This window comes from Cotesia glomerata, linkage group LG2 (assembly GCF_020080835.1).
Source record: "Cotesia glomerata isolate CgM1 linkage group LG2, MPM_Cglom_v2.3, whole genome shotgun sequence".
NCBI classification, from domain to species: domain Eukaryota; kingdom Metazoa; phylum Arthropoda; class Insecta; order Hymenoptera; family Braconidae; genus Cotesia; species Cotesia glomerata.
The window spans coordinates 28,970,954-29,190,139 of record NC_058159.1 but is presented as its reverse complement, the minus strand read 5'-3'; the positions used below and the strand labels follow the sequence as shown (position 1 = coordinate 29,190,139).

The following is a 219,186-nucleotide window of genomic DNA, read 5'->3' as shown; positions in this document are numbered from 1 at the left end:
TTATAAATAATACTTTATTATTAATTATAAATAAAAATAAGTGCTATTAACTATCTAGCTCAATATTTATCTGTACAAATTTTAATTGTAAAAAATGACAAATTGAGTGTAATTGAAATATACGCTCGTGTAATATTATATTATATTTAATTTATATTTATATATTCATATATTGTGTATTATTTAAGTATTTATATTGTTAATGAGATGAAACAAGCGGGTTTGGATTTAAAAACCGTTGTTTTTATTTTTTTTTTAATTATTAAACTGTTATTGTTTCTTGTTTACTCTGTTATCGTTCACTCAAATTGATCTACACTCATACAAACTAATTATGTTTTTATTTGATTTAAATTAATGAGGGCTCTCATTTAATTATTTATTTATTTAGTGATTGTTAATTGTTAATAGAAATTATTGAGCATACATGTCGTACACAATGGATTCATGAGTTAGTCATTTTATTTTTTTTAAGATTTATAGATTTATAGCAAGACAACGGAATTCGTCGAGATTAGAAGCGTCAGTATAGTCGAGGCGTGAAATATTATTGAGCCTCCAAGAACAATTTTTATTTTTATTTAACATTATTAATGTCAATCGCGACATTTTATTTACAAATTTTTACTTTATTTATAACTTTTTATCGATCATAAATTACTAAATTATTAAATTACTAAATTTATAGTTTATTTCTTGCCTCCAATTTAGTGAGCAAGTGATAGTATTTCATCAGCTTGCGTCAGTATGATTGTTTTTAGTACATTTATTGTTGTTTGCAAGTATAATTGGTCTCAAGTCTTTTAAATATTCAACACCATTTTTTTTTTAATGACATTTATTAACTGCGATAAAAATTCAATGTTTTTAATTTTGGTAATTATTTACAAGTGGGGTAACCACATTTTTAGCCATATCTAGGTGAAAAATTAAAATTTTTTAATTCCTTTTTATTCTGATTGTTTTTACAGCGCATTTATGATAAAAAATGTCGTAAAAAAAAATAAAGATTTCAATAGCTTTTTTGCCTTCAAAAGTTGGAAAAAATTTTGGCTCTCATGTTTTTAGATCAAATTTCTATTTCATCTTTTTTTTGATGTTTTTGATATATTTATTTTTGAAAAGAACATAAAAAACGAAAAATTAAAAAAATAAAGTTAAATATCACAATTTTCTAAAAGATTTAGAAATTTTTTTGAAAATTTTTTAAAATTGTGATAATCAACTTTTTTTTTTTTTTAATTATTTATTTTTTTATGCATTTTTCAAAAAGAAATATATCAATAAAATCAAATAGAAATTTCGTTATAAAATAAAAATTGAAATGGTTGACCCTACTTTTAAATATTTACCAAAAAAGTAATTATTTACAAGTGAGGTCAACCACATTTTTGACTATATCTAGGTGAAAAATTAACATTTTTTAATTTTTTTTTAATCTGGTTATTTTTACGGCGCATTTATGATAAAAAATGTCGTGAAAGAAAAAAATAAAGATTTCGATAGCTTTTTTGCCTTTAAAATTTGGAAAAAATTTTGGCTCTCATGTTTTTGGATAAAATTTCTATTTTATCTTTTTTTGATGTTTTCGATATATTTTTTTTGAAAAGTACATAAAAAAACGAACAATTAAAAAAAAAAATTAAACATTACAATTTTCTAAAAAATTTATAAATTTTTTAGAAAATTGTGATAATCAGCTTTTTTTTCAAATTGATCATTTTTTTATGTATTTTTCAAAAAAAATAAATCAATAAACTCCATTTGTAAATAATTACCTTAATTTTTAAAACAAAACTATAAAGAAATCCATTTCAGACATTAATTCATTATTTTATAACATCAAATAAAATTTTTACCTTCAAAAAAATAAATCATAACTCTTAACCCAAATTTCATCACAGGTGTACCAACAATTTATTATCAATCATAAAAATTTATCCATTTAAACTCTCACTAAAAATAAAAATACTAAAATAAAAAAATTGTAAATTAATTACTTTAAATTCTTATAATTTTTTTCTTTAAAAAAATTAATTTTAAGAAAAAAAATTAATTAAAAAAAAAAATAAAAAAGTTGGTAGCCTTTTTATACAAGAAAAGACTTGATACCAGTACACTAATTTACAAATATACCTTGTAATAAATAAATAACAGTCTGATAAATTTATTTATAATAATAATTCACTACTTTCGACTTGATTTAATAATTATTTTTATAAATGTAAAATTGCACTGCACATAATTCGGAATAAATTTAAATACGTATATTTGGTTCGTATAAAATATTACTTTTAATTACATACAATATAAATAATCAATTATTATTACTTAATAAATATAAAGTAACTAAACAATAAATAAAATAATTACCTAGCAAACTGGAAATATCAATCACCGACTCAAAAAAGAAATAATAATAATAAAACTCGTCCCAAATAAAACGAAACGAAAATAAAATTTGGGAGAGTGCCTAACTAATTATCTAGCTCTTAAATATTTTATTTCTTCCGCGTATTTCTTCTAACCTTTTTTTTTTATTTTATATTTTTTTAATAATTCGATTAACATCAACAACGTTTTTATTTTTTTATTACTTTATATTAATAACGTCAATATCAATATCTTATTTAAGATGTGATTGGTTGTCGCGTCAGTAGCCAAATTTTTATAATTAAATATATTAATATATTCTTCAATTAATTTTTTAACAAAATTTTTTAGTGAGCCTTTATCTACGCAATCCTCAAACAATATTATAAAGCCTCTTTATTATAATTTTTAATTATAAACATCGATAAAAAATTATTCTAACTCAATTTAAATTTAAAAAAAAAATTTTAAATATTTTAATAAATAAATATTTAATAATTGACGATTTACTGTCGAAAAAATAATCAATTTATGTTAATATACTTACATATTTATTTATTTATTTTATTTACTTTTCGTTAAAGGGTAAAGTGTAATTTTAAAGATACCTAAAAGTGTTGAGAAACTTTGAAATGTTCAACTGGTACCCATTAAAATCTCGCCACCTAAAAAGTTTACAGAACTTTTAGTCATTCAATTGTTTCGTATCTTTTGTTCTTTATTCATTCTCATATTTTTTACTTATTATTTTTTAAAATAACAATAATAATAACGACTGTTAGTTTTTCATTGTTATCATTACTATTATTATTTTCTTTTCTTCATTTAATTATTTTAAGTACCACCCACCAGTAGAGAAATTTTAATGCGTACGACGACGAAACAATTGATTTTGGAAGACGTGGAGATGCAATAGAATACATCAATAGCAATGTAGTTATTTTATTTATTGTTTTTTATTTTGAGAGGGTCTTTCGCGCAAGTGTATACTCAAATGTCTGCGTGTACGTTAATTTCATATTAAGTAAGTTATATTAAGTTAAATCCGCTTCGATGCAATTTTAATATTTTATCATTTTTTTCTTTTATTTAATTTTGTTGTTATATGGACAAAGTATTGACGGATAAACCGATTTTGGGCATTTTCAAAAGCAAATGCCTTTTTAATCGGCCTTTTAATGTGTGGCGTGCGGCCGAAAATATATCACGTTACAGATGCTATGAGGGCGTAATAATAAAAATTGTATTTTTTTTTGTCCAAAAAAATTTTTAGTATAGAGAAAAATTTTTTTTTGCATTTCTCCACGTTTCATGAAAAACTACGTCGGTTCTAAAAAAAAAATTTTTTTTCTAAGTCCAAAAAAATTTTTAGTATAGCCAAAATTTTTTTTTTGCATTTCTGTACGTTTCATTCAAAAATAAGTTGATTACTAAAAAAAAATTTTTTTGGGAACTGACGTAGTCTTTAATGAAACGTACAGAAATGCAAAAAAAAATTTTTTTCCAAACTAAAAATTTTTTTGAACAGAAAAAAAAATAGAATTTTTATTATACGCTTTCATGGCTTGAAACCCATAAGGGCGTATAAAAAAAATTTTTTTTTGGGGACCAGCTTATTTTTTAATGAAATGTGCAGAAATGCAAAAAAAATTTTTTTTTCCAAACTAAACATTTTTTTGGACTTAGAAAAAAAAATTATAATTTTTTTTTTACGCCCTTATGGCTTTTCACCGGGACCTTTTGCCGGTATACGCCCTTATGGCATCTGGAACGCGATATTACATTAATACACCAGATATCAGACAAGATGATGGCAATAGAATTGAAAAAAGATTCAATAGACTAGATTTAATATCTGAAGATTATTGGATATTATATGTATAGAGAGCGATTACAGTTATAATTATGTACTTATACACATATATACATACATACATATGTATACGTATATATATTATAAAAAAAGACCTTTTTACATGCTTTTGTATTTTGTAATTAATTATTTAATTTTTTTTTTATTGGATTTATGATTTATTTAAACAAATTTGATGACGCTTAAAATTAACAGGCTAATCCTACGTAAATCGTTTGTTTCATTTCATTTTTCGTCTATATATTCAGATCACGTCTATTTTATTTGTTTTATTCTTTAAAAAATGTGTGCTATTTATATCGCACGCCACTTAATCTCGTAGTATAAATTTTAATATTTTTTTATCATAGTCGTTATTACGTACTACTGATACGGATAGTAAAATTCACTGGCATTTGAATTACCTTGGCAGTTCATTGTGTTGAGAGTATAATATGTGCGCATTGGCATTTCTTGCACAAATATTTTTTTACGATGTGCCGGTTTCAATTTTTTTTTTTTTTTTTTATTTATTATATATATTATTATTTATTTTATCAAACGTCATTTTTATCCGTAATGGCACACTTTTTATTAAATTAATAATCTGACAAAATAATTTATTAAATATATTTTTGATGATTAATAGCGACAATAATAAAACGTGCCGTAAGTGGGATGTTTAATTTTTTTATCAATATTATTATTATTATTGAGATTTAATATTAATTATTATTTATAATTATAAAAAATAATTTTTAATTATAATTAGATAATAATTATAATTATAATTATTATAAAATAATTATAATTATAATTATTAATTTAATATTAATAATTTAATATTATTATTATTATTATTTTTAAATGAGTAAAAATAAATTAAAAAAAAAAAATTGCGTAGGTTTTACTTAATAATTTTTGGATATTAAATTTCACTTGATTGCGTGGGACGGCACTAATTATTATTGTCGGTATTGAAAGAATATGACGTGTACAATTTTTTTTTTTTATTTTTTTTAAATTTTTTTAAAAGACTACGTATGGAGCTGAAAAGTGTGCCGATCGGATGTATGACTCATGTAGTTATTAGTTATTATTTATTATGTAATATAAAATTTTTGACCCTTTTATTATGTCGGGAAAAAAAGTTATATCGTTATAATATAAGTATTATTGAGTTTCAATTTTACAAGCATTAAATATGATAGTGCGATTGTAGCACAAGTGCGACAACAACAACCACCCGTAACAACCAATAGTCGTATCATAATAAATGCGGTGATGGTAGTAATGACGATGATTATTATAAAGATTATGAGGATGATTATGATAAGCGATTATTGCGATGCTCAGCGTCTCCACGTTGTGGCGAGCTTGCTTTTTCCTAAATCACGTGACGATAATGTGAGGCGCCGAGAATAGGACGGTGATTGTGGCAATTATGGTGAACAGTGTAAAAATGATTAGGCACATCCTGTCAATCACCATCGCTGCAAACTTCCAGTCGTTTGTTATTTTTGTTTGCTCGTCGTTATCTTTTAATTGATCGGTTATAATCTGTAACAGAAAATTTTATCAATTATTATATTGACAATAAATATTTATCAATTGTGTAAATTTTTTTTTTAATTCATGTGTTTTATTAATCCATATTATTAAGAGGATAAGCAAAATTTTGTGGCCAGTGTATTTTGTGAATTATTGACATTTTTAAAGATATAAGCTCATCCCGATGTTATACTTATCAAGAGCTTTCATTTGATTACCCACATCAATTTTTCATATATTTTATATATTTATATATTTCACAAATACCATACATATAATAGTACATTACACCCCTAGGGAAGTAAAGTAAGAAATGTCTCAGATCACATGTTTGTTGACCTCGGCTTCGCCTCGGCCAACAATTACATGTGATCTGAGGCTTTCTTATTTACTTCCCGAGGAGTGTATACTATTTTTGTCCTCGACGGAGGCGTAAAGCTGCAACTTCGTTTAGCGCAGCGGGGCTAAAGTTGACGCTTTACGCCCGGAGGGGAAAAAAATATAAATAAAATGCCATGTGGGTACTCAAACGAAAGTTCTCGATGAGTGTAACATCAGGATGAGTTTATATCTTTAAAAACGTCAATTATTAAGACATGGCATTGTATCTTGTCAACTAATGGGATTTTTAAAGATCTAAGCTCACCCCGACATTACCTTCATCGATACCTTTCATTTGAGTACCCACATCAATTTTTCATATATTTTATATATTTATATATTTCACAAATACCATATATATGAAATATATAAAAAATGCCATGTGGGTACTCAAATGAAAGGTCTTGATGAGTGTAGCATCGAGATGAGTTTATATCTTTAAAAACGTTAATAATTAAGAAATGACATTGTATCTGGTCAATTAATGATATTTTTAAAGATATAAGCTCATCCTGATGTTACACTTATCGAGACCTTTCATTTGAGTACCCACATCAATTTTTCATATATTTATAAATATTATATATATGTATATATATGAAAAATATATCAAAATACATGTGGGTACTCAAATGAAAGCTCTTGATGAGTGTAACATCGGGATGAGTTTATATCTTTAAAAACGTCAATGTTTAAGAAAGTACAGTGCAATTCAACAAAAGTCATTATTTAAGCAAAATTTTATTTATTGTGATTGCAAGGTTGTTAAAATTAAATTTGTAAATTCAATGAAACTGTCTGGTATTATTTTTAAGATTTATATTTTTATGAAAAAAATAATTGATTAGATTAAATTAATTTTTAATTTCTATTAATTAACATAATCAATTTGTCGATTGAATATGTATTATAAATAAAAATAAATTAATAAGGTTAAAATATTTTAATTAACATCTTAAAAAGCTAAAGGGATTCCGGTGGAGCAATTAAATCATTGTCAGAGTCAGCAATTAGAAATAGAGAGTCAAAGTGATTATAAACCATGCAGTAACTTTAAATTATTTTAAGCACAATAAGTACGCTGCAGTTTATTAAATGTGTTTTTTTATTATTTTCTTCAACAAGATAAAATCAGTGACCTAAAAAGTTATTACAAAACATTATCAAAATAATATAAACGGAAAAAAGTAAAGGGCCAGCGGGAAAACTGCCAAGAGTTGTTAAAATATTGTCAAATTATTTTTTTTACTCAAAAGCTTTACTTCTGTATATATTATTCTGTTCGATATATCGACCTTTGCTTTTATACTTGTCTAATATATACATATATTAAGCTACCTCAACTCTGTCGAGGGTTTAATTATGTCGAGATTAAAAACCTAATAATCTTAGTCAAATATTAATATATAGTACTCTTATATACGCGTGGTATAACATAACGAGAACTAGACGATAAAAAAAAGAGAATTCAATTCGCGCCAACTCAGCAAGCTTGAATTATCCCTTAGGTTTATACGTATGCATTTCTCCTCACATGATCACATCGATCGTGCTCGCCGACTGCGCAGATTGACAAGAAAAAATATATAATAAAAATAAACCCGCTAACCACATAATGCACATTGGTTTTTTTAAAATATCAATTAAAAAATAATTAACTTTTTTTTTACAAAATTCCTCTTAGATAATTAAATTGTAATTTCAATGGTACAGATAATTATAATTTGCCTTTATTCTAGTAGATTTTCTCGACAGTTTTTTAGTTAGTTTAATTTTTGACGCGCCAGATAATTTCAAACGAAAGAAGAAATGTCTTTTTTTTTTAATAAAATTAAATTAAAATAATATTTTTTATTTTTTTTACTTGTATTCTGATACCAGAAGTTTATTTTTAGGTAGCTGCACAATTTCAAACACACAGTAACTGACAATTTTATGATTTTTTTAATTTTTCTTATTCAAGAAAAATTTGCGCGCCAAATTGATAAAAAATTTGATTTATAAATAGAAAATAGTTAAATATAAATATTTTTAAGAAAAAATACTTGAAATTAAGGTCTAAAAGATAAGAAATGCAGCAATACTAAAAAAAAATCAGATATAAAAATTTCGTCGTTACTGTGTTTTAAAATTGGGCAGCCATCTATCTATTGCATTGGTCCTTGTGTTGGAATTCACACGGAATTTTGTCATTTTATCTCTTATGTAGTCGAGTAAGCCTCAAAATTAGTATTGGTTCAAAAGTTTATAAATTTATGTACTTATATATAATATATATGTAATATAACGCGGCTTGTGGACACGATAACGTCTACAATTATCAACGGATTAAGATTAAACTTGGTACACATATTTTTTGGGTAATTACCTTGAACGAGTTTGAAGACAAGCAAAATCGATCAATTAGTTTAGAAATGGCGGACATTTAAAATTTTCAAAATAGTGAAAATCACGTTTTCGATCAGTTAAATTGATGTATAACTTTTAATTGAAAAGAGATAATTAATTTTTTAAAAATTCATGTGATAGCTCATGAAATTACTTTTAATTTGACGGATATAACATTGACATTTTGACCATTTTTAGTTATTTTATTAAAATTAAGAGTGCAATTGAAGAATTTTCAGGCAATGTGTAGTACAACCGACTTATCAATGTTATTCTATGGAAAATTCTTAACAATTCCTAATGAAATTTAGTATTTAGATTCCTTGAACAATTAGCTTGTATGAACCTTAAAATGAGCGAAATTTGTCAGTAAGTTTAGAAATGGTAGCTCTTTAAAATGATCAAAATAGTGAAAATCACGTTTTTGGTCACTTTATTTATATATTACTTTTGGTTGAAAAGAGATAATTAATTTTTGAAAAATCCATGTGATAGCTCATGAAATTACTTTTAATTTTACGTTTACAACATTGACTTTTCGACCATTTTTAGTTAATTTATCAAAGTTAAGAGTGCAATTGAACCACTTTCAGGCAATGTGTAGTACAACCGACTTATATACATAAAAAAAATGTTTTTGAACCAAGTATTTAATTTTGAAGAACTTAATCTTCTTAATTTGAGTAGAAAAATTATTGAACTAATAAATTTTACTTGATTTAAGAAAATTTTACTTGATTCTTGAGTGGTTGAGTGAATTAATAAATTAATCAATTTTTACCGGTATTCCTTCTTTTATTTATACTGTTGCTATTATTTTATGTATTATGTTATACTGTATATATATATATATATTTTCTCTGTATCTTGGATGACCGCAAGGAGCTTTGACTCAATGGCCAAGAAACAATAAAATAATAATAATAATAATAATTCTTGAATTTTTCGTTTTGATTCAAAATTACTTTCTTAGTTCAAGAATTTTTCTCTTGAATCAAATTAATTTTTTTTTTTTTTTCAGTGTATGTTATTTTATCAAGAATTTAATTCTGTAAAATCTACCTTCCATTTCGGGTGTGGCCAAGTGGCGTTTTTTATTTCCTAGCATCCTCAAAAAAAAAAAAAAAATAAAAAACAAACCTTAAAATTAGTAAAAACTTTAACGCAAACAAATTTTTTGTTAAACTTCGGTTTTTAGTTCCGCAAAAAAGTAAAAAGCATGTTACTTATCGGGATTCTGGTTCATCAGACGATGAAGTAATGTTTGCTGAATATACAAGCTAAATTTTCAGGCAATCGGTTCACTGGTTAGAGAAATATCGTATAGATCGACCGCAAAAGCTGTTTAGATAATTTCTGAAAAGAGCTTCCGAGTTTAGTTTTATAAAACTTTTTTTTTCTTAAAAAGTTTTAAAAAGCAGTCCGCGGAAGTGAATAATTAGCGTGTTAATGAGTAGTAAAATAACGTTGAACTAAACCATCCTAGCTAATTGATATATCTTAAAGCTAGTAATTAAAATTAATAATTAATAGGAATAACGTACCTTAATTTCCTTTAAAATGAGAACGAGCTCGTAGCGCGAGCATAAACAAGTGTTTTGTAATATCGTTTCAACCTGCGGTGGTCCGCCGTCTTGGGGATGCTGATGGTGGTGCGGTGTGTGACTTATTTGATGGGAGTACGAAGAGTGTGGAAGCGGCGTCGAGTGCTGATGATGAGGCGTCGGCGCCGGTGTGTGACTGTGATGGTGATGGGGTGTTTGAGACGCTGCTGTGTGCATATGGCTGTGACTGTGACTTATGTGGTGATGAGGACCCGGTGTGCTGTACACGTTGTTTAACATGTTATTGTGAGTCGCCAAGGCATTGTCGTCGAGGTCCAACACGTTTGCAAGTAACGATTTGCTGCTCTTCTGCGGAAGCTCCAGGTCGCCGTATCCTTTTGTTGGACCTGCAATACATTTTATTATTAGTTAATATTTCATACTTTCGCTGCACTAAAAATTAACTTCAAAGTCGATAAAACGTTTAAAATAAATCTAATGTAAATTTTAAATAATTTTTCCCTAAATCTTAATAATTAGTTAGACAATTTTACAATATTTTGTAAATATGTATAAGTGGGGTATTTTCAAAAAAATTTATAAAATTGTGATATTTAACTTTTTTTTTTTTTTAATTTTTCTTTTTTTATGTAAGGTAAAAGCCCCAATATATGATCATGTACCAGTATATGATCATATATTGGGGCTTTTATCTTACTTCAAAAAATAATATATCAAAAACATAAAAAAAAAATAAAGTAGAAATTTTATCCAAAAACATGAGAGCCAAAATTTTTTCCAACTTTTGAACGTAAAAAAGCTATCGAAATCTTTATTTTTTTCTTTCACGACATTTTTTATCATAAATGTACCGTAAAAACAAGCAGAATCAAAAATTTGAAAATGTTAATTTTTCACCTAGTTATGGCTCAAAATACCCCACTTATTTGTCGAAGAAGCAGATGTAAGACGCTCGGATAGGTTAGCAGCGAAGAAACACACTTCTTTTGAATTACCACGCTTTACGACGACTTATTTGGAACACTCGTTTTGGTGACTGTGATAAGAGTATGGCAAGAATTACCTAGTGATATTGTTAACTCAAATAGTCTTGAAGTATTTAAAAACAAAGTTTTTGATTATTTTTTAGAGTTAGACTTTTAAATTGATTATTATTATTAATTGATAAATCGTTTTAGTGAAGTTGAGCAAATTGTTAAATCGAAAACCATAAATTAAAAATTATGATCACTATGTATTTTGTATTATTATGTAATAATGAAAAGTTGCCATCTGGCCTGTGCCTTGGCATTAATAAACTTAAATCTTAAATCTTAAATCTTATAAATAATTACAAAACATAGAAAATAAAAATTTTTTGAGGTACGCCTTTTGGGCATTAATACCGCGAAATAGTAAAAACTAATAGTATTAACTCTCTAGACAGAAATAATAAAACAAAATTTTTCATATTCGTGTGACTATAATATTTACAAATGCACTTAACATTTTCTCTTCGTGTCTCCGAGTTTTTTCAATAAAAAAACTACTTAATATAATCAACCCGCAAGTATATGACTTACACGGTCTTCACACCGGATCTTACATCTTTTATTCAATAAAAATAAATTTTCCAGCTCCATTAGTATTTTTACTCAGAAAACTGTAAAATACTCGAGCACTAAAATAAAACCGATCACAGTGACCATAAAAAATATGTGGAAATAAATTTATAGTAACTTCCCGAAGATCTAAAATGAAAAACTATTTCAATAACACGCGGTTTTATTGGCTAGAATTCTAGCTCCAAACTAGGATACAGAAATTAACCTTATTTTCTCTCTATTTTGCATGTATAAAATATTAAATATAAAGTTTTCTAGCAGTTGATTTCCTTTTGCTAAATTTAAGTTTAAATTTTTTGATATTTATTAATTTTATCAGGATTGAAAAAAAATTAATTTAGTCCAAAACATTTTTCTTTTAAAATTTTTTTCTGAGTCAAGAAAATTTACTCTGTATTCAATAATTTTTTTTTTCTGTGCATAAATAGATAATTATAGTACACACACAGAAAAAAAAATTTACTTGAATCAAGTGAATAATTTTGAAGAATTTCATCTTCTTGATTTGAGTAGAAAAATTCTTAAACTAAGAAATTTTGGTAACTCGCGAAAATTGGAAAAAATGTTGGCTCTTATGCTTTTGGATAAAATTTCTATTTTATTTTTTTTTAAAGTACATAAAAAAACAAACAATTAAAAAAAAAAAATAATTGAATATCACAATTTTCTAAAAAATTCATAAATTTTTTTTTTAAATTGTTCATTTTTTTAATGCAGGTTTCAATAAAAGATATATCAATAAAATCAAATAGAAATTTCGTTCAAAAAAATAAAAATTGAAATGGTTGACCTCACTTGTAAATATTTACCATATTTTCATATCCTCTTTTGGTATTAGTAACGCGATTTATCAAATTGAAAAAAATACTGCAGAATAAATAATAGGATTGAGATTAGCAATTACAATTGATGTTTAACAAGAACTCAAGGCAGATAATTTTGAAATGCATAAGTTGAATAATGCAAAAAATCAGAATCGACCGGGTTAAATAATAACAGGATATTAATAGATGAGAAGAGATTGTTATAGCAGAGAGCAAATTTGAGCTTAGCAAATGAGTTGAAACTTCTCTTGGCTGGCAATTAAAGTAAAACTATTTGCATTAAACTTACTTTAATTCAATGGTATAGAGTACTTGCAAAGTGTCTTAAACTTTAAAACATGCACCAATAATTTTGCATTACATCTTTTTATGTTTGTCTTTGCGTGTTGCTAATTCAAATATTTGTAGCATTGAGGTAAACACTAATTTATTCAGTTCCCTATTATATTATATTACCAGTCACTGGAGATGGTTTCTGCGATTTCTGGCCGTCTTTGTCTTCTTTGTCTGCGGGCCTCGACATTCGGAGGAAGCAAGGCAGCCATTTTAAGAACAGAATCCGCACCTGTAAAACAGTTTTTTTTTTTTTTTTAGTTAATATTAACTCTGCACCGCAGTTGATTACTGATGTATAGTTATGGATATGGAGCTTCCAGTTAGTTATTAACTGGCAAACTATATCAGTAGCAGTATATTGTTATTTATACCCATTCAGACATTTCGTGAGTGTCAGAATTACGGTGGTGATAATTCAATATGAGAATAGTGCTGACCACACTGCTGGCAACCATAAACATGATACAATTGAAGTATGTTCCTGCAAATAAATCGAGCATTAAGTATTGAGTGTCTGAGCTATTTCGGTTATTATCGGTAAATTATGGGTTATTTATTGTAGGAAAACTCGAGGTGATATGAAACATTAATTTCAATAAATTTTTAAGGAAATCAGAGACAAATTTTTTTATTTAAAATTTTGAACAAAACTAAATTTATTGTATCAAAAACAAATATTTTTTAAGTTAATTGTTTATCAGTGTGATCAAGTGAGATACACTAGCAATGTTGCAGTCACTATGTAAACTTGTGAACTATAAAAAAATTAAAATTTTTATTTATTTAATTAATTATGTAATTATTTATTTAATGAATTAATTAATTATTAAATAATATTATTAATTATTAAATAATTAATTAAGTAATTATGTAATTATTTATTTAAATAATTAAGTAATTATTTATTTAAATAATTAAATAAAGACTTTAATTATTTAATTAAATAAAGACGGTCATTAAATAAAGACTTTTGTTAAATTGTACTGTACTTTCTTAAAAATTGACGTTTTTAAAGATATAAGCTCATCCCGATGTTACACTTATCAAGAGCTTTCATTTGAGTACCCATATGTATTTTGATATATTTTTCATATATTCATATATATAAATATATGAAAAATTGATGTGGGTACTCAAATGAAAGGTTTCGATGAGTGTATTATCGGGATGAGTTTATTTCTTTAAAAATGTCAATATTTCACAAGATACAAGGTCGTTTCTTAATTATGTTAAATTGCACTGTACTTTTTTAACTATTGACGTTTTTAAAGATATAAGCTCATCCCGATGTTACACTCATCAAGAGCTTTCATTTGAGTACCCACATGTATTTTGATATATTTTTCATATATACATATATATAATATATATAAATATATGAAAAATTGATGTGAGTACTCAAATGATAGGTCTCGATGAGTGTATCGTAAAAATGAGCTTATATCTTTAAAAATGTCAATAATTCAGAAATTATATTGTATTTTATCAATTTATGATATTTTTTAAAATATAAGCTCATCCCGACGTCACACTCATTAAGAGCTTTCATTTGAGTACCCACATGCATTTTGATATATTTTTCATATATACATATATGTAATATATATAAATATATGAAAAATTGATGTGGGTACTCAAATGAAAGGTCTCGATGAGTGTAACATCAGGATGAGCTTATTTCTTTAAAAATGTTAATATTTCACAAGATACAAGGTCATTTATGAATTATGTATCTAGAGATAGAGCATTTTCGAATGCAGTCTAGATACTTATCATCATAAATTGACTATCGGTGAGACTGATATGAAACCTTAAAAAGGTACAAATTCAAATCAAGACCTTTGCAATGACACTAAATTTCACTAAAAAAACCGATTTTATCATATGACTATCCTGGAAACAAAATTTTTCTTATTCTCTTAATAATATAGATTCAATTGTAAAAATATTTAATAACTATAAATAAATATTTTTTGTTTGTAAATAAATTTAATTTTCTTCTCAAAAAATATTTGTTAAAAATTTTTAAAAAAGCTTATACTTGATAAATTTTTCCAAGTAAATAAATTTAATAACAATTAATAAATTTTTTTATCAATATAGAACTTATGAAAAATTATAAAGACACAATTTTCAGAAAATATATATTATTTTTTAAATAAAATCAAAAAATGGTCAATCTGTTGATTAATTTTAATGAAAAAAAAATTTTCTAGTCTCATTTCACCTCGGGTTTTACTACAATTGTCAACAATTATCAAACTAAATTGTTGAAACGCTATAAGAATTAAATAGACGTAGAATTGGATTCTGTAATAGTGTAGTAACTCACCTAATAACGGTACAGCATCGGACGTTGCTGGCATTGTCTCGGCAACCATGTTTAAGAACACAGTAAGAGACAGGAGAATAGTCACCCCTGAAAAGTTTATTATCATTATTATGATTATAAAAGTAAATAATTAAAGTAACATATATATGTATATAAAGAAAAAGGAATCAGTTAATTAAAATGAAAATGATTAGGTTATCATTGAGACGACAAAGTTTTGAACTGGCTTGCTTTTGCTGGGGTAAAAGTTAAAGAAGGGTGAAGCGAGAAAGAAAATGCGAAGCAGACAGAGAAATCCCTTAACTCGCTTATACCAGACTAATCTCCGCTTGGTAACTGGTACTGAAATAACGACCGGATTACCACGATTTGATGATGAAGGCTATTTTAACCGGTAATTGCTAAATCGTTTTATATATTTATCTTTTTATTTTCATTATAACCCGGGGTTTCGTTTTATTTCACCTCCTGGAACACATTTGTCTGAGGTTTATCGACTGGATCGGGACGTCATCAGTCAGCAGCATTGCTAGTCTGGTCAATTCAGTTTGTAAGTTATACGTCGCTCAAGTAAAAAGAACAAGGAAGCAATAAGAACAAGAACAAAGTAGAGTAAAAAGTTTGGTAAATTCAAATTTCTACGACTTTTCCACTCATTTTGTTTTACAGTTCAAATATTCCGCTGAGAGAATAAAAATTTACTGTTCCTTAAATTTTATCTTGTTTTCAATTCCAATGATTTTTTATTTAAATTTCTTCGCTCGATATTCAAGTAAATTCTTGGTATGAATATTAAAAAATTCAATATTTAATACACTCCAAGTTTTTCAAGACTAATTTTTAAAAAACCCGTTCTTTTTTATTTCTATTTTTTTGGATCAAAAAGTTGACAAAAAATAGATGAAATTCCTGCTTTTTTCTTCCGAAGTCTGTCAAAAATCCAATTTCAAAAATTTTTTTTTGATCCTAGTCCACTCGGTGTATTTAAGTATACAAATTAAAATCCCGCCGGATTTTTTTTGTTTCAAAAAAGCTAATGTTAAAAACATTCAGTAGAATTAAAATTATAATGGTCTGAAGAGACCATTATAACTTTAATTTTACTGAATATTTTCAGCTAAAAAATTAACTGTATACTCTTGAAATATGTATAAATAAATGGTAAAAAATTTAAAGTTTTATCTCTTCATTGGTCTTAACAAAAAAAAAATTCTAAAAAATGCTCAAAAATCAGGGCGTCAAACTACACTGAAAAAAATATTAACTTGATTCGAGAAAAAAGTTCTTGAACCTAAGAAAATAATTTTGAAGAGAATAATTGTCTTGAATCAAGAAAAATTTGTGTATCAAGTAAAATTTATTAGTTCAAGAATTTTTCTACTTAAATCAAGAAAATTAAGTTCTTCAAAATTACATACTTGATTCAAGGACATTTTTTTTTTCTGTGCAAAAGACTCTTAACTCAAGAAACGCCATTTTCAAGTACAGTTACTATTTGTATCTTTTACCGACGCCATTTTTTGGAAATTTAAATAAAAATTGTCGATAGAAAATTTAAAGATGTTTGAGCGTTACAAAAATCGCCAATTTAGGGCCTAAAAATTTTTTTGCAAGTAAATTTTTACTTAAAAAAATTCAGGTTAAGTAATTGTTCATATTTTGTATAAAAAAAATTTTGAAACTCGATGTAAAATCCATTGCTCTTAAAAAAAAATTAGTGTGGCCATAAATCAACAAATAAAAATGTGTTAATATGATTTTTACTATAAAAAAATTTTATACTTTCACACACGGAAAAAAGAAAACTCGAAAAATTAAAGTATATAATGCAACGTAGCGCTTCGTGATGAAAACTGGAAAAATTACAGTTTCAGATTGTAATTATTACAGATTCTATAAGAATTACATTGTAGAATGTAATATTTACATCAAAAGCTCTGAAAATTAAAGTCAAAAATTGAATTTAGAAAAATATTATTTCAAACTGTAATTTTTCTAGTTTTGATTACGACGGGACCGATTTTACATCTTATACTGTAATTATTCGTGTTTTTTTTTTTTTTTTTTCCGTGTAAATCTGTTAACATCCTTTATTAAAAAGTTGATGTGACGTTTTCATTGTTGCCGCTTTTCGTTGCTATGGTTATCACCTTAGCAACGGTATTATGGCAACGGTTACCATAGCAACGGTCACCATAGCAACGATTAAATATTAATGAGTAAAATTTGCAAAAATATTGATTAATTAAATTGTCGATAATAAACATTTTGACTAGAAGCGCGCAAAGCGCGTTCAATTTTCTACTATATTAAAAAATACAATTTATTCGTTTATCCTAAAGAAAAAAAATTGAAATGAATCTGAAATTATTTTCGTCACACCTCCCCGCAGCTATACAAGGCTATCCTTTCATCAAAATTCACTTTATACTTCTTCAAAGAAGAAATCTAGCAATTTAGGTGTTAATAAATAAAAAAAAAGCCTTTAAATATTAAAATTACTAAATCAGTGTTGAATCGCCTGAAAATACCATAAATAATGCAATAAAAAAGATTCAACTTACCGAGAGATAACTTTTCACCGGAGTCAGGTGGTAAAGTAAATCCTAATACAGCCATGCTGGCAATAAGAACGCACGGTACAATCAGATTGAAGAAGTAATAAAGTGTTCGTCTCCTTATGATAACCACAAATGTTATATCTATGTAGGGCTCTGGGCAGCAGTTGTAGTAGATGACATTCCTCTTGCCAGGCACGCCTGAAATGATAGCATTCGGGTTAGGTTGCGAATTATTGAGATGATACGGAAAGGGAGTAAAAAATAAAAAATAAAAAAAAATGTCTATAGGTATATCACCTCACACGGTATTATATTATATAATATAATATAAAATGGATGGAGGGAAGCTTGTACAGTTTTTTTTATATTTATGTGTGTACATAAATGTATAGGAGAATATGTGGTGTGTAGCCGTAGAAAAAATGATTTCAACGTCGGGAATACGTGCCTGACATTAAATAAAAGTATATATTATATATTATATCTTACGTTATGTTAGTGTTAGTGTTAGTTCTGGAGAAGTTAAATAAAGAAAGAATATTATCGTTTGTCAGCTAGCGACTACGAGGTAGTTTCCGTTTTTCCTTTTACAAACTGAACCACGTTTCCGAGTTCACGTACGTTAGATTATCGGATTTGACGGCGATGGGAGGGTCACTGCGGACTAACGATACTGAGGAGTGCTGTTAAAGAAATGGTGATGCTGCACTGGAGACTGAAGTAAAAAACCGTCAACTCGTGCTTCTTTCGAGGTTAGATTTTTCGGTTCTCGGTTCTGAAAGCTCCGGGATTTATAGATGTTGAAAGATTGGAATTTTTAGGAGACCCGGCTGATGAATGCTAATTTTTTTTCGGATCTTTTAGTTCAGGTCAATCTTTTATACGTAAGAGTGCTTTAATATGAAGGATGATGCGATATTTTTTACTTATAATAGACTCTGTTTGGTCAAATAAAATTTACTACATAGAAAAAAATTAAATTTAATCAAGAGAAAAATTCTTGAACCAAGAAAATAATTTTGAAAAGTTTAATTGTCTTAAATCAAGCCGAAAAAATTTTGAATGAAGTTAAATTCTCTTGAATAAAGAACAATTTCTTAGTTTCATAGTTTTTCTATTCAAATTAAGAAGATGAACACGGAAAAAAAAAATTAGACAAACGGTTGATCCTGAAGGCCATCCCTGCAACTTCCCGCCACTTACATACCTAGGCGCTTAAAATTGCACTAATAATTGCTCTTCGAGCTCAAAAAAACAACTTATGTCTTATTTTGAGCTCTCCAAGCTCAAAGAGATAGTCTTTCTATACTTTTGACATAGAATTTAATTTCACATAACTTCACACTAATAGATTTGTTTATAGTTAAAAAGATTTGTTAATATTTAACAAATCATTTATTAGAAGCCATTTGTTAGGCCTTAACAAATATTTCTTAGTATTTAAAAAGATTTATTAATACTTAATAAATGAATATCAGATTTATTGAATACAAACAAATCATTTTGAATACTAAGAAATATTTATTTAACATTAAAAAATGGTCTCTAATAAATGATTTGTTAGCTATTAACAAATATTATTTAATACAAATAAATCCTTCTATCAGTGCAGTCAATTCGTTCAAGAGATATCATGAACGAAAGAAAACCGAAAAGTGTTTTCTGCACATAACTTCACATAATTTCACATAATTTCACATAATTTCAGTCGATTTGTTCAAGAGATATCATGAACGAAAGAAAACCGAAAAGTGTTTTCTGCACATAACTTCACATAATTTCACATAATTTCACATAATTTCAGTCGATTTGTTCAAGAGATATCATGAACGAAAGAAAACCGAAAAGTGTTTCCTGCACATAACTTCACATAATTTCACATAATTTCACATAATTTCAGTCGATTCGTTCAAGAGATATCATGAACGAAAGAAAACCGAAAAGTGTTTTCTGCACATAACTTCATATAATTTCACATAATTTCAGCCAGTTTTTTCAAGTTCTTCGAGCTCAAAAGTCTGATAGAGATTTGATAAGACACTATTTTTTGAATTTTTAAACCGCAATAACTTTTGAATGAATAAACCGATTTTCACGCGGTTGGCAACATTCGACGCAGTTTTTCAAGCCTCACAAAGAATCTCAAATTTTGAATTGATCGCGCTAGGAATTTCGGAGTTATTCCGAAAAAACACTTTTTTCGGTTTTCTATCGTTCACGATATCTCTCGAACGAATCAACCGATTTTGACCGGACTGGTGGCGATCAACGTGGTTTTTGAGGTTAAGAGCTGATTAGTTTTTGGAATTGAACCATCAAGCCGTTTAAAAGTTATTCCAAAAAAACCAAATTTGAAAAAATTTTTTTTTTCAGTTTTTTGAAGATTTCTCAAAATCTATTGATCTGAATCGGTCCAAATTGTTTTCAAAATCTAAGTTTGGTCAAGCCCTTTCGAATGGCACCAACCACGATGAAATCGGTCAAGCCGTTCAAAAGTTATAAGCGGTTCAAATACTTTCACACACACACACACACACACATACAGACACCGTGACAACCTCACGGGGATAGTCAGGGAAGCTTCCTGTGACCTTCAAACGTCGAGATCTGATGAAAACTCGATTTTTGCAAAACGGGGTGAAAACAATAACTTCCCGATTTTTGAAAATCTTCGATTTTCTTAGCGGGAAGTTAATAAATAGTAAATGCAACATGATGCAGTCTTGGTAAATGAACATGATGAAATCATGTTGCAGCCACATGATTTTCATGTTTCGGCTACATGATAATCATGTTGCAGTAGCATGATAAAAATCATGTGGCAGCAACATGATTTTCATGTAGCCTTAATAGCACAAAATTAAGCTGCAATAACTAAATATTTATGCTTCAGAAACATTATTAATTATAAAGTAACTAAGTTTTTTAGGATTTATAATATTGCAGATGAAAATAAGAGTAAATTATGGAATTATATAATTTGTGAACGATATCTTTGTTTATTCAATTTATATACAATTTTTATTGCCAATAGCTTTGGTTTGTGATAAAAGTAATTAAATTATTATTAACTGTTTTTATTTTCAAATTAAGTGTTTTGTTGCAACATAATTCCAGCCTTTTTTTTATCGATAGACAAGGTACAATTGGAGGTAAAAGATTAAAGTTCCTTACACAATTAGCGTGACTATTTATTTTTATATTCCACGCATGATAATGACGATCAAATGCTATCGGTGTTATATTATACATGACAAGAAAAACATCATTCGCTATTGCATAAATTTTGTAAATTTTTCCAAACTGCTATTAAGGCTACATGAAAATCATGTTGCTGCCACATGATTTTTCTCATGCTACCGCAACATGATTGTCATATAGCCGAAGCATGACAAATCATGTAGCTGCAACATGATTTCATCATGTTTATTTACCAACACTGCAACTTGTTGCATTTACTATCTATTTTTTTCCGTGAAGTTCTTCAAAACTATTTATTTGAATCAAGTAAATTTTTTTTTCTGAAGTTTTCATTGAAATTCGAATTTATTCGCAATCTGAAATTTACAGCTTTAATAGCTGTTAAGTCAATCGAAACAAGTCAATTTGAAAGCGATCCCAATTAACGCTCGAAATTGATCAGCTTCTTCCCAAGGGTCGAAATTGCTTTGTCTAAGTCGACAGTCGAATTTGCTGGATTCATTATACAGTAGAACCTCAATTAGCTGAAGTTCAAGGGAAATGTTAAAAAATTTTGGATATTAATGGTTTCATTTAATGCGGGTTGAAGTTAGAGCGGTTTTAAAAGTTCAAATTTTTAATTAATGAAGTTGATTTATTTAAAAGAAACTTTGAATAATTTTTCTCTATTTTTTTTAACTACAATCAAAAACAAGAATGTTGCAGAAAAAAAACTTTTTGAATATCAATTTTTGAAAAAGTTACAGCTTTTTGGTCGGGTGAAAATATTTAAAAAGTTTTTAATGGGACAGAAAAAAAAGAACAATATTTCAACCAAATCGAAGAGATTAAAGCACTTAAAAAAATTCTTAATCATTTATCGATAATTAATTAGAATAAAATAAATACCGGTATTTACTAAATCGTCTGGCAATAAAAAGGAATAACTATAAATAAATTCCGAGCTTTTTTTATTTATCGAATAAATTTTTAATTAAATATTTAATATATTTCGCGAGAAATAAACGTTCATTATGGATTAAAGAAAAAATATGGAATGCATTACCGATAAAAGAATATTAATTAATGGATTCTTTAGCAGGATTTAGAAAAAGCCGCAAGTATTCGATAAATGTGGGAGTAAAGAGCAAAGAGTAAAGAGTTGAGGTTATTTTTCACAGCGCATCCGAGATATTCGGGTTTTAAAATCTAATAAAGCAAAAGTTAAATAAAAGTTAGCTGATGATTATGATAAAGATGAATAAGTGACTGTGTAGAAGTTTTGATAGGAATAAATGTGAACTCACCCAACAAATCCCACTCGCCGTTGGTAATGAAACTGCTTATATCCCCGCCAGACTCGTCCTGCAGCTGAAGATCCAACTGAAGAAGATGGAAACATTCAATTAATGTCAACCGAGTAACTCCTGTCCCGACTGGAATTCTCTCTAGTGAATAAATGAGAATAATAATGCTCTGTGTTTAACGTTTTGCTTGACAAAACACACCTACACCTACACCTTCACCGGTTACATCTCTCCAGCGATACACAATGCTCCAAATACATATCATATAATATATCACTGTTGTAGTATAAGTGTAGTTCTCTATTTGGCATGGCTGTTATGTGGCCACACTCAAACTTACAACACTTACTCTTCTACTATATTACATTATATTAGATTTTATTATATTATATTATATATATATAATAGGCTAGCCGAGGAATATTTTCAATGAACCACTGTATCATCTCAGGAGAATCAAATTGGTGAGAAAATTCAATTTCTCTTGGTGAAAGCTTTTCAAAGGACAACTCGCTTCTATAAATAAAACTTTTCTTCAGGAGTCCAGATCTTTCACTGGAAAATCACCATTGCTTTCCTATCTGAGTGTTTGCCATGATATTACCAAATTGTCAATGATACATTGATAAAAAAAAACTTTTATTCAATAGAAACAATTTTGAACTTAAGGACGTTCCGTAAAAAAACCGTTTTCTTAAAATTTTTTGAAATTTTGAGTACTTATACTCATAAATATTCTCTATACGCAGGAATTTTTTAAATAGTCCTTGCAGCACTAAATTTTAAAATATTAGCATTTAAAATTTATATATTTCACATAAAAACTCTGTGCTGACCGACTTTCAAGCGAACGTTTTATTAAATATTAAACGTACTTTTCTTAGGATTATTTTAAAAATCTGAGAATCATTAATTGAAGATATAACAAGTAGGGTAGAAGTACCGTTTCTGACCACTGTATCGTTTATGGCCATTTATTGTTCAAATAAACGATAGAAATGAATTTATATTAATAAACCATTACAAACTCAATTTATTTTAATATAAATTTTTTAAAATTCAACAAAAATATGATTATAGTATTATAATTTTTTATAAATTAATTCAAATGTTAACTGGCCAAAAACGGTGCTAAGGTGGCCAAAAACGATACTTCTACCCTATTTTTTATCAAAAATAACATAAACGAGTGGTATTTATTTTTTTTATAAAAAATTTTTAAGTTAATGACTTTTGATATTTTACTTGAGTGGAAGTAAGTGAGCGATAGTCTGTAAAGAGAGGCAGCACTAGTGCGTGAGAAAGAAACCAATACCCATAACCTATTGGTATCTTTTTCTTGCCAATGAATTTTCTTAAGGAGTTAAAAATTATATTATTTTGAATTTTAACATAATTTTGTTTGAACTTTGAAGAGTATAAAAACATTTTTTTTTTTTACAAAATTGCGGCTCAGTGAAATTTTTATTTAACTTTAGCGAAAGGTCTAAAGTGCTGCATTTTTCACTATTTTTCTATTAAATTAAAACAAGACAAAATTACTTTAAATTTCTGACATATGCACAAAAAAGATGAACCTTAAAAATTATAAAAATGTATTTAAATTAAAAACAAAGTAAGCTCATTGAAAAAAAAGAACAAATTTTGTACTATTTTTGTTAATTGGTTCATTCTAAAAAATTAATTATTCACAGGAAATCTTTAAAACTTCAGGTACATCCTTTTTAATAATGATAACTCTAATATTTTGATTTTTTATATTTTTATAAAGAGATTTTTCTTTTTCAAAAATAATTTTCCAAGTTCAAAGCAATTCTCTCAAATCAAAAGTTTTTTTTCAGTCATTATACGATTTATTTTTACTAAAATAGACTAGAGACTAGAAACTAGTTTTAATTAAAGCATTGATGTCCTTTTCAACAGTCATTTGTTGATTGGGCTTCACTTTGACCTGCTTTTTAATATTTTTTATAAATATCTTGGCTTTTTTAACTGCGCTGCTCGGCGGGTAATATTTAATCAACAGTCTAGACGTCATGTCGTTTTTAAATAATCAGTTGTGGACTCTATGAATTTTTAAGTGAGAGATATGATGTTTCGTTTGATTGATTGATTTATCCCGACTTTTTAATTTCGAATGCAAACTTCGGACCTGAATCTAAACGAGTATTGCAAGAAAAAGGGCTCTCGATTTTCATTATTCAATGCTTTGATTGATTAAAGTATTAGAATAGAGTCAAACCTTTTTTTGAAATAAAAAATAAAAAATATAAAACAAAGTACGGAATTTTGCAATTTTTTTACGGTTAAATAGTTTGTAATAAGTTCGAAGCTTTGCAATTAAGTTGAAGAATTTAAAAGTTAAAAACTTGTGAGTTATAACTTATTTATTAAACGGGAATTTTTTTTTTTTCAGTAAAATACTTGATTTAAAGCTTAAAAAAACAGACGGAAAATGATTAAAAAGAAAATACATTGAGAGCGTTAAAAGGTCGAGTAGTTTTTTTGTAATTATCTGCTTGTTGGTGTTGACTTATGAAAAAAAAAAGAGTTTTATTGAAGATAAAACCAGTCAATTAAAAGAATTGTCTGTCGATTGGGTTCTAGAAGAGAAATGGTAGAAAAATAGAATTAAGTTAAGTATTTACTGATGTTAAATAATATAATATAAGCAAATTTTCCTGTCTTGAAAAGTACAAAGGAATTGAAGGAGAAAAATAAGATAAAATGACTATAAATTTTTCAGTATTTACAATTCTGTTCTAGTTATGTACTCAAGTTATATATTTAACAGTTTTAAAGCAATCAACTCGGTTATTTTATAAGAATTTTTATTCTCTATTGAAAAAAAAGGTAAATAAATAAAATAGACATGGTAAAGTTTGCAATTTCCTCATCATCCTGGTTTATAGAGAATCAATTGAGAGGGCAATAATAGCCTCAGGCTCTGAATACAAACACGAGTACTTTCTTCGTTTTTAGAATCTTAAGTGAAGGTTCAATCGCATCAGCAAAATCGTTTCTTTATCATCAGGAGAAAAGAAATTTCATTTGTTTTGTGCACTCACTTGATGACACACATCAAGTTCATCCCGAGTTGACTGAGTCTCATTACATTGTTTCCGTTAAAAAGTTAATGGATATATAGTCAAACCCGATTTTAATATCTGCGATTTTGGATAGATAGATCCGATCCGGAACGTCGAACTCATCTATTAAATTTTTATGCTCGGATTACTCCAATAAATCCTGATTGTTTTTTTTTTTTAATATAATAGCGGAGAAAGAAGCTTTTGTAATATTAATAATGATAAAATTTTACCTGAAACCCGTCGTAAGTCCATGAGCCAAATTTCATCTCGCAACGCTGGTCGTCGAATGGGAACCAGGTGATGTCTATTTTGCACGTACTCTTGAATATACCCGGCGGGACGTAGAGGCAAGTTCCGTTGTCTTTCACAACAACGTTTGTTGGATATGTACCGTCGAATCCTTCGTCAGCACTGGAACATTAAGTTCAAAAAATTTTAATAAATTAAATTTATTAATTTTCCAGCTCTGCTAAATTTTTAAACTTTAAAGTTACTTTTTGTGCAAAAGAAGTAAATTTCGTGAAATTGACCAATTATTTAATAGAAAGTCGAAAAAAAATTTTTTGTGTTTGTTTAATGTAATTTTTAAAACAATATTAACCAATCTGATGTCTTAGATGACCAAAATTTTGACTTGTTGTTAAAATTTACTAGCAACTTTGCAGTCACTATGTGACTGCCGTGACTTGTGAACTATAAATTAATAAAAATTTGCTTTACTAAATAATGTCTTTTGTTAAATTGCACTGTACTTTCTTAACTATTGACGTTTCTAAAGATATAAGCTCATCTCGATGTTGTACTCATCAAGAGCTTTCATTTGAGTACCCACATCAATTTTTCATATATTTATATATATTACATATATGTATATATGAAAAATATATGAAAAATTAATGTGGGTACTCAAATGAAAGGTCTCGATGAGTGTAATGTCCGAGTGAGCTTATATCTTTAACAATGTCAATAGTTCACAAGATACAAGGTCATTTCTTAATTATTGATATTTTTAAAGATGTAAACTCATCCCGATGTTATTCTCATCAAGAGCTTTCATTTGAGTACCCACATGCATTTTGATATATTTTTCATATATACATATATCTAATATATAAAATATATGAAAAATTGATGTGGGTACTCAAATGAAAAGTCTCGATGAGTGTAACATCGGGATGAGTTTATATCTTTAAAAATGTCAATAGTTCCCAAGTTACAAGGTGATTTCTTAATTATGTATCTAGAGATAGAGCATTTTCGAATGCAGCCTAAATACTTATCATCATAAATTGACTATTAGTGAGAGTGAAATAAAACCTTGAAAAGGCACAAATTCAAGTCAAGACCTTTGCGATACTAAATTTTACGAAGAAAACCGATTTTATCATATGACTATCCTAGACACAAAATTTTCCTTATTCAAATAATAATATAGATCAAAAGTTAAATGTTTTTTTCCTACTCTCTAAATATGAACCAGTGAAAATCACTGGAAAATTAGTAGTATATTCACTATTTCACAGTTATAAATATACCACTTGGTATACTTATAGCTGTGAAACAGTGAAATTCTACTGATTCATTTTAAGAGAGTTTAAATTTAGTGAAACTGATTAAATTTAGTCATTATTTTTATAGAAATTCCAAAAAAATTTTTTTTTTTAAGATTTTGTAGCGACTTGGACATTTTGTGACACCTAAAAGTTCTAAAATTATTTTTTCCTTTAAAAAAGTGGAACGGAATAAATTTAGACATTAATTTGTTAGAAATTTCAAAAATTTATTTTCTGGGAGATTTCGGTCAAACCAAGAGCTCCTGACGACTTGGACGCTTGAAACTTTAACTTTTTCAGAAATGTACAAGACAGTAAAAGTAGGTAATAAATAGCCACGGATCCTGGAAATGTGGTTGTAATCAGCCGGAAAGATGAATAATAAATAAATGACGTGAGTGACGTTGATATGGTGGTGGTCGAAAACTGAGGGTTGTTTTTAAATTCATATGATTAAATAATTAACATGAACATAAACCCTGGTAGTGTGCGTACAGATGTGCAGTGTAACTGTATTTATCAAGTTGGTACGCAGTAATGTATTTTCCGTGTTCTCTCTGTCGAGTAGAGAGCAGAGACTAGACCTGTACATATAATAGTATACTGGATAAATGGAACTCGGTACTCATAAGCGACAACGCAACCGGCAACCTTTGTACACTTTATGTGCGGGGCTGTGTGTGTTAACGCGACTAACACAACGCCCGCTGATTTTCCGGTAAACTTTGATGAATGAAACGGGGGATTTAATACTTTACTTGCAATAGTTACCAACCTACTAATTCTTCTATTAAACTTTAGATCTGCTAGTGAAAAGGAGGATAAATGAGAGAACTTATTGAGCGTACGGTACATCTGTGAATAATAATACTCCAGAAATTAATCTTTAAATTCAGTTATCAAAATTCAAAGGTCAATTTGTAAGATACTTGATGTTTTTATGATAGTTATTGTTCTTATAATTTTTTGTCGAAATAATTCAATCTTAATCTGAATTAATGTTAAAACTATAGAATTTTTTATTTTTCCAAAAATCTCAAAAAAAAAGATGAAGGTAATTTTGAAAAATAAAAATTTTGTAAAAATAAATTTTTTATAAAATTATAGCTTTTTGATAAAAAGTAATTCTTCAAATGAATAAAAAAATTTTAGCGTTCAAAAAAAAGGTAAATGTTTACATATAGGGTCAACCATTTTAATTTTAATTTTTTTTAAACGAAATTTTTAGTTGATTTTATTGATATATTTTTTTTTTTTGAAAAATATATAAAAAAATGAACAATTAAGAAAAAAAAGTTGATTATAGTAATTTTAACAAATTTTAAAAATTTTCAAAAAAGCTTATAAATTTTTTAGAAAATTGTGATATTCAATTTTTTTTTAAATTGTTCGTTTTTTTTTATGTACTTTTCAAAAAAAAAAAATATATCAAAAACATCAGAAAAAGATAAAATAGAAATTTTATCCAAAAACATGAGCCAAAATTTTTTCCGACTTTTGAAGGAAAAAAAGCTATCAAAATCTTTATTTTTTTTACGACATTTTTTTATCATAAATGCGCCGTAAAAACAAGCAGAATAAAAAAAAATTTTGAAAATGTTAATATTTATCTAGATATGGCCAAAAATAGGGTAGACCCCACTTGTAAATAATTACCAAGAAAAATTTAAAAATCAAGTAAAATTTCAATTAAAAAATTTTGTAATTAATGTAAAACTTAAAAAATAATCTTAATTTGAAAAAAAAGATCGTAATGATTTTAAAAATTATTTATAGTAGCTAAGCAAGGAGGGCTTGAACCCCCTATAAAGTAGATTTCTGCAGTACCGACATTTGGGTTTCTGCCTTATCGACAGGTGTTGTTGGTGTTTCTGCGATATCGAAGATCGTTTTTTTATGTTCTTTTTTACCGGCTGTTGGGGATTATCATCGATTTGTTGATCGATTTTTACCTTTTGGGGATTATCATCGATTTTTATCGACTGTTGAGGATTATCATCGATGTGGTGATCGATTTTTACCGGCTGTTGGGGATTATCATCGATTTGTTGATCGATTGTTTGAGGTCAAAATGCTACCACCCAACAGCAGAGCTGATACCTTTGCCGTGTATCAGCTTTGGTGTTGATGTTGATATTGATGTTGATGTGATATGCGAGAAAGTTCGATACTTACGCCGCTCTGGTGGGATGAAATGGAGGTGTAGGTATTAAAGTTTATTTATCGATTTGAGGTAAGTTTTTGTCGATAGTTTGGTGTCAACTGGTGATCTATGTTATCGACTGCAGGATATTGTTAACAGTCGGTTTGATACCGAATGATGTTCTGTTTTTATCGATGTGGGGTAAGAGTTTTTTGAATTTTAACGTTTTTTAGCCACTCCTCTCTCGATTACATCATGTTTTTACGTCATCCGACAAGTTTGAACTTGTTTTTTAGCGTCGTCATCGTGAATTTTAACGTTTTTTAACCCCTCCTCTTTCGATTACATCATATTTTTACGTTATCCGACAAGTTAAAACCTGTTTTTGGCATCGTCGTTGGGAGGGGATCTTTGGTAGGGGAGTTATACTTACTTGCCTCCAAATTTCAGTCCTCTGCTTGCAATCATTTGAATCAGTTGTATAATCCATGGATAAATTGACTGATATCGAACGCGCCTTTCTTAGAAGTCAGCAACCTTACTGGGACGATTTTGATGATTTAATAGAAAGTTATTTTGGTGACATTCCACCTGAGGATATCGGGATATTTGTTGGAAAAATTATTAATTTGCATAAAAATTTAGAGGTGATTAAAGCTGCTCGCGAAAAAGTGAACTGTTCGAATTGTGCTGAAAGACTTGAAATAACCAAGAAACTAATAGAAATAACTGGCAACTTACGTAAAACTGCGTATACAAAAGTATCTTGTTCACATTGTGCGGATAAACTAAATCTAATTGACGACTTACTTAAAACTGCGTATACAAAAGTATCTTGTTTAAACTGTGTGGATAAACTTAATTTAAACCAAAAACTGTTAGAAATTACACAGAAGTTCCAAAAACTTGAATTACGTATCGTTCAAAAGTAACTCTACAATGAATCGTAAACGATTGAGGTAATTTTTTAAATTATTAATTATACTTAAAATTTACGTATTTTTGTTCCTAAGAAGACTGAAATTATGTGAAATTATGTGAAATTATATGAAGTTATCTTTTGAACGAATCGACTGAAATTATGTGAAATTATGTGAAATTACATGAAGTTATGTGAAGTTATCTCTTGAACGATTCGACTGAAATTATGTGAAGTTATTAAATCTCAGTCGAATCGTTCAAGAGGTCTTCTTAGGAACAAAAATACGTAAATTTTAAGTATAATTAATGATTTAAAAAATTACCTCAATCGTTTACGATTCATTGTAGAGTTACTGTTGAACGATACGTAATTCAAGTTTTTGGAACTTCTGTGTATTTTCTAACAGTTTTTGGTTTAAATTAAGTTTATCCACACAGTTTAATCAAGATACTTTTGTATACGCAGTTTTAAGTAAGTCGTCAATTAGATTTAGTCTATCCGCACAATGTGAACAAGATACTTTTGTGTACGCAGTTTTACGTAAGTTGCCAGTTATTTCTTTTAGTTTCTTGGTTATTTCAAGTCTTTCAGCACAATTCGAACAGTTCACTTTTTCGCGAGCAGCTTTAATCACCTCTAAATTTTTATGCAAATCAATAATTTTTCCAACAAATATCCCGATATCCTCAGGTGGAATGTCACCAAAATAACTTTCTATTAAATCATCAAAATCGTCGCAGTAAGGTGGCTGACTTCTGAGCAATCAGTCAATTTATCCATGGATTATACAACTGATTCAAAAAATAATCCCCCAACAGTCGGTAAAAATCGATGATAATCCCCAACGGTAAAAATTGATCAACAAATCGATGCCAATCCCCAACAGTAAAAAAGAACACAAAAACACTACCTTCGATATCGCAGAAACACCAACAACAACCGTCGATAAGACAGAAACCCAAATCCCAAATCCAAGTCGATACTGCAGAGATCTACTTTATCGGGGGCCAAACCCTCCTTGCTTAGCTACTATTTATAAACATAAAAAAATCTGATTAATTTACTCAGAGTGTATGCGAACACTAATAACTAAAATAAACAGCGTTAATATTTAGATAGGAGTCCTTCCATCAAGATTTCACCCGCTCATTGTCAGTATAAACATGCTTGGTGTGATACTGCGTCCCCAATAGACAATGGAATCCCACCGGCGCATATCCTTGATCCTTGATTTAAATTACTCAGCTGCAGCGAATCGCCTGCCAGGGAAGGATACACGGGTGCATCATTGATAAGCCATGAGCCATGATTCTCAATGGAAAGCAGTCCAGGCAGACTGAGGCTGAGGCTAATGCTGAAGATGAGGATGAGGCCGAGACGCTCTTTGAGTTGAGAGCTAAGCTAAGTTATGCCGTCGAGTTGAATGGTTATACATAGCATCAGAAACAGCACTACCCTTTACTTATACTGTACTTGGACTACTTATACTTATACTTATACTTATACTCATACTCATACTCGTGGTATGGTGGTAGGACCAGAACTAGGAGTAGGACTAAAGCAACCTAGAACCTAGAACCGGCAGTAGCAGTTCTACTCCTTCATCCCGTCGACTGAGGATTGGTTGGAATCCGGCCAGTTGGCCACAACCCAATCCGCTATTGCATTCTTTTTGAAAGCACCACACTTCCTTCACCCTTCCCAGCTTCCATCATCCCTCGTTCCTTCTACTTCTATTTCTATTTCTATTTCTACATACTTTTTCTCAGTCAATGTATCTATGGATATATTTTGTTGGTCTTTACAGCTCCACCTACTTTTTCAGTTTCTTTTAGCACAAGGAAATGCAGAATGGGATAAGTTTTCACGGATTTTCGTGGCATTCCGGTGGATATACTTGAAGAGGATCTAACGATCGAAAATCAAATTTTCAAATCGTTGGAAATCCTTTCAGGCACTTTATTTTTTTTTATTTAGCACTTTGTTCGATGCAGTTATTTGCTACCAGACAATACAAAAATTTTATAGTTGTATTTTTTATATGCAAAAAAATTTCATTCAATATTGTAATTTATCACAATAGTATATTATTTGATAACAAAGAAACAAGTATGATAACATTAGTATCAAGTTTATATGTGATTAAAATTTTTTTTGTTTATTTAAAATTTACTAGCAACTATAAATAAATAAATTTTGCTTCATTAAATAATGATTTTTGTTAAATTGCACTGTGCTTTTTTAACTATTGACATTTTCAAAGATATAAGCTTATCCTGATGTTACACTTATCAAGAGCTTTCATTTGAGTACCCACATGTATTTTGATATATTTTTCATATATACATATATATAATATATATAAATATATGAAAAATTGATGTGGGTACTCAAATGAAAGGTCTTAATAAATGTAATGTCGGGATGAGCTTATATCTTTAAAAATGTCAATAGTTCACGAGATACAAGGTCGTTTCTCAATTACGTTGAATTGCACTGTACTTTATTAATTATTGATATTTTTAAAGATATAAGCTCATCCCGATGTTACACTTATCAAGAGCTTTCATTTGAGTACCCACATGTATTTTTGATATATTTTTCATATATACATATATATAATATATATAAATATATGAAAAATTGATGTGGGTACTCAAATGAAAGGTCTCGATAAGTGTAACATCGGAATGAGCTTATATCTTAAAAAATATCAATAGTTCACAAGATACAAGGTCATTTCTTAATTATGTATCTAGAGATAGAGCATTTTCGAATGCAGCTTAAATACTTATTATCATAAATTGACTATTGGTGAGAATGATATGAAACCATAAAAAGGCACAATTCCAGGTAAAGACCTAATGATACCAAATTTAACCATAAAAACCCATTTTATCGTATAAATACACTGGCCACAAAATTTTTCTTATTCTCTTAATAATATAGATTAGATACTCAAAAATGATATATTTTAATTAATTTATATTTTAAAATAAGCTAATGTTATTATTGTCCGTTTTAGTAACGCTAAAAAATATTTATTTTTTTTTATAAAGTTGGATTCAACTTGAATTAAAAAAAAAATTCCGATGTCATTGAAAAAGAATTCTAAAATTTTTAAACCTTTTCAATTGTACCGAACTACCAAATGCGTATTTGTAGCAGAAAATATATATAGAGCTTGTGGATCGTGGATAGATATATGTTGGTGTACCGTGGGTTGTAGTGTGTAACCCGCAATGCAGAATTGTCACATACGTCAATAAAGGGCGAGTAGAAGCTCAGTAAAAAATTCCGGCATTTATATTTTAATAGTTATTTTTTGGGCATTCGGGGTTCATTGTTAACGTCGGGTGTGTGGGTGTATGGTTTTTGCGTGTTGTGTAGTGATCGTTGTACGTGGATATTTTACTAGAATTGTTTTCACAGACTTGGAATGAGCTGGTGCTAGTGCCCAGTAAGAAGAGAGCTAATAGTTGCCGGAGTAGTTCCAGTATCCCTTAGATTTTTTATTTAAACTCCCGAGTACTGCTCAATAGTACAGTACAACAACGGTAACTCTCGTTAAAACGAGTGACGGTGTTATTAAAGTTAATTATCTCACTCACGTCTTCCCATTCTGCTATCTACTCGCGCTCTATTGTGCTGATGTTCAGTCCGAAACGAACCTGTCATCAAGTTATAGTTTGGAGTAAAAAATATTAAAAATGGATTTTTTAACTTCACGGGTTCAGAAGAAATAAAGTTTTATTAATAGAAATATAACTTGAGGAAAATATTTTCTTTTACTAACTCATTAATGTTTTACTTTCAGTAATTACTTTTAGACGGTAAAGCAATTATTTATGATTGAGTTTTTTTCATTAAAAATAGTCAATAAGTTTTGATCCAATCAACACATTCCACTTTGATAGAGAGTTTATTAATAATTTTTAACAGATTTATTTATTTAGATACAATTTAAAAATTTGTGAATTTACTAGCAACCTTGCAGTCACTATGTGACTTGTGAACTATAAATAAATAAAATTTTGCTTTATTAAATAACGACATGTTAAATTGCACTGTAGTTTCTTAAATATTGGCGTTTTTAAAGATATAAGCTCATCCCGATGATATACTCATCAAGAGCTTTCATTTGAGTGCCCACATGCATTTTCATATATATATATATATATATACGTATATAAAATATATGAAAAATTGATGTGGGTACTCAAATGAAAGGTTTTGATGACTGTAACATCGAGATGAGCTTATATTTTAAAAAATTTCAATAGTTTACAAGATACAAGATCGTTTCTTAATTATGTTAAATTACACTGTACTTTCTTAACTATTGACATTTTTAAAGATACAAGTTCATCCCAATGTTACACTCATCAAGAGCTTTCATTTGAGTACCCACATGCATTTTGATATATTTTATATATTTCACAAATATCAGAAATATCATATATATACAAATATATGAAAAAATTGATGTGGGTACTTAAATGAAACGTCTTGATGAGTGTATCATCAGAATGTGCTTATATCTTTAATAATGTCAATAGGTCACGAGATACAAGGTCATTTGTTAATTATGTATATAGAGATAAAGCATTTTCGAATGCAGCCTAAATACTTATCATCATAAATTGACTATTGATGAGAATAATATGAAACCTTGAAAAGGTACAAGACTTTTCCAACGATACCAAATTTTACCATAAAAGCCCATTTTATCATATAAATACACTGGCCACAAAATTTTGTTTATTCTTTTAATAATATAGATTAAGTACACAAAAAACATATTTTTTATTTTAATTTTAGTTCGTAAAAAAATTTATATTCTTAATCCAAGAACATTTGTCTTAAGTATCTACTTCTTGAGTTGAGAGAATAATTTCTTAAATTAAGACGTCCTGTACTTATAAATAAAAATGTTCAACAGTTTAATTTAAGGTTAAATCATTTTCTAATGAAAGTTATTTCCTTAAGTCGTGTGTAATTAATTTTAATGAATAAAAAAAAAATTTTGAAGACTAAAAAAATGTTTTTGTTATTTTCGCAAGTAGAAAAGTCAAGTTTAAGTCAGACGACAAAAAAAATTAATGAATCAAAGATTTTCAAAGAGTAAATATTGGAATAAAAATTTTGAAATAAATTGTAGAAAAAAAGTACACATGTGAATGTCTGCTTAGCAAATAAACAATCTAGGATTTTTATATTAAATGTAGACAGCAGAAGTCTAAACTCTAAAATAAATTCACATCTCAGCACATCTTTCAACTTAGACCAAAGTGATACATTAAAGTACATTTTAGATCTAAAGTAAGTTTAAAATTTTTTTTATCATTTTTTTCGACTCCTTTTACTCAGTTTTTACGATTCAACCATTTTATATTAAAGTGACTTTCAAACGTAAAGTATATAATGTTTGTGAGCCGGCTGGTAATATATCTAATGCGGTTTCTGACATTTATAAGTGAAAAATTCACAAGTATACAGACGTATAAACTCCTCGGTTTATCCATTAAATAATCTCCCGGCATCCAATTACTATCCGCGCTGATAAAATAAACGCCCCCGTACTTAACCTATCCAGTTTTTTGTTTTCCGAAGCCATTTAAATTATAATTTCATAAAATAATATTAAACAATAAATATACAGTGTAGAATATATAATAATAATATTATTATATATAATAAATTAATAGGCAGCGAGATAAATAGCTTATCCAAAACACAGCAACCCCCCAAACTAAACAATCTGTTGTTTCTCATCCGGTGCTAATTACTAGGAAGTCAAGCGCCAATGGCATCCAGTATCCAGGATAGAGCACACTGCCCCACTAGAGCAAGAGACCCCTAACTGATAAATGTTCCAATAAACTCCAATGGGGGAAACGGCCTCCAGGCAATTCAACGTGTTGTCGATGAAAGAGAAAGAGAGAACGGCCCATATGTCTATATTTATATATTTATATGCATAAGTTTAGAGTGCAGTAAAATAAATCGTAAAAGCTCAAATATGAAACATATAAACATGCATTCATAGAGATTCAGGGATAAACACGTGGGTTATTTGAAAATTTTTTGTTTATTTTGGCGAAATGTAATTTTTGGAAGAGTTAAAGTAGACAAGATATATTTTGAGGAACTAAAAAAATTTTTTTAATGAATTTTTTGTTAGGATTAGCTTGTTTAAATCTTCTATAATTGATAATTGAAGGTTATCATTTCATAAATAGATTAAGAAATTAATCTATATTATTAAGAGAATAAGAAAAATTTTGTGTCCAGGATAGTCATATGATAAAATTGGTTTTTTTGGAGAAATTTGGTGTTATGACAAAGATCTTGACTTGAATTTGTGTCTTTTCAAGGTTTCATTTCTCTCTCACCGATAGTCAATTTATTATGATAAGTATTTAAGCTGCATTCGAAAATGATCTATCTCTAGATACATAATTAAGAAATGACCTTGTATCTTGTGAACTATTGACATTTTTAAAGATATAAGCTCATCCCGACATTACACTCATCGAGACCTTTCATTTGAGTACCCACATCAATTTTTCATAGATTTCTATATACTATATATATGTATATGGGTGATTCTCTGTAAGGACATTCTAAATCTGTACAAAATTGTCCGACCAAATTATTTTTGATTTTATTAGAAAAAAAATTAACAAGGGCTACAAAACTATCAGCTTAATTATAATAAATAAACCGCCGAATTAATTTTTGCTTTTTCGATATTTGTGTATCTTTTGCCATATAACATGACAGGGGACTGATTGCCAGGGGACTGATTTTTTTTATCAAATTGAGAAAAATCAAGCAAACTATTTCAATGCATTCAACTTTTTAAGTTCTCAATGAATGTTTACATTAATTAGAATAATATTAAGACTTATGGATCCAATTTTATAAATAAATTATAAATAAAAATAGCTGCCGGGGGACTGAGTTTTGAAGTGGCCCAGACACATATTTCCAGCACAAACGGTGCTTTGAGACTAAATAAAATGGCGATAAAGCGCTAACAGCCCTATGGTTATTAACTCAAGGCTAGTTAGATCCTTATAAACCTTACAAAAGGTAAAATAACACGCTGGATTTTTTTTTTTGGCTTTGAACTTCTGGCAGGGGACTGATCTTAAAATGCCAGGGACAAACTATGGTTTAATGAATTTAATGAAACAAATTAACTTTCGGTACTTTTTATTGAAGAAGATTGTTAGTTAACTAATTAAGTTTATAAACATTATGGACCAAATTATATATTATTGACGAATAACTTAAAATTTAATCTTAAAGTTTTAATTTTGGGAATGGGACAGCCCAGGGAACTGACATTTCGGTGGTTTACGAATTTATAGCAAACAAAACCAAAATTTATTCCATTATAGTTATCAATGCTCCAAATAGAATAGTATATTACACACCTAGGGAAGTAAAGTAAGAAATGTCTCAGATCACATGTAATTGTTGGCCGAGGCGAAGCCGAGGTCAACAACAAACATGTGATCTGAGGCTTTCTTATTTACTTCCCGAGGAGTGTATACTATTTTTTTGTCCGACGAAGGCGGAAAGCGGCAACTTAGTTTAGCGCAGCGGGACGAAAGTTGCCACTTTCCGCCCGGAGGGCAAAATGTTTTTTTACTTTCGTAATAAATTTTTTTTAGTAACAAAATAACAATTTTTCTAATAAAAAAATGCCTGGGACAGCAAAAAACATCCTTACAGAGAATCACCCATGCATGAAAAATATATCAAAATGCATGTGGGTACTCAAATGAAAGCTCATGATGAGTGTAACATCAGGATGAGCTTATATCTTCAAAAATGTCAATAGTTAAAAAAGTACAGTGCAATTTAACATAATTAAGAAACGACCTTGTATCTTGTGAACTATTGACATTTTTAAAGATATAAACTCATCCCGATGTTACACTCATCAAAACCTTTCATTTGAGTACCCATATCAATTTTTCATATATTTATATATATTAAGTATATGTATATATGAAAAATATATCAAAATGCATGTCGGTACTCAAATGAAAGCTCTTGATGAGTGTAACATCGGGATGAGCTTATATCTTTAAAAATGTCAATATTTAAGAAAGTACAGTGCAATTTAACAAAAGTTATCATTTAATAAAACAAAATTTTATTTATTTGTAGTTCACAAGTCATGGCAGTCACATAGTGACTGCAAGGTTGCTAGTATAAATTAATTTAGAAAATTATTCGCTTAATAATTATTTGAGAATTGTTTTTATAGAATGTAATCAAAAAATAGTAATTTTTATTGTAAACAGAAACAAAATTAAATATTAAAAATGTTTAGATAATTTAATTATGTTAGAAAATTTATTGATTAAATTAGATATTTTTTATTTTATCGTAAAAGAAAAATTATTTCAAAAACAATTTTTTTTTTCATTTTGATTTAATATAAATTTTGAAAAAGGTGAGTTAGAAATTCCAAATTTTTACGGACCTGAAAAATCTTTTCGTTTATGAATTTCGACAATTTAAAAGAAATCTAAGCCTGTACCTCCAAAAATTGGATTGAGATCAATAACTCTCCGGAAATTTTCCATATGATGTAAAGTTAAGCCCAGTAATTTAGTTTCTAAAAAATCGAGTCTAATATTTGTCTGGATAAAGAGAATATATATTACTTTTATGTATATTGCCGCTTGACTGTGCTCATTACGTATCGACAAACACGAATTTAATCTGTTTTGGTTTGGAAATCTCGAATGCAAGAGGATGGCTAATGCAAGTTACCCTTGGCAAGGGTCCAAGTCTTCTGTCTTCCCTTTATCCTCTATACATGTAAATCCCCCACACATACAATATACAATATATACGACATATGTATGCCTAACACACATTCGCGCTTCCCCGTTCTTCATATACCCTGTAAATGTAAAGCAAAGCCGTGGCCTGAATGTCAACTCATTTAATTTCGCCAGAGAGGATACACGGACAGGAAGGTACAACACTTGGATGGTGTGTGCACTCGATCTCAATTCACGATATTACGATTGTCCATTTAGTATTAGCATTCCCTGATAGAACACATCTCTGATAGCAAAGTCCCGAGATTGGGACTAGACGCTTTGCAAACACCGCTTAGCTCCAATTAAATAGGCTCACTAGTGTAATGTAACTACGGCTGGGTGACCAGCTAATTAATTCCTCTAGGTTTTAATTACTCTTCGCCTGGATAAGCTTTCGTGGGATTTCGCTCCTGAATTTATAATCAGTTATCGATACTTTTGATTAAATTCCCTTTTTTCGACGTTATTTCATGGACAATTTTCACTGGAAAAATCGCTGCAGAGGTGTTACAGCTTTTGGAACGGATGGAGATTGGAACACATGGAGACTCGATGTTTATCTAAGCTCCGTTTGTAGAACATATGACAGTACATATTGCGGGAAAGTTTACACAGGCAACTTGGTGTGAAATATTCGTGTTAAATTGCGTTTTTTAAAAGTTTGATTTCGTTTAAATTTAACATGATTCGATTTACCACAAAAGTATATTATTATAGTAAAAAAAATCCGAACAAAAACAGTTTCACTGTAAAAAAGTCGCGCCAAGTCCACGTTCATAAGACTATTAGGAAAAAAAAATTTTTTTTTTTCTTTACAAAAAGATACAAAATAAAAAAATTAAAAAATCTAAGTAGCAGACTTGATTGTTTATGATTTTCGGAAATTAAAAAAATTTTATTGTAAATTTAAAAATGAGAAAAAAAGTTTAGAACGTATTTAGTGTGCGTGGTTGCAAAATATTTTACTTTTAATGAAATTCGTAAAATCTATTTACTAGGACTTTAAAAAAATTGAAATACACAATGACGCACACCAAGTACGTTCTAAAAATTTTTTAAATTTGAAATTTACAATAAAATTTTTTTTTAATTTCCGAAAATCATAAACAATCATATCGGTTACTTAGATTTTTAATTTTTTATTTTGTATCTTTTGTAAAGAAAAAAATTTTTTTTCCTAATAGTCTTATGAACGTGGACTTGGCGCGACTTTTTACAGTGAAACTGTTTTTGTTCGGATTTTAGTATTTTTGTAATTATAATGAAAATTTACAATTGATAACAACTTAAATCTCGTGTTGACTGCATTTTTACTGCAAACTATCCCCTTGAAGCTACAGTTTATGTAGATGTAATTCCAGTGCACCCTGGCGGCCATAGATGCAAGCTACGAATCACTTTTTTTTACTGTAGTTGCGTGTCTATAGGAAGGATTACTACACATATTCATTTTATCTAGTCTGTGGCGCTGATATTCCCCATCGAAAAAAAGTCAGGATCGAAATTTCTGGGCTTACTATAGTTTGTGCTGATAAAATTTAATAATTTTAAGTGAATTAAGTGTTATAATTGATTATAATTAATTAATATCAGTAAAATAAAGTATAAATTACTTTTATAATATATATCATTTTGGAAAAAGGAGAACCATATAATTAAATAAAATTTTGCAACCTCGAAATACCGTTCTGCTTACAGTAAACACAGTCGGTAGTCTGGCGCTCCGTTTACAACGAGATTTTTGAACGGAACTTGGCGCCAGATTCTACCGAATCTGTGGATTAATTGATTGAATAAAATTTAGTTTATGGAGACTTTTAATTATTTTTGCTACAAAATATGGATGGTTACTTGACTTGAAATTTTGACAGTAAAAATTTACTTATAAAAAAATTTTTAGCCCTTAAATAAAAAATTTTTGTAACATACATCTCTAAACTCTTCTTTATCGACTGCGTTTTGTTTAATTTCTGAGAGATGGCGTTGATAAAAGATACAAACTGTAACTGTACTTGAAAATGACGTTTCATAAGTTAAAAGAGCGGATTTTTAAAAACTAATAATTTAAATTATCAAAAAACGTCAAGTATTGAAAATAAAAATTTCTTGGATCATAAAAAAAAATTTTTCAAGTCAAGAAGTTAGAATTCAAAGCGATAAATTCTTAAATTAAACTAGTTATCTTCAAAAAAATTTTTTTTAAATAATGTTACACGGAAAAAAGTTAACTATAAAATTCACTCGGATTCAGGTTAATTTTTATAGTTTCAAACAGTACAGCGGCACTGATAGAAGGATTTATTTGTATTAAATAATATTTGTTAATAGTTAACAAATCATTTGTTAGAGACGACTTTTAGTATTAAACAAATATTTCTTAGTAGTTAAAATTATTTGTTTGTATTTAATAAATCTGATATTCATTTATTAAATATTAATAAATCTTTTTAAATACTAAGAAATATTTGTTAAGGACTAAAAAATGGCTTCTAATAAATGATTTGTTAAATATTAACAAATATTTTTAACTATAAACAAATCCTTCTATCAGTGGGACATCGGGGTGGCACAAATGTAAATATTACAAAACTTAATGTAGAAAGTGTAAAAGCCAAAATTTATAATTTAATATCGAAAATGTGATTAGTAGCTGTCACTATAGTGAATAACGACTCTCTCATCTTAAAAAATTACAGTTTCAAACTGTAAAAATTGCCGTTTCGATATATAGTCTATACTATGAAGAGAAGAAGAAGGTCTCACACTCGGAGAATTTATCATTTAAAACAGTAAAAATTCTACTCTTAAAATATATATTTTACTAGTCCAAGCAAATTAATAATTATAGTTTGATTTTTAGCGTTGCATTTAAAATTTACCATTTTACTTTGTAAATGTTGACGTTGCTTGTATAGAAAATTTAGTAACTGTAGTTTATATTTTTTACATATCATGTGATCATTTTTAAGGTACAAAATGATAAATATCAAAGTCAAAATTCTTAATTATTATACTTTAACATTTTCGAATTTTACATATCGAATATTACTGTTTGAAATAGTACTTTTTTCCATATAAATACTAAATTGTAGCATTTAAATGATAAACATTATTAAGTGATTGTTAAAATCACGAATTTACTGTTTAAAATAGTAAATTTTTCCAGTTGATCATTACTTATATAATCGACTATTATTTATTACAGTTTACTTTTTTCCGTGTAAAAAAAAAAAAATAGTATTTATATCATATATCACGCTGATAGAAGGATTTGTTTACAGTTAAAAATATTTGTTAATATTTAATACTTAATATAATACTTAATATTAGTCCTTAACAAATATTTCTTAGTATTTAAAAAGATTTATTAATATTTAATAAATGAATATCAGATTTATTAAATACAAACAAATAATTTTAACTACTAAGAAATATTTGTTTAATACCAAAAAGTGGTCTCTAATAAATGATTTGTTAACTATTAACAAATATTATTTAATACAAATAAATCCTTCTATCAGTGCAGTGTATCCAGGATTTTTTATTATCAAAATGTAAAAATCCGTTCAACCTTCTTCTCTTATTCCCAAATCAGTTTATCCCAAAAAAAAAAATCAAAACATAAAAAATTCCACCGAAAATATGAATCAAAAAATAGAGTGACCGAAGTTCCATGCGCCTTTTGTCCCGGGGTATTTACATAAAACATTATTCAGAGGTTAGCAAGTCGGACCGGAGAATCCCAGGGTATTACAAACTCTTGGTTAAGGAGTGAGAGCCCGAATCAATGTAAGCCTGTATATATTAGATCAAGTGGTTATGCACGGCTGTGGCCTAGAATCAGTTGAGAATTCAACGCCCGGATGTTCGACGCGTCAATGTGGACCATCGTAGGCGGTGATATAAAGGGCGTCTCTGTACTCTGTGCTCTGTATTTGTCATTATGCATCTAAGATTTGTATGTACTGTACTTGCAAACGAGAAACTCGTCGATATAGCACTTCACCTCAAACTCCAGCTCTAATCCCAACCCGAACCCACTATTGCTAATATACATGAGAGCCATGCTTAGCCCAATCGGATGGCGCAAAGGGATAGGAGGAACTAACACTACAAACACTACATACACATATATCCTTACTATACATGTGTATTTGTCTGAACGAGGTAATATGTTCTCTCTATATCTCTATCAACTTCCTTCATCACCGCACGACAATCCGCTAGGGTCAACTGCTCCAACATGCTGCTTCCAGATTACCTTCATGTTAAACGACTCCGGTGTCTTTAAGCTGCAAGCACTCCTCTTCTTGTTATACCACCTTTTATCAATCCAATTTACTTTAATTACCAATTATTATTCTTTCAACCGAGCTCAAACAATATTGATTGGTAATCTTCATTGGTACCTTATGTATACTTGCAGAGTAATCAAATGCCGTTTTATTACTCACTAAGACATTAAGTACCCGAGGATGCTTACCAATCTTTAGATCCTGCATTAAATTTTCACATTCTAATAAATTTTGCAAGATGAGATGAGAATTTTGGGATAATTGTCCTTTGAATTTAATGAATACTGCAGTCGGTTTTGAATCAATAATGATGATAATGATGTGAATTATTTAATGTGAAGGTCGAATATATAGAGAACGATATTTTTTTATTATAATTCATAGATTGACGAATCATTAAATATTTACAAAATTCTACATTGATTTTTTTTTTTAAATTTGGACTTTTGTAAAAATTCAATGTACTTTTTTAACTATTGACGTTTTTGAAAATATAAGCTCATCCTGATGTTACACTCATCAAGAGCTTTCATTTGAGTACCCACATGCATTTTGGTACATTTTTCATATATACATATATATAAAATATATAAATATATGAAAAATTACTGTGGATACTCAAATGAAAGGTCTTGATGAGTGTAACATCAGGATGAGCTTATATCTTTAAAAATGTCAATCATGCACAAAATACAAGGTCATTTTTTAATTATTGATATTTTTAAAGATGTAAGCTCATCCCGATGTTACACTCATCAAGAGCTTTCATTTGAGTACCCACATGCATTTTGATATATTTTTCATATATACATATATATATAAATATATAAAATATATGAAAAATTGATGTGGGTACTCAAATGAAAGGTCTTGATGAGTGTAACATCAGGATGAGCTTATATCTTTAAAAATGTCAATATTTTACAAGATAAAAGGTCATTTCTTAATTACGTATCTACAGATAGAGCATTTTCGAATGCAGCCTAAATACTTATCATATAATAAATTGACTACGCGTGAGAATGAAATGAAACCTTGAAAAGCCACAAATTCAAGTCAGACCTTTGCAATGACACTAAATTTCACGAAAAAAACCAATTTCATCATATAAATACACTGGCTATAAAATTTTGCTTATTCTCTTAATAATGTAGATATTTACTTGGTTCGATTTTCACTGATATTTTTCAAGTATAATTCAAGTATAATTTTTTTTTAACTTTTAAATTGAAAAATTTAATAAAAATCTTGTATAATCTTCTAAAAAATATAAAGCCTCACGTCTGAACAGTTATTTATAAGACTATTAAAGTTTGGTAAATTGTACTTTAGTTAAGACGAATAATTAGAAAACGAGTAACTAAACTTAATGCAAGTATCTTATAATTACAAAATAGTTACAGTGATGTTAATTCTAAACTCTAAAGGAATTTTTTCCGGAAAATAACGCTTCAAAGTTCCCTCCGGTGACACATTACAAGTTGAGACTCCAAACAAGATTGCTATAAATCACCAACCACAACATTAATAATAACTTAATTTCTACGCGACCTTTTTTTCTTTTTATCAAAAATAATGGGAATTCTTTGAACATCTGTTACCGGAAATGTTTTTTAGTTACAAACTGCAACAGGCTATAAAAAAGTTGTTTTATTAAAAAAAAAAAAAACGGAAAAATAAATATTATTGTAAATAATAATAATAATTCTTGTACTAGTAATTATGTCCGTAATAATTATCCGTGTAATTAAGGGCTTGCCGATTTTCTTTAATTAATTAAATAGAAACGTCAATTTTTTATTTTTTCAAGCTTGTTTCTACATAAATAAAAACCAAACAAAAAAAAATTTTATTGCGAAAATATTTCATAAAAAGTTATTGTTGATAATGACATTTATTTCCGTGATTCAAAACAACAGTATATATAAGCGCAAACATTTTTAAGCTTTATATTATTTATATCGCAGACATTAATAACAATGACAGCAAAACTTTGGTAGAATTTCAAGCTTAATCATGGTGAAGTGAATTCTGATTCAGAATTAGAAATGTTTTTCACAAATAATTACACGTTTCAGTAGTACAGCAGTACAGTATCTCTGGAAGAATTCATAAATTGGCAATGAAGAAAACTTTGCATGGTTTGTTCAAAAGTTTGAAAGCTCCTACCCACGATTCGAGCTCGAAATGTGCATAATTTATAATCTACAATATATAATACAATCTTTTCAAGTGAAATATATTTCTACTAGCTGTTACTCGCCCATTCCACTGGGCGCTTTATAGAATTGTATTTTTAGATCTAGATTTGAAATTTAATTAGAGTATTGTTTTGACTTGCAGAGATTCCCAATTCTATCGGATTGGCATGCACCTTCAATCCATGTAATTATTTTAGCTAATATTCATTGTAACTTTCAATGTGCAATCATTATAACATTCCCGTGTCTTTCTTACAAAAATTAATAATAATTGATATGAAAAAAAAATTTGTAATGAGCATTGAAAGTTTCAGTTAAAGAAATTGCAGGTCTTATAAGTGAAGAAATCTGCCTAGTATATAAACATAACCAATAGAATTAAAAAATTTATTTTTAACAAATGACAATCGAATAGAATAAATTTAGTTACAATAAAAATTTATTATTTCTAAGTCAAAAAAATATAGGTTCCGGATAAGTAATCACCACCATATCATATACTAAAACCTTTTCCGAAACACACTGCTTGGTATAAGTATTATTCCGATCGGTTCAGTAGTTTTCGCAGAATAACCGGACAAAAAAAAACCGACTCTCCATTTATTAGTATAGATATTTGTTACTCGCCCACTTCACTGGGCGCTTTATATAATTTTATTTTTAGATGTAGACTTGAAATTTAATTAGAATATTGTTTTGACTTGCACAGATTCCAAATTCTATCGAATTGGCATGCACCTTTTATCCATGTAATTATTCTAGCTAATATTCATTGTAACTTTCAATGTGCAATCGTAATAACATTCCCGTGTCTTTCTTACAAAAATGAATAATGATTGATATGAAAAAAAAATTTGTAATAAGCATTGAACGTTTCAGTTAAAGAAATTTCAGGTCTCATAAGTGAAGAAATCTGCCTAGTAGGGGAAGGGGGGGGGGGGGCAAAATGGGCCCCTTAAGAAAAAAATGTTGATATCCTTTTGAGTGTTTTTCTCTGGTTTTACTTTTTTTAGTCCCTTGTCAAGTATTTGACCTTAATTTGCTCTGTTCATTAAAATAAAAAATTGAAAATGTGGGGCAAAATGGGCCACCTTCAGAAAATTTTTACAATATGAGTTTTTCAGCTCGTTTTACTTTTTTTGGGCTTTTACTGAGTTTATAGTATTAATTTTTTTGTGTACGTCGAAATTAAAAAATTGAGAAAAGTGGGGTAAAACGGGCCCCCCAAAAAACTCAATATGTTTCTTACTTGTTTTATATTTTGAATTTTTTTATTATGTATTCAGTATAAAAAATTAGGATAACAGTAGACCCTAAAAGCCATCCCTGCAACTTCCTGCTAACTCCATACCTAAGCGCTCCATATTTCACGCCAAAAGCAATGATAAATCAGGTAAAAAATGTCATTTTTTGAATGAAAAAACGCGTTTTTTGAATTATTTCGACAACGGTATCTCTCAAACTAATCAACCAATTTCAATCGCGTTAACGGCGATCAACGCGGGCTTCCAAGCTTAAAAACCGATCAGTTTTTAGAACCGATTGGTGAAGACAATAAAAATGTATCACAAAAAAAAAACAATTTTGCCCCCCCCCCCTTCCCCTATATAAACATAACCAATAGAATTAAAAAATTTAATTTAAACAAATTTACAATCGAATAAAATAAATTTAGTTGCAATAAAAATTTATTATTTTTAAGTCAAAAAAATATAGGTTCCAGATAAGTAATCACCAACATGTTATATACTAAAACCTTCTCCAAAACACGCTGTATTTTATGGTATAAGTATTATTCCGATCGGTTTAGTAGTTTTCGCAGTATAACCGGACAAAAAAACCGACTCTCCATTTATTAGTATAGATATACATATTCGATAGTATTATTCAATTATTCGGCGGAATTTTTGAGAAATAAATTATAAAAGCGCACAACTTTAACTTACGTAAAAGGCGACTTAAATTAAAAAAAAAGTAGGAATAAATTAAATTGAATAAAAATTTCATTTTATTAAAAAAAATCCTTTTTTTTCATCCTAACTCATGAATATGTATTTTCATTTGACCGTTTGAATTAATTAAATAAAAAAAACTTTGTGGATATACGTTCACCTAAAAGTATGAATGTGAATATATTCATGCTTAGCAAAATAATATAACGGGAAAAAGTAATAGCGTAAAAGACAAACGTTCGAGTTTGTACAATATGACTTATACTGGACGGGTCATGTGGGATGTCAGCTGGGCTTTATTCTCTAAAATACAACGAGACGAGCGAATTTATATAGACGTATAGTTATACAGTTTATAGCGTTATATAAATATGTGTGTAGGTGGAGAGAAAAGCATTGTATAGATGTCTTGTTTTACCTATCTAGTGCGTTCTCTCTTCCTCGGCCTACTGAAGTAGTATAGCCGTCGTATAGGTGTAGACCGAGAATGCGAGACACCAGAGCACATCGGTGTATTCTCTGCACTCTATTGTGGGTGTGCATGAAATACCAGGACACAAGAATCTCTTGTGTCCTGGCATCACGTAAACTTTAACCTCTCGCCAGATTTTCTAACGATATACTAATCCGAATGTCCGGATTTCGAAGAATTTACACAGTGATTTAATCTGTTTGTTCGATAACAAACAATATCCACCTGCTGCTCCGCAGTTGTGGTCGGTCTCAAGTGTCGAGGGTAATTAATATTACCTGGGCAATCACTTTTTGATTTATTCTGCTTCCCAACTATTTAATTAATCACTTAATGCGGCCAGAGGAACAACCGGATTCTATATTCAATTAAAATACCTCACTATTCGATTAAACGAACAAGTTTTATCATTAATTATGCATCTGTTATTTATTTATTGTTGGTCCCGCAGGCAAGTTTTTTTTTTTTTGATTTATAGGCTGCAAGTGAAAACTTTTTTCTACTCCCAAAGTTATTGTTTTTAGTCTAATTTTTTAAGGTACACAGAAAAAAAATGTTTTTGAATCAAGTATATAATTTTGAAGAACTTAATATTCTTGATTTGAGTAAAAAAATTCTTGATTTAAGAAAATTTTACTTAATTCAAGAACTTTTCGTCTTGATTCAAGACAATTACCCTCTTCAAAGTTATACTCTTGGTTCAAGAATTTTTCTCTTTAATCAAGTTAATTTTTTTTTCAGTGTTGTAAGCGTACACTGAAAGAAATTTTCTTTAAAAATTACCGTTAAATTCACGGTAATCGTGAGATGAATGGCACGAACTAATTATTTGTCGATAAGTAAGATAATTTTTAACTTTTTTACAACAAATTTTACCGTAATTCACTGTAAATTTTATTCGGTTTTCGGTAAATTTTATGAAATTTATCACAAAATAAATGAATTTTTTCGTAATTTTTATTTAAAAAATGGTAATAAAAAAAAAGCCGCATTGTGTCCCACGATTACAGTGAATTTAACGTTAATTTCTAAAGAAAATTTCTTTCCGTGGAGACTTTCTTTTTATACGAATCATAAATTTTTTAAAGAGATTTTTAAGGTCTAAAAAAATTTTTTGTTTTTAATTCAACTCTTTAAAAAGTTATATTAACCCTTCAGTACCCATGCAATGAAATTTATTTATTTAAATTCAAATGGAAAAGCCACTTAAAAATTTTTTTATCTTTCTTTAACGTTGTATTCTTAAAATTTATACAATAAAAATGTATTAAATTTGTTTAAAAATAATAAAAAAAATTATTTTTGGAGAACATGAGATTTTTTCTTGGCAAGAGTATTGAAGGTGGTTAAAAATCGAGCTGTTCGGCTCCCCACGGCGAAGATCGGCTCTTTCCGGTAAGCGCTCCGCCGAAATATTTGTTTAGATCGTATGTTAATTAAATGTGAGATTTTTTCTCACCATGAGAAAAAATCTAACATTCCACTTTTTAGCATTAAACAAATATTTCTTAGTATTTAAAATGATTTGTTTGTATTTAATAAATCTGATAATCATTTATTAAATATTAATAAATCTTTTTAAATACTAAGAAATATTTGTTAAGGACTAAAAAGTGGTCTCTAATAAATGATTTGTTAAATATTAACAAATATTTTTAACAATAAACAAATCCTTTCATCAGTAAATGATGATTAACATAAAAATTTATCGATATTTTTTTTGTTACATATAAATCATGGTACAAATAAATTTTAAATAGGCTCTACTGCCAAATGACAGAACTAAAGAAAACTTGGAGGTAAATTTTGGCAGATGTTCAGTTTAAATTTTGAATGTGTTTATAAAATTATCCTAGGTACGCAGAACGCGGATACTTGATATAAATAATGTTTTTCGACGGTCATAAAAGAGATGATCTCGAACTTTTGCATACTGAAGTTTTATTAATATAAATTCACTAAATAAAAGTTGGATATTCAATATATTGTGCAATATATTACTGACTTTTAATATAACCAGAAGTTGTAGTTATAATTTACAATATTTAATATTATATTTGACTATAGCATTAATCTTGATAGTTAGTTGAAAAATGACTAGGAATTTCCATTCCGTAGAGAGTAATTTTTTTCGAGGATCTAATAACTGTCAGCGTAACACGAAGAAAAACATGTGAACGTGTATTGAATATGCAAATTGTTATTCTAAAAATGTCTGTTTTAATAAATGGGATCCCGATTTATTAGAGCTGAACTTCTAGGACCGAAACCAGATTCCAGAAAGCACTTACTAGTGATCTAAAATTTAAGCTCATAACTTTATATGAATATTTTAATGGTATATTCTACGGAAAATCCATTTTTTTACTAAATTACGGCGTTAAAAGTTCCAACGCAAAAGTTATTGGCTCAACAGCTCCCAAAACTCCAATCAATTATCCAAAGTCGAAAGTTATAGTTATAGTTACTGATCAATAACATGTGGAGCAGAATTCAAAATTTTGATGGTCAAAAATTATGCTCCAACTTTTAGTACATAAAACTAAAGTAGTTATTTCAGATAAATAGTTTTTAAAAGTAGAGTATACATAACGACTAATAGCTTTCGCGTATGAATTATTTATATGGAGTAACGGCTGAAAGTTATGGAAAATATAATAGCAACAATACGCAAAAAGATAAGCAATTGTTAACGTTACCTGTTGTACATAAGGACGTCGGGCTTCCATAATCTGTGAGGCGGAATTCTAAGGTCTTTCACCCCTCCGTATTGCGAGACATTCCACCTCATGTTGACGTCATTCCACTCCTGAAACAAACAACCAGCAGTTGTTCTTTCCTTCTTTAATATTTCATTTTAATTTTAATTTTTTTATAACTACTTTGAGATAACTTATAACTTAAAGAATGCTTGTATTATTTTCGCTCTTATTTATGTTGTTATTGTCTTGAATATTATTATTGTTTAAATTAAAAAGGTACTGAAGTTTCTGAGTATTAATAATGAACAAAAAATTTTTAGCATTATAAAAAAATAATGAGAAATGTTGGAGTAATATCACGCTGGAAATTTTCTTGTCAGTTCAATATAAGTGATTGTTATGTGAGATAACAGAGATTGTTTTGTTTCAATCGTAAGAAATCTAACAGATTTCATTTTTCTTCGATATCAATTCATGTCAATCTTTCAAAAGTTTCTTACTCGTGATTTCTACGCCAGTCAGTTATAATTAGTTTTCTTTTAAATCCGTTTGCAGAAAATTGTTCCTATGAGACGCTATAGTAGTCATCAGGACGCGCGACATTTTCAGTGGGGAGGTGCAACGAAAAAAATAAGCTGTATTATTTTACACAGTAATATTGTAGCATTTTTAGGAATTAAAGGACAAAATTTGATGATTTTTTTAATTGAAAGATTTTTATTAATATTAATATTTAATAAGCTTTATTTACTGTTAATACATTATTTTTTTAACATCATAGGATTTAATAAATATTTATCAACAGTTAATAAATTATTTATTAAATACGATTTATTAAATGTTAATAAATATTTGTTAACAGTTCACAAATATTTATTAACAGTTAATAAGTAATTTATTAAGTACAATTTATTAACTGTTAATAAACATTTATTAATGGTTAATGAATATTTGTTAATTAACAAATATTTATTTTAAATAAAAAGCAAAAATAGCAATTTTCTTTTGACACTTTTTATAACCCTATAGCTGGAATACATGTAACACAATATTATTGTTGCATTTCTAGAAATCAAAGGTCAAAATTTAATGATTTTTTTAATTGAAAAATTTTTATGAATATTAATATTTAATAAGCTTTATTAACTGTTAATAAATGATTTTTTAACATCTAAGGAGTTAATAAATATTTGTTAACAGTTAACAAATATTTATTAACAGTTAATAATTAATTTATTAAGTACAATTTATTAACTGTTAATAATATTTTTTTATGGTTAATGAATATTTGTTAACTGTTAACAAATATTTATTTAAAATAAAAAGCAATAATAGCAATTTTCTTTTGACACTTTTTATAACCCTATAGCTGAAATACATGATAATAATTAAATTCACTAAATGAATTAACGTTTTTAATATTTAAAAATATAAAAGATAATTATGAGCTGTGATAGAATTTAGTATTCTACAATAAACGTTATTATAATATTATATAATTAATGCAAATAATTTATAACGATGATTTTTGTTTATAAGCAATTTTCATATCATATGACATGCAAGCGAAACAAATTCACTCAAAAAAATATTTAACTGTTAATAAATATTTGTTAACTATTAATAAATACTTATTAACTGTTAATAAACGTACTTTCCTCCCAAATAAATATTTATTGAATGTTAAAAAATATTTATTAAAATTTAAATTAAATAATCGTCTTCAAATAAAGTAAATTACTAATAGTTAATAAATCCTTCTATCAGTGTGTCTTTATAAAATTTTTAATTAATTCAGAGTGTAAAATTTCTTATCAAATTTGAAAAGATCAAAAGATTTACTGGTAATGCTGTAAATAAATCAGACATCCGATAAGTATTAATGAAAACAAGTGTAATAGGAGTTTTGTTTATTTGAAATGTCAGAACGACCAAATTCAGGATCTCATGTTATTACTGATTTATCGAAATGTGTCCCCTTTCTCTCTTGAGGATCTTTGTCATGGAAGTAAAGATGGAAAAGAATAAGAGACGATCGCACAAGAGAACTCTCAACGATTGGATCACGTAGCCATCGAGAGTGAAATACAATAAATGCAGTTTTGCACAATTCGCTCGGGGAATTGTTCGAAAAATAAGAAGCTCATATGATTGTCTGTGTTATTTGATCCTCAGTCTACTCAATTCAACGTCAAAATGCTATAAAAATAAACCGACTTTTTTATCGTTTTATTTAATGACAATACTATAGTAATAATAATAATTTATCAGTTGGAGGTATGTAATGCAGAGTAGAAGTAAATGCCATTCGATGAAAATTGAATAATCGTTTAAATACTTTAATTAATTTCACAAAAGTTTCTCGATCGCGAATTCTTTTTTTAGCTATTCGGCTGAAGAATTTAATTTGCGTTATAAAAATTCGCTGTGCGCCAACTTTACCTCGTGAATAACGAAAGACCATGAAAAAAAAAAAAAAAAATAATTAGAAACTAAAAAGGTTAGGGGTGACTTATAAAATACTCAATCGCATTCTCGGAGTGGAAACGGAAAATTGTAATGAAATAGTAGGTAATATCTATAGTGTGAGTTTAAAGTAGTGTAGAAGAAAGAAAGAAAGTCGGTAGGAATGCATTGGTGGGCCCATGAGTAATTTTTCACCTAATTCTATCTAACACTTTCTGTACAGACATTACTATTCTACGTATGCACAGGCCATTATATGTAGCACCCTTATTCTATCTTTTATTTTTTAACCAATCCAATCATGCAATACTTTATGCAGCTGTGAAAATTCAACAAGCTTCAATGGCATTTACTTGAGACTACGGAATTCGGTGGATGGGAATTTAAACAATTTCAATTACTCCCGAATTCGAGAGATATTCCTCAACTTACTTTTTTTTTTATTCTATCGCAATAAATAGATGAGAAGATATGCTTATTAAAATTCTACATTCATTTTCAATTAAAACTAATTTTCGACTGCGCAAAAAAAAACAATCTAGTGTTCTTTTAAGGAGGACCTCTCGCTATCAATGTTAAATAAAAAATATTAGATTATGCATAAAATTAAGTTTTATCTAATAGTTAAAGTCCTTATTTATCTACTAGTAAAGTTTAATTTATTCTTCACCGTGGAAATTTTTGAAAAAAAAATTTCTAAAAATGTTAGTATTTTTTCCGAGTCTTACGAGAAAGTCAGACCTTAACAACTTTCTCGAATTATGGCATTAACCACCGATTAAAAACGGGGTAAAAAAAAACTCAAAATAAGATTTTCGAAATATTCAGGTTTGATTTTTTGCAATAAAATATATAGGTTGCCGTGGAATTTATGGAGAAATTAAAATTATAAAATCACAGAAAATTTTTGAGTAACCTACATTTAAATGGCGTCAGAACATTTGGCAACGTTGCGTAGCGCGCGAGCTTCAGACCTTTCAATAAACTCAAACTAAACTTTAACGCACTTATGTTTTTTATACATACTTATTAATTAATTTATTATTAACAAATTTTCATATTTCATAATTGAAAACTAAAACAATAATTAAAAAATACTAGCATTCTTGCCATGAGACATTAGAATGTTATGGTTTTATGACTAAACATTTTTAATTAATTTATTTATTTACACTGACTGCAAAAACTTAAACATGGTTAAGGTTATATTGTGCAAATGAAAATGTAAACAACCGATATATAGCGTTGCCAAATCGCGGACAGGTTACTAACAGCTGATTTACAAAAGTCAAATTAATTTTTGTATTTAACTATTTTTTTTTTTAATGTTCAAAATTTCAACGATTAATGCCTCATATACTATTTATTTTTTAATTTTAGGAATTTTTATGGGTTTTTTATTTTAATTTATCGAATATTGATTACTACAGTTGTTGTGACTCAACTGGAGCGAAAGGACTTCCTTAACAATCAAACAAAAAAATTTGTTCTTACTTCAAGAAAACTTTTGCTGCAGCAAAACAATAATTAATCATTAATTAAACTTCCATTTAATAAACATGAAAAAAATAAAAATCTTCTGCAAAAAATCTGAATATTAGTTCACAAATAATTAAAAAACATTTAAGTGGTCAAAACTTTAAGACCGAGAAGGATTTAATGGATTTGAATTTTTTTAAGGACACTTTGCATGAATAATTAAACAATTTTAGCGGTTGACAACATTATAATTCAAAATTACTAAATTTTTTAAGTACCCGCGTTTGTTAAATATTTAACGACTGGCAACGAGAAATTTATATAGAAGACGACTTTTAATGGTAGTTATTACGTTAAATTTCAAACTCCACTAGAAATTAAATTAATTATGTGAAAACTCTATTCACAATTACTTTGTTAAAAAACAAATAAAAAATAACAATAATAATGATAATAACAATAATAGTAAAGGTCGGAAAGGACCATACAGTATTTTGTGCTGACAGAGATGAGCCACAGGCGTTCATTAAGGACAATGAGAAACAGGGGTTATTATTCGCGAGGGTATATAATAGCAGAATAGATCATTAAAAAAAAAAGTAATAACAATAATTATAATAATAATAATAATAATAATAACAACAACTAATGTGAAACTATTTATGCAGGAGATGAGTCAACTCAGCCGTAATTCAAGTAATCGTCCGTTAAGGAGGTTCGAGCGAATCTAATGTAAAAAAAAATTTCCAACTTTGAGCTTTGAAATTAAGTATACGTATAAATAAAAACGTCATTTATTTAATCCTGAAATTCTAAAAAGATTCACCGTTTAGTGACTTAGATATTAAATTTTAAAAATCACATATTTTGTCTCCTTATACATGGGCTCTTATGACGGACAAACTTTTGGCGAGACTTTAATTATTTTTTTCAATATTAACCTCCCAACTTTAGCGGATAAAAAACTATACACAAGAAACTTGGATTATTGCAAAATATAAAAACAATTTAATAATAATACATTACCGATATAATTTTTGAAATATTTAAAGCTATTTATTCGAATAAATATTTGACAACATCGCGTCAACAGCTGAGAAAAAAGAAAAGGATATAAATATAGTTACAGAGAGAGAAATGTTTAACTCACACACTCATCCACGTCTCTGTTATGGGTATAATCAAGCGCGCTATTGCCAAATCTGTTTATTTATTCCGGCAAGTAATAAATACGAGAGTCATTTTATTACTTTACTTTATTAAATAAGTAAAAATCATCAATTATTAAATTTTTTTAATTATTTTAAATTAAAATAAAGAATTTTGTCGAATATTGCACAGAAAAAAAGGTTCACTTGAGCCAAGAAAATATTTTTCTTCCTAATTATTTTCTTGAGCGAAAAAAAATTTTTTTTTTGACACAAGAAATTTCATTTATTCCAACTAAATTAATTCTCTTGTTTTAAGAAATACGTATCTTGATCCAAGAAAATTTATTTAAGTCAAGAAAATCTTGTTGCTTTGAGAAAATTCAGCTTCTTGCTCCAAAAAATTTAGTTCTTGATAGAAGTAAATTTTCTTGTCTTGAGAAAATTTCTCTCTTGCTCCAAAAAATTAAATATAAAGATAGAAGTAAATTTTCATTAATATTTTTAATGGCTAACATGTCAAATGGAAAGATCAAATAATATTTCATCATTTTTTTTCATTCAATATGTATAATTGCACGCTAAAATAATATAAAATGGGTATCAAATATTCAAGAGAAAAATTTTCTCAAGGTGAGAAAATTTTTTTCTCAGCTAAAGTAAGTGGCGCTGCTTCTCTAAAGTATCTAAAAATCTTGATCAAATATAAAAATTTATTGTATCAAGTATTTATGATAATTTGAATTAAGAAAAAATTACTTCCACCAAGAATAGAATTTCAAGAAAAATTTTTACTTCAGCCAACACAACTTCGGTCTTCCTTCAAGCACCCGAAAATTTTCTTGAGTCAAGAATTTTGTTCTCCAATTAAGAAATTTTTCTTTCTGTGTGGGAAGACTAAAATTAAAAAAAAAATTTAACATTATTTTGACTCATTAGTTACGCTCGAACTTCCTTAAATACTAGTCTTTGTGTCTTTTGGATTTAAACTCCTGAGCTGAGAAGCAACCCAGGCTTAGTTATTTTTATCCCGTTTCGGTGACCGTGGCTGGTAACGGGTGCTCTGGAGAACTTTCGAAAGACCTTAATTCCGGAAAATGAGGCATTATCGTTAGGTTAAACGACTCCTATGCTTCTACTATCCCTATCTGTGATAAAGAGGTAAGCGTAAAGGGTATAGTAATGCAGAAGAAACCAGGCATGTGCCGCATTTGCTCCGCAGCACTGATATAAATTTATGCTTTTGAGATTACCGTAAGCTCGAAGGACCCCGGATAAATTATCCGATTTCATTTATACATATAATAAAGCTTTAACAACTACTTATTAATTCATTACTACCAGTTGATTTATAATTCACTATTATTACAGCATTATTATCGTGATGTTAATAATCGCAAGTTAACGACTTCTATGATGATGATTTTTGAATTGAAAAATAATGTGTTGTTGTTATCATTATAATTGTAGATGATAAATATTGAATGTCTGCTGAAATGCTGGTGCTTGATTATAATTCATCATCATACGTCCAATTTGTTGCAATACTAATTGGAAACGCTAAATTAAAATAGACTCAATGGAAAATTGATGCTGCGTTCATTAAATGTTACAGTTCGCTCTCATTAGTGGAATCAATTCACACTGACTTAACTTAATTCCTATCTGTTAAATATATAACATAGTCTTCTCATTAGCTCGGTTTTATTAACTATTTTCTTCGCTAAGAGATCGAGCTTTATATAATACTACCTTGCTGTCCTTTTTTTCACCAATTCCTCTTTTTCTTTTTTTTATTTTTTCTTATTTCGTAGTTTTACCAAGTTACTGAAGCTACCAAGGGGCTGATGTTTTTATTACCGGTCTTAAAGAACATGAAACATTCTCATTATTGAGATAATTACAATTAAAAGAGATTTACCCCCATTCTTTAGTGTAAGAATTTGGTAGGATCAAGAATCAAGGGTCTGGTTTTATTAAATCGTGAGAAAGATTTTTACCCTAATTTACGGGCGTAATGTATTGCTGATAGTGCTCTAGGATATTATGGGCGCTGTGAAGTGGGTAAGTGAAATAGTGAAGCTTTCAGAAGTCAGGTGTTATAATGATCCGTGATTTTCAATTATACTAGAGGATGTTCGACAAATCGAAGTTGCTTAGTTTGAGACTCGGGGATTTAAATGGGGTTTAAGAATTCTGGAATAAGATTCAGTGTAATTTGTTAAGGTTGAAGGGTTAATCTTTTAATTTATGACCCAGTCATGGAGTCTGGAAGATTTTAAGTTGGAATTCGGTATGTAGATTAAGAAGTACATACTTTATTTTCTTTATATAATATTCTACATATATTGTCCATTTTATGCAGTACTTTTCTTATTAAGTTATCAACTATCTATGCAAAAAATTTAACAAAAATGGGATCAATCGTATGACATTCGTTAGCAGTCAATTAATTTTTTTTTAACAAATAAAATTTTTCCAAAAAATTATTTTTAAAAAATTGCAATTTTTATTCTTTAAAATTTCTACATCTCAATTTTTTTTTCTAATTTTTTTGACATAACTTATTTGTTAAAAAAATATTTAAAATTATAAAATATCCCGTGTAAAAAAAATCGTTTTAAAAGTGTCTTAAAATTGTCGTTTGTTTAAGATGTTAAATGTGACACAAAGCAAGACTGTTTTAAGACGCAAAAAAAAAAAAATCCAAGAGCAGATTTTTGAAGTTTGGCTCTCGAATTTGTTATGAAAATTTATTTTTAGACAATTTTGCGAGTTTTTAACCGCAACATTTTTAAATACGCTTTTTTCAAATTGAAATTGTTGAAAAATTATTATCCAACAATTTTAAGATTTTTTTTAAGACGCTCCATTTTAATGTTCCAAGGTTTTGTCGCTGTGAACTCATCTTAAAATAGTCTCTAAATATTTTAAGATTTTTTAAAGAAACTTGCAAAATCATCTAAAAATTAATTTTCATAACAAATTTAAAAACTAAATTTCAAAAATCTGCTTTTGGAATTTTTTTTTCTTTGGCGTCTTAAAAAAATCTTAAAACAGTCTTGCTTTGTGTCACGTTTAAGATCTTAAACAAACGACAATTTTAAGACACTTTTGAGACGATTTTTTTTTACACGGGTATCTGCTGAATTAATTTTCATATCAATCATTTGTTAATATTTAATGTGATTAGCTTAAACATCATTCAATAAATCTAATTTATTAGCGATTTGATAAGATGTTTTTCAGAATAATAAATAGAAATTCACCAGAGTAATTATGTTAATGGTTGAAAAATTAATTTAATTCTTTTATTGTTACCTAAAGATAATTTAAAATTTATTCTTGTCATTTTTTCTTCAATTTATTTTATGATTACATAAAATAATATTAATTAAAATAATAATAATAAAGTAATATTGATTCCATGGTTAACAATTACATGTCTAGTCTTATTGATAAGATATTATTTTTGTTATTTTGTATCATATTTATTAATTTTTTTAATATACAAAAATAAAAATTATATCGTAATAATAAACGATATAAAATATTCTCATTTTAAAATTAACAAAATTGGATGATATAATTTATATCTGACATTTTAGACGGATTTAAACTCGCTAATAACTTTAATAAATTCTTTCGAAATTAAAAGTTTAATAATAGTTTAATGAAATTATTAATAACTATGGTTACCAAATTAATTTCAGGCAAGTCGTTTTAGCAAAATAAAAGTAGATCAAAGTCTGCTAGTTATGAAAAATTATTAAGAACGAAAGTTGCGGTTAAGTGAAAAGTTCCTTGAATACCAACGGAACGAAATATACAGACAAGAACTGGACTGATAATCTAAAGTTTAGCGAACTTTTAAACCGCGGTGATTTTTGATTTCGATAGACCGAATGGAGATCAGTGCATAGCAGTGTAAGAACATCCGAAAATAGGGAAATCCGTTTAGGAACAGTTGAAACTAAGCATCGAATATATAACCTATAACTCGGAATCTAGATTATAGAAGCCCGGGACTAATTTCACTAGAGAAGAGACGAGTTAACGCCTGAAGAGATTAGAGAAGGTTTTCAATTTAATTGGTTCTAGAACTTACTTTATAAGTAAAAGTATTAAGAGAAGTAGGGGAGGAAAGAGGAACGGAACGGTAATAGGAAGGAACTGAAGAACCACTGAGGCCACTCCATGCTTTATAGTCCGTCTTATCACTTATCAGACGTTTTCTCCTTATTCCTCTTTCCTCTTTCTTTATTTTACCTCTCGCGTTTACTTCCCCTGTTTACCAAACTCCTTATATACACACACCTACAGATATATTGCCGGGTAGAGGTTGGACATCTTGATTAAAGGTCACAGGAAATTGAAATTCCTGAATCCATTTACTAAGATATTAACAGTATATAAGCTAATACAATTATTTGCAATTATTTATGTCATCCGGAAGGAAGATCGCTGGCATAAGACGTAATTCGATAGTTTCAATTAATCGTTCCAAATAATTTATCGGTACTCACTGGATTTCATTATTCGATTACTGTTATTCCGTTCGAGTATTTCACAAAGGAGGATTTCAATCGTCGCCCGAATTTGTTCAATAAGCATCTAAATTAAAACATTTTTGGACCACTGGCCCTGAAATTTTTTTACTTGATTTTTTTAGAACTCAAGGATAGAATTTTTTCGGTTTAGTGTGGTGTAAAAATTTCTTATAAGGTAAAAGCCCCAATATATGATCATATACTGGTACGTGATCATCTATTGGGGCTTTTACCTTATTGTCAAAAAATTTTTGTTACTGTTTTACTTCTGGATTATGATTGCGTAGATTTTTTAAGAAAAAATCTTCTGAAAAACATTTTTACAGAAAAAAAATTAACTTGAATCAAAAGAAAAATTCTTCCCCCATGAAAAAAAAAAATATGTCGAAATATATAAAAAATATCGACGGTCTAATTAGCAATTGGTCTAACTCCTTATTTTTTGAGGGTAATTTTTTAATATTTTGATATAGCAATAGTCGAATTATAAATTATTTGAATGATCCAAACCAAAATATTATACCTCTATTAGATATTAAATTGTTTTTTAAAGTGATAATAAATTTTAAACTAATTGTTTTTTCGTAAAAACGGAAGATTTTCTAAAGTGTAGTTAGACAATTTGCTAATTAGACCGTCGATATATTTTAAATATATTAAAAATCTATAAAAAATATATAAATATGTATAGGAAATATATTTTTAATAACTAACTTTTGGCCGATTTTCATATATATATTTTATATATTTGAAATATTTTTTAGATATATTCCAGATATATCTTTAAGTACATAAAAAATACATAGCTAAAAATATAAAAAAAATTTATTTAGAATATATCTAAAATATATAAAATATATATGAAAATCGGCAAAAAGTTAGTTATTAAAAATATATTTGATGTCTTCGACATATATTTTTTTTAGATTTTTTTTTTCACGGAGGATTGAACCAAAAAATTAATTTCATTGTCTAAAAACAAGTCGAAAAATTCTTGAATCAAGTGAAATTTATTTAAATCAAGAAAATTTTCTTGGTTTAAGAATTTTTCTACTCAAATTAAGAAGCTAGTCTTCTTAAAAATTGTTTGCTCGATTCGAGTAATTTTTTTTTCTCTGTCTAGAGTATACAATCAGTAACATAAATATTTTATTTGAGCTGAGATGTTTCAAAGTTGGAAAAATTTGATTCAACACGAGAAGAAAAAAAGAAAGAGAAAAAAATTCGATTAATGTTTTTATGTTGACGTTGCGTTGATGGCTCTCCCTCACTCCGGGCAAAGCTCTCACAGCATTAATAATTAAAAGTAAAGTTTTTCATAAAGTAAAATATATCTAAGCGAGCTTGAGATTTAATGGTAAAACACGAGCGTATTCGTATCTGTATCGCATTTATACTCCGAGGATAAAAACAAAAATGTAACTTTATCTGTTTTCCCGTTGGCGCGTGCACAAGGCATGAAAAAGCGCAAGAAGAATCGTAAAAATGGTAAGTTTCAGATGTAACACGCTTGTTATGAAACTTTTTCATGACTTTTCAGCTTTAGCGTCTCTACCCACGTCACTCAACCATGAATTTTCATTTAAATTTTATGAATAAGAAAACACCCGAAGATAACAGATATACTTTTTCCCTGGTTCATGTTCTTCCATACATTTGTACGTTTCTTATGAACATGCTATCTGGGGGATTCATTACTCTGATTGACCTTAATCGTGTGGAAAACTTCTGGTTGATGCAATGGGTTTGTTTGTTTTTAAAAATGTATACATTCATTTTTTAAATTTATCCACACGGAGAGAAATTTATAGGAACCTTTCCAAAAATTATGGGAATGGTTCCTATAATAATATAGGAATGGTTCCTATAATATTATGGGAATGACGCACATAATAATAAAAAAATGTTTATGTTCATAATAATGAAGCAATTACATCAAAAATATAAAGTAGTTATTATATATTTTTTTTCTAATAAATTTTTTTTGTAAATAAAAATTGATCTTTCACTAGAGTGAAAAAATTTCTGTTTCATAATTTTTATTCACGTGTGTCCTTAATCTTAAATTGTTTATTCCAACTCAGTTATTATTGTGTTAAATAATATTTAAAAATATTGTAGCTATTCTAAAGTTTCTCTAATAAAAGGTATATTTTCTCACTATACAATTATAGGAGCAAAGTAGATATGGAAATTCATTGTTTATTTTTACAATTTCATTTTATTTTTAAAACAAATTATTTATTTATGATACATTCGTTGAATATTTATCACATCCACCTTTTGAGTATGTAACTTTTATTATTTATATTAACAATATTACTTATTTTATATATTTCAAATGATGTTATTGGGAAGCAAGTAAAATTATCGAAATTACTAATAATTTCAAATGCTTCAAAGTGGTCATCGAAATCACAAATAACTTGAGTTGTAATGATAAATATCTAAATATTATGGGGCATCATCAGTATAATATTATGGGAATGGTTCCCATAATATTATAGGAATGGTTCCTATAATATTATAGAAACTATTCCTATATATTATGGGAACCATTCTTACACTGTAAAAAAAGCGGTGTTAAAATAGACTCATTTTAATTTTAATTAATTAACTAGAATTTGAATTTGCGCGCGCAGGCGCGCGCCTGACTATAGCATTTGCATATATTTTCATGCTTCTGATATATTCGACCAATCACGTTACGAATACTTTGATGCCACATACATTTCATCTCAATTTTATATTAGGATTAACACCGGTGTAGCGGTGCTCTTTTGCGGTGTTAAAAATCCGGTGTTAAACCGGTGTAACAGTAAAATAAATTTACACCCTATCGGAGTATGAATATTACATGATCCATAAAACACAATTAATATTCAATAATTATCAAAATGAGACAAGTAACATTTATTTAAGAATTTTCAATTTATAAAATTACACAGAAATCAATTTAATGAATGTTATACAACAAGTTAAATAATATTTACAATATTAAATGTTTAGGAACAATATAATAATTATTTTGATCGTAACCATGATGTTTCTCATAATATAATGGATGTTTAAAAGATGATAAATTAATAATTTGATAACTTTGCTTTTTTTTTTTCAGATATTTCATTTGCACATAAACTCATATTGTAGCACATAGTCTCCCATAGCTTACTCAACAGCATTATATTATCATTATAAAAGAAAATTCTTTGAATTTCACCGTAAATGGGTAATTCGTAAATTCTTCAATTGTCCCAAAAACGTCCTAAAATTGTCCAAAAAATTTTTCATCTATTAATTTCAGTAACATTTCTCAAAAAGTTTGGAAAATCCAAAAGTGCACGACTCATAATGCTCGTTTAATTATGAAATATAAAAAAAAAAAAAAAAAACTTGAGTCGTTCAAAATTAATTGCCGAAAAAACAGCTGTAGTAGGAAGGTATTGCACAAGCGCCCCTGGTGGAATAAAATGTACATAATATCTATGGATATAGATATATCACCATCCATGTTAATTTTACATGGATATATATAGATATACAGTCTTGTAGTTTTCGTTTTTTATTAATTGTAATTAAACGCCACTGAATTAATTAACCATTCGCATTCAGTGACCTTCAATCGTCGATTAGAATTTAGAAAAAAAAAATTTAACTCAAATAATTGATTTTTTCACAAGTTACAGTGTTTCCGGGGTTTCATACATGACGGACAGGAACATTTTTTGACCTATTTTGAAGTTTTTTTCCGTTTCTATTGCAGTAAATCAATTTTTAGAAAGTATGGAATTAATCTCCATTAAAGTATCTCGACAATAGTATGCAAAATATCTTGATTCCGTGAACTAACAAGGCTATAATACTAAAAATAGTTGCTAAAATGAGGCGAAAAAAATTTTTCGATCGTAAAGCACTCTCTGATGCTTCGCATCATGAGTCGTGCAAAATTATGAGTACAATTCCCATAATTTAAGTAATCACTTCTAAAATGGTATAGGAAAACATTTCATTAAAATTATAGGAATGATTTCCATATTTTTCTCTCCGTGCTGAAGATTTTATTTAATAAATTTTTAACCGGAAAAATATGAATCAAATATTATAACAGACAAATAAAAAGGTAATATTAATAATATTTTGATTAATAAATGAATAATAAGAAAATTGACAGAGAATTTGTTTGGTAAAACAATATTTACGAACAAGAGTTATGAATAATTAGCGAGTAATGTAAAAATTAAATTAAAATGTACGAAAACATAAACAAAAGCTAATACACACAAATGATTTAATCGATTAATTAATCACCAGGTAATTAGCTGAGAAAAAATAAAAGTGTAGTAACCTGTTTACAAATTCACGCGATTAAAGTTATCGTTCTCATTATCGATACAAATGAGCGAGAAAGTAATTTTGAGGGGTTAAAAAAATTTAAAACGCGGTGAGAAAATAAATATCGGGATTGGTTTAAAAGACAAAATAAAATAAGCAATTTTAATGAAATTTAAAAATGGTCGAAATTGAAAATTAAAACGAGGGGATATCCAACTTGTGTATGGCAGAAACTAAAATCGATTAGCATAACAAACCAATACACTTGTTTGACCAACGAACTGTTACGAGCCGTAATGATTTAATAACCATTAAATGGATGACAGTGTGTGTGGACATATGCAAATTGAAAACTCTCTCCCGTCGGCATCTAACGAGGCTATAATTTAAAATCTCACTGAATGAATAAATAAAAATGTCCGGATGGAAAAACAATCCGACATTTTTATGCTGATTTGTTAGTTAACGCTTAACGCTTAACATTCATTGTTAAATTCAAATGAAATCAAAAATTTAACAGATCGGGAAATAGCTTCAACAATAACAACCGATTATTAGTTTAATAATAACGTTACAACAAAAAATTAATGTTCCTGTACTCTGTACTCTACTGGCGTAATTCTCAATATCGAATTTAGGTCATTGCGCGTTCCTGTTCTTGTAACGACAGATGAGTACTTAAACCTCCAGATATTAAAGTAGAAAATCTCCTCATTTTTTAATATTTTATATTTTTTCAATAGCTCTAGGATTTATCTCCATGAAAACACTATTGAATGATAGTAAAACTAATATTTGCAATTCGCTATTTTCAAGATGTACCACACCTTGCCATTTACTGCTAGAAAAATTAATTAGGAATAGGGTAGAAGTACCTTTTTTGGTCACCTTAGCACTGTTTTTGGCCAGTTAACATTTGAATTAATTTATAAAAAATTATAATATTATAATCACTAGCTACATTGATAAAGAAATTAACTTGATCCAAAAGCCAAAATCTTGAATCAAGAATACTATTTTGAAGAAAATCATTTTCTTGAGTCAAGAGAATAAATTTTTGAGTCAAGAAATTATAATTGATTTAAGTAAATTTTTCTTGACTCAAGAAAATGATTTTCTTCAAAATAGTATTCTTGATTCAAGATTTTGGCTCTTGGGTCAAGTTAATTTCTTTATCAGTATATTACTCGCCCGCTCCGCTGGGTGTTTTGTAATATTGCATTTTTAGATCTAGACTTGAAATTTAATTAGAATATTGTTTCGACTTGCACAGATTCCAAATTCTATCGAATTGGCATCTACCTTTTATCCATGTAATTATTCTAGCTAATATTCATAGTAACTTTCAATGTGCAATCATTATAATATTCCCGTGTCTTTTTTACAAAAATGAATAATAATTGATATGAAAAAAAAAATTTGTAATGAGCATTGAAAATTTCCGTTCAAGAAATTGCAGGTCTCATAAGTGAAGAAATCTGCCTAGTATATAAACAAATGACAATCGAGTAGAATAAATTTAGTTACAATAAAAATTCATTATTTCTAAGTCAAAAAAATATACCTTCCGGATAAGTAATCACAAATATGTCATATACTAAAACCTTCTCCGAAACAAGCTGCATCTTATGGTATAAATATTATTCCAATTGGTTCAGTAGTTTTCGCAGTATAACCGGACAAAAAAAACGGCTCTCCATTTATTAGTATAGATTATAATATTATAACCATATTTTTGTTGAATTTTGAAATATTTATATTAAAATAAATTGAGTTTGTGATGGTTTATTAATATAAAAAATTCATTTCTATCGTTTATTTGAACAATAAATGACTATAAACGGTACAGTGGCCACAAACGGTACTTCTACCCTATTATTTAGAAGAAAATAAATTTTTTGAATCAAGAGAAAAATTTTTGAGCCAAAAACGTTATTTAAGATTTTTTTCTTGAGTGAATTAAATTTTTTTTTATCAGTATATTAATTTATTTTCAAATTAAAATACTTTTTCCACTTATTCTCTTACTTATTCCTGATATTTTAACAGTACTTAAAAAGTTCTTTTTAAATTCATCTGCTCATTCTTTTTGTACGCCAGCTCAGTAACAATCTAATCGAATAAACGATTTTATCTTCTTTTAATTACTTTCTAACTCTAACTTAATCTTTTTTTTATTTCTTCACAAAACTAGAGCTTAATAAATAACAGTTGACTCACCAGTTTCAGCCACAGATTGGTAATGAGTAATTGATTCTTCTCGTCCTGTAAAATCATCAAATTTCGATTATTAAAAGTTCATATTATTAAAATTAAAAATTAAAATCAAGCAAAAAAAAAACTTAAAATTTTTGAACCAAAAAAGAGGAAAAAAGTGCCGAGAAATTATTTTGGCTTTGCTAACTGCACAATATGATGTAATAATATATTTCATTGGGTACATACATACGTGTCTAAAAACTAAAATGTATTTTTGACTCTTCATTGTTGAACTTTATTTTAGTGGGTTAATAGAACGGAGTTTTACTTTGTAAAACGTACAACATGGATCAGAATTCTACACAAGAGAGGAATGGAACTATGTTTTATATTGTATGTTGTATGTTGGGAGTCATGTGTATCCCGATACGATGCAGTCACAGTCTGGTGAAGGTACAAAGCTCGCCGTTTTACAGCGCTCGTTAACGCAGCTCGGGAAAACAGAAAAAAATTCTGTACTCATGTGTTGAAATAGCGGCTGAGAAGAGATATGAGCTACAGCCCGATAGTACGATACTGGTTGTAATAGGAACAGGGGATGAAAGCGGCCGTGGAAGAAACGGGGAAAGAAAGGAATAAATAAATAAATGAACAAAGACACCCAGACATGGACACAGACATAAACATAGATAAACATGCTGTGGTATTATAGAGAGTAGTATCCAGAATGAGGAAAGTGAAAGAGAGAACATATAACATCACATCCCATACTGATGTTTGCGGCGCGAACAATATCAATACCTTACCCTACTTTATATTTTACCCTGTATACTATCCAGGAATTGGGTCAAAGCTACCGGGTTGCCATTGCATTGCCGAGAAGCTGAAGGCTCATAGAGGGGATGGGAAAACGAGGGGTGAGTCATCTACTCAACATTGAACGTTGTACATGAGTATTATCGGTTGGGCACTGTTGGATTATAAGATAGTATTACGTATTAAGAGACTTTTTTTTATTATTTTCAAACTGGTTGTAAGATTTATGATTTAGAACAAATTATGTAATATAAAATTACTTTGTTCGGTGCTTAGTTGTCTTAAGAAAATGATATTAGCTACAAAAAAAAATTCAAAAATTGAATAAATTTTATAGTCAGACTTCTCAGGCTATAGTGCCACGTTGGGCGCCAGAATTTTAGACTGACACTTTCCCCTTGTCTTTCAATATTGTTAATGGGACCTAGTAACCTTGCAGTCACTATGTGACTTACGAGATTTGTGAACAAAAAAAATTAAAATTTTGCTTTATTAAATAATGACTTATGTTAAATTGCACTGTACTTTCTTACATATTGACGTTTTTAAAAATATAAGCGCATCCCGATGATACACTCATCAAGAGCTTTCATTTGAGTACCCACATGCACTGTTATATATTTTTCATATATACATATATATAATATATATAAATATATGAAAAATTAATGTGGGTACTTAAATGAAAGGTCTCGATGAGTGTAATGTCGGGGTGAGCTTATATCTTTAAAAATGTCAATATTTCACAGGATACAAGGTCGTTTTTTAATCATGTTAAATTGCACTGTAATTTTTTAACTATTGAGATTTTTAAAAATATAAGCTTATCCCGATGTTACACTCATCAAGAGCTTTCATTTGAGTACCCACATGCATTTTGATATATTTTTCATATATACATATATATAATTTATATAAATATATTAAAAATTGATGTGGGTACTTAAATGAAAGGTCTCGATGAATGTAAGATCGGGATGAGCTTATATCTTTAAAAATATCAATATTTCACAAGATACAAAGTTATTTCTTAATTATGTATATAGAGATAGAGCATTTTCGAATGCACTCTAAGTACTTATCATAATAAATTGGCTATCGGTGAGAATGATATAAAATCTTGAAAAGGCACAAATTCAAATCAAGACCTTTGTAATGATACTAAAAAAAACGATTTTATCAAATAACTATCCTGGAAACAAAATTTTTCTTATTCTTTTAATAATAAAGATTATTGGATAATATTGTATTACGAAACAATATAGAGAAATTTATCAATTATTTTCGAATTGATTGTTCTCCTGATTGAATAATAGTATATAAATTAATTGATATTTTTGATGGATTTATTATTTGTGGTATAAAACCACTTTGTTCTATACAAAGAAGTTTAAAAATTGTCGCAAAATTGGGCGCCAGATTTTCTCATCACACTTTTTAATGAAAATTTGTCGAATTAAATTTTAAATAGATAAATATATATTTCTTTCAATGGATAAGTGAGCAATCGGAGGTGATAAAAATGAAAAAACGGCTGTAATTGTTTGAACATCTAGTATCTTTTGTTGAAGCTAGTTGTACCACGGTGTATCTGTACCAACAGGATTAATATGTATTATTATATTTATATATAGACAGACGAAGTGATATTGAGAGGAGTATTGTTTGATTTTTCCAGGCTATTCTGTTTATGTCATCGGAAGAGCCATTCATAAAAAGGCTATGAAATTCAATAGCTGGTGTAGACTATCAAACGTTCCGTCCGTTCTATTCTGTTGTTTATGCGGTTTTAGTTCACATGGGCCATGTACTCTTTGCCCTCCGGGCTATTTAAAACTGAGTAAAGCAACTAAATGTATTTCAGTAACCACATTTAGGTTCTAATGGGTTTGATAATAAACAAATCGATTATCGATTATAATGACAATTATAGATAAAGATAGTGACATAAATTAGAGAAAGCTTTTCCGCGTAAAATTGTTGTAGAGTATGTATTTCTCAAAATAGATTGTAATATTATGCTTGAGCTGGATTTATTACCCAGGTATTGAAAGGATTTATGATTTGTATGCTGAGAATTGAACACAGGTTGCGTTTGCTCAGCTACAGGGAAATTCGGGGAGTAATTATCGGTTACAAGTTGTAATTTATAATTGTAAAAATATAACAGAGTGGTAAAAGTTTTAAATCGAAGTAACCTTTATGCTTTCTTCTTCTTCACAAATCTATATTATTAAGAGAATAAGAAGAATTTTGTGTCCAGGATAGTCATATGATAAAATCGGTTTTTTAGTGAAATTTTGTGTCATTGCAAAGGTCTTGGCTTGAATTTGAGTCTTTTCAAGGTTTTATATCATTCTCACCGATGGTCAATTTATTATGATAAATATTTAGGGTGAATTTAAAAATGCTCTATCTCTAGATACATAATTAAGAAATTACCTTATATCTTGAGAACTATTGACATTTTTAAAGATATAAGCTCATCCTGATATTACGCTCATCGAGACCTTTCATTTGAGTACCCACATCAATTTTTCATATTAAAATTAACATGGATGGTGATATATCTATATCTATAGATATTATGTACATTTTATTCCACCAGGGGCGCTTGTGCAGTACCTTCCTACTACAGCTGTTTTTTCGGCAATTAATTTTGAACGACTTAAGTTTTTTTTTTTTTTTTTATATTTCATAATTAAATGAACATTATGAGTCGTGCACTTTTGGATTTTCCAAACTTTTTTTATATATGAATATATGAAAAATATATAAAAATGCATGTGGGTACTCAAATGAAAGCTCTTGATGAGTGTATCATCGGGATAAGATTATATTTTTGAAAATCTCAATAGTTAAAAAATTACAGTGCAATTTAACATAATTAAGAAACGACCTTGTATTTTGTGAAATATTGACATTTTTATAGATATAAGCTCATGCCGATGTTACACTCATCGAGACCTTTCATTTGAGTACCCACATCAATTTTTCATATATTTTATATATTTATATATGTATGGATGAAAAATATATTACAATGCATGTGGGTACTCAAATGAAAGCTCTTGATAAGTGTAACATCGGGATGAGCTTATATTTTTAAAAGGGTCAATAGTTAAAAAATTACAGTGCAATTTAACAAAAGTCATTATTTTATAAAGCAAAATTTTATTTATTCATAGTTTGTCATTAAATGACAAATTAGCTATTAAAATGGCTCACAGAAATAACGGATGAATTTATTTTATATCAAATATCAACTGTTGTTCGAGCCACCCTAGATGCGTGATGCATTAATTCGTTTTGGATGCTTAAGGAAAATATGATCCCACTTTATTTAGGCTCCCCAAGCTATTTAATAAATGTTTGAAAGGAATGAGTCAGCGTGGAAGCTATCAATTATTTATAAATGATCCAGCATTTCTCTGAGTGTCAAAATAGATTTCAACATTTGGTCGTATTGTACTTTAGGGTAGATTTTTTTATCAGAAATGATGAACCGTGATAAAAATTGGAAAGTACCTTTAGGCTGCGATTGCGATTGTGATTGAACTATTAAATTTATATAAGAATAGCGAAAATCTATCGCTGGGGATTTAATTATCAATAAAAGTGTTATCATAGACTTTTTGAGCGACTTTAATAGTTTTACCCGTATTTTTATTTTTTTACTGTAACTTCAAAGGGCTAATTTTGAAGTTATGAAATTTATAGTCGAAAAATGTATAAATAAATTATTTTTAAAATTTCATTACATGACACTCAAATTTTATTACCTGTTATTTAGTTTTTATTGCAAATTAAAAGGGCAATTAATTATCAAATTAACTATTTAGCATAAAAATTAAGCTAAATAGTTTACACTGAAGATTAAAATTAAAACGAGAATGAAAGGTAATTTTGTAAATGTTGACATTAACGTTGAAACAGATAATTATAAATTCTCATTTAGTCATTGCATGAAAGTATAACCAGAAACGCCCCGTTTATTCGCGAGCGTGACACACAATGCACGAGTGGAGGAAGGATGTAATGACACAGTCTGTTAAATTTAGTATTCTGTTTATTGTTTATATTTAATCTGAACCTGAAGACGAAGAGAACTGGTAATACCAAGCTGTTGGTTTTATTTGGATAAATAAAAAAATAAACTAGCTAACTACGGGATGGTAACGAGTAACACAGAGCATAAACCTGTGGTTTATATAAATAAGTCATTGGCATATTGATTTATATAGCATGTAACCTTGTTAATCGTATTGCATATCCTTGAACGACCCAATTTCGCAAGCGAAACGCCTGGACTAATTGGCGCGTACCAGGCTTTGTAAGACCACATCCTACTATTCCTGGTCTGGTGATAGTACTTGTGGCTTTAGACTATTCTACATGTACATACACATTTACGTTATACATACATAAGCTTGTGTAAGGCTGTGTGCAAGTCATATCGTCACTGACAAGGTACGTTCGTTGTCGATAACGTATATCAGATGTCATCGAATTTCAATTCTCTCAATTCAGGCGCTTTAATTTCTACCAATTATATTATTATTATTATTTTATGCTAGCAAAATTTTGTGGCTAGTGTATTTATATTATAAAATGGGTTTTTATGGTTAAATTTGGTATCGTTGGAAAAGTCGACTTTTCATGGTTTCATATCATTCTCACCAATAGTCAGTTTATTATGATATTTAGACTACAGTCGAAAATGCTCTATCGCTAGATACATAATTAAGAAATGACCTTGTATTTTGTGAACTATTGACATTTTTAAAAATATAAGCTCATCCCGATGTTACACTCAACAAGAGCTTTCATTTGAGTACCCATATCAATTTTTTCATATATTTATATATATTATATATATGAATGTATGAAAAATATATCAAAATGCATGTGGGTACTCAAATGAAAGCTCTTGATGAGTGTAACATCGGGATGAGCTTATCTCTTCAAAAACGCCAATAGTTAAGAAAGTATAGAGCTATTTAACATAATTAAGAAATGATCTTGTATCTTGTGAACTATTGACATTTTTAAAGATATAAGCTCATCCCGATGTTACACTCATCGAGAGCTTTCATTTGAGTACCCACATCAATTTTCCATATATATATATATATATATATATATATATATATATATATAGCATATATATATATATATATATATATACATATATATATATGTATATATATATATATATATATATATATATATATATGAAAATGCATGTGGGTACTCAAATGAAAGCTCTTGATCAGTGTAACATCAGGATGAGCTTATATCTTTAAAAACGTCAATATTTAAGAAAGTACAGTCCAATTTAACAAAAGTCATTTAATAAAGCAAAATTTTAATTTTTTATCGTTCACAAGTCACGGCAGTCACATAGTGACTGCAAGGTTGCTAGTTATTGTTATTATTATTTGGAAAAATTTTTTGCTTTTTATAATTAATTTCTAAAATATTGACTAGACATAGAATTAAAAAAAAATAAAGATAATAAATAAAAAAAAGCATATTCATTACAATGCACTCAAGAGTAATAATAATTCTTATTGTATCACACGGATTTATCTAAAGTTAGAAGGACAGCTGTTGCTTCGCAGGTGATATACATAGCAATCGGCCACGCGCGGCACTGTTATAATGCTGTATACATATAATGCACACTATCTACACAGCCCAGACTAAATACACTACACATATTTCTATATATATGTATATAGATAGCGTAACAACGACAACGGCACTTGGTTGTTATGAAAGAGCAGAACAAGCGATAAAGATTATTTAAAAGTTTAACAAAAAGCACTTTTAGTACTTTTAATATCTTACAGTATCAAGATGTCGATAAATCTCTGTTTTAATAAAAGGCCCACTCGTTCAACAGCCTAGAGTGCAAAGTAGAGTCTACTAGTCGTTAGTCAAGAATGTTAAACCACCGATAATTTTATTGGATATCAGTTTATCATCACGTTCGAATCTCTACCAAACCTATGAATTATTAATTAAATATCTTTATCAATAGTTACTCCTGTTTTCTATCAAATAATTACTATTTTTTAATTAATTTAATTTTAATACTAATAATGATAATAATAATAATTAATATTGGAATTTCTGTGGTGATTTTGGTATTCAATATTATTGATCTCGACCCAGACCCAATTCCAGTTACCAATCAACTATTCCGAGCACAAATGAACGCGAATCAATCAAAAGTCTGAGTTAAAATAGCAACACTACTTACAAATAAAATCAATTTGATTAAAGTGAATGAATAGCAGCTATTACCAATAAATTAAAAATCAATCAGGCTAAATCAGGCAAAAATAAATATTAAATGGTAAATGTTAGTCATTAGAATCGCGTAATTAATTTGAAATAATTCTGTTAGTCAGCAGCATTAAATATTTATCGATCATATAATAAATTAGGAATATAAATTAATCAGTATCAATAATTAAGTTCGATGAATGTTATATCACCAAGGTAACCAGAGATTATTTACTCGACCTAAATAAATGTTTACTTGTCATCTAATATCGAATATATATACTTTTAGTCATATATATGCATCTATATGTATAAATTATTAATATTAATGATTGATTAGCTCCGACACATTGGTGACGGCAAAAGTTTCTCTGATTTATCGGACAATATTTTCATTGTTTTAATTTTAATATTTTTTTGAAATATTAAGGAAGTTCGAGCGAATATATAATAATTAGTCACTAATATAGAGCGAATATATAATAATAAGTAACTAATGAGTCAAAATAATGTTAAAATTTTTTTTTAATTTTAGTCTTCCCAATATTCGTCAAAATTCTTTATTTTAATTCAAAATAATTTAAACAATTTAATAATTGATGATTTTTACTTATTTAATAAAGTAAATTAATAAAATGACTCTCGTATTTATTACTTGCCGGAATAAATAAACAGATTTGGCAATAGCGCGCTTGATTATACCCATAACAGAGACGTGGATGAGTGTGTGAGTTAAACATTTTTCTCTCTGTAAGTATATTTATATCCTTTTCTTTTTTCTCAGCTGTTGACGCGATGTCAAATATTTATTCGAATAAATAGCTGACGAGAAACGAGTTACAAACATTAAATTTGACTTTAAATATTTCAAAAATTATATCGGTAATGTATTATTATTAAATTGTTTTTATATTTTGCAATAATCCAAGTTTCTTGTGTATAGTTTTTTATCCGTTAAAGTTGGGAGGTTAATATTAAAAAAAATAATTAAAGTCTCGACATAAGTTTGTCCGTCATAAGAGCCCGTGTATAAGGAGATAAAATATGTAATTTTTAAAATTTAATATCTAATTAACTAAACGGTGAATCTTTTTAAAATTTTAGGATTAAATAAATGACGTATTTATTCATACGTATACTTAATTTCAAAGCTCAAAGTTGGAAATTATTTTTTACATTAGATTCGCTCAAACCTCTTTAAGTTATTTATTTTCACAAAAAAATACACTGGCTCATGTAAATTTTTTAATAAAATGAACGAAAGGTCAATAAGATTAAAAAGTTTGCTTTTAACTATCATTAAATTTCAAATCTTTATTTCGCTGAGACATTTTTATGGTTTATCGATAGCTTGCCGCTTAAAAAATTCAATCCCGCCTTAATAGTACCGCGAAAAAAAATTTAACAATCACTTGAATAATATTTAAAATTTTCTATGAAGAGAAAAAATAAAAAAAAAAAACTTAAAATTAAATAATTGAAATTTTAAAAAAATAATAAATTATTCTTCGAAGTTTCACGACTAGGATTCGCTGTAAGCTTTCAGTAATGCTATTAGGATTAAAACTGTGGGCACAGTATATTTTTAAAATAAGTGCACTAAGAAATAAATAATTAGCGGTAAGAACACTCGAGATAAAGTCATAAAAGATTAAACGTTTGATAAAATGAAAAATATTAATGAAGAAAATTTATTTTCCTCTTTTGTTGTTATTTGTTTTGGATAAAACAAATTTACTTCAAGAGTTTACTGAGTTGGATAAAATAATATAATATTACTCAGACTAATGCAAGATAAAAAAAAATAAAAGACTTACTTGTATTTTGATATAAAAGAAATAAAAATTATAATAACGCGTTAATGATAAAAATATGAACGTATATTTTTAACAAACATCCCTCGTGGGTACTTAAGGCGAAGTTACTTAATGTACTGTGTATTCAACAAGTAATGCACAGTAATTGCTACGGCAAGCGAATCAATAATTCTACAATTACGTACTATTGATAACTAAGCACGTAGCCCCTATATATAAATTCATACAGACGTTTTGATTGTTCAACATTACCGCTCCGAGATTCACCAATCCCGACTGATCATCAATTATTACATCCACTAACTGTTGAGTAATTGGAGCTGCGAATTAGTAATTCACCAGTATTTGTAAAATTTTTATTTGTATAATTGAATTGCAATTGCGATCACTCGGTATTAAACCAAATTTTTGATGTTTGATTAAAACTAGCAAACTTGCAGTCACTATGTGACTGCCGTGATTTGTGAATTATAAATAAATAAAATTTTGCTTTATTAAATAATGACTTTCGTTAAATTGCACTGTACACGCAGAAAAAATTTTTGTTAAAATAACCTAAGATATGTTCTAGTAACAAATGCATTTGTTAACATAGGGATAACAAATTATATGTTAAAATAACAAAATTTAGGTTATAGCAAGTTATTAATATGTTATAACAACAAAACAATTTGGTTACTATAGAAAAATCTTTAAGTAGATTCGACCAAATAATTAAGTTGGTATAACAAATTTTTTTGTTGAAACAGCAAAATTATTCTATTAAAATAACAAATAAATTTACATTAAATTTTATAAGAATCCATAATTTAAAAATATGCTATAATCAGTGATATCTGATTTGGAAAATATTTTAGCAACAAATTAGTTTTGTTATTGCAATAAAATGATTTCGTTAGGACAACAAATTGATTTGGTGATTTAACAGACTGGTTTGTTAGTACAACTTGAAACATTTTGTTAATGCGATTAATGGATTTGTTACTATAACTAAACTCATTTGTAACCAGAACATATTTTTCAGTTATCCTATCTTTTGTTATTTCAACAAAATCATTTTTATGCGTGTACTTTCTTAAATATTGACATTTTCAAAGATATAAGCTCATCCCGATGATACACTCATCAAGAGCTTTCATTTGAGTACCCACATGAATTTTGATATACTAGAATTTAAATTTGCGCGCGCAAGCGCGCGCCTGACTATAGGGTTTGCATATATTTTCATGCTTATGATATATTCGACCAATCATGTTACGAATAGTTTGATGCCACATACATTTCATCTCAATTTTATTATGAGATTTTTCATATATACATATATATAATGTATATCAATATATGAAAAATTGATGTGGGTACTCAAATGAAAGGTCACGATGAGTGTAATGTCGGGGTGAACTTATATCTTTAAAAATGTCAATATTTCACAAGATAAAAGATCATTTCTTAATTATGTTAAATTGCACTGTACTTTCTTAACTATTGACATTTTTAAAGATATAAGCTCATCTCGTTGTTACACTCATCAAGAGCTTTCATTTGAGTACCCATATGCATTTTGATATATTTTTCATATATACATGTATATAAATATATAAAATATATGAAAAATTGATGTGGGTACTCAAATGAAAGGTCTTGATGAGTGTAACATCAGGATGAGCTTATATCTTTAAAAATATCAATGATTCACGAGATACAAGGTCATTTTTTAATTATGTGTCTAGATATAGAGAATTTTTAATGCAGCCTAAATACTTATAATAAATTGACCATCGGTGAGAATGATATAAAACCTTAAAAAGGCACAAATATAAGTCAAGACCTTTGCAATGACACTAAATTTCACTAAAAAAAATCGATTTTATCATATGACTATCCTGGACACAAAATTTTTCTTATCCTCTTTATAATATAGATTATTATGAATTAATACTGAGGGAAAATATGCATTTTTGTCTACTAATTTATGAAAATCGTTAAAGCTATTTTCTTAAAAATTTACGAGATAAAAATGGAAGAAGCTTTTGAATTTTTTATGACTGGAGAAAGTGGAATCGAAGTTTTTTTATGAAGATGTGAGGCTAAAATGAAACTCTTGTTGAGTTTTTTTTAGAAAAACAAGATGTATTTTTTAAGAAAATTGAGTACTTGTTTTTTTAATTAATTTAAATTATTTAGACTTGTTGTTTATAACAAAGTTGTTTATAACAAATGTTTATAACAAAGGTCCTAGTTAAATTATAAGTATATTATTTTATTTCTAAGAATAAACCTAAAAAGTAAGAGAAGTTTGAAACAAATCAAATTTATTAATTTATTCATTGAAAAGTTTATTGATTAAATTAACATTCAAATAATAAACTACTCTCGACTTTCCACCAATTAATTCACCCGGTTGATTAAAGTACCGGACCAATAAGACAGAAGCTTCGGGCTTGTCTAAAAATACAAATAAAATAGATAATTGGAATCAATTAAAAAGATTTATTGTTTAATAAAGTTTTCGCTGAGAAAAATAAATTGACGTTGAGTGAGTAATTGAAAGCAGTATGTATATCTGTGTTAACAATTTAATTTTTATTAAAAAAAAAAAAATTATTTTTTTATAAAAATATCGTTCTATTTGACCCGAGTATCCGGTAGGAGAAATACACAGTAGTAGAAATTTAAAGCCAAGATTTATGAGTTGTAACGTGATCTCGCAAGCGTTATTTCCAATTCTTGTCACACGGCACATGTGCCCCCGAATAGAATCCGAGATATCCCGGTAGAACTTGTGTTGAATTCGCGGCGTTAACTTTTCTATTATATATATCTGTAATACAGCAGACGTTAACCCACCAGGTACAATCCTATACATTAAAAATATCTAATAAAATAGAATAAAAAGTTCGAACATCTCCCATCGGTTGGAATCACGTGCTTATTTCCCGGTCTGACTGTTCTGGTTCTGGTGCTTGTTCTACTGGTTTCCGAGCTTAGTCAAGTTGGCGCACGTGGTACCAGGTTTCCCTGTACTTCTGGTCGACTACTGGTGTTCAGACGTCCGCTGCTCCTGCTCTTTGCCCCGTCACCTTCCTTCACCCTTCGTATCACCCGAACCTTCACCAACAGCAGCTCTCATGCTTCGGCTGCCGTTATTGTGAGATATTGTCCGTTCGTGGTGGCTGAACGAGAAGAATAGAGGCGACATTACATGTTACATGTTGCAGCCATGAACCAGAACTTCTCTGTCTCTCTACGCTGTACGTGCGGTCAAATATTCGATGATATTACCAACTGTGCCGTTCCGTTTATTCGTCGCCGATATTTGCTCTCCTTTTTAATCAACCACCAGATATATATCCACTAAGATCAAAAATATTTTATTTAGACTGATGAAAAAATTAAAAAAATTCTTTGAAATTTTGATATTGGTTCTAATTTTTTTTTCTCTTGAATCAAATTGATTTTTTATCATACAGTAACTTGACGAGAATTATGAAATTTAAAAAATAATATTACTGCTAGCAAGCTGCAGTCACTATGTTACTGCCGAAAATTGCGATCTATAATAAATAAAATTTTTAAATAATGACTTTTGTTAAACTGCACTGTAATTTCTTAACTATTGACGTTTTTAAAGATATAAGCTCATCCCGATGTTACGCACTCATCAAGAGCTTTCATTTGAGTACCCACATGCATTTTGATATATTTTTCATATATTCATATATCTAATATATATAAATATATGAAAAGTTGATGTGGGTACTCAAATGAAAGGTGTTGATGAGTATAACATCGGGATGAGCTTATATCTTTAAAAATGTCAATAATTCACGAGATACAAGGTCATTTCTTAATTATGTATCTAGAGATAGAGTATTTTCGAATGCAGTCTAAATACTTATCATCATAAATTAATTATTGATGAGAATGATATAAAATTTTGAAAAGGCACAAATTCAAGTCAAGATCTTTGCAATTAGGCTAAATTTCACTAAAAAAAAAAAAACACATTTTATCATGTGACTATCCTGGAGACAAAATTTTTCTTATTTCCTTAATAATATATATGATAAAATCACTCACTAATGAAAACTAAAATTGATTAAATAAAAATTAGACCTGATATTTTGAACTATGAATTTTTAAACTTTTCATGTATTCCTACATTTAAAAAAATTTTTTTATTCAGCTCCGCATTTCATGTAAAATATTTATTGAATTTACTGATAAATTTAGTTTAATTTATCGCTCAGTTGTTTGACAGAGGACATAAAAATCAGAATAAACAAATCCGTTTTTTTCAATCGTTAAATTTATATTATCGTAAAAAAATTTATACGCGCGATTGATCTGCCTATACACTGTAAAATTTTTGTGAAAACAGTTCAGTTGAATACGAGTTTCAACGATTATTTTTGCACGGATAGACCAGTTAATTTTATCCAATGAATTTTTTTTCATTCCAAAATTAAATAATTAAACTTTAAATATAAAAAAAATTACATAATTATTATGGTGCAGTGTAAATATAAAACATTAAAGTAAGTTTATTGTAGAGAAAAAAAAATAGTTAGAAATTTTTCAGTGTATTTCGGTAAACTTTTTTTTGGCAAAGTTTTACTTGGCCGACTTCACGGCTCTTCAGAGCTCTTTTACTTGCACAGGAGATTTTTTCATTTTATTTTATTTTCGAAGAGTATAAAATCGGCTTAGACAGTTGATCGTTAATAACCACAAGCTTTGTGGAGAGTTGGGTGGCCAAAAGCCCTCGTCGTCTGGTTTGAACTATGCAAAAAGTAGAACGCCAAAAGTTTCGTTTAAAATATATACATATATACCTGTATCCTGTATCTATACACAATATACAATACATATATAAATTGTTGAGTTTTGTACGGTTGAATGCGGATTCGTCGACACTAGAAAACGCAACGGCGAACTAGTTGTTACTTCCTTGATGCACTTTTATATCATATTTTATTTTATTCGAGTATTATGTTATTTTTTGTTTGTCCTCGGTATTTCGGAATGTCGATTCGCGGCAATATTTATTTTTTATCACTTTGGCCTGCTTACAACGATAATTTAAACAAAAACCACGAAAAACAACAAATAAATTATAAGAAGAGAGCATACAAAGTTTGTTTCAAATTTAATAACCCATTCATTGTTATTTACTCAAAGGGTATGATATATCAACCCACATGTGCAAGTAATTTTGTATCTAACGGTATATCATATCAGGATCTACTCTCTCATAAAAATATTTACGAGCAACTTGAAAATACTCCTTTACTTGCTAGTGATGTAAGCCCGCATGCTAGCGTTTTTACAGCCTCACACGTTCCCTTTTTTGTTTTCCGTCCGCCGTTCTTTGCTATTTTTCTTTCCGTACATAGCACAACAATCATAAATACTCATAACTCAGGAAGTACTCGCTAATCTCACTATAAAACATCTGCCGCTCGTTGTAACACTCGATCTTCCAAATTTATTTCCCACACCGACGATGCACTTCGCCTTTTTCCCATCACATATTTACTATTACTGTTACCTATTTATGAATTACTCGCTTATTTTTCGTTATTACAAAGCCCTAGTTTTTTTTATAATAATAATTATCAGTGTAGGTCCGAAGTGATGTTACACCTCCCCGCTTGAAGTTAACCATAACTCAATGTCTTTTCAAGGAATCGACACTTTACAAAAAAAAAAAGATTGGAAAATTCAAAAGTGCAAGCCTTATAATCTCACACGAAAAAAAGAAAATTCGAAAAATTGCAGTATAAAATGTAAAATCGGTCCCATCGTAATCAAAACTAGAAAAATTACAGTTAGAAATAACATTTTTCTAAATTCAATTTTTTAATTTAATATTCAGAGCTTGTAATGTAAATATTACTTTCTAAAATGTAATTCTTATAAAATCTGTAATAATTACAACTTGAAACTGTAATTTTTCATAATAAAATTGATTAAAATAAAATACAAAAAATACTTTTAAATCTTTCGCGCCATTGTCCACCCAGAAAAGAAAGGTACTGCGCATGTATTGTAAACGAACCTTATTTACATAGATATAGATATACAAACGGTCAGTGGATTTTTAGTTTATTGCTAATTATAAATAAATTACATTGAATTAGACCGTGATCTTCAAAATGACTTAGTTTTAAATCATACTGAAGCGCATAAAAAATAAATGGACTTGATCAGTTAAGTTTTTCGGCAGTTATCGTGACCACGCCGGTTTTCATACGTACATTTTACAGCTGGGCGTCCACAGAATAATTTTTTTAAATAATTTTTTTATTTATTTTAAAAGCAAAACGTCTTTTAAAAATGTCATAAGAGTTGAAACTAGTGTTTTTCCATTACATTTATATGTAAATATTGTTCTACAAGTGCGATAGAAAATAAATAGAGACAATTTTAGTTCAAGAAATCGCTTCGCTTATGAGGCGTGCAATAAATTACTAAATAGTTATTTTTAAGAATTTTTAAAACAAACGGAAAATGTTTTATTTACTCTCGAAAAATTTGTGTTCGGGTTTGTCTCAATCACAGAAACAAAAACTGCAAACTATAAACTACCTGAATTCATTAGCATGGTTCAGTGAATCTAGTTTGTAATTTCCCAGTAACAAATCCATAAATAGCATTCGCTTGAAAATTTATTTGTCTTACACGGTTTATGTATCTGTCGGATACGGTTGAAAAATAGCTAAATTGTTCAGCGGCGCGAGGAGTAAACATGTCAAATGTTGTTCGCCGTTTATGTAGTTACTTGAGTTAATCTTAACAAGATGATGCGAAATCTTGAACAATCGCGCATGAATGACTTGGAAGAAATGTCTAGTTTAAATTTCATTAAATTAAGTTTGCTGTGAACTATCAAATTTAATGAAATTACTCGCGAATAGCTGGATCCCATTTAAGCCCCAGAGGATGACTTGGTATTTTTTCGCTGGAATTAATTGTCTTTTATTTGAATTTACTGGAAAAACACCTCTCGAGTCTCGGGTTCTATTGGTTTAAGGTATTTTGGTCTTGAAAAAATAATCAGACCATGAGATGGCGAAAAGATTTACGCAGAAGGTTTTTGATTCAGTCAATAATAATTAAATTTAATTTAATTTCTGTGGATGAAAATAATGTAAAATCTCTCCGTGAATGCACTTAATAAGATCCCAAGTGATATTACTTAGCAAATTAGTAAACTGTCAGACTGAATGTTGTCTTTGAAGTGTGGAGAAGATTCGTGTTGCTGCATAAATGATGCTCTCACAGACTGATATGCAAATCCAGTGTTATCAAGCTCTTAAAGCGTTTTTTCATCCTCAAAAGCGAGTATTAGCAATCTTCCCGGTGAAACTGATTTACAAAGGACAGTAAACAATGCAAAGTCGTTTGCGTTTGAAGAAGCTTTTTGATGAGATAAACAAAACCAGATTTTGTAAATAAAAAATGTATAACGCGCTTTTACTTTACTCAAATATGAGTTCCGAGTCTTTCTGTTGATTCACAGCTAAGTTAATTTGCATATAAATGACCATAGGCCAAAGATCATAGGTACTTTGAGAATTTGGCATTTACTTAACCTCCTTGGAAATCTAAAATGCAATCAAACCTTCGCCAAATGAATACATATTGAAAGTCCCAGCTGGTTATAAATATTCAATAGTATAATATAAATTCTGGTGCAGTTTATCACTCGAGAATTCATTTATGCCAAAAAAAATTTTGATTAAGAGCTTGCTTTGTCCAAAAGTTTTATTAAATATTAAAAAGTAGTGACGGTGTTTTCACCTTTTTAATTAATGCGGTTCACAGTCGATTAGCTCTGTTGAAAAGAGAAGAAGTAGTTTTTGTTTTTACTCTTTGATAAAGGACTTTCACGGTTTTGATGAGTCAAAAAGGTGTAAAGCCATTCGTTTCGATCTGTCGCAGTGTAATGAAGAACAGTAGTTAGTAATTAAATTTCGCTTTGGAACAGTTGATGAGAAAATCTCATTTTATTTGTACCGTTTCGTTTTTTTTGTTCTCGCGTTTTCACGTGCGCATAATATTATGAATTTAATTACACTTTATTATTACACATCCAAGATTATTTAATTCTACATTCTATTATTCATTTTTCCGCGGTTTTTATTTTTTAAGGGTGCTTGGATTAATAAACTTTCGAGGCTTGAATTCTTTTACTTTTTTTGTGCTCGCTGATCATTTTAAATAAATTATTTTTTCTCCTTGAATTTACATTCAGAGGTTATGTAAAGCTTGAAAAGTAGAACATCGATGAATATTATTTTTACGCTTCATAATTTTCGTTTTTACATAAAAAAAAAAAAAATTAAATTGTCTCGAGAGGAAGATTCTTGAATAAAAACAATCATTTTGAAGTTTGTATTCATAAATTAAGAAATTTCCTTAACAAATTCTTTAATAATTTTTTCTGATGTTTCAAAATGATTTTTTTGGTTTAAAAATTCCTTTTAAATATTAAAAAAAATACAATTTTTTTTCCATATAATTAACTAAAACAATGAACATGATATTCGTACAAATAAATTAGGGATTAAATTTTCTAAGGCAAGCTAAAGATCTCGGTACCTTGAAAGTCTAGGATAATATAAAATTCAATTAATTTAGATTCAAAATTAATACTATATCAGTGTTTATATTATCCTCATAATAAAGTTATCCGAGGGTGAGTTTTTAATTTATTAATAAAATTGTTATTTCAATTAGGAGCGTATATATCTTTGCCGACATAACTCAAAGTCGTAAAGTAGTTTATAGAGTTTAAAGTCGGGTATGCGCACAAATGAGCTGAAAAAATCGGTTTGAATGTATAAATAAAAATGAAATGCTTTCATAATTTATTAAATATTTTACTTTTAGATGGATTTGCGAGTAAATATATTTTTCGGCTTAGTTATTTATTTAATAATTACTTAACAATTCAATTTCTCAGTCGAGAGAATGTCAAACGAGACTAGATAGGGTAGAGAATTGATAGTCTGTCTTTTAACTTTCCTGATCCAGAGTGCGATGCGATTTGATAAAACACTCGAGTTGATAGTTGTATTTTAACTTTTAACGAATATAAAAACATCGGAGTAATATCACAATATCACTGGTGCTTGCAAATCCCAACGACAATTCATCAAAACCCCTTCTATTATTTCCTGACCTCATTCTACCTATTACTCATGGGCATCAGCTGAAGCTTCACAGTTTTCTCATAACTTTATTTTCGTCCCGCCACTATATCTTTTTTTATATTTTTTATAACGCTCACATCCATCCCGTATACACATCTACACACACTTGCCCACTATTCGCAGCTAATATTTCAAAGATGAAATATACACATGCATAGACGTAGTGACCTCTTTATTGGTCCGCCGTACGACGACCACGCTTGGTTTCGATTCGAGCAATCCTGTCACCCGACCAGATTCAATTCGTTTTATCCAAAAAATAATAAATTTATTATTCATTAATTGGTATCGATTAATCACCAACCAATAACGATATTGCATTCATATCGATAATGTTGCTTTTCCGAGTTCTGATTCAGATGAGAATTTTATTATGACTGATGCTTGACACAAGGATAAATTTTTCTCCAGATCCTGGCATTTAATAACTTTCATGGCGGATCATAATAATCCAATTTCAATGACTTCTATGTATATCTATCTACAAATCAAGACTGTGATTGGACTATTTATTACCTTCAAAAATCTGGATGAAATTGATTGCTGATTGAGGATTCGGTCTTGAGATATTAAGATTGAATAACAAAATCGATCTTACTTCATTCACTGACATGGACTTTTTATAAAAAAATCCATCATATTTTGTTTTCTTTTGATACTTTCATCTTGAATGGTAATCTCCATCCTTAAACCCGAGAAAGAAAAAAGAGACCTAGAGAATATGAATTTCTTGCATGAGGTCACATTCGGTTGGACACAATGTTAAGATTAATGGTCGGAAAGTATTGAAGAACTGTTCAGAAAAAATCACACTGTCTTGCAATAAGTCACTTCTTTTTTTACAAGTTGTAATTTAATTCCAACCCTCGATAATTTTATTTTTTCCAAGATCAAAGTTTCCAAATTAATTTTTTTTTTTTTTTCATTCTAACTATTTCTCTTCGTGACTTCAACACGGAAAAAAGTGAACTGTAATAAATAATAGTCGATTTATAATAAGTAATGATCAACTGGAAAAAATTACCATTTCAAACAGTAAAATCGTGATTTTAACAATCACTTTATAATATTTATCATTTAAATGCTACAATTTATTATTATTATGGAAGAAAATACTATTTCAAACAGTAATATTCGCTAGGTGAAAATCGAAAATATTAAAGTATAATAGTTAAGAATTTTGACTTTGATATTTATCATTTCGTACGTAAAAAATGATCGCATGATATGTAAAAAATATAAACTACAGTTACTAAATTTTCTATACAAGCAACGTCAATATTTACAAAGTGAAATGGTAAATTTTAAACGCAACGCTAAAAATCAAACTATAATTATTGATTTGCTTGGACTGGTAAAATATATATTTTAAGAGTAGAATTTTTACTGTTTCAAATGGTAAATTCTTCGAGTGTGAGACCTTCCCCTTCTCCTCATAGTATAGACTATATATTGAAACGGTAATTTTTACTGTTTGAAACTGTAATTTTTTAAGATGAGAGAGTCGTTATTTACTATAGTGACAGCTACTAATCACATTTTCGATATTAAATTATAAATTGTGGCTTTTACACTTTCTACATTAAGTTTTGTAATATTTACATTTGTGCCACCCCGATGTCCGCTGTACTGTTTGAAACTATAAAAATTAACCTGAATCCGAGTCAATTTTACAGTTTACTTTTTTCCGTGAAGATGACCCGTTATTTATACCGAATAACTAAATAGTTAATTTAATTACCAAAAATCCATATTCACTTTCGACGCATCAGACAGACGTGACCCTTTAATTTGAACCTTTATAAATAAAATTCTAGTTTTAGTTTATTCTACTGTATTTATCTGGATCGCAGCTGTCATCAGAATTTTTATCATCGGCAATTAATATTCCAGGTATTATTATTTTACCACGTGGAAATTCACAGAAACTCTTGGCAAATCCGCGATGTTAATGTGACCTTTTTATTTTTTCCGAGTTTTTTTTTATCTTTATCTCAATTTTCGCTTTTTCGGTTAATTCATTCGTGGAGTGTGAGCCAGCAGAAATGAAAGTTTGCGGAAAAAGCAAGAAATTTTTTATTAAACCTCCAGCATTCGCACTCTCAGTAACAGAACCACTGGAGCAGCTACTCGAGATATATATTCGTTGATGACAAACTCAACTTTGTCATGTGATATATGTGGTCGAAAACGCTGGACGTTATTGGCCTTAAAACTGGACTGATAGGAAGTTATCTGTATACAATCAACCGCAGTTCGCCAGTCCTGCGGTCGTACGTTTTAATATAAACAATGTTATTGACAATGAAATGTTTATTTTTGGCTTTCTATAACATTATACACAACGTATACTATATACTATATACTATATACTCTTCAGCAGAACCTGTATAAAGTATAAACCACTTTATCGATGTTTCATAATTATTTCCTCGCCACATTTAAATATAAACATAGATCCACCAGCAAAACTGACTCGAGAGTGAATTTGATGGATAAACCATTGTATTAAAGCTTTAGTCGGGAGCACACATCAGGCCAACAGAAATCAACCCGACTAATGAATTATATTTTTATACATACCAAATACCTCGTTCAGTTTTTTTTTTATTTTTATTTGTGTGTGTTATTGTGGAAAACTATCGAATTTTATTTTATTTTGAGGATGAAAAACCGCAACCAAAAATAATAGTAACTATTTTTGTCCAATATTGAGTCCATTAATCTGAAAAAAAATTTAATAAAAAATGTTTTTTACTTTTGGTTTGTACAGAAACGGTTTGATTCCCATCGATTCGCTCATTTGTTTCATCCACCCCTGACCCAATTTCTCTCAATTAAATTTAATGAAAACTTTTTGACATTGTTGGAAAATAATCGCGGCATTTGAATTCATTCTTCTGATCAGAAACAACCACTCTTTGCGGAAAATATCGATTTATTTTTTCTTTTTTTTCCATCCCCAACACATTAACAACCGCAAACATCGAATGTTTATTCTGCTGGGAGAAAATATTTGCCAAAAGAAGAATATAAAGTTAAGACAGATGGAGATGGAGATAAAGGAGAAGATCTCTGGAGTGTTATCATCGAGGTGAGTGGTTATCATCGACAGTTTAAAGGTTCTCTGGAACGTGTGGGCTAGGTTAGAGATGAACTTGATCTTGAAGAGGAATATTGATCTGAATTGTAAGAATAAGGATAAGAAGAAGAAATAGTTGCAGAAAGAGAAGAGAACTGGATGAATGCCATCGTTTAGCGATTTGGTCTCCTCGTGCTGAGCTCTCTACACAGATGTCACTCGGGGGAGTTGCCCGAATGATTCAACTTAATTCCGGGCAGATCTCACTCTTGGGATCAAACGTACTCTGAGAGCAAAGAGTGTCGAGTTGAGTTGAGAATATACTTGCAGTCACCAGAAACGGTTGAATCCGTTAAAAGGAACCACCTAGCTCTGCTTAAAGCTAATTTAAAGCCAACGTTGTCGTAGATTGTCGTGGTTGCAGTAATAGCTGAGGTAGAGACTCAAGCCGAGGCTGACGCTCAGGCTAAGGCTGAACCAGAGGTAGAGATCGTAATCTATGTTGAAAGCACCTTTACCCAACCCAGTGTGTAGAACTACCAGATAATTAATCAAGTGCATAATTTTCCGTGCACTACTGACGACATGCACATACATTTATACCCACACTTTGTGCTATATAGTTTACACACCCCTAAGAACTCTTGGGAGTCTGTATTGTTCCAAGATTGACTGACATCGACAATATTTATCCTTATTGTCTCGGAAATCTGCTTCCTTCATAATTTATCTTTCGTTCATTGTAAAAGAACTCTTTGTTCTGCCACTGATTTTTTTGGTTACGATTTCAGTTTTGTGGAAAATTCTTTTTGGGTATTGATTTAAACGCAGATTAAATAATAGTTATTAAAAGCTTAGTTATCGAGATATTCTACAGATTACAGATATAAATAGTGGATGTGAATATGGATAAGTTTTGATTTTTTTAGAGAGATCTAATATGGGTATCAGACGTCTTGATCCTCCGACAAAATATCCCAAAAGAAATATCCTCGGACAAAATATTCCCGAGAAAATATCCCTGAGACTAAATATCACACAAAATCCATGATAAAAGAGCCTAACATGATAACAAGCTTATGTATTGGTCTACTATCGAATAAACACACACAAAATCCATGATAATAGGGCACAACACGGTAATAAGCTTGTAATTGTTTTATTAAAAAATTTATTTATTTAAGATATTTTGTCCGAGGATATTTTGTCGGAGGATCAAAAATCTTGTAACCCTACACTGAAAAAAAAATTTTTTTCCACCTAGAATACTAAATTTTTTACTCGAGTTTTCTTGATTTAAAAAAACTGGTATTCTTAACCTTAAAATACCACGTTTTATTATAAGGCTAGTTTTTTGACAGTGAGAAAACTGTATTCTTATAGTTAAAAAACTTTCGTATTTTAATCATAAGAATACCAATTTTTTATCCATAAGGAAACATTTCCTTGGTAGAAAAAAACTTTTTTTTCAGTGTAATATGTGATCATGTTTTGCACTGAATAATTTTGTGCATTTTGTTTGAAACTGAAGGCAATTTTTTATTATGAGTAAAGCTACTTAGTGTTTAAACTAAAAAAAAAAAATTTTTTCTTAATGCTAAAGAAATGTTCATGATCTCAGAAAATTGACTCAAAAATTTAAATCATGTTTTAAAACTTGTTTTGAAATGCATTTAAGACTTATTCTCGATGATATCTTGTTTGAAGACAGTAAACTGCTTCGTTGAATTTATAAGATTGCTGAATGGTGAACTTTTCCTCTTTATCTTCATCTTTTTATTTTCTTGAGTTAATTCAAACTAAATAAATCGAAACAAGAGTAAAATTTGAAGAAAATATTTTTCTCAAGAAGCTTTTTTTACATTGTAGGTAGCTTTGATAGATATGAATTAGTTTTATCTTATTATAAAATTATTAGAGCCTGTAAACTAATACACTAGGGCCATAAAAAAGTAGCAAAAGACATGTTGGTATTTTTAAAAACGGAATGAATATATTCGCGTATGGAGAAGCGTACTTCGGATGAGAAATTGAAGAGAATATATTAATAAAAATATGAAAATGAAAAAATATTATGATTTAAAAAAATGTGCGAGGAATCCTCCATGGGTTCGTTAGCACTCTTTTTATAATTATCTTTTTTTACCTTTGGTGGATGTATGCCGTGCAAAAACACTACCTGGAACTAAATTCTGCAAGCAAACAATGGGCACATGCAACATAATGTCACATACACTTACGCTACACAAGTACGCAGGACGTGCATTGACTATTTTATTTACATTTATACTACGGTCAATTTCAACTCAATACCAACAATGATTAACATCGCTCTCATTTAGTTTATTCTTTTATTTTATTTCTCTTTTTAGTCTGCTTTTATGTCAACAGTAAAGTAATCAAATTAATAAGAACAAAAAACAGTTGATTTTAAATTAAAAAAAAAAATTTTTTTTTAGAGAACTCTCGACCTCTAGCTTACAATTAATTGTCCTTCTAAATTATTAAAAAAAAATAGCAATCTTCTTTTCAAGCAATGAATAATTTTGAAAATAATTAAAAGCGCAATTTTTAATAGATAAAAAGTCATATTTAAAAAAAATATTGCCGATTTTTAGTATTTAGTTAAAACAAGACTAACGAGTAAGCTCTGGCAAAAATTGAGAGCATTTTATTTTTTACTTTGAATAGATGATGGATTATTGTATGAATAGACAAGTGTGCTTGTACATGTCCCGTCCAGTGTTCTGTAACTGATGGTTTTATTATTTTTTTTTTACCTTTTTATTATTTTTTGTTTCACTTTTGTTTTTAGTATTATTTTTATTATTCCTGTCTATATAACTAAACAGTAGATATCTCATACTGCTCATTGAATTCTCATTGTCCTCGATGGATACTGTCACGAGTTCATCCCACCATCGCCAATGCTGCACGACTTCCCGCGGATAAATGATTCATGACATGACAGTGTATGTGTATAAATTTTTATTGATTCATTGAAATCATGAAATCATGAAAAAAAGGGAAATAGTTGAACTAAAAAAAAATTATTTCTTCATAATTTCATTTAATTTAAATGTTTGTGAGTTTTTATCTCAACAATTTACAAAAAATTGTTCAATTTCAGTTCTTTATTTATTAATTGATGGATTAAAATTAGACAGCTTAATATATTTATGTCTTCGCCGGTATTTTTAGAAACTACAAAGTCTAAGCTGTAAGATCTACTATGGCTTTTTTTAGTTCCGCCATTTTTTCGTAAAGTTTTCAGCGCCCCCAAGACAAAAAACCCGTTTTTTTTGGAATTTTTTTGTTTTTTTGATCTTAAAAAATTCATAACTTTTATTCTAATCAAAATTAAGGAACCGGTTAAAATTTATCACAAAGAAAAGACTTAAAGCTATAATTTTTTGCTTGAAATTTTTTTCTAGGACTAATAATTTCTTTATTAAAAATTGTCAAACTAAAAAAATCAGAATTTAAGCAAAAAATAATTTCTTAAGCTTTATTTTTAAATTATAATTAGAAAGTTAATTATTTTCGTTTCTTCGCCAGAATTTTTAGAGTAATTCAATTATTAATTATTTCAATTTTTAATTTGATTTTAAATTAAAAAAAGACTAAGTATGATACTTTACGAGATTACAGAAAAATTAAAAAATTGAAAGAGATAAAAAGTGACCGCCATTTTGGTTTGTTAAATAGATAAATCTCAGCTGAGGAGGTTTTTTTTGGGTGAGTACACTTAATATCAAGTCACTGGAAAGTTTTTAACAGAGTTTAGTTAAGTTTAACGTTTCTTATTGATACAAGTTTCCATTCGGTAAGCAGTTAACGCGAAGCTTTTTCTCTGGTACTCAGCCGAGCGAAGAAGAGGAGAGATGAGATGGGACGAGATAAGATAAGATACTTTCATTCTTTTTCCCACCGAATCCATCAGCTAGTTTAGCAATCTATTGATTTTGTTTTACGCTCATTATTCCCGGATAATCTTCGGCAACAATTTAAAATCTTGGCGCTTCAAGGATTAAATTTTATTAACCCGAGCTTAGTTTTTAGTTTTATTATTGGCGCCAATATGTTTTTATCTACCGGGAATTTTCCATTAATCCATCGCGAAAGATAAAGTATCTATTATCGCTTGTATCAATCTTAATGAACGTGAACGTATTACGTGGTTTGCTTTTGCTAGGAGTACAACAAAAAAAATAAAACCGAGGTATGTTCATTTTGGAATTAAGCCATGACCTACTTTTATCTATTCAATCACACAAATGTATTTACTTTTTGTACTTGATCGGTAAGATAAAACAAATTTATATAGCTATGGATGAAGATAAATTAATTAAAATCAAACGAAATCCTGACTATTATAATCGTGTTTTATTTCACCTACGCGGAATATATTTTACTCTACTTTTAAACTTTACTATTTAATCAATATTTAAATGTTTTACTAAATTACGCTAACACCTTTATTCCAGTTTCTTTTTCAGTTTTTAAACATTTTACTATTTGAATTTAGATGAATTTAAATTTGAACACACACAAAAAATTTGTAATTATTTAAAAGTGGGGTCAAAATATTTTTGGCCATATCTAGTAGGTAAATTATTAACATTTTTTAATTTTTTTTATTCTGCTTGTTTTTACGGCAGATTTATGTTGGTGATATCGAAAATTAAAAAAAATTAATATTTCAATAGCTTTTTTTTTTTAGATTAGATTATTTAGTTATTTATTTATTTATGCCAAAACCTGATGGCCAAATGGCAAAGTAAAAATAAAAAATACAATTAATTACAAATTTCAAAAATGCTATTAACAACAATTTTACAATTATTATAAGTACTCTGATTTCAATTAAATAAAATAATTATAATTTTGATTTCCTTTACAATCTTATAAATATTTATAAACTTTTTTGCCATCTAAAGTCTTATAAACATTTATAAGCTTTTTTGCCATCAAAAATTGGAAAAAATTTAGGCTCTCATGTTTTTGGATAAAATTTCTACTTTATCTTTTTTTGATGTTTTTGATAGATTTTTTTTTAAAAGTACATAAAAAAACGAACAATTTAAAAAAAAAAAAGTTGAATATCACAATTTTTTAAGAAACTTGTAAATTTTTTTGAAAACTTGTTAAAATTTTGGTAATCAACTTTTTTTTTTAATTGTTTATTTTTTTATGTATTTTTCAAAAAAAAAAATAATTAAAATTAAAATACCATTAAAATGGTAGACCTCACTTATGAATAATTACCGACAAAATTTATGAATGTTTTAAAAAATATATTTTAAATTTATAATATGAAAAAGGAAATGATATAAACATTCATTATTTGATCACGATATTGTGCAAAATATTCGCACGAGTCGGCTAGTTAAAAATATAATTAAAAAAAAAATGTAGTTACTACTCAATTAGTTTTAACCGCTGTGAATTTTAAATGTAATTTAATTTTTCTAATTAAATTTATTCAATTAAAAATTTTTATTCATTTTCTGTATTACTCACAATCAAAAGTCTCTATTAAAAATTAAAAGTCATTCTTCATAGTAAAAAATTCTTTTTATAAAGCAACAGTTGAAGATAAGTTTATAAAATTTTATTTAAGATTTTTAATTCAGCCAGTTTTGTTTGTTTGACGATAAAAAGTACAATAAAGCTCCTTAGTCTTTATTGGATGCAATTGATGGTCTAAAGAATAATAGGGCATTATAAAAAATTTAACTGATCCATAAAAAAATTTTCCTATTACAAGATGATGAAAAATGAAAGGCAAAATTTATACGGAATAAAAGTAAAATAATGTAAATGTTGGATCGCAATATAACTTAACTTTCTCGGGCAATAAAATATTAAACATAAACGGTAAAAAAAAAGTTAACGTGACTTTACGAGCTTTAACACAGTATTTTTGAATTTTAACAATACATTAAGTAAAATTTGCATTTAAATTGCCTGAGGCAGTAATAAAGGAGCTCATAAATGTTTTCAAGTCTCTCGTCAACCAGCCAGTCTGAATAAATATTTAAAACCGTCAATTAAACCCAGTGATCGATAAAAATTAATAAACTTTTTTTTTAAAAAATTTTAAAAGCCTCAGTTGTTATAAATTCACAGCGGATTATAAAAATGAAGGAATCTGACCGTGACTTAACTTGTTTTTTCACGCGAAGCCTGACTAATTGTTGGGTCAACATAAATAATTAACCCTCTTTTATTTTTCTTTGTACTCCATTGCTGGCAATTATTTTTTAAGCTCTCTTTCAATGTACATAATTCATTAAAGTGTTAACTTTTACAAAGTTTGCCAAGTAAACCTAAAAAAATAAAATAAACTTTTGCAGTAAACAAATTAAACCTCCGTTTATAAATAACAATAAAAACTTCGCGGTATTTATATAACTTTGTTAAGCATTAGTTTTTAAGAAAAAAAAAAAAAAAACTTTATTGTCTCTTGATTATGAATTATGAAGTTATGGGATGACTGAAAATATTGAGTTTCTAATAGAGTAAAGGGTATAGTATATTATATACTATTTGTCATTTGATGAGAAAGTAATTAACTTGGAAACGTTGTCACTTACAATATATTGTGACGGTAGGAACCTCTCTTTAACCTCCTTTAAAACATCAGTTTGACTAATTGTCATTAAATCGGCTGTCCAATTTAAAAATCTAGTGAGAGCCAATTTTTATTCTTTTTATCACAAAAAAAGTCAATTCAGTTTGGGATAAAAGTATTTGAATAAAAAAACTCGTTTTCGTCTAAAATATTAAGATGAAAATAAAAACATGGATTTTTTTTTAGTGAATTATTATTTTACAGATATTTTCTGACGTAAGTCATTAAATTTTTGTTTTATTGGCTGTCCAGTCTAATACAACAATTTTTTTCTCTAATTTTTCGTAAGATTGTTAGCCTTTATTTCTCTCTAGGCATAACGACGGTACTTTGGTAAAATCTCGTATCTTCTGTGTATTTTAAATGAGAGATACGGGGTTTTACCAAAGTAAAACCATTTCATATCAATTCATATCTAAATTTGTCATTAAAGATAAATTTGACTGAAAAAATAATTCGGGTGGCCCAGACCAGGACTCGAACCTGGATCTTTTGGTTACGCGCCAAAGACTCTACCTGTTAAGCTATCCGAGACACTGTCTACAATGAAACTCAACCATGAATTATAGTTCTAATATAGTATGATGTTAATTTTTGATCTATACACTTTTTTCTCAACCTCCTGTCAATAAATTTTTAAAGCCGATGGTACACGGAAAAAACAACATTTAACTGGTTTCCATGTCGGATGGAACCTAGTTCCATCTATAGTAAAAAAATGTACAGATGGTAACTACTTCTATGTAGAATGTAATAGGGACAATCATCGTTGAACTGAGTCCCATCTCGGATTGAACTGAGTTAAACGAAGATTGTCTCTTCCACAATCTACATAGAAGTAGTTACCATATGTACATTTTTTCACTATACAGAGTGTCCCAGAAGTAACGGATGCCATTGTAGCATCTGATAAACAAAATAATTCTGAGACGAAAAGTCCTTAGCCATTTTTTAATCAGACGCATAGATAATTAATTATTAATTATAGAAACTAGTTAGTCATACAGTTAGTTGTGTCTTTGTTTGGCACATATTTTACTGGACACTGGCGCTCTCTCTCTAACAAATAAAGAGACGTTATTTTTAATTAATAATTAATTATCTATGCGGTTAATTGAAAAATGGCTAAGGACTTTTCGTCTCAGAATTATTTTTTTCATCAGATGCTACAATGGCGCCCGTGACTTTTGGGACACCCTGTAGATGGAACATGGAAACCAGTTAAATGATGTTTTTTCCGGGTATACTTTTAAATATTTATTTTTCTAAAGACTGGTTTTAATGACTTACGTCAGAAAATATCTGTAAAATATTACAAAACCAGTTTTTAGACAAATAAATATTTAAATAATAATTATTATTATTATTTGAAAACGATAATGAAGGTTTAATTAACATCCCCAAAAGCATAATGTCCATCTGACCCATACAAATAAGCTCCAATAATCTAGATTGTGGGACAATGTTAACCGAGTTAAGAACAAAGTTACCCTTTCCCCGGATAAAGGATAAAATCCCATTCCGGGCAGTCTGTTATTCTCTGTTCCACACATACCCGCTCGAAACTAAGCGGTTGAGAAAGATTGAGGACCAAATTCGTTAATTATACGCCGGGCTATTAATCTTTCTAGACTCGGGATTTATTGTTGTCCCAAGGGTAAAATGGAAGCTGTGGACGTTTCCAACCTATACTTTACAGTACCGCCGTCGTCACCAAACTCCTTCCGTGCTTATCCTCATTCTCATCCTCATTTCGATCTTCATCTTCTTCTTATTCTTTCTCTAGTAATTTTGTAACTCTTCTTCCTTCTCTAAGTTGTACTTGTCGCGGCTGACGCCATTCCGAGAAGATACTTTTTCACGTGCTATTACATCTTCCAGCCCGTCCACTGGTAATTGAATCCATTCCGCTTTCTTAACTTGTTTTTCTCATTCTTTTTTACACCAACTACAATATCCATTGATCACGAAAGTCGTTTAAAAAGTCACTAAGCTACCATAACATTGGCTTTCTTCCTTTATTCTCTCTTTCCAAGATTCATCTGGACTCTTTCTGTTTCTTCCAACATTTTATGGCCCGACATAAACATAACAATAATTTTAAAAAAGAAAAAAAGATAAATATAAAACAATGCTAATGCTAAATCCGACTTGTGCAATTTCTGCTCTTCTATTCGTTATTTTTTAATTATGTTCTTCCAATAAAGTCTTGAAAAGAAAAAAATTCGTATGTGTGGGTTTTGTTCACTCTTTTTACCAAGAATTATGTTTATTTTTTTCAGTTTAAAAATATTTTTAATGAGAAACCAGTGGAAAACATTGTCAGGGACACTTGGTTCTATCTCGCGGTCGTTGTGCTGCTGATGATGAGAGAAGTAACCAACAAGGGGGAATAATGTTACCTTTTCTGCGGCTAATTGTCACGGACAGTAAGCTCCTGTGTATGTCTAACGCGGTCTGCTTACAAAATAATATCACTTTATACTTATACCTCATATTTTGGATCCAGAAAGAGAGAGAAAGAGAAGACAGAAACTGTAACAGGCGAAGATATTGTACGTGTTCACCCCCTGTGAACAGCCCTCCCGCACTCTCAGTGACTCAATGATCCACCCACTCAAGCAGAGGGTTTATAGAACACTAACGTCAAGTTATTATGCAAGAGGACGACTACTGACAAGGCTTCGGGCAATGCAAGAAACATAAACTTTCTGCATGTATAAATAATATCCAGATGTTCATTTATAATCGCCGTTTTTTAACTACTCAACATATAAGAATAATTAGCGCTAAACAAATAAAACTATTTGGAAATTTTTATAAGACACTTTACCCTTCCGACTTTTATATTGCTTTATGTGTATAGTATAAAAGTTGTTAATTTTTAAGTCCCACATTGTGTAACTTTACATTCTAGTTAAATAGCTCTTTTTTTAAAGATATGTAACGAGTTGAATATATCATTACTTTTTTATAAGACCGTTAAAGTTTTATTTTTAAAGTTTTACGATACATTGTTCGAGTTTGTATTCAATAAAGTTTGTTTTTAAAAGTTTCTAAAGTATTATCTTTAATATTATTATTTTTGTAGAGTGTAATTGGTAAGAAAAATCTCTTAATAAGATTGATTTTTATTTTCTTAAATTTTTGGATGAAAATTTAATTTAAGAAATTTTTATTTAAAATTTTAACGTTAAAATTGTGAGAATATTTTGAAAGGAATTTTTTTTATCAATAAAAATAATATTTTTAATAAATTAAATTTTTTACGTTGATACTAAAACAATCTAAATCGAAAAAAAATATTTCAACCGAAAAACTTATCAGGCTTAACCAAATTAGTTTTCAACAATTAAAAAGTTTGCCAATTAAAAAATAATACGAATTTTTTTTTCCGTGAAAATTCGTCAATTAAAAAGTAAAAAATTTTTTTATTATCAAATTGAGGGTTCGGTAATTGTTTTCATACAGTATATATGCTGGGAGAAAAGTTTTTACGAAAAGTTTGATAGCTGAATAGAGCTTAAGTTCAGCCGTCTGAATAGAGGTCAGTCTTAAAAATTAATTAAACAAATAGCGGAGCGTTAAATGGCGACATTGTTTTCAAGATATCAAGTTACCGGTGGTGATATCAAATCAATTAGATACAGACAAAGTTTGGAAAGTTATGCTGCAGATATCCCGTTTTGCTAAATTTGTAAAATCAGTGGCAGTGACTGCGTTTCGTTCTGACGGTGAAGAGGATAAGCTAATCTCTCGTGAATCAATCGGGTTCCTTCCATACTATGCAAAATAGAACAGACAACCGCCCATACCAGTTTACTCTCCACTACATCACCCTACTACCACTACAATACAAATACGCGAGATTATATTCAGTCGATGAGTAGTTATTAATCGATAAATCGATACTTTGATTTCTATATACTTGCAGTAACTCGTTTGCATTGTATTATGTCATATATATGTCATAAGAAAAATATCAATTACCTAAATTGTCTGTCAATTTATTCTAATCTGCATAAATATCCATACATTAATGTTTTGCCAAATTTTAACACGCTAACAGATTAGTTGTCGATGTTATCAATTATTGAGCCATCAGAATTATTAACAAAGTGTATTTCGTTGATTAAAATTTAATTTTGATTTTAATTTATAAAATTTGATAAATTATTTTTGAAGATAATTTTTAGATTGAAAAATTTATTTTTCAGAGTTTTCTGAATCATCTATATCATTAAGAGAATAAGTAAAATTTTATGTTGAGAAATGACCTTTTATCTTATGAAATATTGACATTTTTAAAGATATAAGCTCATCCCGATGTTACACTCATCAAGACCTTTCATTTGAGTACCCACATAATTTTTTCATATATTTATATATATTACATATATGTATATATGAAAAATATATCAAAAATACATGTGGGTACTCAAATGAAAGCTCTTATATCTTTAAAAACGTCAGTATTTAAGAAATTACAGTGTAATTTAACAAAAGTCATTATTTAATAAAGCAAAGTTTTATTTATTTATAGTTCACAAGTCACGGCAGTCAGATAGTGACTGCAAAGTTGCTAGTACTCATAAATTCGCAAAAAGGAAGAATAATATAAATAAAATAGTGAAGGAAATTGTTAAAATCAATTTCCATGATGATCATCCTTATTTTCATCCAGATCTTCACTAAAAAATTCTTCCGGCTTATGATAATAAATTTAAAAGATAAAAGCCCAAGAAAGAAGACGAAATTTAATCCATAACCGTATTCTCCGTAATTCACAGTGACTTAAATGAAAATCAACGTTTCCTTGACGTCCTGAAGAGTAAAATTTTTCCTCGAAACTTCATTTCATTACATTACATCAAGGGCCTTGAGATAGAAAAAAGAAAAAAAAAAAGGTGACAGAATATTAAAAGCATTTGGACATTTTAATATATTGAAATGAACTATCTGTTCTTTGATGGTTATTTAATAAACTCTGAAGAGATAATTTCTGATGTACATAAATGACATTTGATTGAGTAAAAGTAACACTAAAAGTTAATAAAATGAAATTCAAAAGTCTTTACCGGGCGTATAAAGTGTATTGAATTTTCGTCAAAAGAATTAGGACGAGAATAACGTTTCTCGTCTTTTTGAGAAACTCCAAAAATAAATAAAGGGAACGGAATAAAGAATGAAAAAAAGGCTAAGAGGGTAAAGGAAAATAAATTAGATACCCAAGATAAGAAGATGAGGAAAAGAAATGAGAGTAAGAGTAACAGAGAATTGTTGGAATTCGACAATAGGGGTTTTAAAAAAGTAGTGAATGGTGCATCGCCGGCACGTACTGAAACTACTAACAGTCCGAACCTTATTAACGTAATACGTGCCGGGGCATGGTAAACGACACTTGTGGTTCACATCAGCTACCAACTATTCTTTTTTTTTTTACATTTTTTATTTAAAACCCTCCTCTTTATTATTTTTATTTTTATTTTTACTTTTATTCCAGCAGATAAGGGGCGGAGCAGTGTACAGAGTAAACAGACGCCTTACAGAGTGCCGGAACAAGTGCTTGCCAAAAAGCAAATCTTTCATTGTGCTTTTAGTTTTAACGATTTTAGTTTTCGAAAAAAAAAAAAAAATAAACCGCGGTAAGAAATAACTTTATCGGTAGTTTTAAGAAGAGAAGGATCATGAAGGATTATAGAGGGAGAGAAAAACAGAATGAGAGATTATTTTATTATTCTTATCCCGGTTGTTTGATACCAGCATTATAAATCAACCGGGCGATCTCGGGAAGTTGCTCTTTGCTTGAGTATCCAGTCGCGTGTTATGTGTGTTATCTCCGAATGTGTGTTAGCTGCGAGGTACATAGTCACTGCGGCTGGCTTCTTCTATTCTATTCTATTATTACTATTGCTGGAATTCGGTCCTAAGCACTCAGGTCTTGTTTCATTTAATATGTGCAGCCGCTCCTCACTACGGAAACCCACTAAAGACCCATTTCAGATTTCGGGTTATTTAAGGACCTTTTTCGCCCTCGGTGTCATTGTTTTAAGCTTTAATCTGATACTGCTGTGCAACCGCGCTGGACTAAGTGTCAGTTTAATTTTTTTTTTTTTCTTAGATTGTTCGGGCGAGAGTTTTGTAGAGTTTACCGAAATTGTGGCTAGAGGAAGCTTGGGAGATAATTTTAATTAATTTTTACAATAAATTTAATTATTAAAATACAATTTTAAGGAATTTTTTATCGATTGACAATATCATCTAATATTAATAATAATTGACCGAAGGTAAAAATTTCTCAAGTCAAGAAATCAAAATTTAAGATAATTAATTTTTTAATAAATTATATGAAAGAAATTATGAAATAAATTATTATTTTTTAATAAATATATGAATCAAATATTCACACGGAAAAAAGTAAACTGTAAAAAGTTTGGAAAATCCAAATGAGCATGTCTTAAACGCTCATGTCATACACAAATTATTTAGATCGTAATATCTTAATTAATATCTTTTTTTCAGGACTTGCCAGGCTTCCAAAAATTTTACTGCTTAATTATGATATTATAAAGTACCAATTGCCAAATTTAATTAAATTCTGAACGTCAATTTTAAAACCAGTAGTACTACCTTAAGGCATGCAAAATTCACTCGGATTCCGGTGAATTTTTATAGTTTCAAACAGTACAGCGGACATCGGGGTGGCACAAATGTAAATATAATACAAAACTTAATGTAGAAAGTGTAAAAGCTACAATTTATAATTTAATATCGAAAATGTGATTAGTAGCTGTCACTATAGTAAATAACGACTCTCTTATCTTAAAAAATTACAGTTTCAAACAGTAAAAATTACCGTTTCAATATATAGTCTATACTATGAGGAGAAGGGGAAGGTGTCACACTCGGAGAATTTACCACTTGAAACGGTAAAAATTCTACTCTTAAAATATATATTTCACCAGTCCAAGCAAAACAATAATTATAGTTAGTTATTTCACTTTGTAAGTATCGACGTTGCTTGTATAGAAATTTAGTAACTGTAGTTTATATTTTTTACATGTCATGCGATCATTTTTTAAGTACGAAATGATAAATATCTTTTATTTATCTCGGTTCAAGATTTTTTCTTTTGAATTAATAATTGTTATTAGTCCTTAGCAATACATTTAATGAAATAAATAATAGATGCTTATACCTTGGTCTTCTAAAAAGTATAATTAAAAAAGTAGAAGATAAAATTGGCTCGAACAAAGCAGAAAAAGTATAGTAGAGTGAAAAGCAGGAAGGACATAAGTAAATAAAAAGTTAAGCTCTCGAAAATTAGGCAATAAAATTTTGTAAAAGTTCAAGTAATAGTCACACAGCAGTATTATACAGTAGAGTAGGTTTATGTACAGTCGGGCTTATATACACTGAGAGGCAAAGTATTATATAGCAAAGTACAGAGTAGTACAGAGTCGGTTCGAGCTGCTGAGTGACTTGAGACACTCAAGGGACTTTTGTGTGAACAGCGCGCCTAATTAGTCTCTAGTCAATCGTTAGTTTTATCAGTTTACCTTTCGAACTTGTAAAAACCCAAAAAACAAAATTTAAAAATAAACATCCTTTTCTTTTCCCCGGCTGGTACTGTACTTTAAACACAAGTTTAGAACCGCAAATTAAAGTTGACCGCCAATCATCAAAATCCCTTTACAACCCCACAGTCTAGGGACTTTAACAACTTTTATATTTAATTATTAATTAACAATTAATAATTAACGATACCTATGCTGGAGAATTATTTTCATTAAAAAAGTTGTTTAAGTTAGCTACTGTGGCGTTATTTAAATATTTAACACCAAGACCATTATTGCCGAACTTTCCTGTACAGTACTTTTCATGATATTGTATAATTTAATTATCCGCGAATTCACTCACTCCATTTTCTAGTCTTGCAGTCTTCAAATTTAATGTATGTTTAAGAGCAAGAACAACTTGTAATTAATTTATTTTTTATTTTAAATACTTGCTAAGACCATTTTGTTTTAAGACTTTTTAACCCTTTTACCTAGCTGTAGATTTTCCAGGCATAACCATTAAAACTTTTGGATTAAAAATTTCATAGGTAGAAAAAAAAATGCCAGACATTTAAACTAATGTACACCAGAAATGTTTCAATAAGTTAAAGTCTTTTAGATAAATTCACTGGTACAATGTCCTTATGGTTTTTAATTAACATTTTTATGTTAACATCAATTCTAATTTTCGGCGGCTAGGGACTGCATTTATAAGCTTGACCATGTTCAAATTTATGTCGGAATTATTTAAGTCGATATTTTTATCGTAGATTTTTTAACTTTTATTTTGAGGCGAAAAATTCATTTAGAAATTTGTAAAAATCGAATCTTTTTCATATTTTAAAAATATTTTATTTTTATTTTACATTGAAAAAAAAAACTTGATTCGAGAGAAAAATTCTTGAACCAAGAAAATAATTTTAAAGAGGGTAATTGTCTTGAATCAAGACAAAAAATTCTTGAATCAATTAAAATTTATTTAAACCAAGTAAAAATTTCTTAGTTTGAGTATTTTTTTGCTCAAATCAAAAAGATGAAGTTCTTCAAAATTATATACTTGATTTAAGAACATTTTTTGTCTGTGTATGTATTTATAAATTAAAAAAAAATTATTTGAAAATTTAATAGCGTGTATTTTTATTTTTATTCACTAAAATTGCAATAAAATTATTGCAATAAAATAAAATTTTCAATAAAATTGCAACACATTAAAAATAAATTATTTTGAACCGTCTAAAAATATTTCCTCCCTTAATAAATAGAAAAATTGAAATTTTTTCAACATATTTATCGACAAATCAAATTTTCATCGCAATTGAAAATAAAAAAAAAAAACAATGCTGACTTCAACCCACTTTATTCGATTTCATATTTACATTTCAAAATTGACGTATTAGAATACTTGTATATTTATGAAAAAACAATAATAAGATGAACGTGCCTAAGAGGAGAATTTATACAAGCGCAGAAAATCCGAAGATGGATAAAAGCAATAAAACATGGCAACACGGAACGGTGTCACGACAAAACGTTGACAAGACAACCGGAAATCCGGGAGGTAAGGTTTTTCCCATTTACATGCACATACATATCCATACGTCTCGTCTTATCCATACGGATCCGTCTACTTCAACGTCTGCGTCTTGCACATGCATCCATATATTTGCAGTCACACGTACGTAGTCAAAAATAATTTTGTCCTTTTCCCTCGGCGACGAGAGCCAAGAGAACCCGCGATATTTCAAGCACATGTGACATCGAGCACGGTCATATGCTTTTGCCAAACAGGACGGCCATCTCGGCTCCGGCTCTCGGCAGAGCATTTCGGAAATTGAACCGACATTCATTCAACGAGCTACTACTATACGCCACCAAATTTCCGAGTGAGAATAACTGTGTGTACCAACTCACCGACATAACAAAATATCACCACTCGGCCATCTATCTGTATCACCACTCGCATTATTGAGTCTTCAAAAAAACGTAAATGTTATAGAACGTATTCACATACTACCTACCATTTTATCGTCAATTCTTAATTTTTTATGCTAATTTTTTATCTGTCATCGACACTCTAAAATTTTTTTTTTTTAACCGATTTATTTAAATCTTGGTGTGAGTCTTCTCAATACATGTCTCTATCGTACTAACTATTATTATAACAAAATAAAAATTTTAACTATTTTTAAAAAATTCAGAAAGGTCCAAAAAAATTGCAAAAAATTTATCATTTTTTCGGACAGCCATAATTTAGCAAAAAAAAATTTTTTTTCCACTTTTTCTTAATTAGTACGATAGCAGAATTTATATAAATTAATAATCTTTTTTATTTTTTTGTTTCAGATCATTAGAAAGCTCGCAATCGTGACAAGTTTGGCGCACCATTTTTTTTGTACCCCCCACTTCAACACCATATAACTTTTTCAGTTTTGTATTTATTGACTTTTATTATTTTTTTTGTATTCTGAAAACATTAATAAACGCCTGATAAAAAAATGGATTGTAAAAATATTTGTTGTTTTTTATTTATAGCACCCGAAAAAACACCTCAAATTCGTGCTTCTACACTAGAATACCCCCTTAATATTCCATCATTCCTTGAATTTTTTCAATAAATTCTCTTCAAAATAATTTTATTCTTGTATCAACAAATAGTTTGATAGTCTCTCCAGTGTATTTATTTTGATTTCATTTAATTTGGAATCGAATGATGAATTGCCTTATATTTATACTCTGTTAAAATTGGAAATGTATACAAATATAAAAATGGTCCATTGGACAGCTAGAAATAGGTGTATGTAATGTATATATGTATATATAAAATCGGTAGAAGTAACACGTAACAAAGACCAGACACCAATCAATACTGTTTCACCTATCGTCGACCATTACTACTATCGTCAAGAGAAAACAAAAACGAGGTAGATAAAAATAAAATATATATTGTTGGACAAGTAAAAGTTCCGTCTGGAGTCTGGAGGTAATTTTTCGACTTTCTCATCTCATATTGCACTGGTTCGTACAGGTATATAGATACATAGATACATATATATGTATATACATAACCGAGCAGTTATCGTGACTAGACACAATCTTGTTCACTTTAGTTATTTAAAGAATAAGGCAGGTGTCTAAGGTAGTTTACAGTTGAACAGAATACGATGAAAAAATAAATTTGCGCTATCGAATAAGTATTATTTTCGTGGGATAGATTTCATACCTCTAACAAATGTTTGTTTTATTTGATAAACTCTATTTGATCAATTGTCGACCAATTTTTCAGACAAGAAAATATATCTTATCTATATTATCAAGAGGATAAGCCAAATTTTGTGGCCAGTGTATTTATATGATAAAATGGGTTTTTATGGTTAAATTTGGTATCATTGGAAAAGTCTTGACCTAGAGTTGTGCCTTTTCATGGTTTTGTATTATTCTCACCAATAGTCAATTTATGATAATAAGTATTTAGGCTACAGTCGAAAATGCTCTATCTCTAGGTACATAATTAAGAAATGACCTTGTATTTCATGAACTATTGACATTTTTAAAGATATAACCTCATCCTGATGTTACACTCATCAAGACCTTTCATTTGAGTACCCACATCAATTTTTAATATATTTATATATATTATATATATGTATATATGAAAAATATATCAAAATGCATGTGGGTGCTCAAATGAAAGCTCTTGATCAGTGTAACATCGGGATGAGCTTATATCTTTAAAAATGTCAATAGTTAAGAAAGTACAGTGCAATTTAACATAATTAAGAAATTACCTTGTATCTTGAGAACTATTGACATTTTTAAAGATATAAGCTCACCCGAACATTACACTGATTAAGACCTTTCATTTGAGTACCCACATCAATTTTTCATATATTTATATATATTATATATATATGTATATATGGAAAATATATCAAAATGCATGTGGGTACTCAAATGGAAGCTCTTGATGAGTGTAACATCGGGATGAGTTTATATCTTTAAAAGGGTCAATAGTTAAAAAAGTATAGTTCAATTTAACAAAAGTCATTATTTAATAAAGCAAAATTTTATTTATTTATAGTTCACAAATCACGGCTGTAGTGACTGCAAGGTTGCTAGTTAAATATTATTGTTCTTGTCCCATGAAAAAAAATTTTTATGTGATCTGATATCACCATATATGGCCATATTAAAAGTTCTAATGCCTATATATGACCTGGTATGATCAATTTTCATATCAGGACATATATATTGACATCAAAAAATTATATATGCACACATCAGACAATATCAGAAAATTTTTTCACGGAAAGAGTATCAACAATATTATATTATATTATAATAATTAATAAATCTAATAAAAAGTTTATGAATATTTATAATTTCTTGGCGTGTAGCTTGGGATTTATTTATCTAATAGATGAAAGCTCGGTAGAAATATTAGTAGTTGGAGCACAGTACTGCACGGAGTGAAAGTATGTATCGGTAAGTGGAGGATCACGACGCACATTGTGATAATGAGTGTGTGCTTCATGTGAGTGGAACAAGTCGACGAAGCATACAGTGAAAAGCTTACACATAGAAAATGTATGTGCAGTGAAAATGCACGTGAAGGGATGGCTGCTGCTATCATCGATGAGTTGTACAATATATCGGTGACCAGCCTTTGTTCATTTTATAACGTCACTCTTGCATGCACACTCTCCTACCATCGATCGTGCGTGAAGCTCACGGAAAAGGGGAATATGTTAACGTACTGTTATATATTTTTGTTTAAAGTTATTATTATTATTATTTTTATTATCATAACTATTAATATTTATATTTATATCACTTTTATACCTCGAAATCTCTGTAATCTATAGGCTCCCGAGCTGAAAAGTTATTCATGTATGAGGATTTCAACGTTCCAGAGATGATTCATTTCAAATTGGTCATTTGTTTGTAGCGTAGTTTCATTTTTCAAATTTTCTCTTTTATTAACATTAATATTTGTGAAATAATGAAAAATTTTCAATTTAAATCACAAGTTTTCATATTAATCTTTTATAGATATTTTTTTTCTATTTTTTATATGAATTATTCTTGTAAAAAATAAATTTCTAATAAAAAAAAGTCCGTAAAAATTTTCCCTAGAATAAAAATTAAAACTTCTAGAAAAAAACTTAAAGCGTAAAAAAATAAAAAAAAAAAAACCAATTAATCAGTTTATTTCCGATAATTATTATTTCACGGGAATATCTACAGCGTAGTTTCATTTTTCAAATTTTTTCTCTTTTACTAACATTAATATTTGTGAAGTAATGAAAAATTTTCAATTTAAATCACAAGTTTTGATATTAATCTTTTATAGATATTTTTTTTTTATTTTTTATAAGAATTATTCTTTTAAAAAATAAATTTCTAATAAAAAAAAAATCCGTAAAAATTTTTTCCTACAGTAAAAATTATTTTTTTAACTTCTAAAAAAAAAATTCAAAGCGTAAAAAAATGAAAAAAAAGCCGGTTAATCAGTTTATTACCAATAATTATTATTTCACGGGAATATTTATAGGTAAAAACAAAAGTGGATCAGCTTGTCTGCATAAACTATTAATTTTAATGCTGAAAGGAAAAAAAAGGTAAACGGAAGGGAAATAAAATCGAGTGAACATAGGGAACACATTGATCCAAGTATTCACATCGGAGCAATATGTGTTAACATTTCAAAAACATAGTTGCGTGTGGGTATGTATAAAATGCGGACAAGATACGTCGACGCTTTGTTTTTCATTCTAGTTGACTGGTGGTGCTGTTTTACTTTACTGGTACCGGAGATGGACGTGTGCACATTTACGTAACTGATCCACGTTTTCCTCACGTTTTTATGTACGTCAACAACTACAAGTGCAACATCATGAGTGTATACATTGGAATAGTTTTTAAAATATATATGTGTGCTTATATGTTTATGTGTTTACGGGTATATGTAAATATATTATGCATGTATGTACCCATGTAGACAGGAATGCTTATCAGTGGAAGCATATATGGAAATAGTGTTATTTTAAAGTGAATAGAAAATAAAAGCTGCGATAAATAATAAATATAAAACGTTAAGTAGATAAATTTTTTTAATAATAGACAAAGAAATGTATGTAGTTATTGTTGACTTACAACGTCGATTATTTGCATAAGTGTCAGGCCGAAGCTCAACGGCAGAGGCTCAGACTCGTTAAACACCGGTCGCTCCAATACGTTGTAGTTATCCAGCAAGTCGTTTAGCAGCCGCTTCTCATGAACACCACCACTTACCAGCCCTAGCCAATCATTATTACAATTTTGTCATATAATTCCTATTTTTTATTTCTTTTTTATTCTTAAATTATATTCTTAAAAAAACATCCTCAGATTAAATATTTTTTAAATTAAAGGAACAAGTCCAAATTTTTAATATTTACGGAGGATATTTTTGCCTGAGAATATTTTTCACTGATAGAAGGATTTGTTTATAGTTGAAAATATTTGTTAATATTTAACAAATAATTTATTAGAGACCACTTTTTAGTCCTTAACAAATATTTCTTAGTATTTAAAATGATTTGTTTGTATTTAATAAATCTGATATTCATTTATTAAATATTAATTAATCTTTTTAAATACTTAGAAATATTTGTTAAGGACTAAAAAGTCGTCTCTAATAAATTATTTGTTAAATATTAACAAATATTTTCAACTATGAACAAATCCTTCTATCAGTGTATGCTTCTATGATTTGTAAAAAATTTAGTAATCCTTATTTTAAATACTTTCTAAGTAAAAAAAAATAATCTGAACACATTATTGTTCTGCGCAACACGAGAATTTTTCTCAGTGCTATTTAATGCTTCCGCCTCCCAAATCAGTTCCGAATCCGAAAAACACTTGAAATCAATATTACACTTCCCTGTAACCATTCTTCGTGTTTTATATCGAGTTTTCACGTTTTTGTTGCTTGAAAAAAATGTTCCGGTTGAGATATTATCAATTTTCTGATTTTTTTCGCTCGACTAATGAAAAAAAAAATACAATAATCATCAAAATCTTGTATTTCAAATAGTTATTCATTTATATTTTTTATTTAAATTTAAAAAATAATTATCATTTTAAACTGAAAAACTAATTGAAAGGTAAGTAATTAATGTTTATATTTTTTTTAGTAATTAGTAGAACGAATTAAAGGAAAAAAAAGTATTTTTTATCAATGAAAATACTTAAAATAAGGACCACTAAAAATATATTCAATAATTTATTAAAACTTATTTCTTCAATAATTCTTATAAATTATATATAGATTAAATTACACCGAAAATATCACTTTCATATCAGAGCATTCATTCCATTTAATTAAATTTATTTAAAATATCTCATCGCTTTAAATGTATTACATTGTCTGCTTTTATCAGTACATACATATATGTGAAAAGATACATTTTTTATGTATCCAATAAATGATTAATTAATCACGGAAGTAATTAATAATTAATTTAGCTGTGAAATGGGTTGAAATATTCAAAATTAATTTGACACTTTTCAGCACAAATTCATATCTACTTTTCACCTTTATTTATAACCGAGTTCATTTGCGAAATAGTTATAAAATATCTTTTTCGAAGATGACAAGCGCAAAACGCGGAACGCGAAACCTGACGCTAAATGGACTTTTTAAAATACAAAACAAAAGTCATAATCATAACTATAACCATTGATTTTTATTTTTACATTTCAGTTTTTGAGGTAATAAAGAATCCGGTCGATATTTCGGATAGTTTAAATCATAAATTTATTGACGTCCCTACTGCATACTATTGATACGGCTCATTGTCCAAATTATAGACATACTTTCGTCCTAATTACAGAGCAGAGCCTGCGCACGCGTGAGGCGATGCATTAATATCATGTTACATTCAGCGAATAGTCATTTATTTTTCACTCGTTAAAATTTGAATAAAAATGCATTGAGAATTTTATTATTTGTTAAATTATTCTGTATAATTTTTTTAAGGTTTAAATATGTAAATTTTTTACTCAAATAAATAAACAAATGATAATTAAAAGAAATATTTATATCCTTATAAGATAAAAAATTTTTTTAAACATATTAAAATAAATCGGGTTTGAAAGTATTTAATTTGGCTTGGAACGTCCCAAATAATTTAAACATAAAAAATATTAATCTGAATAAATAGATAAAATTAACGTAGATAAGAGTATTACGGACAGTATTAATCCATAAATAAAAAAACAAAATGTAAACCGATTTCAATTATCGATAGCAACACACAACACCCACCCATAATTTCAATAATTCATCAGTTTATAAAATTAATTTCATTGCAACATAATTTAATGGTAACTTTTATAGTTATAAATTAATAAAATAAAACTCCTTGGTTTAATTCAATGTACGTGGAATATATTCCCTGGTTTATACAAAAGTAAACACATCACGCGTGACCCAAACTCTATTGACCATAAATATTTTAAAATGACCAGGAGCTGAAACTGGAACTGAAGCTGTAGCATAACTGTTGGCCTCACTTCTCAAGTTAAGAGAGAAAAACGTCGGTCCCTTATACTATGCTACACTCCACTCCTTACTCCGGTTGGTTCTGAATAAAAGGTGAAAGGGTGAGATTGCCAGAGAGCTAGACCCACGCTAGAATAAAGATTCACTTCACCCCAAGGGACCTTACGAGGTAGCGGTACTTCTCTCGTGAAGGATGGCCAATTTCAGTGACCATTATTCCAGTAAATCCACATTTACATTTTATCATTTTTTACGAAGCCCAAGAAATGAATTTTTTCGTTTACTTTACTGAATATTCATATTCGCCCACACTATTCTTTCAATAGATCCTTATCATATCACACATCGTATATCATAGATGATAAATTTTACACTGTCAAAAATTTGGGTAGTGGATGATTTTTAATTAATTTAATTTCATCAAATTAATTATTTTTTTAATTACACAGAAAAAAAGGTTCACTTGAGCCAAGAAAATAATTTTCTTCCTAATTATTTTCTTGAGCGAAAAAAAAATTTCACTTATCCGAACAAAATTAATTTTCTTGCTTTAAAAAATACGTATCTTTATCCAAGAAAATTTATTTAAGTCAAGAAAATCTTGTTGTTTTGAAAAAGTTCAGCCTCTTGCTCCAAAAAATTTAGTTTTTGATAGAATTAAATTTTCTTGTCTTGAGAAAATTTCTCTCTTGCTCCAAAAAATTAAATATAAAGATAGAAGAAAATTTTTATTAATATTTTTATTGATTAATATGACAAATGGGAAGATCAAATAATATTGAATCATTTTTTTTTTTTCATTCAATATGTATAATTGCACGGTAAAATAATATAAAATGGGTATCAAATATTAAAGAGAAAAATTTTCTCAAGGTGAGAAAATTTTTTTCTCAGCTGAAGAAAGTGGCGCTGCTTCTCTAAAGTATCTAAAAATCTTGATTAAATATAAAAATTTATTGTATCAAGTATTTATGATAATTTGAATTAAGAAAAAATGACTTCCACCAAGAATAGAATTTTGTTTTCCAGTCAAGAAATTTTTTTTTCTGTGTAATAAAAATAAAATAATTGATTTTAGTCGTTTAAAAATTAATATAAAATTTTTCTCTGGTTATTTTTTAATAATGTTAATAAAAAACTTGTTGCAATTGAATAAAAATTTATTTTATTCTAAAAATTCCATACTTGGATTATTATATTGCCAATTATATCACTCAAAAGTTTGTTTTTATTCTCAAGACTTGGACAGAAGAATTTAATATAAAGATATATATATATTTACCTAACAAAAACTTGCATCACATGTTTGGTGTTTTTATTTCCATACAATTTAGCAACAACTTTAAAAGTTTATCCTATTGAAAGTGAAAGCATACGAAAAGCATACCAAAAATTTGTCTTTGCCGTGTCAAAAGCATAAAATCATGAATACGAGAAATAACAAACGAGTGAGGATTTAAAATACCTATGTATGTACTCTCAAGTGATTCAACATCCGTAAATGAAAGTATTTCATACATACATATGTATATATAATGTTTTACAGCTGACTTTAAGTTGAGTAGACTGGGTAAAAAATCTAAAAAAAGTACTTTTAAATTTTTTCCGCTGATAAACGGGTGAATTGCGCGCAAGTCTCATGTGTATCACTAGTAAAAAAGCTCTAAAGACTTTTTTAGTCTACATGCCTGAATAAGAAGCCCAACGACGTATAGTACCGTCTTTTACACTCATTACTCTTTTTCTGTATAGGTATATGTATTTCCGTATGTATTAACTCGACGTCCCGGTTAACGATCGATGAGACGGAGTATTACGCTCAAATATCTCAGACTCGTGAACTTGAGACATGCAACACAATCTACGGACAGAATAGAGGATATAGAAGTCGAAAATAATTATTTATCGCTGAGAATAAGAAAGAGAAAAAGATAAAGGGTGGAAAAGCTGAATTATAAATTATAAATTGTAAATAGGGTCGGCTTAGTCTTAGTCTTAGCATCAACTCTATCCGATAAGATGATAAATAAAATTTAGCTGTAATAATTTTTGGCAGCTAACAACTTGACTGAAAGCTTTATACTTAGGGTGAATATAAATTCACTGGGAGGATTTATTTCCTACGTGTCTTTACTTTTCGCTCACTTATGCCAGATGTATGAATACGTTTTCTATTCAAATAGTATTTTATTTATTGTCACGGCTTCTAAGGAGTTATTTAGGATTTTTTTAAAGTCTCTTTTTTTTCGAGGTGACATTTTTGGGCCAACCATTTGGGTTAAATAATTTTATTGGAAATTAAGGAAAAAATAATTTAAATTTTAAAATGAAAATAATAATTTTTTTTTTAAGTGTTGAAGATACCCGTGAAAGCTTTTTTATTTTACGAAAAAAAATTCAATATATATCGAGGAAAAATTAAAGCAAATTCATGCAATATTTAAATTCTTTCAATAAACGCGAAAATCGCCGGCTGTCTGCTGTTTTTAGTGCCACTTTTTTCGTCTATTGGATTAATATTATTTATTTATGATTTAATTTTTTAGAAAATCCTACCCTTGTTTATTTACAATAAATTTTGAATTCTTATATATTTAAAGCCCATAAATCTCGGAAGATCCTCGAGAGTTAGAAGGCGGGTAAAGAACAAATTTCAAAGTTCTTTGTAGAGTTTCAAAAATAATATTTCGGTCTATCGCGTAGTAAAACACGAAAAATTTTCATGAAAAGCATAAAATATAAATATAAGAGATTTATAGCGCTCAATAAATCATTCAATTCCATTATATCTAAAACTTTTAATTACATTTCACGAATAAAATTCAATCTTAACCGAAGTATATATATTGAATAATCTAATTGTGATCGATACTTTACAATTCACAATTCCCCAGAATATACAATTGGTTGTATCGAGCTTGGCTCTCGTTGCTCCCCTTTACTAGATTAAATATTAAAAATAATTTTAACCACGGTTGTCACCTGAAAATGTTACGAATTCAATTAAATGGTTAAAAATGGAGCATATTTGTTCACTGAAAAAATTCATTTCAATATCAAACATAGAAATACAATTTTTATTTAATTGCTTGGTTTTTAACAGTTCAATTTTTGGTAAATGTTTAGTTTCACGGCCATTTTATTTTTTAGAAAAAAAATCGAAAAATTAAAATTTATTTTAATTATTTTGCAACATATTCATCAATTTTTCGACAAGCTTGTCAATTTTTCAAAAACTTTTTCATTTTTAAAAATTCCCATTTTTTAACAAAAAAAAATTTTTTTTTCATTTTTACACAGTTGAAATTTTTTCATATTATTTTCATTTAATTTATAACTCAAGATCAAAGAGCAATTATTTGTTCATCTTTAAAAAAACTCAATATTTAATTTTCAACCTAATTAATTATATGCGCCAGTAAAAATTGAACAAGCTAAAAACTAAAAAAAAAACTAGTTTAGCTAATAGTTATTAATTCCAGCCATTAAAACTGATCGATTTTCCGCATGAAAACTTTGCATAGCATACAAAAAAAAATCCATAAGTAAACAATAATTATTATTACACACGATATATCGAAATAAAAGGAAAAAAAGTATACAAAAGTATATATAAACACATACGAATGGAATGAATGTTGTCTCTCGGGAAAATACCTTTTCATTATTTTTTCTCTTCATTCCTGCGTACACAATAAACGCGTACGATAGGCGAATTGTTTTTGCAGACATTGACTCTCTTATACCCTTGTCCTACCCGTTTTAAGCCTAAGGCCTTTTTCGCAAGGGGAATACGATAACAACAATAACAATAATGAGGTAAAAAAAAAAAGAAAAGAAAGTAAGCCGAGCTAAGGGGAATAAATTTTCTATAAAGGACGAAATTAATCGAGAAAATGTCTGAAACGTCTTACTCATGTGAGCGGTACACACACATGGAATCACTCGATTTCATGCAAATCTTCACTACACGTCTTGTCCGTTCTGTGTGCTCACTTCTGTTCACTTTGCATTACTTTGGCTTTCGGTAGCTCTACTACCCTCTTCTTTGCTCCTACTCTCTCTGTACTCGAACTAGCTCTATATCCACGGCCAAGGAATGGAGCAAAGGCTGCCTCTAAGAATTGTTCAAGATAGCTTTTTTGTCAGGCTGTCCAAAACACACTGCGTACTTTATATTCTCAACAAAATAAAAATTCAATAAATGTACCTGTGTATAAAAGTACGTCGGTTGCAAAATAAAATGTTTATACTTCAGAAGGACCTTTACTTTGTTTCTCTCTTTATATAATATCGAGTTCTTATAATAGGACACCATCCAATCATTTAATTTAGTAATTTCATGTTTAAAAAAAAAAAAAAGGTGAATATTTACAAGTGGGGTCAAAAATTTTAATTTTAGTTTTTTTGAATGAAATTTCTATTTGATTTTATTGATAAATTTTTTTTTTTAAACAATTAAAATAAAAAAAAGTTGATTATCACTATTCTAACAAATTTTAAAAATTTTCAAAAAAATTTATAAATTTTTTAGAAAATTGTGATATTTAACTTCTTTATTTTTAACTATTTATTTTTTTATGTACTTAAAAAAAAATATATATATCGAAAATATCAAAAAAAGATAAAATAGAAATTTTATCCGAAAAAATGAGAGCCAAAATTTTTTCCAACTTTCAAAGATGATTTTTTAATTGAAATATTAATTTTTTGAAACAAAGAAGTTAAAAAAAAATTATGATGATCCATCAATTCATCCATTTATTCTGGCCAAAAATTAGGTTTGACCCAACTTGTAAATAATTACCAAAAAACATGAATTAAGTTAATTTTTTATCAGAGTACAATTATAAAAAAAAAATTAATTTTTAAAAAATTCCAAGTGTGTAATAATTCTGTTGATGAAAATTCCTTTCTACCGCTCGAGACTTGAGGCTCGTCTTCATTTTAAGCCAATACCCTTCTCAACTTGATATTATGTTATAAATTTTTGCCTCGACTCTTTATCCAACAGTTGAACATCAAAAAAACTTTACTTGAGAGTCTAAGACTTACTCGTAAACAGAGAATAAGTAAAAGGCTCAAGTATGTTAAGAATTATTTTAAAAATTCTCTCCTCCTTGAGAGTTCGTGGTATAAAATCCTGAGAATTTTGTGTAAACTTTATCACACACTAGACTTTAAATTTTCGTCCTCAGAAAAGTGTGCCGCAGAAAAAAGGGGTTTTTATCTTTATCTTTAAATCCTGGAATCCACTGCTAATGCTATAGGGAGCTGAGGGTTCTTAGTGTCTTTTATAGCAGTATATAAGCTGAAGTATCGCTTCTTGTCGCGGACAGAAAGAAAATATACTAGACGTATCATGAAACAATGCCTTGGAGGAATTCTCAAAGGTGGAAATGCCGGATATATATACGTATACACATATATGAGTATATATAATAAAGCAAAATTCACGTGTATGGATGTATGGATGTGTGGACGGAAAAAATGCATTACCGTTTTCTTTATGTTATTTTGAAATTCGAACACGTACAGAAATTTATTATGCATGCCGTAAGAAATAGGATTCGAGTATGATACTGATATCAACTGCGAAATACCGATTACTCAAAGTCTTTGTTCAACTGTAGAGGTGTAGATGGATGCGTGGTACAGCACAGTAGTATACCAGAAGAAATAAAGATCGAATGGATCTATAATGTACGATATATAATGCATATCAAAGAAGAATCTAAGAAAAGCATGTAATGGCGTACCCAATTTTCACGATTACACACTGATAGAAGGATTTCTTACTATTTAAAAAAATTTCTTTGCATTTAAGAAATCATTTCTTAAACATCATTTTTTAATATTTAAAAAATATTTCTTAAATACAAAGAAATATTTCTTAAATATTAAGAAATATAAATACTAAGAAATATTTCTTAAATACAAAGAAATATTTCTAAAATACTAAGAAATATTTTTTAAATGCTAAGAGATGATGTTTAAGAAATGATTTCTTAAATACAAAGAAATCTTCTTAAATGCTAAGAAATCCTTCTATCAGTGCAAATCTATGAGTGATTGATGGTGCGGGCACGCACATGTGGAAATTAATGTCAGTTTTTTTTTATTCCTTACAATTATTTACAAGAAAATATGAGGAGGGGAAAAATAATCATGTGTCACAATTAATGAATTACGAGAGCCAGTACGAGTATGAGCCAGGAATACGGAGCAGGAGAGAAACTAATACTGCGGTGTAGATTTGGTGATTGATTAAATAAATCAATTAAAGGCTTGTCAGTAGTGTAACAATTTAGCTAATGTTTCGTGAAATTAATATACTGGGATATACATTTAGACGGTCTATATATAGATGGAGTTAAGATAATTATTAAATGTAATGGGTCAATCAATCAGGGTAATGTTTCCCATTACAGGAATGTGTAATTAGAGTTTAAGATTTTTTTTTTTATTACTAATGCCATTGACTTGCAAATGCCTATGATTTTTTAAGGAGTATATTTATCAAAAAATTACTGGAAAACTTTTTTATGGTTGAGAAAAAATTTTAATATGTTAATTAAATAAAAAATGATGATAATATTGAAACTAATTACAAAAAAATAGTCAATTTTTAGATATTAAACATCAAAAAAGCTTATTCAAAAAAGATGACTGAAAAATCTCTTCTTTCGGCCTTCTAAGTGGATATAACCTCTTAAGTAAGAAATGAGGAGTAATTTTTAGTGAAAATAATTGGAAAAAAGAAGAAGAATAAATCATAAAGATCCCTTGAATTGATTGGAATTTAGTTTTGATTGAGGATTTGATAGCGCTTAAAAGAATTTTAGAGCGTGATAAGAGTGAAAATAAAATAAATCGACAAACAGAAATTAAAGTGTTGAATATTAGATAAAGTACGGAAAGCTTTGAAGTTAAAAGAATGAAAAAGGAAAAATAAAATCTATATTTCAACTACTTTTTAAAATTATTTCCACTTCTTTGAGATAGTAATAAATTCAATCGATCAAAAACTCACTTTTCAAAGGTAAAAAAAAAGTTTGTTCATTCATTTTTCACTTTTCTCCTTCGTTTCTCGCTTTTTCATTCTCTATATTTTATCACGCACTCTCAAATACAGATATCTATAGAAATATTGCGCCCGGAAAATTTTTCCCACGGAATAAGTACATACCGTATAACCAGGGACACAGAGAGCTAAACAGAGAGTAGAGGTGAAACATTTGAGTATAATGCGGAACTGGTTTTTGCTGGAAAAAAGCTCGTAATTCATAATGTAAATTAAAGTACCAAATGGATTTAATTAAATATAGACTTCCAGTCATAGTGAGTAAATATGTTAATGCCGATTTTTTAATTGTCCGCCCAGGGCGTTGTAAATAAGCTAAGACGTAAATGACTTTTTTTTTACTTTTTAAAATAAGTAAGTAAATAAAAATAAAAATAAAAAGTAACATTATAAACATGGACGTGTAAGGAGTAAGAAGTAAATTTAAGGGAAGACTTTAGCCAAGTTCTTGGGTCCCTGAAGGGACGAAATGTCATTACTGTTGAAAACTATGTATATAAATTGTACAATAAACAGAAAGTTAGATTGCCTTAAGCAAATGAAGAGAAGTGAATAAAACTTTTTAATAACAATTTATATATGTATATCATAGTTTACATCAATAACATATGACAAATACCTACATGAATCTACATAAAGTTGTCTTAACTGTTGATATATATATGCCACTGGTACGTCAATATATGAAGATTGAAGCTTCATACTTTGAACAGCAACAACAAACTTTTATACTTGTTTGACAAAGTCTGTGTTACTCGACAGCATAAAATACTTTTTTTTTTTTATCTTTTCTGAGTACATTATTATTGACAAGAGCAAATACGTGTGCTTTCAGACATATTGATAAAAAGAGTAATAGACTTGATCTCATGTAAGGATCAGAATAAGGGTAAGGATAATACACTGGGATAATAATAATAATAATAATAATAAATAACATACATATATGGGTGTTTTGAGGTTTTGAGTTTATGGATATTAATATAACATGTTTGAGGTCTGCAAGGACATTAAATTTTCAATAAGGACCCGATAAGCCCGTTTTCGGTGGTTTTAAGGCTTGTCAAGATAAAGATGTTTTTAGTAAACGAGTTTCGAGACCAAACTAAATAAGTATTACCGAAAATTCAATGGGATAAAATATGTAGCTGCTCTCTGATCTTTTTTTTATTTAAATATATTTTTAACTTCCCGCTAAGAAAATTGAAAATTTTCAAAAATCGGGAAGTTATTGGTTTTACCCCGTTTTTCGAAAATCGAGTTTTCATCGGATCTCAACGTTTCGAGGTCCTAGGAAGCTTTCCTGACTATTTTCACGATGATTTCCGTACGTCTGTATGTGTGTGTGCGCGCGCGCGCGCGCGCGTGTGTGTGTGTGTGTGTGTGTGTGTGTGTGTGTGTGTGTGTGTGTGTGTGTGTGTGTGTGTGTGTGTGTGTGTGTAAACCTCTCGTAACTTTTGAACGGCTTGACCGATTTCATCGTGGTTGATGTCATTCGAAAGGGCTTCGCCAAACTTAGATTTTCTGTAAGTTGGAACCGATTCGGACAAGTAGATTTCGAGAAATTGCAAAAAAAGTGAAAAAAAAGTTGTTTTTTTTTCATTTTTTTTAAATATCTCCGAATTGGCTGAACCGATCAACTTCAAAAACTAAGCAGCTCTTAACCTTGGAATCCCGCATCGATCGCCACATAGAGCGTCAGAATCGGTTGATGCGTTCGTGAGATATCGTTGTCGAAAAAAATCGAAAAAAGTGTTTTTTTTGTAATAACTCCGAAATTTTCCATCAGATCAATTTTTTTGTTCAGAATCATTTATAGAGCTCAAAAAACCACGCGTGAAAATCGGTTGATTTATTAAAAAGTTACAGCAGTTTGAAAATTATAAAAATCGTGTTTCATCGAATTTTGATAAGACTTTTGAGCTCGAAGAGCTCAAAAGCATAGCAAAGCTATCTCTTTGAGCTCGGAGAGCTCAAAATAACACATAAATTGTATTTTTGAGCTCGAAGAGCTCGAAAACGTCATAAGTGCAATTTTAAGCGCCTAAGTATGGAATTAGCGGGAAGTTGCAGGGATGGCCTTCAGGGTCAACCGTTTTTCTAATTTTTTTGTTTATTATTTTGATGGTTATGAGATAAAGACTTGCAGAAATATAATAAAAGTTTTATATATTCTTGAATAGATAAATGGTCCCACAAATTTTTCATTTAAAGATACTGATAAAAGGATTTGTTAATAATTATTTAGATCCTTGAATAAAAAGTGAGTATAAAAATTTTTATAGCCTTATAACTAATAGATAATTTTATTGGATCAGTAGAAAAATTTTTTAACTGATAAATTTATTCAAAACTTTTCTCTTGAATCAAATTAATTTTTTTTTTTGCAGTGTAACAGATGAAAAAATTGATTTTTAATAAATGAATTTATCAATGAACAATTGATAAATTTTTCTATCAGTGTAATAAAGTTTTAAAATAAATAAAAAAAAAATACTTTGAAATTAAATTTCCACATGTAGTGATCTCAAAACATTTCTTATTTAAAAAACGTAAAAATAATAATAATGAATAAAAAAAAGGAGGTGAAAAACAAAGAATTGAATTGGATGATGAGAAAGAGATAAGACTCAAAAATGAAATAAAAAAAGTTAAAACCCGGGAATAAGGATGGAATGAGAGTTGAAATAAAAAGAGAAATGGAAAAGAATCTTCTGCCTGACATTTAGAGATGTCGAGCACCGGAAGTTTCTAGTGACTTAGTGACGATACATTTCAACATTTCTGTTTAGTTCTGTTGCAATGGAATGGAAGAAGTAGAGAGGAAAAACAGTGAGTAGTAAAGCCAGAGGTAGAAGTAGCGTCAGAGGGACAGGGCAACACACTGCTTCTCTTGGTGAGAGGAAGCGAGATAAAGAGTATGAGTGTAAAAAAGGATCGATTTTTTTAGTTGCTGTTGGCACGTCTCAAGTAATCGGCAGTAACACGGACGGATAGACCAGATTGAGATCGATCGCCAGCATACAGTCTACAATCTACCAAGATGCTTTAAAAAAACAACCCCAAGAACTCTGTCAGCATCAAGAGCTGTCCGGCAGAACCTCAACCAACAACTTTGAGCCAATGCCCTTTGACATTCGTCAGCTATTAAACACCAACATTTATATTTATGTTTAATCTTAGCCTTTAGCTCTGCTTCATACTTCTGGATCTTATTTGACCGCCCAAAAGAAGCTTACGATTCTGAGACTCCTTGATATTATTTCGTCTTAGATGATTTTCAACATTAATATATTATTTTTTATTCTGTAATGTCAAGGACTGGCTCTATCCATCCATTTAATTAATAACGTGAAAAATTACCTTCACGTAGATGTAATTTATTTAAAATACAAAATCGTTATGTTCATCTTCCGTCTTAATTAAGCAACTCTCAAGGGTTATTTCAAGTTGGCAATTTATCATTTTTATTCCCTCAGTTCATCCACTGTCTGATGCTGTCCGACTTGATATTATTTTCGCTACATTATTATTCACTATGAAGTTAACAGTATTAATATAACCCGGACATCTTAGCGCTTCCATTACCAGTCGGACACAAATTAACTCGAGTTATACATTTATAAATTAAACGAGGGTATGGGTAACATTATTTGTCTCTATCTCTGGGTATCTACTCGTTATCTTTTGGCTGTTACCACGACTTCTACTACTGTAGTTGTTGTTGTTTTAATATTTTCCTCCGTTTCTTTATTTTTCAACGGTCCATCGTGCAATGTGGCCGGAAAATTAGAAACTCATTGTTCTGTAAGAACAATTCATATCTCTATTGTAATACAGTCTTTGTAAGAAAAACGCAACTGATAAAGCAGCGTTGTCGCGACTCGTAGTCTTTAGTCAATGGGAAAACCACATACACCGGGAAAAATCGATATTGCTTAGATATTTTCAACGGCATATAACCTATACTCTACCTACAACCTATCTATAACTATTACTATTACTATAGATTATTTTACACACGATATACACTATTTATCCAAACTCCCTGCTCTCTATTTTATATCAGCATCGATATTTATATTTCATACACCCCGGACATATTTTAACTTAACTATTTACGATACACGCCGGGTAATAGATTAAGGCTGTTGAGATTGCGGGATAAATTTTAATAAAATTCAACACCGGATTATCCTTTGTGAGAACAAAAAAACGGGTAAAGTCCAATGAAGCGACGTTGAATTAAAAATAAAAGTTGACGGGATAAAGAAGAAGAGGAATAATAAGAGTAAGAATAAGAAGAAAGCCAAAACAAAAGTTTGTCTATTTTTCATAGAAAAAAGCTGGTCAGTTTATTTTAAAAATAAAAAAAAAAGAACATAACCCAAATAGATGGCGCCATCCGACGGGGAACGACTTCCTCTAGAATCTTTTTGGCAAGAAAAATACTTTCCGTGTAGATTTTATTTAAAATCAGAATATCGAATGTATCGTACTTTTATATAAATTATTTTTATACTGAAGAGAAAATAACTTGGCGTAACGGAAGCTTTTCGAGAATAACGAATGTGTGCATACTGATATGAGCTTGGAATCCGTGAAGAAATTTTCTGATATGGTCTGATCGGGGTTTAGTTATTGGTTAATTTGAAAACAATTTCAGATAAGCTCTTCAGGAGATTTAAAAAAATAGTCTACTTCAAAAATTTATAAGATGAAATTAACTCTCTTGTTAGGAGATAATTTAGCGATCATACGCCATCTGTTAGAAATTTTTAACACTAATTTTAGTCGTAAAATCAAACATAGGCAATTTTCATATAAAAAATTGTTGCTGGGAATTTTTTGCATTTGCCGATAAATTTCCGTAGGAATTGTACAACTGTTTGTAGGTTAGTTTATGTCATTCAGAAAAAGGTGTTGAATGAAAAATGATGAATTTTTATTACCAGTTTGAAAGTAACAGTCGGGATGACGTTAAATAAAGTATAAAATGTGAGGGTGCAAGAATGAGAGAGAAAGAGATCTAAGGTTTAAGAGATGTTCAATGATGCATATCTTAGAGAGATCTTTTTCAAGTTAAATCCTGCTGACACATTACTATGAAATTATCGGAAACATTCAGCACGCCGGGCTTTATATTCCATTGAACCGTGCACCCCTAGGAGCAGTAAGAAATTTTCTGAGGCACTATACCACTGATAAAAGTGATTTTCACCCGCAGAATTCAATTCCCAGAGTTAGTTCCTAATTTACAGTATTCATTTTCACTAAAAGCTATACATTAGTGTTTGTAAAGTGGTTCTGCATCGCCATCACCATCACCATTACTGATTATAATCTTCACAAATGCACCTATATTCACACAGATTTATTGTATGTAAATACTTCCATGAGGGCTTAGTTTCCACCCGGGTAGACATTACTCCTTCCTGCTGTCTTCTCCCGGCCTCTTAACAACCCGCTGTACTGATAATTTTTATCTCACCGATTTACATTGTGAGAATTATGTTTTAAACAAGTCTACTTAAAAATATATAATTTTGTCATAAAAATTTAAATTTTGTTTTATTATTATTATTTTTTTTATAACTTTATAACTTCTGGCAAGTGTCAAAACTTTTGGGAATAAATTTGATATTAGTTTTTAATACGCTCGGAAACTTCTAGATCGGAAAATTTTTAAAACACTATCTTTTAATTAAATGCTCACGTTTTAAACATTAAAGAGTATTTTCGAGCTTAACGGTATCAGTTTTTGAGCTTCGACCAAAAATTTCTGATTTACTTTTCAAGGCAGGCTAAACTTTCTTTAAAAAAAAAAAAAAATGTCATAAAAATTGAGTTGTATAATATAAAACTCTTTATGCGACAAAATCTTTAAATTCTCCATCAAGAAGCTCCAGAAAAATTTCGGTCGACTATTACGAAATTTATAAATGTTTTCCCACTAACATCAGTTCTTTGGCACGGATCGGGTGTAATATTTTTGCCAGCCAAGAGCATTAATAGGAACAAAAATTATGCTTTTGACATCAATAACAAATAATTTAGAAAGTAACAGTCGAAAATATCGTCCTTGTGAATTTTTTTTTCGCAGTAAATCACAAAGATAAATTTGGAAACGCTTGAATTTAAGACTGTAATGCAATCGAAGGGGAAAAATCGATATGCATTATTGAATGTATAACAAACAAATGGTTATTATGCAGAAGGGGAAGTATGTGGAAAATTCGGAGCAGAGACATATTTCTTGTCTGTATTGCTAACCCAAAATCCATAGAATTCTAGTTAGACAAGCAATACCGATCATTATCGATCATTTACTATTACCAGAAGGAATTTCTTGGCTTTCCCAACTATAATTTTGTCATACGGCCAAATTCAAACGTCTGCACCCGATATTCGTTACCTATATAGATGTAATACGGAAATACAAATTTCCAGTGTGGCGTCGTATCGGCTGAATAGCAAGTCTCAAGCCGACGAACGCGCTCCGCATACTCTCGAGTCTAAGGTATACAATATACAATATAGAATATACAATATACAATATACCAATAATGTTGCTCTACTGCATAAGTCACGAGTGTATATGTAGGTGTATTTATAAGTGAACTGCACACACACACACACCAACTTATGTGCATCTGTTTTGTCTCACCCTCACCCCTCCAGCTACCCGTCCCCAACTTCTGTACCCTACCCCTGGTAAAATAGTTACAAACATCGTTAATCTGTAGTCGATATATAACGCTACCAGAACACTCGTTGACAATACCAAGTACTCGCCAAGTGCTAACTTAAACTATCAACATCATGTGGTGTGTTTTATCTCAAAAATCTCAATTTATCTTTACTTAGTTTGCTCTTAGTTCATTAAAGTATTCTTTTTTTTTGCAATTACCTTTAACGATTCTAACATCAGCAGACTCTTGATCATTTTTTGGCTCTTAAGAAAATTAGATAACATTGAACATATTGAAAAAAATCTTTTTTTTAATTTCTACAAGTAGAATTTTTTTTTCATAATTTATTTGTTGAAAAAAAATGTTAAAAATTGTCGGATGTGTTTCTTTTGATTTTATAGAAAATTTTTATCCTAAAAATTATGTTGCAATTAATTTATCATTTCCATTATTTCAAAACCATTATTTTAAATTATTTCAAAACACAACAATTGACATTTTTTCAAATTTACATTTTAAGAAAAAAGTCTACACTTTTAATTAAAAATAAATTTTATTTAGACACTAAAAGTATATAAATAAAAAAATTCAACAATACCGAAAAAACAGGACTAAAAATTTCACTGTATTTTAAAACAGGACAACCCTAAAAATTAATCAAATTCCCATTCCATAAATTAGTTTAGTTCAAACGAACCATAAAAAATTTAACCAACCAAACTTACAACAAAATATGACAAAAATAGTTAATATTAACAAAAAAAAAATAAAGAAAACTAAGGCAAACCGTGCCCGCGGCAAAGTTATACTCATACTTTTTATGGTATGGTGTACAAAGGCCCGAGGAACAATAACATCTATCATAAAAAAGTTGAGTTTGTCCTTGTTCCCGTCACGCGTTTGCACACTCTTAACTTGATTTCTTTCTTTCTTTTCATTTTTTCTTCAGCACCCCGGGTCATATATACTTGACAATACACACCTGCAAGTTGTACATTATCCATGAGTTACACCCTAGAGTTGTAGACGTCACTGAGTTGCAATAAGACCAAAGGACTTTAAGATAGCAAGCTCTTTGGGGTAAATTCCCCAAGGGATATTCCGCCAAACTCTATATTATACACGTACAGTGTATAGTTACAGACGGCATTCAGTTTGTACACACTGACGCCTACGATAATTTAATACTTAAAGCGATGAGATATATGTATAAATAAATATATAATTGCATGTATTATAAGTACTCATACATACACGAGAGCTGTATTGACTCCGTCTTAGTTTAAAAAAAAGTAAACAAAAAAACGTTCATTTAAATACTCCCACGCACACAAATATTGATTATTATTATTTTGTTCATATTCCTAGAGAATAACTCGGAGAAAGATTAAGTCGAAATAAAAGTTTATAAATAAAATTAATTAATTAAAATAAGAAGTTTGCGTAATAGGTTTTTTTAGAGTTTGTTTTTTATTAATTAATTTTTATTTATTGGTTTTTATTTAGCAAACACACAAACATAACCACATAATTTCTATGCATGCAATCTTGTTTCTGTTTTTAAAAATTAATCCTCTGTCACTGCTAATTTTTGTTTTAAACTTTAATAACGATTGATAATGTCAAAAATATTTTATTCATGCAGACGGTAAGACCTGGTTTTGTTTTAATGAGTGATATTTTGAATATTTGATGCTCATCCTTATTAAAAAGCTCAAGCATTAAAAGTCATTAATTTTTCTGGAACTAAAGAAGATTAATTATTAAGTTTAGTTTAAAATTCTGGTGACTTTTTAAATTTGTTTATGGTAATTTATCGTCGATAATTATTATGACTTAGTAACCTTTATTTTTTTGACATTTGTCTGGTGACTTTTGGACCAGTTTAAGCTTAAATATTTAAAAATACGAATTTAGAATCAACTAAAAAAAATTTGAGGAAAAATCACTTAAAATTATTTTAATTTCTGGCATAATAAAATGTTTTGTAACAATTACCAATTTTTTTTTTTTTTTTCTGAAGAGCAGAAGAATTACATTTGAATTAAATCCTGGATTTATAGTTATATGTATAGAGTATTGTATAAAATAACTGGTACCGATGTGATAGAGGATTAATGAACATACAAAACATAACAAGTGTGTTATTAAATATAATAAAAATGTAAGTTTATAAATCCGACTAGTATTAAATATTCAATAACGGGGGATAGGTCAGTTGTATTTAAAGTCAAATGCGAGTTGATGGATTATCTAAAGACCGGATTTAATAGATCAAAGTGCAGGTGAGAACACCATGCCATAGAGAATATAAACAGAAGCAATAGTCATTATTCATTAATCATTGTTATTATTATTATTTTTATTAGTAAATAGACATACGTGAATAGATGCGCGTGTGCATAATAGCTGATGATAGTAACAGTGATAATAGGAGAGTTTCGACTGACCTATCCGCGCCCGCAAATGAGAATATGATACACTACATTTACCCATTAAATTACCGATCTTTCATCTCTCCATCTATAAATAACCTTCGTATGCTTTGATTCATCATTAATTGTTGCCAGTCAGCTGTCCGGTTTTCTATTAACTGTTAATTATTAAATGTAAAATAATAATAAGGATTTTAATTAATTAACTATTTGTAACCTGCAGTTAATATATAATATCTGAAAGTTTGAAAATCAAACAAAGAAAAATTTTTAAATTGATATTTTTTTGCAATGAATCGATTATTGAAAATCTTTTTAATGTATATTATTAAGAGAATAAGAAAAATTTTGTCTCCAGGATAGTCATATGATAAAATCGGTTTTTTTAGTGAAATTTAGTGTCATTGCAAAGATCATGATTTTAATTTGTGCCTTTTCAAGGTTTTATATCATTTTCACCGATAGTCAATTTATTATAAGTATTTAGGTGGCATTCAAAAATACTCTATCTATAGACACATAATTAAGAAATGACCTTGTATCTTGTGAACTATTGAGATTTTTAAAGATATAAGCTCATCCCGATGTTACACTCATCGAGACCTTTCATTTGAGTACCCACATCAATTTTTCATATATTTATATATATTACACACAGAAAAAAAAAATTTACTTGAATCAAGTAAATAGTTTTGAAGAATTTTTACTTCTTGATTTGAGTAGAAAATTTATGAAACTAAGAAATTTTTCTTGGTTTAAGTAAATTTTACTTAATTCGAGAATTTTTTGTCTTAATTCAAGACAATAATACTCTTCAAAATTATTTTCTTGGTTCAAGAATTTCTCTCTTGATTCAAGTTAATTTTTTTTTCAGTGCATATATGTATATATGACAAATATATCAAAATGCATGTGGGTACTTAAATGAAAGCTCTTGATGAGTGTAACATCGGGATAGGCTTATATCTTTAAAAACGTCAATATTTAAAAAGCTACAGTACAATTTAACATAAGAAACGACCTTGTATCTCGAGAACTATTGACATTTTTAAAGATATAAGCTCACTCAAACATTACACTCATTGAAACCTTTCATTTGAGTACCTACATCAATTTTTCATATATTTTATATATTTATATATATGAATATATGAAAAATATATGAAAATGCATGTGGGTACTCAAATGAAAGCTTTTGATGAGTGTAACATCGGGATGAGCTTATATCTTTGAAAGCGTCAATATTTAAGAACATACAGTACAATTTAACAAAAGTCATTATTTAATATAAGAACCTGTTTTTCATCATATCGGTAAATCGAAGACAAAATTTTCCTTATCCTCTTAATTATACAGACTCATGAATATTATTAAATGCGGAGTAGGATGAATATTAGATATTATATATTAGATGTATAATATTTAACAGATGCTGTGTAATGTGTAATGTATAACGATATACGAGCTATATATATTGAACTTTACTATCGCTGATCATGCATATAACTTTACCTAACTCCGACCGATAGTGATGATGGGCTGTGATGGTCAGACGCTGCCGGAAGTTACCGTCTGTTATAGACCAAGTTTCACTACTAGTTATAACACTACTTGTTTCAGCGTAACATCTTTTTTATCTACTTGCTCAGATTTATCTTCGCCTAGAGTATTATTTTTAAAAATTTTAAATCAATAGAAATAGTTGATTTATAATATAATAAATACAGTAAAATAAAATCAAGTAATAATTCATTTTAAAAGCATAAATAAATAAAATAACTCGTATGAGACAATTTAAACTGACAATTTAACTAGTTTAATAATTAGTATGAGAAATTTATTAACGGAAAAAAAAACATGATCTCAATTAAAATAAACTAAACAGACTCGAATAACAATTTAATAAATTAGTAAACTGTCGATTTAAACAGAGTTTAAATCGATAACTGATTAAAAATAAATTAAATCGACATTAAATAAATTATAGGCGCTGAAAGCAGTAGTTTAACTCAGTGTTTAATCAAACAATACTTAAATCTTTAGACGACTTCTAAAAATTAAACTTAAGTACTAAAAATAAACATGTTGATCTAATTAATTAACCAAACTCTAATTAAATGTATGCTTACAAATCTACTTGTTTAAATAAGAAATCTCGAGTTTAATTAATAAAAATTCTTCAGTCATAGAGAACATTGATACTCGAAAATATAAAATTCTTTATTCTCTATTTTATATTTACCATTTCAGATTTTATTTTATTATGAAAGAAGTTATTATAAAAGAAGATAACTCTCGCTTTTGTTTATTATTTTCATGTTATTTATTTTTTGTCATTAAAAATTCCTCTTATTTAATTACTCATTTTTTTTTCTTCATCTAATTTGAATTTTTTATCATTCACATTATTTTTCATAGTCTGGGGATTTGAATAAAACAAAAGCTGCCAAATACAGATATTTATTATCTTCAAAAAAATAATTCTAAAAAATTTATTTATTTATTTTCCATCCATTTTTTTTATTCTAAACAAATTAGAACACAAGGCTGCGCTTATACGGCAGGGTGAACAAAGAAAGGTGACAGCCAAAGAGCACTAGATTACTCTGTTTACATCGCAGCAACGCTGTGTCTCACCAAGAAATAAAATAACATCGAGTGGGTCAATCAATAGTAACCGTGTTCCACTATAGTACACATTGAAAAAATAATAAATATAAATAAATAAATAAATACTAATATTATTGCTAATTAACCCACAAACGCTGCGCAAACAATATCAGTCCTTACTTTTCAAAACTAAGCCGAGTAAAAACATAAATAAAAATATTTACAACCCATCATCAGCTTGAAGAAGCAATCGCCGTCTTTTCGCGCGATAAATATAAATCTTCTGGGATGTGATAAAAAAATATATAGATGTATAAAAAAAAAACAAAACAATGAACGTGTCAGCAATCTAACGATTGATACTACACACTCATGAATGAATGCTCCCTGTCACTTTCAATGTGATAACCGACTATTGAAATAACGCTCACCTGCACTATCATTCAACATGTCTGTATATTTTGGAGGTTTAATTTTTAATTTAATTAAAAAACTTTCCCAATTTTCATTTATTTTATTTTATTTGTCATAAAAAAAAAGTGTTTTAAAAATTTTAATATAAAGCATAAATATCCGAGGTTATTGTTCGGTGTACTTGTTATCCTTATAAACAGCTTAAGCATGTAAATCTAGAGCCCGCAGCAAAAACGATAGATGATAATAGAGATTGAAAGATCGGTGTATTGTAACAAGTTTGCAAGAAACAAGATATACAAGTAGATTGACTTTGAAAAATAGTATCTGTATGAAAAAATATGTGTAAGTATTTTATTTTTTTTTTTTTTTTTTTTTGAAGCAGTTTTTTATATACACATCTGTTATTGCAATAATGATAAAAAAGAAACTTACCCGTTGCGGTAAGAGCGATTACCGCTAAAAGGGTCCAGTAACGTTTCGTCATTATTTCGTCCCCGGGGATAAAAAACGGCCCCGTTTGATGCATGAACAGAGGTTGTCACGTGGTCACCTTGTAAGACACAGGATTCCCTAGAACGAGTTACACAGAGCCTCGTTTTGAGCTTGTGACAATCTCCGGTTGAGTGACAACGGCAACAACTGAGAGTTTAAGTGGTAACCGTTAATTGATGATACCGATGATCCAGATCCAGACACGCCAAAATCACGACACACTGTTACAGAGGACTGAAGCGATTTAAGTGAAGATGAGGTTGCAATAAGCGATAACAAGTTGTTGTAATAGAAGTTGTAGTAGCTTAAGAAGTTTAAGAAGAAATTTAAGAAGAGTAAAAGTGTTGAATGAGCGTTAACAAACACGTTAAACATTTTCACGTAGCCAAGGCTCTGATTCGATACTAATGCCACCGCAGACTAGACACGTGACTAACAACAATGATACGCGAAGAACAATAACAACAACAACAACAGCAACAACAACAACAACACTTCCCGGCGGTTAAATTTCAGCTGGTGCCCGCGTCTTATTTTTAATCTTGTTTTTGTTTTTGTTCTTAATCCGACTGCCGGGTGAGCTTAGCTTATTGGCGCGGCATTCCAGCTCCTGTTCCAGCTGAACTTTAGCCCAGCTACGGCGACAATCCATGTTCAACTGGAACATAGTGGTTCCTCGACAATGACATGGTACCGAAAAAATTATCACGCCAATAACTGACGCACTGGCATCCAGGTCATGCGGCACAATAGATCTGACCAACCTCTCGCCGCTTTTTATTCTTTATTCTTCACTTTATTCTCTATTCTTCCCTCTTGAGAATACCTCCTCTGTTTCGCTTACCCTCTTCAGTGGTTAACTCTTTAGCCTTCAATTTCTCTTCCACTTGAATCTCGAGTAACTGGTAGTAACCATTAGCTGGTTGCGATCTATCAGCCCTCGAGACGAGCTCAACTGCTGGTACAGCTCACTATTTACTGGGACAACTTAATACCAGTAATTCGCGGACGTATGCAAAAACCACCATCAATAACTTTGACAGCTGGGCCAGTTGATTCAGCAGAACAATAAGAACATTCGAGTTATCTTTATTGCTATAATTGCTGGTGCTATCATCGATACAAAGATAGGTAGGTAGGTTTATTTACATAAAAACAGTGCTGCCGAATGAGAGATCCAAAATCTGAGTCTGAGTCTGAGTCTAGTCCAATTTTCCCGAGATTTAATACGAAAAATCAGATACAATAGTAGCACATTCGAGCCAACAGTTTGAATTTCGGTTTGGTTTAGTTTGGTTTATTATTACTAAAAACTGTACGACTTAACTCTTACGACGGTGGGAATAAAGTGTACAAACCCGTCGACGTTCAACGGTGGACTGATATTCATTTAGTCTTAGAGCGCAGCAGTTCGCGCTTGGCAGAAACCCCCGCTGTTGAACGTCCCACATATAACCCCATTTCTCTACTACTCCTCTTGGCTACCCTGTACACCAAGCACTATTTCAGGCGAATCTGTGAGCCAGAGAGAGATAGAGCCAGAAGTTACCCCCGTGTATGTATGTGTCTTCTTCAAAAGGGAGGGAATCAACGCTGTGGGACACATAGTCTGTGCTGTATAAGGTACACCCCGTACTACACTATAGTTTCTGCCTTGCTGTACTGGCAGATCGTGCAACCAAACGGATAGGAGAAGAGGGAATCGTTACTATGGCGAGATCAATATGACCCTACTGCGCATGACCGAGACTTCTCTACACTTTAAGCTCAACACACCGATGTTTCGTACTTCTCTACACTCTCTCTGATATTTCTTTATTTTACGGGGTATAATGCTGTACTTCTCTCTATATGGTATTTGTATTAGTATTAGTATTAGTGCTAGTACTCCACAGTTGTTCTAAAAGCCATGTATGATGTGCACAGTAAGCCACTGGCGTCTTCTTACTATACTATACTATAGCTTAATGTTCCGAGCCGTTCCTGATATCAGACTTGAGACGCTAATGATGTGAGATATCTATAACCACATGTCGGACCCCATAATGATCATAACTATACACTTTTATTTATTTATCGATTTATAATCGTCCTTGTCAGCCATTTTTATTATATTAAGACTTTTTTTCAGTTTATTTATTTATTTACGTGGCTAGCTTTCGCTTATTCGGAGGCTGATGCTTAGCAGTCCTGGAAAAATAGTCAATGAACTGAGGGAAGGGGCTCTTGATTGGTGATTCAATTGTATTCGCGTGGCTAACTCTCTCTCTCGGTGTTCGGGGTATAGTGCATCTATGTCACTTTGCTGTCATATATCTATACGAATATATGTGTTCTATTTATATATATGTTGTTCCATTCTATTGTTTTAGACTAGCGCAGAGGGAGTGGGGATAGACGCAGAATTTGCCGCGCTTCGTTGAGAATATTTACCTTCTTGGCAATGAATATCAAGTGATTTTGAATGTTTTAGATAGATTGAAATTTATCGAATTATTGACCTAATACAAATATACAAATATTATATAAGTGAAGGATAATTCGATTTAAAATGTGTAATTTTATTTATAATTATTTTCAAGGTTTCAATATTTGCTCAGCTTTTTTTCAGTTTATTCAAGTATCAATTATTGATTGAATTAATTTTTCCGTATGATTTTATTTGACATAAAAGTACGAAAATTGTAGAAGAGAGACATGTATGATTGATTCAATAGTAATTGAGGAAATAATTTTTGGTGACCTATTTAATTTTTTGCTCTTTAAAATTGTTATTGTTATTGTTATTATGGTTAATTTTTTTTACTGCATCATTAATACTTAGAGTTTTATGTAAATTTTTATAATGAGAGCTAACATCGGTAATAAAATAATTGGATAAACGCCAAAATTTTATTCGTTTAAATTGCAGTATCCATTTTGGAGATTACATTCCTCGGTCTCATCTGCACGACACCGGACGCGGACTTAGATGAACCGGCATATAATTTTCTTCATTTTTGTAATGACTCAAGTTTTTATCAGAGTAAGGATTAAAATTGTTTTTTTTTTTTCCTTTCGTGCATTACTTTGATTATTTTTCGTGCTTGTCGGGGCCCTTCACAAATTCTGAGTGCAGTCGGTAGTTTCTATTTTGATAAATCGGATTTGTTAATACGAAAAATTGGTATCGCTAAAATGTTGGCTACTTTCCGGGAGGATTAAAGGAGCTGACCTATCTAACGCGCCGAGATTCTATTATGAGATCAATCTGACGAACAAGAACCATGATCTGACCCAAAAACGTGCCGTGATAGAAAAATTTTATTTTTATCTTTATTGTAAAAATATTCAGAGTTATTTTTTGAGATAATCTTACAATGTCGAGATTTAGTAAAAATTAAATTTAAATTTTCTCAATTTTTTGGAATAAATTCGTCAATATTAAACGCGCAAATCCAGCGAAAAAAAATATATTTTTTGCGTATTTAATTAAATTGCATCTTTATTTTCGGTTCAATAAAGCAGATTACAAAGTATGTTAGTCTAATTTCTTCATTGAATAAATCTGTATAATTATCGACAATAGCTACTACGCATCTATTGGTGATGACTCCTGCAGGAGAATTTTTAAATGAGATCGAGAGTTTTAATAAAAATACATTTTTTTACGATATAGGAAATAATTTTTTGTGTTCATTAATATAAAAATTTTAAATAAATAAAAAATTAAATAACACAATTCCATTAAATTTTTCTTATATTACGTAAGTAAGTTTAAATTCGTGGGTAATTTTGACCTAATAAAAATTATGAGCAAAATTATTGAAAATTTATTATTTTGTAAATGTTATTAAATATTTTAAATCTAAACTTTAAAAAATAAATAATTTAAAAAATATAAAAAATTACATCAGTTCTAAAAGGCTTATACAGTGCCATCTAACAGTCGGAATTAAAAGCCGATATTGCTCGTATCTACTCTCCTTGTCTATGACTATCTACAGAGCTACAGAGACGGATACTAACCAACAATATTATTTTCCCGTCATTGTGTTCGTCCTACATTGTAACTGATTTATTTTAATTAAAATTTAGTTATTAATAGAATTAATTATATTATTATAAAATTTTATCATCCTGTAACTAATTGACATCAGCAGGTAAATCCTAGATATGGAGATATTCAGTGTGTGGTGCGTCAATAAGTCATCGCACTTTGCTTCCTATTGTTTGTGATGTTAACTGGTAATTGACGTTTTGTTTATTATGAAAAAAATTGAATCGGTAATCAGTATTTGTCTAATTATTTCTTAGATGTGTGTCAAGAGGAGACCATGATTCCACTTGATGGATAAAATATCCACCTACGATAGGCTCACTGAGCCATTATTTACAGATAACCAGCAATGTTTAATGTACAATTAAGCAGTACAGAGCCTCATATTACAAGCACCGCTAAAAATCATAATTCCAACAGTGTATTTTATACACCACTTACTTCATTTGCTGGTTTGTATTTTATATTTTAATAATTTAACAAATATCGATGTGACTGTAATTATTCCTCAATTTCATTTTTTTTTTTTTTTTTTTTTTTTTTAGTAAAATTTATTGGATAATTTATAATTATCCTTTTTATTGTTGAATTTTAATTATTATTCAATTAATTTAATAATATTTATCAATTATGTATACTAAATCAATGAAATTATATTTTATTCAATTGAAACTGACTCACCATTTGATGAACTGGAAAGTTGACAGCTGAAGCTGGCCTGGATACTCCTAAAAATAATAAATTAATTTGTTTTTCTGATTTTTTAAATATTTTTTTTTAATGAAATTACACTTAGTAATTATTAATTAAAAAAAAACTTCAAGTTTTTGACTTTTAATTTGGCTATTTATAATTTTAATTTTTTTTATAGTCATAAAAACTGCACTCTTGGACTTTTTTCTTCATGGATTCTCATATTTTCAATTCTATGTCTGATTTTATTTTTACTGTCATAAAAATTGTCAATTTAAAAAAAAATAGATGACATTTGATGATTTTCTATTAAAATTAAGTTAGCCAACATCTAAACAATTTTATAATTTTTTTTTTCATTGAAAAAATTATTGCAAATAAATAAAAAGAAAAATTTCGCGGGTAAAAAATCTGAAAAATCATAAGTGCAATTTTTAAAAAATATTTTTTAGTTCTAATTCAATATTTTTTTTAATTTTTTAATTTAACTTTATTTTTTATTTAATTTTTAATTTTCTCTGTCAGTTATTTATCCTTTTTATATTTAATAAACAAAAAATTTTATTTAATTTAAAAAAAAACAATTATTAACTATTTTTATAAAGTTTGATCATAAAAATAAATTACAATCAAAATAGAACTTCTCTGATGTCCATTCAAAATTATTAAAAAGAAATAATAAAAATTAAATTAGCCATTTAAAAATTTTTAGATTTTTTTTTTATTGAAAAAATTATTAAAAAAAAATAAAAAAAAATGTCCCTTGTAAAAAAACTTTAAAAACTGTAAGTGAAATTTTATAAAAATATTTTTTTGTTTTAATTTAATTAATTATTAAAAAAAGTCAAATAATTAAAAACGTCGGCTAACTTTAGTATCATAAAGAAATATTTACATTATTTTAAAATTTTTAGTTCCCTGTCTTTATTTTGCTCTTTAATTTGATTATTTTAAAACATTGTCTCTGCTTACTTATTTAAATATCATTAAAATAGCCATATATTTATTTATTTTACAAAAAAAAAATTTATAACAAAGTCACGGCGGCCATTTTGTTAAAATCTGCCACTGAGCAACAAAAAAAATTTCTCGAAAGATTTTTTTAAACTAAAACAATTATTTAATTAGAAAAAAAATATTTACCTTGTTTGTTATTAAATTTTCACAACATTTTTTAATTATTTACAACTTCATCACTATTTATTTAAAATAAAATACTCCGAACGCGAACTAATCCGAATTTGCAATCTCATTCAATTTATTTCCCGTTAAAAATAATTTAAATCCCATTTTTTCTTTTTAAAAAACTTTAATTTACTCACTGAAGCAATAATAATCATATTTTGTTAATAAATACTGACAAAAATAGTTTAAAAAGAAAATACTAACCCCTAGACGTGTCAATGAGCAAAAGAGCAAAGTAGAACTGTCACGGCGACCCGAACCGGCTCTCGTACTACCACCGAACGGTTGCTTTTTTACTAACGCGATTTTCTATTGGTCTAAAATTCAAATTTCTCAAAAATAACCCAATCAGATTGATTTTTTTCTAACGCGAATTTTAATTGGCTAATTTCAAATTTCCTCAACCAATCACAGTCAAGATTCTGTCAGTTTGCAAAATAGCAAGAGGGAGCTTTAGAATGACCGTTAATTTTTTGCTATTGTTACTTGTCGGAGCTTACGGAGCACTCAGTCTGATGTTTTAGAGTCCCAATGTCAAAATTTCTTCCGGATTTCGCGCAGTACGGGTTAATGATTAATATTTACGGTCGTGTTGATAAATTAAATAAATAAATAATTAAATAATCAACGATAAATATTTTTTTGTAATTAATTATTTATTTTTAAGTCAAAATTTTCTCAAAATGGCTTCCGTGTGTGTGTTAGTTAACAGTTTTTTGGTTTGAAGTGACGAAAAATTAATTAATACCCGCAGATTAATCATAATTTTGGCTGACAGGTACTTAGTTATTTTTTTATTTGCACAGAAATTATATTATAGAATATTTATTAATTTATAATCACTCAAAATAGCGCATTAAATATTATTTTTATCGAATCAAATTTTTATTAGAAAAAAAATTTTAACTATAAATTTTTTTTGTGCTGTTTGATTTATTTATTAAAAAATCCATTCAAAAATCACCAATCATGGAATATATATTTTTTTTTAAATATTCATATGTAATATTTCCAAATTTTGCACATATGAATTTTTTTTAATCCATTATTTAATTATTTGAGTCAGAAAAAATTATCAGACTCCATTTTCGCTATAAAAAAATCTCAGGTAGTGAAAATAGATCTGACAATTAATTAAAAAAAAATATTGAGCAAAAATTTCATGCTCCTAAAATTTTTTTTCTAATAAAATTCAATCTGTCAATAAAAAAAAAAATTCTTCAGCAATTTTTCTGTCTAGTGTAATAAAAATTGTCTAATTATTTCTATTAAAGTCGAATTTCTGATACGCATTATTATGATTAATCTTGATTATATCTATAGATAAAAAGTAGTGTTATATTGAGTTTGTGTAGTGTGTTTTGTGAGTGAGCAAAAAAGTGAATTACAACCTAAACAATTAACAATAGAATTTAAAAGACAATGACAGTAACGTTAGCAGTCATTAGAGAATTTTTTAAATTTTTTTTAACAAAAAAATTTGTTCCAAAAAATAATTTAAAAAAAATTGCATTTTTCATTTTTTAAAATTTCTACATGCCAATTTTTTTTCTTATTTTTTTTACTATAATTTATTTGTTAAAAAAAAATTCTGAAAATTATTTAATATCTGCAAAATTTATTTTCATAAAACGACAATATATTTTTTTTCTTCAATACGATTTGCAGTAGAATGCAGATTGGTAAGTCAGTTTCAATTGAATTTTCTAATTTTTATATGATTAATTTGTTTAATATTCAATTTATTTATTTATTACGCCTCGGTAATAAACAAATCTCCAAAATACACCCCAATTATTAATAACATTAAAGTTAGCAGTCACTAGAGAATTTTTTAATTTTTTTTAACAAAAAATTTGCTCCAAAAAATTATTTTTAAAAAATTGCATTTTTAATTTTTCAAAATTTCTACGTGTCAATTTTTTAAATATTTTTTTTGCTATAATTTATTTGCTAAAAAAATTCTAAAAATTATTAAATATCTGCTAAATTTACCATCAATTATTATCTAAAAAAGATTCAACTTTCTAAAGTGTGAATAATTACAGTCACAAATCGATATTTATTCAGTAATTAAAAAAAGGAACAATAAATATTATTTAAAAAAATGATTTTACAGAAATGTGGTACCAAATATTTTTATGGGCACTGTTTTCATCAATATTTGTCCACACAATAGCAGCATCAATTTGTTTTGCGACTTTGCGTAAACACAAATATGGAAAGTGAGTAACGACGACGTGAATAAAACTCAGTATCAGTAATTTGAGATAAAACAATAATCCAAATATTTGTACTGATGATTTAAACGCAGATTCTTTCCAATCCTGATTCTGGTAATGGGATTTCTGTTGCCATTGACGTCCGGGGTGTTGAGCTCTGCGGCAATAGCGTTTGTTTATCGGGCATCCAGCTACCAAATGCCACCTTTGTACGCATTGTTTTGGGGGATAGGACAAACTGTTTTGGCTGCTTGCGTCGGTTTCACTCGCATTCTAGCGACCTTGTAATTATCACGGTATTTATCGCTCAAACCCACCCTTTACTTCATCATCCAAACCTTCAAACGTCATGTTTATGTTTCTCCTGATCAACAGTCGTTTGCTACCAAAAGAATTTATTCACTGTCACTGTAAATATTATTCTACATCGTCCTACTCTTGAGTTCGACATAGCTCGTTATTTTTTATTTAATACTTTTGATTTTTTTTTACATACTCATGATTATTGATAATCATCAGGGTGTTTTATTAACACCCAGCTCACTAATGTCTTTCATGTGATATAATTATTAACAGACATTAATTATATATACTTATTTCATTCTTTACTGCCGTTTTATTTTTTATACTCACTAGAAATTTTTATTTTATTGATTTAAATTAATTATTTTCATATTTTTTATTATTAAAAACAAAAAAAATAATATTTATTTAAAAAATTTATAAATTTATTTTTTTACTAAATTCTGAGATTTTTTTTTATTCTTGAAAAAAATTAATTTTTGGTATTTAAAATATTAAAATAATTTTTTTTGTAAATGAATTTTTGTAGATAGTTTTATTAAAAATTTAAATATCAAAATAAATCAACAAAATATTAATTTTCTCGGCACGAAAATAAATTAAAGTAAAAAAATTTTTTTTTATCAATTATATAAACGAAATTAATGATAATTTTTTTTTACTCGCCGATATTTGCACAAAAACGATCAACCATTCCGTTAGAATAATTAAAAAAAATAGAATTGCTCGAACAATTCTTAGCATCTTAATAATACATCAATTATTATTATATAAAAAATTAATTTATAATATTTAATATATTAAAAAAATAAGGCTTTAAAAATGTACATAAAATTACAATTACTATAAATATTATACTATTTACTCAAAAAAAAAATGTATCAAATGTAAACTTGTGAATAGCTTTAAATACAGACTATTAAAAAATAATGAGCTTGCATTGAAAATCTTAAATGCTGATGAAAATCAGTTTAAGAAAACAAATTCCAATGCACCCCTGGAAAAATTCGCGCAAGCGTGCTGAATCTCCAGATATATAACAAACTCTCATCCCCGTGGTCTACTCGCTCTTATCAATTCAGTAGCGTCCGCTTCGCAAAAATGATACGTCGTTTAGATACTAAAGCTCGCCGGGTTATTAATTTTTCATCTAATTTTTCAACAAGTACCCGAACTACTTGACTCTTATCTTCGTCATTATTATTTTTATTATCATAACCATCATTACAATAACAGTTACTCATGTGATAAATTGAAGGATTAGAAGATTAATTATTTTTCGACTCCAAGGTGCTATCGATTTAGTTATCTAGACGTTTGGATGGAAATAAATCTTACAATCGTTTTCACACATTCTGTAACTCTTATATTTATTCATACAATCTTTATGTATTATTAACAATAATTATTGATCGTACAAAAAGTGTTTGTTTCTGCAAATCACAATTGTGAGTAAAAAATTTAAAAATAATTCATTTAATGCCGGTCACATTAAATTACAAATTACCAATTAATGATAAATTAAATTTCCGGTAAAAAATGTCGCCAGTCAGCTTTATATAACATCAAGTGGAATTCCAGCAATTAAATAATGAAAAAAAAATTAAAATATCTGTATGATGAAATGATGGAACTACGCAGAACTTCATGGGCTAAAAAATCACTTTTAATAGCAAGTTTCGTCTTGATCCTGCTCTGGATTATTTTCAACGATACATTTTGTGCCTTCGGCGGTTTATCACGCAGAATAGTCCTCAACAGAATAAGACTCGCCACACATATTCACATAGAAAGAGCGTCTGCTCTCAGAGAAGTCAAAGTCGAAGAAATTCCCCTGGATAATTTTTTACACTTACAACCCAACACTACCAAGGTCCAGGTCGTCTCGTTGCTGGCCAACAACGCGAGCTTGAAGGACAACACCGTGGATGTGTCGCCGAAGTACAAAATACTGAGACAGCAAGGCTTAATACCTAGCAGACAGCTTCCCAGTGCGCTGATAATTGGGGTTAAAAAAGGCGGCACTAGAGCGCTTTTAGAATTTTTGAGGCTTCATCCGGATATTCGAGCTGCTGGCTCTGAAATACATTTTTTTGATCATCATTATTCTAAAGGATTCCATTGGTATAGGTAATTTTTATTTTTCGTGGGCGGGATTGAAGTTTAGCTTTTTTTTTCTTGGTGAAAAAAAAATTGATTGAGTTTTTTTTATGAGAATTCTATAAGCTGCTTTGATTAAAATCATCGTATTGGAATGAAAAATGATTAAAATGTTTGTTTTTAATTTTTTTCAATCCTTTGAAGCTTTTATTTGTATTTTTTTTATGTAAAATTTAATTCATAAAAAAAATAGTATCAAATACGGTATTAAAATAATTAATAAATAGATATTTATTTGGTAATCGGAAAAAATAGACCGGAAAAAATTTTTAAGTTATGAAAAATTAATATTATTTCATTAAAATTATTATAAAATAAAAATTATAATATCCACCAGAATTATTGCTCTAGTTTTTTTACAAAATTATTATTATTATTATTATTTCAGTCAAATTTATTTTTAATGACAAATTTAGATATGAATTTTGGATAAATTGTTTATGCCTGGAGGGAAAAACAGGCTAACACTATTATGAAAAATTAGAGAAAAAATTGTTGTATTAGACTGGACAGCCAATAAACTAAAAATAGGGTAGAAGTACCGTTTTTAGCCACCTTAGCACCATTTTTAGCCAGTTAACATTTGAATTAATTTATAAAAAATTATAATATTATAACCATACACGGAAAAAAGTAAACTGTAATATTCACTCGGATTCCGGTTAATTTTTATAGTTTCAAACAGTAAAGCGGACATCGGGGTCGCAAAAATATAAATATTACAGAACTTAATGTAGAAAGTATAAAGCCACAATTTATGATTTAATATCCAAAATAAGTGATTAGTAGCTGTCACTATAGTAAATAACGACTCTTTCATCTTAAAAAATTACAGTTTCAAACAGTAAAAACTACCATTTCAATATATAGTCCATATTATGAGGAGAAGGGGGACTCAGATGAAAGAGAAGGGGGTCCCACTCTGGGAGAATTTAACATTTGAAACAGTAAAAATTATACTTTTAAAATATACATTTTACCAGCCCAAGCAAGTCAATAATTACAGTTTGATTTTTAGCGTTGCGTTTAAAATTTACCATTTTACTTTGTAAATATTGACGTTGCTTGTATTAGAAATTTACTAACTTTATTTTATACTTTTTACATATCATGAGATCATTTTTTAGGCACGAAATGATAAATATCAAAGTCTGAATTCTTAATTATTATACTTTAACATTTTAGATATTTACATATCGAATATTACTGTTTGAAATAGTATTTTTCTCATCTCCGGGCGGAAAGCGTCAATTTTCCTCCCGCTGCGCTAAACGAAAATGCCGCTTTCCGCCTCCGTCGAGGAGAAAAATAGTATACACACCACGGGCAGTAAATAAGAAAGCCTCAGATCACATGTTTATTGACCTCGGCTTCGCCTCGGACAACAATTACATGTGATCTGAGACATTTCTTATTTTACTGCCCTAGATGTGTAATATACTATTCTTCCATGTAAAGAGTAAATTGTAACGTTTAAATGGTAAATATTATAAAGTGAATAGTAAAATCACGATTTTACTGTTTGAAAGGGTAATTTTTAGCAGTTGATCATTACTTATTATAAATCGATTGTTATTTATTGCAGTTTACTTTTTTCCGTGTATTTTTGTTAAGTTTTAAAAAATTTGTATTAAAACAAATTGAGTTTGTAATGGTTTATTAACATAAATTCATTTCTATCGTTTATTTAAACAACAAATGGCCATATATGGTACAGTGGCCACAAACGGCACTTCTACTCTATACAAAGTATTATAAAAACCAATATTTAGAAAAAATAAATATTAAAAATTATTATTATTTTTATTTTATAATAATAATTTTAGGCGCGCAGTAGCCCTATCGGATCCGGCCCTTGCTTACCAAAGCATTGGACCGGGTTCGAGTCCGGTGTACACCAATGAATATTTTCAATATTTAAGTGTATTATTCTGCTCAGCCCAAAAAATAAAACGAGTTCCAATCTCAAAAGTTTACCCCCTACCGTAGTCGCTCATGACCTTAGTAGTTTATGCGACTTTAAACAAATATAAAAAAAAAAAAAAAAAAAAAAAAAATAAAAATTTTAATAAATTATTCATGACTTTAAAATTTTTTCCGGGATTAATTTGTTTAAAATTTTTTTAAATGTGATTTTAATCAAATGAATCTTGAGAATTCAAATAATTAGATACAAAGTTGAAAGATATATTACTAATATAAAAAAATAAAAAACAGACATCGCATGCCACCAACCCTAGAAGGCCAATTAACGATGGAGAAAACACCGTCATACTTTGTGACTCCCGAAGTACCAAGAAGAGTCCAGCATATGAACCCAGGTACAAAGCTGATAGTAGTGGTGCGTGATCCAGTGACACGTGCTGTGTCAGACTACACTCAAGTAAAAAGTAAACGTCCAGAATTGCCTAAGTTTGAAGAACGTGCCTTTGTAAATGGGTCAAACATCGTCGACACTAACTGGGCACCCTTGAGAATAGGAGTTTATGCACGGTATTTGGAGCGGTGGCTCCAGTACTTTCCATTGTCTCAATTGCTATTTGTGTCTGGTGAGCGTTTGATTGCTGACCCGGTCATTGAAATAACAAGAGTTCAAGACTTTCTCGGACTCAAGCGTGTAATATCGGAAAAGCACTTTTATTTTAATGCTACCAAAGGTTTTCCATGTTTAATGAAGTCTGAACAGAAAGCTATTCCTCATTGTCTTGGTAATTATTTTTATTATTAGGACAACTTATAACTTTATTATTTTAATAAAATCAATTTACAATTTTTTTGTTTCATTTTATTTTTAATTTTCTATTTACATTTAAGGTAAAACTAAAGGACGTAGTCATCCGTACATCGATCCTATGGCAATTCAACGGCTAAAAAATTTCTATCGACCATTCAACCAACGTTTTTATCAATTGACTCGCATGGATTTTGGTTGGTCATAAAATAATTTAAAGACTAATTTAAACATATCTATTATCAGTTAATTTAAATATAATAAATAATGTCAATTCTTGTGATCTAAGTCAATTGCTTTGAATTAACGGTGCATTCACTCAATAATTACAATTATTATTATTATTATTATTAATTTTAAAATTAAGAGTATTAAAAAACATTAAAGCTGCTAGAATAGACATAATTATTTATTTTACGTTAAAATAATTATTTAATTAAACTGCACGTTTTTGCTCAATAACAAGTAAAGTAAATGCTAAATTATAAAAGAGAATTTATGTATATATATCTATATATCTATATATTAGTAAATAAATAAACATATTTGTACGAGGATCTAAAATTGTTAAACTTATTTGCCTATATTATATCCACTCAATATAGTAAATTCTAAAACTATACGTTTTTATTGTTATCAACAGCTCAGTTGTCTATCTTGATTCTTTTTACAGATAATCTTTTTTCATTAGAACGTAAAAAAAAATTATCACAGTACTCCCGATCTACGTAATGTGTATTATTAAATAATTAAAATCCATACCATTAATTACTGATTGAGTACTAGCGTATTGAAATTAAATCAATTAGTTAAGTAATTACAAAGTTTTATTATTAAGATAATTAAGTTGCAAAATTTTTTTGGTACAATTAAATTAATACTTTAATAATTACTCAATGCATAAATTAATTAATTTTATATTAAAAGCCTGAAGTATTGATACAAAAAAAAATTTATTATTCTTTAATTATATTTTTATAATTTTTTTAAACACCATTTTAATCAATTTAAAGACTAGAAAATTTTTAACGATAAATATTATAAAAATTTATCAGTTGTCATTAATTTAATAAATTGTTAATATCTTTAATTCATAACAATTAATAATAAATACAAAGTATTGTAATGACTACATTTGTATAATTGACATTATGTAATAACTTTGGAATTTATAATTTCCATAATAATTTTTAAGAATACAATGAATTTTTTTTTTGTTCATAAATTCTTAGATTTTTCATTATTCAAACTTTAAATTACAATAATTTTAAAAAATATAAAAAAATTAAATAGTAATAAAATAAAATATCAATATCAATAATTGAGGCTTTTACTTTCCACTCAGAATACTGATTTCACTATAAAAATATTTTCCAATTTAAATAATTGGATAAATGCTTCTTATAAAATATAAATTTCCTATTTTCTATCTATATAAGAATTAATAACAATTAAAAGTAAAAAAAAAAAATAAATACATCCATACGTACATACAATGATCAACATTCTTTAAATTTACGGTACCGAAGAGTTCGGTTTTTCTTTAAAGTACCCCCGGGCCTTTAATAAATCGTCAAGAGCTTCCTGAGTGTAGTAAACAACAAAATCGGTGGGTTCAATGCCCTCAAAAACGGCGTGAACAGAGGGCTTAAGATTGTAGAAGAAAAGCGGCTGCTTGCGTGCGGCAAAGTCCCTCGAAAGGCTTTCAACGACTTTTGCGGCCGAGAAATCGGCACCGTAAATATGAGAGCAGTCGATAACTACCGGTGTCATTGAATTACCAGCACAATGGCTGTACTTGGTCACGAGGTTTCTCACGTAATCCACTGATGGGAATATCAGGCAACGATCTGGCGTCAACATGAGATACTCCACGCCACAGCAGCTCTGCAATAAATAACACCAAGTTAAATAAGTAAATATCGTGCATAAAGCAGCAATCTCGTGTATGCTGAAACGTAGAATGAAAAACTGTAAATAAATCTCAGAGCAAAAAAAAATAGACTCGTGTGCTCGGTATTACATCACTCGCCTGTAATTATCCTCTTATTGCTTACATGAATATTAAAATTTGTGCATAATTGTCATCTATTCTAATTATGATAACTGTCATCATAAATATTTCTTAATAATTATCCTTCTTATCATTAATTATTAAATAATAAAAATTTACCCGAAGTTTTTCCAGCGAAATTTTTGGTCTTGCTGCGTGATGAAGAATAAAGAGTATATTCAACCCGATTCCAACGAGAATTCCTATTTCCAATTGCAATACCAAGCATGCAATGAAAGTTGCTATCCCTGGTATTAAGTCAGATTCTATAAAAAATAAAATGATTAATTATTCCGAGTTTTATCAGACGCATGATGAAATCTGACTCGGTTTTGTTTGGCCGTCTAATCACACGTCTGCAATATTCAATAAAAATGCATAAGTAAAATATGCTAATTTCAAGGTAAACTTGTTTTAATTTTAAACAGTAAATTATCAATTTTCGCTTAATTTTATCTTGGCTCTAATTTTTTACCGCTGTTATGTAAAACTTCCGTTATTTTTTGACGATTATCTACAAAGCAATTAAAAAAGATAAGTGACAAACGATTGTTTGTATGAAACTATACTCACTCTTGGTTCTCCACATTGGTTTTATCACCTTGACTTCGACCATAAAAATTACCGCTGATATAATTATTGCCGCTAAGCATGCTTTTGGTATGAAGTAAAAGTAAGGTGTGAGAAAAAGGAGCGCTAACACGACTAGTATTCCTGCAAAAAATATGTATAAATAGAGTGAAGAAATTATATTTATTTAATGAATGAATTAATGCCGTAGAAAGGATTTAATTAATCACCAGTGTAAAGTCCGCCGAGTGGAGTTCGAACACCAGAAGCGTTATTAACAGCACTTCTGCTGAGTGAACCAGTTCCAGGAAATGACTGAACGAAAGAACACCCGAGATTTGCTAATCCAATGGCTATTAATTCTTGTGTAGCATCTACAGATTTTCCATTACCTAGAAATTATTCCACAACCATAATTAAGTCAATAATTAATTAATCTATTAACAATAATTACGATTACATCCGATGAGTAAAGAACTTACTGAACGCTTTGCAAACTGCGACGACTTCCATCAAAGAAATCAGTGGCAGAACAATAAGCCCGCTGCCCAAATTTGAACACATTTCGACAAATGACACTGTCGTGTTGTCTTTTGTGAACCCAAAGGGCGGAAATTCAACAGACGGCATTCCTCCAGGCAAACTTCCTGCAGAAAAATTAAAAATTCTTTATGAAATCATCATCTAAGAGTTAGTTCATGATAGAAGTGAAGATTATTTACCTATTAGTTTAAAAGGCGGCTGAGAGGCAAAGTAATAGCCTATTATCCCGCAAACGATCACCAATATTGCATTTCTTGATGTTCCGGTCAGCCAAATAAGTTTATTCATCACTCGATGCTTCGTTGTTTGCGAATTTTCGTTAGCCGGGCCGATTTGAATTGTAGCTACATGCTAATATTTAGAAGAAAATTGATTAGAAGCTTTGGAAATGGTTTATGGAAGGAATGGGACACTTACCCTTAAGAAAAGGAGGACAATGATGCAAGAAACTCCGAGAATAGCGTCATACTGAGAAGTTTGATGAATCCCTTCAGCAATGCCTTTCCAAAGGCTGACGAATGTCGCTCCCTTTGCTGGGATTCCTAGGATATCTTTAATTTGAGACGTGACAATTATCAAAGCGACTGCTGATGTGAAACCAGAGCTCACTGGTCCAGACACAAAGTCGATGAGAAATCCTGATTTGGAAAAGATAATTGATTTTTTGAAGAATACTTTGTTGCTTGTTTGAACAGATAAGATTAATGGATTGATTAGAAGTGAGTAATGGAAGATGAAGGTTTGAATGACTCACCTAGGCCGAAAATTCCCATGAATAGCTGTATAATCCCACAAAGACAGCAGAGAAGGATTGCGTGCTCGACAGGAGCGTTTAAATGGGCTACGGTTTGATAAGTTAACAAAGATACTATCGCACTGGGTCCAAATGGTACCTCTTTGCAAGATCCGAAAAATATGTAAATAAATGCTCCCAGAAAACTTCCATATAATCCATACTGAAAAAATTTGGTAAATTGACAATTGGCATTTGTGTAATTTTTACTAGACATGAAATAAAATTAATTGGATTCAAGAGCAAGAATTTTGAACCAAGAAAATTATTTTGAGTAATTAGATCATCTAAAATCGAATCAATTTTTTTATGAATGGATATCAAAATTTGGACAATTACTTGTGGAGGTAATCCAGCAACATTGGAGTATGCAAGTGACTGTGGAATGACCGTCAACCCGACAGTTATGCCAGCGACAATATCACCCAATGCGTCATCTCCATTGTACTTTGGCAACCAGCCTAAAATAGGCAGCCGTCTGAAGAGCATTTTTTTGGTACACAACTTTTTAGCCCGCCGCGCCGTATACTCGCAAACGGACTTTAATACATTGTCCTTTCGTTTGGTCCTATCATCTCCTGGCTCTTCCATCACTGAATTATCATTAAAAAGAAAATTATTATTTTAATAAACAAATTAATTTTGATTTATTTATAAAACTAAATCATGTCGGATCTGTATTTTTGAATATGTTTACGTCCACTTAGGTTTTATTCGATCTAATTTAGTTTTAATGCGACTGTTTATTCAGCCTCGTTATTCTTAATACTACAATTTTATCTTTTCATTGAATGGCCAAGGATCCTAATTTTGATAGCAACTACAATTAATTTATTTACTATCATATCATGATTATTTTATATTTACAATCTATGTTTGAGCATATTATTTAGATCTTAATTATCGGATTTAAAAGGCAGATTATTTAAATGTATGCATTCAAGCCAAACAGATTTTATTTTAATATAACCATTAATTATCTTTTGTTTTAGATTTCAATTTAATGAATATGTATTGTTTTTTGTTGAATTCTGTATTGTTTTATCAGATATCTATTAAAAAATCTTATTTTTTGAATAATAAGTCGTTAATTATTGTCATTAAAAACAAAATAATTTATCTTGTCTTTGATGATTAATCTTTGAAGTTGAAATAATCAAAAATACATTTTTTAACGTATCTTACTTTTTGGATGTCCTCATCGAAAGCAAAATAATTAACCAGTATTCAATTAATCATAATATCAAGTTCTAATTATTTTAATATAAATTGTAAAATGTGAAATTTGAATTAGTAATTTCTAAAAATTTTTTTTTTAATTTCATTTATTTTCTTGGTAATTTTATTATTGTTGTTTTTAATAAATAAAAATTTTCTTTTTTGTCAATAAAATTTTGTTCCACATTTTACAATATATAAATAAAAAAAAAGGCAAATATAAATTATAAAAACTCACAAATTAAATCATATGAGGACTGCAAATCAGTTCGTCGTTCACAAACAGAATTCTGAAGTTCATAAGAGTTGCGTTTATTAATATCCAAATTTTCTTGAGAGTTGTTCATAACCGGATTGACGTATCCGTTCAAAGGTTTCTCGTTTATTTCGTACATTTTTTTTCCGTTTCTCATCTTGACAAATTACTTATTTAAATATAACTCCTCCAACATAAAAAAACTTGTCTCAATTTCTGCTACTTATTTTGTTTATCTTCTCAGCCAATTGTTTACATGGGTTAATTTAAAGCATCGCTGAAAAATAAAGCATTACATACTTTAAATAATTGAACTGACAACTGGTGTTGAATTTAAATGTATATGTATATATACACGCATATATTATTGTTTACATTCCCAATGATCGGTAGTAAAAATATTTATTATCAATATTGACTTTTGAAACGTGGACTGTTAACAATTGTCACTCAATTGATATATATTTACAGCTTTAAAGAGCTACAAATTTATAGTCTGGTTCTGGTCTGACAATACGCCCGTCCTTGAGAGTAATTACTAAAGACGATCCAACTCATTACCACATTTCCTCATTCTTCAAGATAATAACACTAATAATAATAACAAAGGTTTTAAACTCTGGTAAATAAATATTTTTAATTTAACAATCCTTTTTTGTCATCAACTATGCTCGCATTTTTCACCAGCAATTATATTTTAATAAAAAAAAAAAAAAAAACCTTCGGTTTATTTACTCAATTACAGGCGATAAAAAATTTTAAGCAAAAAAACTATCACGTAGAGTCATTAAAAAATAATTTAAAAATTAATTTTGCAAAAAATATTGCACCAGATTAATTTGTATCTAGATTGTTGAGTCACTCGGTCAATTAAACGATCAACCAGTTATCTGTTGTATAGTTTAAACATTATTTACGGTACCGCATTTTTACAGCAATCGAGATCGAGTTGTCTTAATCGATGCAATAAATCATAAATAAAACGTAGTATATTGTCATGGTCTTTATTTTATTTTTTTTATATATTTATAATTGAAAAAAAAAAAATGTTATTGAAACATCAAAAATTCAAGAATAAATTTTGATAATTTTTAATCGAATGAAAATTAATTTTACGGAGAGCTATTAGCGACTTTATTAAGAGGAAAGTAATTACAAACTTCCTTGCTTACGTATAAAGGTAATAAAATTTCCGATTTATTGATAGTAAATTATTTTATTAGCTCTGCAAATGTCGAACAATCATTATTAACAATCATTATTAAAATTGAAAATTCATACAAAAAATTTCAAAAAAGAATTTTTTAAGAAAATCAAATTTTAAAAAAAGTAATAATAATATATTGATTGCAAATAAATGGTATAAATTATTAAAATTTTGATCAATTTTTCTTAAAAATTAAAATCTGAATCAAATATTTGTCACGAATTTTAATCCGCTAATCTCAATGAGTAATTTCATTGATAAATAAAGATAAAAATTTAAAACAGTGACATTAAATTGATAACAGTTTAAACGGTTGAAAGTAAAAATTTATCAGTACAAGGAAAGAATTAACTTCAAATGATTGATAACACCAAAAGTTCATGAACAAAAAGATAATACAATAGAGCACGTGCAAAAAACTCGTGACATTCTTGAGTAGATATTTAATAAAGAAATTTTTTCACAACAAAGTATGCGAGGAATAAATATTTAAATCATAAAAATTTATACTGTTAATAATGATGATTAAGATTGTGATTTTCATGATTATTATCATTACCTGTTGGTATATAAGAACCAGAGAGTTGGATTTGAGCCATAAAGAGAAATTAACTGATACACTGAGTTAAGTATAAAGAATAGTTAAGTGAGTGGTCAATTGTAGGTTGTGAACCCAGAGTTAATGCATGTCTGCATCAAGTCCAAGGAAATCATTAGACAAATAATTAATTGTTATTTTTTTTTCTTTTTTTTTTACCAGTGTTTTCAGTAGTTTTAACTTTAAATTACAAGTGTACGTGCGGTATGCAGCTGATTACGTGAGTCCGTGTGTAGGAAATGCAGATAAAAAATAATAACGTCTTCAACTATTTTTACGTAATAACCAGGTCATTTCGTAACTTTCAAATTTTATGTCGATCAATATTTAACACGGTTACCGGGATTTATTTCAAAAATTTGTAATTAATGATTGAAAAAATTTTATTTTTTTTTCTCAATTTTAGAGTAAATATTTTAAGTAGAGAATTTTGAATTAGAAAAATAAAAATTTGAGTGATATTGACCTTTTATAAAATAAAGTAGTGATTTACCACAAGGAGAAATAGTAAATTATACGTCAGCCATGATCTTTACAACCGTGCAAATTCTGACGAGCTTAAATAAATAAAATGACTATGAACATAAAAATCTTAAACAATTAACAATTGACAATAATCTACCGAGTGACGGACAATAAAAATTAATAAGTGATAAAAAATGTGACATGGTCAATGTATTGCCGCGTAAATCAATTGTTTGCAATCAATAGTCATTTAATTAACGACCCGTGAGTAATGATATATAAAATTACCTTTGTAATCAGCAGCCAGTAGTGACACTCAAAAACGTCAATGTTTAACTTTTTAAACTATTAACAAAAGTTTTTATTTAGCGAAAGAATAAACTTAACATTTTTTCCTCATAATTACCGCTTTTGAAAGTTAAAAATAATATTTAAAAAATAATAACTAGTCGTTAACGATTCCATTGTTAATTACATAAAATTATCAATCACTCGGTTTTTTATCTAGCACACGTGGACTCCAAGCACATTGTGAGTGGAATTAAAAAATCGGAAGCTGCATTAAATCGACGGGCTTTTAAAAATGAAAAATTTTACCTGACAAAGTTTGAACTGCGTTTAGATAGCCCGACGTACTTACTTATATATAAACGGTTAGAACGATTCTCCAGCTGTGTTTTCCTGTATCATAAGATACTTACCCCACTCTTGTCCTTTTGTGTCAGTGAATCCCATCCCCACTTGCTTTTGGTGTTGATAGACGTCACTTAACTGGCGAACAAGCGAATAGGAAATTTGAATTTTATTTTATTTAATTAATTACTCTACGGTTTTACGCATCGAGTTATTTAATCTCTGATCCTCGTGATATTAATTATTGATAATTATTATTTATTTTTATTGTTATTATCGTTCCAGTTATTATTCTTTGTAGTATGTTCGTTATTACTTGGCTCATTTACCAGATAAAAACTTAACAGCCGAGCTTCATGATGATACTGATAAGCCGTATGGTTCTATTGTCTATTTATATTTTTATTTTATTTTTTCTTCTGTTATTTTATGAATTATAAATACGGGAAGGAACAAAAAATTGTAAATTCAGATAATTGTTAATAATATGTCGGTACATACGTCTGTAATTCTGAGAAAATAGGAAAGTTGGATTGAATTTTAAGTTTTAGAATTTTTAGTACTAATTATTATTATTACTTTTTTTTTTCGATAAAAAAGTGAATCAATAAGATAAAAAGTAATCTTTTCGATTTGTCCAAAGATCACTTCTGTTTGTCGTGTTTGAAATAAATCTAAATATAAACAAATAAAATAATAATGATTAATATAAAAATAATATCTGGTCAATATGACCAGACATGTGATTGTTAACTATTGAGTCAATATTACATAAAAAAAATAAAGGAAATAATGACAACAATAAATTTAAAAGTATCTTCAGATAACAATAAAATAATGAAATATTGGAATATAAACAATTTACATAATCTATAAACACAATCTGATTAAACAAAAACATTTTTCCGAAAAATGACAGTGTTTATGTTACCAAATACACTTAAACAATTATCAAAGACATTATTCATATATACTAGTATGTATTTTATTTAACTATACATGAAATGAAGATTAGGCAAGACATCTGTTGATAAATATAACTCTGTTTGCCGAAAAATAAATAACTGAGGATCTCGTGACAGTCACGAGAATCAAACATTTTAATTTTTCAATCGTTATCATAATTACTCAGGTGGATTTGCATTTATTATTCTGAAAAACATCTTATCAAATCTCCTTTTTTTTTTTTTTTTAATTTACGGACGATACAGAGATTAGTGTACTGAGAGTATGCATTTACGTGCATACACAGAAAAAAAATGTTCTTGAATTAAGTATATAATTTTGAAGAACTTAATATTCTTAATTTGAGTAGAAAAATTCTTGATTTAAGGAAATTTTACTTGATTTGAATCAAATCGACGTTCTAATTAGAAAATTGTCTAACTCCATTTTAGAGAATCTTCCAGTACGAAAAAACAATTAGTTCAAAATTTATTATCACTTTAAACCATTTCATATCATTAATATCTAATAGAGGTATAATATTTTGGTTTGGATCATTAAAATAATTTATAATTGGCTATTGCTACATCAAAATATTAAAAAATCACTCTCTGAAAAATAGGGAGTTAGATCAATTGCTAATTAGACCGTCGAAATTAACTTTTTTTTTTTTTTTCAGTGTATGTATCAATAATAAATGAGATTTATTGAATGATGTTTAAGGTAATTGCATCAAATGTTAATAAACGATTGATCCCATTTTTATTAAATTTATTTGCATAGTTAATTAATTAATAACTCACTTGATGAAAAAGGGTATTGCATAAAATGGATATTGTGTATAATATTATAAATAGAAAATAAAGTAGCGTGTAATAGTAATAATAAAGTCCGTTTGAATAAGCGGTTATTGACATCGGTAATTTGTACTTGAAGAATAAAATGGTTTGCGCGATCGCCAGTATCATAATATATTATAAGATTGAAAGCACGTGATGAGAGTTCGAGAAAAGTTGTGTACGTTCTCAAGTCGTGTACTAATATCTACAGATATAGATATAGATATAGATATAAATTGCATGAATCGCTGGTTGTGAGGTCAACTAGTTTTAATTAAATCGTCACATGACTGCTGACCAAGGGAGAAACGACCAGTCACGAGGAAATATTTTTTTTATCCGGATTTGCTACGCAACCAGTATTTTATCGTAATTATCATTTTTGTTTCAAACCGCTTATTTTTAGTTTGTTCACATATAGGTATGAATTAATATTTTTTTTTTACGTGTGTATGTCTTAAATGTTCGCGTCAATTGTTAGCGAGTCATGTAATAGCGACCTTATCCTAAAATTTATTATTCCAAGATCGCTAGTTTTATTTTATCACATGCGGGATTATATTTTTTTTTAAATACCGATATAATAAGCCAGATCTTACTTTTATTGTTTGAGCACATGACATGCTGTAAAGTTATAACGTGTGTTGATGTTTTTTGTTTCTGGTAATTAATAGTGGGGATGAATGATACGTTAATTGGTCCAGACGAGGAAAAAGATGTGATAAATGGATATTTTTTAGAAGACGGGAGTCACTTTCAAATCACCAGAGAAAATCCGGTTAATTCCGGTCAATTTTTTATTTTTATGAATCATACCAGCGTGAAATCATCACAACTTGTTTTATATATGTATATATGTGGGTTTTTATATAAATGTTACTAGTGTCAGTCTGGATGTATTGTATGGGGAATTCCAAGTCAATTTATAGAAGACATTAAAAAATATTTTGACTACTTTTTAATGACCTGATTTTGATGAATATTTGATGTGATAGTTAACATTTGGCTTGTTGAAATAACTCCGGGAAATTTATTGATGCGTAAAATTGAGTTTTGAGGTTTTAGAAACAATAAAATAAATAATTTATTGATTTACGATTCAAAAATTTTAAAGTCAATAAAATTATATTTTTAATAATAATAAATTTTTTTTTTTCATAATATTTATCCTTAAAATATTTTCCTTTGCTATAAATCATTTTTAAAAGTTAATAATTTATCAATTCTCTGTTTAAAAAAAATTAATTATCTAGTAGGTCAATAAGAGAAACTCAGCAATTTATCCGTAAATAGTTTATTGTATTAATAAATAATTCAATAAAAAAGTAACCAAAATTTTCGTACAAAAACTTAATTTTTTACGTAAAAAGATCAACGCAAAAAAAATAAATCCTTTTTTAAATTTTTTGCGTCAATTCTACAAACTCTTACACCTCGATCAACTAAAATAAATAACAACTAACTAATTAAACTAGTTAAACAATAAATAATTAAAAGTACAAAAAGTAGTTACAATCATAACATTATAATCATAACCATCAGTCAGTTCCATTTGTAATTAGTAATTACATATAAACAATATATGAGTTATAAAATCAGTAAATATAAAAAAAAATTTTCCTCGCTCATAACTCAACAATTGACTTAATTTAAAACGTAAATCAGCGATAATAACTAAATATAACTCGAACTATTTGTCATTGAAGCTGTCAATTCTTGATATCCGATAAAAACTCTGTAGTTCGGATACCAAAGAGAATCAATTTACAGCAAAAATGTATCATTTTTACTGAGTCAGTATCAATTATTAAATCAATCCTATCATATCATATAACTTATTATTTATTATTTTATTCTCTATATAATATATTTGCGCGTTATGTTTATTTAAATTTATTTAAAGCCGAGATTTATAAGTCAGTGTTGACACTCGTGCGACGAACGTACCGGTTGAAGTAGTCAGGCCGCCAGCATTTGCAGCTTCCAGGGACCAAGAACCAGTCGTAGTATAGACGAATCTAATTATCAAATTAAAATGAATAATTACTGTGAATATTATTAATATAAATAATTTCTATTTATACAATTATAATTATCATTAGTATTATTTGTTATGCTATTTTTTAATTTGCAATACTAATTATTTAATTTTAAAGCTTTTTAATTTGACGTTAGTCTTATTGATAATTTTTAATTGAATATTTCGGCAACAATTTTTTTACCTTTTGGTGATTTTATTAAATTAAAAGATTAAAATTTAGAAGTTGAGAAGGTTTTAACATTAAAAAAAAATTAATTTGAATCAAGAGAAAAATTCTCAAACCAAAAAAATAATTTTGAAGAGTTTCATTGTCTTGAATCAAAATGAAAAATTCTTGAATCAAGTAAAATTTACTTAAATCAAAAAAAAAAATTCTTAGTTTAAGAATTTTTAAACTTAAACCAAGAAAATTAAATTTTTCAAAATTATTTGCTTGATTCAAATTAATTTTTTTTTGTGTAATTATTATTATTTATTAAAAATAATTACCCGGAAGCATCCCATATCATCATGACCATCGCAATGGTGCTGCTGATTGCCAGAAGAACTGCGTCCTTCATTTTCTCCAGCTCTTTTCTGTAAGTACATCTGAAAGTTTTGGTAATCGTGAACTGGAGGCGGCGAATTAGCAGCTATTGGCTCACGAGGTCCTGGAAATTTGCCATTTTGACTTTCCTCCAGGACAGTGTCTGGATAATAAATTTCGGCAACAAGTAAACTCGTCCATCTTGGCGAAGAAAGGCATCCGCCATCTAAATAATGGCACCGCGACTGCCTAAAATTTAATTAACTCTCTAAGATCATGATAATAAACAAATAATTGAAAAAATAAATTAGCGTACATGCAACGAGTCAACTCGATAGTTTGGGTAAAGTATCCTTCGTAAGGAATCTGGACAACGTAGCGCCAAATTCCCTGGTAATTTTTGGCGAAAACAGGCGTCGCGTATTCTACTTTCGCTGGACAGGGCGTAGGCGGGCCAGTGTACTCAGATTTCTCCTGCGGGGGTGTACGTTGTCGATACTCTGGAGATGACACAGGCTCATCGCGTCGCTCCGCTGCGGACGACGCCAGTGGCTCACCTTGGATCGCCTTGTACAGCATGCACATTCTAAATTTAGAATTATTCAAAAATGTTTTTTATTTAAATAAAAGAACAATTTTTATTAATTTTTTTAATAATTATACTCACACTCCACCGCCGTTTTCACAAAATTTGCGAGCGTTTCGACTGGCGTCTAAGCTTGCTGGTGACTCAGCGGATCGCTTACTTCTACTGCGCTTTTCGTCCGTATCAACACTTTTAATTTATAATTTATTTAGTTTTTCTTTTTTGGATTTAATTTGTTAATTATTTTAAATTATTACTCACGAGTTTTGGGAAAATGGCTGGATTTTTGTAACTACTGGCAGCGAATCGTCGGCTTTTAAAATTGGGAGTGTTTTACTCAAGAATTTTAACGTTTGATTCTTGATAAGTTCACTGAAAAAATATTAAAATAATTCTTTTTTAATTCATCCAAAAATTAAATTTTTTAATCATTAAAATTTTATTAGATATTGAAATTAATTTTTACTTTAAATTTTTGAAGAAATATTAAAAATAAAATTAAAAATTTTATAATTTTTAAAAAATATTGAATTTAAAATTAAAAAATTTGTATTTATAATTTTTAAAGGAAATATTTAAACATTTAAATTATCAAATTGTCTAACTCCATTTTAGAAAATCTTCCATTTGTACGGAAAAAACAATTAGTTAAAAATTTATTATCACTTTAAAAAACAATTTAATATCATTAATATCTAATAGAGGTATAATATTTTGGTTTGAATCATTCAAATAATTTATAATTGGACTATTGCTACACAAAAATGTTAAAAAATCACCCTCTAAAAAATAAGGAATAAGACAAATTGCTAATTAGACCGTCGATTTCTAAAAAAAAAAACTTACAAAGGATATGAAGATCCAGCAACATTTTGCTTCATAGGATTTCTAGGAATATATCCTTTATTTAAATCCCCGCAAACATTGTGAATAGAAACGAATCCTTGTTCTTGCTTTCCAGTGTCTAAAAACCAACCCATGATTTAAATCATTTTAATTAGTATGCTGGAGTTGTTTCTCCAGCTAAATTCTTCACCTCAATAAAATAAACAAAAGCTTACCAAAACACTCTTTGTCACTGTCAATATAAGGCGGCGGTCTCACTTTAGGCGGTTCAGCATTCGGAGATTCAACAAAAGCATAAAAACCTTCAGGCGGTTCCTCTTCTTGTGTAGACGATGACTCATTCAGATGCAAACCTAATTTGCTTCTACTCGGCTCTGCGAATGTCGAGCAGCACATGAGAATCATCTGGAATTTTAATCACCAATTAGCCAATCAAAAACAACCAAACATTTAAATGTTGTAAATAAAAATAACAACCGCGTTTTATTTTCATTTGATTATTAAATTCCGTTACAAAACAAGACATACCTTACGCATTAGTATTCGGTTTTTAACGGTACTTACATCAGCGATACGTGCGTCAGATCTAAAGTGTTTCAATTTCTGTCGCGTCAAATTAATTAAACTCGTCGTGTCGCTATAATTCGAGCCAAGTATTTGTAATTTTCCAAAGGAAAGAGAGTGTTAAACTCGGTAAAATTATTCGGAAAGTTTTTAGAGTATTTGTTTAGAATTATAATTTATAATTTATAATAGATCCGGATACTTTAACGAGCATCAAGATTGAGGATGTTAATTCTAACCTACTTGCAGATAATAGTAGTTAGATTTATATTTTTTTTTTATTTATATAAAATTAATTACAATATAATGATAATGTAGGGTTTTATATTTTCTATTATAAGTTAGTTTATAAATCTTTTGGAAAAATCCCAAGTAAAGTAACTGTTACTGCCTCGACGCATTACATAGATTTCCTGTTACAGTAATAGTAGATGATACTTTCAAAACCGCTATATCGACTAACACGGAAGCTATAAATGATTAATTTTATCAATTTGACCTAATGATTAATTCATTATAATCATTTATTTTTTTTTTTGCCAACTTTAATAAAATTTAATCCAAAAATTGTACAATTTTTATGAATAATAATTATTCTTTTTATTATTACAATAATTTTTAACAATTTTTATTTATACAAAAATTTTTTTAATATTTTAAAACAGTAAATTTATCAAAAAAATTAATTCCACAAAATTTTGATCTTTAAAAATTAATTCAAACATTAAAATTTTTTCTCTCATCAAAATTATCAAAAATTAATTCTAAAATAATTATAAAAATTGCTAATAAAAATAACAAAATTACTTACAACAAAAGTTCGAAAATCCATGATAAGCTTAAAAAGAGATCAACAAAAAAAAGAAAAAATAAATATAATTGTTTATGTACGATAAGACTGAATGAATGAACGTAAGTTGACAATTGTTGAAGATATGATGGTCATAGCAACACTGAAGTTCTTGAACCCGAGTTTCAATGTAAACGGCATTTACCTCCACCTGATTCTTCGGTATTTCTATCCCCTCTAGCCTCTACGCAGGTTAACGTTCCACATTCTCACAACTTAACTGGGCTCGGGACTTAATAATTATCGTAAAACACGTTTGTCTTTGACCTTGACCGACTACAAGATATACTTCCGGAAACATCCGTAAAATCAATCATTTTTTAAACATTTACATTCATTTATTCGGCTTACGACGTGTTGATTTGCTTAATTGAATTGCCTATTTAATTATATTAAGTAACTTGTGCTTCTTCATTACGTAATTTATCGATAAGAAGCGAAGATATATAAGCGAACTCGTTAAATTACGAGTCTATTGTATGATCTAACAATGAATCAAGGTAAAGAGTCTAAGGTTGTACTTGTATTACCACAGCAAGGAAGTTATCTCAAGAATTTAATACAATAGTGGGTGTAGTCATGCGTTATATTATGGAGGTACTGTTATACCTGGCGATACAGTTACACAATGACATAAATACGATCATAAACCGCCATAATACGACATAACAACTATGCCAGCGGCTCAAAGTGTCATTAATTACAATTTGAATCAATAATTTAGTCATACAAGAATATTGGATTGAGCATCAGGATGTGGAAAAGTGTCCGAGTCTAATCAATTAGAACGAAAATTTTGATTAATATTAACTAGCAACCTTGCAGTCACTATGTGACTGCCGTGACTTGTGAATTTTGTTAAATTGTACTGTACTTTCTTAACTATTGCAGTTTTTAAAGATATAAGCTCATCCCGATGTTACACTCATCAAGAGCTTTCATTTGAGTACCCACATGCATTTTGATATATTTTTCATATATACATATATATATATAATATAAATAAATATATGAAAAATTGATGTGGGTACTCAAATGAAAGGTCTTGATGAGTGTAATGTCGGAATGAGCTTATATCTTTGAAAATGTCAATATTTCACAAGATATTTATTAAATTGTACTGTACTTTCTTAACTATTGCAGCTTTTAAAGATATAAGCTCGTCCCGATGTTACACTCATCAAGAGCTTTCATGTGAGTACCCACATACATTTTGATATATTTTTCATAAATTCATATATAAATATATAAAATATATGAAAAATTGATGTGGGTACTCAAATTAAAGGTCTCGATGAGTGTAACATAGGGATGAGCTTATATCTTTAAAAATGTCAATGGTTCACATGATACAAGGTCCTTTCTTAATTATGTTAAATTGCACTGTACTTTCTTAAATATTGACGTTTTTAAAGATATAAGCTCATTCCGATGTTACACTAATCAAGAGCTTTCATTTGAGTACCCACATGCATTTTCATATATTTTTCATATATATATATAATATATATAAATATATGAAAAATTGATGTAGGTACTCAAATGAAAGGTCTCGATGATTGTAATGTCAGAATGAGTTTATATCTTTAAAAATGTCATTAGTTGACAAGATATTTGTTAAAATGCCCTGTACTTTCTTAACTATTGACGTTTTTAAAGATATAAGCTCATTCCAATGTTACACTCATCAAGAGCTTTCATTTGAGTACCCACATGCATTTTGATATATTTTTCATATATTCATATATATAAATATATGAAAAATTGATGTGGGTACTCAAATGAAAGGTCTTGATGTGTAACATCAGGATGAGCTTATATCTTAAAAAATGTCGATAGTTGACAAAATACAAGGTCATCTCTTAATTATGTATCTAGAGATAGAGAATTTTCGAATGCATCCTCAATACTTACCATCATAAATTTAAATCTTGAAGAGGCACAAATTAAAATCAAGATCTTTGCAATGACACTAAATTTTACTAAAAAAACCTATTTTATAATATGACTATCCTGGACACAAAATTTTTCTTATTCTCTTAATAATCTAGATAATTTATGATAAAACATAGTCTTATATGATTTGACAGTGCTTTATTCTGTTAAAAATATACAAAATAATTCGATTACATATCTAGGGGTCAATCAGATGTCTGCCGATTGAAATACCAAAAAGATAAAAGCATAAAACTTCTGAATTAACCTTAAACGGTAGCATTAGGATCGACGTCAAGGTCCAGATAAATGTTGACATCTTTGAAGAACATGTTCGGCCCTTGGAAGTGAGGGTAGTAGATAGGGCGATCGAGAGGGAAGCCCATGGCTTTGTGGTCGTAAGTGTAGCTTCCAAACACGCGAGATTTGTACTCAACTGGTTCCGCGACTGGACTGACGTAGGCGAATAATTGATAGGTCGATCCACCTTGGCTTCCTTTCGGCAAAAGAAGGTGCTCTGGGAATCCGTAGACATTCTGCTTGTAAGTGAATTGCTCAGTGCCGGCGATAGCTTTCTCTACTCTCTTGTAGAAAATTTCACTCGGCTCCTTGTCGGGCATCGTGTAGAAAAAGTCGTGGCTGCTGCGTTCAAGTTTGTTCTCTCCAGCAGTTACTAAAATAAAGATAAAATTACATTAAATTATATTAAATTATTATTAAATCAATAAATCTGGTAACTAATTATTATTTGCAATAATTAAAACTTACAATCAACGATCCAGTAATCCATTTCGTAGAAGTACTTGTAGTTTTCGGAAAAATCAACCAAACTGTGCCGGCTATCGTATTTTGGTCCTAAGAACAGCTGGACTGCTACTTTTTGAGCTTTGTCAGAATTTATCACCATGTGTACGTTGAACGGCTTGTGGTTAAGACGTTGTTGGCGTACTTTTATGAACAGAGAATCAGCTTCTTTTTGGTCAGCAATTGGCAAGCCATTGCTGATCGTCGTGTCGAAGCTGTCGAAGAAAGTCACCAACTTGTCTGTGCTCAGAGACTCAAACTTCAGACCCGGGAAGACTACCTGCTCTTTCGGGTATGGCTTGGAGAGTTCTTTGTATCTGTAGTAGTAGTATCCAATTCTCTTGTAGAGTCTGTAGAACGCTGGGTCTCTCATACATGCGAAAGTAGACTCCAAAGCGCTGGGGATCACTTGGTATGCTGTTTTCGGCTCGAGATTGAAGCCTAGTATTCTTCTAGCAGAAGTATCAATGCTACGGTAGAAGTACTTGTTGAGCGAGTCCTCGTTTCCTTCAATAAGATTTCCCAGTAAGTTAAGACCTTCGTGGGTTTCAATGCTGACCATCTTGCCACCGGCGCTTAAAATAAATCCAGAGTCTACAGCCATGGAAACGCGAGATTCTGCGTCATGAACATCCTACAGAGAAAAGTCATCGAATTATCATCATTTTCTTTCTAAATTATAAATTATTAGCTGTTACTCGCCCGCTCCGCTGGGCGCTTTATAGAATTGCATTTTTAGATCTAGACTTGAAATTTAATTAGAATATTGTTTTGACTTGCACCGATTCCAAATTCTGTCGAATTGGCATGTACCTTTTATCCATGCAATTATTATAGCTAATATTCATTGTAACTTTCAATATGCAATCATTATAACATTTCCGTGTCTTTCTTACAAAAATGAATAATAATTGATATAAAAAAAAAATATTTGTAATGAGCATTGAAAGTTTCGGTTAAAGAAATTGTAGGTCTCATAAGTGAAGAAATCTGCCTAGTATATAAACATAACCAACAGAACTAAAAAATTTATTTTAAACAAATGACAGTCGAATAGCCTCAATTCAGTTGCAATAAAAATTCATTATTTATAAGTCAAAAAAGTATAGGCTCCGGATAAGTAATCACCAACATATCATATACTAAAAACTAAAACCTTCTCCGAAACACGCTGCATCTTATGGTATAAGTATTATTCCGATCGGTTTAGTAGTTTTCGCATCATAACCGGACAAAAAAACCGGATCTCCATTTATTAATATAGATAAGCAATTAAATAACCCAAGTACTTACATGGACGAAGGAGTATTTGTAATGAGGAACTTTGCTCCATTGAGGACGTTGCGGGAACGGTAATCCAGTGTGATAAACCATCGTTGGATAGTATCCAGGATAGAACTCGCTATCCCAAGCAAAGTCTTCAATCTTCTCGAGTCCATTCGCCAAACGTTCCAAGTTGTACCGGTTGAACAATTGCCTGTGTCCGTAGAAGTACTCTTCTCCTCGGGAGTGTTTGTCCAGGCCGAATTCATCGGAGCTCAGCCAGAATGGGTTGTTTTCACGGAAGAAGAAGTAGTACGTGTTGAGACTTACGTCTTCGATGAAGTACTTCAGTTTCATTTCGATGTCGTAGTCTCGGTTCAAGTACCAGCCCGAGTAATTTGCGTGGATTATAAAGTAGCTGTTATCAGCAGAGTCTGAAATGATTTTCATTTTTACTTCGATCATTCCTAAAGCATGCAATGATACACAGTAAAAAAATATTCGTCAAATTTGACCCAAATATTTGTGTTACTGACCGTTCTTACACAAACTAATATTAATTCCACATTCTAGTGTGTTAAATCAGCACATGAGAATGTGAAATTCTGCGCACATAGAGTGTAATATTCTACACAACAATTTTTCCACTTTACACAATGACGAAAAATTTTTTACTGTTTAAATTAATTTGATCTTACCGCCTTTTCTGAGGAGTTTCACATTCTTGGCAGCTTCGATGACTTCAGAGTTGAAGAAAGCGTAGGGATAGATTTCATATGGCGGTGGCAATTGGATGAATTCAGTGTCAGGTCGTCTGATAACGGCTTGGTAAAACGCGAAGATGAATTGGGCCTCGTTGATGTGAGCTCGCGCCCATGCAGCTGTTTTGTAGAAGGTGTCGAAGTCTTTGGCGTAGAAGAAAAGCTTGAAGAGTGCTTTGGTTTCTGACAATAACTTCGGGTAGTAAATAGAGAACAAAGATCCTCTTGGCAGGAATCCGAACTTGTATTGTTCGATAAAGGAAGTTACTGCCTCCTAGAGTGAAGAAATAAATATATGGATTAATAATAATGAAATAGTGGTTGATAATGATGATGAAGACGTACCTTATTGGTGTAGGAATCGATGTTGGCTTCAATACTGTAGTCTAATCCTTCTTTGAACAAATCCTTAATGACGAGATTAGGTTGGGAAGTGTGGTACAGCAAATTGTAAACTTTCTTCTGCTTGACCAGAAATTCTTGGTCTGCAGTCTGTTCCGTGTAGTAAAAACCGCTGGCAGTGGTGATGCAGACCACCACAAGGGCGGACAAAAACACCTCTTTCAGCATTTAATTGCTAGATTTGTAAAAACGAGAATTAATATTTAGCGACTATGTCACGTAGCAGCTGAAAAAGAGTGTTCATCCTCCATTAGACCCATCGAGTTTTATAGTACTCTGATAGTAACTAATCATCAATCATGAACCTCATATCGGGTCACGAGTCTATCACCTACACGCGTTTAGATTTTGTTTTTTTTTTTTTATATTTTCGCTTACAGTGTCTTCATTTATTTACAGTATCATTATCAGAAATGGGATGTAATATTATCTCCAGGAGGGGTAGATACTAGTTTGTAGAAAAATATTTTTGTCGCAATCTAACACTCGTTATTTTTATCATTTACAATTTTTAATTAATGGAAATTATTATTTAATTACTCGGGATTATATTTGTGTGATGAGATTAATAGTCTTAGGAAAGATTAATTAGCAATTAATTTGAAAAAATATTCCATTATTAGTAAATAAAATTTTTCTATTCTAATTGTGTAATAATTGATATATTTTAATCATTATTAGTTATTTTTTTAATAACGTAACTATTTATTTGCAATCAGAATATTTTTTAATCTTTTTAAAGTATTTTTTTATATTCAAAATTTTATCAAGAATTCATTTATAATTTAAATTACTAATATTACAATAAAAAATCTAAAATTTTACCTAGAGTTTAGAGATGTTATGATTCATGACGAAATGATTAAATAAAAATTTACTAACAGCATAAAAACTGATTCTAACAGCTTGCTAATTTCTTTTAAATTGTTTATCATGGATCCGAGAATTATTTCGAATAAATATTAAGTGATAAATTTTTTGAATATTTATTTAAAGTATTTAAATATTGCACAGTCCAAACGAAAAAATTCATATTTTTTATAATAGATATTAGCTACTTTTAAATTATCCAATTCAACAAATAACAAAATATTGAAATTTCAAACAATTAGAATTTTTGGCAAGCAATTTAAATAAAACTATTTTGAGGCCAATGAAATAAAATTTTATGTATAAAATATATTTTTCATTTTTCAAAATAATAAAACTAAAAATGAAAATTCACTGCAGTGAAAATTATCTTGATCTACAGTACAGTATATTATCAAAAAAAAAATTATGTATAATAAACATATACAATAAAACAAAATTGAACGGTTTAGTTGAGTTCTTCAATAGGTTTGTGGTAGACAGTGACATCCTTGAAGTAGGCATTTGGCACAGTGAATGCGTAGGGCACGACAGGTCGGTCCAGAGGATATCCCAAGGGCTTGGCGTCGGTGACGGTCTGACCCCAGACTGGTGAGTCGAATTTGAAGCTGTGGCTCTCGTCAAACTCACTGACGAAGACGAACAACTTGAGTGGAAGACCTTCTCTCTTTCCACGGGGCAGGATCAGGCGGTCGGGGAATCCAGCTACCTGCATGTTGTAGGTGAATGGTTCGTCGGTCTCGATGGCTTTCGTCAAAAGCTTCCAGTACTCTGAGCTACTTGCTTCGTCAGGATATACGTAGATTGATTCATGACTGCTGCGCTCGATTTTGTTGGTACCAGGCTTGACTGTAATGAAAAAGAAATAATAATTATAAACATTTAGTTTTCTTTTTGCATCAAAAATAAATTAAAAAACTTACGGTCGACAATCCATTGCTCCATCTCAATGAACTTGGCCCAGTTGTCAGTGAATTCAAGCTCATGGCCATGGTGGTCGAACTTGGGTCCTAAAAAGACGCGAACATTGGCCTTGACCTTCTTTTTGCTGCTGACGTTGATGTGGTAGGTGAAGGGTTCGTGGTTCAGACGCTGCTGGCGGACCTTTATTACCGTTGATTCTGCGTCTTTTTGTGAAGATACTAGCACACCGTTGCTAACAAGAACATCGTAGGGCTCGAAGAAAGTAAAGAGTTTGTCTACAACGACAGAGTCAATTTTTACTCCAGGGAAGGCTAAGTCTTCGTGAGTGTACTGCGGGAGATGTTCCTTGTACTTCAGGTAGTAGCCGACGATCTTCTTGTAAATACGGAAGAATGCTGGGTCTCTTATGCTGGTGGTGTAGTACTCGAGGGTGCTGGGGACCAGGTGGTTCTTGTCAATTGGTTTAGGCCCAAAGCCGAGAATCATTCTGCTCAAGTGGTCCAAGCTGCCGTAGAATTCTCGGTTCAAAGAGTCTGCATTTCCGTCAACCAAGTTTCCGAGGATGTTCAGACCTTCGGGGGTGTAAATGTTTACTGCTCGGGGTGGGTGGTGGTAGTCATATACTATTCCAGAGTCAATTGTCGCGAGGATGCGGGTTTCTGCTTCTTCGGCGTTCTAAATAATAATAATAATTTTTAATAATTAAAAAGTTTGTCTCATTTTGTTTTTGAAAAATTTAGATTTAAAATTGTGTAAAAAAAAAATTTAATTTATTATTATTAAAATATTAAATATGTGAGTACTTACGTGAACTAAATCAAGCTTGTGATTAGGAATATGACTCCATGCATTACGATGAGGGAAGGGAAGTCCATTGGTATGAGTAAGTGTTGGATAGAAACCAGTCAAAATAGGTTCATGCCAGTCAATGAATTCAATTTCTCCCATATTATTGGACAAACGCTCCAAATAGTAACGAGCGAGTAATTGTTTGTATCCAAAGAAGTATTTTTCTCCTCGAATTTCCTTCTGAAGATGTTGATAGACTTCACTGTTCATGAAGTGCGGGAAATCATTAACAAAAAAGAAATATGAAGTGCAGAGACCAATATCTTCAGTAAAGTAGGTCAATTCTTCATCAGCGTTCTCATGGTGCAGGTACCAACCACTGTAGTTTGCCGGGATCACAATGTCGCCGCCTTCGTGGTAATTTATGGCCAGAGATTTTTTGGTTTCTGCAAAATTAGATCCGACAATTATGAATTTGTCTTTAAAAAAAAATAAATTACATAATTTTCAATTAATCACCGGCATCTCCTAGTTTGATGCTACGAATAGCTTGCATAACATCGGAGTTGAAGAAAACGTGTGGAATAATTTCGTACAGAGGCGGCAAACGTAGGTTACGGGTGTCTGGACGATGGATCGCCGCTACGGCCAAAGTGTATCCAAATAATTTGGAGTTAACGTTGAAGCGAGCCCAAATCGCGGTCTTGTAGAAAGTGTCGTAGTCTTTGGCGAAGAAGAAAATTCGGAAAAGCGCCACAGTTTCTTCGTAATGCGCCGGGTGGAATGGCGAGTAGACTACGTCACGAGGAAGCAATCCTTGCTTGTAAAGCCGGATGTAGTCATGGACGTAAGTCTGCGAAAAGAAATTCGTTCTGGTTTAATAAATAGTCATAAGTAAATTATTAAAACAAAAATGTAATACCGCGTTTGTGTAAGAGTCAACATGATCTTCAATGTTGAACGATTTAGCAATTTCGGAGAATTCTGGATGAATAGTGGTCGGTTGATCATAGTGCCAGAAGATATCCCACAGGTCTTTTTGCCTGGTCAAATAAGCCCTCTCGGCGACATCTATGGTACCAGATTGCTTGTGGACAGCCGCCAAGCAAAGGCTGGTTGTTGCCAAGACCACCAAAATTTTAATCATCACGAGAAACAGACCGATGATTATATATCTCGGGAGCCGGAAATCGCGCCTATAGGTAAACGTATGTGAACGGTACGCAGAATAAAAGCTACTGGATGCACGGGTGCTGTCCAGTTCAAGGGGTAGAGGAAAAACTGAATATGGAACAGTGTCACGGTTGACTTTTTATATGCTCTAAATTATCCCCCTACTCAGGTGAGCTCCTTTGTTCTAGGAACCGCGATAGGTTTCCGCGATTTATGCGCAACGTTACGTTAAGCGGTAAGTTGTCGCGTTAACGAAAGGAATTTATTACATCGGCCAGATAAACGATCAAAAATAACTTGGAGTATAAGCTAACTTATCAGCCATTAGTATTATTAGAATTTATAGGCTACGCAATTTCATTTAATCGATCATTTTTATAATTATTTTGTAAAAAGTTAATTGCTTTTATACACATTCATTCGTATAAGAATTTTCGAAAAACAAACTAATTATCAAAAATAAGTTCTTCTCTATTAAAAAATACGCAATCAACATCGAAATAAAACAATATTATTCTTTTTAATTCTTTTTTTTGAAGTTTTAACCTTTCACCTCTGTAGTAGGATTTTCCATATTTAAGGAATTCAAAAATCGATGCAAAGTGCGACCTGGGAATCGTCGTCCTAAGTAAAATGAATACCCACATTAATATAGTTAGTCACTAACTAATAGCAAATTAATTGATTAATATTTTATTAATCAATTAATCAAAAAAATAACTTGAGAAGCATAGAGTCGTGCGAGGTATCATTTTTCAGGAAATTTTCTCAGCTTTTTGACTATCTATCTCAAATTGTTCTTAAGAATTTCAGTGATCCTGTATCCAGATTCTATAACCAGTTTCGCTGGATTTTTTGATAATTTTGATTTCTTCGTAAATAATCAGTTAAAATTTAATTTAATTTTGAACATTAGTGTAGAATCAGTCTTATTCTTACATTTTCAATACAAAAAGTTCCGAAAATGTAGAAAAATTAACGATTAAAAATAACTGAGAGTACTTGCCAACTTATTTGATAATTTTTATGATTGTATTATTATTTTGCAGAATGATGATTGCTTCTATATTAATACACAGCCATTCGTATAAGAATTTCTGAAAAACAAACTAATTATCAAAAATAACTTCTTCTCGATTAAAAAATACGCAATCAATGTCGAAATAAGGCAATATAATTCCATTTTTTTATGTTTTGATCTTCGACCTCTGAAGTAGGATTTTTCATACATAAAAAATTCAAAAACCGACACAGAGAGAGACCTAGGGATCGTCGTCCCAAGTAAAATGAATACCCACATTAATATATTTAGTCACTAACTAATATCAAAAGATATTTATTAATCAATTAATCGAAAAAATAACCTGAGGCCAATGAAATAAAATTTTCTGTATAAAATATATTTTTCATTTTTCAAAATAATAAAACTGAAAATGAAAATTCACTACAATAAAAATTATCTTAATCTACAGTACAGTATATTATCAAAAAAAATTATATATAATAACATATACAATAAAACAAAATTAAACGGTTGAATTGAGTTCTTCAACGTGTTTGTGGTAGACAGCGACATCCTTGAAGTAGGCATTTGGCACGGTGAATGCGTAGGGCACGACAGGTCGGTCCAAAGGATATCCCAAGGGCTTGGCGTCGGTGACGGTCTGGCCCCAGACTGGTGAGTCGAATTTGAAGCTGTGGCTCTCGTCAAACTCACTGACGAAGACGAACAACTTGAGTGGAAGACCTTCTCTCTTTCCACGGGGCAGGATCAGGCGGTCGGGGAATCCAGCTACCTGCATGTTGTAGGTGAATGGTTCGTCGGTCTCGATGGCTTTCGTCAAAAGCTTCCAGTACTCTGAGCTACTTGCTTCGTCAGGGTATACGTAGATTGATTCATGACTGCTGCGCTCGATTTTGTTGGTACCGGGCTTGACTGTAATGAAAAAGAAATAATAATTATAAACATTTAGTTTTCTTTTTGCATCAAAAAATAAATTAAAAAACTTACGGTCGACAATCCATTGGTCCAATTCAATGAAGTTTTCCCAGTTGTCAGTGAATTCAAACTCATGGCCATAGTGGTTGAACTTGGGTCCTAAAAAGACGCGAACAGTGGCCTTGACCTTCTTGTCGCTGCTGACGGTGATGTGGTAGGTGAAGGGTTTGTGGTTCAGACGCTGCTGGCGGACCTTTATTACCGTTGATTCTGCGTCTTTTTGTGAAGATACTAGCACACCGTTGCTAACAAGAACATCGTAGGGCTCGAAGAAAGTAAAGAGTTTGTCTACAACGACAGAGTCAATTTTTACTCCAGGGAAGGCTAAGTCTTCGTGAGTATACTGCGGGAGATGTTCCTTGTACTTCAGGTAGAAGCCGACGATCTTCTTGTAAATACGGAAGAATGCTGGGTCTCTTATGCTGGTGGTGTAGTACTCGAGGGTACTGGGGACCAGGTGGTTCTTGTCAATTGGTTTGGGTCCAAAGCCGAGAATCATTCTGCTCAAGTGGTCCATGCTGCCGTAGAATTCTCGGTTCAAAGAGTCTGCATTTCCTTCAACCAAGTTTCCGAGGATGTTCAGACCTTCGGGGGTGTAAATGTTTACTGCTCGGGGTGGGTGGTGGTAGTCATATACTACTCCAGAGTCAATTGCTGCGTGGATGCGGGTTTCTGCTTCTTCGGCGTCCTAAATAATAATAATAATAATTTTTAATAATTAAAAAATTTGTTTCATTTTATGTTTTTGAAAAATTTAGATTTAAAATTATGTAAAAAAATTTTAATTTATTATTAAAAAAATATTAAATATGTGAGTACTTACGTGAACTAAATCAAGCTTGTGATTAGGAATATGACTCCATGCATTACGATGAGGGAAGGGAAGTCCATTGGTATGAGTAAGTGTTGGATAGAAACCAGTCAAAATAGGTTCATGCCAGTCAATGAATTCAATTTCTCCCATATTATTGGACAAACGCTCCAAATAGTAACGAGCGAGTAATTGTTTGTGTCCAAAGAAGTATACTTCTCCACGAACTTCCTTCTGAAGATGATAGACATCGCTGTTCATGAAGTGCGGGAAGTCATGAGCAAAGAAGAAATAGTAAGTGCAGAGACCAATATCTTCAGTGAAGTAGGTCAATTCTTCATCAGCGTGCGGATGGTGCAGGTACCAACCACTGTAATTTGCCGGGATCACAATGTCGCCGCCTTCGTGGTATTTTATGGCTAGAGATTTTTTGACACCTGCAAAATTAGATCCGAAGATTATGAATTTGTTTTTAAAAAAAATAAATTACATAATTATCAATTAATTACCGGCATCTCCTATTTTGACGCTACGAATAGCTTGCATAACATCGGAGTTGAAGAAAGCATGTGGAATAATTTCGTACAGAGGAGGCAAGCGTAGATGAACGGTGTCTGGACGATGGATCGCCAGTATGGCTAAAGTGTGTCCAAATAATCCGACGTTAACGTTGGAGCGAGCCCAAATTGCGGTCTTGTAGAAAGTGTCGTAGTCTTTGGCGAAGTAGAGTATTCGGAAAAGCGCCACAGTTTCTTCGTAATGCGCCGGGTGGAATGGCGAGTAGACTACGTCACGAGGAAGCAATCCTTGCTTGTAAAGCCTGATCCAGTCATGGACGTAAGTCTGCAGAAATAAAATCGTTCTGGTTTAATAAATAGTCATAAATAAATAAATAAAACAAAAATGTAATACCGCGTTTGTGTAAGAGTCGACATGATCTTCAATGCTGAACGACTTAGCAATTTCGGATAATTCTGGATGAATAATGGTCGGTTGATTATGGTGCCAGAAGATATCCCACAGGTCCTTTTGCCTGGTCAAATAAGCCTTCTTGGCGACATTTATGGTACCAGATTGCTTGTGGATAGCCGCCAAGCAAAGGCTGGTTGTGGCCAAGACCACCAAAATTTTAATCATCGCGAAAAACAGAGCTACTGCTTGAAAACTCTGTACTGCACTATGCAATTAATAATTACGAAGCATCTTTATATACTGGGGGTTTGTTGGTAACCTTTGACGTTGTCTTAAAATTAAAAAAAATACGCTTTATTAGTTTAATAATTATTTATCTTGAAGATAATATTAATAAATTCGGATGTATAATACTTTTAGCATAGACATATACTTATAAGCTTTAATTATTTAAATAAACTCGCGGACATAGTTATCTATGACCTCTGATTCCCGAATACTGGGTATAATTTATATCGCAGGTTTATCAGGTGGTTCAAGTTCGTTGTTTACTAGATTTTTAACTACTCAGTATTTTTAATTTTTGACTTTTAGTCTCCGGTTATTGACCGCGGTTACTATCTTTGATACATCGTTAATTAATTAAGTTATGTACATCAATTTATTTGGAATTATTATCTAATAGAAGATAAATAATTATGTTGACTTGAAATGACGCAATAGAATTTAAGTTATTTTTGTTAAAAAAAAATAAAGTATTTTTTAAATTCAAATTTCATTTTATATTTATTGAGTAAATCAGTTAATAATTGAAAATTATTATTAAAAAAAACACGACATATTTATTGACACATCTCACGCGTCAAAAGTGTTAGATCATTCCGACGTTATGTCGAGTATCAATAATTATCGTGATTTCTCGCGTGATGATATTAAAAGATTCAATTCATTTGTCCTCTATTAAAGAAATATAAATTGACGTTAATTAATAAAGGAATTAGAAAAACTAATAATACGATAGACGATACTTGTAAAAAATTTAAGTATCACAATTATATTTCTCGGTAATCTTTATTACTATTAATTTTATTAATTACTTGGACAGTCTTTCGGTTGATCAAGAATCTTTAGAATTGATTTTTTCATTGATCGAAAATTAACAATAATTACTAATGAAAAATTTGATATTACAATCCAAATAGTATGAACTAGATATTATTTATTTAACTTATGCACGGAAAAAAGTAAACTGTAAAATTCACTCGGATTCCGGTTAATTTGTATAGTTTCAAACAGTATCGCGGACATCGAGGTAGCACAAATGTAAATATTACAAAACTTAATGTAGAAAGTGTAAAAGCCACAATTTATAATTTAATATCGAAAATGTGATCAGTAGCTGTCACTATAGTAAATAACGACTCTCTCATTTTAAAAAATTAAAGTTTCAAACAATAAAAATTGCCGTTTCAATATACAGTCTATACTATGAAACAGTAAAAATTCTACTCTTAAAATATATATTTTACCATTCCAAGCAAATCAATAATTATAGTTTGATTTTTAGCGTTGCGTTTAAAATTTACCATTTTACTCTGTAAATATTGACGTTGCTTGAATAGAAATATAATACTGTAGTTTGTGTTTTTTACATATCATACGATCATTTTTTAGGTACGAAGTGATAAATATCAAAGTCAAAATTTTTAATTATTATACTTTAACATTTTGGACTTTCACATAGCGAATATTATTGTTTGAAATAGTATTTTCTTCCATGTAAATAATAGATTGTAGCATTTAAATGAAAAATATTATAAAGTGATTGTTAAAATCACGATTTTACTGTTTGAAATAATAATTTTTTCCAGTTGATCATTACTTATTATAAATCAACTATTATTAATGACAGTTTACTTTTTTCCGTGTGTTCTTCTCATAAATAGTACAGTACTATTGAATTTTGCAACTATATTATTTAATCATTCAAAATTATTAACTTCCTTAAAATACGATGATGTTGGTCTTCTATATTTAATATTGTTATACGTGTACTTTATTATAAAAATTATATATATTATTGTCATTCGGCTATTTTGCCTTGACATAAAAATTGAATAAATAAATAAATAAATAAATAAATAAATTATAACTTTGAAATCTATTCTTTTTTAAATATATTTTTATCATAACAAACTCATCTATTTAAAAATAAACGTTTTCCAAAATTAATATTTTAAATTTTCAAATTACCAAATCTTACAATCAAATTATCGATCTCCAATTGCTGTTCTTAATATAAACCGTACAAATCATTCTTAACCATAATTTTGAAATAAAGGAAAAAGGTTCTATTCAAATTATAAGATATTGTGGTATTAGTGGTAGTCGCTGTAATTCTTGTCGTAGTGGATGTAGACGTCCTTGAAGAACATGTTGTTGAGATCGAAGAACCATGGCTTCATTGGTCTGTCCAATGGGAATCCAAATGGCTTGCCGTCGTACATCATCTTGCCGAACATCGGGAGGTCGAAGAAGGTGGTCTTGCTCTCGTTGAATGGATAGATGAACACGTACAGTTTGAATGGCATACCGCCGACGGCTCCCCTAGGAAGGTACAAGTTATTAGGGAATTTGTAGCCCTTGTCGTGGTAGGTGAATGGTTCGCTTCCTTCAATTGATTTGTACAATTTCTTGTAGAAGTAGTCGGATCCCATGAAGTCGTTGACAGTGAACATTGAGTCGTTGCTGTGGTGTTTGATTGTGTTCATGCCAACCTTGACTGTAATTTAACGAAAAATTATTTTATTAAATCATCAATTAAATTGCCAATAAGAAAATTTTTTTAAAGACTTGTTTTAGAGCAAGAAGACTTTTTTTTTGAGACATTGTATAATATTTTAAATTTTACAAATTCATTAAGTGCCAGTGTCTCAAGAAAATGCTTGTATTTTTTCATCTATAAATTTTGCAATATTTTGTTGAAACAAATTTTTGTGTTGCTCGTTAAATATTTTGAATTAGTTATCAAAAAAAGAATTTTTTTTCTGTGCCTTTAATCACGAAAAAAAAAAGAATACTTACAGTCAAAGTAGAATTTATCAAACCCAACGAAGTTGTACCAGTTGTGGTACATGTAGTTTGGGTCCTTGAAGTAGTCGTTGTCCATGGATGGTCCCAAAAAGATGCGAACTACACCTTTGATGTTCTTGTCGCTCTTAACATCAATGTGGTAGGTGAAGGGTTTGTAGTTGAGACGGTACTTCTTGACCTTGATGGTGAAGCTCATGCCATCCTTGAAGGTGTCAACAGTGACAGCGTTGTTGATGAAGTATTCGTAGGGTTCCATGAAGGTGACAAGTTTGTCAACCTTGACGTCTTCAATCTTGATGCCTGGGAATTCGAGCTCTGAGCGGGTGTAGGATGGGAGGTGGCATTTGTATCTGAAGAAGTAGCTGAGGATTCTCTTGTAGAGGCGGTAGAAGGCCGGGTCGCGGAGACTGGTGCTGTGGACTTGGAGAGCGCTGGGGATGAAGCAGTTCTTGTGCTTGCAGTCGTAGTTGAAGCTGAAGATGTCACGGTAGAGAGCGTCGATAGCGCCGTAGAAGCGAGTGTTGCAGGAGTCGTAGTTGCCTTCGATTAAGTTGCCGAGGTAGTTGAAGCCCTCTGGGGTGTAGAGACCGTATTGCTTGCCTTCGTGGTCGTAGATAAATCCGCTGTCGATAGCGGCCAAGATGCGGGACTCAATGTTCTCGATTTCGTTTACGTATTTGTATTTGTAGGAGGGAATTTGACTGTGGTGGTCGCGACTGGGCATTGAGACTCCGTTTCCGTAGACCAGGTTGGAGAAGTAGCCGGGGGTGAAGGACTGGTAGAAGTCGAAGTCTTCGATCTCACCCATACCGTTGCTCAGACGTTCCAAGTAGTAGTGGGCCATGAGCTGTTGGTGGAGGTAGTAGTAGAGTTCTCCACGGATGTGTTTTGGCATGTCCACGTCGCTCCGGTTGATCCAAAAGGGGAAGAGGTTGCGGAGGTAGTAGTAGTAGTTGTTAAGGCCTACATCGTCGGTGAAGTATGACAGGTGGTATTCTTTGTCCATGTACCATTTCATGAATTGGCTGGTTGCGTTTCTGTCGATCAAGGAGTAGTCCAAGAAGAGATCTTCACCGCTGGTTTTCTTCATGCCTGTTCTTTTTTCTAAAAAAAATTACTATTTTAAAAATTTTCTCTATAAAAAAATTTATTTTTCCGCCAAAAAAAATTTTTTCTTTTTATATGCATTTTAATACTTAGTAAAAAAAAGAACTTACTGTAGCTCATGTAGTAACGGTGTGCTTCCTGGATGAATTCGTTGTCGAAGAAGAGGTGTGGGTAGACTTCGTACATAGGTGGCAATACGATGTATTTGCAGTCGGGACGGTACATAACAGCGGTTGTAAGAGCGGTGACGAACATTCCGTGGTTGATGTAGTGGCGGCACCAACAGGCAGTCTTGTAGAAGGTTTCAAAGTCCTTAGCGGTGTAGAAGAGCTTGAAAAGGGCGCGAAGTTCTTCACGGTGTTCCTTGTAGTAGACCGAGAAGAGGGATTTGCGGCTGAGCATACCCAACTTGAATCTGTACATGAATTCGCGGACGATCTCCTGGAAAATTCAATTCAAATATTAGTAAATAGAATAGAAAATTATTTAAAAAAATTTTAATAATTATTAGAGTCGTACCTTGTCTTGGTAGTCCTCGATGTGTTGGATAATGTCGTAATTGCGGCCGGTTTCGTACCAATCGGCTCCACGAAGATCAGTCTGTTCGACGTACATGAAAAGGTCGTAGATTTCCTTCTGCTTGTGGAGAAAGTTTATGTCAGCAGTGTGAGTCTCCACTGCCATTGCCTGGGTGAGGCAAAAGGCCGAGATGGCCAACACCAAGAGCTTCATCATCTTCGTTGCCGTACGTATACTTTTCCTCTTTGGTTATATTGTTGCTTGAACCATCAAATAAAGGAGGAATTATCGCGAGAAACTACTGGAAAAAAATTACTGGATGCACGGGTGCTGTCCGGTTGACGTGTTAGAGGAAAAACTGAATATGGAGCAATGTCACGGTTGATTTTATATGCTCTAAATTTTCTCCCTACTTAGGTGAATTCCTTTGTTCTAAGAAATCAGGGCGGCTCCCGCGATTAATAGTTATTAAAAATAACTGGAGTATAAACCAATTAATCAGTCATTAGTATTATTAGAATTCATATGCAACTATTCAATTTCATTTAATCGATAATTTTTATATTTATATAATTATTTTGTAGAACGTTAATTGCTTTTATACTAAGACACAGCCATTCGTATAAGAATTTTTGAAAAACAAACTAATTATCGAAAATTACTTCTTCTAGATTAAAAAATACGCAATCAATATCGAAATAAAACAATATAATTCCATTTTTTAAAGTTTTGACCTTTGACCTCTGTAGTAGGATTTTCCATTTTTTTAAAATTCAAAAATCGACGAAGAGTGCGACCTGGGGATCGTCGTACCAAACAAAATGAACGACGCCGTAACAAAAAAAAACCGCCGATAAAATAACCGAACGATATTATAATCATGTTACAAAATAACCAGTGGATTCTCGATAACTCGAACCTTGTTAAGTCGAAATCCTCAGTAACTCGAAAAAAATTTGTATTCCCTTCCGCTGAACTCTTAAATTCGCGATACCTCGAATTATTTAGACTCTGTTACTCGAACTTAGTATTGTTTCCCTTCCAGTATCGACAAAGGATATTTATACACTATAACTCGAATTTTAAAAGTGAAACTCTATAAGTCGAAGTTAGTAAAATATAAAGCCGTTTTTCTCCGAACTGTCCAAGCTTATAGCCATCAAATCTAAATTCCTATAAGAATTTTCAATGCTTCTTATATTCTTGTTTGCAATGTATATTTTCTCTCTAAGTTATTTTTTTGCAGGTCAAGTGTTTTCTTAATGTTTTTGGTCTACTTGCAAATTTTGAACATCTTGTTAAGTCGAAAACTCTTTAACTCGAAGTTTTAATCACTTCCGTTGAAGTTTGAGTTATCGAGAGTCCACTGTAATAAAATAACCAAACGACAAAATATTCAGATCATAAAAGTTTATAATTAATATCTTACAAATAAATCAACAAGTAAGCTTGTTATTATAATATGCCCTTTTTTCATAAATTTTGTGTGTGTTTATGCGAAAATATTTTTATTATAATATTTTGTCGTTCAGTTGTTGTAATACTTGGTTATTTTGTTACATTGTTATAATGTCGTTCGGTTATTTTATCTGCCGTTATTTTGTCGCGGCACCAAAATGAATACCCACATTAATATATTTAGTTACTAACTAATAGCAAATTAATTAATTAATATTTTATTAATTAATTATTAAAAAATATTACCTGAGAGTTATCGAGTGGTGCGAGGCATCATCTTTTAGCAAATTTTCTCAGCTTTTCAACTAGCCTACTCAAATTGCCCTAAGAAATTTCAAAACCTTATCATTCGATGGGAGTTTTTAATTTCGCCGAATTCCAAGTAAAGTTTTTTAGCTGAAAATCGATGGAAAGTTTCGAAGAAATCTCGAGCGGATGCAATTACAACTAATAATAATTGAGCCATTATCAGTTACTTAAAAATAAATTTTTTTTTCGTCGTTATTTTATTTCTAATTGTTTGGATAAAATTTATGATGATCTTCGGGAATTTTATTTTTTAGGTTCTCAAACTAACCCGTAAGTGTAAGTTAATCATAAATGTGTGTGTGTGTGTGTGTGTGTGTATGTGGTAATGGACGGATCTATCTCAAACATTAACCACACTCCAACTTTTAAACTAAAACGATAATTCAAGATTTTCGATGTCCATACAACCGTCTGTCATATTTTTAACTTCCCGCTAAGAAAATTGAAATTAACTACAAATAAAAATTACAAACTTTTAAATTCAAATGAATTTTTTCAATTTTATAAATTCAATTGCTTGAGTACATTATTGTTTTTTAATTTTATCTACTTCAATCTTATATTCATCCAATATTACAATCCAAATAGTATAAACTAAATATTATTTATTTAACTTATTTTATTATAACTTTGAAATCTATTACTTCTTAAATATATTTTTATCATAAAAAATTCATACATTCAAAAACTAACATCTTTCAAAATTAATATATTAAATTTTCAAATTACCAAATCTTACAATCGAATTATCGATCTGCAATTGCTGTTCTTAATATAAACCTTATTAACAATTCTTAACCATAACTTATTAAATAAAGGAAAAAGGTTCAATTAAAATGAAAAAATATCACAAAAAAAATTATAATTCAAATATATATTTTTATTTATAGGCAAAAATCAATATTACAATTACAAATGTATTTAATTATAAAAATTATACAAAACAGTAACGAATAATGATAGATCCTAGCACAAACCAAAAACTAACAGTCGTCATAATAAACCGAAAGCATAAATTTAGTACATTTTACCGTGTTCTTTGTAGTGGTATGGATTGCTGTCATGGTGTTCGTAGTCCTTGTAGTGTTCGAAGCCCTTTGGGTACTCGAATCCCTTGTGGTGTTCAAAGCCTTTTGGGTATTCGAATCCTTTGTGGTGTTCAAAGCCCTTTGGGTATTCGAATCCTTTGTGGTGTTCAAAGCCCTTTGGGTATTCAAAGCCTTTTGGGTATTCAAAACCTTTTGGGTATTCGAATTCTTTGTGGTGTTCGAAGCCCTTTGGGTACTCAAAGCCCTTTGGGTACTCAAATCCCTTTTGGTACTCAAATCCCTTGTAGTGTTCATAGTCCTTGGGGAAATCGTATCCCGCTGGGAAGTCTTTGTACATGTATTTGTCGAAGTGCTTGTATCCATCAGTGTACTTCATGTAGTCCATGTGCTTTGAGTACATGTTGTCATACTTGTGGTAGTAGTGGTAGTCGCTGTAATCCTTGTCGTAGTGGATGTAGACGTCCTTGAAGAACATGTTGTTGAGATCGAAGAACCATGGTTTCATTGGTTTGTCCAATGGGAATCCAAATGGCTTGCCGTCGTACATCATCTTGCCGAACATTGGGAAGTCAAAGAAGGTGGTCTTGCTCTCTTCGAATGGATAGATGAACACGTACAGTTTGAATGGCATACCGCCAACGGCTCCCTTAGGAAGGTACAAGTTGTTGGGGAATCCGTAGACTTTCTCGCTGTAGGTGAATGGTTCGCTTCCTTCAATTGATTTGTACAATTTCTTGTAGAAGTAGTCGGATCCCATGAAGTCCTTGGCAGTGTACACTGATTCAGAGCTGTAGCGTTCGATTGTGTTCATGCCAACCTTGACTGTAATTTAACGAAAAATCATTTTATTGAATCATCAATCATATTGGTTAAGAAAATTTTTTTAAAGACTTGTTTTAGAGCAAGAATAATTTTTTTTTTTTTTGAGACATTGTATAATATTTTAAATTTTACAAATTCATTAAGTGCCAGTGTCTCAAGAAAATGCTTGTATTTTTTCATCTATAAATTTTACTTGCAATATTTTGTTGAAACAAATTTTTGTGCTGCTCGTTAAATATATTGAATTAGTTATCAAAGAAAGAATTTTTTTTCTATGCATTTAATCACGAAAAAAAAAGAATACTTACAGTCGAAGTAGAATTTGTCAAGCTCAACAAAGTTGTACCAGTTGTAGAACATGTAGTTTGGTTCCTTGAAGTAGTACTCGTCCATGGATGGTCCCAAGAAGATGCGAACCATACCCTTGGTGTTCTTGTCGCTCTTAACATCAATGTGGTAGGTGAAGGGTTTGTAGTTAAGACGGTATTTCTTGGCCTTGATGTTGAAGCTCATGCCATCCTTGAAGGTGTCAACAGTGACAGCGTTGTTGATGAAGTATTCGTAGGGTTCCATGAAGGTGACAAGTTTGTCAACCTTGACGTCTTCAATCTTGATGCCTGGGAATTCGAGCTCTGAGCGGGTGTAGGATGGGAGGTGGCATTTGTATCTGAAGAAGTAGCTGAGGATTCTCTTGTAGAGGCGGTAGAAGGCTGGGTCGCGGAGACTGGTGCTGTAGATTTGGAGAGCGCTGGGGACGAAGCAGTTCTTGTGCTTGCAGTCGTAGCTGAAGCCGAAGATGTCGCGGTAGAGAGCGTCGATGGCGCCGTAGAAGCGGGTGTTGCAGGAGTCGTAGTTGCCTTCGATTAAGTTGCCGAGGTAGTTGAAGCCCTCTGGGGTGTAGAGACCGTATTGCTTGCCTTCGTGGTCGTAGATGAATCCGCTGTCGATAGCGGCCAAGATGCGGGACTCGATGTTCTCAGCTTCGTTTACGAATGGGTATTTGTAGTAGGGAGTTTTGCTGTAGCGGTCGCGGCTGGGCATTGGGACTCCGTTTCCGTAGACCAGGTTGGAGAAGTAGCCGGGGGCGAAGGATTGGTAGAAGTCGAAGTCTTCGATCTCACCCATACCGTTGCTCAGACGTTCCAGGTAGTAGCGGGCCATCAGCTGTTGGTGGACGTAGTAGTAAAGTTCTCCACGGATGTGTTTTGGCATGTCCAGGTCGCTCAGGGTGATCCAGAAGGGGAACAGGTTGCGGATGTAGTAGTAGTAGTTGTTAAGGCCTACATCGTCGGTGAAGTATGATAGGTGGTATTCTTTGTCCATGTAGTATTTCATGAATTGGTTGGTTGCGTTTCTGTCGATCAGGAAGTAGTCGAAGAAGTGACCTTCACCGCCGGTTTTCTTCATGCCTGTTTTTTCGAAGAAGAAGAAATAATTTAGTTGAAATAAAAAAATTTGTAAGATCAAAATTTTTTTTAAAGAAAATTTTCTTTTGGCTAAATAAAATTTTTTAAAAAATTGCATTTTTAATTTATTAAAATTTCTACAAGTCCATTTTTTGAATAATTTTTTTTTGTTATAATTTATTTATTAAAAAAAATTGTCAAGTGAAAGCTAAATTTAATGTCATTATTTTTAATGATTATTCTAAAAATTTTTCCTAGAAAAAAATTTATTTTTCCACCAAAAAAATTTTTTCTTTCTATACATTTTAATACTTAGTAAAAAAAAGAACTTACCATAGCTCATGTAGTAACGGTGTGCTTCCTGGATGAATTCGTTGTCGAAGAATAGGTGTGGGTAGACTTCGTACATAGGTGGCAATACGATGTATTTGCAGTCGGGACGGTACATAACAGCGGTTGTAAGAGCGGTGACGAACATTCCGTGGTTGATGTAGTGGCGGCACCAACAGGCAGTCTTGTAGAAGGTTTCAAAGTCCTTAGCGGTGTAGAAGAGCTTGAACAGGGCGCGAAGTTCTTCACGATGTTCCTTGTAGTAGACCGAGAAGAGGGATTTGCGGCTGAGCATACCCAACTTGAATCTGTACATGAATTCGCGGACGATCATCTGGAAAATTCATGCCGAATATTAGTAAATAGAATAGAAAATTATTGTAATAATTATTCGGATTGTATAATACCTGGTCTTGGTAGTCCTCGATGTGTTGGAAAATGTCGTAATTGCGGCCGGTTTCGTACCATTCGGCTTCATGAAGATCAGTCTGGTCGACGTACATGAAGAGGTCGTAGATTTTCTTCTGCTTGTGGAGGAAGTCCATGTCAGCAGTGTGAGTCTCCATTACCATTGCCTGGGTAAGGCAAAAGGCCGAGATGGCCAACACCAAGAGCTTCATCATCTTCGTTGCCGTACGTGTACTTTTCTTCTTCGGTATATTGTTGCTTGAACCACCAAAGGAAGGAGGATGCTTCTCTGCTGCATTCCCCAGGCTTTTATACCAAACTTCATGAGGCTCAATCGCAATGACCCATGATCTCTTTATATTTTATGCTTAAGTTTTAGTAATGTTAATCCACTCTTGCGCAAATCTTTGATTGCCAATTATTGTCAACTTCTCTTTTTTTGCTGATTACTCTTGCTTTAATATTTGGTATAATATACACTTAAAAAAGAAGTCGGTAGTAATGGTAATGTTAATTAAAAAGATTAGTTACTTAAAATTTGTAATTAATTATAATAGAATAAATAACAGTTATTTATTTTCTTCGAAAAAAATTTTTTTTTTTAATTTTTATTTTGAATAAATATATAAGAATTTTTAATGATTATAAAACCAGGAAAATTTTTTTATTTTTGTAACAAATTAGCTATAAAAAAATTCTACATGAAAAAATTGAAAAAAAAATTTTTTTTAATAATTTCTTCATTTTTTAAAAATAATTTTTTATGATCTGATTCCTTAAAAAAGTACTTAAGAAAAGATTTTTTTAAAATTTGTTTTGATAATTTTTTTTAACTGCTTAATATAGAATTTTTTCAATTAATTTTCTTTATCATTAATTAATTATTATAAAAATACTAAAAATTTTTAGATCTGTTAATTTTAGTACCACAAATTTTAATTTTAATAACTTCATCTTTGTAGCTGACATTTTTAATTATTTTTATGTAAGGTAAAAAATCCAGTTATTGACACTTACAATTTTATTCTAATTAAAAAAATAAAATGTTCTGAAAAAACCAATTATCTTAAAATTTATAAGTCAAAAATTATATTTATTAATTTATTAGATTTGTTTTATTTAATTAAAATAAAATTGCAGAGGTCAATAACTGGGTCTTTTACCTTATTAAATGACTTTTAGTCAATAGGAAAAGTTATCAATTATAATTACTATTTATTACTAAAGTTTTTGATGAGAAAATTTTTACTGCAGGTGAAATGTCGTGATGTCCTATGTTACTCATAAATTTTTTTCAAATTGTTATCTGGTAATTTACATTCTTATAAAAATTAAATAATTTATATTCTTATAAAAATTAAATAATTATAAAAAAAATTTTATAATAAAAATCTTACATACAAAAATAAAAAAAAATTGTGATAGATTTTTAAAAATATATATTTTTTTACAATAATTGATTATAAAAATCTAAAAAATTGTCAGGTCTGCTGATTTCAGTAGCATGTATTAAATTTTTTTTTCTTTTTCTTCAATAGAAGTAACATATTACGTATGCATTAAAAAATAATTTGCTACTTTAATAAGTATTATTATTATTATTAAAAATGATTACATTGTATCACTTCTTTTTATTCACCCGTGTTATTTTTTATCATACAATTACGCTTAATATATTAGTATTAAAACTATTTGGCAAATGAAGATAAAAATTTAAAAAATTTATCTTTAAAAGTTTATCTTATACTTCAGAAGTTGCGTGATCAATTAACCACCAACTATTTTAGAAAAAAAAACTTCTTACATAACAAGTCTAAACATGAATTTATAATTTTATTTTAATTCTTTAAATTCTTTTACACGTAAAATTTATAATTTTCAATAAAATAAGATAAACTTGATTTTTAATTTTCTAAAATTTATAAATTTTGTATTGGACCTTACAGACTCAGCCGTCCATCTTACGGCATTAAATAAATTTTATTTTGTTTAAGAAATTTTGTATGAAAATTATTTTTATTCTGAGTAATTTTTTTTTTCTGAAATAATAATTATTTTTGTTATTATTATTATTTTAGTAATACTTTGGCACACTTTTATAATTTAAAATTATAGTCTAAGTATACAAAAATAATTTAATTTTGTCTTTTTTTAATCTAGATTTGCGCAAATTATTTTTTTTCCGTCTTTGAAGATAAATATTTAAAACAAGTTATATAATACTTCCTTTATTTTTTTCGATAACACCCGAGTGATTAATTTCGTAATTTTTTTTTTCTTATTTAGCGATAAATAAAAAACTACACACCATTTTTTTTTTACAATTACAAGTGTTATGGGTTGAAATAAATATTTTCTATTTTTCTAGTCGTGTTTATGTTTATGTTTATCTTTCAACCATTGGCACAATGCCGTAATTTTAAAAATACATTTTAAATCGGTCAATACAATAAATTTATCTTACGGTCACAAATAAAATAAATTTGACAAGTAAATATAAAATAATAGATGAAAATGTAAAAAAGAAAGATAAAAACACTAGTTATACAATTTATGTAATAAATTTAATGTAAAAATACTCTTAGATATTTTATATACAACTTATGAAATATCTTGTCAAATACAACAAACATTCAATCTAACAAAAAGATTTCAATTGCAAATAGAAGCGTCATCATCATCTAAGTCAGATCTTCCATTTTCTTCGATATCTTGCTGCATATCTTCCTGATCACAAACTTCGTCCCATTCCGCGTCGGAGTCGGATCCAGCCTCGATTCCGTCGATATCATCTTCATCTTCATCGTCGGAGTCTGAAAGTAACCAAAAAACAAGTCAATAAATCACGGGCTAATAACAGATAGTAGATAATAAATAAATGTATAATGAAAAAAAGATTAACCTGGGTCTTGATAAGTAAAAAGACACTCATTGGTAATATCATTTGACTCTTTATCATTGAGATGCGAAATTTGACCAGTGACAAGAGCGACGCGACCTCTTAGCCTGGATAACTCGGGTAAAATAGTCAGTTTATCTTCAATGAAGCCGAGAACAGGACTTAGTAAGTCGTCAATGTTAGGCAGCGAGAGCAGATGCGCTGCATGAGTTATTATCAAAGTTTTAATCCACAAAACAGCTATTTTACTCGGAAAAGTTTTTCCCTGTAGCATTCCTACTAGCTCTCCAATCAGCGGCTTCAAGGCTTGTACTGGCAAATTGACAACGGTGTTTGTAATTACCTGCTCATCTCTCATTAACAAAACACTGTTCAAAATATTTCTGTCTCTGCTGGTCAATCCTTGGAGCAGTAATTGTGTCTTATTGTTACCTTTTGTCGGAGTTTTAGAAAGATTTCCTTCGTTATTTAGGCTTAGATGTTCAAGCCGGTCTTGAAGTGGTAACTGAGACCCGGTAGAGCCTCTCGAACGCTTTAGGGCCAAAGGAGCACCGGGTGCTACGTACTTTACATCTCCGTCAGTCACGACATTCTTTACTTTACTTAATGCTTCAGTTTTTTTTTCCTGGGTCCATTTAACGTTTTTTCGTACCACCATCTGGATTTTTTCAGATAAATCGGGGACAATACGGTCGAATGCCAGAGACACCAGGGTTCCGTAGGCTAGGAGCATTTTGTTGTCTTCTGTTAATTGTGAAGAGAGGATTGCCACTGGTGTGACGTCCTTGTCGGCTGATTCTGTTGTAATTATTACGGTAACTGTTGGTTTTAATGGCTTTGTTGAGAGCCCGTTTGGTTGGTAGACAAACAGGTGACACTGCCCGGTTCTGTTTGTCGCTAGGATTACTATTTGGGACTGGTTGTTTAATTTTACGGATACTGATACTGGGTCATCTTGCATCGTCAATGTTGCGATTGAGGTTTTTGCTTTCATCGCTGACTGGAATAATTAGAATTTTTTATTAGAAGTTTACTGGCATAAATTATTTTGAAGTATTAAAAAATTTTTTTAGGATAGAATTTTCGTTTTTTAAAAAAAAATTAGAATTTTTATTAGAAATTTATTGGCATAAATTATTTTGGAGGTTTAAAAATTTGATTTGAAAATTTTTTTTGGATAGAATTTTCGTTTTTCAAAAAATTTAATTTTTTATTAGAAATTTATTGGCATAAATTATTTTGGAGGTTTAAAAATTTGATTTAAAAATTTTTTTTTAAGATGGAATTTTCGTTTTTCAAAAAAATTAAATTTTTTAATAAAATAAAAAAAATATTGAAAATTAAGTAAATATTTACAAGTGAGGTCAACCACTTTTATTTTCATTTTTTTTAACGAAATTTCTATTTGATTTTATTGATGTATTTTTTTTGAAAAATACATAAAAAAAATTAACAATTGAAAAAAAAAAGTTGATTATAATTTTAAGAAATTTTTAAAAAAATTTATAATTTTTTAGAAAATTTTGATATTCAACTTTTTTTTTTAAATTGTTCGTTTTTTACTTTTCAACAAAAATATATCAAAAAAAGATGAAATATAAATTTTATCCAAAAACGAGCCAAAATTTTTTCCAACTTTTGAAGGCAAAAAAGCTATCGAAATCTTTATTTTTTTTTTTTTTTTTCACTAATCATAAATGCGCTGTAAAGTAAAAGCCCCAATAGATGATCATGTACCAGTATATGATCACTCCATGTATTTGTATACCTATATTTGTGAATATAGATATACAGATACATGGAGTGATCATATACTGGTACGTGATCATCTATTGGGGCTTTTACCTTAAAAACAAGTAAAATTAAAAAAAAATTTTAAATGTTAATTTTTCACCTAGTTATGGCCCAAAATGGAATTGACCCCACTGAATAATTATTTCTTTCATTTTTAAATCTGAAGAATTCTTAAATATTTATTTTTATTTAAAATAAATTCAATGACTCACAAATTAATAATATTAGAAATAAATTAAAAAAAAATGAAATTCAATTAATAGTTATCTAAATTATTAAAAAAAAATAAACAATAAAATTCTATCGAACAAAAATAAATAATAATTCTAAAAAACAAAATTACCTCAGAAAGTGACCAAATACAGAGATAAGAGTCACCATTAGCACCGCTGATAACATAATTATTACTCCCAACTTGTACAGATCTGAGAAAAATTACTGGATTGGCATGTCCAGTGAAAGTTCCCACAACTTTTTTAGTTTCCAAACTCCAGCATCTAATGAGCCTTTCACCCGCAACCAGATACTGTCCATCTGCGGAAACAACAAGCGAGTTGATTCCATTTTGCCCTGACTTCCACGTGGATTTGACTCCTCCGCCCTGGAGGTTCCACTCGACAATCAGGTCATCATCGCCAGCGGTGAAAAGCCCCACGGAGGACCAAGTGATAGCAGTCACCGCTGCTGAGTGTCCGTTTTCGAGTATTTTCTCCGGAGACCCCGCCGATGGATTATAAATGATGACCTTGCCATCTACCGTGCCCATAGCTATCAGCTGTCTTTGCTCCGAGTCTTCTACTATGGACATTGATTTTCTCTTGCGCTTCATCCATGGTGATGGCTAAAAAATTCATACACGTTACTTGACATAACCTCAAAAAATTTATATCAATTTTAAAAAAAGTTCCTCAGTATTTAAATGACATTTTTATAAATTTGATCAATTATTTTAAGTGTCATTAAAAGAATAATTTTATCAATTTTCTAAATAATTTTTTGAATTTTTAGTAAATACAGAGGAAATAAAAAAAATAAATATGAGCACATGGCGTACCGTGTTTGATTGTTGACTGACGGTGATCCACTCCAAAACACTGCACCCGGAGGATAAATGTAAATTTGGAACATAATCTTGCTTTAATTTACCTGTGCGAGTTTCCCATATCTTCAATTTTCCATCTCGGCCACAATTTGCCCAGAGTTGATTATCAGGAGAAAATGTAGAACAACCCGTGCTCGCCATTTTATTAATAAACAATCGGCTTTTAATTTTATCACGATATATTTGTGAATTTTATTTGGTTATTAATTAACCATATGTTTTTTATTTTTTTTTTCTTTTGAAAAATTTTTATTAAGGGCTAACTACTCTATAGAACCCTTGAAAAATTATAAATGCCGGAAAACGTGGTTATGGTTATCATAAATTTGTTTTTAACAATGGCCGCTTTCTTAAAGAAATTTTGCGCAGGCGCAAAATATTTTCGAATGCGATTTGCTTGCGCGCGCCATTTTTCTGATAATAAAGCGGGAATTTTTTTTAAATCAATATTTTAATGAAATTAAAGTTACTTGACAATTTTTTAATTTTTTTTAACAAACAAATTTGGTCCCAAAAATTATTTTTAAAAAATTGGATTTTTTAATTTTTGCATGTCAATTTTTTTTGCCATTATTTATTTGTTAAAAATATTTTTTAAATTATCAAATATCTGCTAAATTAATTTTAATAATATTTTATGGATATTAATTTAGCATATATTTAATAATTTTAAAAATTTAATAGCAAATAAATTAGAAAAAAAAAATTGACATGTAGAAATTTTAAAAAATAAAAAATATAATTTTTTAATAATAATTTTTTGGAATTTTTTTAATAAATAAAATTAAAAAATTTTTAAATGACTGCTAATTTTAATCTCATAAATATTTTTTATTTATTGAAATTAAAAGAAATAATTATTAAAAGTTAATTATTATCATTATCATATTCAATAAATAATAAAAATAAATGATACTGAAGTTAGTTGTCAGCTGTCAATTTTAAAAATTTTTATAATAAAAAAATTCTAAAAATTTTCACTTGTAGTTTTTATCAATTTTCACATGTGGAATTTTTTAATTAAATTTTTTTTTTATAATAATTTAATTGCCATAAAATTATAAAAAAATTTTTTAATGTCTGTCAACTTCAGTGTCATAAAAATAAATAAATATACGAAAGTTAACTCCATAAATAATTTATAAATTAAATAAAAAATACACTAGTTTTAAATATTCTTTTTTCGCGCTAAAGTACTGCGCAATTAGGTATACTTTGTACTCACTCGACTATAGTAAAAAAAATATATAATTTATTCAAATAAACAAATATATCTATCTGTCCACTTGTAATATATTTTAAATAAGTGTAATTAATTATTTTTTGTATATTTATCAAATTATCATTTTATTTCTTTGATAAATTTATTTTTTATTATTATTTTAACATTTTGTAAGTGATTAAAGTGAAAGTGAATAAAAATTGAGGTTAAACCTACTAAATAATGATTTAATATTTAAATTATACATAAATATAATATATAATTATCAAAATGGTAAGTTAAATTAATATAAATTATTACAAAAATAATTTTTTCAATTTTTGCAATTATTACATTTATTTTTTTAAAGAAACGTCAAAAAAAAAATTAAATAAATGACTCATATAATTTTTCTATTCCAGGCAATACCAAAAAAAGATGTAGTATTACCAAAAGAAATTCCACCGCTGCTCGTAGACATGCACGCTAATTACATCATATCATACAGTGCTGACAAGGACGACTATGTAATTGTTTATTATTTTTTATTATAACATTTTTTCTACTTAAAATTTTAAGTATAAAATTAATTTTGTAAAAATTCCAGACATACGTCATGACTGAATATTTAAGAATGTCAGGAGTCTACTGGGGTCTGACAGCCCTGGACCTGGTAGGCCGTCTAGAAGACATGGACAAAGCCGAAATATTCGATTTTATAAAACAGTGCCAGCACGAGTGTGGTGGAATTGGTCCCAGCATAAAGCACGACCCTCATCTGCTTTACACCTTGAGCGCCATCCAGATTCTAAGTATGTACAACGCGTTAGATGTAATTGACACTGAGAAAGTTGTCAAGTATGTAAAAGAACGCCAGCAACCAGATGGAAGCTTTGCTGGTGATATCTGGGGCGAGATAGACACCAGATTCTCGTTTTGTGCTGTTGCTACTTTGGCTTTGCTGGTAAATTTAATTCTCTTTCTATCTTAATTTATATTCTACTAGCAACCTTACAATCACTATGTGACTTCCGTCACTTATGAACCATAAATAAATAAAATTTTGGTTCATTAAAAAATGACTTTTGTTAAATTGCACTGTGTTTTTTTAACTATTGACATTTTTAAAGATATAAGCTCTTCCCGATGTTACACTAATCAAGACCTTTCATTTGAGTACCCACATGCATTTTGATATATTTTTGATATATACATATATATAATATATGAAAAATTGATGTGGGTACTCAAATGAAAGGTCTTGATGAGTGTAACATCGGTATGAGCTTATATCTTTAAAAATATCAATATTTCACAAGATACAAGGTCGTTTCTTAATTATGTTAAATTGCACTGTACTTTCTTAATTATTGACGTTTTTAAAGATATAAGCCCATCCTGATGTTACACTCATCAAGACCTTTCATTTGAGTACCCACATGCATTTTGATATATTTTTCATATACACATATATATATAATATATATAAATATATGAAAAATTGATGTGGGTACTCAAATGAAAGGTCTTGATGAGTGTAACATCGGTATGAGCTTATATCTTTAAAAATGTCAATAGTTCACAAGATACAAGGTAATAGATTAAAAATTAATAATTATTTATTTTTTTAATACAGGGACAGCTAGACGTTATTGACGTAGAAAAAGCAGTAGAATTTGTCGAAAGTTGCATGAACTTTGATGGTGGATTTGGTTCCAAGCCAGGTTCTGAAAGTCATGCTGGATTAATTTATTGTTGCTTAGGATTTCTATCAATTACTGGTAATTATTTACTGAACAAATATTAAATATTTCAGTCCAATATTTATCTCAAGAATTTATAGATTTAGATTTTGTTTATTTTATGCCAAGGCATAGGCCAAATGGCAATTTGAAATACAGATTGATTACATACGATTAAATATATAAGCTTATAAACGTGAGTACATAATATTGCCATAGAAGTAGATTATTGCTTTCAATGATACAGTGATAAAAAATAACGTAAAAAACTAAAAAATATCAACGAAGGAATACAGTATAAAAGAGCTGACTTGATTCGATTTGATTTATTAGTTCTGATTCAACTAATAATATTATAGCTCAGTTTATCTGAAATAATTAAAAAAATTAACAAACGTTTTAAGTATGTTGTCTAAATGAAAGTCAATAACAATTAGACTATCATCAGTATCTTTAATTTATTGAAAAAAAAATTTTTTTTTAAATTTATAAAACATGAAATACCTTTTGTAGATCGCCTCGACTTGGTGGATGTCGATAGACTAGGCTGGTGGCTTTGCGAGCGACAGTTACCATCCGGTGGCTTGAACGGTCGGCCCGAGAAGTTACCAGATGTCTGTTACTCCTGGTGGGTCTTGTCTTCTTTAACGATTCTCGGCCGATTGCACTGGATTGATAAGAACAAGCTGGTAGTTAACAAAAAAATTTTCCCCATAATTATCTCATGAAAAATTAAAACTATACAAAATTGTAACTAATTAATTTCAATATTTAATTTAATTCTTCAGGTCGAGTTCATCTTAGCTTGTCAAGACACTGAAACCGGTGGATTTAGCGATCGTCCCGGCGACATGGTCGATCCATTCCACACTTTATTCGGTTTAGGAGCCATTTCGCTTTTAGAAGCCGATCCACGAGTCAAGCCAATCAACCCCGTATTTTGTATGCCTGAATATGTAATCGAAAGAATGGGTGTAAAAGCTACGATTCTATTGAGATAAATAAAATACTTCTTCAAAAACAATTATTATCATTGATTTTAATTTTAAAAAGACTCTCACCACTTTTTAATTCAATTTTCTCTCTAAAAAAATAAAACTTCTAGAAAAAAAGCAAGAAGAAATAATTAGTAAAGTTTTAATAAAAAAATTAGTTCCGACCATAAAAATTCCCAGATAAATTTTTTTAAATAAACAATTCCTGGCCTAAAATACCCAAGTTGGATCTTTAGCAAGTGAGGCGGAGTAAAAAGCTCCGCCTCGGTAAATCCAACAAAAGGTATAATTGAAAGAAAGACCAGGGGTTGAAACGACCGATAGCATCTCACGGACAGTGAAGTACGCACACTCGAGAAGAGCCCCTCTAACTTTAGTAGGTTGTCCTGTTCTCCATCAGCCAGCGAGCGATTGGTAGACAGCAAACAAACCAGGTAATTACATTCCCGGAGCTCACCCTGGGTCGCATTCACTCGAACCAATGCCCAGCCAGTCAGATCCCTCGAATCAAACTGCGCGCGCACTGCCTCAAGTCCGCGAACATTCAAACAGCGGGGGTGTGGGGATACCAAACCGGCAGTGTTTTAGTAGCTCCGAACGTGGGAGCTGTATATTTGTTGATTCTTATAACGATCATCATTTCATGTTCTACCTTCAAGCTCTCAATCCCAAGTACTTGTTGTTTAAAACAATTTACATTATTGATAATTAAAAGCGCGCGTGTACTGTGATTAATTTTATTAATTTAAGTGCAGTGACATTTATTAATTTATTTCAAGTGCATTTATTAATACTGGATACCACTGTGCATTGTTTTTAATTATTATTATTATTAATAATGATAAAATATCAACAGTGAATAATGTGAATTTTTCTTGATAAAATAAATGATTTTATCTAGCTGTTGCTGAATAATTAAACTCCTAAAGTGGAAAAAAAATTAATTAAATAATGCCTCGACCGTCGCGAGATACTTATGGGGACCAAAAGCCTCCCTACTCGTACATATCGCTGACAGCAATGGCAATCTGGTCATCTCGCGACAAAATGTTACCCCTAGCGGAAATTTATAAATTTATTGCCGATAGATTTCCGTACTACCGCAAAGACACAAGAAGATGGCAAAATTCTTTGAGACACAATTTGTCCTTCAATGATTGTTTTATCAAGGTAAGTTTTTGTTTAATTAATAATATATTAATAAATAAATAAATAAATATTTTATATTAACATTGTATTATTGCGCTAGATGTATTTATCACCGGCGTTTCCTGGGTTTAATTGCCGTAATAGCTTCTTTTATTAATAATGCATAAGTGTGGATGAGAGAATTAAAAAAAAAAGGCGGTTCGGTGCAGAGCTAAATATCATTTTTCTAATTAGCCGGTGATTTATTTATAAATTAAATAATTTAGACGGAGTATATATGCAAGGTGTGAATTCGGTCCGTCGGCAATCATATCATTATACTCTTTTGACCATCTGTTTTGCACCTGCCAATCGAGTTTGTATTTTCGCACCTATTTCAGAGTCTAAATGTCGATTTTATCATATATTATATTTAATATACATAACAAGCACACATATTTAAACTCTAGGCGAGGTTGTAATTATCTAAAATGCCAGAAAGATACTTTAGATCGGTGGAAATTTAAAGTTAGAGGAATTTAAATAGGAGCAAGGATTTTAATACAAAAGTTGAAATTGGTTGCCGAAGGCTCAAAATTACGAAACATATGTGCACTTATAAAAAAATTAACTTGACTCAAGAGCCAAAATTTTGAACCAAGAATACCATTTTGAAGAAAATGATTTTTTTGAGTCAATAGAATAAATTCTTGAGTCAAGAAATTATTCTTGATTCAAGTAAATTTTTCTTGTCTTAAGAATTAATTCTCTTGACTCAAGAAAATTATTTTCTTCAAAATAGTATTTTTGGTTTAAGATTTTGGCTCTTGAGTCAAGTTAATTTTTTTATCATTGTGGGATTTTTTTTGTTTAATTTTGAAGATATGAAATATGAAACAGTATTGTTGAATAATAGAATTAACAAGTTGCTATATTTGTATACCTATATTTGTGAATATAGATATACAAATACATGGAGAGATCATATACTGGTACATGATCATATATTGAGGCTTTTACCTTACTTGCAAATGCAACTACAGAAAAAGTTAAGAATTTATTTGCTATAAATTAACCCGTACAAAGTGTTTTATTAATATTAAAATTGCTTGTAAATGATAATTAAAGCAAAGAGATTATGAGGAAATAATTAATTCAATTGGCAAGTGTTATTTATTTGTTTTAATACTGAAATTATTAGTTCTGTAATATTGATGTTTTAATGGTTAATATTCAGTGGCAATTGCCTTTCAAAGATACATTAGAAGCTTGTGTGTATACGGGCCATATGTGGTAAATAGAGTTTACGTATGTGTGTTAGGTATGTATATGGATAGACGTTTTAGAGATCGTAAATCGGTTGGTTCTTGAGTACGTGGGTGACCGCAGGCATTTTTATTTTAAACAGAGATATTTATTGAACGTTGTGTGATTTATATCGGTGTGTGTCGGCGGAACACCGTTCACGGTGTGAATATTGCTAAATCAACCTTTCTCTATAATAATCTCTGTCGATCGAAAATATTATCTCAGCCACCTTGTTAAATTATTCATTATTATTTTTATAAATCTCCGGTGTATGTTTGATATGTAACGAGTAACACTGATCGAGTCACTAAATTATTTACGGTCATGGAAAAATTAACTTGATTCGAGAGAAAATTTTTTTAACTACATTTTTTAGAATCCTTGGTTGAAAAATTTAGACTTGATTCAAGACATTAAAATTCGTCAAAATAATTTTCTTTTTAAAAGTCTTGAATTAAAATTATTTCGTACAATTTTTTTGCCTTAAAATAAGAACAATTTTTTGGTGCAAAAATTATTTTACTTGATTTTAGACCAAAAAATTCTTTATAATAAATTTCTTGATCAAAATTATTTCTTCTAAATAAAATTAATTTAATTTATTAATAGAGAAGTAATAAATAATTTTTTGCATCAAGTAAAAATTTAATAAAATATAAATTTAAAATTTAAAATTAGGGTTGAAAAAAAAATGGAAGTGATAAATGAAATTTATTTTATTAGTAAAGAAATAATAAATAATTTTTTGCATCAAGTAAAAATTCAATAAAATATAAATTTAAAATTAGGGTTGAAAAAAATGGAGGCGATAAATGTATTTTTTTTTAAATGAAAGGAGAAGCATAAATTTTTTTTTTTATTATTATACATTTTTATCTTTGTCAGAAAATTTAATAATCTTAATTGAAAAATAATTCCAATAAAAAAAAAAAAAATAACTCCAAAAAATTTTATAATTTTAATTCAAATAGAAAAATTCTCCAATAAATAAACTCTACTTTTCAATATTTTCCTCTTAAATATATCAAGTCAGTTTTTCTAAATCAATATCCTTTCAACCCTAAGCCATTATAAAATTCGCGTCCATAAATAAAATAAATCTTCATACTCTCTTTAGAATTTAAATAAATTAAATTAAAGTCAAAAATGTCACCAGCAGAGACTGAGATTAATTACTTTTAACAAAACAGTGTGAATTTAACATAAAAAAATAGCATAAAATATAAAAGCCCAATAATCCAAATTAAATTCCATATTAACAATAACAAAAAGAATAATTTATTTTATCTTCAGCTGTGCATACATCACCGCAGACACACGTGTCACTTAAATAATACACAAATTGACAAATATCATTCAAATAAAAAATTATTATCTGTAAATATATAAACAAGTCTGCGATTACAATAAAAAAATATGCTTAACAAAACAGAGCTCAGTAATACAATCGTAATATAAAATAATCTCCAACATCCAAACTCCTCATAAATCTTCTTATAATAATTAACAAACAAATAATTGCAGGTGCCTCGGGGTCCACACCGACCGGGCAAAGGAGCCTACTGGGCACTGCACCCAGCAGCGCTCTCGATGTTCGAAAACGGGTCCCTCCTCCGGCGAAGAAAGCGCTTCAAACTGCACAAACCCGACAAAGAACTTCTGAAAACCGAGCTGCAAGCGCTGGCTTCAGCGATGCCACCGCCAGCCCACGGAGCCGCGGAGCCGATATCCGGGGTTCCAGCATCCTCCAGCTCCGGGAGTTTAAACGCCGCGAACCTGCACCGCCTGCGAGAAGATCTCCTCCGCTGGGAGCTTCAGGAAAGAAGAATGATGGCTTCATCCTCTGCAACAGGTTATGGGCTCGAGACACCCCAGCCCGAGCCAGCCTCTGCGAATTCGCTCCCCGTAGCACCTCCCCCGGGATATTACTTGCTCTCCCCTGAAACTCGCCAACGATTGTCCGAAGTTGGAGAAGTAAATCGCTCCTACGACGCGACAACTCTCCTCCAAACTGGAAATTGGGCATTTTCGGGGTTCAACGGGCCTTATATGGGTCCCCTGCCGAGCTATCTTCAGTCGGGCAGCAGACAGCCTCTCATAAGTGACCCTCGGGAGGACCTGGGCTTCAGAGACCGCAGTTTTTCCGGAGGAATCTACAGGGACAGAGTCTACGAGGAGGAAAACTGCAAGAGTTATTCCCACACTCATTCCCCGAAAATTTACTCTTCTCCAAGGCTGTCGCCCAGCTATGCCGACGGAACCGACGTGGTCCTCGGGATCGACCAGCGGACACCTCAGACGTCACCTAGTCTCGAAGCGACTGTGATTCCGGTATCGAATTCTAGCAAATCGATGAGTCAAAGTCGTCTTAAAAAAACCAAAAAACCTTTTACGATTGAGAATATAATTGCGCCCGATGAGGACGACAAGGTTTCTATTAAGGACAATTGTAGCAGTAGCAGTAGTGTTAGTAATCATAGTAATAGTAGCAATAGTGACTCTTCTGTTAGGATAAGCAATAACAAAAACGGGCTGCTTATTCCGAGGCCGCTTTATGCTGGTTATCCTATCAATGTGGCTGAGCATCCTGGTAGGGCGCCTTTTGGAGCTGCCACTTGAAGAAAACAATTGGATTAATTGTGTGGATTTTTTTCTGGACAGTTAGAGTCTTGTATTGAGAAAAGGTGGTTGATAGTTGAGTTGTTTGCTGTGGGAGGGATCGATAAGAGACTCGCGGGCAAAGTGCCTATATCCTAACTAAACATACTGCATACAATGTAATGTATATATAATTCTGTAATGATACTACTGTTATTATTATGTTATGTTATGTTATGTTATGTTATGTTAGTAGATTAGTTATCTGGTTATGCGCTCAGCGTGTACCAGAGAATGCTGTGATGATTATAAACGTGCTACACTGAATATTTTAAATGGTAAAACGTGTTGCTCAGAGTTATTGTCGTCGTCGTCGTCGTCGTTATAGACGTTCTAGTTATTATATATGTTGGATACTTATATTATATTATGTATGCATGTATGGACGAGAATTGTAATGACAGTACTGGGGAAAAACGAATAATAAGACTATAATCTCTGGATCTAGTAGGAAGTTGACGATATTTTGTAATTTCCGTGATACTTGGTTGTAAACTTTTGTTTTATCTTTTCTGTGAATTTTTGTTGGCTATCTTTTTGTGATACGCATTGAGAGAAAAATTTTTTTTTGTGATAAGCTTGCAGGAAAAATTTTTTTTTTATAAAATTTTTGATTATTTAATTGAGAGAAATTTTTTAATTTTTAGAAATATTAATATTTTTTTATTTTTAAAAAAATATTAAATTAAAAAATTATTATTATTAATGTCTAAAAAAATTATTTATGAGATTAAAATTTTTTTCTCTTAGTATCAAAAAATTATAAATAATAATAAATGACTCCTGTAAAAATAAATGACTCAAAATTTAAAAAAAAAGTAATAAATAAATCTAGACATATATAAACATTAATAATAATAAATAAAACATATAATCGTAAAGTAAAGCGGAAAATAAATAAACAAAATAAACCAAAAGACTTGAGTAAATAAATAAATATTTTGACTTATTTGTTTTTGCAGTATTTATAAATTTATTGTATCACGCGAAATAATAAAATAAAAAAAAAAAGATAATATTTGTAAAATGTAGCGACTCAAATAATATTCGAATTAATAAATTATTGTACAGATATCATATACATATATCCACAGCATATATGTATATATCTATATATATAAACATTATACATAAATTATATATAAATATAAATTAAAGTTTTTTATTTATTTATTTATCAATATGTACTAAAAGCAGAGGCATTAATAATCTCCAAATAAAAAACCGAATGAATAATATTTACTGTCATTAAGACTTTTAAACCGCGCTTCAGTTATTATATATTATATATAATATACTACACACATATATATTTTTTTTAAGTCATTGTAGTGTAGATTGGCCCCATACCAGTCCGGGAATGATCATTCCGAACCCAAGAGGGTCACTGTTGATCGGAGCGACCCTTTTCAGCTTTACTTCAGCGATCTAACTTTACTTCTGCTACATTCTCATAGTTATATTAGCTCTTCTCATAGCAGGTTCAATCAAACTGACCAGCTATAGAGTAGAGTAAAGTCCAGATCCTGGCTTTTATTTCCAACATATATATGGGTGATTCTCTGTAAGGCCGTCTTAAATTTGTACAAAATTGTCCGACCAAATTATTTTTGATTTTATTAGAAAAAAAATTAACAAGGGCTACAAAACTATCAGCTTAATCATAATAAATAAACAGCCGAGTTAATTTTTGCTTTTTCGATACACTGATAGAAGGATTTGTTTATAGTTAAAAAGATTTGTTAATATTTAACAAATCATTCATTGGAAGCCATTTGTTAGTCCTTAACAAATATTTCTTAGTATTTAAAAAGATTTATTAATATTTAATAAATGAATATCAGATTTATTAAATACAAATAAATCATTTTAAATACTACACTGATAGAAGGATTTCTTAGCATTTAAGAAGATTTCTTTGTATTTAAGAAATCATTTCTTAGCATTTAAAAAATATTTCTTAGTATTTAAAAAATATTTCTTTGTATTTAAGAAATATTTCTTAGTATTTATATTTCTTAGAATTTAAGAAATATTTCTTAAATACTAAGAAATATTTTTTAAATACTAAGAAATGATGTTTGAGAAATGATTTCTTAAATACAAAGAAATCCTTTTAAATACTAAGAAATCCTTTTATCAGTGTAAGAAATATTTATTTAATACTAAAAAGTGATCTCTAATAAAGGATTTGTTAATTATTAACAAATATTATTTAATACAAATAAATCCTTCTATCAGTGTATTTGTGTATCTTTTTCCATATAACATGACAGGGGACTGCTTGCCAGGGAACTGTTTTTTTTTTTATCAAATTGAGAAAAATCAAGCAAACTATTTCAATGCATTCAACTTTTCAAGTTCTCAATGAATGCTTACATAAATTAGAATAATATCAAGACTTATGGATCCAATTTTATAAATAAATTATAAATAAAAATAGCTGCCAGGGGACTGAGTTTTGAAGTGGCCCAAACACATATTTCCAGCACAAACGGTGCTTGACACTAAATAAAATGCCGATAAAGCGCTAACAGCCCTATGGTTATTAACTCAAGGCTAGTTAGATCCTTATAAACCTTACAAAAGGTAAAATAACACGCTGGATTTTTTTTTTGGCATTGAACTTTTGGCAGGGAACTGATCTTAAAATGCCTGGGACAAACTTTGGTTTAATAAATTTAATGAAACAAATTAATTTTCGGTACTTTTTATTGAAGAAGATTGTTAGTTAACTAATTAAGTTTATAAACATTATGGACCAAATTATATATTATGGACGAATAACTTAAAATTTAATCTTAACGTTTTAATTTTGGGAATCGGACAGCCCAAGGGACTGATATTTCGGTGGTTTACGAATTTATAGCAAAAAAAACCAAAATTTATTTCATTTTAGTTTTCAATGCTCCAAATAGAAATATTTTTTTACTTTTGTAATAAATTTTTTTTAGTAACAAAATAACAATTTTTTTATTAAAAATCCCTGGGACAGCAAAAAACATTTTTACAGAGAATCATCCATATAAATATATCATATATTAGTTTAGTACTAGTCACCTTTTCTTCTTTTCTTCTTTTTATTTCCCTTTTACACTCGATTATTTCTTTTATATCTCAGATCACCTTTTTCTTCCCACTCATGGATTATATATGTATATCATATAATATATAATATAATATAGGCATAGGTATATTATATTGTATACGCCTCCGTCGGTCGGTCGTCAGCTTTGAAGCCAGCCGCAAAGTTAAACAAATCATCATTAGTTCGAGCGCATATAATTTGTTTGGTAAGCCCAGAGCCCACTTCTTCCGTGTATGATACTGCTCGCTCAGGTTGATCATCATCTCCAGCATCCACATAACAGAAACAGATATATAGAAAAAAATATTAAAATAAATACATGTACATCTATGTCCCAGAACTAACACACATTAGAGGATTAATCCACACAAGTAAACATCTCTGTATTATATTAATATTGGTATTATTTTTTTATATTTATATTTATATTATATCATATATTTATCCGACTATATATCCTTGTCACGGTGCTGGATATAATGTAATATAATATAATATAATATAATATAATATTATAGACTTTTGACGGGTGTATTCGATGACGGGAAGTGTTACAAAAAAAAATTCGAGGTGATACAAGAGTACATATGTGCCGAAATATTCTTATTGAATACTATTATTGCACTGACAGCTCTCACGCATTATCGGTATACTTGTATGAAAACGCTAAACGATTATAAATCGGTTATTGTTCAAGTACAAAACCGGCTATTTATCTTTATTTCGTCCGTTAGATTTTAGATTATAAATAGTTTTTATTTTTTGTGATGTCTATGATGATTATTGATATTATTGTTATGATATAATTAAGCTATGTTGTTGAGAATCTTATTATTTATGGGGAATTTTATTATTTACGAGTCAAATCAATCTGAAATAGAAATTTTTGAGTAATATGTCTATAAAATTGGGTATTATATAAAGCGTTTAGGGAAATAGAGGTTTCTTTTTTTGACAATAAGTTAAGTTTGATGAATATTTATTAAAAATTCTGAATTAGAAAAATTGAAAATTTTACGAAGAGAAAGTTTGAAATTTTTTAATTTTTCATGGGAGCTTTAATTTTAGTTTTGTAGTGAATATACTGATGAAAATTTTCTGTAAAAAAATTTTTAATTTAAAATTATGATACTGAATTTAAAAAAAAATTAAATTTTATTTTTCAAAATTTTTTTACTTGAAAAGTAAAAAAATATTTTGCAAAATTATTTTCTTGCTCCAAAATTTTTTCTTTTTAATAATTATTTTTTTTTATTAATATATTTTAATTTCAACAAAAATTTATAAATTTTTGAATTTTAAAAAGTATTATTTAACTTTAATAAAAAATTTTATTTTAACTAAAAATTATTCTCGGTTGGTCGATTTTTTTCGCATGAATATTTCCTAAAAAAAAAAGGAAATAATATTTACTTCTTTTAATATTTTTTTTCGAGCATCCCATTAGTGTTAATTGAGAAAAAAATTTTTCATGCATCAGTAACTCAAATTAAGTATAAATAAAATAAATTAGACTCAACAGAGTTAAGTTAAATTACCAAAATTTCAGTCTAGCAGTATTTATTTAGTCACTTGTACTGATAATTTAAGTAGTTTGCGAAATGTAATGGATAGAGCAGATAACATATAGTATTCTATAAATAAAAAAGGTGAATTACCGATTGCGTTACATTAACATGGCTAACAGTGTATACAATTGGTCACGCAATCTCAAAAACAAGTTAGAGGTCGCACGAGATCTTATACACACAATTAATAACTCTTGCCTGCGGAGAATCTAATAATAAAATAATCTACTTCTTATTTTTATTTTTTTTTTATAGTATAAAAATCGATCTGGTTGAAATTTGCGAAATGTAAAATAAAATTTTCGAGAGTCACAGTTAATCCGTGTGACGAATTGTTTAAATGAAAAGATTTTCAATTACTCATTTTTTCGGGGTTAATTTAATTTTTGTTTTTTACGACACCGGTTTAATTTTGACCGTGAAAGTGACCGATAGAAACATAATGCAGACGGTTGTAGATCTGATGGATTTCGATTGATCTCGCGGTTTAAATGCCATTTGCCGTTCCCGTTCCCGTACCCGGTGGGATAGGAGATGTTTTATTACACTTTATGGACGGTCAGCTCCGGAGAAAAGACTCTCAACTGGCAAGTCATCTTCAGTGTTAAATATAAGTGTAAAAAATACTCGAGCGAAGAACGCGTGTGGGTGTCATCCACACGCCAAAGAATTCACCTTTACCTGCTACGTGTTATTGCATTTTGGACTTTAGACGCGCTCGAGCGCCGGGCGTATCCACCGGGGTGTTATGTCCAGGCTCTGTCTTCTTGGAGGTCGCTAATTGTATTTTAATCACCGTGTGATTCCTGATAATACCGAGACTTTTTTATTTTTAGGTGCAGATGTTCTAAATATTAAAAAAAAAATATTTTATTATTGTTATTTTTATGATACTTGGTCTCAAAAAAAAAAATTCGAAGTGAAAATAGTCTCAAAAATTTTACAGAAAAATTATAAATATCTTAAATTTTATTGATGAAATTTATGATTCAATTTTTTAAGAAAGTAATTATAATTTTTTCTAAAAATTTTACTCCACTTATACTTTCAACTAATATTTCAAGTATAATATAAAAAAATTGATATGAATTATAAAATTATAAAAATTGATTCATATCATTCTCATCGATAGTCAATCCCGCATGGAGAAATATATATGTCAAAAATATATGTCGCATATATAATATATATGCCGCATATATTTACGCAAAAAAAAAATATGTCAACATATATTTTTCACATAGATGCTGACATATATGCAGATATACATGCTTACATATATGTAGACATATATGTAAGCATAGACTGAAAAAAAAATTTCTGAGTTTGAAAATTTTTTTACTCAAATCAAGAAAGTTAAATTTTTCAAAATTATTTTCTTAATTCAAGTTAAATTTTTTTCTGTGTATCTCTAGACATTTATATGCGCACATATATGTGAACATATATGCGGACATATATTTAGCGCAAAAAAAATATATGTGAAAATATATATTTGCATATATTTTTAGCATATATATTTTTCCATGCGGGATTTATTATAAGTATTTAGGCTGCATTCAAAAATACTATCTCTAGATACATAATCAAGAAATGATCTTGTATCTCGTGAACTATTGACATTTTTAAGGATATAAGCTCATCCCGATGTTACACTCATCAAGACCTTTCATTTGAGTACCCACATCAATTTTTCATATATATATATATATATATATATATATATATATATATATATATATATATATATATGAAAAATATATCAAAATGCATGTAAAAATGATTTGATGAGTGTAACATCGGAATGAGCTTATATCTTTAAAAACGTCAATATTTAAGAAAGTACAGTGCAATTTAACATAATTAAGAAAGGACCTTGTATCATGTGAACCATTGACATTTTTAAAGATATAAGCTCATCCCTATGTACAGAAAGTACAGTGCAATTTAACAAAAGTCATTATTTAATAAAGCAAAATTTTATTTATTTACAGTTCGCAAGTTTCGGCAGTCACATTAGTGACTGCAAGGTTGCAAGTAATTTTTTAACTTCAATTCCATCGAAAGAAAAAATTTCATCCCTTTGTTCATAAACAAAACTTCATTTTTCCTACCGACAAAAAAATATTCAAGCATTAAAAAATTCAACTCACAATTAAATAAAAAAAAAAAAAGAAACAAGGGGAAAAATACCACAATAAAAATATTTAATAATAAAGAAATTATTTTTATTCAAGGGTGTTATTTATAAATCACCTTCCCAAGAAAAAAACGGTAACTAAGTACACAGAAATAAAATAAAAGATATAAATATTTAAAATAGGGGAGGCGTGCAGGGGAATAAAATAGTAGAGCTCTAGACTCACCACAACCTACCCTTTTCCCTTCTCGCTAACAATTAACTCAACAAAAAATTTCAACACAAAGAAAACATGACTTTCAATAACAATAATTATATTTCTGAAGAAATAAATTTATGAGAAATAAAATAAGTGCCTGGTGGATTTTAATTAGAGATTTTTGATTCGAAGAATATGTCATTGAAAATAAATATACTGATATGGAGCCTCTAGGCTATACTTATTGTTAGAGCTCTTTGTATTAATAATTATGGCTGTGAATGCAAATATAGTTTGCATTAGTGGATAGTTTTATCTAAAGCCGTACACAAAAATAAAGAAAAGAAGCGTATAAATAAAATTAGTTGGGTTATCGACTGAATGTGTAATAGACACCGTTCGATATGTAACGCTCTAATATGTCTGCAAGCTGCTCGCTCGCCTAATAATTCAGCAGCTGAAACTACCAGTAATAGCGTAAGTATACACCTAGGTCTGGGCAAGTATATGCAGCAACAAAGATACACTTTTTCACCGTAATCCTATTATCTATTTTATTCTATTTTTATTTCCAATATTTATTGGCTGATTCCAATAAAAATCTCACGCAGTAAACTTTATCATTTCGAGAAACGCTAAACCCTTTATTACTCTTTTTCCTTACACTGTACTTTGCTTAACTCAACTCGCTCCTCACTTCCTATTCATAAATGTATCTATATCGATGAATGTATAATTTAATATCAATGTCGATATGAGTACTTTCTCACCGGCAAAAATGTTACAATGAAATAAACCCTGTAATATGTGATACAATATTGCAATAGTAACAATACTATCAACTTATTGGCTCAAAATAAATTGTTAGGTACAAGCTCGAATTATTGATGCTATAAAAATAAATTTTCTAGATTTATTTATTTATTTCAAGTTATATAATTGTTTGATTTAATTAGTGGCTTAATTAATTGCTTATAAATTTTATTAAACTTAAGTTGACCATCTAAAAGCTTTGATTTATAATTTTACAGGTTATGGTCCTAGTAACAAATTTTTCTGGTGTAAAGAAACTTTTTTTTGTTTTTAAATGGGAAATGATATAAATTTTAAAAATAATGTTATCACTAATAATAAAATCACCAATTTATAAAAGAACATTTTCAGTAAAATAATACATGAATCAATTTTTGATATTATAAAAATTAGACTAGAATTTTTATTAGAATTAGCAACTTTGCAGCCACTATGTGACTGCCATTAAACTATAAATAAATAAAATTTTGCTTTATTAAATAGTGAATTTTGTTAAATTGCACTGTACTTTTTTAACTATTGACCTTTTTAAAGATATAAGCTCATTCTGATGTTACACTCATCAAGAGCTTTCATTTGAGTACCCACATGCATTTTTGATATATTTTTCATATATACATATACATAATATATATGAATATATGAAAAATTCATGTGGGTACTTAAATGAAAGCTCTTGATGAGTGCAACATGAATATGAGCTTATATCTTTAAAAATGTCAATATTTCACAAGATGCAAGGTCGTTCTTTAATTATGATAAATTGCACTGTACTTTCTTAACTATATTGACCTTTTTAAAGATATAAGCTCATTCCGATGTTACACTCATCCAAAGCTTTCATTTGAGTACCCACATGCATTTTGATATATTTTTCATACATTCATATATACATATATAAATATATAAAATAAATGAAAAATTGATGTGGGTATTCAAATGAAAGCTCTTGATGAGTATAACATCGGGATGAGCTTATATCTTTAAAAATGTCAATAGTTCACACGGTACAAGGTCTTTTTTTAATTATGTTAAATTGCACTGTACTTTCTTAACTATTGACCTTTTTAAAGATATAAGCTCATCCCGTTGTTACAGTCATCAAAAGCTTTCATTTGAGTACCCATATACATTTTGATATATTTTTCATATATACATATATGTAATATATATAAATATATGAAATATTGATGTGGGTACTTAAATGAAAGGTCTCGATGAGTGTAACATCAAGATGAGCTTATATCTTTAAAAATGTCAATCGCTTACAAGATACAAGGTCATTTCTTAATTATGTATCTAGAGATAGAGCATTTTTGAATGCAGCCTAAATACTTATCATCATAAATTGACTACTGGTGAGAACGATATGAAACCTTGAAAAGGCACAACTCCAGGTCAAGACTTTTACGATACCAAATTTAACCATAAAAACCCATTTTATCATATAAATACTCTGGCCACAAAATTTTTCTTATAGATTATTTATAAATTTTTATCATCTAGTGACATTAATTCATCATATAACAGGTTATGGGCCCAGACCCAAATTTCAAAATCCATTTATTATTGAATTTCCAGATCTCTGGCAATGAAATGGACATAAAAACAAAATCAACTGTCAATAATTGGTGGTTTAACCCAAGTGCGAATAATACAGTACCATAAGTGCGCAAGTGTGAAATATATGTAAGTTTATATATAGGTGTAGGTAGATATAATAGTAGTACGAGCATAAATGTTAAATGAATAATTCGCTGTAGTAAGTAGTGAGTAGTGAGTTTAGTTGGTACGTCCTCTGAATATAATAGGAGTGGAGAAAACTATATCTAGACACTGATACTTGCTCACACATATTGTTGAACAACAAGTTGCTCTTTCTTAAACTCTTGGTATCCCTCTTTTTCCCTCCATCTTTGCGAGTTATATACTTATTCTCATTGGCAGTGGAGTGTATATATAACTAAAACTCCTCTCGGTACAGCAAGGAGGGCTCATCGAGTCTACTCATCGCATCCCAGCACGGTAACCAGAGTTACTTATACTTTGAGCCTTGTTATGATACCAGCCGCTCTTTGGTACCAAGTCTTCTTCTTTTATTATTTTTACTTTTATTATTTTCTTACTCTTTTCTGAGTGTACAAGTGCGAACGCCGCACATCGTAATGCCATGAATAATCCGCTGGGTACCAATTTGTCGGCAGTACTCTCTGAGAGTACATATTCTTGTATATGTTGTGTATGTTTGTATCGAGGAGTGTTACCAACACAAACGCCTCAATACTTTCGAGAATCGGAATAACTTCAAGGCGTCAATAACCGCTTTCCCGGAATTACACTCAACTTCTGCAGCTTTGTTCATTAAAAACAATGTATTGCTGAGTTATTTTGTTTATACACCGGCTAATTAGTGTCCGGATACGCGCTGGAGATTATTTTCTAATTTACAATGAGAAGATTCTCGATATCATTGATCTTTTGAGCATTCAAAATTATTTGTTTGAATTTCTGATTAAATATGAGAGATATCAAAAAATGATAAGGAAGCTTTTCTAACGGGAATTTAATTTTCTGTAAAGAAGATTCTTATCAATTTTATCGTATCTTTCATTTTTTAGGCTGAATTCAAGGTTTACTCATAAGAAAATTTTTTTTCAGAGCAAATTTGAACAATACACAGAAAAAAAAAAGTAACTTGATTCAAGAGAAAAATTTTTGAACCAAGAATATAATTTTTAAGAGGGTAATTGTCTTGAATCAAGACGAAAAATTCTTGAATTAAATAAAATTTTCTTAAATCAAGAATTTTTCTACTCAAACCAAGAATATTAAGTTCTTTAAAAATATATACTTGATTCAACAACATTTTATTTTCTGTGTATACACAGAAAGTAAAATTCTTTGACTGGAGAACAAAATTCTTGGCTCAAAAAAATTTTCGAATGTCTGAAGAAAGACCGAAGTAGTGTTGGCCGAAGTAAAAATTTTTCTTTAAATTCTATTCTTGGTGGAAGTTATTTTTTCTTAATTCAAATTATCATAAATACTTGATACAATAAATTTTTATATTTGATCAAGATTTTTAGATACTTTAGGGAAGCAGCGCCACTTACTTCAGCTGAGAAAAAAATTTTCTCACCTTGAGAAAATTTTTCTCTTGAATATTTGATACCCATTTTATATTATTTTAGCGTGCAATTATACATATTGAATGAAAAAAAATGATGAAATATTATTTGATCTTCCTATTTGACATGTTAATCAATAAAAATATTACTGAAAATTTACTTCTATCTTTATATTTAATTTTTTGGAGCAAGAGAGAAATTTTCTCAAGACAAGAAAATTTACTTCTATCAAGAACTAAATTTTTTGGAGCAAGAAGCTGAATTTTTCCAAAACAACAAGATTTTCTTGACAAATAAATTTTCTTGGATCAAGATACGTATTTCTTAAAGCAAGAAAATTAATTTTATTGGAATAAGTGAAATTTCTTGTGTCAAAAAAAAATTTTTTTTTCGCTCAAGAAAATAATTAGGAAGAAAAATATTTTCTTGGCTCAAGTGAACCTTTTTTTCTGTGTAATATTTTCAGTAGTTTGAAATCAAAATTCTGGGTAAAATATCAAAAATATCAAAAAATTATAAGAAAGCTTTCTTGTAAGAAATTTTCTATAAAAAAGTTCTTTACCAATTTTATCGTATCTCCTATTTTTTAAGCGGAATTCAAATTTTAAGTCATGAGAAAATTATTTTCGGAGTAAATTTAAACAATAAAATATTTCAAAAACTTGAAATTAAAATTTTGAGTAAAAAACTTTGTATCTGTTTATCATAAATCTTTATTTTAACAAAAAATTCCATTGCGTACTTATGATCACAAAAATTGAAGATAAGAAGGAATAAATTCTGGTTAAGCCGAGAATAGCTCAGGATAATGGACAAGTTTGCATCGATATTATGACATGATAATGGCATTTAGAGTGAGGAGCGAATGAGAGTGAGAGGGAGAGAAGAGATTGAGGATGAAATGAAAGTAATAAAAAATTTAAAGGTATGAAGAGTGAGGAGTGAAGTATGTTGCCTTGAGTGAGATGAAGAGGGAAGACCGGGAGATTACCAGGTCTGAGTGTGATGGTGTTGTTGCCTGAGTGTCTGGTCACCAACACCTGAGTTGGAGGAGATGGCGGTGGAGGTGAGGTGAGGAGAGACGAGTCTTTTCCCTTTTACTTCTTGGCGTTCGTTCTCACCCCATCCCCATCCCCATCCCTATCGCCATTTCCCTTGGCCCCTGGCCGTCTTACTGTACATGTACCTACCTGAACATATCCCCGAGGCATCGGCAACCAGCTTCCCGTAGCTCACAACGCAATATTTGTAAATATGTGTGTGCCCTATACCTAACACCAAGAGTGCCTATAACTAACACGGGCTAGCCTTGGCTGATGGATGGAATTCCTCGGCAGGGATATGCCGCCGCAAAACCGAACCAGAAAAAATTAGCTACATCAGACCGAATGGTTTAACGCTGGCTTTTGTGTGCTGACTTGCTTCGAGACACTACTCACTGTTGTGTTATTGTGGTCTCATCTTCCTCATCTCCCTCATCTGCTCCTTCTCACTCAAATCACAGACAAATTATCCTTACTAATAAAATAAATGTGTGGAAATAATTATTTATGGTATTTTATAGGATTGTCATGATAATTTTTGATTTTTGATGCTTCCAATTAAGAATTAGATTCAGATTACATTATTCTGCTTAAAAAAATTTTTTTATAAAAATTCATAATGATTTTTTGAGAAATAAAATTAAAACTAAATTTTTGTAAAGATTAACAAATATTTAACAGTTCAAAAAGCTCGAAAAATTTTCTATTGGGTAATTTTTTAACTCTTAGAACTTAAAAATTTGAGAATTAGTACAGAACATTTTTTTTTACTTTTTAAATTTCGATATTTATTGAACACGTATTGTGATTTATATTTTCTTTAAAGGATTCGCTTGATAAATTTTAAAGTTTTCTCAAAAAAATTTTTTTTAACGTCTTAAAAACAGCTCGACCGATTGACAAAATCTAATTAAATTAAAACGAGCAACCTTGCAGTCATTATGTAATTGCCGTGACTTGTGAACTATAAATAAATGAAATTTTGCTTTATTAAATAATGACTTTTGTTAAAATTGCACTATATTTTCTTAACTATTGACATTTTTAAAGATATAAGCTCATCCTGATGTTACACTCATGAAGAGCTTTCATTTGAGTACCCACATGCATTTTCATATATTTTTCATATATACATATATATAATATAAATAAATATATGAAAAATTGATGTGGGTACTCAAATGAAAGGCATTGATGAGTGTAACATCAGGATGAGCTTATATCTTTAAAAATGTCAATTGTTCACCAGATACAAGGTCATTTTTTAATTATGTATTTAGAGATAGAACATTTTCGACTGCAGCCTAAGTAGTTATCATAATAAATTGACTATCGGTGAGAATAATATGAAACTTTGAAAAGGCACAAATTAAAATCAAGACCTTTGCAATGACACTAAATATCACTAAAAAAACCGATTTTATCATATGAATATCCTGGACACAAAATCTTTCAAGTAATTTTGTGCAAAATTTTTATTACAAATTACAAAAACAACAAATGTTCCAAAATTTGATTTTTAATAAAAGATTAATCTAATTTTTTTTTACAAAAATTTTAATAATATATAAATTTTTTTTAAATATATAAAAATGAACCATTAATTCCTTGATATAAATCTAAAATATTCAATTTCTCAGTAGCCTCTTTTATTAACATACTCTTAAAAAAAAAAAAAAAATAAAATAACTTCCAGCAAATACTTGAGCTCTCTCCCTTTCTTCAATCAACAATACCCAGCAATTAATTTGATTACCAAAGTAAATAAGATCGACGTAAGAAATAATTAGCCGTTGATCATACACGTAGTTAATTTATTTAACAATTTTTTATATTAATTCTCGCGAGTACATACAAATACCTATGAGGAGTAAAAGGCTTGTCGAGTGTGCCGAGTAATTTAGGTTCCTCGAAAAAGTAATGGGTTTTAGGGAGAAGAGAGGAGGCTCGGTTATATACATTCTGTTCCCCAATATAATATAAATACGAAGGAGCAAGAGTAAAAGACTCCCAGCATCCATATCTTTGGATAGGTGTTTGTGTGTACCGCGCACCTGTGGGCCACGAAAGAGCCACGCTGTCTGGTCTGGCTACAGAATCCGAAGATAAAGAAGAGGAGAGAAGACAACGAAAAGTGGATGAGGATGGGCTTCAAAGGAAGGATATCTGCGAAAGATCCTCCCCTCCTCTCCTCTCCTATTCGGCTTACATTAGTTGGAGTAGACTACCCGGGCCCGGGGCTGCCGCTCTCTTATTTTCTCTTTTTATCTCTATCCCTTTACTCAAACTTTATTTGGCCGTACAAAAGTCAAGTGAGAAGAGAAGACTGAAGAATTCAGTGTTTTCTTCTCTCTCTTAATAAACTAAGAGGGTTTGAGTGAGCAAGACGGAGAAAGAGTTTCGCGCGGTAGAACTCAAGACAACGCGGCACAAAGGCGGTCTCTATAAATCACTCGCGGATGCCGAGAGCCCTCCGCGGTCTCTTATATATAAATATATTTCCTCTTTTTTATGGTATAGATGGATCAAGTATACAGATAGACATGCGTGTGTGAAGTGTAGAGTGTTGGGACCTTTAACCCTTAGCACGCTATCGACTGGCTGCCGGGCTGGTCAATTTTCATCGGACACTTACGGAATTTAATTAACTTTATAATCCTTTTTAATGTGTTTTACTAAACCCTTCGGCTCCGGACCGTTCACAGCTCCGGGTACCATCAATAACCGACTCTCTTTATGTCTAACTGGTTCATCTTGTACTAAATTTATCCATTTATTATTTATTGCTATCGCACTTTTAGTGATTTTATTATTTCGATGGATTTCTTTAAACAAGAAAATTATCAATTATAATTTTAATTTTTCAATGTTTATTTTTTTTTCTTTTTATTTTATTAATTTATTAATTGGTCATTAAGATAAAAAACTACCTTAATTCGAAAGAAATACTCTTAATACAACATTAAAAAAATTATTTTGAAAAATTTCATTGTCTTGAATGGAGTAGAAAAATTTTTGAACAAGTTTACTTGAATTAAACAAAGCTCTGTTGATTCAAAAAATTTTCGAGTCAATTTATTTAAAAAAAAAAAAATTAGGAGAACGGTTGACCCTAAAGGCCATCCCTGCAACTTCCCGCTAATTCCGTTAATACCTGGGCGCTTAAAATTGCACCTACGAAGTTTTTGAGCTCTTCGAGCTCAAAAATACAATATATGTGTTGTTGTGAGCTCTCCAAGCTCAAAAAGATACCTTTTCTATGCTTTTGAGCTCTTTGAGCTCAAAAGTCTGATAAAAGTTTCATAGAACTATTTTTTGAATTTTCAAACCGCAATAATTTTTGAATGAATGAACCGATTTGTACGTGGTTGGCGACATTCTACGCAGTTTTTTAAGCCTCATAAAGATTTTTTAAGTTTCAATTGGTCAAACTAGAAATTTCGGAGTAATTCCGAAAAAACACTTTTTTGGGTTTTCTTTCTTGCACGATATCTCTCGAACAAATCAACCGATTTTGACCGGATTAACGGCAATCGACGTGGTTTTTTTATGTTAAGAGCTGATTAGTTTTTGGAGTTGATTGATAAAGCCGTTTAAAAGTTATTCGAAAAAAACAACTTTTGAAAAAAATTTTTTTTACAGTTTTTTTTAGATTTTTCGAAATCCATCGGTTCGAATCAGTCCAAATTGTATTTAAAATCTAAGTTTGGTTAAGCCCTTTCGAATGGCACCAACCGCGATGAAATCGGTTTAACCGTTCAAAAGTTATGAGGCTTACATATATGTAAGTATACTTACACACACACACACAGACGCACACACACACGCCCACACACACACACACACACGCACGCACGCACGCACACACACACACACACACACGCGCGCGCACACGCACACACACACACACACACATACAGTCATAGTGACACCCTCGCGGGAATAGTCAGGGAAGCTTCCTAGGACCTTAAAACGTTGAGATCTGATGAAAACTCGATTTTCGAAAAACGGGGTAAAACCAATAACTTCCCGATTTTTGAAAATTTTCAATTTTCTTAGCGGGAAGTTAAAATGAGCAAATTAAATTATTCTTGAAAATTTTTGCTTATCCAAAAAATCTAATTTATTAATTTAAGAGTGAATTTTTTGATTGAAAAATAAACTTGTCGATTAAAGAGAAAGATTGTTTATCCAAAAATTATTTTAAGGAAAAACTTAATAAAGATCTTGATTCCAAAATTTCTAGCCTGCAGGAAAATTTCTAGCACAGAAAAAAAATTAACTTGAATCAAGTAAATAATTGTGAAGAAGCCTATCTCCGTGATTTATTTGTAGAAAATAGCTTGGTCAGACGCTCTGATAGACTGGCGGCAAAGAAAAATAATATGAGCTTTAAAATGCCTAATTTTACCACATCGTATTATGAAAATTCCTTTGTTGTAACAGTTATACGTATATGGGAGAAACTCCTGGCAGATACTGTAAATTCTCATAGTCTTGAAGTTTTCAAAAATAAACTCGTCAATTACTTGTTTAATTTGGACATTTAATGAGCTTTTGTATAAATTGCTAGTTGAATCGCGTTAATTTAAACTACTTTTGTAAAATAGAAGGCCTTGTATTTTAGTTTTAATTATTTTATAAGATACTATAATTGTTTATATCTATTATGATCTCATCTATATTGTCAATTTACTATGTTGTCTCACATTGTAGTACATCTTACTCTATTATAATTCTAATGTATTGAATAATTGTACTGTAAAATTTTTTTTTCTTATGTTTTTTGTACTTGAAAATTGCCATATGGCCGTTAGGCTTTGGCATAAATAAAGTGAATCTAATTTAATCTAATTGTGAGGAATTTTATATTCTTGATTTGAGTACACTGATAAAAAAATGACTTGACTCAAGAGCCAAACTCTTGAACCAAGAATACCATTTTGAAGAAAATGATTTTCTTGAGTCAAGATAATAAATTCTTGTGTCAAGAAATTATTCTTGTTCTAAGAAAATTTTCTTGTTTCAAGAATTTATTCTCTTGACTCAAGAAAACAATTTTCTTTTAAAATGGTATTCTTGGTTCAAGATTTTGGCTCTTGAGTCAAGATAATTTTTTATCAGTGTAGGAAAATTCTTAAACTAAATAATTTTTCTTAGTTTAAGCAAATTTTACTTAATTCAAGAATTTTTTATGTTGATGTTCAAGACAATGAAACTCTTCAAAATTATATTCTTGGTTCAAGAATTTATCTCTTGATTCAAGTTAATTTTTTTTCAGTGTGGAAACACATTTTCTTAGTGAAGAGATAAATTTAACCTACATCAAGAAAAATTTGTTACCAAATAAAATTTTTTTAACAAATTTTTAGCTTATTTCAAAATTTTTCTTTCTTAAAACATTTAATGTTTTTTTTAACGTATGAAGAAATATTTTTAATATTATTTTTGAGCAAGAATTAAACTCGAAGAAATTAATTTCTAATAAAAATGATCGATGATTGATGTGAAGATACCTAGATGTAGATACACATGTACAAATGGCGTCCGTGGATCCGTGAAGTTTCAATGTACCGGGTCGTTGCTTTCGACGTCGTATCCCCAGATCGAGAGCAGACGTCGTGCCCTCAACGTCAGCACGAAACAGAGATTTCTCTCTATAATATATCTTTGTCTGTGTTGTATCTGAGAGAGAGACGGGAACATTTTGTCTCATGACTTGATGCCCAGATCTGACTATGTTTCAGATTTACTGCTATGTGGAATGTGTAGTATAATGGATAGAGTTACGTCAGGACTCAGGACCCTCGTTGGAAACCGCGACAATCCAATATTCACGTTTGATTAACCGTGACATTTATCATGGATTAAATTTTATCGTTAACGTCAGAATTCACGAGCTTTAGCTTTATTTACCGTGTAAGCTCCTCGTTTAAGAGTTTATGCTTTATGTTTCTCGTGTCATTTAATTGGATTTATATTTCTATACGTATACTTTGTTAAAGTTTGTGCTTGCATAGAAAAAATATGGTATTGTATAAAATAATAACTTTGAGATAGCAGACCGCAGTGCAAAAGGTACGAGAGAATAGACACCGACAAATAATATAAGAATGATGAGTTTTGTGGTCTTCTGCTAAAGTGTCAGCAAAATCAGCTAGTTTTAGTGACTGACATTTCGCACTTACAGCAATATTGTTTAACAGATAAATATAAATATTAACTGAAAGAAACTTCTTGTCGGTAAAGTAAAACCAGAGTTTATTCTTTTTAAATAGACATCACAAAATATTTAAATATTTTATGTTTATCTATTAAAATATTATTAAAAAAATATTTTTTTTAAATTGCATTTACAGTTTTTTTGAAATATTGGATGTGAAATTTTTTTATTAAATTTTTAGAGATGTTTGTTAAAAAAATTATATAATTGTCTACAATTATAGAAAAAATTTATTTGAACGAAATTTTATTTGAACTTTGATCATCTGTATTATTAAGAGAATGACCAAAATTTTGAGGCCAGTGTATTTATACGATAAAATGGGTTTTTATGGTTAAATTTCGTATCATTAGAAAGGTTTTAACCTAGAGTTGTGCCTTTTCAAGGTTTCATATAATTCTTACCAATAGTCAATTTATGATGATAAGTATTTAGGCTGCATTCGAAAATGCTCTATCTCTAGATGCGTAATTAAAAAATGACCTTGTATCTCGTGAACTATTGACATTTTTAAAGATATAAGCTCATCCTGATGTTACACTCATCAATACCTTTCATTTAAGTACCCACATCAATTTTTCATATATTTATATATATTATATATATGTATATATGAAAAATATATGAAAATGCATGTGGGTACTCAAATGAAAGCTCTTGATGAGTATAACATCAGGATGATCTTATATATTAAAAAATGTCAATATTTAAAAAAGTACAGTGCAATTTAACATAACTAAGGAACGATCTTGTATCTTATGAAATATTGACATTTTTAAAGATATAAGCTCATCCCGATGTTACACTCATCAAGACCTTTCATTTGAGTACCCACATCAATTTTTCATATATTTATGTATATTATATATATTTATATATGAAAAATATATAAAAATGCCATGTGGGTACTTAAATGAAAGCTCTTGATGAGTGTAATATCAAGATGAGCTTATATCTTTGAAAATATCAATAGTTAAAAAAGTACAGTGCAATTTAACAAAAGTCATTATTTAATAAAGCAAAATTTTATTTATTTATAGTTCACAAGTCACGGCAGTCACATAGTGACTGCAGGGTTGCTAGTTTTTTTTATTTGATGTAAGAATGAAAATTTTTCCACAATCATTTTTTTAAGTTCGTTTAATAAAACAATTTTTTTATCATAATTTATTCAAAGTCGTGTCAACAGTATATACTTCAAATATTTACAAAAATAATTTATTACACCCTTTTAATTTTTTCTCTTAAAAACTCAAAATTAAAGTTTATAAATATCAAAAATTTGACTTCTGACCGACGAAAAAAATTTCAAAAATCTTATCAAGTTAATCCGCAAAAAAATGTCATAAAACTTATTCGACTACTGGAGATCACGCATAACTTGACCTTCCGCGCTCAATATCCAGCAATAAAAAGACAACTCGAATCTCAATCTGACAATAAATTATAATTATAATATTAAGAATAAGAATATATTAGCATAGCTGATTGTGTGCATAACTGACATTGAAAAGTAGAATTGACACTAATCGCATTAAGTATATAAGTAAGTCTCTATACGCATATAATTAATGTTATGGAAAATACACAAACTAAAAGCTGCATACAAATATATTACATTATAAGTGAAATGTTTACGAGGTTTACTTAGCCTCAACTCTAGATTATTTCTGTTTGTTTAAACAAGCCGAGATTTTATCTTTCTAATTAAACTGTTTGCGATATTTAATACATATAATCGTAATTAAACGTCGTAAGCTTTTATTAGTTAATAATTAACATACTTTTGAAAAGCCACAGCTTGTATACACAGCAATTTTTTTTCCCATACCATATTTTTACTTGGAAATTTAAATAATAATAAATAATTAATTATTAATTAGTTTTATGGTAAAAAAAAAACACTCGGAATTTATTTAATTTAAAAAAGTAATTTCCGATTTAAAAGTACAGAGCATAACTAATTTTAAATACTAATACAACTTGCTCTTGTATAAATTAACAAATTACTAAAATGATTTTCCCATTATTAAAATAGAATTTGAGGAGATCGCAGTTATATACTTTATGCAAATAAGTAAGGAATTAAAATAAATTAACCAACGAACAATTTGCTAAATTTATCATAACCGTACTGTACATGTAATTCAGGTTGTTATTATTGTAATGAAAAAATTAAAATAGTTTCCCTCGGCGACTGCACTCTGGTTAATATTCTTTATTAAAACATTGGAATGAATATAACAATATTAAATATTAAATATTGTTATTTATTATTATTTTATTTATTATGTAATATGGTATAAAAATATAATTTATTGAAATGCGTATGCGGTGCTTGATAGTTGTTGTTGATGCTCACATTAAATTTAAAATATAAATATATTCTTACATTTGTTCATTTCCTCGATTATTATGAGAGCGGCAGAAGCGCATAAGGCAGAGTTGTTGTCTTGCTCGATTAAATAACGCGTGAAAAAATATTAAACTTAAGAATCTTTTAAACTTGGGCTTAACGACGCGTGCATCTTATTATTGTTTCCGTTATTGAAATTTCTGTAGAAAACAACGAGCTATTTATTATTCACGATATATCATCATAATTGGATTATATATAATTTTTGTTGGATATTATTCTCTGGGATATTATTTTCACTAGGTTTTTCGCGGAATTCTTTTTTATTTAAGAATTTACTTTTATACTTTATTTTTTTAGCATATAATTAACTTTAAAAAAAATTCTTTTAAATTTAGTATATTTTTTTCAAATAATTTCCGTATAAATTGATTAAAATATAAGAAATTTAATTTATCAATAATCAATACTCTTCAAAAAAATTTTTTATTGATTTAAAAATTGTCAGATAAATTTCTACTTTTTGTGAATATTTACGACGATAAATTTTTTGGAGTTTTTTCTCCAAAAAACTGAAACTCAAACAAAAAACATTTTTTTTTAATTTTTCAGTTTAAAATAAATCTATATTATTAAGAGAGTAAGCAAAATTTTGTGACCAGTGTATTTGTATTATAAAATGGGTTTTTATGGTTAAATTTGGTATCATTAGAAAGGTCATGCCATGACCTGGAGTTCAGCCTTTTCAAGGTTTCATATCATTCTCGCCAATGGTCAATTTATGATGATAAGTACTTAGGCTGCATTCGAAAATGCTCTATCTCTAGATACATAATTAAGAAATGACCTTGTATCTTGTGAACTATTGACATTTTTAAAAATATAAGCTCATTCCGTCAATATACTCATCGAGACCTTTCATTTGAGTACCCACATCAATTTTTCATATATTTATATATAATATATATATTTATATATGATAAATATATCAAAATTCATGTGGGTACTCAGATGAAAGCTCTTGATGAGTGTAACATCGGGATGAGCTTATATCTTTGAAAATGTCAATAGTTAGGAAAGTACAGTGAAATTTAACATAATTAAAGAACGATCTCGTATCTTGTGAAATATTGACATTTTTAAAGATACAAGCTCATCCTGATGTTACACTCATCGAGACCTTTCATTTGAGTACCCACATCAATTTTTCATATATTTATATATATTATATATATGTATATATGAAAAATATATCAAAATGCATGTGGGTACTTAAACGAAAGCTCTTGATGAGTGTAACATCGGGATGAGCTCATATCTTCAAAACCGTCAATAGTTAAAAAAATACAGTGCAATTTAACAAAAGTCATTTTTTAATTATGCAAAATTTTATTTATTTATAGTTCACAAATCACGGCAGTCACTATGTGACTGCAAAGTTGCTAGTTTAAAATACCAGAAAAAAAAGTTTCTTT

At 29.4% G+C, this 219,186-nt stretch overlaps 11 protein-coding genes across 24 annotated transcripts; 4 read left to right on the top strand and 7 right to left on the bottom strand.

The window, feature by feature from the left end:
* Nucleotides 1-5,559: 5,559 nt before the first annotated feature.
* LOC123258639 (neuronal acetylcholine receptor subunit alpha-7) lies at nucleotides 5,560-135,072 on the bottom strand. Of its 2 annotated transcripts, XM_044718778.1 has the most exons (12): nucleotides 130,257-132,207; nucleotides 108,195-108,337; nucleotides 66,637-66,681; nucleotides 50,439-50,548; nucleotides 25,577-25,757; nucleotides 22,255-22,330; nucleotides 17,771-17,965; nucleotides 15,207-15,293; nucleotides 13,246-13,355; nucleotides 12,995-13,103; nucleotides 10,090-10,496; nucleotides 5,560-5,785 (listed from the first exon to the last, which is right to left on the bottom strand). In XM_044718778.1, exons 1-12 carry the CDS (start codon nucleotides 130,348-130,350, stop codon nucleotides 5,618-5,620), a joined length of 1,725 nt encoding a protein of 574 aa, XP_044574713.1. In that variant the 5' UTR covers nucleotides 130,351-132,207; the 3' UTR covers nucleotides 5,560-5,617. The 2 variants fall into 2 exon arrangements, with proteins under 2 accessions (XP_044574713.1, XP_044574715.1); XM_044718780.1 differs by lacking the exons at nucleotides 108,195-108,337; nucleotides 130,257-132,207 and adding an exon at nucleotides 135,037-135,072.
* LOC123258640 (transmembrane protein 170B) lies at nucleotides 134,307-139,086 on the top strand. 2 transcript variants are annotated; one of them, XM_044718782.1, is made up of 5 exons: nucleotides 134,307-134,364; nucleotides 134,456-134,543; nucleotides 134,613-134,807; nucleotides 138,353-138,458; nucleotides 138,548-139,086. In XM_044718782.1, exons 3-5 carry the CDS (start codon nucleotides 134,705-134,707, stop codon nucleotides 138,741-138,743), a joined length of 405 nt encoding a protein of 134 aa, XP_044574717.1. In that variant the 5' UTR covers nucleotides 134,307-134,364; nucleotides 134,456-134,543; nucleotides 134,613-134,704; the 3' UTR covers nucleotides 138,744-139,086. The 2 variants fall into 2 exon arrangements, with proteins under 2 accessions (XP_044574717.1, XP_044574716.1); XM_044718781.1 differs by having other exon boundaries at nucleotides 134,307-134,543.
* Nucleotides 139,087-139,348: 262 nt separating this feature from the next.
* Nucleotides 139,349-144,532, top strand: LOC123259251 (heparan sulfate glucosamine 3-O-sulfotransferase 6). 2 transcript variants are annotated; one of them, XM_044719594.1, is made up of 4 exons: nucleotides 139,349-140,206; nucleotides 140,308-140,888; nucleotides 143,136-143,626; nucleotides 143,733-144,532. In XM_044719594.1, exons 2-4 carry the CDS (start codon nucleotides 140,350-140,352, stop codon nucleotides 143,855-143,857), a joined length of 1,155 nt encoding a protein of 384 aa, XP_044575529.1. In that variant the 5' UTR covers nucleotides 139,349-140,206; nucleotides 140,308-140,349; the 3' UTR covers nucleotides 143,858-144,532. The 2 variants fall into 2 exon arrangements, with proteins under 2 accessions (XP_044575529.1, XP_044575528.1); XM_044719593.1 differs by having other exon boundaries at nucleotides 139,349-140,888.
* A 421-nt stretch (nucleotides 144,533-144,953) lies between these two features.
* Nucleotides 144,954-152,020, bottom strand: LOC123258857 (sodium-independent sulfate anion transporter). 4 transcript variants are annotated; one of them, XM_044719109.1, is made up of 12 exons: nucleotides 151,641-152,020; nucleotides 151,354-151,444; nucleotides 149,065-149,359; nucleotides 147,948-148,201; nucleotides 147,570-147,771; nucleotides 147,233-147,453; nucleotides 146,995-147,166; nucleotides 146,755-146,919; nucleotides 146,503-146,664; nucleotides 146,276-146,416; nucleotides 145,823-145,968; nucleotides 144,954-145,536 (listed from the first exon to the last, which is right to left on the bottom strand). In XM_044719109.1, the coding sequence occupies exons 3-12, from the start codon at nucleotides 149,237-149,239 to the stop codon at nucleotides 145,165-145,167; spliced, it is 2,010 nt and encodes a 669-aa protein (XP_044575044.1). In that variant the 5' UTR covers nucleotides 149,240-149,359; nucleotides 151,354-151,444; nucleotides 151,641-152,020; the 3' UTR covers nucleotides 144,954-145,164. The 4 variants fall into 4 exon arrangements, with proteins under 4 accessions (XP_044575044.1, XP_044575043.1, XP_044575046.1 ...); XM_044719108.1 differs by lacking the exon at nucleotides 151,354-151,444; XM_044719111.1 differs by lacking the exon at nucleotides 151,354-151,444 and having other exon boundaries at nucleotides 151,950-151,971.
* A 3,164-nt stretch (nucleotides 152,021-155,184) lies between these two features.
* Nucleotides 155,185-159,464, bottom strand: LOC123259945. The gene is made up of 8 exons (XM_044720781.1): nucleotides 159,144-159,464; nucleotides 157,984-158,173; nucleotides 157,769-157,886; nucleotides 157,184-157,294; nucleotides 157,004-157,111; nucleotides 156,653-156,922; nucleotides 156,300-156,585; nucleotides 155,185-155,787 (listed from the first exon to the last, which is right to left on the bottom strand). Exons 1-8 carry the CDS (start codon nucleotides 159,162-159,164, stop codon nucleotides 155,680-155,682), a joined length of 1,212 nt encoding a protein of 403 aa, XP_044576716.1. The 5' UTR covers nucleotides 159,165-159,464; the 3' UTR covers nucleotides 155,185-155,679.
* A 1,800-nt stretch (nucleotides 159,465-161,264) lies between these two features.
* LOC123259943 (arylphorin subunit alpha-like) lies at nucleotides 161,265-164,598 on the bottom strand. The gene is made up of 5 exons (XM_044720778.1): nucleotides 164,291-164,598; nucleotides 163,883-164,219; nucleotides 163,215-163,618; nucleotides 161,886-162,555; nucleotides 161,265-161,790 (listed from the first exon to the last, which is right to left on the bottom strand). The coding sequence occupies exons 1-5, from the start codon at nucleotides 164,513-164,515 to the stop codon at nucleotides 161,387-161,389; spliced, it is 2,040 nt and encodes a 679-aa protein (XP_044576713.1). The 5' UTR covers nucleotides 164,516-164,598; the 3' UTR covers nucleotides 161,265-161,386.
* Nucleotides 164,599-165,650: 1,052 nt separating this feature from the next.
* On the bottom strand, nucleotides 165,651-188,269 carry LOC123259939 (arylphorin subunit alpha-like). Of its 3 annotated transcripts, XM_044720769.1 has the most exons (9): nucleotides 188,074-188,269; nucleotides 187,363-187,860; nucleotides 185,311-186,225; nucleotides 176,603-176,609; nucleotides 171,423-171,719; nucleotides 170,926-171,350; nucleotides 170,533-170,790; nucleotides 166,141-166,753; nucleotides 165,651-166,066 (listed from the first exon to the last, which is right to left on the bottom strand). In XM_044720769.1, exons 1-9 carry the CDS (start codon nucleotides 188,260-188,262, stop codon nucleotides 165,666-165,668), a joined length of 3,603 nt encoding a protein of 1,200 aa, XP_044576704.1. In that variant the 5' UTR covers nucleotides 188,263-188,269; the 3' UTR covers nucleotides 165,651-165,665. The 3 variants fall into 3 exon arrangements, with proteins under 3 accessions (XP_044576704.1, XP_044576706.1, XP_044576705.1); XM_044720771.1 differs by lacking the exons at nucleotides 170,533-170,790; nucleotides 170,926-171,350 and adding an exon at nucleotides 166,949-167,373 and having other exon boundaries at nucleotides 166,141-166,816; nucleotides 171,420-171,719; XM_044720770.1 differs by lacking the exons at nucleotides 165,651-166,066; nucleotides 166,141-166,753 and adding an exon at nucleotides 169,615-170,039 and having other exon boundaries at nucleotides 170,115-170,790.
* Nucleotides 174,189-176,775, bottom strand: LOC123259942 (arylphorin subunit alpha-like). Of its 2 annotated transcripts, none has more exons than XM_044720776.1 (4): nucleotides 176,545-176,775; nucleotides 176,136-176,466; nucleotides 174,910-176,022; nucleotides 174,189-174,607 (listed from the first exon to the last, which is right to left on the bottom strand). In XM_044720776.1, the coding sequence occupies exons 1-4, from the start codon at nucleotides 176,758-176,760 to the stop codon at nucleotides 174,204-174,206; spliced, it is 2,064 nt and encodes a 687-aa protein (XP_044576711.1). In that variant the 5' UTR covers nucleotides 176,761-176,775; the 3' UTR covers nucleotides 174,189-174,203. The 2 variants fall into 2 exon arrangements, with proteins under 2 accessions (XP_044576711.1, XP_044576712.1); XM_044720777.1 differs by having other exon boundaries at nucleotides 174,910-176,010.
* Nucleotides 179,169-182,675, bottom strand: LOC123259940 (arylphorin subunit alpha-like). Of its 4 annotated transcripts, XM_044720774.1 has the most exons (6): nucleotides 182,326-182,601; nucleotides 181,922-182,252; nucleotides 180,491-181,591; nucleotides 179,586-180,182; nucleotides 179,478-179,549; nucleotides 179,169-179,441 (listed from the first exon to the last, which is right to left on the bottom strand). In XM_044720774.1, exons 1-6 carry the CDS (start codon nucleotides 182,539-182,541, stop codon nucleotides 179,329-179,331), a joined length of 2,430 nt encoding a protein of 809 aa, XP_044576709.1. In that variant the 5' UTR covers nucleotides 182,542-182,601; the 3' UTR covers nucleotides 179,169-179,328. The 4 variants fall into 4 exon arrangements, with proteins under 4 accessions (XP_044576709.1, XP_044576707.1, XP_044576708.1 ...); XM_044720772.1 differs by having other exon boundaries at nucleotides 179,478-180,182; XM_044720773.1 differs by having other exon boundaries at nucleotides 179,169-179,549.
* Nucleotides 188,270-189,559: 1,290 nt separating the features above from the next.
* LOC123259946 (geranylgeranyl transferase type-2 subunit beta) lies at nucleotides 189,560-192,088 on the top strand. 2 transcript variants are annotated; one of them, XM_044720783.1, is made up of 6 exons: nucleotides 189,560-189,616; nucleotides 189,745-189,849; nucleotides 189,930-190,286; nucleotides 190,959-191,103; nucleotides 191,578-191,753; nucleotides 191,853-192,088. In XM_044720783.1, the coding sequence occupies exons 1-6, from the start codon at nucleotides 189,614-189,616 to the stop codon at nucleotides 192,063-192,065; spliced, it is 999 nt and encodes a 332-aa protein (XP_044576718.1). In that variant the 5' UTR covers nucleotides 189,560-189,613; the 3' UTR covers nucleotides 192,066-192,088. The 2 variants fall into 2 exon arrangements, with proteins under 2 accessions (XP_044576718.1, XP_044576717.1); XM_044720782.1 differs by lacking the exon at nucleotides 189,560-189,616 and having other exon boundaries at nucleotides 189,718-189,849.
* Nucleotides 192,089-192,809: 721 nt separating this feature from the next.
* Nucleotides 192,810-197,355, top strand: LOC123259944 (hepatocyte nuclear factor 3-beta-like). Its single transcript, XM_044720780.1, has 2 exons — nucleotides 192,810-193,229; nucleotides 196,020-197,355. The coding sequence occupies exons 1-2, from the start codon at nucleotides 193,011-193,013 to the stop codon at nucleotides 197,112-197,114; spliced, it is 1,314 nt and encodes a 437-aa protein (XP_044576715.1). The 5' UTR covers nucleotides 192,810-193,010; the 3' UTR covers nucleotides 197,115-197,355.
* Nucleotides 197,356-219,186: the final 21,831 nt, after the last annotated feature.

Bases quoted from the DNA above. Each gene is read 5' to 3' on its own strand.
- LOC123258639 (XM_044718778.1), bottom strand. From the start codon at position 130,350: ATGCATCAAACGGGGCCGTTTTTTATCCCCGGGGACGAAATAATGACG. The intron at 13,356-15,206 runs GTGAGTTACTAC...ATTTATTTGCAG, and splicing joins CGATGCTGTACCGTTATTAG to GAACATACTTCAATTGTATC. The intron at 13,104-13,245 runs GTATAAATAACA...ACTGTTTTACAG, and splicing joins CTCACGAAATGTCTGAATGG to GTGCGGATTCTGTTCTTAAA.
- LOC123258640 (XM_044718782.1), top strand. From the start codon at position 134,705: ATGTTTAATGTACAATTAAGCAGTACAGAGCCTCATATTACAAGCACC. The intron at 134,808-138,352 runs GTTTGTATTTTA...ATGATTTTACAG, and splicing joins ACCACTTACTTCATTTGCTG to AAATGTGGTACCAAATATTT. The intron at 138,459-138,547 runs GTGAGTAACGAC...ATTTAAACGCAG, and splicing joins CGTAAACACAAATATGGAAA to ATTCTTTCCAATCCTGATTC.
- LOC123259251 (XM_044719594.1), top strand. From the start codon at position 140,350: ATGAAAAAAAAATTAAAATATCTGTATGATGAAATGATGGAACTACGC. The intron at 140,889-143,135 runs GTAATTTTTATT...AATAAAAAACAG, and splicing joins AAAGGATTCCATTGGTATAG to ACATCGCATGCCACCAACCC. The intron at 143,627-143,732 runs GTAATTATTTTT...TTTACATTTAAG, and splicing joins AGCTATTCCTCATTGTCTTG to GTAAAACTAAAGGACGTAGT.
- LOC123258857 (XM_044719109.1), bottom strand. From the start codon at position 149,239: ATGAGAAACGGAAAAAAAATGTACGAAATAAACGAGAAACCTTTGAAC. The intron at 146,920-146,994 runs GTAAATAATCTT...ATTTTTCTGCAG, and splicing joins GCCGCCTTTTAAACTAATAG to GAAGTTTGCCTGGAGGAATG. The intron at 145,969-146,275 runs GTGAGTATAGTT...TATTTTTTATAG, and splicing joins ACCAATGTGGAGAACCAAGA to AATCTGACTTAATACCAGGG.
- LOC123259945 (XM_044720781.1), bottom strand. From the start codon at position 159,164: ATGGATTTTCGAACTTTTGTT. The intron at 157,295-157,768 runs GTAAGTTTTTTT...ATATTTTTTCAG, and splicing joins GCTGGATCTTCATATCCTTT to TGAACTTATCAAGAATCAAA. The intron at 156,923-157,003 runs GTGAGTATAATT...TTCTAAATTTAG, and splicing joins TGTGAAAACGGCGGTGGAGT to AATGTGCATGCTGTACAAGG.
- LOC123259943 (XM_044720778.1), bottom strand. From the start codon at position 164,515: ATGCTGAAAGAGGTGTTTTTGTCCGCCCTTGTGGTGGTCTGCATCACC. The intron at 163,619-163,882 runs GTAAGATCAAAT...AAATCATTTCAG, and splicing joins GAAACTCCTCAGAAAAGGCG to ACTCTGCTGATAACAGCTAC. The intron at 161,791-161,885 runs GTAAGTTTTAAT...TCTTTATTTTAG, and splicing joins GGATTACTGGATCGTTGATT to TAACTGCTGGAGAGAACAAA.
- LOC123259942 (XM_044720776.1), bottom strand. From the start codon at position 176,760: ATGATGAAGCTCTTGGTGTTGGCCATCTCGGCCTTTTGCCTCACCCAG. The intron at 176,023-176,135 runs GTAAGTTCTTTT...AATTTTTTTTAG, and splicing joins CCGTTACTACATGAGCTACA to AAAAAAGAACAGGCATGAAG. The intron at 174,608-174,909 runs GTAAGTATTCTT...GTTAAATTACAG, and splicing joins TGATAAATTCTACTTTGACT to TCAAGGTTGGCATGAACACA.
- LOC123259940 (XM_044720775.1), bottom strand. From the start codon at position 182,541: ATGATGAAGCTCTTGGTGTTGGCCATCTCGGCCTTTTGCCTTACCCAG. The intron at 181,592-181,921 runs GTAAGTTCTTTT...TCGAAAAAACAG, and splicing joins CCGTTACTACATGAGCTATG to GCATGAAGAAAACCGGCGGT. The intron at 180,183-180,490 runs GTAAGTATTCTT...GTTAAATTACAG, and splicing joins TGACAAATTCTACTTCGACT to TCAAGGTTGGCATGAACACA.
- LOC123259939 (XM_044720769.1), bottom strand. From the start codon at position 188,262: ATGGCGAGCACGGGTTGTTCTACATTTTCTCCTGATAATCAACTCTGG. The intron at 187,861-188,073 runs GTACGCCATGTG...TGAATTTTTTAG, and splicing joins TCAGTCAACAATCAAACACG to CCATCACCATGGATGAAGCG. The intron at 166,754-170,532 runs ACCACCAGCATA...GTATATGACTAC, and splicing joins CCAGTACCCTCGAGTACTAC to CACCACCCACCCCGAGCAGT.
- LOC123259946 (XM_044720782.1), top strand. From the start codon at position 189,718: ATGACTCATATAATTTTTCTATTCCAGGCAATACCAAAAAAAGATGTA. The intron at 191,104-191,577 runs GTAATTATTTAC...TACCTTTTGTAG, and splicing joins AGGATTTCTATCAATTACTG to ATCGCCTCGACTTGGTGGAT. The intron at 191,754-191,852 runs GTAGTTAACAAA...TTAATTCTTCAG, and splicing joins GGATTGATAAGAACAAGCTG to GTCGAGTTCATCTTAGCTTG.
- LOC123259944 (XM_044720780.1), top strand. From the start codon at position 193,011: ATGCCTCGACCGTCGCGAGATACTTATGGGGACCAAAAGCCTCCCTAC. The intron at 193,230-196,019 runs GTAAGTTTTTGT...AAATAATTGCAG, and splicing joins TCAATGATTGTTTTATCAAG to GTGCCTCGGGGTCCACACCG.